Raw genomic sequence first — 288,358 nt, forward strand, 5'->3', positions numbered from 1 at the left:
TGGTAATTTCTTTGGGACCTTTTTTATATGGTTAAGACAAGAGATTCTGCAATAAACTAAAATCTGTGCTTCCAACTTGAGCTACATCATTTGGACATTTTTCCCGAGGGTATGCAAGGAGCATACTTAAGAGATGAATGGCACCCTTCCCCAGACTCTCATCCCCTTCATGGAGTTCTGCTATATCTTACTCCTCTTTGCGGGTAGGTTTGTAGTTAGGTGCTTCTGTGCAAGTTCTTTCTACCTCTTCATTTCTTTGGGGATCTTGGCTTTACTTATTATTTGTTCCGTGAGGATTATTTGGCCCATAGAGTATATTTGGTATATATACACTATGGAATACTATTCAGCCATTAAAAGAAGATTAAATAATATCTTTTTTTTTTTAAAAAAAGATTTATTTATACAAGCACTGGGTACAGTCGGAAGTGCAGGAGGTGAGAGGATTCACCAGAGCCAGAGTGGGGAGCAGAGCAGGCAGAAGGACCGAAGTACACTGCTGAGGGGAGCAGCGGGTGGCAGGAGAGGTCTGCGCGCCATGTGGGACCCTCACCGGCAACCGGGGATGGAACCGGTGCTGCAGAGGCTGTGGGCAGCTAAGCAGCCCAGTGCTCAACTGCTGCGCCACCAGGGGAGGCTCAATTTCTTTTGGGCCAAAATAGATGGAAGTTAAGGTGATTATGCTAAGTAAGCCAAAGATAATTACAGCATGGCTCCACTCATTTGTGGAATATAATTAAGGAAAGAAAATGGCAAAATGTAACAAAAGTAGCTCTTAGACTCTGGAAAGCAGTGGTTACCAGAGGGACGGGGAAGTGGGAGGGGACGGGCCAGTGACATGATCGGGCATTAGCACTGGAGCTTTGGTGCAGGGTGAATGAGGCTCGTGCACACGTTGAGGTGTCAAGTTGTGCATCTAGTTCTATAAATGAATGGCAGGTCAGTAAAATTTGATTTCAAAAAAGAAAATGTTCGTTCCTGTTCCTTGTCTCCTATGCTTACAGATGCCCTCCTGCCCTTCCTCAGGGAAGCAGATCCCAGCTGGCAGGCTGCATTTCCCAGGCCCCCCCACAGCTAGCTTCCTCCTGGCTTGGGGCACTAGGAGACAGTGGCGGGAGAAGGGAGGGCGGGAGGAAGGGAGCCAGTGTTTCTCGGCTCTCTCTGTTCTGGTGGCTGCACAGCCACAGTGACTCCAGCTGCTGCTGGGCAGGCTGTGGTGCTTGCAGCTCCTGGGTGGCGCTGTTCTCTGGCTTCTGAGAGCAGGCCAGGTGTCACTTGATGGGGACACCTTGTGAAAATGCATCCTCGGTGGGTTCATTTTGTGTGAACATTAGCGGATAATACAGAAGCCCAGGGGGTCTAGTCACTGTACCCTGGGTTGTCCACAGGGGCCACCGATGTCGGTGCCCTTTGTCCTTCACCGGAGAAACCGCCTGAACTGCCTCCTCCTGTTCCTCCAGCACAGGAACTGGCTGTTTTTGTTAATTTCTGGGTTCCACTGTCTCCAGCTTGCTTTCTCAGCACTTCCATCACCTGTGCAACCAATCCCTTGCACCCGTTCCTTCTGTTTTCTAAACTCAGAGGGTTTAGTGTTGTGACACAAAGTTGAAATTATACTTCCTGGCCTCAGAGCTGCTTCACAAAGAAAGAATGTTCAGGTTCTCTGGAGATTCCTGGTTGCCTGCGATTGTCTCAGAGTCCAGACTGGACCTCCACTGAGGGAAGAGTCAGAGGTTCCTTTGGGGGTGTGGTCCTCCCGCTTTTTGAAAATGCCTGATCCTTACACTTTCCTGTGGTCTCTGAGCTTTGGTCTCAAGTTTGGAATTGTTGCAGCTCTTTAGGACACCCCCTTGCCCCTGGGTGTGAAGGGGCACCCCCAGTCTACCGTAGTATTTCGGGAGGGTCAGAGCAGGATCGTGGTTCCTACTCTGAAAAGCAGAGCAGAACAGATTCCCACAGGGGTGCCGTCTGGCCAGATCCAGAGCATGGGAAAGGTCTGGATGTATTTTAATTTTGTGTCTTAATTTTTTTACCCTCCTTTAAGTTGGAGACCTGCTGGGACACACACATGAAGTGGCCATATTCTCTCAGCGCCCTCAGACTCTAGCACTCTAAAATGCTTTGTGCATTTTTACAATGAGCTGAAGATCAGCTCAGACTTACCTACTTCCTTTTCTCCCTTCTCTCATCTTTATAACTCTTCTTCCATCGTGCTTCGCTGGAGAATGAAGAGGAGGAGTCTGGCTGACATCAAATTATGAATATTGGTTTAAGTTCTTAACAAGCTTGCATTTCACATACATAGCTAACCCACAAAAGCCACTGGATTTTCCAATGGGTTAGTTTCAAATCTACCAGAATGAGGGATTTCAGCAAGGGATCTCCGTCCTCATTTTCTCCTATGGATTTGGCCTGGCAGGCAGGCAGCGGTCACAGGGTCAGCTGCCTATGGCTGGGACGGGGGTCCTCTCATAGCTCCACACACGCACATTCCTGAGCTTGAAGCTTCGGTAGCAAGTCCGACCTTCCCCACACATTATCCTGTGTTGTCAGGACGGTAAAATGCGCGTGGGGGGAGAAACTATCTGGGTGAGTTTTACTGGGCTAAATTACAGAGACTTTTACCTAACTGGACTAAATACTTCTCTCCACAAGAATTCAAAAACTTTTGAGCTAGAAAGGATCTTAAAAATCATCTTTTCCAGTGTTTTTATTTTGTGCGTAGGGAAACTTAGGCTCCGACAGGTCAGGATCAGCTGGCTAGTAGCAAACGGAAGATGAAAATGGGACTGGTTTTCATCTTGTTACCTTTCAACAACGACTTCCTACCTGTCACTTTACACACCTTAGCTCTCAAGCCTCATCTTCTTTCTTGTATCTTGTCCTTAAACCTGGCAGATCTGACCCAGATTCATTGTGGAAGACAGGAGTGCAGGGGTCACATTGTGTTTGAAGACTGGGTAAAGGGCGTGGGTGTGCTTGACAGGGGGTCGGAGGGAGGAAGTGCAGCACCAAGAAGGAGCAGATTTGGGCCCCTGCTCTTTGCCGGACAGAGGAGACACCATATGCACCCTGGGGGCACAGGTTTAGTTGGTGTTAGTAGCAGAGCTGGTAAGTGTGGCCAGTGAAGATGGAATGTGCAGAGCTGGGAGACACTGGGCGGTGTGTAAATCAATGGATGGCATGTAACAACAGCATGTAGAGCTAGCCACAACCAGGTGTATCGTCCTTTATCTTTTCAAATAGTAATTTTCGTGCTAAAGAGTCTATTGACATTTAGGTGGTTAACAGGTGCTCTGTATTTCTTTTCAAGGATCCGATATTTAAACCATCCTTTATATTTATTTATATTTAAATATCTTACATCTAGTAACCTGAGAAATCTTCTCATAAGGGAAGTATAGCTTCTTAAAAGTGTAAAGAAACAGATATTTGAATGTGAGCTATTGTCATTTCAGATTAGTTTTTCTTTTACATTAAAAAAACACCTAGAATATTACCTCATTGTGCAGTGAAATATTTATGGTTGAAATTTTCCGTGTCTTTCTGTGTTATGGGCCTCAATTAGGTATTCTGTTCTCATTCAGTAGAAGCTCTTCACAAAATAAATGTCATTGTGTTATAATGAGTTTCAATATCTACTGACCTTACCTGGATTTTGGAGGGTGAGTTGGCTGTGAAAGATTCAACACCTCTTTATCCTTCTCCTGAGACACTAATTACTCATTAAATTTTCTTTTTATCCTTTTTGCTACATATCAAAACTTTCAAAGATAACGATTTTTGAAAAATGAGAAATTGGTAGAGATATCTGTAAATGTTCCTTTGAACTTAAAACTACAGATCACCAAATGAGTAAGATGTAATGCAGAATTTTTTGTCTTTATTTCAACTGGTTATAACTAGATCAGATTGAAATTGGGTATTCCGAGTTTCAGCCCGAAGCAAATTTCTGTAGTTGAATTATAAGCCCCTGAAAAACGGGGTTTATGATGAAAATGTTGAAAGACTCTCAACTTTGGGACAAGACACAACTATAATTTTACAGGCATTAGGCACCTAAAATAACTTTGTATGAAGATTACTCTGGGATTTGTCCCCCGTTTTGTATAAAATGCTTAATGTTGAACTACATTTTATGCACACAAAAAGACTTATTTCATAAGACAGGGAGCTCAAGGATTTTCATTCCAATATTCAACAACACTATTACTAAAGGGTCCTTTCCTCCTCCCATAATTGAGTCATCTTAAGTGATATTTAAAAGGAAATATCATTCTGCTAAACTTATATGTAACGATGACACGTGGCAGAGCAAGTTCCAGTGTCACACAGAATGCATTCCAGCCACGTATTCTGTGTCACGAAACTGAATTGATGGATCGTAATAACGTCTCACTGTTCTGTTCTGTAGGCGCCAAGGAAATCAGCTCTTGTTTTTTGTTTGTGAAGAGGAATAACTGAAGGGCTTACCTTTGAGTGTAAAGTGAAATAATAATAATAATCAAAAACTTTGTCTAATGGAAAATCCCTGGTGCTGAGCAATCCTTAACTGTTTTCTTTGTTAATTCTCCTTCTTCAGTACAGCTAGACTCCCGACTCCTAGTCCTGATTATCTCCTCTTCCCCTCCACCTTTTCTTCCCACCTCCCTGGAAGTGACTCCATTTATATTTCTAGTTCCATCTTCATTTCCAATTCAGGACCATTTATCTTTCTTTCATTTTAAAATTTATCTGTCTAAAGCCTAACTCATCATCTACTTTTATCCCTTTCTACCGACTTTCCCCTCAAGTTTCACATCTGTATATGATACTATTTACTGATTACTTATGCACACACACAGACATCCGAATTTACTTACATACAGTCAAACCAGACTGACCAGACTTTCCAAAAGATAGAGGAACCTAGTAAAAAGTGACCAAAATTAACTGAGGAATAATTCTAATACCAAGTGAAACCTGACATGCAAATTCCAAGGCCAATAGGGAGCTCCAAGAAAGGCAAATTTTTAGTCAATTCTGTTGGAAGAAATTTGAAAAGTTTCCATAAAGAAAATAGCGTCTGGTATGAAATTTAAGTGGGTGGAGAGCGGCTTCACACACAAACATATACACATGTATACGTGTGATGTGAATATATATTATATTATGTGTATGCATATAGGAAGGAAGTAGTCCTCCTAAATTAATTGTCAAACAGCAGGCTCCCTGGAAGTTTTTAATGAGTGAACTTTCTGCCTCCTTAATCGAAGGTACTGGGGTTCCTTCTCCAGCCATTATGTTCTTGGGCTTGTGGCCTTTCCCCTGCTACATCTCTGCACAGACCAAGCCACGGCCTCACGAACGTATAAGGCGTATTCTGGATCTGTGATATGGCTGATTCTCATTATTCATGGAGTCTGTCATGTGAATTTGCCTACTTGCTAATAACTGTTTATAACCCCAAGTCAATACTTGTGGTATTTTATGGTCAGTCAGTGACAGGCATAGAGTGGCAGAAGATTTGATTTGCTCGACAGGCATGCTCCTGGCTGGGCTTGAACCAGACACTCTGCCTTTGAATTGTTTCTGCTCTTGTATTGTAACCAAAAGTCTTTTTGGCAGTCTTTTTTTTTTTTTTTTCTTCCAAAGATTTATTTATTTATTTATACAAGCACTGGGTACAGTTAGAAGCGCGGGAGGGTGAGAGAATTCACCAGAGCCAGAGCGGGGAGCAGAGCAGGCAGAAGGACCGAAGTACACTGCTGAGGGGGGCAGCGGGCGGCAGGAGAGGTCTGCGCGCCATATGGGACCCTCCTCCGGTGGCTGGGGAGCAGCCGGGGATCGAACTGGTGCTGCAGAGGCTGCGGGCAGCTTTGCAACCCAGCGCTCAACCGCTGCGCCACCGGGGAGGCCCCCCTTTTGGCAGTTTTCTAATGCCCTATTTTTGACATTTTTGTATTGATACTGGTGGTTTCGCTGTTTAACATGACCTCTGCCCATAGTCCTGAAGATCTGCATGGTGTTCCAGGGCTCGAGGCTGTGATATGCTTTTTTTTTTTTTTTTTTGGTAAAAGCTTTTTTAATTTATGCGTACAAGAGCTGGAGTATAGGCCAGTGGTGCGGGAGGGTGAGAGGATTCACCAGAGACAGAGTGAGGTGCAGAACAGGCAGATAGGCTGAAATACACTGCTGAGGGGAGCAGCCAGCCAGGAAGACAGGAGAGGTCTGCTGCGCCCTATGGGTCAGCTCCCTGGTGGGGGATGGAACTGTCCCTGGGCCAGGGATGGAACTGCTGCAGTGGCTGGCTCAGACTTAACCCCTTGTACCACTAGGGAGGCCCCTCTGATGTGCTTTATGGAGAAAATATCATGTGTTAGATGAGCTGCACTGGTGAGTGAGTTAGATCAGTCGTGGGGGCCGTGTTAGTAAATGAAAAAAAAAAAAAAGGCAGCTTTAAACAGAAACACTTAAAACAAGGTTTACACGTTGATCGGTTGCTGAAAATATTGTGGCCAGAAGCTTGCAGGGACCTAAACTTGTACTACCTTTAGGAGCAGTGATTCCATATTCACTAATTCATAACTGATGGGACATAGCTGCTGTGAGTAAGGAAAATGAACTGTGTCGATCACAAATCAACAGTGACATTTAAATTAGTGTAATGCAGCTTAGTTGGTCCATCAGATTCTAAGCAGACCGTTTTTCTGTATTACCCTTTAATCTCCGCCCTTTGCGTGTTCTGATCCTCTCCTAACATCTTTCAGGTCTCCTTCAAGCAGTCAGTCTTAGCACCTTGATAAGAAAGAAAGCAAAGCTCTTTCTCTCTGGACCCCAGGCTTTGTTGATGAGCAGAGAGATTCTTCCTGTGACATCTCAGATTCTTAGTGAGTAAAATTCTCTTGTTTTGTGCACTTGAAGAATCTTGCAGCCTCTGTGCCTCCTTCTCTTGTACACAGAGACCCGTGGCATCTCTGGACTCCTCCTGCTTTAAAGCTTTTAAACCTGTTGCTTACCTTGACCACCTCCTCTCTCCCAACTCCACCATCCTGTTTTCCTTTTCCATTTTCTTGTTTTCTTAAAATGTATTTCTGCATTATTCTCCTTCCTTTTACTCTCTCAGTCCCTCCGTCAAAACTTCCACACATCTGGGAATTAACTCACACGGGCCACGAGACAATCCCATTCATGTGTCCCTGTCTCTCTTTTATGGTGTATGTGGGCAGATCATGTACATGGGCATTTATGCTTCATCATAGTGCTTTGGGATTTACAGAATGAAGGCTGTTCGTGTTGGAGGAATTCCTCTTTCTTAGGCGACCTGTGGATTTTATGTGTTGTGGTTGGCTGGTCTCCAAGGATGTCTGACTGTTTTGCCTTCCTCAAAGGGGCAGGGTTAGCATCCTGTGTTAATAGGGTATTATTGAAAAGGTGTCTGGTCAGAGCCTTCCTTAGACTTTCAGGCTAGCTCTTGAACGTAACAGCCAATGTAGTGCTTACTTTGCTTTGAGCACAGTACACTTCTTTTTTCTTTTTTTAAAAAGATTTATTTTTTATTTATACAAGAACCGGGGTGCAGGCCAGAGGCACGGGAGGGTGAGAGGATTCACCAGAGACAGAGTGGGGAGCAGAACAGGCAGACCGACCAAAAGCACTGCTGAGGGGAGCAGCAGGCGAGACAGGAGAGGTCTGCCATGCCATGTGGGAATCTCCCTGGCCGGGCGGGAATTGAACCCATGCTGCAGAGACTGGACAGTTTCACAGTGCTGCGCTCAACCCGCTGTGCCACCAGGGAGGCCCCTGTGCAGTTCTTTTCTTCCATGCTCTGTCAGCAAATAATTGGCTGATCATGATGCTTGCTTGCTTTTTCTTTGCATAGAAGAACTGGGGTGTAGGCCAGAGATGCCGCCGTGGTGGTGGTGGTGGTGGTGGTGGTGGTGAGAGGATTCACCAGAGACAGAGTGGGGAGCAGAATTGGAAGATTTACTAAAACAGCAGGTGAGACAGGAGAGGTCTTCTGTGCCATATGTGGGTTGTTCCCTGGCTGGGGATTGAACTCAGGTCATAGCGGTAATAACGCTGAGATTCAACCCCTAGGCCACCAGGGAGGCCCCATAACCCTTTGATTCTTAAGAACAAAAAAGTGCTTTCAAGAAATAAAGTTTCATTTCCCTCCCTTTTTACCTGCAAAACTGTAGTTTATTGTTTCACATTCTTTGGATCTCTAGAGCAGTGTCATTACAATAGAGCGTAATGGACATGAGAAAGTTTTTAAGGGGACAAGAACTGTGGGTTGGGTCTCCTACTCCCTTTCCCTACAAACTTCCACTCCCTTAGCCCAAGCTAAAGAAATAAGTGAGCAAGCTGCCACTACCGCTAACTTCTAGTCCTACTACAGATGAAAATGGTAACTGCGACTCTTTCTTAATTGTTTACAGTATAGGTTAGAGTTACAACTGTTGTTTTACAATTCTCAGGTGATTATCATAAAACACTATCGGTTAAATATTTTTATTGTTAAACTCTCCTGTCTGCTGGTTACTGTGCACGTGCTTCTGTTTTTTCCCCTTTTCCTAATAAAACTGTCCTTTGAAAATATAAAAAAGAAAAAAGTTATTGTCTTACAGACAATTTGTAAGACAAATCTAGTACCTTGAGGAAGGACCACAGCTTGTCAGTAGCAGAGATGGGGTTTAAGCTCAGGTCTAACTCCACACACTGTTCTTCACTGTTTTGTGTGCTGCCTCCCCGGGCATGTGGAACAAGGCGTTAGGTTGTTCATTTCTTGCTGCTTGTTCAGCCTGTTGTTTTAACCCTTTGTCAGTTTCAGACAAAGGCCATCAATGGTGTTAGACCTGGAGACACTGTCAGCTGTAGTAGAAAACTTTTCCTTACCAGGCTCTCATCTCTACTTTGAGGTCTGTTTATCACCTGCATCTTCCTCCATGGCTTCGCTTTTCCCATCCTTTCTAGGTATCAGTCTCATTTTAACTCTGACTTAAGCCAATAGCTGAGCAGGTGTGAGCAGATGGATCTGCAGGATTTTACATGTAGTCTCTTAAAATAAGGAATTTGGAGGCTTTGTGTAAAGAGCCCAGAGCAAGGCTCACTTTACTTGGCTTCCTCCTTATTCTGGATGCCAGGGGGTGTAGGTGGGTGAGCCTGAGAGTAATGACTCCAAATGTGGGCCAGAAACCTTCTCACCAGCTTTTGAGAGAAGGAAGAACCATTTTAATATGAGGCCTCAGGCAGGAGAGGTCTGCTGCCTCTTTGGAAAAAATGTGTTTAATTTCCCTGACAGATGAAGGTGTCTTTAGGCTACTTGTTTCTTGAATGAGCTTTGGTAGTGTTTATCTTTTAGTTTTTTAATTTTATTCAAGTTATCAAATTTATTAGCATAAAGTTTTTGCAGCCATCTTGATATTTGTAGGATATAAAGTGATAATCTCTATCATTCCTCATACTAGTAACTAGTATCTTCTTTTCATTTTTCTTTACCAGTTTGGCTAGAGATTATCCATTTTATTACCTCTTAAAGGATCAACTTCAGACTTAACTGTTTTTATTGATTTTTTTTTCTCTTTCCTGTTTATTGATTCCAACTCATTTTTATTATCTCTTCTCTTTAATTTAGATGTTATCTGTTTCCTTTTTCTACTAAAGAGAAACAGTAGATGGTAGATGTATCTTCTGTTTTCTACTACAATCATTTAATGCTATAAATATTCCTCAAAGCACTGCTTTAGCTTGTGATAAAATTTTTGCTCAGTTAGGGCTTTATTTTTACTCTATTAAAAATATTAGTCTGTGTATTTTTTTAAACTTACATATTACTTAGAAATGTGTGCCTTCACTTTTAGTGCTGTTATGTCTTGATAAATTTTAATTGTTTATCATTATTGTATGTGCTTCTTTATCCAGGGTAATATTCCTTATACTGAAATTTACTTTGCCTTTAATAATTCCAGTATAATCATTTCAGCTTTCCTTTGACTAGTACTTGCTTAGTTTTCCCCTTTTACTTTTAATAAGTGGTTCTTTTCGATGGCATATTTTTTGATCTACTTAAAAATCCAAGGTTAATACGGCCGTCACTGTCTTATATTTGTAACTTGTAGACTGTTTTATATTAATTTTAATATAATTTTTTAATGTAATGTAATTAATGGCAAAATTGGACTTAAATCTTCCATCTTGCTCTTTGTGATTTATTGCTCCTGTTTGTTCTTTGTTTCGTTTCTCTTTTTGTTTGCATGGAATATTTTTATGATTCTACTTTAACACAACTAGTTGTATATTGTACCTCTTTTTTGTTTCAGAAGTTCTACTAAGATTTATTATTTATATACAAAGTGAAACTTCAAGTAATACTATGCTACTTCATATGTACAATAACAGCCTTACATTAGTATACTTTTATTTCTTTCCTCCTATATTTTATGCTGTTGTCTTAAATTTAATCTTTGCTTATGTTATAAATTCTAAAATGCATTGCTGCTGTTTTTAGTCAATTATCTTTTAAAATGATTAAAAATCAGAAAAATAGTTTCACAGTTACCCTAATTCTTCCTGTTTGATTATCTTCGTTTGTTTATGAAGATCTAAATTTCCATCTGAGGTGATCAGTAGCCTTTGCCTGGGAGTAGAGAGAGGACTTCCTGTGCTGTCCCCATAGTAGAAGGTTTTTACTGCCACTGTCTCCCAGAAGTAGTGGAGTTTTCACCCCTTCTGCTCCCATACTTAGACTTTTGCTTCACGTGAGAGAAGGAAGAAGATGGAGGCACGGTTTCGTGTGCACGCTCTCTCAGATGTCATTCCATGCCCAGTCTTTCTTTTGAGCAGTCATTTGAGGAACACAGAAGAACTGGAGAATGATTGTGCACTCTTCTTGGATCTGGAAACTAAGCAGTCAGAATTTGCATCCCCTTAGCATGAGCTTAGCCTTTAAGAACTTGTAAAAATTTCAGTTTTATCCTTACCCTCTTTTACAGTGGCAGACCTTTCTTCCTCCTGCACTCTGCCACAGATGAAACAGTTCATTTTTCTTCAGAGGGGCTTAACACTCTCAAGTTTAGTTCACCCAATCGTCTTGTACCTTCAGCTTCCTGGTGGGTTCAAGAAGAGTTATGATTTTGTCAGTTATTGGTTCTTTTTCCTGTTGCTAGAGTAGGAGTGATTTTTCTCTTGTTGCTTTTTCAGTCCTAAGAGGAGCAGAATTCCTTGTCATGTAATTTTGAGTATGTCAGTAGGCACAGGAATAAAGTTTCTTAGCAAGCAGAAAGTACTACCACGGAGATTTTGTATTGGGAGGCTGGAATTGATGCCCAGTTCTGTCAGCACCTGAATGTAAACTATGTCCTTGCTAATAAAACAGTTAATTCTTGCTGTAATATTTTTCTTTTGAATTAAAAGATCCTATCTGGAATCTATGACAACTTTTTTCTAAGCCAGTGAGAGTTAAATCTGTTACTGTCAGGGAAGATTTAATATCTTATCATTTTCATATATTTAACACTTTGAATTCATTTTAATGGAATAAGACATGCTTAAAATAAGTGATATTTGGTTACTTCATCTTTGTTGTCCTTGGGTTTCAGGGTTCTTGAAGGGAGTCTAATACTTATACCTCCTCAGAGAGTTGCTTTGAAGATTAAATAAATAACAGGTAGAACTTGACCCAGGAAACACACATGTATTTGTGATGATGATTACTTTTATTTTGTAGTCGGTTACACATAATATAAAATTGACTATCCAGCCAATTTTTTTGGGAAAACTAACAAACTTAATAACATGTATACTTGGGAGAAACCAGAAAGCTGAGTTAAAAATTCACCATTCCAACCATTTTTAAGTTGAATGGCATCAAGTGCAATCATATTCCCATGTAAGTGTTATTATTGTTGCTAATCCTCTGCGCCTGTATTTTATTTTTTTTAGGAGAAAAAATGAACTTGTATTTTATTTCTTCCAGTTTCTTTTTGTGTATGACTTCTTTTCTGCTTGTATTCAAAGACGGGTCTCACTAGGGTTGCGTAGAATGGGCTTCATGGTTCTTGGGAGGTGTGTCTCACACGTGGTACTGCTCAGGGTATCTGTCAGCTCAGTGGGGATGCATGTCCATTGTGTTCATTAAGCATTCAGCCCCGGGTTCAGCTGTTACAGAAATATTTCAGAACCCCAGCAGACATTTTATCCTGACTATGTGCCTCAGAAGTGCATCCACTCTTTAGCGTGTGTGAAATTCCCCCCACGTTCCACCTCATAGTAACAAGTCACAGAAGATGAATATCTGGTTTTATAATCCTAAAATAGAGGCTTAATAGCAAGTCATGAAAGTAAAGATTTGATTAGAGAGATTAGAAGAATAGAAATTGGGTTTTATAGCAATTGAGTAACTATTAAGAATACTTCAAACACTGTGAAAGAATCCTTAAAATACCAAGGTTTAAAACAAGATCTAGATACGGGCTGAGGATTTTTTCCCAAGGAAAAAAAAAACTTACTTAATTAAGCAACTTTTAAAAATTGTCAGTACAACTGTTTAAATATAGTCTCTCAGGGTTCTGAAAGAACAAATTACAAGGGAAAATTAGTGCTGAGGGCTAAGAAGAAATAAAGGTGTTTCTCAACAATCATGTTTGGATTATATTCAAAATGCAACTCTAATCACTGCACAATTTAAAAAAGATTGACTCTCGATTTCAGTGACCTTTCATGAAAGCTTTTCAAGAGGTTAGATTTGTTAGGAAACATTAAGTGAAATTTTGCAATGTAAATTTTACAACCTTTATTCTGAAAACTGCACATTGAAAGGTAAGACATGCAGTTACCTGAATGAGAGCATTAATATGAATGCACTCAGTCTGGCAAGACATTTTTACACATGCAGATTCATTGCAACCTCAGAACATGGGTGTAGCGCATACAAAAACCTCACAAGACCAGAAACATGCAGTTTCCCAAAAAAAAATGTATAGTGTGGTGGGAGAGTTGGGAAATCCAACTGATACTTTGTCTAAGGATCCACAAGGATCCACAGTGCCCTGGCAACCAACCATGCCTGGAGCCTGGCCGTCTGAGCCCAGACCAGCGGTATTTCCTCTCCCCCAACACCTTCACCACGTACCCGGACCTTGGGTTCTTCTGGAAGGTGCTGTCTGTTCTTCCCTTCCAACCTGCAGCTGGTCTACTTCAGCCTGCTCCAGGGCCACTCCTGGTGGTGAAAACCCACTTTGTTGTGCAGTGTGTGTGTGGGATGCAGGTCACGGGAGGCACAGGTACCTTGGTCCACCCACCGGAGTCTTCTGCTGGACCTTTCTGCAGTTCTGCTGCCTTGATCTATGGCAAGATTTCAAGAACTAATAAGCTGTCAGTGTTTCATTTACCATGTTGCTATTTGATCGTTTCATAATCTAAGCATTCCAAATTGCCCTCAGCTGAAACTTGGCCCATGGGTTGTTGGCAACCCTCAATGCAGTTCTTTAATTGTAAATGGTTGGGATCTTTGATTTATGTGTAAAGACAATAATGCACATTTTCCACCATCAGATCTTGACATGATTCTCAGATAGTTCGCTCTCCATTAAGATGTGATACCCCTGCTTTCCACAAGGTTGGGAAATGTCATGGGTTGAAGGTGGATTAGGGTCTAGGAGAAATCTTCTGAATGTGGTTTGGTTTGTATTTCTGTTCAGCGTTTCACAGGGAGAGCTGAGACTCAAGTGGTATAAGTTCCGTGATGGGAAAACCAGGACTGGTCTGTTGTCAAAATAGGGAAGAATTAAGTGATTTAAGAATGTGAAATGGAGATAGCAAAATAGGAACTCACGCTTCTTGGCGTTATTGGCTGAGCATTGGTTTAAGTACAGGCCTGGACGTATACAGAGATAGGAGGTAGACACGTTTGTTCCCAGCTCCACTCTTCTTCCCCATCCAACGTTTTTTGAGTGTCCCTTCCTGCTCTTTCCCATCCTCCCTCCTTTTCTGTCCCTGGTGATGTCATGTCTAAGGCACTTGCTTCAAGGAGAGCCTTATTTTAACTCTCTATGGAGCAAGACCATGTTTGCTCCCTCAGGACACGTGTCCAGCAGCCTTAGCACTTAAGGACAAGACAGCTCGGCTTAAAGTTACTACCTTTGGAAAATGAAACTTCATTTTTTCTGTTTTCCAGCTCCAATAATAAGAAAAAGATAGTCATGCAATATCTAAAACAGAAGACAAAATAGAAGGCAAAATACTGAGAGCATATTTGTAAAATTAGGGAACCTAACAGGGACAAAATAGTTTTTTTCTTTACCTTTAATCTGGGATAGTTATCAGAAAGTTTAGGATAATGGTATAGATCATTATTTATTAAGTCTCTGATAAATGCCACATGAGTCATATCTGCTCATTCTTACTAGCCTTTGGTGTATGAAATAATAAATGCTTAAAGGCAGAGAAAAACTAAGTTAGCAAGCATTAATTCTCCTACAAAACTGCCCCACAAAACCGAAGTTCTTTTCCACAGGAAACAAATGTCCCGTACCATCTTTCTCAGTAAAACTGAAAGCTTTTCAACGGGATTTTTTCCACCTTAAATACTACAAGTGTTTCTGGAAGATCAGTTGAAAATTAATTATCACTCATGTAAAAGTTCACATTTAAGACAAGTCATTTATTGGATTAGTAGATTTCTTTTACTGATTCAATTAATTGGTAGCTAGATGCCCACTTACTGTACTGTTCTGAAACAAATACTTTTAAAATTTCAATTAGTAGATACTGTTCTTTATTTTATACTCAATCTGTCCCCTCCTTAGTAAATAAAGCATAATTAGGATGCCATCAAAGTGGTAAATGGAGATTATCTATAGTCAATCTGTGTACCTCTGTCTGCCAGTTTTTTCCTGGTTCCTGTTGCTTCATGCCTTTGAGACCACTTCTTGAGATTTCACTTCTTGTCTGCCTTGGTGAATGTTCTCTGGGACACTGTGTTCTTGAGTTGCCTGGGGGCCCAATTAAATGCTACTTTGCCATGATTCTTTCTTTGGTGACCGGATAGTTCTTGAAGGCTGTGAAATCCTGCAAACTGATGCAGCTTACTAAAACCACAGCACATTGAGTCTAGGTGCTGTAGCTGTCTTCAAAATTTATGAGTATGCTTGTCTTTGCGTTACTTAGTTTTCAAGGGTGGTGGGTTAACACTCCCATGAGTGCCTGGTCATTTGTAATGAGTTAGAGTTACCCCAGACTTGTTCCCTCAAAGGAGAGTCTAACTTCTCTGCACATAGAGAAAAGTGAATGCAGTACTTACTGCTGGATAGCATCTTTCAGTTAACCCAAGGTGCTTCTGGCCTATGTTTCTGCATCATTCATTGGGTGTTCAGTCACTAATTAGAAACCTTTTATGATGTAAATAAAAGACAATCATGCTTCTTTCACAAGATGTGTGTAATGCCTTGGCTATCTGAAGTATGTGGCACTACACTCCCCCACTCTGACTAATAGTGGATAGTTGATCCTATGAGGAGTTTATTTATTTTTAAAGATTTGTTCATGCACGCAAGAAATGGGGTACAGGCCAGAGGTGCAGGGGGTGAGAGGGTTCACCAGAGACAGAGTGGGGAACAGAGCAGGCAGATCTACTGAAATACACTGCTGAGGGGAACAGCAGGGAGAAAGGAGAGGTCTGCTGTGCGATGTGGGTAGCTCCCTGGCTGGGGATCGAACTCATGCTGCAGTGGCTGTGAATAGCTTCATAGTGCTGTCTTAACCCCTTGCGCCACCAGGGAGGCCCACCTATGAGGAGTTTAAATTGACTTTCACATATTGGATGTAAAGGGGTTTTCTGGGAATTCAATTTTGGGGGATTTATCACCACAAACTAAGAGAAATCACATGGGTTTGTGGGTGAGTTGTACAGTTAGTGTATGTGATGGTGCTAACTCTTGGGTGTGAGGCTCTAACTCAAGTGGGCCTGCAGGCCCCAGGCCAGTAGACCTGTAGGCAGGTAAGCTTCATCTTCACTGGGCAGTGGATTAATGTTCCTTGGAGCAGTGCTTTCAAGATGACCCCTTGACAAGCCTGCACAGGTAGAGGTATAGCGGCTGTGGCAACCTGGAGACGCGTGATGTTGGAGATCACAGCTGGGTACTGAAGGAAGGGCACCGGGAACAGTTGGAACTCCTCTTGATGGTAGCCAGAAATAAGGGCTGCACCGTGGCAGATGCTTTGACTAGAGGGCCCAGTTGGGTTGCCTGTCATGTTGCCGGTAGCCACTCATCAGAGGTCCCCCTAGGAGAGAGAACGCCCTGATTTTTTTCAGCACCTGTCTGTTTCATCATTGCAAGAATGAAGAGGGCTGACCCGGAGGCAGTGCATGCTTCAGGGCGCACTGTGTGAGGAGCACTGCGGGGTCAAGGAGGGAGACCGACTGACCCTTCTCCCGGGCTTGGGCAGATTCCAGCATGGATCTGGTTAATAGCTATGGGGCCTTGATAAGAATGGTTTCAGGTGAATTCTTTCCACGATGCCAAGGCGTGGTTTCTTTCCACGATGCCAAGAAAGATATTGATCCAGATTTTCTTGGAGACTGTGAATAAACTCCCTGCCCTTTAAACACCGTTGGAAGGTCAGCTTGCTGGATGTCTTTGGGTTTGTAGTGGAGGCTCTCCCCAGCTCGCCCACGGGCTCTCAGGCAGCATGGGATCTTGGCGCTTTATTTTTGAATGTGTCTGCGTATGCTGTAGGGCATAAAGGCATGAGGAGGGAGTTCATTGGGTAGGCAAAGAGCTGAGTCTTGCCGTCAGTGACGTCCTTTTTGATGTTATCTTCTTTCATCTATTAACCAGGCTTGGCAGCAGGCAGGGTTGGGGTGAAGTGCAGGTTTCTGTTTCCAAGTCTCTTCCATTTGGACTAGAGAAACTACTTCAAATCTCTAGATCTTGTCAGATTCCCATCAGAGATGTAGAACCAGTTTAACATTTTTTTTTTTTGAGTTTCTTTTTTTTTTTTTTAAGATTTATTTATTTATTTATACGAGCACTGGGTACAGTCAGAAGCGCGGGAGGGTGAGAGAATTCACCAGAGCCAGAGTGGGGAACAGAACAGACAGACTGATGAAATACACTGCTGAGAGGAGCAGCGGGCAGCAGGAGAGGTCTGCGCACCATGTGGGACCCTCACTGGCGGTGGGGGATCGAACCAGCGCTGCAGAGGCTGTGGGCAGCTTTGCAGCCCAGCACTCAACCGCTGCGCCACCTGGGAGGCCCCAGTTTAACTTTTTTTTTTTTTTCAAAAAAAAACAAACCAATATTTTAGGATAGCATAGCATAAATTACAGAAAAAATTGCAAAGGCAGTACATAAATTTCAGAGTCTGCTCACCATTTTACCTATTATTAACGGGTAGGATACATTTATTCTAATTAAAAAAACAGGATTCAAACAAGTATTAACTAAACTCCACACTCTGCCCAGCTTTTCTTTGTTTTTACCTAGTTGTCTTTTTCCCAGGATCCCATTCAAGGCACCACATTTCATGCAGTCACCAGGTCTGCCTAGACTCCCTGGACCATGGTCAGTTTTCCAGACATGCCTTGTTTTTGATGGCCTGGACAATTTCGAGGAGTCCTGGAATTCTGGACAGATATGTCGTAGAATGTTCCTCTACTGGCATGAGTCTGATGTTTTTCTTATAACTAGGCTGAGACTGTGGGTTTTCGAGATGATGACTCCAGAGGAAAAGTACCATTTTCACCACATCCTCTGCTGGAGCCTTGCTGTCAGCATCACTGTTGATACTAACCTTGGTTGCTTGTTTGCTTGACGGAGTGCCAGTCAGGTTTCTCCTTTGTGAGGTCACTGGTTTCCCCCCTCCACACGGGTCAAGAGGAGGTTATCACCACGAACTAAGAACAACTACAAGGGCTTAGGGGCGAGTCCTATGACTTACGTCATGGTGTGATGCAGGAATGGGCGTTATGCTCCACCTCTATGAGGTGTTTATTCCGCGTGGGAGATTGTTTATTCTCCCCCCTTATTTACTTATTTAATCACATATTCAGGTTAGTACTGATTCCAGGATATTTATTCTGAACTTGGGCTTATAATCTGATTCTACTTGATTGTGTTGTTTAAGTAGTTCTGGTGTTGGCCTTTGGAGCGTGTTCCCTTGGCTCCTGGATCCCTTTGACAAATCGCTTTCTGTGCATGTTCTTGTTCTTTTTTTTTTCATTTTTTTTAAACTTTTTTTTTTTTTAAATAGAGGCATGTTTTATTTATTTGTTTGTTTGTTTGTTTGTTTATAAATGCACTGGGTACAGTCAGAAGCGCGGGAGGGTGAGAGAATTCACCAGAGCCAGAGCGGGGAGCAGAGCAGGCAGAAGGACCGAAGTACACTGCTGAGGGGAGCAGCGGGCGGCAGGAGAGGTCTGCGCGCCATGTGGGACCCTCCTCCGGGGGCCGGGGAGCAGCCGGGGATCGAACCGGCGCGGCAGAGGCCACGGGCAGCTTCGCAACCCAGCGCTCAACCGCTGCGCCACCAGGGAGGCCCTCATTTGTTTTTTAAATGACATATCCTTGCTTTCTGGCACTGCAGCCTGCCCCAGGCTGATGTGTATTTTCTGTTCCAGTCCTAGAACCAGCCATGTCTCCTCAGAGCCTGGGTAGACGTGTTTTTCAACAACTGCATTTTTGTTTTCCCTCTACGTCTTCCCCTGTGCTTTATGGATGCAACTAGGTTCAGAAGCCTTTCTCTGGTTGCCGGTGAAACCAAGGTCACTGTTGTTTTTATTACAGAGAAGTGGGACATACCTAAGTGGGGTGATGGTCCTTCACCTGGACATGACACTGCTCAGCAACATCAGCTGGTGACCTGTTGGGTCTATGCCCTGAGCTGCCTCTCCTTACATCCCCAGTAGTGTGCCATTCGTCTAGAAAGATTTCAATGTCTGCAAACAGTAATAACTTTAAAGAATATGACAGGTGAAGGAAACAATAATTTGGTGTGTGATAGAGTGAAAGTAGTAACATTGGATCCTCTTCCACCAAGGGGTGGGCCTACTGCTCCTCCCCTTGACTTTGGGCAGGCACTGTGGCTACCGTCTGGGGATGTGATGCCCCACCAGTGAGTTTTTTTTTATTTTATTTATTTTTTCCATCATTTTTCATTTTTGCACAATGTATGCGTTTTCATCTTGGTTATAATCCCCATACAATTCCCACCACCCTTGTTTTGATCCTACTCCCTCTCCCCCCGCCCCCAGTAGTGTGTCTCTGGTATACAGTTGCTTGTTGATTTTGATTTGTGCGTTTTGGGGCCCAGGACAGGAGACTGTTTCCTGACTCTTGAAACGCTTTTTCTGGGGGCCTTTAGCGTCCTATAAGAAATTCAGCTACCTTGAGGCAGTTGTGATGTGGAAGTGCCCAGTGAGCAGTCCCTCCTGAGCTCAGCCCACCGGCCCCCTCTGCCGAGATGTCAGACACGTGAGGGGAGGAGCCGTTTTGGGCCATTTAGAGCAGTCCCCGGCCCCCTTCAGTTGATGGCCTTCGGAGCAGACAAATTGTCCAGCCTCATCCTGCCAGATTTCCTTATCAAGAAATTATTACCACTACCTTGCTAGTGCCCTAAAGTCTCTTGCCTCTCTTTGCTTTGTTCATATTTCACTGGCAAAAGCTCAACCTTGATTAAAACCAACTATCCCCTTTCCTTGCACAGTGTTTTGGGGGAAAAAATTCCACATAGTGAAACTGATGTAGACAATTTGAAGTCCTTGATCTCGAACTTCACATGGGCTCAGACATAACTTTGCAGTCTTGATGTTGGGTCCAAATTTTTACACACTGTGAGACTGACCCTTGAGAGCAGACAGTGCTTCAATAGTGGCAGTCATGGAAATTTCTGAACATTTAGCAGTTGGCTTTCCCACACTGGTGTGAGCTGGCCATGGTTGTGGACAGTCCATGCTAGATCAGTTGGTGCTGATTTCACCTCAATCCTCAGCACTGGTACAATAGTTGAGTTAACTGACTGCAGAGTCAGAGTTGAGTGAAAATGTTGTTCTTATGCCCAAGTGCACATTGTTCTTATGCCCGAGTGCATGTCTCGTCCTCTTGCATCCTGTGCAGCATGGGGCCGTCACGCCAACCTGACAGGATTCGCCCAGGGGTAACCTGAATGGAACTCTGCCCCTTGTCAGCTCTAATTTTATTACTCAGTTTTCTTGGGAAGTACGTGGGCTCATTTCAACAGTAGTGTCATTCAAGTGCACACTAATAAGAAAGTCAGCCTTTCTTGGGAGGTGTGGTTAGGGAGATTGTTTTAGCCTGTAGAGAGGTGTGGTGGGTGTGGAGCAAGGCGACTGGGAGGCCGTGCACACCCAGAAAAGGATGCTAGATGAAAGCTCACAAACTTGCATGGCGTGAGGGTGGTTCCTGGTGGTGGTGGTTGGTTTTTTTCCCAATACAATTTTATTGACTTGCCATTGGTTTACAATACTGTATAGCAGGAGGGCTCTTGACATGCCCATCCCCCGGCGAGGTGCTTGGGAGAGAATTCTCTGGTCCCCCCTTTGCAGACTGGCAAACTGAAGATAAAAGAAGTTACAACTTGCCCCAGGATCGTGGTAGCAGGTCCGGAAAAAGAATGGCAGAAATATTCAGCAGGTCTTTTTGTTAAGGATTTCCTGCAATGCTCAGGCCATTCGGGTTCTTTAGTTTCCCCCACACCTTACCCTGAAATGAGACCTGTTTCAGGCAGAGACACTAATCCAGCCCTGAGGTGGAATAATTCCTCCTCAGCACCCTTCTTTGATGTGTAGCTGATATGGAACTGAATGCCAACATATGTTTGTACAAATATATTGGCAAATGTAAGCAGCCTACTGCTAATTACTACACTGTGAACCGCATGTGAAATTTGGATGATGCCTTGAGGAATTTGAATCTAAGAAAATAATACAGACACACACACACACGCACACACGCACGCACGCACTTCCAAAGTTAGCTAAAATGGGTTGACTTCTTTGTGGTTGAAACTGAAAGACACTCACGAATTATCTTGTCTTCTCAAATCTTTGACAGTAATGTTTTTCTGTAAGGACTTCAGGTCGAACAGTTGCTAGAGAAGATTGAAGCCTAGTAGACACTGTTAAAAATGAAAAAGAGCAGCTTACATTGAGAATTGCTCGATGCTTTAAAATGAAAATAAGAACAATAGAACTTAAATGGATTTTGTGCAAAAAATAGAGTGATATAGACCAGAGGCCACCAGTTAAATATTTATGAGCAGGGACAAAGTTCCTAGGTCGGAAACAAAGAACAGGGAAGACTTTGGGGATTCAGAGTGGCCTGCTCTGCTTAAAGGTATTCATGTTCAGATCCATTTAATTTTTTTTTTTTAAGTTTTGGTCTATTTTATTATGTAATTAGAGATAAATAACACATGAGGTTTTTTTTTCATCTTTGAGATTTATTTTTTGCAGTATGTATGATATTTTTGTAAAAATCCTTTTGATTAAAAATTCTTTTCAGGTTGTCTTTTTCTGGTTCTTAGTTTGATTTCTCTATATCTCACATATTAGTGACACCATCCAGTATTTATCTTTGCCTTTCAGATCCTTTTTGAGTTCTCTGCTGATTTAGCAGTGTTGAGATAGGCAAATCAGGCTTTTGTTCCCAAAGTGGTAACCCTTAATTTTGATAGTTAGGTAAAATGATGGTGTTTTCATCCTTTTAGTACACATTTCAAATGTAAATGTTTTGTCACTTGAGTTCTATAATTACTTTTCTTACATTAATTTTGCTCATTGAAGTACTGATTTAACTACTTATCAAATGGTATTTGCACTTTTAACAGTTGTATAGAATTATTGTTAATCATGAACAGCTGCTGAATGTTTCATGTTTCATATCTCAAATATGGAAATATTGTAAGGATACCTTATTTTATTTTTTTAAAACATTATTTATTTATACAAGAACTGGGGTACAAGTCAGAGGCACAGGAGGGTGAGAGAATTCACCAGAGACAGAGTGGGGAGCAGAACAGGCAGACGGATGGAAGACACTGCTAAGGGGAGCAGCGGGCGAGGCAGGAGAGGTCTGCCGCGCCATGTGGGTATCTCCCTGGCTGGCTGGGAATCAAATCCACACTGTGGAGGCTGTGGATAGCTTCACAGCACTATGCTCAACCCGCTGTGCCACCAGGGAGGCCCAGGATACTTCATTTTAAAAGGATACTTGGTGTTTCAATTCTCTGGAGAGAGATATATATATATAAAAAATAAAAGGAAACTGGACTTGATACTAGAAGGCAGAGTGATATACCACAGGGGCTACTTAATCTCTGTTTCTGAGATGGCCTGACTTGTGTAGGTTGGGAAGTTTGGGAAAATTAGAATATGTGACCACTGTGTTTATGTGGGAGGAACTTGTAATGATGCAGTTGTATTAACCTTAATTCTACATGTTTGTATCGGATTTTGAAATTTTGTTTAGTTGCGAGGAAGATACGTATATTGGAAATGTAGAAAAACCAAAGCAGTTTTATTTTTAAAAATGCAAGTAAATTCATTCCTCTAGTTAATCAGCTATTTAGCCAGCAAAATAATTTGATAAAAAATCATGGTTTAGATTCTTAGGAGACCTGGTTCAGTGAACATCAGTGAGGGATTTGTAATTAGTATTTAAGTGTTTGTATTTACATGGTTGTTTCTAAATTTCCCTAGTGTGCTTGAAATGTGGATTTTCCTCTTAGATGTTTTAAATAATTTCCTGAGTTTTTAGCCATTTTATTAAATCTTCCTTTTTCTAGGGAAGGGTTGTTAAGTAAGTGCTGTTGTGGATGTGAATGTCCCTGCTGAGTCGTACACACATGAAACACTGTGGGTGATGCTCCACCGTGTTTGGCATCTTCACCTGTCTCAGCCTTGGGCTCCCATCACTTGCTTCCCTGGCTCAGTTGCTCTGGTGCACCCACGGCGTCAGTTCCTCAGCGTCATTGAGCCTTCCCGTGTCCCTGCTGCGCGCCCTGTCCATCAGCTCCCCGTCTTCCTTCCCCTTCTTGCTCGGCACAGTGTCATGGGCCATCGTTGTGGTCACTCCCTTGCTAGTGCCCTGAAGTCTCCTGCCCCTCTTTGCCTGATTCACATTTCACTGGCAAAAGCTCAACCCTGATTGAACCCAGCCAGGGCCTTTCCTGGAATAGTGGTTTTGGGGGAAAATTTCACATAGTCAAACTGACTTAGACAATTCTAAGTCCTTGATCTCAAACTTCACGTGGGCTCAGACATAACTTTTCCGTCCCACGGTTGGGTCAGAATGTTACACACTCTGAGACTGATCCTTGGCAGCAGACAGTAGTAGACCGGAGACACTGGGAGGGAAGCGGGGAGGGGAGCCAGCGCAGGGGCGTGGGGACCCTGTGGTGACCGCACCTGAAGGGAGAACTTTATATTGTGGAAAAATAAACAAGATGTTAAAAATATAAATAAAAAATAAATAAAATTTTAGGCACTACCTAGCTCTGACTTGGAAGACAAGACGGCTCATTTTTTGTCTGTGGCTGCGGTGTCCCCCCCACCCCCCGACCGCCCTCGGGTCTCACCCATGGGTCAGCAGGGCCAGAGGGGGAGGTGGAGCACAGGGCAGGGAGACATACAGCGTTTACTGAGTGCAATCTCAGTTTTAGGTCCCATTTCTTCGGGTAATGGTTAGATGCTTTGTTTTCAAGACCTCTTTAGTCTCTCATTCATCTTCATAATGATACCTGAATGGATGTAGCATTTAGCTCTGTTTTATGCTGGTGTGCAAGGAATCTTCAGGCTCACTTAGTCAACTCTGGACTTCTGCTCTGTTAGCTGAGAAGGGGGGTGTCTTATCTATATTGACCTTTGTCCTTTTGCTCCAGAACCCACTGAGCTAAGACTAGCCCCAGTGGTGGTTTGGCAGTTGTGTGTGCGATGTGTCTGAAATGTGTCATCGTCACTAATGACCTGGTTGGCAAGGATCTCATGCTCCATATCCTGTTTTTCTGATGCCAGGTCTCTTCTGGTCAGCTGGCCCTCTCGGCACCTTTGCAGCCACACACACTCCACATCAGCTTTAAGAAAGCATTAGCTGTTGGTTCCGTGCACTTTGAACAGGGTGCTGAGCCACATGAGGGACTTCTGTTAGTGGGTGAGTCTCTTCCAGGCTCTGCTGGAGAAGTAGGCTTCTGGCTCTGATGTTCTCGAGGCTTCTGTATCCACAGAATGTTGCATGTTCAGAGCCAGTACTGGGAGGGGAGGAGCACCAAGACCTTGCTCTGTTTGTCTCCTTCCTGCTTTCTTTGAGAGCTGGATTCAGTGGGCTTTCCCCCCTCTCATGTGGCAGGAGTTTTTCCTGTGTCCTTAGCATGAGTTCTCTCTGTTGATAACAAACTAATGGTTGGCTGGCTTTTGATGCATTATTGGGAGTTTAAAGAATTTGGAAAATCCTTTTTCTCTTCACTAGCCTGATTTTCAAATTTACGGTCTTGCTAAGGATCTACTGTACCTTGGTTGCTTTCTTTCCATTAATTCTAATTGTTCTTATCTCCACCCTCTATGCCCCTGACACCTGCCTTCTAAGTCCTCTGTAGAAGGATATCTTTGAATAGAGAGACTATCCACGTCCATGGTAATGCAAAAGAGAAAACACATTGCTATAGCGCAGAAGTTGTTGTCCTGGTTACTCTACTAAGTTTGCTCTTCTGCTTTACAGGATGACTTTTTAAAATCTGTCTGCTGGCTTCTCAGAGCCTTTGTTACCCTTCCCTCCCCCTTCCCAGTTCTCAGCAGAAGCCCCCATGTCATATATCATTGAGAAAAATGAGCGTCATCGGAGAACCTCACTGCTGAACCTATAAATAACCCTCATCTCTTTCTTTCCTAGAGCAGAGGTGGAAGTAGAGTCTGTTTGTCCACCTCAGACCAGTCCCTCCCATTGTGCTTGGGGTCTGATGCCTTCTCGTCTTTTCAATCACTTCAGTCCTTCCTTTGCCTCATACATTGTCATCTCTTATCAGTATAAGAATATGTTTTAATATGCCTTTTTAAAGGAAAAAAACCCTGCCCACTAACCCCTCCTCCAGTCTTCACACTCTTGCTTCATTTTGCTGCTGCATCCTTCCTGGCGGCGGTCCTTACGGTGGTCCACATAGCCCCATCTGTCCTCATCTTCTTTTCACATCACTCGAATCGGCCGGCAAATTCAGCTTGTGCCAAACTCAGAGCACATCTTTCCATTCTCTGCTTGGTTAACTCCTCAGGAGCATTCAGTGTTTCTTTCTCTTGGAAACATTTTTCTGCAGTACAGTCCATGGTATACACCTTCTGGCTTTCTTCTCGCCTCCTCATCATTCAGCCTTGGACTCCTCTGCTTGTTTTTTCTCTCAGCTCAGCCTCAACGTTGGAGAGATGTAGGACTCGATCCGGCCTTCATTCCTTTGTATGTTTTCCCTCAAGGTCATCTCTCCCAATTTGATGACTATAAATGCCATGTATGCTAGAATTTTGTACATTTCTGCCTCCTCTCCAGTTTCTACTCTAAGCTGTAGACTGAAATATTCAAGCAATCTTCTTGATATCTCAGGCATTTTAAATGTAACATGGCTAACACGATCATTGATTTCCAGTTCCCCGCCCCCGGGAGTGCTCTTCAGTCTTCCACATTTCAGGGATAGAACTGTCATCCTTTGGAACCTTAATCTAGAAATCTGATTGTCTTACTGGACCTCCCGGCTGCTGCTTCTCAGTGTCCGTAGGGTGCCTTGTCTTGGTGCGCTCTTTACGTCAGTCGTCTTACTCTCCCATCACTTCCCTTTTCATTTGCCAGTTTCTCCCTAATCACTTAAATCTGCTCTTATGGCTTCATTGTCATATTCTGCTCCTCACTCTCCATCTCCATCCTCAGGGTTGCTTCGACATCTTTTCCATGATATTCCATAGGAAATTTCAAGTTAATGTATCCAGAATGGAATTTGATAAAATTCTCAGGAATCTGCTTCCTTCATGGTCCTTTTCTTGGTGAATGGTGCTAGAACTTAATAGAGTCACAAACTAGAATCATGGATCCCATTCTTGGTAGGTTGTTCCTTTGTTGCCCACATTCAGTCCATCAGAAGGGTCTGTCTCCTCAACACCTAAACTATCTCTCAAGTGCATCTGCTTAAGCTTCCTCTCTCACAGGACCACTTTGGAACAGGTCTTTCTAGTTTCTTCCTGGAGCTACTGAGCCAGTTTCCTCATCTTCCTATTTGCTCCCTTCCACTGCATTCTTAAACAATGATTTCTAAGACGCAAATAAGATCATGTCATTTTGTTCGAAGGCATTACTTTTTTTTTTTAATATTATACTTAACATACCTGCAGTAATTTTGTTTATTCACTTGCTAATCTGCCTTTGATTATAATCTCCCACTGGAATATATATGCTCCTTGTGAGCAAAACACAGCTGCTTATGTTTCTCATGCACCCTGTACAGCTCTTGGTGATAGAGCTGGATGATGAAAAGCAATGAGTGGGACCCAGTTATCAACACGGGGGGGCTAGTCACCATGAACCTAATGTAATGGGGTTCAATTTTTTTTTAAAATGGCATTTTAGTGAATTTAGACAAAAAGTTTCAGTGAACAGGTGGAACTCCACCTCTTAGTTATATTTCTAATGGATTGTGAATCTGGGTACATGAACGAGTGGCTATTCCCGTTGCTCTGCCTGTAGCCCGAGTCTTGCTCAAGCAAGTTTGGGACCACAGGCAGGTCACTTGGAGAAGTGCATGTGCAAAGAATTCTAACCAGGTCAGACATAAGTTGTTGATGTTGACCAAGAAGCTTTTGACTTTCTGACTTCTTAGGCTCTGACATGACACATCAGTTTCTGTAACACAAAGGACAAAGCATTTATTTCACAAAATAGGATATGGCCAAATCAAGTGGTTAAAAATTTTTATTGACTGATTTATTGAATCCCAGTTATTAGTAAAATTAGCCAACTTGTCCTTCTCTACCCTCAAGCTCCCCCCACCCCCTAAGCAAACCCATACGCTGCAGTACTTATTTAAATGCTGATAGAAAAACTAGCAACGTTTTTGGGATTCATATTTCTTGATTTCTCTCATTTGTCAGCTGACTCTCAGTCTTATCTTCTCTGAACAAACAGCAGGCTGTGTCTTGTTTTTTTACACATCATCAATTTGAATGTCTCTAGTCAATTACCAGAATGAAGGGTTGTGATAGGGGGGTTTAAGAATAAGTCCATGGTTGTGTAAAAAGAGATTTGAAATAAATATACAGATAGTTAAAAAATAGATGTTACTGGTGGCAGAGGTGGGAGAAGGGTGGAGAGTGGGGATGAGAAATTTCAGGGATCAGGGTCAAGCGCTGTCTTCATGCAGATGTCTCATGTGGTCCCCTGCCAGAGTGCTTCCATGGGGCCCCCACATTAACTTGGAGCACATGTGCCCGCGGACTGCGGAGAGGACTCTTCCGGGTATGGCATGTGAATTCCTGTAGAGGCGCCATTATAGACACTGGGAAAACAGCAGACACCACTTAAACCCAGAGTCTCGTGTTGTGGCATGAAGGGACTCAGCAGTGACTGAGCAATCTAAGCATTTCATTGTTTTTTTTTTTTTTTTTAATCATTGTCTTTGTGTCCTGACTTTGGTGGTTAGTTGTGTGGTTACCTCGTGGCTCACTGCAGAAGGATTCTCTCCTCTAGGTGCAATTCCATATCAGTTCAGTTCTACCAGCCTACGAAAGGAAGAGTATATAACATCCATTTTATAAATGGAATCATTTTGTCCTTGATCCCTCCCCCCCCCCAAAAAAAAGAGAGAAAGAAAACATCTGAGAACCCTTTTAATAAATGAATAGTGTCTGCTCCATCAACTTACGCTCTAAAGTTGTATTAGCTGATAATGTTGTATCAGCAGACTGTGGTGCAGAAAAGATGAAACTTAGCCTGAGATGTGGCATGCAGTTCTTGTCCTGCTGGTCCCTGTTGTAGGACTTCAAGTAAACCACCTCACCTAGTCAGCTAAATATTCCCATTGCCGAGGGGCTTGTGCTGGGTGATCCTCAAGAAATTCTCCAGCTCCTGAAAGTTGTTCCACTTTCCAGATACGGACATTCATCAATTGTATGATGTTACCACAGTTTCACACTTGTATTTTATAGCCCAGCCACTGAGTGAAAAATGCACACTAATCCCCAGGGCTAACTTAAAGCTACTTAAAAATTGGGGTACATTGATTACTGAATTATTAACCTGAAATAAGAAAACTTTCAGAATCTCCTGATTAGCCATAGAGGTTAATTTTCCTTTTTGGCAGATGTCTCCGTGGGTATGGTGTCAGGATGCATAGCTGTTGCTTGTAACTCATTGGTGAAAGAAGGAATGGTTTCAAAGCCCCCGGACTCCTGTGATACAGCTGAGGGAATGCTGAATGGGTAAAGGTGCATTTGTAATTTTGGCTGTATCTTTTAAGAGCTGTGTGACATGTGCTTAAGTCACTCGATGTCTCTGATGGCTCACTTTTGCCTCTTTGACATGGGAATAATGCCTGTTTTGCAAGTATTAAAGTGTGACAGTGGATGACAAGGTTACTTATGTAAGAATTCCTTTTGTGATTTGCAGAAATACAAAGTATCTTAAAGATTGTGGTTTAGTTTTTCTTCAGTGGCAGAGATGAGCTGTTTCTAACCTCTAGTTTTGAGAAGTGAGCAGTAATAGTCTGTGATTGTGTTCCACCTGGAGACTGCTGAGCTTGTAGGAGCTCATTTCTTTATCCAGACTGTGCCACTTGTTGGTTGTGTGACCTTGTGCCCTTTGCCTAAGCTTTCTGAGCTTCAAGCTTCATTTTGTATCCTTTTTCTGTTTCTCAAAAAGGTAGCTACTCTGTTTTCTGCTCTTGCATTATTCTTCTCTCAATGCAGAGATTTTCCATATTTTCTATGGAAGTCTTAAAAGTTTTGTGATTGATATGTCCTTTTTTGGTCCAAATCTCCATTATCTTAGGACATTGTTATTTAGGATTTGATTTTACTGAGAGTAACAGAGACCCAAAATAGAGTGTCTTAAATGAATTGAAATTTATTTCTTAGATCAAGAAAGTTTTATAGGCAAGTAATTGAAAACTGATGCGGTTAATCTTTCCACTAAGTCCTCAAGGACCCAGCAGCTCCTTTTAGTCTTGTTGCTTCCTTGTCTATAATTACATTACCAAGGCCAACTGCTGACTCAAGATGGCTACTGTAGCTTCAGCCTTCACATCCACATTCTAGCTGGCAGGGAGGAGCAGGGGGCAACAAAAGGGTTAGGGTCTGTATTACCTGTCATTTGAGGAAGACCTCCAGATGTTGTTTGACACTTGTCCATTGAACAAATGTATAGCTACTTATTAATACCTGGCAACAAGGGAGGCTCTGAGGTATAGTCTCTCCATGTCCATGAAGAGGAGAATAGATGGTGGGGCAATTCTGGCTCCTTTGGCATAGGATTAATTACACAGGCATTTAAAAACTTGTCCTAGAGTAGAGATAAACAGCAAACAAGAAATAGGACACAGGTAGATATGTGAGGCTGAGTTCAGTGAACATTATGAGAACTTGCCGTGTATACATGGAATTATCAAAGAGAAGTTACACTTGATACCGAAACCTAACCTGTACTCCTGACGTTTTATTTTTTAAGCTACTGGTTGTGAGGAAACAATTCCCTGGCAGAAGCAGGCATGTCTTCAGTAGTAAGCTGATTTTGCTTTCTGTGAAGCATATGTGTTATCTTACAAAAACATATTATTTGTATTCTGTAAAGTGTCCCCTCCCCTTGTTGGAAAGTCATGTATTTAAAAAGGATCTAATAACTTGATCCAGGGTGTCAATCAATAAAGCACATGACTAGCCAGTGCAGAGCAGTCACCACACTGCCCAAGGGGAAGGCATCCAAGAATGAAATCAGTACAGCAGCCGAATTGCATCCTTCATCAAACACATGTAAAAGAGATCAGAAAGACATCAATTCCCAGTGCTGGCATGGGTGGTCTCCCCTCTGCATGTGTAATTTCCAATTTAACAAAGGTTAATACACGTTTGTAATTTGAAATGTCAAAAGAGTAAATCCTATGTGGGCAAACTAGGTGACAGTTTGAAAATTTATCATGAATATTCTGTTAAAAACACTACAGTTATTCAGATTACATTTGCAGACTTTTGCCTTTTTGAAACTAGTGACACAGATTCTGGCTAATAGATCTTGTGGGTCAGGATAAAATATCTAGTATTTGACACAGTTGTCTTTGGGGTGACCATGGTCTGGTGTGGTACAGAGTGGGCAAGGAACTGTTGCTAATTAAGTGATTCTAATTCTAATTGTTTGCCTTATTCTTCCTTTACCCACCTGCTACTTCCACGCAGTGGTTTAGTCCTTGGGATAACTTATTTTGGAGACTAGTCTGAATATTAATTTGTTGTTGCTTTTTAAATTTTCTCTTGACTTTCAGTTTACAATATTATTAATATCAAGTTTACTTATTTATGAGATAAAATGTGTTTGTTTTCATCTTTTTCTTTAATTAAAAAATTCCAACTTAGTTTGTCGTATATGGCCTTTATGATGTTGAGGTATGTTCCTTGTATCCCAAGAATTTCAAGGGCTTTTATCATGAATGGGTGTTGCACTTTGTCGAAAGCTTTCTCGGCATCTATTGATATTATCATACGGTTTTTATATTTCTTTTTGTTGATGTGTTGGATGACGTTGATTGATTTTCGGATATTGAACCATCCTTGTGTCCCTGGAATGAATCCTACTTGGTCATGGTGAATTATCTTATGGATACATTGTTGGATTCTGATAGTTAAAATTTTATTGAGGATTTTTGCATCACTGTTCATTAATGAGATTGGCCTGTGCTCAGCAAAATAAGCCAGAAAGAAAAAGAAAAATACCGGATGGTCTCACTCATAGCAGGAATCTAGAAAACTTAAATAAGGGACCAGGAAAAAGAATAGCTATAAGAAAGAAAATATCAAAATCAACAAACAACTATGAATCAGAGACACTCTAAGGGGGGAGGGGGCGGGGAAAGGCGGGCATGGGGTCAAAATAAGGGGGTTGTAATTGTATGGGGAATATAAAAATAAAATTTAAATTAAAAAAATAAAAAATTCCATCTTAGGAGCAAGGATGAAAGGCTGAAGATGTTAAATTTGCTTCTCTCTTTTTTAAAGATTTATTTATTTATTTATACAAGAACTGGGGTACAGGCCAGAAGTGCTGGGGGTGAGAGGATTCACCAGAGACAGAGTGGGGAGCAGAACAGGCAGACTGACTGAAATCCACTGCTGAGGGGAGCAGCGTGTGAGACGGGAGAGGTCTGCTGCGCCATGTGTTTCTCCCTGACTGGCCAGGGAGCAAACTCCTGCTGCAGAGTGGGCGGATTGCTTCATAGTGTGGTACTTAACCCCTTGCTCCACCAGGGAGGCCCCTGCTTCTCTTCTTTAAACTCACTTTGATAGTTATGCTTGTCAGTGCTGAAAATTTTCACCTCTCCCTCCTTTTAAAAAACAAAAAAACAAAAAAACACCCACATCTGTAAATTGATGATGACTTTTCAGGTTTTGGCATTTTACTCTTCTTTTTTTGCATTGTGTTAGTTTAAGTCTTTTCAGCAATCACAAATTGCAAGGCTGCTAGGTTCCTAGTGATTTGTCAAGAGTGGGAAACAGAAAGATGAGTGAAACATGATTCTTGACCTTGAGAACTCCTGAGTCCTGATTTCAACTGCTTAGAGAACTAAAAAGTGGAGCAGCAATCATTCTGAGAGGCCTAAATAAGGGATTTCAGATAAGAAATGGATGGTTTAGCCATAATGGAAGCAATATAAAGATGTGCTTTTGTTTTAAATATCTATCCTTGTACTGCACTGCACTTAGGTGTGAGTTTTCCACCTGTCTCTGTTACTGATGTTCCAGAAAATGTGTGGTTTGATACCCAAAAGATCTCTTTATTCCAAATGCATTACAAAGACCACCTTGGAAGCTATGAAATCTAGTTCTCTTTTCCTTGCCCGAAGATCCTTTCTATTTTACAGTTTTTGCCTCTAAGAAGTGTTAAAATTAGAAAAAAGTGTTCAAATCTCTTAATTTGGACAGTGGTGCATTTCCTTCCAGAGTAGAATTACAAAGAAAACGGCCAGTGATCAGAGATTGGTCTTGATCCCATAGATCGCAAACTCTGTGAATGTATTATCTTTCAAAAAATGGTTTAGTATTTAATCCTAAAGCAATTTTTCTTTGATTCAGCAGCATATAAAACACAATCTTAATCATCTTCCATTTTAAATGAAAATACAAGTAATGAAGTAGTGTTGGTATTCACTTTTAGTAAGTGTACTCTGTAATTAGGGAATTGTTATGCTCCTTCAACATAAAATGAAAAGGAAACAAGGAAATTTTATATAAAAATAAAGAATGTGAGAGTCAAAGGCACTTGAGTGTAAAAAATCCTGCTCCACAGCAGCTGTGATGGATTTCTTTGTTTTTTTGAGGTAATGTTGGCTTACGACACTCTATATGGTGCAGAGGTCAGGCTCACACCTCTTCTGATGTAAGTGCCGCATACACCCCGCCATCACCAGGGCACCACAGTCATCTGTCTGAGTCCATTGGGCCCTTTCCAGTCCAAACCGTGGATTTCTTTATGTTTCGCTTCCTTGGCATTCATCATTCAGCAGGTCCATCATTCATTCATTCATTCATTTCACATTTTTTCTTTTGCTTCCTTCTCAGTTCCTTGCTTCCTTGTTCTTAACTTATTGAAATTATCCTGTTGTACCAACTTTTGCTGGTGGGACTCCTCTGACCTTTCACCCTTCTTCTGGTAGGAGAAATACCAGCAGTTATTTCCTTAGTGGCTTAAAAGCAAACTGAGACCTTCCGTCTTGGAGGGAAATCTGTAGCGACAAAGTGGGCTGGCTTCCTTGCATGGAGAGTCCCCGTTTGCTCTCCATGTACTTTGAGGTCCTTTGTTTCCTGAAGTTTCTCACGTATCTTCTTCAAGAGAGGCGCCTAAAAAACCAATTCTCAGTTTTCTGTGGTTTGGTAATTTGGGAAGCTCATGTTCCTGTCTGTGATGGACAGTCAGTGAACCTGGAAGGGGGAACTTCAAGTCTGGCTTTGAGTTCTGATATATGGGTTTGGTTAGGACATCACTACTGTACTCCAGGTCACTTTCTGCTCTGATTCCCTGGGCAGTCTGGGCACGTCCTGGCTGATGTTTGTGGGCGCTGAAGCCCCTGACTACCCAGCCACTGTCAGTTCTGTCCTAAGGACCTGGGTTTATGTCCTTGACAGCCACACCCTGGTTCTGCCATGCCCCACATTTGGTCATGTTTGTGTTACTTGGTATTGCTATCTTCATTTTATTTGGACTCGGCCCTTCAGGTCTCCAAATGGGCCACTTAACACATTCTGCTGCCTATCATTCGGTGAGGTGCATGGGGCAGGGGAGGCTACGGGCTTGAAATCAGAGCAGAATTTTCGTCCCCACCTCTGTCCCTTCCTCTCTGTGTGACCCTGGGCATGTGTGTCTTTCACCTTAGCTTCCTTAGCTTAAAATGGGCGTTATAGTTTCAGTCCCATGGGAGCTGTTACGATAATTACATGGAATACTCCTGTAAATCACTTGTTCCTTTGTCTGACAGTGTCAAGAGCTCAAGAAAGTCAACTGTGTCTCTTCTAGGTAAGTACGCATGTAACTTGCATTCACGCACCTACATGTGATGCCATAACTGTGCACACGTGCGTGTGTGTCTACCCGTTGTCCTGCTGCTGCTTTGCTGCTCTTTTTCTTTTTCTCTCCTGAAAGACATGTGCTTTAGTTGCCAGTTTTCTGCATCTTCTGGTTGTTTCTTAGAGGTAAGAAAACAACTCATTTCTTAGTAAGCTGCAAGAAAGGACTGGGTTAGTTCATACCAGTATTTGGTTTTCCAGAATGGAAATTTTCAGCTCTGGAGAGAAAGAAGCATGAAGAATAACTACCGTTCTCTTTCCCAGAGGTAGCTGTTTTCAAATCCTTCATTTTTTCCCCTGGAATTCCCGCAGCATTTGTAAATGATAACTATTTCTTGATATGCCTACCCAGGCATCATTTATTACTTACACCTCTGGTAGTTGAGGTCTTGACTGTTCAACTGCCCTCATGCTTGCCTTCCCAGTATCTGTTCAGTTTTGGTTAACTCACCCCCAGTGGTCATTCTCATGACTTTGGAGCTGTGATTCACTGAAGTGAACTTAGTTATTCACTAAGATTCGTGTCCTTTCATGAGCAATATTTTCTTCCATGGAATTCATATTTCCTGGAATGAAAAATGCCTTCTGTTTAGTAAGTTTGGTTTAGTTTTCTGTGTATCAACTGTGCATTTCCCCCCAGTGCAGAGACTTGCCAATGAGATTTATAAAATAGCCTCCCACTGAAACACATGAATTAGCAATATACAATATACCGATGACCATTTCTCTGTCTTCTGTTTTCCAAAAATGTTTCAGTATCTCTCAGTCACTTAGGAATTCCTGAGCCTTAATATGGTGTGCTCTTTCATTCCTGAACCTTAAGAAATAGCCTCTCAGTCTTTAATGCTGCATGCCTCTGCACAGGACTGCCTGCCTGGGCCATGTCCTCCAGCCCCAGCGTTGGTGGCTGAGTCCACCTGTGAGGCCCTGCGCGGGCCAACCTGCCCCATTTCGGTGCTGTTGGACTGGGGTTTTGCAGTTCAACTGAAATTTTATTCTAATAATTTCCCCCCTTTTTTGGGGCCTTTGGCTTAAATTTAACAAAATTTAGACTTTTTCTACTTGTGCTAGTGAAAAATGATCATAAGTTTAGTGGTTTAAAACAATAAAGCTTATTATTTTACAGTTTTGAAGGTCAGAAACTTAAAATGGGTCCCCAGAACTGTGTCGCTGCTGGAGGCCCAAGGACAGAATCCTTTTCCTTGCCTCTCTATTCTACAGAGCTGCCCACATTCCTTAGCTTATGGCCACGTCACTGCCTTGATCATCACATCTTCTCTGACTTTGATCTTCTGTCTCCTCATCTTGTGATCACTTTGGATCCACTTGGGTAAGTTCAGTCCTTAACCACACCTGCAGAGTCCCTTGTGCCATGCACGGTGACACATTTGTAGGTTTCAGGGACTGGGGTGCAGACTTCTGTGGGGACCATTATTTTGCCCTCTTCTGAACAATATGTGTACAAGCATTTGGTCAAAGGTTATGTCTCATGGAAGGTTTTTTTTTTTCCCCTAGGTTAACATATTTCTTCATTTGTTTCTTATTTGATGTAGCTCCCAAGTTCATCATCGTCCTCTTTGCCACTTCCTCCCTTTTGCCAGTGTATTTTTTAAGTGTTCAGAACTAAACATAAATATGTTCAGATTTAGGAGGATTCAACAAAGATAACATTTCCCTGCTTTGGGTACTAACGCAGCTCAAGATTTCATTGTTTTCTTGCAGGACATTGTTGACTAATATTGATCTTTCCACCTACTAAAATCCCTTTATCTTTTTCATGTAAACTACTTGTAAGTGAGGTTTTTCCCATTCTCTATTTCTGCAGGATTGTAAAATTAAAAAAAACAAACACACACAAAACCAAAAAACCCAAACAAGATGTTTTTTTGACGTCCTCTTAGGTACCAGAAACCCAGTTGTTACACTTGGGGGTAAGTCACGTGTCGGCTGCCTGTACATCCCCAGAACCTTCCAGGAGACATCAGATTTAAATAAAATGGGCAGCACCAATCCTAGCTCAAAAGTGGGGAGATGCATCATCTGGCACCATAGGTTTAAGGCTTTTTGGTAAAGTTTATGCTGGGCTCTGTCATGTCTGCCTAATCATCTGTTTCTACCAAGCCCTTGTGTCAGATTGGCCTCCTGCTGTATCTGTGTTTCCCTGCGAGTTGACACCCCAACCCCTGTGTTCCCCTCCAACACGAGTGAGTCTAGGTAGACATACTAAAAGTCTATTGTTATGGACAGAGGTAACAGGCAGCCTAGAAAATAATACAGAATAAATCACAGAACTCAAAAGTCCCCTGGAAGCTCTCGCCTCTGGGTGTTCCTCACAGGACCTGTTCTTGTCCAGAGCCTAGGTTTACGCCAGGTGGCTGGGCTCATGCTTCCCCTTCTTCAGGCTGCCAGGTCCACCCACTTCTCTGTTTCAAGAGTCTTTGACTTTTGATTGGGGTTTTGCCTTTTTTTTTTTCTTTTTGAGTAAAGAAACTATCAGGTATTTGACTGATAAAACCAACCAAGCAACCAGCAATAATAGCTTCTTGACCTAAAAAGGAATTCCTTACCAGGATTTTAACATGAAAAAAAGTTCATTGTTGGGCCTCCCTGTTGGTGCAAGGGGTTAAGCATTGCACTGTGAAGAAATCCACAGCCTCTGCAGCATGAGTTCGATCCCCAGCCGGCCAGGGGGCAACCCACATGGCGCAGCAGACCTCTCCTGTCCCACCCGCTGCTCCCCTCAGCAGTGTGTTTCAGTCAGTATGCTGTTCTGTTCCCCACTCTGTCTCTGGTGAATCCTCTCACTCCCCTGCATCTCTGGCCTGTACCCCAGCTCTTGTATGCATAAATAAATAAATCTTAAAAAAAACAAGTTCATTGTTGTTACATCTATTTCACTGAAGAATTCAACCTGAAATTCCATAGACCTTTTTATATTATGAAAATAAAACATCTGTATCTTAAATAACCATCTTTTAAGAAAGCCATTATTATAAATCATGTTCAGAATGAAGATCATGATTAGTCATTCCCAATTTCAAGTCACACAGATAATCCAGGGCACCTGTGAGGTTTTGCTTTCTATGGGGGGAAATCCTGCAGTTCCTGAACATATACAAGTTGCCTGCATACCAATTGTGGGATCAAATCTAAGTTGGGGGAGATCAAGAAGATGTTTACTACTGAGTCTTATATTTCTGCCTGGGAGGCTGGGAGGATTGCTTGGGATGCAGCTGAATGCTTGAGAGTGTGCACCAGATACAGAAGCTGGAAAAGAACTGGAAAATGCACCGGGAAGACTGGGGAGCACTGTTACCCCCATCTCCTCAGTCAGTTTGTCCTGAAACACAGAAGCAAACCACAGAAACCTTTCCTGGCTCTGCATTTTCCCTCAGATCCATTGCAGAAGGAAACTTGGAAAAAGAACTAATGGCAGCTGTTCCCTTCTGCTTCCCAGCACCTGACCCGTGATGCCTTGGTTTCTGCAGGGAGTTGAGGGGTGAAGAAAAGTAGGGGTTGACCCCCACGGAGCCGAGCATTGGTGCTGTTCTGGTCTCTGGGGCTTGCTCCAGCCGAAGAAATGATGGTGCATTGACCCCAAGTAAAGCACGGTGCATGTGTCCAATCTGCCCTTGGCCCTGACCAGTGATGATTTGTACTGGGCATTTTCAAAGTATGGCAAAGTTCTAAAGGTTACTGTAATGCAAGATAAAGATACCAGGAAGAGTAAAGGGGTTGTGTTCATTTTACCTTTGAATAAAGACTGTACACAACTGGACAAGGACCGTAAATGGCAGTTCGTTGGTAGAGTGACAGACGCACGCGGTGCTGCCGGCGATGGAGGAGCAGCTAGGTTCATCCAGGGGCGAAACTGACTCAATGAACCTAAATTTTTTATGGATGCAGGGAAAATGGATACCTGGGTTATGCCTGTCCTAAAGTATGCCCGGTGTACATGAACCTACAGAGATGAAAGAAGAAACAAAATAAAAAGAAAATTTCTGAACCAAGAGAAGTAATTGAAGGAGTCGAACTATGGGAAGTGGGAGCAGAAGAGGCTGTTCTGAGAGGCTCAGTCTGGCCCCAGTTTTCCAGCAAGCCAGACTGAAGAACAGAATGGCTGGCAGCCCAGCTCAGAGTGTCCCTCCACAGCAGGGGAGTCAGGACCCCCGAGCATAAAGAAAAGTGTGTATTTCAGGGATGATGGAGAACTTGGTAATTAAAATTGTACTTATATAAATATTATTAAAGTATATATTGTTAGATCTTGAATTACCAATTACAAAGATGACTCCTAGAATTTGAACATTAGACCACTTCACTTAGGACCAAATGGCTTTTACTGTAAAATAATTCATAGGGAATTGGAAAATAATGTTGAAGTATCACGTCACCCTCTTTTTTTTTTTTAAAAGATTTATTTATTTATGCATACAAGAGTTGGGGTACAGGCCATAGATGCGGGGGGTGAGAGGAGTCACCAGAGACAGAGTGGGGATCAGAACAGGCAGATTGACCCAAATACACTGCCGAGTTGAGCAGCGGGCAGACAGGCAAGGTCTGCTCTGCCATGTGGATTGCTCCCTGGCCGGCCGGGGATCAAACTCGTGCTGCAGAGGCTGTGGACAGCTTCATAGTGTGGTGCTTAACTCCTTGAGCCACCAGGGAGGCCCCATGTCACACCCTCTTGCCTTAGCAGAGTAATAAAAAAAAAATCAGGATTTGCTCAGAACCTTTAATCTTAAAGACAGTTTTATTTGAATAAAAAGAATATACTATCACAGTTATGCTGTTGTCATCCCCCCCAAAGACATTAAAAAGATGTGTTTGAGAAGTTCATTATAAAAGGTTACTTGTGTCTGATTGGTTTACATGAGGACTTGTGAAATCAGTTGCACCTTTAGAACAGAAATTTCATAAAGACTGTGAAAAAGTTGATCTGTTTTTATTAAATGTTAATATTTCTAGGAGAGTATTTTTTATTTAAATAAATATCTATACATTCTGTGTCCCTGTCTTCATCTTCCATTTGCTCCTGACCTTCTCCAACCTGGTTTTCCTTCTCCCTGTTCTGCTGAACAGGGAGACCATGTGCCTACTTTCCAAACCTTAGTTATTCACATGCCAGTTTCAAGGTTTTTGACATTTTGCTCTATCATTGGTCGTAATTCATATGTGTTTTCAGCTGATTTAACAATAACATCTGGGGAATCAAGGATTTTATGTTTCAGACTGCACCTCCATTTATTTATTTATTTATAATAGTGGAGGCAAGATTTTTTAAAAAAAGATTTATTTATTTATTTATACAAGCTCTGTGTACAGTCAGAAGTGCAGGAGGGTGAGAGAATTCACAGAGTCAGAGTGGGGAGCAGAACAGTCAGACAGACGAAGTGCACTGCTGAGGGGAGCAGCGGGCGGCAGGAGAGGTCTGCGCACCATGTGGGACCCTCACCCGGTGCCCGGGGATCGAACCAGCGTTGCAGAGGCTGCGGGCAGCTTTGCAACCCAGTACTGAACTGTTGCGCCACTGGGGAGGCCCTGCATCTCCATTTAGAACAAAACAATCACATAATTAATAAAGTGGAAAGTGTCTTACTGTATACTCTTTGAAATTCATTATGACTCGTCAGTATGTAAGTACCACTTACAAGAAAAGCTCTTGTATGCCATCCTTAAAGTCACCTTTACTTAGCCAACATAGTTTGACATCATATTTACCTTATTTAATGATGTTTTATTTTGGCTAAGATTAAAAGGAATTTGTATTTCCTGAGCATGCACCAGTTGAAGACATCAAAGATGTTATGGGAAGCTTGCAGCTAGGCTGTAATTAAAATTTTGTTTTGTGTAATAGAAAAGATGTAAAATCCATCTGTGAATAAGAAAGGAATGTAGTTTGCCAAGGTGTACCTGGTTCTTTATGTTTGCCTTTTGTTAACATTTATGTTTTCAGCTTTGCCCTTATTGATGTCTATGTGTGAATGGGATTGATCAGTTCTATTTAGCATTAACCCTTTGAATGTGGAGACTGCTGGTGGAGACCCTGAGTCCATCCTCAGTCTGTACAAATGATGAACCATTGAATAGAGCATACACCTGGAGACAGCTCACCTGCGCATATGATGGCACATACTTGTCTTATTCCATACACAAATCTCCCATACACAAAATGTGAAAGTTGCTTTTCAATACAATGATAGATGACTGATTATCTGGTTTCTTATTCCTTGCTCTTTCTTTTTGTGATCTACACCGATTCACTATGCAGGCAATATAGTTAGGTTGGGACCTTGGTAATAGAACAGATCAAAGTTAATTGGACTGCATGGGAATTGAAGACCAGTGCTGACCTCATTAGCACAATGATATAGTTAGCTGAGGTTGCAGATTCCACACTCACAGAAACACTCAAAGGAAAAATTTGTTTCAAAGGAAAGTTGGAGGTATGGTTAATACACAAGTCAGCTTTGTAGGTAGATGATTAAAGAGAGAAGTATAAAAATATCAGAGATCATATCAGAAAGCTGAATCGTTAGCTTTGAATATTTGTTTTACTTGTTTCCCAGCTTTGGTGTTCAGAGGTAGAAAAATGCTTCAGAAAAGAGGGTTAATTCATCATGGCATTATTAGTAGACATTTCATCCAGAATTACACAGTAAAGTATTAGAACATAGTCACTCTACAAGCTTCACTAATTGATGCTAATTGTACTAGTGCTGGTCACAGTATACTGAGAATGGACATTCAGGTGTATAGCCCAACTGTTGGGAACTTAACAGACTCACTTCTTTGGTGAGTAACGTGATAATCCAACTATTGTTGTTTGCCATGGATATTTAACCAAAAAGACTAACTTCAGTGGGTTAAGATTTCCAAAGTAGGCTGTTGTGCAGTGAAGGCGATCTTATTCAGGAACAGGATGCAAGTGCAAACAACTCTGGAATTTGACCACAATTGTAGTCACAAGAAATAGCATTAGTGCAGATTCATAAAAGACAGTTCTCTATAGAATTCCATTTTTCCTCTTTAAAGGTGGAGAATGTAAGTCCCCCACCCTTTTCAAATTAGTTAAAGCTCCTCCGTTATATTAGTTATGGATTTACAAGCATCTATTAACCAGGTGAACAGTCATGATGTTAGCACATGTAATGCTGTGGTAACTATACCAGCAAACCATCAAAATCGTAGTGGCTTTGCTCTGTTGGCAGCTCAGCTTTCCAGTCTGTTTGTAACACCCCCATCTCCACAAATACTTTCACAGTTGCCACTGCACGAGGAGAAACATGGCAATCATAGGCCATCTCTTCATCGTTTCTCTCTGAAATTAAGACACATCACTTTCTATTTCATTGGCCAAACAAGTTACTTTTAAGTGATAAGGAGATATAAGTCCTTTGGTGAAAATAACCTTTATTTTTTCCCATAAATACCTTTTTAAAAAATTTTTATGTAGAACTGGGGTATAGGAAAGAGGTACAGAGGATGAGAGGATTCACCAGAGACAGAGTGGGGAGCCGAGCAGACAGAATGACTGAAATACACTGCTGAGGGGAGCAGTGGGAGAGACAGGAAGATCTGTTGTGCCATATGTAGTTTTGCTCCTTGGCTAGGGATCAAACTCAGACTGTAGTGGTGACAGTGCTGAGACTTACCCTTAGGCCACCAGGGAGGCCCCAGGAAATATAAACCCTTTGCATGTGCAGAATAGAAAGAGGTGAGTACCAGAAATACTGGTTGGCACTATTGATTTCTCTGTTAAGCTTTATATCTTTTCTTGTCCTATTGCATTATCTGGGGCTTCCAGTACAATGTTGAATAGGAATGATAAGTGGACATCCTCTTATTCCTGATCTTAGGGGGAAAACATCTAGCTTGTCTCCATTGAGTTAGGTGTTAGCTGTAGGTTTTTTTGTAGATGTTCTTTGTCAAATTGAAGTGGCTTCCCGCTATTCCCATTTGTTGAACTTTATTTATCATGAGTGGGTGTTGGGTTTTATCAAGTGCTTTTATGATATTTATTAATAAGAGCATATGATTTTTCTTAGCCTGCTCATGTGATGCATTATGGCAATAATTGATTTTTGAATGTGGAACCAGCCTTGCATAACTGGAATAAATCCCCCTAAGTCGTGGTGTGTAATTCTTTTTTTTTTTTTTTTTAAAGATAATATTTTTTTATTTATACAAGAACCGGGGCACAGTCAGAAGCACAGGAGGGTGAGAGAATTCACGAGAGCCAAAGCGGGGAACAGAACAGGCAGACTGATGAAATAACACTGCTGAGGGGAGCAGCGGGTGTGGCAGGAGAATTCTACGCACCATGTGGGACCCTCGCTAGTGGCCGGGGATCGAACTGGCCCTGCAGAGGCTGTGGCAACTTTGCAGCCCAGCGCTCAACTGCTGCGCCACCAGGGGAGGCCCCATGGTGTGTAATTCTTCCTATACATTGTTAAATCCATTAATTATTAAGCTGTTGTTGAGGGTTTTGGATCTGCATTCATGAGAGATGTTGAACTATAGTTTTCCTTTCGTGTGAGGCTTTTGTCTGGCTTTGATACTAGGGTAGTGCTGACCTCACAATGAGTTGAGGAGAATCCTCCCTGCTTCTGTTTCCTGGAAGAGATATGAGAGAATTTCTTCCTTGAATATTTCACCAGTGTAACCACCTGGTGAATATTTCACCAGCCTGATGCTTTCTGTTTTAGAATGTTAATAATTATTGATTCAATGACTTTAATAAAGATAAGCCTCAGTTCATATTATTGATTTCTCCATGGGTGAATGTTGGTAGAATGTGTCTTTCAAGAAATTAGTCCATTTCATCTAAGTTATCAAATTTGGGGGATTTTATATTATAAAATACTATTTAATAACATTCCTTTACTATGCTTTTAATGTTGGTGGGATCAGCAGTGGTGGTGTCTCTCATTTCTCGAATTTGTCATTTGTGTGTCCTTTGGCTTTTTCTGCATCCGACTAGCAGTTTATCCATTTTTGGTGGATCTTTTCCAAAGCTTTTGTTTTTGATTGATTTTGCATTATTGATTTTGATTGTTAATGATCTTTTGATTTTCTGTACTGTTTACCATTTTGTTCATTTCTGTTCTGGTTTCTATTTTTTTTCCCTTCTGGTTGCTTTGGATTTATTTGCTGTTGGTTTTCTAGCACCCTAAAATGAAAGTTTAGGTTGTTCATTTTAGATCTTTCTTCTTTCCAAATTACTAGTAATTTCTATTTTGATGTGTGTGAGAATTATCATAAGTGCACCTTTCCTCATATTTTCTCAGGTCACAGGTAAACAAGAATACATGAGTGTTCTCTAAACCTTGGTCACTCCCTTGTCATCTTCACATTGCGCCCTAGTCTTGGGGCATTTATGAAAATAGTTAATATTCTCAGCTAGCATCATTTTTAAATTTAAATTAAGATCCTTAGGATGAAGTCTTTAAACTACAACTGTAAGTAAAAACTAGAATGTCTTCACATAAACAGTAGTAGTCTTGAAAAATAGGTATTTTTAAAAAGTATTAAAATGAAGACATTGGTTGGATATTATCTAAAGTCATCTCAAGTACTAGGAGCGATTTTTGTAGAACACTTTTGGAAACACTGAAATAATTATCAGTGAAGAAAAAAGAAAATGTATTCCAAAGTTATTTTCCAGTGGTTAAAGAACTTTAACTTAATTTTCTTGGGACTAACATATAGCAATGGAGGGTAAATGCTGACAGTGATTGCCTTGATGTGAAGACAAGGGGTATTAGTTCTGTAGAGAGACCTGGATTTAAGTGACCTGCTTTTCTACTTTCTTACTGCATTACACTGAAGTCAGAATGCTCATTGGTGTACACATGATTGTATTGTTAGAGATAAATGAAATAAATCAGTGTGCTTTTAAAATTGTCTTGTCCTGTGAGAATATGATGATGAACAGCTCTGCTTCTGTTATAATGGAGGTTTCAAGGTGTACTGTAGGTCAGTTATTTGCTTTCTTAGCAAGATTATTCAATTTTTTGACAGTTTTTTGACAGTTGCCCAGGCACAAGTTGAGTAGTTAATTGCCAAAGAAAATTAATATCATATAATTTTTTTTAATCAAAAGTGGAATAGAAAGAATTTGGGAAAACGCTGCTAACCTGGAAAATTGTCTCTCTCTCTCTCTCTCTCTCTGAGATTTCCTTCAAGGTGAAAAGCCTTTTCTTCATGGGTGTCCACAGTTAGAAAATGGTAGTAAATTATATCGCTCTTTTGGTAAGCCAATATGGCCTTATCCATTTCTTTTTCTAGTTCTCAAATTTCTTTCATTTTTTAAATTTTATTGCCATGACTTTCTAAACAGTTATTTCAGAATTGCATATGAACAAGAAGATAGACTGTCTTCTGCTACCATATGAGCAAACATTCCATAATGGTCAAATGTTTCATTCTCTAAGTAGTTGGAATAAAGAGCTAAGGGTAATTAAAGAATTGTTAGCCAAATGAAAGTACATTTGAAGATAAAAATTCCTTCTGAGATAAAGTTCCTTGAAATATTTAGTAAGGGTCCAGTTTCTGAAAGAGGTGCATTTGGGTAGTCATTTAATACAGAGGTCTTGGGAAGAGTTTGTCGTCATTGATGTAATGGGATTGGTCTTTGGACGGGAGGACAGTCATCGTAATTTTTGAGCTTGCACTAGTGTCTATATTCTCAAGTATAAAAAAAAGAATAAATAAATTTATTATTATTTAACCACATAGACTCTCGAAGTGAATAATAGACATAAGCTTGTCTACTCGGATAACTGAAGTTCTGAAATTATGCCTTAGTGAATACCTACTGTTTGAGCAAAACTAATAATGAAGAATGGGAGCCAGCCCCTGTGATATTTATGCAACTGCTAAACTCTCGCTGGAGTCAATGGGAGCTTGCTTACGTAAGGCTGCAAGCTTTAGCCCCTAGAGATTAAAGGGGGAAAAAAAATCCTTAAACTCTTTCAACATTAATATCGCCGGTAAGGAATCCAGGCATCATCTAAGCCCGGGAGCTTTTTGAACCTAGCAAGTAGAAGGGTAAACAATAAACACCAGTTATTTTAAGCACAATCTAATCAGAGTTCAATGAGAAGCAATATTATATTTGATCTCTAAGGTATTAATATGTATATATCACTATTAGACATTTTTATGTGGCCCATTAGCCAAACAATGATTTAAGACTGTGGCATAAATCAAGGTTCCGTGGCCATGGAGCTGAGTGGGAGTGGGGACCTAGTGTCATCTCTCCATTCCCTCCCCCCCCAGGTGCAATTCTGTGTTAATATAAGAGAAGTGTGGCCTTCCTTCTCGTAGCACTAAAAGTGAGATAATCCCTGTGTAAGAAATCAGTAAGTACGGTCTGCTTAATCTAGTCCCAGTGTGAAACTGTTGACATTTGTTCTTTTTTCTATCATTATGTGACTGGGCCTGTTTTGTGCTGGATTAGGCACAAATCTCCTATGCAGCACATTTGGCATGTTACTAGTAGTTTAACTTCATTAATAATGTATGAAGAAAATGTAATCCACGACAAGGAAGGAAAGAAAAGTATTTTTTTTTTTTTCTGCTCTCAAATCCTTTGGAATGAGTAATTATTCAACATTTTATGTTTGATGTTATATTTTACAATTGAACTTCTATGGTGATATTTTAAAAGAGAAACTTTGGCAAATGCGTAAGAAACACACCTTTTAAAATTTTAAATGCAATTTGCTGATGGCGGAATGGTTAAACATAGTAGGAGATTAAATATTTATTCAGCTTATTTCATTTTCAGGGTCATAAACGCTCTTTCAGAGTCATTCCCAGTAACTAGAATTTCTACCAGCAAAGCCATTAACAGGCATCAGAGAGGGGTGTGCTAAATTAAGATGAAGTTGTATAAACAAATAGGAACACACGCAGACTTGCACAGGAGTGCAAACGATCGTTTCTGATTGAAATGTTTAAAGCTAAATGATTAGTTTGGCTGTATCCAACAGAAGCGCGCCAGAAGATAAGCCCCTAGCGACTGCTGCTTTTTGGTGTTTTCTGAACTGCTTTACTGATGAAAATGGAACTTATATTTGGAACAACATTTTCTGTTTTTCCATACTGTTGATATTTGTGGAAAGTCACAAAATGGCCTAAGGAAACTAAGGTCTCCCGCGCAGTGGTCACTTACAAGTACTTTTGTGCTCTGTTCTTTGGTCACATTTGGGCGATCAGAGCAACAGCTGGGGAGACTTTTTCAACAAAGATGAGTGTCAGATAATCCTGATGAGATTCCACATCCAACATCTTTTGTAATTATGTCACATTCAGCTGTAATGGAATAATTCAAGCTGAAAGGACAAGCTTTGATCCTTTCTTAAACCTTTCCCTGTGGACTGGCTATCTAAAAGATTTAAAGATATTTCTGTTACAAGATCTAGTGTTTCCTCAGAGAAGTCATGCTTCTGAAGCATCGTGACCCACAAGAACAATATCAAGTTTGCCAAACACATTTCTGAAAGCATCTTTTTTTTTGCAGGAATAGTGGTATTTTTAATGAAGATGTCAGTAAGATGCTGTTCTTCAGTCTTCGTCGGCACTATCCAGACTCATTGTCTTATTCTGTTATCCAAGTGGGCATAGAGAAAAGTGGTTTTGATATATTATGGAGATGTGTCATTGCACATTTAAAGCATCTATGTGCAAGTTCATGCAAGCGGTTATTAAATTATCTTCTAAGAGAAACTGGCTTTGTGGAGATACAAGATATGTTACAGAATTAAAAGATAAAAAGCCATTAAAATACAAGCAAGCTAAAGTCCCAAATTTTTCATTCATGGGGAATTTTTTGTGCAAAATATTTTTTTTGGGGGGAGGGGGCTGCATTTTACTAATGAAACTGACAGAAGTGGTTTTCAAATTCTAGCATCAGGATTTTTGTTAATCACATTAAAACCACTTATTTTTACTTACCCTATTTTCAAGTAATCATCTTTATTTTTTGAATTTTTTATTCTCAAAATTCAGTTTTTTTTTTAAATCCATCTTTCTATGCTTCCTTTTCCTTTCTAGTCTCATTTTTTTTTGGGGGGGGCCTGAGAGTAAGGTAATGAAACAGGAAAAGAATGTGATAGAGAAGGAAAGATGCACCTTACTTTCACTTTGTCTCAAAGAAAATTATTACTGAAATGAAAATCAGTGCCAGAAAATAAGCTTTCTTTGAGTGTAATCTTAAAAAGCGAAACCATGATTCTTAAAGCATAAAAATCTGAGTGCTCTTTGGCTTATTGTGCAAAGAAAAAGATAATGGATGAACACTTGCAAATAAAAATCAAAGTTTGATTTGGTAGGAAAGCAAAAAGGCAAGTCTGCAGGATGACGTGGTACCACAATTTTTGCTTGAGCCCAAAAGTAACCTTTTACTCATGTGATAAAGATCCTGTGAGAGTTCATCTTTTCCCACAGAGCATTTTTTTGTTCATGTTCTCATTAGGAAGAGAAGGTGACCTCTTTGCTAAATAAAACATGCAGTATCCTCTACACACATCTTGAGTGTTTTCCATGAAAACTGTGCCCATGAAGAAGAATTACAGGTTTTGTTTCATTCCATTCGGATCTTTATTGTGAATGTCTGCTTTAATCTTAATTTTCCCAACTCTGAATTAACACATGTCACCATTTTGTTGATGAGGAAACTGAGGCTCAGAGTGATTTTCCTTAGGTTTTACTTTTAATTGTAACTTCATGATGAATTCTCATCTGAGATCTGAATTTCTTTTGGAGACCATGTTTCCTCTTTTTGAAAAGGTTTTGGTGAATTTGCCTATGCTTGCCTTTAGGCCTAAAGTTCAGGTTGTGACTCTGTGGATATGTCATGTCCTTCAAGAGTTTCTCATGTTTACTTAATTCAGTGCAACTCAGTTTTCTCAATCTTGGTTGAGTAAATTACATTTTCTGGTAAAACAACAAATTGGTTCTTCAACAAGTGAGAGGTTGAGTGTTGAAGACTTCACTCTAATGATGTGTTTTTGAAGAGATGTTCCTTGCTGGTGAATATAACAAAGCCAGTAAATACTTTCCTAAAGGATTAAAAAGTTTAGGTAGGCTGACAGATTTTTAATTTCTACCACATGTTCTCTTGACCGTATATAACTTTATAATTTTTTCTTTTCTTCCAAATAAGTGTTTTTCTTTTATCACGACAGAACCAAATTACTGCCTGTATTTTAATATTAGAATTGAAGACTGAGGTCATATCCTTAGTGAATTACCAAGTAAGTCTCCCTGCATATTTTAGCTTGCTTTTATTAATAATTCCTTGGAGGAAAAGTCCAACAATATACAACCCATGAGCCTGAAGATTTTTATAAGATACTAGGAAGTGTATGAATGTTATATCCTCTCTTACTGTACTTACTCATCTAGCATTTTTTTGGTATCTTTTTGACTTTTTTTTTTTAATACCCTCAAGTGGTGTTTCAGGGAAAATTTCTATTTTTATTTTATGTCTTTAAAACAAATTATTGGCTAGAGCACATGAATCTTCTGCATTTTGCTCTGTGTATAAAGCAGAAGATACCTACTTTCTTCATTTAGTTACCAGATACATGTAGGGATGATTCTGGCAGACACAGTCATGGTTTTGAGGGTAATTTTAGCATTACTCAGGATACTACATGCATTTTACTTTTTAAAATGTGGCTCCAGATGAATCATTGTATTATACTGCAGCAACTTTATTTAAGAAATCATATTATCTATCAATCTGTCTCATTCACAAGAAACAGAATAGTTTATTGTCAATTTATGGAGACACTGGAAGAATAAGTCTCTCTCTGTATACATGTATTCTCACACACAAACTATTTTAAGGGGTGTGTTGTTAGGATTTCCAAATATAAGAAAAGTAGAATGAGTAATATGAACCCTACTATACTCATCACTTAGCTTCAATAATTGTCATGCTGATCTTGTTTCATGTATGTCCCCTCCTCCACTGTATTAATTTGAAGCAATTTCAGCCAGAATATTATTTTACCTGTACATATTTTTGTGTATATCTCTAAAAGTAATAAGTCTGCTTTAAATATGGAAATTTAAAGGATTTTTCACATTTACTGAAAGTGGCTAAGTTCTTGGTTATTTCTCCCTCTATTTTTTTTTTTTTAATTGAAATGCTCAGGAGCTAATAGAGTTAACTTCCTTTCCAAAACTCAAAAAGTTAGTGCAAAATAGAGGTTAAAAGTAGGGTTTCACAAGTGAGGTCCTTGCTTTGCCTTTTATTAGCCTTGTGGCTTGGGGTACCTGAATTTCGTCATCTGTAAAAACAGGAACAGTAATATGTACGTCATATTATTCTGAGTATTAGGCGATTCGTATGGAGAGTGCTTGACTTAGTGACTTGCATGTAATAAGTTCTTAGGGAGTATGAGCTATTTTAAAAACCTTGGGTTGGAATTTGAACCCAGGGCTGCCCAACTCCAAAGCCTGTGAACTTTCCACTGTGCCACGTTGAGCTAGTGTGGTGACAACGCTGGCAGCACGCCAGCCTGGACACTCTTGAAAGAGCATTTAATGTGTACTTATTAAGAGTCCCCTCCTTGATAGCCCCAAACTTTCCATCCTCGTTGGCAAGCTGGTGACTGGAATTCTCTAGCTGTGGCGATCCTAGTCTCAGAGAAACAGCTGAGCCCGAACAGGTGGCTCTGAAGGTGAGGGGAGCCAGCACAGCGTGCGGAAGGGCGGAGAGGGGCCAAGTGGTGGGCGGTAGGCAGGAGGGTCTGATGGCGGACAGCACGATCTGGGGGATGCTTCTCCACTCCTCGCAGGGGTTGGTTTATGCAGCTGGCCCTCCACCACCTCCAGAATCTTCTCAAGGAGAATCGCCCTCCCTGGGTCTCTGCCACAGCTTCGATGCCACAGCAATGAGTTGTTCTGTGCTCACAGTTACAGGTCTCCTGCTTTCCAATGCTGTGCTGTTTGTGTGAAGAAATGTTCTTGCCTCAAATGGGTCACACCAGACAATACACATCAAGTTTTGAGGATGATTGGATCCAAAAAAATGTTGGGGGATTAATAAAGAGCTGAAAACTAGAAGATTTAGCACAAAACCAGAAGATTTAGCAGGTTGGGCCAAATACCACTTCCATTTATTAAGCACCCAAAGTAGGTCAGGAAACTGAAGGACAGAAAAGAGACTGCTTTCCCCCTTGTTCTCACTTTAGTAAGGAGCCATAGCAAAAGCAGAAGATGTCTGTCGAATCTGTGATATTATTTATGTTTCATGCTCCCATACTTCAAATGCCTCCCTGCGTACAAGAGCCCGTTGTCCTCTGTTTGTTTCGGAAGGAGGTGATGAAGCTTAATTTCTTCTTTTGTTAATTCAGCAAGCATTTTTTGAGGTCCTCTTTCTGCCATGTGATTATGTTCTAGTGGAGATACAGAAAATAAATAAGAAAATAGACTATACTAGTAGAAATTACGAAGGAGAAACATGAAGCAGCGAGGGAATTGGATGTATTGAGGGGAGTCGTACAGTTTTAGATAAGAGAGACAGATTGGTGTTCCTGAGCAGGTAACAGATTCCAGGAATGGAAGGAGTCAGGGGACAGCTCAGGCAGGTGCTGGGTAAGCTTGTTGCAGAACTGGGGAGGAGCCCCCTGTGCCCCAACGCAGAGTAGCAGGAAGTGAGGCAAGACAGATTGCTTGTGTAGGGCCTTGGAGGCCAGAGTAAGGATGCTGGCTGTTAGGCTGAGCCAGTTGGGATGTGGTTGTGGGGGTCTGAACAGGGCAGAGGCAGGATCCCATGGGGGCTGTCCTGGCCACCCCTGCCACTGTGCGCAGAATAGGGTGCTAATTAGCACCATGCCTGACACATGGTGAGGTACATGAAGTATAAACTGTTAGGGCTGATTGTACAGCTTCTGTGTCTTGAACTATTGTTTGACTATGCCTGTTGAATGAATTGGCAAGGAGACTCAATAAATGTGAAACACTCGTTTTCTGAAATGATTATGTAAAATGATTAAACCTGCTATATAATACATATAATGTATATTTCTATATACATACACATATCTTCTTTTATTTATAAAGTGATGGTCCGTAGAGTCCACTCCAGAGGAGAATTCTCTGTGGCTGTGACCTATCTCTTGAGGAACTTTGGGATTATAATCTTTGTTTTGAATGCTTAAGTGTCTCAGGTTTAACGTGGCTATAAGTAATATTAAGAACAACATAAACTGTGACTAGGGACACCAGAGTCCAGGATATCTTTAGGGTATTGAACAAATGTATTCTCCACTGAAACATGGTCCTTGAAGAATGAAATAATAGGTAGATGTACGTATGCCAGCTGCCTGTGATGAATGATGTGATGTGATATTAAGCATTAAAGTGCTGTTTTAGTTATTTTCTGCTCTATAGAAATAACTTTCTCAGTCTGTTCTTTTTTTTTTTTTTAAAGATTTATTTATACAAGAGCTGGGGTACAGGCCAGATGCACGGGAGGGTGAGAGGATTCACCAGAGACAGAGCGGGGAACAGAACAGGCAGACTGACTGAAATACACTGCTGAGGGGAGCAGCGGGCAAGACAGGAGAGGTCTGCTGCACCATGTGGGTAGCTTCCTGGCCGGGGCAGGAATCAAACCCATGCTGCAGAGGCTGCAGACAGCTTCACAGCGCTGTGCTCAACCCGCTGCGCCACCGGGGAGACCCATCTCAGTATGTTCTAATGGTAAAGGTTAAAGAACATTTTTTTAGTGGGTGTTGTTTTTTAAATTGCCGGACTGGTTAGTGATGATATCCCTTGAATATATAGTATATTCTGGTGGTATTATTATGGGGGTGAAAATTTAGAGTGCAACAATAAGGAAAAAGGAAACTTTTTTGGGAAATAACTTAAGGAACAAATAATTTACATAAATTTTAGATAATAATTGCATCAGTCTCTTAAATTCCTCTTTCAACATGAACAGATTTATAAATGTTTTGGAACTCATGTTTCACTTGGAATGTATTAGGCACATGAACATCTGTACCTAGATATTGTGCTATTTACTTTTTTAATACCAATATTATTTTAGAAATATTTAGGATACTAACCATTGGAAATGATCATTTTCTAAGAGAATATTCCCTATAGATCCATACTACACTGTCCATTCTGTTTGGCATGTAAAGCTGTCTGTGAAATTTAAGGATTTTATTTAGGGATTCCTTGTCAACCTTCCCTTCCTTAATTCTTCCCACACTTACTTAACTTCAACTGTCAGTTACGTTTAGGATAATTTTCAGGAAATTTAATAAGCTTCATTTTTCTAGACTTCACTTAAAGGTGGAGGTTGAGAGAATATGGATATAGAGATAGAATTAGAACTTGAGAACTACAGTATTTAGCTAATACTTAGACAATATAATCTTTGGTAGTGTCTGCCAGTTTCATTCTTGGAATAGTTTTCAGTCCATCTAAAGTAGTTATTTTTTTCCTTGAAAACCAATGAGGTACCTTGCACATGTAAAACTGTCTAAAAGAATTGTCCCATCTAACTTGACTACAGTTCAGAGGGAGCAAACAGTAGATACAGTCTGGTGGGGGTGGGGGGAAGGATGGAGAGAAAGTGTAACTTTAAAGATGCAATTAAACACATCAATTATATTATTTTTTAAAAGCATTTAAAATTATGAAATTTGCTGCAGCGCCTTGACAGAAGTTTCCAACACAGTAGGGGTTAGCACAATTGCACAGGGCTTCTGGATTTCCTGAATAACTTGATAAAAATGTAGCTCCTTGGCCCACCGCCTTGGACTTGGATTTAGGTGAACTCCCATAGGACCTGTCAGGGAATCTTTTTTAAGAAGCATTCCAGGGCCTCCCTGGTGGTGCAGTAGTTGAGTGCTGGGTTGCGAAGCTGTCTGCAGCCTCTGCAGCGCTGGTTTGATCCCCGGCCGTTGGGTGAGGGTCCCACATGGCACGCAGACCTCTCCTGTCTCGCCCGCTACTCCCCTCAGCAGTGTCTTTGGTCCGTCTGCCTGTTCTGCTATCCGCTCTGTCTCTGGTGAATTCTCTCACCCTCCTGCATCTCTGACTGTACCCAGTGCTTGTATAAATAAATAAATCTTTTTTTTTTTTTTTTAAAAAGAAGCATCTCAGACCATTTTAAAGAGGTACCCCTGGGACCGCACAGTTATGCTTTCCCGCTGGCCCTTTGATGCTGGCCCTGACCCACATTCTGGCCTTGGAGTTGTGACTTCAGATTCTTCCTTTTTTTATGGCATTGATTTTAAGGTGGTTCCATTCATTCTTAGCAGGTATTTTCTTTAGTATCTGAGATGATTCAAAAGCTGTGATCCCGAGATCCTTAAATCCTTGCCCCTCCTCCTTACCCCAGAATTCCATTACGTCTTTCTCTTCCCTCTTTCTTCTTCCCATCCTAGAGGAGGACATGTCCTACTTCTTTCTAAGACTGTACCTCTGCTTAGGTTCTTACAGTCACTTCTCTAGTGTCTGGCTCTTGTTATCTTCCAAGCTCATGAGAACACAGAAGTGACCGTCTTCTGGGCCTCACTTCTTCAGGGTTGATTATGGGGCCTGGCACACGGCCAGCACTCAGAGGTGTCTGTGCGCTGAACCACGAGATTTCTTCTTCTCCTCGGAATTTGCTTCATCTTCTTTTCCCCTCCACTAAACTGTTCTCTTCTCCAACCTGCCACCATGCAGTCTTCAGGCCCTTTTTTTACCTTATAACTTCATCTAACACCACAAATGTGCTCCCATTGTTAAAAAAATGAAAGCCTAAATCTCTCAGTTTCCTATGCTGTATGCTGGCTTGTGTGTGTGAAGCAGGTTCATATTCTCCTGTTGTTCATATTATGGAAAGCTTGAGTTCTTTCTCCTCTTTATCAAGGCATTTAGGGATCCACAAAAGGTATATATTTATTCAAATGCAGCTTGTTGATCTGTGGCTATGAGTTTTTCATCCCTCAAGATGAGGGTGTCCAGGGGGACAGGTGGAGCAGGTGGGGCAGACCAGGTGCCAAGACTCAACCAGAGAAGGTGGGGCAGACCAGGTGCCCAGACTCAACCTGAGCTGGTGGAGGGGTGTTGGGGAGGGGACCACTGCAGTGAGAGCCCAGCAGATTTCACCTGCAAAATGCAAATTCAAAGACTCCTATTTGATGGGTGACCGGGGCCACATTTGTCAACTTCTCTAAGCCTTATTTTCCTTACTGTGTCATTTCAAGACAACGGCTGCCCTGGAAGTGGAGGTTTTTCTGAGCGTCGAGCCCTGTGTGACTGTGTTGGCCATATACCCATGAAGCTAGCCCTGAGACGCTCCATTTAATGGGTGTCTTTCTCTTGTCTCATGGGCACTTCTGACTCCCCTTCCTCTGGGCTGCTGCATTCCATCCTGGGGCCCCAAGATTTGTGTGGGACTTGAAGATGATTGAGCTCTGATTTTCATAACCCCTTTTGTTGTGAATAATTAATGGTCTTTTTTTTTTTTTTTTGCATGCAACGAGGGTGCAATTTCTATAGACAGGCAGACCTGAGTTTGAGTCCTGTGTCTGCTCTCTCTTGGAAGGTGAAGGTGGAGTTGTTTAACTTTCCTGAGCCTCCTTTTCCTTAGATTATTCATTTGGCAGATTGTGGGCTGAAGAATGTGGAATTTGGAGCCAACTGCTGAGGCTTAAACTAGATCTATGGCTGTAGGCGAGTCTTTAACTTCTTGCCATAAAAATGGTAATAATAATATTATTTACCCCATGGGATTGTGCAGGAGGATTCAATACATTTCTTCACAAAAGTGCTCAAAACAGAATCTTGTGCATACAAAAGGTTTAATAAATGCTAGCTATTTATATTAATTCATTCACCTAAATAATGTTTGTACAGCAATGCCACTGTTCTGGGCATATTTTCTTACCTCATGGGGAGTTTTATAGATAAGTACCCATCAGTGAGATAGCACTTGTTAAGTTTTAGCGACTGTCACATTGTGTGACCTTTGTGTAACTATCAGCTGTCGCAATGATCCTAAATACCAGTAATTACTAGCAGCTTAGAAGAAAGGTGTCTTGGTCAGAGCTGTTTGATGCTAACATGGTGATAGTTTCTGGGGGGTTGAGAACTGTGCAGTGGAAGAGATACTCAGCACATCCTGGTCCTTCCCCTATAAGCATCTTTCTCCCACTTGCAAGCAGCTACCCTGAGGCAGGATGGCATCTTGGTCTTGTTGCAACACCTTACATCTAGATGGGGTCGAATTGTGCCCCCAGTCTCACTAAGGACCTCTGCAAGCCTTTGGTCTCTTCCAGATTTCTGAAAAATTCCCACCCAAGAATTTATACTTTTACCATCCTGCTGTCTTGTGACTGTCTCTTTCCCAGCAGTATGTCTAGCTAGGTAAGAAATTAGACTTACCAAGTTCCCCAAAACTCTTCTTAAATATTCTCACATTAGTAAAAAATGTAAAATTTACTATTTTGTAGAAAGGCAAAAGAAGTGTTCATTACAGCGAGTCTTCTAGAACAAACAATGATAAAGTTTCTTGTTAGTGATTCTTTGTCTTCCAAGTCCCTGCAAAGGCTCTGCTGCCAGACAGGGCAATTTTTTTTTCTCTCCCTTTTTATTGAACACCTCCCACTAGGTTACCTCCACATAAGGTATCTCCAGTGATCCTCCCAACATAGTATAAATAACTATGTTTTCTGGCTCGTACTCACAATCTCATATTTAGATCTAAGTGCTCCGTTGAGTAATAACCTTCTAATAATATGTTTTATCTTCTCTACAGAGGATACAATGTTGTAGATAGTGAAATATTTTCTTATTGTATTTGATCTGTATGTTTAGTCACATCCGTTCTCCCATTTATTCCGTTATATAGTGTGTATTTATTGAATGCAACCTGTGGCTTATGTCCTAGGCTTTGAGGAGTACAGGGGGAATCTCTGATATTATGCTTATTAAAAGATGAGAGGATTGAAATCTACACACATGTGGTGCTGCATATCTATTGCTGACATTTGTGTTGTGTTTTAAGGTTTTCGAGTATAGTAGTCAAAAAATGGCCCTTTCCCCTCTTTTTTTCCCCTAACCCAAATAGCTTTAACATGTTTGAGATAAAAGTGGTTGTATTCTGAGTTACTTAATAAACTTATAGTGGGGTGGTCAGAATGGTAGGATAATTATGACTAGCGATATTTTGAAAGACCATTTAGAAATATAGCATAAATATGCCTCCTTAACTTCAAAATACAGCTCTTACATACTGTTACAAAAAGTCTTGTCCGAGTCTTAGGTCTTCAGCAACACTGTCCTCACTTACTCTCCAGTTCCCCCACTGAACCGAAAGAAGCAGAATTCACAGGATTTGGTTATGGAAAGAAGTGGCTGGAAGATGGGTCTCTGAATGGCACCCAAGACCTCGTGCCTTTTGGGGGGGGGGTCATTATTCTGGTGTTGCCATGCAAATAGCCATAATCGAAAAAGTTAAAGTGATGAATGGAGAGGGTGAGTCATGGTTACCAAGAATAAAAGCGCTGAGTTGTTGATGAGGTACAGAAATAATTAGTCACACATTTAAAATTGCTGACACTTCCTAACCACTTTCAGCGGGTTCTTTGGTGTGCACTGTAGGGAGTTTGATAATTGGAAGTCGTTTTCTCTTAAGTAGGGTTCAGAGTGTTCTTTTGCCTGGTCTGATCCCTTTTTTTCAAGCCCCTTTGTTAGATGAAGAAAGGAAGAGGAAAGAAGGAAGTGTGCAAAGCTAGACCCTTTCCCTACACAGAAAAGAAGGAAAGAAGAAAGCATAGTTTCCATTGCCATGTATCAGGTAACGTGCACCAAACATCTTGCTTAAAAATGATAAAATTGGTTATGCTTCTTAGGCTCATGGCTTTCTTTCCTCTTCTGACTAAAAAGCATGACAGACAAATCCAAAGATGGAGCTACTCTGGAGGATCCACTTCCTTAATCTTAAAGTGAAAAACTATATGGCAATCCTAAGGAACAATGTCACAGAATCTCCTCGAACAAAAGTAGTTCATGCCTAATCAAGAAGCTGCTTCACATGTACATTCTCTCAACGAGGCTCCACATTCTAGGTCCCAAACATGACTCAGTAAATATATGAGTCATTTAAGAGTTGAGATGGAAGACCGGCAATCAGTAATTTGCCATGGCCCATTTATATGATCTAGAAGAGTGTGGGCCCAGAAATATCATTTCCATTAATCTGTGACACGAGGCTAATGAACTGAGAGGAGATAGACAGATTTAATAATTTAAGCCTTCAAATAAAAATTTAAAAAATTTCCCTTTTCTTAGTCTATTGGAAAATAAAATATTGATTTCTCCTCAGTGGATATACTAGTTGAATACTCTCTACTGCTCAGAGACCAGAAGAGGTCACTTGGGAGGAAATATCCTTCTTAGTTTCACTTCGGCTTACTCTCTCTTGGCTGTTGCTCTGCATTCTTGAGCCACATTGGTTATTCAAACTCAATAAATCAAAGCCATTATTTTCAGTTATTTGACATCTTTTGCAGAGTTTGGTGGACATGGGTTTTTGCATGCAAAATCAGAGGTTTAACTGATAGTCATTTTACAGATAAATTTGGCATTATATGAGAATTCTGATGGTTTTAAAAACCCGTTGCTAATTTGTGTTGAATTGATGGCCATCTGTATAAGTAAAAAAAGACTGTCCCCAAGTTGACCCACTGACTTCTGGGTTTGATATTTGGGTCTCAGTAGTGGATATTTATTGATTTTGGCACACCGTATCCATTTATTCCCCTCCCTGGTAAAAACTTCTGATGTTTATTCAGTGATCAGTTTCTCCTCCCACCCCACATTTGTCGTCCACACAGGCAGAACAAACGCCACTGATTAGAGATGTGAGGTTTGTGAGTTCAGATTTAGGACTCAGAAAAATTCTCTTTTCTTTGGACACATAACCCGAACTGGGACATGACATGGAGGGAGTCTCACAGATGACTGTGGGAATGTCCTCCCACTGGATCCAGTCTGGGAGGATGACGCCACCAAGATAAAGGCAGAGTAACAGGAACATTTCATCCAATGACATTGTTTGTGCCCCAACTCTAGACTTACCCAAGGAAGCCCTACCCCTAGACTTTCCATTACAGGAGCCAGTGCATTGCCACATGTTGTCTAAGCCAAACTGGGCTAGATTTTCTCTCACTTGCAACCAAAGAGTTGTAATAGATACAGGTGTTATTTTACAAATCTCTACGACCAGCTGAGTGTGTGGTTACCATGTCTTTCATCTTACCCAAGCTGGTCACACCCACAGAGACGTGGTCTGATTTTTCTTCTTTATTCAGATGTTATTTTTTTATATAAGGAATTTTTCTAAATTAAAACCCCTTCATAATAGTGTTATGCTTTGCTTTGTGTGCCCCTCTCCCCCAAATCCAGATATTGAAGTCCCAACCCCCATACCTCAGTGTGACTGTTTGAATAGAGTTTCTGCAGAGTTCACACAGTTAAAATGACTGTAATTCTGTTTCCTCTAATTTGACATAACTTTCTATCACAACTTACTATGATTTGTAGAGCTAAATAAGGATTTAAGAAGTACTTGGGAAAATCAAGGATGGCAGCGTTATCAACTAAATATAGGGAGAGATGAAAAATACGTAATATTCAAAGCTAATTCCAGGGAGGATTGCTTTGGCAAGAAGGAATGGGCCATATTTTTAGCATGTGTGACAATTTTCTGTTTATTTATTTTGAGTCAGAAAATTAATGGGATGTGATATATTTCATGCTTTCTTAAAATATTTCAGAACATGTATCTTTTGCAAATCCTTCAATTAAAAAAAATCCCAAGTAATTTCAAGAACATCTCAATGTTTGTACATTTTCATTGTTACCTTCCTTAAAAATCTTCGTGAAATAATCAGTGAGAATTAATAAAATTGTTGTGAATTGTGATGGTGCTAATCCACTGAATTTCTTTGGGAACTACTTGGAAAAATATTATAATTCAGATTAAATTCCTATTTATAGCCAAGTCTCTAAATTTAAATTCTGGATTCCCAACTAAAGTTGGGCAGTCTGAGATTGACAAACGATATGAAAGAAAACACATTTTCATTGAAGGGATGTCTCTGTCTTTCACATACATATGTGCTCACACATCCGTACACATGCACACTGTGTTATAAAAAGTCTGTTTTAAGGACCTCTCTGGTGGCACAGGGGTTAAGTCTCAGTGCTATCAAGCTATTGCCAGCCACTGAGTCACGAGATCGATCCCTGGCCAGGGAGCTGACCCACATGGCATAGCAGACCTCTCCTGTCTTGCCTGCTGCTCCCCTCAGTAGTATATCTCAGTAAATCTACCTGTTCTGCTCCCCATTCTATCTCTGGTGAATTCTCTTATCCCCCTACACCCCATTTTTTTTTTTTAGATTTATTTTTTTTATTTATTTATACAAGCACTGGGCACAGTCAGAAGCGCGGGAGGGTGAGAGAATTCACCGGAGCCAGAGTGGGGAGCAGAGCAGGCAGAAGGACCGAAGTACACTGCTGAGGGGAGCAGCGGGCAGCAGGAGAGGTCTGCGCGCCATGTGGGACCCTCCTCCTGTGGCCGGGGAGCAGCCGGGGATCGAAATGGCGCTGCAGAGGCTGCAGGCAGCTTCACAACCCAGAGCTCAACCGCTGCGCCACCGGGGAGGCCCTACACCCCATTTTTTTATGCAAAAAAAAAATAATAAAATGTCTATTTTAAAATTAATATATTTGAAAAGTCAAAGCCCAAGTAGGTAAATTTTGATGCAGGGTAATCCGTGAAAGCTGTACACAGAAACTTTTTCTTCCACGTTATTCGATAAAATGACTTAATTCTATGTGGTTTTCTTAAAATTCTGGCACTCCTTACATTGTCTTGTGTTGGCTGAGGGAGCAAAGAGAATGCTTTTGTCTAGAAAAGTTATATTTCGTCTAGTTCATGACAGGTAGAGAGAGAGATAAAAACATTATTGTCCTTTTGCCCTCCCTCTTCAAATAGCAAAATCCCACCCATAAACAAAAATTGATTTTTTTAAAACAAAAGAAGCTGCTCTTTGCCCTTTCTGCCTGAACTGCAGGGAATTTGCTATGGTCTCATTTTATACTACATTTTATTTATAGGAATATTTCACCTAAAATCCTTGTGGACATTCTTAGGGAAGACAAGTTAGGCTAGTAGACAATGAAATCATCTTAATTTTAACATTTGCAACTTTAGACAGACAAGGTTTCACTTATTTTTTTATCATCTACTGTATTTTATGGTGAGGCTTGTAATTTTCAAACATTTTGCCTTAGGTTTTCACATAAGGCTGAAGAGAGAAGGCAGAATTTTATTTTTAAACATTGTTGCATATCCTATTTCTTGTTTAATCTTGGCCAAATCACTTAATGTTTTAAGTCTGTCTTTTTACACAAATTTTTATTGACATAACATTGGTTTATAACATTACGTAGGTTTCAGGTGTGTGCCATTATAATTCTCTGCTTACTACATCATTATCACTGCCAAAATCTAGTTTTCATCCAGCACTATAAAATTCAACCTGTATTTTGAAAAACTAAAATTAACGACATCCTCCCATCTTTTGTCCTTTTGTTTAACACAGAAGGTGGTGCAAATTTATAAAACATATAGTCTGATAAATTGATAAATGCACACACAATGACTTAACTGTGTATTTTCTTAAGAACGACACTTTAAGAAAAACATTCTTTTTTTAATAAATTATTTTATTTTATATAATTCTTACATCATTTTCACCCCGGTCCCTCTTCTCCTCCCCCTGTCCCCCAATGTAGTGTGTCTCTGGTCTATAGTTGCTTGTTGATTTTGATTTTTACTTTATTTCAATTCGTTCCTGGTCCCTTATTTAGGTTTTCTAAATTCCTGCTATGAGACCATCTGGTATTTTTCTTTTTCTTTCTGGCTTATTTCGCTGAGCATGATCCCTTCCAGCTCCATCCATGTTGTTGCAAATTGCATGTGTTTATCTTTTTTGAATGCTGAGTAATATTCCATGGTATATATGTACCACATCTTCTTAATCCAGTCATCTATTTTTGGGCATTTGGGCTGTTTCCAAAGCTTAGCTATTGTAAACAGTGCTGCTATAAACATGGGGGTGCAGGTGCCCTTTGGAATTAATGTTTCTGTGTCCTTTGGGTAAATACCTAGGAGTGGAATTGCTGGATCATATGGAAGCTCTATCTTTAGCAGGTTGAGGAATCTCCACACAGCTCTCCATAGTGGTTGGACCAGTTTGCACTCCCACCAACAGTGCAGGAGAGTTCCTTTTTCTCCACAACCTTGCCAACATTTGTTGTTGCTAGTTTTTTTTAATATGTGCCATTCTCACTGGTATAAGATAGTATTTCATTGTAGTTTTGATCTGCATTTCCCTAATGACCAGTGATGTTGAACATTTTTTCATATGCCTGTTGGAGATTTGCATTTCCTCTTCAGAGAAGTTTCTTTTTAGTTCTTCTGCCCATTTTTTGACTGGATTATTTTCTTTGTTTTTGTTGAGTCTCATCAGCTCTTTGTAGATTTTTGGGATCAGTCCTTTATCTTCAGTGTTGTGTGCAAAATGTTCTCCCAGTAGGTGGGGTTTCTCTTTGTTTTGGTTATTGTCTCTTTTGCTGTGCAGAAGCTCTTTGGTTTGATGTAGTCCCAGCTGTTTATCTTTGCCTTCACTATCACTGCTTTGAGTGATGTGTCTGTGAAGATGTCTTTGAGTTACATGTCATGTAGTGTTTCGCCTTTATTTCCTTGTCGCGTTCTTTAATCCATTTTTAGGTGGTTTTTGTGCATGATGTGAGGTAGTAGTCAAGCTTCATTCTTTTGCATGTAGCGACCCAGTTAGGAAAAGCATTCTTTTACTAGAAGTTTCTGAGTCTTGCAAAAAGAAAAGAAAGTTTCTATATGAGATGATAGATATCTATCACAGTTTTTTCCATCTAAATTTTCTTTCTTAGTATACGTGTGTGTGTGTGTGAGTATATGTATGGAGAGATGTATATGTGCACCCATGGTGAACTGGGGTCTCTAAAGCACATCAAAAGGTGAAGCAGTTGTCACACTTTTTCATTCTGCATTCTTAGGGTTACATTTTCTCAAAGCTACCATATTACTACTTCCATTGATCTTGATGTTTTTCTACTACTTTCCCCGTAAATAATCAAAGATGTGTGGATTCTGGTTCTGTTGTGCTTCTCTTCATTTTTGAGATTTTTACTGCCAGAAAAGACATTAATCTTATCCAGCTGCAAATTTAAATAAGCTCTCCATTTCTCTGGGTCAGTGATGGCAAATGTTAAACAAATTTACACTTGAGATTTTCTGTTCATTTCCCACATGGGTGACACTGAGCCAGTGATAACCACTCATTCATTGTGCTGTTCTTGTCATTTGTGTGACCCAGACTGTGTTTCCGGTGTGCTGATGATTCTTTCATGTGGGGCTGAATCAAAGCCTGTTGAAGTCACGGGAGATGCTTCTGCTGCTCTCCCTTGGCATTCTAAGTGTTCCTTCCTTTGAAAAACGTGAACAGTTGTTTACCCTCTCGTCCATTCAGGTGTGAAAAAACATTTTTATTAGGTGAAGGATTCTGTAAAATGGAACTTGAAGACCTGTGGAAATGAAACTTTTTGTTCTGATCACCAAGTTGCTGTAGCAGCTTCTCTTTACTCCTGATGTTGAGAGCTGGTCTCTAGATTTTCTCAGGAGCATACAGATTCAGTTTACAGTGAATTAAAATTATTGACATTTATTGAACCATGACTGAACAATCACAGAGTTGATTACATTGAAGAATTAATCTCTGCTCCTGCAGAGTTACAGCTGACATCAGAGAATGTGAGGGCACTGACTGGTCACCAGGATTCCTGGGTCTTATCACTTACTACCCTGACTTAGTTATAGACTAGAGGGCAAGATCTTTTACCTTTATTTAGTTGCATCATCTGAAAAGTGAGTATAACAACACCTATTTTACCTAATGTGAACAGTTTGTCCAGCATCAAGTGATCAAAGTATCTTTATCCATCTAATATATGTCTGTCTATTTACCTATCACTCAGTCATCTATATATGTATCATGTATCTATAAACTCTCTATATTTAGAAATATGCTGTTTTACATTCTAATTTAACTACATAAATGAAAGCTATCTTGCAACAGTAATAAATTAAGCAAAATTATCCCACAAAAACAAATATTTCCAGAATCAGAAAACCATAGTTTCTACTTGTAGCTGAGGTAATGGTTTGAAAAATAAATGTTAATATTTTATGTTATATTGCTAGTAAATAAAGATTTTTCATTGATATGAATTGGTTCATGAAGAAATGAAAGCCATTATTTTGATAATTCAAGATAAAACTACTTTAACCCAAATTATTTTGGGATTCTATGTGCACTTGAAGTTAACTTAGAGCATCAAGGAACTGATATTTGGATGTTGGATCTATAGCAATAGAGCAATAAAAAATAATTTATACTTCTGTTAACACAACTAGCAACATCCTGTAACAAATTAGGTGAAGGGCCTGTACACTGATAACTTTGTTAAAAGAAATAGAGGACACTAAGAATTGTGAAGATTTTCCCTGCTCATGGATTGAAGAATTAACATTGTTAAAATGGTTATTTTACCCAAAGCGCAATATACAGGTTCAATGTAATCCTTACCAAAGTTTCTGTAGCATTCTTCAAGGAAATCGAGCAAACATTACTGAAGTGTATGTGAAACCAAAGATACCAAATCACCAAAGCAATCCTGACAAAAAAGAACTGAGATATAACATTCCCAAACTTCAAACTATTCTACCAAGTACTACATAGTACTCAAATTAGTATGTACATGTACCCATGTAATGGACAGTCAATCTATGACAAAGAAACTGAGAATATATAATGGAGAAAGGAATGATCTTCAACAAATGGCACTGGGAAAACTGGACAGTCATATGCAAAAGAATGAAGCTAGACTGTCATGTCACACTATATACAAAAATTAACTTAAAATGGATTGAAGACTTGGTTGTAGGACCTGAAACCATAAAATGCATAGAAGAAAACATTGGCAGAACACCCTACAAAGTTGATTTCAGGATTGTTTTTGGGGGATTGACTCCAACAGCAAGTAAAACAAAAGCAAATATAAACAAATGGGATCACATAAAACTAAAAAGGTTTTGCACAGCAAGAGAAACTATCATTAAAATGAAAAGATGCCCTACTAAATGGTAGAAAATACTTGTACATAATATATCTGACAAGGGACTAATACCAACATTTACAAAGAACTCAGGGAATGCAACAAAAAAGAAAACAAAGACCCAATAAAAACAAGGAAAGAAGAACTAAATAGTCACTTCTCCAAAGAAGATATTCAGGTCACCAACAGACATGTGAACAAATGCTCTTCAGCATTCATCATGAGGGAAATGAAAACACAGTAAGATAGCATCTCACACTTGTGAGAATAGCCCATATCAAAAACCAGAAACAGGTATTGGTAAGGATTTGGAGAAAGTAGTGGGAATGTGGACTGGTCCATTCTCTATGGAAAATACTATATGGCCTTTTCTCTCATATTAGAAATAGATTTACCATATGATCTAGTAGTTCCTCTCGTAGGTGTCTACCAAAGAATGCAAAAACACTAATTCAAAGGGCTGTATGCATGCCTGTGTTCACTTTAGCATTTTTTTTGTAATAGCCAAGTTGCTGAAACAACCTAAGTGTCCAATAAGAGATGAATGGATTAGGAAGATAATGGTATATAAACACAGTGGAATACCACTCAGCTATGAAAAATGAATGTTTACTTTTTATGATCTTCTATTTTTTTTATAACTTCATATTACTAAGCAAGCTGAATGGTAATAGTATTCACAGGGGGAGGGGAGAAGGTAGTGTGAGATTCAGCAGCTGGTAGGACTGTAGCCCTTGTCACTTATTAAATGTACTACCCACTTTAAAAATGCAAGACTTTCATAAAACTCTCAATGATTTACATGTTGACAGAACACCCTAGATTCACTCTGGGGTTTTTTTTTTTTTTTTCTTTATGAGTCTTGCATTTTGCTTGAACTTTGGCTTTATTTTTCATCGAAAATTTATTGCTGTTTTTGTTCCCCTGATATTTTTTTCTGAAACTGCCAATGTTGCCATTCATGCATCTGGAGTGAAAATGTTATAAGACCAGCAAAGGGCATTATTAAATTTACGTTGTAGGGAGGTTGAAACAACAGATTGGGATCCACAGTTACTTCCGAAATAACTTCATCCTGTGAATGCTGTTAGCCTTTTCCAAAATGTTCATTTATAAACACCTCACTGTTGTCAGACCCCTGGTAGTCACTCAGCTTGTAAGTGACATAACCAACTTCTCAGATTCTCCACTAAAACTATTTACCTTCTGTTTTGGAGAAATAATTCATCACTACGTATTCCAAGTCAAAGGACCTAGTGAACAGAAGAATATCTAATAACGTTAAACTGTAAGACCCTGCGCCCAAAGGGTCTGGTGGAGGGTGCAGTGTGCAGTGTGTTCCTCTGAGGTTTTGGCAGTTTTTATGCTTAGAATAATAATAAATGTCAAATAATCTGAAGCAATTTTAAAGGTTTCCTGAACATCCCCAAACATGCTCTGGTAGTTCGTAGTCCCCTAGGTGACATGGAGCTGTATGTTAGTAGATGCCATGTCTTTGCATGCAGGACTTGGGTAACTTAAAGTGGTAGATAGCGAAGGAGATAGGCAGGTAACAAAGACATGGCATTGCCAATGAAGGTGTTTTACTCACAGATGTACCAGGGTACAGTTTCTTTTTGAGAGTGGGGAATGGGGTGGGCAGACAAGAAGCTGGGTCAGTGCTAGAAGAAACTGCTGTTCTGCCACTAAGTTCCCGGCATCACGAAGCCATAAGAAGCAACACTGGGATTAAGGATAAGAACTTGATTAGTCATCTTTAGGAGTCTTTTTTCCTGATTACTAACTTAATAATTAGATGGAAAACAAGTTTCCCTGGGTTTCCTCCCAGATGCTGAGGCTGGCCACTAAATAGGACACTGGACCCAATTTTACACTGGCCCCCCAACTGCACGCCCAGATTCTCACATCCCCAGAACTGAAAACCAGGATTGCCAACTGGAGAGCCTCCATGTGACTTGGCTTCCTCACAGCATGGCAGCTGCAGGGCGCTTGCCTCATTGTTCACGGCTCCAAGTTCAAGTTTTCCAAACAACAAGGAGGATGTTGCATCTCCTTTTCAGACCTAGTCTTAGAGGTCATGGAATGTCACTTCTATTATGTTTGTTTGGGTATGACTCACAAGTCCACCCAGACTTAGGCGAGGGGGCATGGACTCCACTTTTTAAAGAGCCATGTTATATATAAATGAATGGGCTGTTACTGTTAAAAGAAATAGAAGAAGACACAAAGAAATGGAAAGACATCCCTTGATCATGGATTGGAAGAATAAACATTACTAAAATGGCCATCCTACCAAAAGCAATATACAGATTCAATGCTATTCCAATAAAAATTTTAGTGTCTTTCTTCAAAGAAATAGAACAATTATTGATGAATTCATATGGAACCACAAAAAACCCCGAATAGCCAAAGCTCTCCTAAAAAAAAGAGAAGGGAATGGAGGAAGCATCACACTCCCAGACTTCAAACTTTACTACAAAGCCATAATCATCAAAACTGCATGGTATTGGAACAAGAACAGACACACAGACCAATGGAATTGAATAGAAAATCCAGAAATAAACCCACAGATTTATGGTCAACTAGTCTTTGACAAAGGAGCAAAGACTATGCACTGGAGCAAAGAAAGTTTGTTCAATAAATGGTGCTGGGAAAACTGGGTCGCTACATGCAAAAGAATGAAGCTTGACTACTACCTAACACCATGTACAAAAAACAACTAAAAATGGATTAAAGAACTAGGCATAAGACATGAAACCATAAAACAAATAGAAGGAAATATCGGCGAAACACTCCATGACATGCCCATCAAAGACATCTTTACAGACACATCACCCAAAGCAGTAATAGTGAAGGCAAAGATAAACAGCTGGGACTACATCAAATTAAAGAGCTTCTGCACAGCAAAAGAGGCAATAACAAAAACAAAGAGAAACCCCACCAACTGGGAGAACATTTTTGCACCCAACACTAATGATAAAGAACTGATCACAAAAATCTACAAAGAGCTGATGAGACTCAACACAAAGAAAATAATCCAGTCAAAAAATGGGCAGAAGAGCTAAAAAGAAATTTCTCTGAAGAGGAAATGCAGATGGCCAACAGGCATATGAAAAAATGTTCACCATCACTTGTAATCAGGGAAATGCAAATCAAAACTGCCATGAGATACCATCTTAAACCAGTGAGAATGGCACATATTAAAAAAACTAGCAACAACAAATGTTGGCGAGGGTGTGGAGAAAAAGGAACTCTCCTGCACTGCTGGTGGGAGTGAAAACTGGTCCAACCATTATGGAGATTTCTTGAACTACTAAACAAAGAGCTTCCATATGATCCAGCAATTCCACTCCTAGGTATTTACCCAAAGGACACAGAAACATCAATTCCAAAGAGCACCTGCACCCCTATGTTGATAGCAGCACTGTTTACAATAGCTAAGCTATGGAAACAACCCAAATGCCCAAAAATAGATGACTGGATCAAGAAGATGTGGTCCATATATACCATGGAATATTACTCAGCATTCAAAAAAGATAAACACATGCCATTTGCAGCAACATGGATGACGCTGGAAGGGATCATGCTCAGCGAAATAAGCCAGAAAGAAAAAGAAAAATACTGGATGGTCTCACTCATAGCAGGAATCTAGAAAACTTAAATAAGGGACCAGGAAAATGAATAACTATAAGAAGGAAAATATCAAAATCAACAAATAACTATGAACAAGAGACACTCTATAGGGGGTTGGGGGCAGGGAAAGGACGGCTTGGGGTAATTGGACTTGGGGTAAGGGGGTTGTAATTGTATGGGGAATATAGAAATAAAATTTAAATTAAAAAAAAAGAAATTAGCCAAAAAAAAACAAACAAACAAAAAAAAAGAAATGAAAAAAAATGAAAAAAAAAAAAGAATGGACTGTTAGGACCATTTTTTGGAAAATACAATCTATTGCAGAACTTAACTAATGTTTTCTCTTTTATGCACTCACTTCTGTATGTTCTCTTTCAGTCCCATAAAATTTAAATATAAACTGATCATTCTCAAATTTTTCTCTCATCCAGCTTCTACTCTGAGCTCTAGATATGTATATTCAGCTATCTGCCTGGCATCTCCCCAGTCTCTACCTACAGATCCCAGCAGCATTACCCCCACGCCCCTCCATCCATTCTGATAATCAAAAATGTACACAGATATTGCCAAATGTCCCTTGGGGGGAAAATTAACCCCAGTTTAGGACCATTATTTTAAAATGATTTTGTTTGATTAGTAATAATGCCTACTCACTAATATTAAACAGTTTTTTTAATTAAACAGTTTTAATTGTAGTTCACTTGTTCTTCTTGAAGTTTGTGTCTTTGGTAGTTTGAAATCCATAAACATTTTAATGGAGAGCTTCTACCCTTTCAGAAAGTTCTGTTTGTAGCTGCTCTTTTTAAAACTGTAGGTTGCTAGCATGAATTTCCTTGCTGGTATGAATGAAGCCACAGGATAAGAGAAAGAAATACATATGCACTGTTATAATTAGTATGTCTGTTTCAGGCTGCATATCAGTTTACAGTCCTTGATCTTTGTGTGTTGAAGACAAAAGAAAGATTACTTTAGGAACAAGAATTCAGCAATGAATTGTAGGATATTTTTGTCAAGTTAAATTAATCTTTCTTTTGTGTTAAGCCTTTTATTTCAATCCATCTCGTTGAGCTTTCATAGAAAATACTCTACATGTTTGTCTTATCCATGCTTTTATTGTAAAACCCATAAAGTAAAGGGAGTCAGTTTCATGCCTGTCTTTCAAACAGCAGGTATTATGCTTCAGAATTATTTTTATTACTTCTGTTAAAGATAATGTTGCCACCACACACCAGATATAGTGAAGTTGACATTAATATTTTGCATAGAATAGAATGGGCCACTGACTGCTTTTGGTCCACAGGAGTCCTCTGTGGCCTCAAGAGGAGATGTGTGCAGAGAGCAGGCCCTAAGGATTTCTGAGAAGAATTCATGTACCTTTCCGAAGGATAGAAGAGGAAGATTGTTCTCTCATTATTCATCTTCTTCCAGATCAAAGGAGAAATAGAATTCAGTGTTTAAATTTGAGTGATTCTTTTGCTCTGTTTTTTGTGGGTAGACTTCCTTTTTCTTTCTAAAGCTGAAATTAAAACAGCCAATCTCTACTATGCACTTCACATACAAAAAGTGAATTATTTTGACACATATCTGACATACATGATATAAATATATTTTGTTTATATATATTTATATGTAATATATGTACATACATATTCATCAATCATTTTTTTATATTAGTTCCCTTATCCACAAAACAGGGATAGTAATGGAGTTTGTCTCCTATAGTTGTTTTGGGTGTGGTGTGATTATACTGGATAGAGACTTGGAATTTTGCAGAGGGTCTGCACTCAATAAACCTAGCCTGTTAATATAGTCACACACACATACATGCCGTGTTTTCTCACCCAGCAAGCCTTTATTGAGTGTAATTTAGGTGACAAGTTTATACTCAGTGGGCATTCAGTTTACACTGGCACACAAATCAGCTCTGCTCTTGCATTCATAGGACACACTTTCCAGTGAAGGAGAAAGACCAAAAAACAAGTTGACAGACAAAAGAAAATAAGTGCAATTTAGAACAAGAGCAGAGACAGAAATAAGCAGGCACAGGGTTTTGGATGGGAGGTACCCTTAGACAGGTGGTGAGGAATGGCCTCTGTGGATATGGAATCAGCCTGGTGATTGGGCGGGGGGCAGGCCAGGTGAGATAGAGTGGCTGCTGAAATGCAGGTGGCATGTCTTCATTCTCCACCTCTTTTGCCACACACTAGAAAAAGGGGTTTAGAATCATATGCAGATCCATTTTTACAGATTGATTAAATTGGGAAGTAGCCATAAGTAGGTAACATCTCCAGACCCTTGACTTTCACGCAGGTTTTGAGTTAGTTTTGAGTCGGGGCTCCAGAAGTCATTTGGGATATGAAAATGAAATCAGGTGTTTGTAATAACAAAATCAGTCATTTAGAAATGTGCTAAATCTGACAAAATTCTCTCTTTGCTGGTAGCTGCTTGGGTCTCTAGAGGCACATCTTCCTAAAGTGGGGCTTTTGATTTTAAACCAAGAAAATAAAAATATTACCAACATCTTTGATTTTTCTGAAGAAAAGCTTATATTTTTATGAAAATAAAAGTAAGATGTATTTATATAAAGAACACAGAAAGTCATGAGAACAAAAACTTACCTTGCCTTTGGCAAACCACCACTGCTGTCCCCAGTAATCTCATCAAAGGTAACCATTAACATCTTAGATATGTTTTATAGAAAAAATATAATCGCACCTATCACTGCAGATATTCTGTATGTGCTTGTTTGCGTGTATATTTTCGGCCTTCACAAATATAATTGTGATATATACGTTGCTTTTTAAAAAAGATTTATTTATTTATGCATACAAGAGCTGGGGTATAGGCCAGAGATGTGGGGGGGTGAAAGGACTCACCAGAAACAGAGCAGGGAACAGAACAGGTGGACTGACTGAAGTCCACTGCTGAGGGGGAGCAGCAGGCGAGACAGGAGAGGTCTGCTGCGCCATGTGGGTTGCTCCCTGGCGGGCTGGAGGTCAAACTTATGCTGCAGAGGCTGTGGATTGCTTCATAGTGTGGTGCTTAATCCCTTGCACCACCAGGGAGGCCCTATACCTACTTTTTAACTTTCATGTCCTGGAGGCCTTCTGTTGAGTTCATAGAAATGTGTCTTTATTAAAATGGCTGTAGAATGCCCTGTTTCATGAGAATATCACAATATATTTTTACCATACTCTTATTAATAAACCTTTTGATTATTTTCCTGCTTATTTTGATTATTTCCTGCTTATTCTAGAACCATTCTTTATTCTTCTGTAAATAATGTTCTAATCAGTGGGAACATTTTTCAGTACACTCAGTTCTTAATAACGCAATTGATGAACAGTATCATGTTAATTTGCTGTTGATGCTGATCATTAACACTTAATTACACAAAAAATTCACAGCAATTAAAACTCCCATCAAAATTTCACAATTCTTTGTAACTAGTCTCTCCCTAGTTTCATCAGCTCTGAATATTATAAATTTTTAAAATTCCATCAATCTGAGAGATGGAAATTTAAGGGGATTTTTATATTTCTGAAATTATGAGTCACTTTAAGAATCTTTTTTGCAGGACTCCCTAGTGGCACAGGTGGTCGAGCACAGTGCTGTGACGCTGTCTGCAGCCTCTGCAGCAGGGGTTCGATCCCGGCCAGCTGGTCAGGGAGATACCCACATGGTGCCGCAGACCTCTCCTGTCTCATCTGCTGTTCCCTTCAGCAGTGTATTTTAGTCAGTCTGCCTGTTCTGTTCCCTGCTGTGTCTCTGGTGAATCCTCTCACTCTCCCGCACATCTGGCCTGTACCCTGGTTCTTGTATGAATGAATAAATAAATCTTAAAAAAAAATCTTTTTTGCAGTTTGTTGGCTGTTTTTAATAATTTCTGTGAATTACCTTTTTATTTATTTATTTATTTTTTTTTTATAGAGGCATGCTTTTATTTATTTGTTTGCTGGTTTGTTTGTTTGTTTTGTTTATACATGCACTGGGTACAGTCAGAAGCGCGAGAGGGTGAGAGAATTCACCAGAGCCAGAGCGGGGAGCAGAGCAGGCAGAAGGACCGAAGTACACTGCTGAGGGGAGCAGCGGGCGGCAGGAGAGGTCTGCGCGCCATGTGGGACCCTCCTCCGGTGGCCGGGGAGCAGCCGGGGATCGAACCGGCGCCGCAGAGGCCGCAGGCAGCTTCGCAACCCAGCGCTCAACCGCTGCGCCACCGGGGAGGCCCTGAATTACCTTTTTGCATAAGTTTTGTTCATTTTATTATTGGCTTTTTTTTATTTCTGGGTCTTTGTTAGCTAATTTGTACTAACACATGATTTAGAAAATTAGATCTTTGACTATCAAAATATGATGCCAAATTATTTCTTTCATTTGCCATTAATCTTTTAACTTTACTTACATTTTTTGGCCTTTTTACTTTCTTGGTTTTGTGTCACATTTAGGAAGGCCTTTCACATTACAAAATTAAAGAAATATTTCACCATGTTTTCTCCTAATACTTTTATGGTTTCATTTTGTAATTCAAAATCTTTGATCCATCTGGAATTTATTTTGAAATAAGGAGTCATTTTCTTTTCAAAATGCTGAGGCAGTTGTCACCACACAATTTATTGAATAATATGAAAATGACTCAATATTATTCTAGTAAAGTGTATTGGCACCAATTTTGGAATCAGAAATAACTAAATCCAAACCTTGGTATAAATGTTGTTTCCTCATCTTTAATATAGAAATAATATTGCAAGGCCACAATGTCTTATCTGAAATCCTTACTGCCAGGTTTTTTTTTTTTCCATCAGCCTTCAGCACTTTCAGGATCTCTACCTGCTCCCCCAAGTTTGAATCTGTTTATAAGGAGGGGCTTAGATGGTGCCAAGACACGGCGGCTGTCACCTTTTCCTGCTGGTATCCATTGACACACCATATTACATCCAGTTCTGGGTGTTGATTTACTTCGATCCCTTTTTAGATTCCTAGTGGTTCTCTTTCTCTCAGGTACTGGCACCCCTTAGGTAATTTTGAACTTGTTTTCTGAAGCAGGACAGATGTCTTTGCTCTCCTGAGCCTTTCTGCGTGGGACTGGGGGGAACTTCCTGCAGTAATACCAGACCCTTTTGTCTGGCACTTCTGTGCCACCATCTGTATTGGTTGCCCTCTGTGTCCAGCTGGGACCTGGGAAGGCTCTGTGAGGCTTTCCTGTTCCCTGATCTTCACCCACAGAGCTGCTCCCTTCTCACATGCACTAAACCCATAGAGGCTCTAGTATTATCAGTCCTTCCGGTGTCCAGACACTGGAGCAGCTCAAACACCATTGTTTCCTTCTGCATGCTCCTCCCCCTTCTCTTCCAGAGGCAAACTACAAGTCTGGGGATGGGCAGGAAAGCCTGGCTGAGATAGTTCTTATCACTCCAGATCTTTTTGTCCCTTGCCTGGATCTCAGTCTTTGAAATTCCACAGCATAGGATTTGATCCTTTAGTTCTCTCTTCTCCAACTCATCAGCCCTGTCGTAAAGCAATGGTTAACTCAAAGTCTGAATAGGGAGGGGAAACATTAAGAAAGAGTTATGAGGAGCAAAAACATTAGGTAAAATATTAGACTATGATTCCACTGAGTTACCATTGTATTTAATAAATACTATAGAGGAAACCAGCCATGAAGACGTAGAAATAACAGATTAAAGGAAGCAAAATCTATGGCTTTTCCAGGTTCGATGAAACAATTTTAGGGGTTTCATAATCACTGACCTAGGAAACACCAATTTAGGAAGTTTGCTGAATACTGATGGACATTAGTCAATGGGCGGAGGATACAGAATCTGCTAAATATGCTTCATTATTGGCTATGTCCACCTGTCTTGGTTTCCAAGAATTATAAATGCATAACTAACACTTGGTGTACAGGAACACTCCTATCAGTCCTAATAGAAGAACCCCTAGAAATCCCATTTGCATGCTGTACCCCTCCTTGGCTAAGAAAATGTAGCAATGTTAACATCTAGGTCTAAATTCCTGATTTAGTTAGAGCTAGTCTTCTCTGAATTAAGAAAATGAGCAAAACAACCCCATTATTTTGTAAAACTCTACAACTTTCCCAACATGTCTAGTCTACATTTTCATTGGGAGAAAGCAACCGAAGGGCAGCCTTAATAATTCAGATTTATTTTTCTGTTCTTTTTAAAGATTTATTTATTTTTATACAACAGCTGGGGTACAGGCCAGAGGAACGGGAGGGTGAGAGGATTCAGAGACAGAGTGGGGAGCTGAACAGGCAGATGGACTGAAATGCACTGCTGAGGGGAGCAGCGGGCACAACAGGAGAGGTCTGCTGTGTCATGTGGGAATCTCTCTGGCCGGCCGGGAATCGAACCTGCGCTGCAGAGGCTGCGGATAGCTTCAAAGCACTGCACTCAACCCACTGTGCCATTGGGGAGGCCCCAGATTTATTTTTTATTTGGTATTTTGAAGATTTCATATTTGGGCAGTCATGAATAAAAATTGATCATTTTTATCTCTGAAAATATTTCAGTCACTAAAAGTACGATAGTTTTAAGTTCCTCAGAGGCAGGAAAATGTTATTAGCAAAATGGCCCACCCATAATTTTGGGAGAAGGTCTGTGTAATTCTTGAATATCATTGTAGAACACTTTATAGTCACTTAATTATTCCAGAGTTGGTTTATTTAGATTCAAGGGGTACTCCAGAGGAGGAATCTTTTATCTATAGAGCTGTCATAGATAAGCAACGTAGTCAAAACCCTCTTCGTGATGAAAATTTATTTTTAACTTTAAAGAACATAGCACACAGCCCAGTCAGTCACCAATTCCAAGTTTTGCTGGCACATGGATCCTTGTGACAAAATTAACTGGCTTAATACACTTGCTAGGAATTCCTGGTAATTCTCATTTAAAGAAATTTATTTAATGTAAATACTGGAGAAGAAGCTCGCATGATCGTTATTCACCTACATGTGGTGTCTCGGCAGATGGAGTGCCTAAGGACAGTGTCACAGCAAATTTCCAGTGACATAATTTAATTTGTCAAATTAAATAATTGAATTTATTCCTCTCCTCCCCTGGGGTGGTAAGAAGGAGGTGGGGCCATGGAGGAAAAAATATAGTACATTTTGATGCTTATTTTAAAGTCCGATTGATGATGCTTTAACTACAGGTCTTAAATTTCATCCATGGAGCTTCTGCAACTCAGAGAAACTGGGAGAAGGAGAAGACGCATTCTAATTGCAGACTCATTTGTGCTTTCAAAGGAGAGGACATTGTATGAAGTTTTGGTCTGGAGGAATAGGTGTCAAAACTATGCTCCCAGTTACCTGTAATCAGATTGTATTCTTATAAAATGACAACACTACCCAGTCAAGTTGACAATGCTTAAGAATTTTCTTAAGTTTTCCCAGATGGAGGCAGTTCTGAGTTTCCTTGAAAACTTTAATTCCTTGTGTCTCATTTACCCTTAACAAGTGGAGTAAATAGGCACAAGTAATATCACTCAAGGAGGTAGAGAAACATAAAAGGGACGGAAAATTGATTCTGAGATATTTATGCCTAGGAAAACAAACACTGAAACTTAAAAAAAAAAAAAAACCAACTCTGTCAAACAAGAATTGCTTAATTCCTATAATTCAGTTAAGGAACTCGGGAAATGAGAAGGCAGAGTGTGTAGAGTAGTGTTGCTTTGGTGGAATTTCTGAGTAATAACTGTGTACATTCTGTTTGTAAAAATAGAAAAGGCAGTGATGAAAAATAGGCAGATGACTAGACTACAGTTTTTAATCTTCTGTAATATTTTCAGTTTATTTAAAAAAAACCCTCACATTGTTCATTGCAATATACACGTATAGAGTCAGGGAAAAACTCTTCATAGCAAATGTACAGTGAACAGTGACAGTAGCCCAGAAATTTAAAATCCCCAGAAATTATGCTGCTGTTTGCTGTGATTCTGACAAATGACTAAAGAAAGTGTGACTTTCCACCAAAGCCAGTCCGTCCTTTTCTGCTGTTAAAAATGCTTCTTGATTGATTCCACTAAATTTTGACAAAGATTATATCAATTAGCAGGTTTTGCCAGCTCTCCGCAGGAATCGGATACTGTGATCACTCTGCCCCAATTTGTCCTCTTTTAAACCACAAAGTAATAATGATGACTTGTGTATGTTTTGAGGGAAAAAGTGTAGAAAGTAACCTAGTTGTCTTTGGTTATTATGAAGGGCACAGAAGAGAAGTCATTAAAAAAGTTTATGGGAGGCCAAGCTAAGGCAACTCGGGAAGACATCTGGACCCGATTCACATCCTGTGTAATTCTCTGTGAGAATTCCCATCGAGTTACATAGGGCAGCAATTAGATGCAGAGAACGAGATCACTGCTTTCCTAACTTGACATTTTTATAGTCCTTTCTCCCACCACATACACTCTTTTAAGTCATTATTTGCAGGTTCACCAGTGAGAACTTTAAGTATTTGAATATGTCACATTAAATATTCAGTTATGATAGTTAAGTGAAGAAAGCTGTTGAGGTCTGTCTCACATGACTCCGAGCTGTTCAGAAGTCTTCTTGGTCAAAGAACTTTCACTGTCTACAGATTGTTTGCCATGTAAAATACAGAAAAACCTTAAAATAGAAGATATAGGAAAACAGATAGGGAGAATGTTGGCAAAGTAGACTTCTCTTTGCCTCCCTGGATGTATGAATGAATGAATGATAATGAGTGGATGAAGTTACTGCATCATGTTGATTGGCAGGTCTGTGTCAGGTGCTGCCCAAGGTACCACTGGGTATTACCAGCCCTCCAGGAGCTCACAGCCCAGGGGGATAAGGCAATAGAAATAGCAGAGGTTCATGCTGCCTGAAAAAACAGATGTGTCCATAAAGTGAATGGGAGCATGGACTAGGGGTTAATAATCCTGCCTTGGTGATGTTTGGGCTTGGATCTGAAAGTCAGAGCAGTTAATGCTTTAACTATTGTGCAGAATGAGTGGAATTTTCCAGAAAGTGTGTTTGGGGACACATGAGCAAATGGACAGTGGAGGAAAGGTCATGGTGTACATGGGGGCTTCTCACTAGTATGGGCATTTAGAGGGTCACGCGTCAGGGGGTGGAGGTAGTGAGAGATGCAGCACTAAGGAGTGGGGTGAGTGGGGTCTGAAAGTCAGCAAGGTCTCTGTCAGGCAATTTTTGTTCTGTCCTCTGTTTGCAACCTTTATTGCATGTTAGAATTACCTAGGGAGACTAAATAGTATTGGAACAGTCGGAACAGTCAAGTCCCTACCACCCCATCCCAGAACCTTTGGGAATGAGAGGCTTGTCTAGTTTTATAAATCTTGTCTATTTTTATAAATCTCCAGGTGCTTTCACCAAGTCTAAAGCAGTGTTTTTCAGAGTCTGGTGCCAGGGGCCGCACCATTGGCATCAGCTGAGAACTGGCTAGAAATGCAGATCCTAGCCCCAAATCCAATGCTGCTAATTCAGAATTATGGTGGGGCCCAGCTATTTTTTTAATAAGCCTTCTAGGACGTTTTGATGAATGCTGAAGTTTGAGACTCATCCTAACAGGAAATCTAATGAATGCTGTTAGTATGCTGTCTGGAGGGTGTGTAGAAATCCTTTTCTTGTCTCATTCCGTTTCCTCCCCCCAAGCCTGGAATCAGGATCACTGTCCCTCCTGCTGACAGTGGCCGTTTTTTAAGTAAAAGAGGGGCGGGGTGAATTTAGTTTTACAATGATGGCTGCTGTGTGAAGAGCAAAATCATGGAGTGCAGTGGGGAGAGGCTGGGTCACTCAGATGACCACGAGCTTCCTGGGCTATAATAAAGTAGGGCAGGTGACTCCTAGGTTGTGCAAGGTGATGGGGAGGGAAACAGAAATGTTCCAAGGTTTGTAACTTGAGCTGGGAGGAGACGGGCCTATACATGGGAGCGAGGCCATAGAGAGAGAAGATTTGCGCAGAATAATGGTGATGATCACTAAACACATTTGGGGTCAGGCACTAAACATGGGTCTGCAATGTATTCACGGCTTTGGCTGCGGGTGATTCAGTAAGTCGGGCAGGTGTAGGTCCAGTTTCTCCCCTCTCACGGTGGACATTTTGGGCTGGCCTAGTCTGCCCCTTGGAGGACTGGCCTGCGAGGGGCAGGGTGTGTGGAGGCATTCCTGCCTCAGCTTCAGGCAGGCCCAGAATCTTCTTCACTAAAGGTCAACAGGTGAATAATATTCTTTATTTTATAAAAACCTTATAAATTGTTACAAGTCGAAGTTAGGAAGCGGGGAGACGGATTTCATCTGTGGTTCAATAAGTGCCAAAAAGCTGCTGCTATCGTTCCTCCGGACTGGGTCACCTTATTAGTAGCGATGATTCTGGTTTTGATTTTCATGATTTGTTCCATCCAACCTGTTCTTTGTTGTCTCCACCAGTGTGGGGGCAAGAGGCTCCCGCGCTGCTGGGAACAAGCCTTGCTTTGTTTGCCTTGGGGTTGGAACTACTTTTGCAGGAACACATCTCTACAGGGGAAATCAGGAGAGAAAAAGGCTTTAATGTGTCATTTGGCCAGTCATTTTCTTGGTGCACAGCTATTATCTAGGAAGGACTCATTCTAAACGTTTTAACGGAGGCATGTGCGTGTCTGCCTTCCTGTGTTGCTTCTGTTTCTGAGTCCCGTCTGACCATACAAACTGACCATATGGCCTTGGGCACCTTATTTATCCTTTCCAGATTTGCAGTCCATAATTTGCACACCGAGCAGGTGGGGCTCAGTAAGCTCTGAGGTTGTTTCTGGCGTTGAAATTCTATAATTATGTGATTTTCTTTCAGCATTATCTTTGTTTGGTAAGAGCTTGCCTTAATCTGATCTATTCCTGAGCAAAATCTCTCCGATTGACATGAAGCTCCATTTTTAACGCCGGTTCTCACACCTTTTTGTTTATTAGGTCACAAGTAATGAGATCTGAATGCTTAAGAACTTGCTCAAGTTCATGTAGGTAACTCCTCAGGGGTGTAGACAGAGTGAAAAAGAGAATCAAGGCTTCCCAATGCTCCACTGCAGTATGTGAATCCAGGAGACCACGTCAGAATATGTAGAATCTTTGTGCCTCTGTCCTTTCTTTGAAGTATCTCAAAGCATTTTGAAAAAAAAAAAAAATGTATTGGCTGAATCCTTTCCTTCTGAATTCCATTTGTAAACAACTGAATTGGTGCAACAGAGTGATGTGTGAGTTTATTTCTACCACTAGATCCTATAATTGTGATAAAGAGAATCATTTACATGAGTATGTTGATTCTCTAGAGATTGCGTTTAAACTTATTGGAATTGTTTGTGTTAAGAATCCTACATTTTAAACACTCACTGTTTGTGTTTGTTTAACTCACTCTTGAATTTTAGAAACTATCATAATAAACTCATCTTAAATTCCCTCACCTTCTGACTGATACACAGTAGGTGGGACGGAGTGATTGGGTGAGCAATGGGTTGTCCTACAACAGCTTTTCTTGGGATTGAAAATGGACGAAGTTTCACTTCTGTGTTGGAACTTGAAATGGGACGTTGCTTTTCTTCCTCAGTTATATACCACATTCATCCGTCACGTCCAGCACATGGTAGTGAAGACAACTCACTTATTTTTTAAGGTAATGGTTTTCATTCTTTGCATGTCAGTCTAGCCATAGAAATTGAGCAGAATGCTTTTCGTGATACAACATTTGGTCCTCGTAGCACACTGGCTCTGAGGTGTTAGAGTTGTGCAAACTAAGGCTCAGGTATTCCTAGGCTTATGGTCACACAGTGAATTACAAGTAAGATGGATGGTTTCAGGATAGAAAGTTAGTTCTGAATGTGTCTCCTCTTCACCCTGGAATATGAGGCAGGAGAAAGTGGAAGAAAAATAGGAGTGAAGGAATGAAGTTTCCTAGGTGGTTAGGTGAACTCAGGAGCTGTTTGCTGCCACTGAGAAATAATGACTGTAGGTGACGAAGAAGAACTGGAGGGGATGCCCGTCACCTAGACGTCACACGGCACTGGGGCTGAACGGTAATTCTCCAGGGCCAGCTTTTGCTGCCATTGTCAGTTCTTTCATGACCAACACTGGCTGGAGTCATAATTTTTGGGATTCCTTAACCGTTTGGTGTCAGCGTTTCTATAATATCTGTAAAATCTGGGATATTGTCTAGAGAGAGTGCCAATGTAACTGCCTTTCTTCTGTGTTGTTGGAAAGCTAGGAGAATGTTTTATTCTAGTCAGTACACTTTATTTTCCTCCTTAGAGCCTTCTTATTTGTCAGGGTTTTTTTCTTTAATTTTTTTTTAAATTTATTTGAAATAGTTTTTTCTAATCCAAAGCACACATCTTCAAGGCAGAATTCCAGATTTATCTTCCACCTAAAGGCTTTGGTGACTGCACTGAATGTACAAGTAGCTTTGCCTTATTTTTTTTTAACCTCCTGGGCCCTGCTGTGTTCAGTTCTTACCATCATCTTCCAGAGTGCTTGTGTTCCGAAAACGTTTTGGTCCCTCAGGTATGGACTGATTTTCCTGCTTCTTGTTTATCTCCCTAACATCTACTACAGCGCTGGGCCCCAGATACTTCCGGGATGAATCATTATGTGCCGAAGACTGTGAAAAGATAAAAAGAAAATCATCTTGAAGCTCCTCTGGCAAAAGGTCAGTTGGAATTTCTGACCAATGTCAGTAGCTGTGGATGAGATACGGGTGTTGTTTCCAGATACAAAAGGGAGATGACACCAACACAGAGAAATGTGACATGATTTGTCTTCCTCACAGTCTACAATCCTAAGTGATGCACATGGGTTGGCCTGGTGTGCTCACCCGATTCCAGGGATATCTGGGGCTTACTGAACAATGCTACCTTTAGAGCAACATTAGCATAGTTATCTGTATCGTTGGCCCAGGACCACATTCTTAGGTATCTTTTAACTGGACAGATTGAGCCGATCACCTTAGATAAACAGGATAATTAGCGTAATGGTCTGGGATTTGACAAGGTCAGTATCAGAGGGAAAACTCTTGGGGTTGAACCATTTCTCCTCTCAGGTTGTTGCAAATAACACACAGAGTAGAAAAGCCCCTGAAGTTTAAATCCCTCTTTCTTTTCCTTGTCAGGACGGTGTTCTCACTCACATGCACTTCACTGAGCTTGAAAATTGCCAAAGAAAGACATGGCTTCCCCACCCCCTTGGTCCCCCGGCTCCTAAACTACTCTGTTTATAGTCCGTTTGCCTCCCTGGATCTTATGTTTTAACACATGCTGTAGTGTTCAGATTGCAAACACAGCAGAGGGATGTTTAAATCCTAAAAACAAACTGTTTTCATTGCAATGTGCAAAACAGCATTCCACGAAGACATTTCAATTAATATTAGCTGAGTGAGGGGAGTCCTCTCTCTGTGGCCTGTTCAGTGTTTGGTCTCTCTCTGCTGAGACTGCCAGCCAGGGTGCTGCCAATTAATGCCAGCTGTGATCTATTGTTTGCTTCTGACACCTGGGAAGTCCCAGATCATCGGGATCCTGCAAACAGCAGCTGGCTTCATGCAGGCTGCCAGACTTTGGGGATTCTGAGATCTCTCAGCGAAGGTAGGGGGCCGTCTTGTTTTAGTTAAGGGAATAGTCCGGAATAGCCAGCTTAAAATCCAAGATGACTAACATTCAACAACCCCCAAATTTGAGAAGGATCACTCCATGCCTCTCAGTCTCTTACGTACCTCACTCTAGTCCCCACAGCGTGATCTTTAAAAACAATAAACAAATGTTCTTAATCCTTTCTTATAAAGTCCCAACAAGTCCTGTTAGGCTGTAAAGGTTTTTTCAGGCCTCCCTGTAGATCTCCAGGAGGTTCTCCATTTGGTCCAGTGGCTATAACTTAATTTTGCACGTGTCACAAAAATGTGCATGCCTCCCTTTGTCTACAATGCTTTTTATTATGCTCCGTTTGATTTTCTTGCTGATAAGAAGTAAAAGCCAGCATTTGTTGTGTGCTTATTTTATGCCAGGCACTAAGCCCTTTCTTTACAAGTTTTATCATTTCATTTATCTTTCACAAGCAGGCATTGTTATAATAGTTACATCAAGTAGATAAAATGTCAGTCAGGTGCAAGTGTTCTTTTCTCACCATCACATGCTGTATTTTATGTTGGTGACGACGTGGAGAAAAAGGAACCCTCTTACACTGCTGGTGGGAATGCAAACTGGCCCAACCACTATGGAAAACTGGTGAGGACCCTCAGATTACTAAAAATGGAGCTACCATATGACTCAGCAATTGCACTCCTAGGAATCTACCCACAGGACACAAAAACATTAATTCGGAAGGAAACCTGCACTCCTATGTTTATTGCAGCACCATTTACAATAGCTAAGCTATAGAAACAACCTTAAATACCCCAAAACAGATGACTGGATCAAGATGTGGTATATGTGCACAACGGAATACTATTCAGCCATCAAAAAGATAAACTCATGCCATTATAGCAACATGGATGGAGCTGAAAATGGTTATGCTCAGGGAAATGTCAGGAGGCAAAAGGAAAATACCAAATGGTTTCATTTATAGGGAACCAAACAAAGGGTCAGGAAAAAAAGACAAAACTAGCAGGAAAATTACACATCTGATGCATACAGCAAGGGCCGGGGGGGGAGGTGCTCAGAACAGGGGAGGGAAGAGCACAAGTGACTATGGTGACAGTTCACAGGTGATGTGGTAGTAGGAGATTTAAAGGGACTACACCTGAGCAGAGAAATCAAATACTGTACAAAAATGAACAATGATGTAAGAAAATAAAGCAACCTCCCAACCCCCATCATCTTGTTTTCCTCTGAGCTTGGGTTGGTTTTGAGGGAGAACTTGAGTGGGAAATGCTTAGGTGGGTGTGTTTCGCTCTATTGTGTCGTTTGGTGAGTTGTCTCCTTCCTACTCCTTTGTTTAGCAGTTTAGGGAGAGTTCTGATGTTTTCTGTTAGGGCTCTTGAATTGTAAGTGTCAGGAGGACAGAAACGGCCTATGTTGCATTGATGCCTCCCTTGCAGCCTGTGGACCTTATAAAGCCTCGTGGGACACATTCAGTCTAGAGCCGCCTGTGTTCTGTGAGACACAACATTGAGAGGATTGGATTGGTAACTACTCAGGTAACTCTGGTCCTGAAATATGACTAGATCTTTTGTCTCCTGACAAAAGGGATGAAAAGGTCCTGAATCCTCTCCATATGGATGCCCTTCAGGACTGGCCAGTTGTCAGGCCTCCTTCTATTCTGAGCTCGAAGACACCATGTGGGAGCTTGCTGGTTATGTCAGATACACAGTCAGTGTCTAGTGTTGATCATTGGAGGCCAAGATGAAGCCATTTGCACCTTATTTATTCAGTGCATGGCTCCATGTCTCCAGAAGTGAAAATCCAGTGAAATACACCACTGAACCAGCTCTCATCAGCAACTCAATCCAAATCCACTCAAAATACTCACTCTTAAAGTTGTCAGGGTGATAACGATGACATGATTTGTTTGCTGAGGTTCAATGGGGTAATTACAAATAGAACTTATTAACCTTTTCCAAATGATTCACTGTTTCTTAAAGATCAATCTAAAATTTCAAAAGGCCTTGAACATTACTTTGTATTAAGAAAAAAAAAACACAAATCGTATAAAGATAGGTGCATTTCTAGGCGCAGTGTACGAATTTGTGGAGTCATTGCACACGTATTTGTGAAATAAGGTGTGAAAAATCGGAAAGCAAGTTAGAAGTAGATGTTCCGGATGGTTCTTTCCAACAGGTCAGGTTCAGAATTTATACAAGACATTTGGTCCATTTCTTCTTGACTGGCTTGTTTAGAAATCTGGAACCAAAGCCCTCTCTGATTAAGACTCAGCAATCTGAGCAGAAGAATATGTCTGGCAGTCAGCTCTGCTACTTTATTTAGGGCTTGATCTTGGGCAGAATTAAAACCATGCTTTGTTCTACCCCCATACAGTCCCTCGGTACTGGGAGTTTGTTGCTATAAACAAAAGGCCATCATCACTTCTCCCTCTGTTCTTTAGATCTTTGGAAATTAAGTCAATTCTCAGAGGCCCTATATATAATTTTTATAGCCTGAAGAACAAATCAGAAATAGCTGTACTTTCCCTCCCCGCCCCTTGTCACTGGTAGATGGGGGAGAAGCCTCAGCATCATAGAATAGTCTCTCCTCATGTTAACCAGGCTTATTCTAAATGTCCATCTTTTCCTCCTGCCGTCCCTTATGACCTAAGTGGGAACACAGTGATTTTAAGCAAACCAAAGACCCACAGTGCTCAGGGAAATGGAGTTTCTCGGGGTTCCAATAATATCTCGGGACGCCAGCCAAGCCAAATCTAGACCTTTCTGGTCTCAACTACTGTTAGGGAGCTGCTGGCTCCTTGAAATCAAACAAAGGCGTTTTATACCTGATAGGAATTTCTGAGCATGTCAGACACGCATCCGAAAGATATTCTCACTTCAACTTCAAAAAGTTGAGCCGGGGACCTAGGTAAACTTAGGAGATGGCTATTTTTAACTGAAAATGTACTGACTTTCTTTTTGAAGATGCTGATACAACTTCTGACACTGTTGGTGATGAGTGGTGTGGAACAGCCGTCTCAGCTGAGGCTATCAAATAGTGAAAGGGAATCTCCCAAATACAAATCCCAGGACACCAGAACAGCTCTTCACAGCCCTCGCTTTCCCAAGTCGGTTGGGGATGACAAACTAAAAAGCCAGTGGAGAAATTACTGCCTGAACGCAAAGGAAGTAGAAAACCCCAAGAAGACAATTTAAAGATTAATTCACATGGCTTGAATTTGATACAATGTGGGGAATTCCAGTTTTATTCTAATTTCTACCAGTTTCTTGTAACAGTCTTTCTCCTTTACAGAGAGGTCGTTTTGGAGAAAGTAGATACAGCTACCAGGAGCAGTTTCCCAGGGAGTCTCCAGGGCGACTTGTCTAATCAAAAAAAAAAAAAAAAAAAAAAAAAAGAGGATGTCAGCAGGGGGGCTAATCATATGTTTTCTTAAACCAAACTCCTTTTTCCTTGTCATTAGGCTTTCCTGAGGAGTTCAGATTAAAGATAATAAATAGTTATTGAACACCACTAATATTCTAAATCCTCCAGTGTCATGCATTTAGAAGGAAAAAGGACCACTAGATAGATAACTTAGGGTGTGTGTGTGTGTGCGTGCACATGCACACATGCATACAGCAAGATGCCTTAAAATAGGGAACTGTGGCTGTGACCTAGGAAGACCCACACAGAGAATGAGATGGTGTAAGTCACAGACGACTGGAACCTTCACTCTGTGATCCTGTCCAGCTCTCCCCCTACCTGTAGGTGTGAGGATAATCATTTCGTATCTGTATTTAGATGTTGGTCCTGTCTCTCAAATCAAGACCTTTGAATCCTGTGAAATTGGGCGAATCTTCCTTTTACGGATGGTTGTAAAGAGCAAGGCCATCCTTCGGCTTTACTTAAGGCAATACAGAGACCTTTGCAATGCAGAGATGTGGGGAGGATGAGCCAGGGGTAGGGTGCTCCAGACAGCTCCTGGTTTTGTTCTTGTGGGTGAGCGAATAGAAGGGTGGTGTCTCATCAGAGCTGAGCCACTGGGGTCAGTCCGCCCTGAATTTGTATTCTGGTTCTATACTAACCAATGTTGTGACTTTGGGTGTGTTACTTAACCTCTCTGGGCCCCAGGTTTCTGGGAGAGAATACCCAGATGACAGAATTGTTTTGGTAACTAGGGGAGATCATGTAACATACACAGTATACAACATTTAATAATTGGTAGCTGTTATTATTGGTGTCATTGTTCAATTGCAGAGCTGCGCGACAGACAACTCAGGAGGGGCATTCTCTTCTGAAAACACTTTCTGCTAGTAGCCTGTGAGAGGAGAGGGCGACCATCTTAAGGACACAGGGACTCATTTCCCACAGCCCCTGTGGCATTTGTGGGCTCTCACTGGTGTATGTCAGTTGTTCCTGGATGTTCTTCTTTTTCCCATGAAAGATTCTTATCTCTGGTATAAATCTCACCTGCACTCGTCAAAACAGCATGTTTCAAATTAGATTTGCATCTTGTGCCCTGAAATGCAGATCTGCTTCCTCTTAATTGGACGTTCGAGGCTCTAATGTGGTGGTGATGACACCGTTTTGTATAGTTGCTCTTTTGTTAAGAGGGTTGAACATAAATGTTGTTAAAAAAAGTGTGTGTGGGGGACCATGTGAGGCGATGGATGTGTCAGTTAACTCAACGGGGGATCCTTTCTGGATGCCCACTAGGGCAAGTGCTTCACCTTGTACGCGTCGAATGTCGTGCATGTCAACTCGGCAATTATTCCCCCATGAACATGGGGAAGAGAAAATACATTCACGATGGAAAACTTAATCCAAGGAGGCACTTGATATGTCTGCTAGACAACATTGCACATGGTAGATTCGCATTTGTGTAGCTGTAACATTTAGCAGCATTCCCCCAAGCAGCCCCGGAAAGCATGTTAAGAAGACCCCTTGGAATTCGTAGTCTGCCATTAGGGTGTCCTCAGCGGACTGGCTGCCTTCTTTCCTGCCGTCCGCTGCAGTTCCTAGAAGACAGTGCTCCATCCTTAACTAACTCCACCCCGTCCGTCCACAAGCCTTGGCATCACGCCAGGACGGCTTCTCTTGGATTCCTTACAAGACCTTGTCCTGCATTTTGCTTTTATTCATTCTTACCGCTCTGATTTCTCTCACGGTGGTGTTTTTCATTGGCTCAAGCTCTCAGTAGTCTTGCTTGCTTGCCAACTTAAAAAAAAATAATAATAAAATAAACCCAGCTTGTGCTGGGGTGGGTTTCTCCCAACTCCCAGCACTCATTATATAATCACCACTCCAAACTCAGCACGGCAAGTCCAATTTGTTTCTAAACACAGGCAACTTCCGAGCCCTGGCGTTTGGAAATGCCTCCCTGTCCATTTGTTGGGGTTTGAACACTCTATTTATGCAAATGAGGAGGGGAGACCATGCAGAGCTGGCCCTCAGCTGCCCACACCCTCCACCGCCTCTGAGATCCCACCCCAGGTTCTCGTGAAGAAGCCTGTTGTGAAAGTTAATGGTTATAAAAAGCACTTATTTACATCTGTTTTAGTGTAGCCAAGAAGAGTGCAATTAATTAAGAACTTTCTGGTGTGGTAAGAATAATCATACAGCAGGAATGCAAACACATGATTTCCAAAGAGAATTTTATTCCATATGGAATTTTTCCCCTAACTAAGAATTAATTGCAACTTTAAAGAAGGTTTGATTGTGTCTATGAAAAACATTTTAACTACTGAGGAATTCTAAATGACTTCAATTTAAAATTTTCTTTCTTGACATTGTTAGGGTTAAGAGAGAAGCGCTTTGATCAAGCTCTGAGTTATAGAATTTATTAGAGTAAAGGGAAGAGGATAACCTTCAGATGTCTTCTGTGGTGAAATGTTGAAGTTAAAAATTTTAAATGTTTGCAGACTAAAGACATATTCGGCTGGGAGGCCTAAAAGGATAAACAAAATGTGACATGTTTTATTTTGTTACTTAACCCTTGTTTAAAAAAGCACAACAAAAAATGCAGATAAATCATATTTTTATGCCTTTCTGAAAACATGGACGTGGAGTTTTGGTGATTATCTGTCGGTAGTGGCCGGGTGCCATATGGTGTGTGGCGGTTAGTGCAGAGGCAAATAGCTTTCATTCTGGCATGGCAGTTGCTTAAAGCCAAAAGCATATAAATATATACAACATAAATTCTGTGGAGGGATCCTTCCTTTTTGTTGCCATGTGCTACACATTCCAATATTTTGCTGTAGCCCAGCAATGAATAATGCAAAGAGACGAAAAGGGGAAAATAAAAACATGCCGCTGAAAGCAGAATTGGCTAAGCAGTGATGCCCAGGGCTGCTGAGATGCAGACTAAGAAGGTGATGTGCTTGAGACAGGCAGAGAAAGCAAAGCAACCCAGGTACAGGTGGAGAACCTATTTCGATCAAATGCAGTTCATTCGCTGAGAAAAAAATTTCAGTCAATAACAAAGAGCTCTTATCACATGCAACTTTAATTTGATTGGCACGGAATTTCCATTATATGCTAATGAATTACGGATGATGAGAACTGCTGTCGCCTTCTGAGTGCAATTGAACATTCATCAATCAGTCCCTTAAATGCCAGACTGTCTGAAATATTAAAGGAAGTTGTTGCTATTTTGGAGATGAAAGTAAATAAACTGGAAATCTTGAATTAATTGAGAAAAGGATGCATGTTGATAAGTAGGATTTGGCAAGTTATTACTTCTCTGGGTGGATGTCAGTGCAGGTACCCTATTCTCGGTGGAGTAAGTGCATTCCTGCAAAGCTAACTGGAAAACAAATTCTCGTAAGTGAATCCTATTTTGCTGTTGACTAGCATTATATAATTATTGACTATTACTCTTGGGGAAAAAAAGAGCTGGTTCTAGAATGTAATAATGCCACTGTCAAGTATGCAACAATTTGATAATACATGTTTAAGGGAAAATAACCATGTACTAAAATATTAAAAATAATCCTCAAAATAGCAGCAATATTCAAATTATTGTAATTGAGTGACAGGGTTCAAGTCATTGCACATTAAAAATACACAAGGGGTAAATAAATCTTTAAAAAATAAGGGGGGCCCTCCTTGGTGGCGCAGGCAGTTGAGCGCAGTGCTGTGAAGCTGTGCGCAGCTTCTATAGTGCGGATTCTATCATGGCCGGCCGGGGAGATACCCATATGGCTCGTCAGACCTCTCCTGTCTTGCCCGCTGCTCCTCTCAGCAGTGTGTTTCAGTCAGTCTGCCTGTTCTGCTCCCCACTCTGTCTCTGGTGAGTCCTCTCACCCTCCCGTACCTCTGGCCTGCGCCCTGGTTCTTGTATTCATGAATAAATAAATCCTTAAAAAAATACACAAGGGGGAAAAAACTCTCGGCACCTGACTGTTACTACATTTTTGATCTTTCACCCAGCTGACAGAGAAATTGGAGTTTTAGAGTTTTGAGTAAGTTTTCCACCAGTCTCAAACCACCATTTTTTCATTATCCTTTCCATTTTTCTTATACTTAACCATAGAATTTCCCTCAAGATTTTTTTTTCCCCTAACAATTTTAGAACTTTAGGCGAAGGACTGAAATGGCAAATGTTTGTGAAACAGAAATTCTGGTGTGATGCTTGTTGAATCATGGTCCACGTGGCTACTTAGAGGCTTGGAAACATGATCAATTTGCGAATACTTTTTATACTATGAACTTTGATTTGTTCCTGCCACTTCTCACCATGAGGCTGGCCCCCAAGTATCCAGACCCTAACAGGTGTCAGTGGGTAGAGGGGAGCCTTGTGCACTGCTGGAGCAATGTAAAGTGGTGCAACCGCCTTAGAAAGCAGTACAGGGGTTCCTCAAAAAGTTTAAAGTTTAGGGTCTCCCTGGTGGCGCAAGGGGTTAAGCACCCCACTTTGAAGCAATCCGAAGCCTCTGCAGCACGAGTTCGATCCCCCCAGGCCAGGGAGCAACCCGCATGACGCAGCAGACCTCTCCTGTCTCGCCCGCTGCTCCCCTCAGCAGTGTATTTCAGTCAGTCTGCTCTGTCTCTGGTGAGTCCTCTCACCCCCCGCATCTCTGGCCTGTACCCCACTCTTGTATGCATAAATAAATTAAAAAAAAAGTTTAAAGTTTAATTACCATAGGATCCAGAAAGTCACCTCTGGGTCCCTCCCGCAAAGAATGGAAATCAGGGTTTTGAAGAGGTTCTTGCACATACTTGTTCACAGTGGCATTATTACTGGCCACCAGAGATGTAAGCACCTCAGGTCCATCTGGGTGTGAACCGGTGAGCAGGATGTGGGTGTCTGGGGCGTGCGCATGTGTTGGGGAATGGGTATGACTTGGATTTTAAAAGGACGGACGATCCGACACATGGTAGGATGTGGATGAAGCTTGAAGACCATATGCTAATCCAGTAACGAACGACATGTACGGCGTATTCCCCTGTTGGTGAGGGTCCCCCGGCAGTCAGATCTGTGGAGACAGTGGAATGGTGGTGGCCAGGGGCTGGGAGGACACAGATGACAGGGACGGGAACTGAGCGGCAGCACCAAACAGCACACTTAAAATGGTTAAAATGGTAACTTTTATGTGATGCATAGGTTAGCACAATGAAAAATAAAAATTTCAAAAAGACGTAAAGAACAGCTTTGCTACTGACCTTACCTGTGGGTAGTTGACTGCAGTGCTGGGCCAGTGGTTTGCCGGGAATTCCTCGTCTTCTGCAGAGAAAGTGTCAGACAGATTTTACTTCCTCTGTTGGAACTAGGAGGCACTAGATCCCCAGGTTCTGTTCATAGGCAGCTCCCTTTTCTGGAAGTTCAGACATTTTTGGGTACGTCAATAAATTTTGCAGAGTAATTGGGAATTTGAGCAAATATTTGCCTGGGTCTGAGGAATAGCCAGGGGCTGGTGACTGAGCGAGGGAAGGTGGGGGAAATAAAGGGGGAATTAAGATGAAGTCAGAGTAAACTGGGGAATTTGGCTATTTATTTTGTTGGTTTGTGGAGGTATCACCTCAGGGTTTTGAACATAGTTCAGTAAGTCCCCACCGTACACCTCCAACAGAATTTTAGGAAATGAGACTTTAAGTAGAGGACTCCCAATGAAATAAGGTCTTCAAATAACATTCTTTTATTCCAAATTGTCCAGGAGTCCTTTCTTCTTATCACCATTAGACTGAAATGACATTGAACAAAGTTGAAAAATTGCTATTTGAAGATCAACTGCAGTGTGCTGACCTGACGTGTTTACGTGTACACAGACTGTAAGCTGAGGGAGAGGAGATGCAGGAATTGAGAGATTCAGAGGAGTGTGCAAGGTCACTTTTTAAAAAATATATAAACCTGCTATATTATTTATTATTACTTAAAATTTTTTTTCTTATATCATTGTAGTCCCCATAGTTCTCCCACCACCATATCACTCGTGATCCATCACCACAGTCTTTTATGTTCTTCCCTCCCCTGTTTTCACCCCCTACTTCCCCTCCTTTGTGGTAGGCCTCAGATCTATGGTCAGCGTGCTAGTTTTGACTTTTTCTTGACCTTTTGTTCAAAGTTTTCTCCATATTCCATATATAAGAATGGCTCACATTAAAGAAAAACAAAAAATGTAAACAACAAATGTTGGTGAGGACGTGGAGATAAAGGAACCCTCTTACACTGCCGATGGGAATGCAGACTGGTCCAGCCTCTGTGGAAAGCTGTGTGGAGGTTGCTCAGAACACTAAAAATGGCTCTACCACATATAATCCAGTGATTCCACTCCTAGGAGTCTACCCAAAGGACACAAAAACGTTAATTTGAAAGGAAACCTGCACTCCTATGTTTATTGCAGCGCTATTTACAATTCCCAAGATACAGACACACCCCAAATGCTCCTAAACATAGATCAACAAGGTTACTTTTTGTTTGGAAAATCATGGAAGAAAAATCTAAGGCACAGGTACAAAGGTGAAAAAAATCTCTTCCTTTTTACATCCGTGCTTGCTTGCTAAAACTCGACACAGCGGAAAGTAAAACAGGATTCGCTGGCATGTTGCTGTTACTCTGTCTACTCATTTGTGTGTTGATGTGGGCCAGTCTGCCCTCACTTAGTGAGTCCTAGGTGAGCCCAGATTATGTCAGCACCTGGGAGGGCTGCCTCAGAGGCCGACCTTAGCTTGTCTGGGGACTCCTTTGCCAGAGTTTATTTTCCCTATAATTTAGAACTCCCTGGAATTTTTTATGACTAAGAAGAGATTTTTCTCTGAAGAGTTGAACTTACTGGCGATAGCATTTTATATTTCAGCTGTTAATTATTAGAATAATTCTTTTAATAACAAAGATTATGTTCTTTGTTGCTAAAGGCACATGGTTAGGTCCTTTTGAGGAGATGAACTTGAGATGATCCCTGGGTTCTCTTGTGAGAGATGCTGGTTCTGGATATGAACTCAGGAGTCAGTTTAGGTGACCACAGATGACATCCCAAGTCCTCTGATGGATGGGGCTCAATATAATGAAATGGTGTAAACAGCTTGACCAAAGATTCTGGAGTCTTGGAAGAACCAAGTCAATCTTTCTAGCAATCTTCTTGCTCCTTAAGCAATCTTCTTGCTCCTTTTTGCTCATTTATTTACAGTAATGCTTTCCTCACACTCAACTGGAGTAGAAAGAGAAATGCAAGAGTATAATATACCAAATAAAGCAGGTGCACATGCGTACACAGTTAGAATCATGAACAACTAATTCTTTACACACCCCTCCGATATGCTGTAAGTCAGAATAGCATAAAAAATCAACTGCTTCCAAATTTGAAATGCCTTGTCAGGGCTGTTTCTTGTTTAAGAAAGTTTACCTGAGATGTTCTACTGCAAAGTTCAAAGTCTTACAGAGTGTATAGAAACAGCTTTATTACGTCTTTCATTGCTGTATTCAGATAGCTTTCTTAGATACTTATACTAGTCTATTAATTGGTAACATAACTGAAACTGCTCGTTTGATGATTACATTGAGTTTTCTCAAGTATTAGAAAACCTAGTCACAACTTTCTAAACTGTTATCAACTGTTCTCTCCCTTCTTCCTCTTCTTCTTGCATCTGAAATCATTATTTAGTACAAATTCATTGTGGAGGGCCTCCCTGGTCGCGCAGCAGGTTGAGCGCTGTGCTGTGAAGCTGTCTGCAGGCTCTGCGTCACGTGTTCGATTCCTGGCCGGCCAGGGAGATTCCCACATGGCACGGCAGACCTCTGCTGTCTCACCTGCTGCTCCCCTCAACAGTGTATTTCGACCAGTCTGCCTGTTCTGCTCCCCACCTGTTTCTGGTGAATCCTCTCACCCTCCTGCACCTCTGGTCTGTGCCCCCCAGTTCTTGTATAAATAAATAAATCTTTAAAAAAGAAAGCATATAATGATTTAAAAAGAAAACATTCATTGTTGAAATATATGTGCTAATTTCATGCTTTAGTTATATATTCTCTTTGGGGGAAAAAAAATACCCAGTGCATGGTATGAGGCTTGTCCCAAATTAGAAATAACCAAAGCTTTTGACATTTAAGGAGGATCAGTTTCGTTTCTTCACCAGATGTATTTTTCTGAGATTATCTTTGTAAATCTCTATAGACTAATGCTATTTTTTTTTTTTTTATACAAGAGCTGGGGTACAGGTCAGAGGCACAGGAGGGTGAGAGGGATTCACCGGAGACAGAGCGGGGAGCAGAACAGGCAGACTGACTGAAATACACTGCTGAGGGGAGCAGCCAGGAGACAGGAGAGGTCTGCTGCGCCTTATGGGTATCTCCCTGGCTGGCGGGAATCGAACTTACGCTGCAGATGCTGCAGATAGCTTCAGTGCTGTGCTCAACTTCCTGCGCCACTGGGGAGGCCTGACTAATGCTATCTTATTTACAAATTTTTTGAAGAATATTAAAAAGTTCAAAAAGTAAAAGCTGCACAGGATTATGTAATTTAAGAAAAAACACACATCTGCAAGTGAGACTCTCCCCTGCTGCCTGGCCCCGTGTCACTAGTCCTCCAACTCAGGATGGGCCCACTGTTAGCTTATCCTCAGCCTCTTTTATGCATTTGGAGGCATTCCTGTACAGCTTATTTCCCAAACAGGTGATCATGCTATTCATTCGTTCATTCATTAATTCATCCGTCCAGCAACTTGCTTCCCTATCCTCTACCCCCAACCCTGTAAACTACACTATTGGCTATCTTCTAGGTCAGTAACTCTATCTCAGTTGTCAAAGTCTGGGGCTTGTTGGGAAAATTATCTTTGATGAATTTGTTTGATTTGGGCTGTATGAACTGTTTGGGGAAAAAAAGGAATTTTAGCCCTTTTTGGTGACAGACTTCCTGCTTCCTGTTAATTGTGATCATCTCTTCTTATCACATCTGCTTAGTGATCTGAAGCATTTACAGTTGTGACTCCCAGGCATTATTCCATATATTGAATCGTCCTCATAATGGAACTTGAAGTTGCCCCTGATCTTGGTTTTGTTAGGACAAATAATGCTTCTCAGACCCTTGTGAGTATGTATTCTCTGTTATATCTTTCATATGGATTTTTAGAAGTGAGATTTCTGGAAATAATAATGAAACAGTACCAGTTTATACTTTCAGGAAAAGTGTAGTTTTTTTTTTCCTGCACTCCCCACGAGTGGGTTATATTAGCTTCTTAAACTTTCCATTCTCAAAAGTGAAACCTTGTCATTTTTTTTTTTTTGGTATATATAAGTGGGTGTGTGTTAAAAACTTATTTTCATACAGCTAATTTCTATTTTAGTATTTAGTATTTATTAACTAGTAAGATCCCATGAATATATTGTTACTTTTATTTTGCTGTTTAAAAAATTATTGAGGTAACTTTATATAGGTTTCAGTTGTGTATTATTGTGAATATCTGTTTGTAGTACATTAGGTTCATCGCTAAAAGTCCAGTTCCATTCTTTGTCATACAATTCATTCCTTTTTCCTGACTTGCCCTCTTCTGTTAACTACTAATTTGATCTTTCTAGTCTAAAACTTTACCTTTGTTTTATGTAGTTCACTTATTTGTTCTTTCTTTCTGTACCATGTAAGAGAAACTGAACTGTGTTTGTTTTTATCTGACTTATTTCACCAAGAATTACACTCTTTAGTTCTACCCATGTCGTTGCAAATGGCAGGATCTCGTCTTTATTATGTAGAGCTGAATAGTATCCCATGGTATCATCACCACACCTTACTCCTCCAGTCCTGTGTCGAGGGGTGTTTAAAGTGGTTGAGTTGCCTATTCTCATGCTACCCTTGTATTTTACTGGGATTGTTTGTCTGAAATGTGAAACATTCACTCTGTTATAACTACCGATGATAGCTTCTGCTTCTTTTAGTCTGTCGGTTGTCTTTTAACTTTACTCTTGCACCTGTTGCCTTATAGGAGCTTAACATTTTCATGTAACTGAATTTCTCCTGTGTTGCTTAAAAATATCTCTTTGCTTTAGCAACTTGGGGAATTCATACTGGCACACATTGTTGGTATAGCATAAGTAATCGTACGAGTAAGTAATTTAACAACAAAAATATGTATGTGTATATGTGTATGTATGTGTATATATACGTATATACACACATATATAAATATAGTAATATTTATTATCTCATTAGGTGTAAGAACAAACCCATACCACAAGATGTTCGTTTTTTCAATATTCAGCAACAGTTTCTCAAAAGCTTCCTGTAAGGAAAACACATTTGAATTTGAACCTGAATATACAAATTTTCCCTAAAATACCTCTAATAAACATTATAGATTATGGAAACTACAATTCTTTTAGAATTTTTATTTTCAGTTTACATGTATTTTCTGTAAAACCTACCAGGACATTACTTTTCCCTGCTGTGCTGTATTTCACAAGAGTGGACTTGGAGTAGCTTGCTTGGGGTTACAGAGAATGAAAATTAAATCTCCAACCCCCCCCCCTTTGTCCATCTCCTACTTTTATACATATGACCTGTGACTAGAAATAAGTGATTTTGTTTAATTCAGCTTTTCAGTTCATGCTAAAAATTTCAGTAGCAGTTTACCTAAGCTTAGGTAGTTTCTTTGTAACATAGTTAACAGTATGATGTGGATTTATTTTGAGGATGATAGAATGGCCTAAATTAATATAGCAATGAATTATACAAGTATTTTTTTCCCTGTGCTTTCATCAGGGAAACCATATAAATCTTACTCCTTAATGATTATTGAAAGTATTGTAGGTTTGGGGTGATTCTCCCTTATCTCCACTTAGAGGTTTATGACTTTTGTGGACCATACATAAAGAATGAAATGAGAAAAAGCATCACTTTAAAAAGTAGGTTGAAGTGTTCTCTACCACTCAGTCCAGGGTTCTGTGGCAACAGAGGGTTTGGGGTGTAGTAACTTGACCTTGGAATCCACACATTCAAGTTTGCCAGCAGAGCTCTTACTGTGTAAGATGAAGTCTGAAACCATGCATGATCCCAGTTCCCAGAAGAGGCTTGAAGGCTGAATCACATCATTGGTCTAAGTAGAGTCAAAATTGTGTCCACGAAAGTAGGTTGTCTTACCCTACGAAGATATGAAGGTCAGGGTAGCCCCATGGCTGAGCCCCAGAAGTGAGCGACAGGGAAGATTTGCTCGGAGGGAGCAGGAAATTAAAATAGAAGCCCACTTCCTGTTTTTAAGGCAGAGTGGCCCTGCCCATTAGTAAATGGACCAGTGACCAGAAGGTCCTTGTCAGGTGGATTAGCAGCTCATCCTTTTGAACAAAGGGGTGAGAAGACAGAAAAACCCTTTTCACCCATGTGAAGGAAGAGGGTGGAAGCCTCGTTTCAGTGAGCTGAAGCTGACACATGGGGAATAGGGAGATGCTTGTTTTAACAGCGTCTGCAAATCTGTTCAACTCTTTGCACTCGTATTTTACAATTTTAAGTTGAGCATTGACATAATTAACAAACAAAATGTTAATCTACAAATATCTCTGGAAGCTAAAGTTTTATCTTGCAAATTATTTTCTGTTGTCCCAACAGTAAGAATGAATTATGAAAACTCTGACTGCATTAATTTACTGGCAGCTGTATATTTGTTGCTTGCTGTGCACAGGTGACTGTATGACTCTGGAGACACAAATAGGAGTATGACTGGTTGCCTAAAGGTCATAGTATAATATAGTGATAAAACGGGAAGCTTTCAAATTATACTTCCTGAGTTTGAGTGCCAGTTTTCTCACTTAATATTTCTGGCTTCAGTTTCTTCAGCTGTGAAATGGGAATAATAATACAGTTATGTAATGATTAAATTAGTTAATGTCTATAAAGCAATTGGCATGCTGCCCGGAACTAGCTAAGTGTCCAATAAATGTTTGCTCTTATTGTCACTGCAATGATTGTGACTACTGTACCACTGCACTACTTCTGGTTAGTGTTTGAATTACTAATTGCCTGTTAACCTCCAAATCACCCTTCTGAGAAAGGTTGTCAACTACAGTAAAGGTTGCCCTGAGAGGGCCTCCCTGGTGGCTCAGGCGGTTGAGCGCGGTGCTGTGCGGCTGTCCGCAGCCTCTGCAGTGCTGGTTTGATCCCCGCCGGCCGCGGAGATGCCCACATGACCGGGCAGACCTCTCCTGTCTTGCCCGCTGCTCCCCTCAGCAGTGTATTTCAGTCTGCCTGTTCTGTTCCCCACTCTGTCTCTGGTGGATCCTCTCACCCCCCCACGCCTCTGGCCTGTGTGTTGGTTCTTGTATGCATAAATAAATCTTTAAAAAAAAGTTACCCTGAGACCCTGCTCTCCTTCCAGCGACTGATTGAACCGCATTGTCCCCATCATCAATGGTTCTGAACTGTTATCTCCATGACGTGCTTTTGAAGAGTAGCACTTTTGTTTGCTTGGCAGAGATTGTGGTCTACTCACGATTGTGGCATTGGTGACTCAGTCACCTTCAGGACCGTGTTCCTGGGTAATTATTTGCTATGCTGATCCCACCAGATGCTCATGAGTCATGAGTGTTCTACCTCCTGGAAGACAGACTGTGCCTTCCTCACAGTAACTTATGCCTAACCTACCCCAAGTCCTCCCCCACAGCTCAGCCCTCTAACTTACAGGCACTGCATTTGTGATATATTCCTCAGTTGTGTCTACAGAGCTGCAAGAGGTTGAGGCTCATGGGGTATGTGCGCGCGCGCGCGCGTGTCTGGGCGGGGCATGATGAGCTACTAGCACACTATTTGAGAATGATCTCCTTTGCCAAGGAGAATTCCTTAGGGTGGTGGATCCCAAAGGTTGTGTGGGTGCATGGAGGTGGGGCCAGGAAATAAAGGTGTCAGAATTACCTCCACTCCCAAGACGTCTGGAAAACCCACTTAGATAGAAAATCACTGAATTACTGAGTTAAGCCTCTTTGTAGACTTCCTTAGGAAGGCCCAGTACGGTTTTCAGCATGGAAAGTATAATTGTCCTGGCATCTACAGGTGTAGAGGTCTCTTTGCTCACACTAACGTGAAGCTACTGAACACAGAGAATGTATAATAGAAGTACAGTGACTTAAACAGGAGGGATTTTATTTCTCTCCCCACATAGGAGGGCAGGGAAGCTTTGCTCCTTGTGTTCACTCAAGGGTCCAGGTTCTCTCAAAGTCATTTTTCTGGCAGCCCCTAGGTACTGTTGTCACCTGCATGGTCTACACTGGTCACCACCGCATCCCTGTTTAGGTGGATGACAAGGGGAGCAAGAACATGGAAGAGGCAAGCTCAGCACCTTAGGGGCAGCTCTAGAAGTGGCACAGGTCACTGAGCTCGGTGGTGGGAACTTAGTGCATGACTGTTGTTAACTGCGGGAGAGGCTGGGAAATGCAATCTCACTGGGCAGCCATGAGTCCAAGAGGAGGGGTAGAATGAATTTCTGGTGAAGTAGTCATCTCACCATCAAGTCCTTGTTGAGAAACATGAAATATACAGTTGCAGTGTCAAATATTGTGTCTATCCAAAATACAAAATTCGGCTACCACTGAGGAAGTTTATGATTTATTAAGATTAGAACCTGGGCCTCCCCGGTGGCGCAGCAGTTGAGCACCGGGTTGCGAAGCTGCCCGCAGCCTCTGTGGCGCCAGTTCGATCCCCGGCTGCTCCCCGGTCACGGGAGGAGGGTCCCACATGGCACACAGACCTCTCCTGCCGCCCGCTGCTCCCCTCAGCAGTGTACTTCGGTCCTTCTGCCTGTTCTGCTCCCTGCTCTGGCTCTGGTGAATCCTCTCACCCTCCCGCGCTTCTGACTGTACCCAGTGCTTGTATAAATAAATAAACAAATCTTTAAAAAAAAAAGATTAGAACCTTACCTTCAAGATACTCATATGCACACACACTCTCATAAGCAAATCCTGATTAAATTCTGAGAATAATATTGCAGGAAACTTGTGATGGTAGGTGTGGGGCATAATGCAAGAAACTAACTTTTGGTGTAATACAAAGCATTGGGCTATCTGATTAGTATTTTGGGATTTTATGCCAGCACTCAATTATCTGCATGACCTAGACAAAATAAATGTATACTTTCAAGCTTATAGCAAAGATATTTGAAAGACTATGTCAGGGATCCCTATTTTAAGACAAAAATTGTTTCTTTATAGGAATTCCTTTCTTTTATTTCGTCTGACTGTTATTTCATTTTTACTAACTTATCTATCTTTAGAGAGTCCATGATTTGAATACTTTCTCAACCCACCGAAGTGGGAGATTTGTGGAGGGAATTCATTATTCTTAGGCCTTCATTTTGTTTTGTGTAGTTTTAATCATGACAGCCTTTATCAAATCCATGTTTATTTTAAATATTTATTTCCTTTTGCATATGTTGGGATTGAATATGTTGTTTTAATTAGTGGCATTGCTTTCTTGTTGCTAGATGTATTGCTTTGGCATTTGACCAAAAACAAAACAGAATCACAGCAGTGTAATCTTTGGGAAGGGGACTGAGTCGTACAACAAGGGCGTCTCAGCGGTGATATGCTGGTGCCTATTCAGCACAGGCTGCGTTTAGTGACCACAGCCACATACTACAGATGGAGTGGCCATTTCTGGTCCTCAGAAGCTTTTGTTGGTCTTGGATCAGCATACAACTGGGTCATAAGTGAAATGAAATAAAACCAGAGGGAAAAAACTTGACTGTTTAAGAAACATATTACTTGAGCAAGTTTCTCTTCTGGATATTTTATACGTGTACTGTCAGACTTCTTAGCCCCTGCAAATGAGATTTCATCACATAAATGCACAGAGAGATTAAAATGAATCATGCAGTTATGTAGGGGAACCAGCAAACACGTTTTCATGAGAGCTGACTTTTAAGGGACATAGTTCACATATGGCACTGGCTAATTTTATCATAGCAAATTATCATTGCATTTTATTTATTAACATACTATTTTACAGTTGCATGTGGACTTCTCTTTAACAGACTCCATATTTATTGAGTTCTCTCTATGCCCAAGGCACAATGGGATTTTTTTTCAAGTGCATAATAATCTGTCACATTCATTGTGAAAGATGTGAACATTATGTTGTAATCTTTTAAAAAAGGAAATCCTGAATATGCAATGTAGATAGTGTCTTAAAAGCCCACTCAGTAGACTATTTACCTCTTTTTAAAGCTGGACAGTTGAAATCTGAAAGGGGAGAGGTGTGTCACCAGAGTTCACACCACTCAAGCTATCTATCCAGCAATGAGTTGCTGTGGCTTTGTAGTATAATATAGCCACATAAATGGACAAATGGTGCCTCATCCTAATATTACTCTCTTTAGGGTGTTATACTGTTCTCTATAGGGTACAAGGTATGATTTGAAAAAGTTCCCACTAAAACGGTTTCATAATACCCCTGAAGCCAAGGAAGCGTCAACATACCCATCTATAGATAAACTCTAACTAGATTTTTAGGATAATATTTCATATACACATGCCTGTAACTAAACAATCAGGCCATGTGAAATACTCTTAGGAAATTTATGAAAAGCACATTAATTCTTGGAAGACAGTGGCCATGTACTTCTGTGTGTGATTATCTACAGACCTTTTCTGTTAAAGCCCCAGTTTTTTTAAATATTTTATTTTATATAATTCTTACATCATTTTTCATTTTTGCACAATGTATGCATTTTCATTTTGGTTATATTCCCCATACAATTGTACCCCTCACCCCCTTATTTTGACCCTAATCCTTCCTCTCCCCACCCCTCCCACCTCGTAGTGTGTCTCTGGTTTATAGTTGCTTGTTGATTTTGATTTTTACTTTGTATTAATTAGTCTTTTCCCTGGTCCCTTATTTAGGTTTTCTAAATTCCTGCTATGAGTGAGACCATCCGGTATTTTTCTTTTTATTTCTGACTTATTTCTCTGAGCATGATCCCTTCTAGCTCCATCCATGTTGCTGAAACTGCATGTATTTATCTCTTTGATTGCTGAGTAATATTCCATGGTGTATATGTACCACATCTTCTTGATCCAGTCATCTATTTTTGGGCATTTGGGCATTTGTTTCCATAGCTTAGCTGTTGTAAATAGTGCTGCTATAAACATAGGGATGCAGGTGCCCTTTGGAATTAATATTTCTGTGTCATTTGAAGCCCCAGTTTTGTTTAGTTCTGGGTTATGTGATAGAATGGTCTGTTGTAAAATGATTTGTAAATGTGGATGTCATGGACTTTACCAGAAATTTAGGAAAGGTGCCTACATTAAGATTTGGGGGCATAGGGGGCTCCCTGGTGACACAAAGCAACATATGAAGCTATCCGCAGCCACTGTAGCACGAGTTTGATCCCTGGCCAGGGAGCTACCCATATGGTGCAGCAGACCTCTCCTAACTCGCCTGCTGCTCCCCTCAGCAGTGTACTCAGTCAATGTGCCTGTTCTGTTGCCCGCTCTGTCTCTGGTGAATCCTCTCACCCCCCATACCTCTGGCCTGTACCCCAGTTCTTGTATGCATAAATAAATATTTTAAAAAAGATTTTGGGGCATACAGTAATCTTTTGCTTTTCCCTTTCTTTGGAAATGTATTTAGGAAAGGAAATAAAGAGACAAATGCCTCAAGAAATCAAGTCATGTAGGATGTTAGACTCTAGCTACCAAGCTACAAAATTGAAAATATCTTACTGGAAAACTTAATCGATTTAGCACTTCACCCAACATCTCCATAGTTTATGAAATTGCTAATTGTAACATTCTTTTCACATGCAGAAAAAAATGAAGCACATTGGAGAGTCAGTCTAATTGAAAAGCATTTCAGGATGATATGTTTACCACTTATTCACCAGCATTGGCAATCACAGCATGCATTCATAAACACATAGCTTGCGAGTGTCATTTGGATATGATATGATACATTTAATTATATTTTTGAAATTTAGATCTTTTTACTTTGAGGTTCCATTGGTTTACAGCACTTTATATGATTCAGAGGTACAGGACCACACCTCCTTAGATGCATGTCACTTCACCATACCCACCCCCAATGCATATTTAATCCTCCACCATGGTGTAATGTGGGAAACCTTAAAACCAATAAAGCCTTTGCTTTGTAACACATTTATAATACTACAAATCTAAGCTGTTGACTCACCTATGTGTAAAAAATGATGAGATCTGGTGAATCTCTATGCAGTGGATTAAGTAATTTCATTTTTTTTTAAATTGAAGGTGGCATTTCTAAATATAAAACATTCATATCAAAGCATTCATTACTATAACAGTGATTGTTTTTCTGACTTTTGAGAGTTTGGATGGAGAGAGAGTTTGAAGACATAGTTGTTTCTTCCTCTCTGGAGATGGTGCTGAATTGTGTATTTCAAGGGTTTATTTTTACTGCATAATGTTTTCTATCTACTGTATATGTATTTGTGTGATTCTGGAATTTTAAATTTTCATGTTTTATATATTATATGTACTTGTAGAAAATATATAAATATTTGTATCATAATGGGATTTTTATATATTTTATTTTTCTTTCTCATATTTATGTACATGAGGGGATTTGACAATCGCTCTTTTCTGAATCACTTCCTGTTATTGAGTAGATGGACCCTGAGGAGGTCCTAACAAATGGAAAAGGAGGAATATTACCCATGCAGTCAGTGCAGTTTGAAGAAACCCTCTAGTTTTTTTTATTTTCTTACATCATTAATTTTGGACATTAATTGGCTTCTTCCCTTATGTGTAGTCCCCCTGGTTCTCCCACCACCACAGTGCCCATGAACCATCACCACAATCCCTTGTTCTTTTCCCTTCCCTGCTTTGACCCCTCTCCTGCCTCTTCCCCTGCTGTTTGCCTCAGATCTGTGGGTTGCCTGCGAGTTTTATCTTTTTTTGACCCTTTGTTTGATTTCCCTATATTCTTCCTATAAGTGAAACCACTGTATATTTTTCTTTCTCCGTTTAATTTGTTTCATTTAGCATAATCCCTTCTGGCTCTATCCATGTAGCCGCAAATGGCATGAGTTTGTCTTTTTTGATGACTGAGTAGTATTCCATTGTGTATATGATGGATCCACTCATGTGCTTCTTGACCCACTCATGTGCTTTTGGGGATTTTTGTTGTTTCCATGTCTTGGCCGTTGTTAATAGTGCTACAGTAAACGTGAGTGCAGGTTTCCATTTGAATTAGTGTTTTTGTGTCATTTGGGTAGATTCCTGGATGTGGAATTGCTGGATCATATGGTAGATCCATTTCTAGTATTTTGAGTGTCCTCCACACAGCTTTCCATAGTGGCTGGACCAGTTGCATTCCTACCAGCAGTGTAAGAGGGGGAAACTCTCTAGTTTCAAGACCCATCAGTGTTGTCACACAAATGTTGATTGTACAGCTGTGTACATGACACATTGTGAGTCATGCTCAGTTTCTAGGACTCTAAGGTTGCTCTAAGGTTTCTAGGACTCTTAAGGTTGCTCACCACCCACATCCCCAGAGACTGACATAAAGCGTATACACCCTGCAATATAGAGACATACAGAGAAAATTTTTAAAAAGTCAAATAAAGCCCTACACAATAGCACTGAGTATTGTTTTTGAAGGTAACTGAGAAACCGTGAAAAATACTTCATATTAGTGAGGGTGAGGCCAGGAGGAGCTTGTCAGAATGTCAAGAAAAGCTTCACAAAGAGAGAGACTTTGAAGAAGGGAATGGAGTCCTGAGTTTGCAGAGAGAGAAAATGTATCAGGTATAAAGTATGTAGACGTGAAGGTGGCTTATTGATGTTAGAATAAGGAGATTAAACTAAGAAGGCAAAGATTACATTTTCTTCCTAGGAGGGGGGTGCTAACAGAATGATTAGACTTCTCTCTGAGCTGCTTCCAGCAAAGGAACCTGTTGAGTAGAAAAAGTAGCCCCAGCGAGGTTGTCAGGAATCAGTGTAGCTGGATGAGAAAGATTCCACTGATACTATCCAGCCTCGTAGGATAGAGAGGAGGAGATCTTTGAGATGTGGAGAAAGATGGAAAGGCTTTAGAAAAGACCATAAGGTGGGGCCTCCCAGGTGGCGCAAGGGATTAAGACGCAACCTGTGAAGATGTCCACAGCCTCTGCAGCACGAGTTTGATCCCCTGCCAGGGAGCTACCCATGTGGTGCAGCAGACCTCTCCTGACTCACCCGCTGCTCCCCTCAGCAGTGTATTTCGTCATTCTGCCTGTTCTGTTCCCCAGTCTGTCTCTGGTGAATTCTCTCACCCTCCACACCTTTGGCCTATACCCCAGTTCTTGTATGCATAAATAAATAAATCTTTTTAAAAAAAGACTGTAGGTACATTCAAGTAGCCTGAACCCCAAACAAGTAAGGGAGCAGCAAAAGCTCCAGAGAAAGAGCTGATGTGCATTCAGATGCTCCTATTTTTCAGCAGAAGATACCCGAACTCACATAAGTTGTGTTTTGAGGAGTTAATTCAGAAGAACTGCTAAAATGTTTCCCTTGCAATCAATTCTAGGCCACAGGGGCTGATAGTGCCCCTCGAAGCTGTAATTCACTTAGCCAAGTGAGGAGCTCCTACCCCAGGGCCTTGGCTCTTATCACAGCCAGGAACATGGCCGGGTCCCATCGGCTACTGCCCATTTCTAGGTGCCATGCAGCCAGTTTTTAGGACACAGTTTTCTAAATCATATCAGCATCTCTCTGAGGCATAGCAATCATTTAATCTGCCTGCAGAATTATGTTACTATGAAAAGTGATGTCTTAAAACCCATAAATTTGCAGTGTTAGAATGAGTCATTTTTGATCTCCTTTACAAGCTAAAAAGTACTCAGGCCTGTTGACAAAGCAAAGAAATGGTGTCAAAAATAATTTTAAAACCTTTTGACCTATAAGGTTTAAAAGAATTAGGCACAGATTCTTTGCTTTAAGCCTCTTGGTGACAAGAAATATGGTACTCTGCCAGACGGTTTGATTGACAGTAGCGTTTGTAGTTTCAGCTGCTAATACAGTATGCTTCTTGTATATTCTGAGTGGGTAAATATAGAAGATTATTTGTCACCTGGGTTGATGAATTACAAATAAGTGAGACAATGTGGTTAGGGTTCTAAAGCATAAATGAAAAGTCAAAAACCTTATATTATTTGTAATACCATACTTATGATTTAAGGGTTGTTATTCCTACTAAATCAATAGAAACAATTTGGTCTTACAATAAGCATGTTACTCCTTTTTAATCATCTCTTTCCATTACATAGCTATTTGTACAAGAATGCATCAATTAAGTGTACCCAAAGAACTGATTGGAACCAAGGACTTATTATAGATAGCTGGGTTTATTTTTAAATATCATGATTCAAGTATCTTAAAATTTTTCCACTCATAGGACCTATGACTAATGACATGTTTCTCCACCCAAAGAAAGCTTGTTGTTTTCAGTACCTAATTAGTGTTCAAACTCGTTGTATGCGCTGACGCTCAGAACAGTGATGTTTCTGGAAAATCTTTCTTGGTCAATAGCCCTCTGATAATATTGACTTCTCTTTTTACAACATTTTGGATTTGCTAAAGTGTTACAAGTGGTATAACATAATTTCCAAATGATATCATGAATGCTTCTGTAATTAATATTTTCACAGAATCGTGCTTTTCAAGATGAAAAGATTATTAAGGTGATAATACTGAGTCTTTGGATTTAGAAAAGAAAATTTGCTTTGGAAAGCACATTATCACCTTTCAAGACAAGAAGCAAAATTGGCATTTTTAGCATGCTACCCTTATCTTTATTTGCTGATAAAGAAAGAATCCAGAGTTTTTCAAAACTTTAAATGAAAGGCTATGGCAAGGTTCACATCATCCAACCTCAAAAGAAAAGAAACTAAATGGATGGGAACAAAATAGAAGCAAGAGCCTAGACTTTTTATTTGAGAACTTTTCAAACATATTGCTCTTCTAAACAAAACACAACAGATGACGCCTGCGTTTTCATCTACATGATGAATATAGAGTTACACTGAATTTCGTGACACACAAAAGTTAAAATTCTCTAGCTAGAGCTTCGTGCCACAATGCTATCATTGCTCAGTGGATATTCCTCTTTTTGAGTTGTTTTACCCTTTTGATGTCTATAGTTAAAAATCATTTATATTAAATGGGAAGAGACATCCTGAATTCTTCCTCAATTCTTGCAACTTGTGGTTTAGTTTTAAAGAAGTCTGTAGAGGCAAAGATTCCCTTCTTCTTGAATCTCTATCAGAAGGTATTTGCAACTCAATAACTACTGCCTGTTTGTGTTTGAGATAGTTGGCTGACATTTTGTAAGTAAATTATAACTTAAAACCTGTATATTGATACAGGACTTAAAAAGTCAATGGTATTTAAATTTGGGCTTGTATCAGTAGTATGTATTGGGTAAAATAAAACAATTCAGACTCCTTTGTGTGATTTTATCTTTTATTTATAAACTATTTTTATGTGCTACACAAGTTTGTTTGTATTCTTGTCACACAGCATAGCACCAGAATCCAGACAGAAGTAGTTAATTGCTCCACTTCTTGAATATCAGTTTGTTGTCTCACCTGTTCAGAGAATTGGTAGATTAGTTTCCAAATTTAAGTGGGATGGCTGACCCTAATGTGCTATCCTTCTTGTTAAAGCTTGAAACCAGAGGCTGTGTGTTGTTTTCTAGGATTTCAAGCAAATGAGACAAACCAGTAGAGCTAGTAAAACTCAGGTGATTTTTTTAATTTTGTTTTCCAGAAACAATCAGCCATTGGATGATAGAGTTTTAAATATCATCCAGTGCTGTCTCCTCAATTTGTGGAAGAAGAAATGCAAGTGTGAGGTAAGGAAGTATTGCAACAAAGGTCACTAGTGAGTCGCTAATGGCACCCAGGAGCAGTTCTGCTTCTAATACAGAGTTTGGTTTTTCAAGGACCTGGGTGATTTCACCTAGAATTTCCTGGAATCATATAGTCAAGATTTCCTGATATTTTTCACAGAAATACTGTACCCTGTGTTGTTTACAGATGTTACTTTTTGGATTTTTTTTTAAAGTAGAAAATAAACTTTTAATTAAAATAATCAAATTGTAGCCCTTTAACAGACAGAGCAGTTGACACCGAAGAAGCCACCCAGTCTTTGCTCTTGGCACCTTTACGGTATAGAAAGTGGAGGGAGTCAGGGGTGTTTCTGCTTTAAACTTTGAAGATTTTATAGTAAATAAAATATTTCTTCTCTTATTTTTGCCCGTGGGGCATGCCATTAAGAAGATAAGAACTGATGAAGTCTCACATCTAAATAGAGCTCATTGTCTTAATAATTTGAAGGTGTTTAAGCACTGTTTAATGATTTCCAGCCATTTCACATCTCTCTTCGAAACAGCCTCAATAGCTTACACCACTCTGGGGGCAAAAGCCTACAGAATGGACTTTTCCAACTTAGATAAAGATTTCACCATCCAGAAATCCAGGCTCTGGAGCACAAAGCCAATTAGCTGTGTGAGGCACAGACCAGATTGAGCACCAAGTGAGGCAAGAGTGTCTGCTAGTACATGCTGCTATTAGTGCTTCTTGAAAATGTGGGTAGAAAGTCTCATTATTTTATGCTTGGGTTTTTTTTTTTTTTTGCTTAGATGCATTATTTATTAAAATATTATGAAATACAAAATACTGTTATACAACTACAGTTGTTATGTATTATCTTAAAATATGCTCTGGTAGGGTTAAAGTCTTCACTTGGGGTCAGAGGTCAGTCTGTGAGCCGCCTGTGTGTCTTGATTCCTAAGCTAATAGGTCTCTTTCCTAAGTTCCAGGTTTCGGTACATTTTATTTATTTAAAGATTTATTTTTGCATAGAAGAACTGGGGTGTAGGCCAGAGGTGTGGGGTGATGAGAGGATTTACCAGAGACAGAGTGGGGAGCAGAACAGGTGGATTGACTGAAATATACTGCTGAGGGGAGCAGCAGGCAACACAGGAGAAGTCTGCTGGGCCATGTGGTCCAGCTCCCTGTTTGCGGTGATACCTGAGACTTAACCCCTATGCCACCAGGGAGGCCCTTAAGTACATTTTATGACACATACAGAAATAAGGCATTTCCAGAGAGCTTGAGAATGAGAAGACACTATGTGGAATGTTAATATGGGCATGAATAGGAATCTGGTATCTTTCCAGGGGGTTGATGCTAAATTCACGGGTATACATTAGCATTGACAGTAACCCTGGCATTATGAATGTTGTTCTAATGGGTGAGACCTAGACTTTCGGTAGTTTTGGGATGCAGCATCCACAGATTCTGAATTATAATGCCATGCACTTAAAACATACATAGCGCTACACACCCATATTCTCTCTCTAAAAATGTGTTAAAATTGCTTCTATGTGTGAGGATAACTGTCGTACATTTCCAGCCAGCTTTTGAAAGTACAGTTGTATGAAGTGGCCCGTGTGTGACATTTTGATTTTTGGCTTGAGAATTATTTTAGGGGAACAGAGAGCAATTCAACCACTGAATTACTAGACATATTCAGTACTCTTCTTGCAAAATCTAAATAGTCAGAAATAGATTCATTGTCTTACATAGTAGGGGACTAGTAAACAGTGCTAAAATTAGTGAATGAATCAAAAGCAGAGCACAGTTAGAAGCCTATTTAAATTCATTTTAAACAAGTGTATACTCACTGCTTTTCATTAGTAGCATTTAATGGAATAATTCATGTCAACTAATTGAAGTCTATGTTGTGCGATAAATATTTACACCAGTACAAGAAAACCTAGTTGATTATTGACTAGAAAGTCAAGTTGGCACTGGTTGATTTCAGTGTATCTTTGTCCCGGGTGATGTGCTGTGCACATGACGTTGTTCTAGGTAAAGAAAGTTAAGGGGCTTGTGTTTTTCAAACCTCTGCAATATAAGGCACTGTGAAGGTGCCTTTCAGAAGGCACTACATTTAAACCTCAGAGAATAGTCCTATGATACAGACAATTTTATGATGAAGTACATTTTAGGGTTGAGGAAGTGAAAGCAAAAATAAGTAACTTTTACAAGACTGTATTCAGAGCCAGACTTCTTATTCCAACATCCCTTCTCTTTCTACTCGATGCCATGGCTAGTTGTTGCTACTCGCTCCCCAGTAAACACCATGAAGGAATCATCACAGACTTTAGAGTGGGCTCATCCTTTTATAAACTGCTGGATAGTAAGGTCCTTTCAGCGACACTTTGATTAATGAACACTCTGGGAACAAAATGCTTTCATAACAATAACATGTTTTTAAAAACCCTCCTTGAATATTTTGAAGTGTGACAGCAGAAATTGCAGCTGTGTAGGACAAAAATACCTCACTGCTCAATGTCTATGTGCCTTTGCCCAGCTGAAGAGAAACAGAGCCAACTATGAATAGAGCTGAGTGCCTTTGGGAGTTATTTTCCTCTTTGAATCTACCCCGTGTTGAGTGGCTACTTTGTACTAGTGATTGTGTCAGGTACTTTGCATTCATTAAAAAAAGTGGTCTAGCTTTATTATCTCCTGTTTTCACCTTGTCCATCCTTACTTTTTGTCCCTCCCAGCTCTGCACCAGGCTGCTTTTCTTTCCACGACTGTGTCAGGGGAGCATCTGCTACCAGGTAATTGTATGTATAGACTGCGTGACAATCGGTCTTCATTTTGAAGATACTTTTTGGTGTGACTGCAGCCAGCACATGCATTTTTCAGCCCCCCAGAATTACTGGTGAACATGTAAAAAGGCATATTTCTGGGCACCCCCTTTATATTTTGAGCTTTTACATTTGTGCTGAGCATCCTTGTCTCCTTGTCTCTTCTTGGGAAACACTATCTGGAGAACATAATGGGGATATTCTGTGGAACAGAAGCAAGTCATGGTTCATGCTTTGCGTAGGCTTTCCATGGACACGTGCGTTCTTCTGCTTCCCTCGTCTATTCTTTTGTTAGTTTGTTTTCTGGAAACAGTGGATTAAGAAGCCTTTTCTTTTAAAAGAGCTCACAGTCTACTGGGGAGACCTGTGCATTATTCAAGTTAACAGCATCACCCTTAGCCCAGGCAAGAGGGGCTCCTGGCCTCTTTCGAAAGTCTCACTCTGGTCTCTCAATTGAGCAACTGAAGAAGTCACAGGAAATTTTCTGGAGTAGGGTTTCAACTTCAAGGGGGTTGAGGAGTGAGTAGGAGATCAGGTCTGGAGACTGTACCTCTAAGACTTCAGTTAGTCTAAAAAGCTAAACTGAAAATATGAGGAGAAAGATTGTACTGTGCTCTGAAGGAGTCTAAGAATCAAATGAGTTCTAGCTACCTGTCTTTCTGTCCAGCCAGTCAGCCAGCCAGCCAGCCACTCACCACCTGTCCGTCTGTCTATATCCAGTCTATCTTTAAATGGAGAGAGACTTGGACTTGCTTGCATTGGCCCATGACAGTAAGATCTCAGGGAGATGAGGGGCAGGTACAATTCTAGAGCCTGCAGAGGGCTCCTTTCCCGGTGGTCTCAGAGGCAGTGAGGTGAAGATGGGCCAAGTAAATGCGTTGGTAGCTGGTGTGTCAGGCACTGCTCAGGGGAGACATTATGAACGTAGTCATTGGCAGGTATCACTCTGGGGTGATTTGCTCAGAGGCCCTCTCTCCTCTGCACATCACTGACTTGAGTTTGCTGCTCTGCTGGGAGGCACCATGGAAGTCAGCAGGCGCAGGAAACGGAATGCTCTGGAGGCAAGAACGTAGATGAAACTGAGTTGAGTATCTCGGGGAAGTCTTTGAAGTCAGTGTAGGGCTGAAATTGGAATTAAAAATTATTCAATTTAAAAAAGTCTAGAAATTTCAAATGGGGAATAAAATGTACAGGTTTCCTAGGCTAAAATTCTGAGAAAGACTGAAAAAAAAGAGAAAGGTCTCATTAATCTCCTTTGTACTTTATGTCATTGAATTTTTATTATTAATCTATTTAGTAAGACTTTTAATAATCCGGCTAAGATAATTAACAATCTGTAATTGCTTATTAATAAATCAGTTTAATAAGTTATTAACCTCTTTAATGAAATTAAATACTTAAATCGACAAATTAATTATTAATTTATTGCTACTGAATGTCGCTGATAATATTAGTGTTTCCCTGAGATCTTCTTAAAGCATCCTTTTATGTTTTAGTATTTCTACTGGAAATAGTGAGCGATATAGCATAGAAGACCTGATTTAATTTCTTCTAGTTGTATAATGTTGAACAAGCCACTTTCGGGACTCAGTGTCCTGTTTTACAAGAGGGGAATAATGCCTGTCTCTAGTGTGAGTGATGATCAGATGAAGGTACATGTACATTTTTGGTAAGTCACCAAGGGCCAGGCAAAACGTAATTGTTGTGGTTGTTTCATTAGTACTTGAGGATGTTGGAAATAGCGAAGTTTTGGTGTCTGTCTAGAATATCTCACAGCATTTGCTTGTCTTGTCCATTAGTCTGTAGCCTAATGTGTTTACATATTAAACAAAACTTAAAGTTTAAAAATACAGTTCAGTGAACTGTTCATTTATTGTATTTATAAACATAAAATTGTGGCTATTTGTGCAATGAAAATACTTTGTCTCTGGTTAAAAATCATTTTGAAGTTCATAGTTGAAATATTTAGTTGGCTATTTTTTAGTACATTCTTAAGAAAGATTTTATTTATTTATGCATACAAGAACTGGGGTACAGGCCAGAGGTGTGTGTGTGGGAAAGGATTCACCAGAGACAGAGTGGGGAACAGAACAGGCAGATTGACTGAAATACACTGCTGAGGGGAGCAGCGGGTGAGTCAGGATCGAACTCCGTGCTGCGGTGGCTGTGGATAGCTTCATAGGTTGCGTCGCAACCCCTTGAGCCACCAGGGAGGCCCTTAGTATATTTTTAGAGACAAGTTGAAATAGTTAAAAATAATGCAGTGTTACATATAGGCTATTTATATGCTAGGTATACTTTCTCTTCTTTCATCAGTGATTCATAATAATGATTGCTAGTTAGTGAATTCATAAATTATCCAGAATTTTTCAGTTTTGTAAAAGGAGACTGTGAAGTTTCTTCCTACATTTCTGAGATGTCATTTTGAAGCAAGATAAGGGTCCTCTTTTCCCATTTCTCCTGAAGGGGATGTTTTGGAAGCAGGCACCAAAAAACAAGGAAAATTAGCAAGGCCTGCTGAGTTCTCCCTTGTTTGGTAGGGGAGCAGATGGAGCTAGAAGGCGGCAGAGAGAGACGCTCGCTGTGACTGTGTGTTAGACTTGTCACTTAACACATGCCAGCTAATGCGTGAGCCCCTGAAGTGTCATCCACGTCCCCATTTCATAGATGAGGACACTGAAGAATGAAGAGATGAGGGAGCTTAGCTCACTACTTATGGAAGGAAAAGCGGTGAACTTTGACACCAGGTGGAGCTGCAGAAGCTGGGAAGGGACCATAAACAAGTTTATGTAGTTACTGTATGTGGAGATGATAACTAGTAAGTGAACCATATCTTTTATGTATTTATTTTTAAAATTCAAATTCAGTATTTTAATGTCTATTAAATGATAGAGATTAGCTTCACATCTCAATTTATCTTTAATATCTTTGTGATCTTGGGTAGGTTGCTTAACCATTCTTTGTACTTGAATGCCATCGCCTTTACAAAAGGGAGGTATCACACCCTTTCAAAGAGCTCTTTTGAGCAGGGGAAGAAGCCCTGTGGGTTGAAGCATGTTCAGAGGTGCCCAAAAGACAGTAGAAAGTTAAAGGCATTTTCAAGGTTTTGCTCTGTGTTGGTTCTTTTGTTTGTTTGTTTTTTTTCTTTTTTGGTAAACTTGTATTTAGGGTTTTAAAATCTGGTTCTGTAGTCAGTTTTAAACTTTCATGCACTGTTACTAAGCTTAATTTTATCAGCAGCCTTTCGTTTTGATTTTTAGAAGGAGGACCTATATTTCTAGGTTTTTCCAGGGTTTTCTAGCCTTGTCCCTTGGGCCCATGAACCACATGCACTCGCCAGGCAGGTGACAGTTTCCTCCTAATTGCCAGCAAACCGATTATGAGGAAATAAATGTTCCTAGTGGTGTTCTACTTTTTGGCTCGCAAACCTAATTTGGTAAAGGACAGACACAGCATATAATCAATGTTAACAGGAATCCAATACATAAACAAATGGAAGCAGTAACTGGATTTTAACGAGATGAGGAAAACAGCCTGCAGCACCAGCCTCCTCTGCTGTTACATTACAGCATCCCCGCACTATGTACAATTTTATGGTTTTTATATCATGCAGTCTTCTGGAATCATGGTTGCGCTTTTCCATGGAATGCCTCAATTCCCCAGAGAAAGACAGCAGTTGTTTTAAGAAAAAGCAAATAACATACCGTTCTACCAGCTGGAAATAAAAAAAATGCAAGAGTCTTGCTCGCTGGCATGAATGAAGTACCACGTGGCTGACATCAAATTCATTGTTTAATATTAATGGTGAGCTTAGGTATGTAAAGCAAGACCTTCATTATTCCTGCACGAATGCATTAGAATCAGACCTAAGTGAATCTCAAAAGCAGAGGAATTTGGTTTATTTTCCATAAGCACCCAGAAATTCAGATGCTTATTTAAAGCTTATCTGAATTACCTAAACACAGTTAAGTCTGTAGATCTTAACAGAGCAGGATTGCGTGTGAGATTGTCAACATTTATGCTGCTGGCTCAGACACAAACACTGAGAAAGGAGCTGTTTGCAGGCGCACTACTGTATTTCCAGGTCTCTTATTGTCAGACTAAAAATGAGAAGAAGAAAATTCTGTATCCAACCCAGAGTCGTAGTGACAGTAAATTGCTACTCATAGACTGTTTGAGATAGTCGATGTTTTGTTTTTAAAAAGTTCACCGTGTGTATAAGCGCAGGAAAGCAGAGTCCTAACAGGTTCACAAGTATGTGATGCATCATTTGAGTAGTTAGCAAGTTGGTGTAGATGACTCTGGTTATACTCATCCTGGCTTGGCTTTGTCACCTGAGTTCCTTTGCATGCAGCTGACACATTGGGAAGATGGCCACAGCAGGAAGTCCAAAGGGTTGGATGATTTTGTGAGGTTCGGAAAAGAGCAATGGACCCCTGATAAAGCTATGAAAAATTTTTAACTACTTCTGGACATAAGTGATATGCTCTGAATCCTCTCTCAGCCGTGTTCTTCTTAGATGATAAAGTCCTATCACCTCAAGAGCATTATTTTGTTTACTCAAAGGTACAGAATTTTGTGTTTTTTCCCCTTTTTTAAATTATTTTTTCCTACATTGTTGCAATCCGCATAGTTCTCCTGCCACCATATCACCGGTGAACCATCACTGCATTCCCTTGTGTTCTTCCCTCCCCTGTTTTGTTCCTCCTCACTTCCCCTCCCTTGCTCTGTGCCTCAGATCTATAGTCAGCTTCTAGTTTTGATTTTTTTCTTGACCTTTTGTTTGGTTTTTCCATATTCCGCATATCAGTAAAACCATCTGATACTTAACTTTTTCCTTCTGACTTATTTCGGCTAGCATAAACCCTTCTAGCTCCATGCATGTTGCTGCAAATGGCATGAATTTGGTTTTTGGGTTTCTTTTTGGTGATTGTTGAGTAATATGCCGTTGTAAATATACCACAACTTTTTGATCCATTCATCTATTTTGGGGCATTGGGGTGGCTTCCATATCTTGGCTACTATAAATAGTGCTGCACTAAACATAGGAGCCCAGGTTTCCCCAAAGGTTGTATGACAATGACTTGTAATTTGTGAATGCTGTCTTCCCTTTGCCTGGTGGTTAGACTCACTTTACTCATAGTAGTATTTTGGAAATGGGCCTGGAGAACTGGAAAAAGAAACATTAAGATGAATTGATTTATTTGAAAATGTAAAATTCCAGGCCTCATTGTCACTAGAGGGAAAGTGTTCATGGGCTCTGGTCTCTTTAGAAGCTTAGTAATTGTTTGATATTTATAAAAACCTTCATTCAACCCTCAATAGGAGATGAATTTGCAAGATTCAGGTTTACTAAAATACCTACTATTCACTAATTTTTAACTTTGTTGCTTATAAAAATTCTTACTTGAAAGCAATTTGTAGGTGTTTTCTCCCCCTCCCCCCAAAAGACTCCTCACACATGCTTATAGTTGCTTACAAGTCATGGCCAGTTGTGACTGAAATCAGCTCCTTGTGGCTGAATGATATTAAAAGGCAAACTATAGCAATATTTTTGCTGTATCTATAGAAAAATTGTATTTGATATGCTCGAAGCATCATCTTAACATGTTTGATAAAATATGAGGGGAGGTTTCCAAAAATAACAAGTCTGAAGGCCTGGAAATGTTGATTTGGAAAAAAAAAAAAGTCGAGGAACCCTGATTTGAGAATGAGGCATTCTAGATGCACAGAAACACACTGGCAGAGTTTGTTTGAATGTTTATGTGCTCGGCCACTACGAGGGTCTGCATTGCTCTACAAACAGCCAGCAAGAGTGTCAGTCAGAGAAGGAGCTAGAGCGACTCTGGGTATATCTAATTAGCTTGGGTTTAAAGTTTGTGTCTAATGTGTATTTGTTATTTCTTTTCACTTTTTGGGTATAATGTTTCCATTCCTTTCTTCAGATTTGTATATACCACTGTAAATAGCTCTTCCTTGTTTATGTTACTCAATAACGATTTTTCTTAAAAGGGAGCATATAGGAAGGTATACATCATTTATTTTGGAATGTCTTTAGTATACTGAGTATTTGCTGTCAGGAAGAGGCATGGTTTGGATTAGATCATCGGTGAATTATGAAGTCTGCAAGTTCCTTCAATTTGTACTAGATGACAATGGCTTGTAATATGTGAAAGCTGTCTTTTATTTGCCTGGTCATTAGAATCACTTCACATCTTTATTTTATGATTTTTGCTATAAAAAAAGTGCTCAGTTCCCACCCTTGATTTACTTCCTCTGACTCTTCAGAGAAGAGTTTTAGCAGTCAAATGCAAGTGGGCGATACTTCTGATCAGGCAGGTTTGATAAGCATGGCATTAATCCAGCATTCACAGAGAACTTTGCTATTTTACCCGAAACTAGAAATGCTCATTGTGATGAGCCAGACTTGACTTTGGTCATCGTTGTTGGTTTCAGCATGTTAGTGATATGGCTGAGGACCTGTTACTGCTTGTCCTGTGGTTATCGATCATATCCTACACCTCCTTGTCATCTTCCACCAATGGGGAAAAGATAAGGCAGAAGAAATGAGAGACCTAATAAACATACGTAAATCAACAAAAATATGTGGGGAAATCTCACTAGAGTTTAGAACCTTCTTCTACAATACATTGAGAATTTCTGCTTAAAACTTGTGTCGTTATTTTTATTGTCACATGTAACAATCATACATTTAAAACTACAACTTGAATTTCCAGGAATAGAATGATAGAATTAGATGGGCAGTATTTTTGAGTTCAGAATAAAAAGTGAGTTTGAAAATTAGTTGTTTAAAGGGAAAAGAAGAAAATTAAAAACATAAAAATAAAAGAAATAGATGTTGAGGAGCAGGAAGAGCAGGCAAGGTCTCAAAAGATTAAAACCAAAAAAGGAGAGGAAAATAGTAGCAATAATTGGTATAATTTTCCTGTTTATCAATCTCATATACAAGGTAACATCATGTTAAGTAAATATAAATACGTTATTACATCTTTTATCTGTTCTTGTATCTGTTAATTTTGGTTTGATTCTTAACCTATAGTCCTTATCAAGTTTGTTGAACTCCTTAAGATAAGGCTTATTTCTTTTAATTATTTTATTCCCAGAAATCAGTATTACTATCTATAAAGTAATAATAGCGCAGTCCAACAGATATTGACAGATTGGATGAAAGGCTGCTCCGTAGAGACCCAGCCAGAAAGGTAATTATTCTGCATAACTGTCTAGCTTTATTATTTGAGTTGTGGTCAGCTTCAAGAACAGTAATTTTTTAAAGACCAGTCATATTCAATAAGGTATATTGGCTATTAAGAAAATACTCAAAGGCATCAGCCATTGGGTTTTTAAACTTGTCTAGGCAATTATGGAATGCTGGAGTTGAAAAGCCTTAAAAACAGTATAGTTTCATGCTGTATTAATTCTACAAAAGTTCCTCTGCTTTGCTTGGGTGCTTTCAGCCCCAATTCTGTTGTCCTTTCAGAACATATTACAGAGAATTTTCTGATTTTGAGCTGAAATAACTCCTTTTTCTAACAGTTACTGTTCTACTCTGTGGTAATCTACAAAGCATACTTAACTCTCCTTCTACAATGCATTGGTGACCTGGTCAACATTTAAGAAAAGTGTTTATGCACCTGCAAGTTTCCTCATTCTCACATTTTTCTGTATTAGAGAACAATTTATTTTTTTTAAAAATCTTCAAATATTTATTTTTTATAGCACTCTTTTTAAAATTTTATTTTTAAACAAGATTTGCTTCCCCCCACCCCCTCAGGTTGAGTCCCCATAGAATTTCCTTCCCCAAGGCACCCGTGCACCATCACCACAGTCCCCCAAAACAACCTGTTTTTATATTGTCTTGTCTGATGTGTTCTTTGTACATCCTCAATATTTTCTGTATTAGAAAAATAGTAAGCATCTTCCTTTATTAATATTTTTTAGAAGATTTTATTTATTTATGCATGCAAGAGCTGGCGTACAGGCCAGCGGTGTGGTGGGTGAGAGGATTCACCAGAGTCAGAGTGGGGAACAGGGCAGGCAGACTGACTGAAATACACTGCTGAGGGGAGCAGGGGGTGAGTCAGGAGAGGTCTGCTGTGCCATGTGGGTAGCTCCCTGGCTGGGAATTGAACTCGTGCTGCAGTGGCTGTGGGCAGCTTCATAGGTGGCATCTTAACCCCTTGCGCCACCAGGGAGCCCAGTAAGCGTCTTTTAAGAGGAAATACTAGTTGATTCAAGAATGGTTTAGAATATCTTTCCATGTGCCTGTTGTCCATCTGTAAGTCTATATGTGTGAGATCCTCTGCCCATTTTTCAATCAGGTTGTTAGTGAGTGCCCACTGACCAACAGATGGATAAAGAAGGTGTTTAATATATGGCCCATGGAGTACATTTAACTAAAAAAAAAAGATGAAATCCTGCTAGTTGCAACAACATGCTTGGAAGTCAAGGGTATTATGCGTAGTGAAATAAGTTAGACAGAGAAATAGAAACCTTGTATGATTGATTTCACTTATGTGGTTTATAGAGAAAACAAACAAACAGATGAAGTAAATAAAACAAAAATAAATGTTTGGACTACAAGACCAACTAGTGATTACCAAAGGGAAAAGCAAAAAGCCGGTGGTGGTGGTGGTGGTAAAATGGGATAAGGGGACAATGGTGTAGTGGAGATAAGCTGAAACTTTAGCAGTGCACTTAAATAATATATACACATGTTGATTTCAGTAATGCACACCTGAAACTTATTCATAGAATGTTATAATGAAATGTTACTTCAGTAATAAAAACAAAGGAAAAATGATTTGCATGTACTTCATGGCGGTAGATAGGTTAGGGTCAAATGTGGTTTCTGAATTTGGAGAGAATTGGACGAAATTTCTTATCACATGTTAGCTATGTAATAGTGTGTAAGTGACTGAAACATCAATAGACACATGAAGAAATGCTCATCATCACTTATTATCAAGGAAATGAAAATTAAAATCACAGTGAGGTACATCTGAAACCTGTGAGCATGGTCCATATCGAAAAGTCCAGAAATAGCATTAATGAACATGTGGAGAAAAAGGAATCCTCTTATACTGGTGATGAAAATGTAGCGTAGTCCAGTCTCTATGGAGATCACGATGGAGGTTTCTTAAAATATTGAAAGGATATCTATCATACAGTACATACACTACTCCTAGCTATCTACCTAGAGAATGCAGAAATAGTAAGTCCAAGGGATATATGCACTCCTATGTTCTTTACAACACTATTTATAGTAGCCAACTTATGGAGGCAATGTAAGTGCCCCAGAACAAACAAGTGGTGTAAGATGTGGTATGTACACACAGTGGATTACTACTCTGCTGTGAAAAAGATGAACTTTTGTGTTTGGTTTCAACATGGATGGTGCTGGAGAGAATTATGCTAGGTGAAATAAATCATAAGGAGAAAGGCATATATTGATAGTTTCATTCATATGTGGGAGAACAACAGAGAGCCTGAGAAAACCTAACCAAAGCAAATGCTAGAAATCTGACTATAAAACTGAGCCTTCCAGTGGGGCAGGGGAAGGATGGAGAGCAAAGATGGGAGGGAGACTGATGGACTATAATGGAGGGCCAAGGGTGCCTTAGTGGTGGGTATGAGCTAGTAACACATATCTCAAGAACTGGGATCCTGTATTTATGACTCATACTGGGTGTTGTAAACCAGTGTTACCTTAATTAAAAAAAATTCTAATTTTGATTTCTTGACATCGTTATAGGAAAGATTGCAGTACTTGTGCCATCCACTTATTATGAGAATAAAACAAACATAAAATATACATGTTTGTATGTGCTTAACGATAGATGAAGCTTATTAAAGTGACTGGATAATCTAGGGTGCGTAAGAAGGAAGTATAAGAATCTGTTTCTCTGAAGTTTTACTTCATCAAAAAAGTCAGGTGTTGTGAGGTTTAAATAAAAAATGAAGGTGTGCGCCTTCCTGGTGGTGCAAGGGGTTAAGACGCAACCTATTAAGCTATCCGTGACCACTGCAGCACGAGTTTGATCCCCAACCTGCCAGGGAGCAACCCACATGGTGCAGCAGACCTCTCCTGTCTCCCCGCTGCTCCCCTCAGCAGTGTATTTCAGTAGATCTGACTGTTCTGTTCCCCACTCTGTCTCTGGTGAATCCTCTCACCCCCCACCACCTCTGGCCTGTACCCCTGCTCTTGTATGCATAAATAAATAAATCTTTAAAAAAAAAATGAAGGCGTGCAGTTAGATTTTCACCAAGAAACAGCAACTGACTATTTTCCTAAGGTCAACAAAAGTGGTATGGTTGCAGTCTGGCCCCTTCCTGATTGCTTCAGAAACCACCCAGAGCAGCTTAAGTTTAGCAAGTCTAATTTTTTTTTGTATTTTTTTTTAGTTTTTACTTACTTTTAAAAATTTTTCTTAAATTTTTGTTCAGTAATGTGTTTTCCCCACAGTACGCGTAGTTGCATAGCTCTCCCGCCACCCTATCACCCGTGAACCCTCACCACATCCTTTGTCTTTTTCCCTCCCCTGTTTTGTCTGATTTTTGTTAAGAGCGCTCACAAAACACTCACATGTAAGGCAGAATAGCGGTGGAGTATTTTGTGAACAAAGATCCAGTGAACTGATTTCATTCCCTGCCTACTTGTGATCGATCCCTCTGGCCATGTCACCTGAGCCTGGAAAGCCAGGGGAAGAGAGTTTAGTAATGCTGCAGGGAACGAAGACCAACCTGTGCACCTCTCTCTAACCAGGCCGCAGTGACGAGTGAGTCCTATTTAACTAATGCCACTTTTTCCATTTAATGGGAAATCCATCCGCAACGGTACAGGCAAGTCCTTTCGGCTACCTCTTCTCCGATCAATTTTATCTTCATTTTTTATCCTCGTTCCCAGAAAGTAAACTTGTTTCCAGGTTCTTGCAGTGGGGTTAGTCAGTCAGTGGTGGAGCTAGTGCTAGTGATGTATTGTTAACTCTTCTCTCTTATCTGTGGACAACTGTGACACGTGTCAGTGATGTGATTTAGCGTCTAATTAGATGCAAAGCTCTTAGGAGATGAAATGGACAAATCACATAAGCAGCGAGGAAAAAAAGGAATAGAATAATGACATCTAATGGAAGTTTTTCTCGGCAAATGCTGCTGGCAAACAAATCATCCCATTTGATCATTTCCAGGGGAATGAAGTACTTTTCTCTCTATAGCTTGAATTTTTCCGTCGATACGATTTACATTTGCTTTGTGTCAAAACTTTTGTGAAGTAAGAGTACACTCGAAGAAAAACAGGAGCTACACAGACACAGCGACATGAACACCCTCTGTTATGAGCTGCCTCACACGCCTTTCCATGGCCATGAAACCAAGCCGTGGCGCCTGGTACTGCTCAACTAGTACATTTGGGTGGAGTGAGGATGCAGGTATCATGACCGAATTGTTAACAGATTTGGTCATTGAATGCTAGTCAGATTTCCTTTTCATGTTTAAGCTAGGCCTGAAAAATAAAGGAGAGGGCAATAATTTGTTGAGTTACTAAGTGTGCGCCATGGCAAATATGCATGGCATTTGAAGTTGTAAACTTGGATGATTGCATCCGTGCCATCTTTCAACATATAAATTTCAGTTTTAGTGACTTGAATTCAAATAATAATTATGTTGTGAATGTAATGAGTGCCCTGTACTTAATCACTTCTCATAATAAAAACACTTTAAGTGGGATTACAGACTCTAGATTGAGAGTTCCATTACCAGCAAGTCTTTACACTGCTCAATCACACCTAGATTGTATTCCACTTCTCCCAGGAAACCTCACTGTAAAATAGGAGAAGTTATCTTGACAGCATAGGCTGCTGCATTTTGAATATTAATGCAGTGTTTCATCTTTCAGATGTACCACATAAAGCACAGTGTGTGTGTGTGTGTGTGTGTGTATATTTTTTTTTTTTGCAAGTCCCAAACTTTTCAACTTTTCTGGGCAGGTGCTGTTAAGGTTGAAATCCAGCTTCTGACTTTTATTTCATCCCTTTCTCTCTTTTAAACCATTTAAACTTTTGTGCTGAAATAAAATGTAAAATATTTGCCAACTATGGGTACTGTTTCTCTTCTCTTTTTAATGAACCTCATAAGAAAACACAGTAACTAGAGTTGTAAGACAACTGAAAATTTTCAGGTTTTATACTCTCAAAGGTCTTGTTGCTCGTGTAACATCGAGTTTCATCTTTCAAATAATCGAGATGCTTGAGTGCTTAATTCGACTCTACTAAAAAAAGACAAAACTGAAATAACTTTCTTAATCATCAAAGCTTTGCTTAGCTGCTGTTTGTATTCATTTGCAGAGAATCCTTTCACTTACTCTCTCTTTTGTAATTTGTGAAATGGATCAGTGATGAGAGAAAAGTTAATTTGTTTGTGAAATTAGTAGATGTAACTCAGAGAAAAACCTTTGTATGTATTTGTGATGTATATGTGTAGGATGTGAGTTTGTGGTGTGTGCATGTGTGTGTTTGTGGTGTGTGCACATGTGCTTATGTGTGCGTGTGCGTGGGTGTGTGTGTGCACGCTGTAGCTCTTCCAGTTCTATAGTGTCGGATTCATGTTCCAAGAGTAGAAGATAGATACCAAATTCTAGGGTCATAATGAAAGTTAACATTTGTTGAGTATTTTTGCATTTCCAGAAAATGATGTCACATATAATCTCTCTTTTATCTTCATTGATCTTATCAAATTGATTTTATCCCAGTTTGACAGATAAGAAAAGAATTGTTCAGAAAAGTTGAATGACTTATTTCCCTTTTTGTCGTCTTAAAGTTTTACACTAGTCAGTGTTCTTTTTTACTGCGGTAACTTTGGTTAACATCACTGTGTGTTAGAAATATAGCATCTCCCTCTTCAGGTGTTATTGCTCCACACCCGCCACCAAGGCATCCATGGTTCTCTACCACCGTCCCCCACAGTGCTTTCTCCCCACTATGCCCTTGCTCCTCTCCCTCTCCTTTCCCCCTTGGTTGCCTCAGCTCTATAGTCAGCTTTCTAGGGTTCATTCTTAGTTTGGCTTTATCTTACTCCTTGTCTGGTATCTCTATGTTCCACATGTAAGTGACATTATCCAACATTTGTCTTTCTCCTCCTGTCTCCTTTCCCCCAGCACAATCCTCTCCAGTTCCATCCATGTTGCCACAAATGGAATGATTTTTATCTTTTTGATAAGTAGTATTCCTTTGTGTATGTATACCACGTCTTCCTACTTCCTGATCCCGTTATATGTATTTTGGCACTTAGGTTGTTTCCATATCTTGGTTATTGTAAATAATGTAGAAATGAACACGTGAGTGCATGTTTCATTTGAATTAATGTTTTTGTACTGTTTGGGTAGATACCTAGGAGTGGAATTGCTGAGTCATATGGAAAAGCCATTTTAAATATTTTGAGTAACCCCCATAATGTTTTCCACAGGGGCCGGATCAAAATCTATTCCCACCAACAGTGTGGGAGGGTTCCTTTTTCTCCACATCCTTGCCAGCACTTGTCATTTCTGGGTCTTTCTGATGTGGGCCAATGTCACAGGGATGAAGTGACATCACACCGTGGCTCTGAACTGTACCTCCCTGACTAGTCAATATTTTAAGTATTATTCTTTTTGTCTCCTTTAGGTAACAATTTTACACTCCCTCCTACCTTGACATTTTAAGCTTAGTTTAACCCAAATATTTATTTTCTTATTCACACTTAATACCCCATCTAATTAGTTTGTATATTTGGCAGTTTCAACTTCTGCCCTCATTTAAATGTAAAAATTCACAAATATTAGAACTTTGTCAGCTTTGTTCATAATTGTATTTTAAGTCATGGACTAATGCCTGATAAAACTTTTCTCTGGTACGGCCTCCTTGGAGGGCTAGGATACTGGTAAATAGTGGTTTCTGACCTGCTTTGACTAAACATAACAGAAGTCAAACTTAAGTTGTCACCAGAGATTTCCTGTATATTTTCTCTTGGCATATAGCATTAGGTGAGGACAGTCTTTGTTATACTGAATTTATATATTGGAAAATGAATATTACCTGCTTAAACAAAATTCTACCTATATCTCTCTTCATCGACATCCAGTAGTCACTAATGTAGTAAGTAGTTTTAGCTTCTAACAATGGTCACAAACACTGAGCACTTATTTTCTGTCAGCTTTACTGTCCTGGAATTACTTCAGAAAGCAAAGCCGGAAGCAAAAGTACATGAGGAGCAATGAGGGGCAAAGGCAGTAAGTTCGTGAAAGGGGGAAAGTCACTAAAAGAGAGCACCAAGTGTCAAGGATAGCTGAGTCTCCCTGCAGCCTCCTCCCTAAAGCTCATAAGGATCGAAGGAAGGTCATTCCAGGAGGAGACGAAGATCTTACCCTACCCTGCAATTGACAGATGTCAAAGTACAGAGCTGAGTACTTTGCCCACGTTTCTGGGCTGTGCAGGTGGGTCCCTCCTCAGCGTCAGGAGGAAAGACATGGGCTGAGAGGAGGAGCATTTGGTGTAGTCGCGGGCCGAGGCGCTATCAGGGTTACCTGGGAGAGGGTGATTTCCTCCCACCTGCTGCACCTGCACAGGACTGATTGCAGCTGGAACGGGAAGAAGGTGAGCCGGGGGTGGGGATCTGAAGTGGCATGTGGAGGTGGCTGATCACATGCATCACTTTATTTAATCCTCCCAGAAGTAATACGGAGTAGGGGCACTTACAGCCCCACTTCACCCACGAGGAAACAGAGGTTCAGGCTGTCTAAGAAGCTCACCTGAAAGCCTAAATGCACTTAGCAGTGAGCAACCCATAATTTAGAAAGTTTAAGCCCATTCTATTAACTTCAATTGGTCAATTCAGCCAGGACGATATACTGTATTTTCCCTAAACATAGGTGTAAAAATTATAAACATGTGATCTCATTTAGTGAAAGGAGAAACTCTCAACCTGACCTTCCCAGTGATCCTCACCTAAGAGTAGCTTTGACACGGAGCAGACTTCTGCTCCTAGCCTTCTGCTCTCCCACCCCCATTCCACTTCTAGTCTTTTAGGACAGACAGAAATTCTCAAGAGAGGCATCTGGGAGTGAAGAAACACAAAGGGCTCCACCATGGATGATACTTTTCTGTTCTGGGCAGCCTACGCCCCATGGAAGTGATGAAATGAAGGCAGGTGGCACAGTCTCAGGACAGAACACCCGGGGCTACGTGCCCAATGCTAAAATAATGATTGGAGTTAGTGTAGAGCTCTGTTTCTATTTCTTGAAATCTGAAAACATGGCTCTGCCGACAGCCGTGAAAGGCGCTAATAAACGAGGGCCAGTAGCTGAGTGGACCAGAGACACTGTTGGCTGGATGGGAGCAGTGCAACTGGAAAAAACCTACAGCAATTCTTTTAACAAGGACCTTCATGGCCAGAGTGACTTTGTGGCACAGAGATGGGAGAGAGGGAGAATTGCAAGTTAAGGAATCATGGACTAGACATAAAACATCTTACCTACCCGGTGAAGAGCAGGATGGCACACTGCACAGTTAGCTGTGAGTTCTTGGTGAGCAGGGGCCACATCTCCTTCATCCTCATAGCCCCATTTCCAAACTGAGAGCAGGACAGCGCTTGTTGAGGATTCCTTAGTTCTTTCAGTAGTTAAGTAGTTACTGAGAATCTGCATTTCAAGTGGAATGTTCCCGCCCAAATTCACTTTCTATATTAGGCTGATACTGCATTTGTGCATGAATTGCCAGAGTGTGCAACCAGGAGGAATCCTGAACATTAATTAGTGAGTCTACTAATTAATACATCTGCAATGGTATTACTAAATGAGAAGGGACTCATCACTCCATGGGAGAATTCCAGGTTGAAGTCCATAAACTAAAACAGTACCTTGTAGTGTGCTAGTCTGTCCTATTCCTAGAGTCCTAGAGTCCTTTTTTTTTTTTTTTAAGATAATTTAAATGTCAGATCTTTTAAATTTTACTTTGTGTGAACAACTACATATTTGTCTTGAATATTAATACTATAGATAACTTGTTCTGAGAAATCCATCTGATAACAAATATAAGACCCAGATTTGTACTTGTGTCTACTAAGACAAGGAGTTTCTTTTGTGGTGACCGGATGTTTACCGTATCTTCCCTCTGTTGAATGTTCTTTCACTTTAAAACATAGCTCCTCTTTCTCTAAACTGAAGTGAATTTCTGTTTTTTACAGTTGATAGCGTGTTGCTTGTTCTCATTAGCTGTGTTTAGAGTTTTCTAACAGTGCTCTTCAATGAAAGGAATCACACCTTTCCGTGTGTGTTGTACAACCTGCCTAAGGTAGCACCAACCGGAAGTTCACCAGAGTAAACAGTTTTTATAAAAGTCTAATGAAGATCTTTTCATTTTTCTAAGTGAATAAGCTGACTCACTTCTTGGTATTTCCCTTATTAACAGGAGACATAATTAACTGCGTTCCAAAGCTAAACAAATATAAGCTATTGGGGGAAGGATCGCTATCGTTCTTCAAAGTCATGTTCCAAAGCGCAAAGATGACTTTGTGAGGCAGAGTGGCAGGAGCTGTGTGTTGTCAGTAATTGTAAAGGAACAAAGCCCTGCCAATGCAGGCATCAGAAAAGCTGCCAAAGCTGAAAGTACCTGGCTGGGCTTTAAAGGACAGGAATACAATACTCTTACTAAGACGCACTTTATAGAGTCCAATTCGCAGCCAAGGAAAACAGCTTTTGGAGCTTTTGGGTGTCCATAAACAGCTAGATGAATGCAAGGAAGCCAAACCCGGGGATGAGTGGGGTATTTAAACGCTCAACTTGCTCAGCTGCCACAGTGTGCTCTTACACACCCGCCCTGGCACGGGGAGCACCAGGAGACGCCCTGCGTGTTTGTGATTTATGGAAAGTCTGCACAAGGGGGCCGAGGGGGAGCGTTCATGAAATAGTCAGTTGTGATGTTGTAAATTATGAGGGACTATCTGGTCTGTTTTCTCAAGGTGATCATAAAACATGATGCTGCAGAAGGAGGACAGTCCAGCAGTGACCCTCAGATAATGCCTGGTGGTCACTCAAGTTCTAAGCGACAATTGCCGTTTTGATAAACCAGTTGAAGCATTTTCTTTGCCAAGACACTTCATAAACCTTGCCAAGAGAAAAGGGCATGTGGCAGTAAGTTGTAAAGTGATAAAAAGCAGACATGGGTGGAAAATATTTTATCAAGAAAGATAAAATAAAGAAATTATATGAATATGATAACAGCACAACAAAGAGTATTTTACAGAAAAAATGTTGTAGTGTTGCCAACTACTAAGGCAGAATGAATGAAGAGCAAATGGGTTGTATTTCAAACACATACCATTACACTGAGCAACAGCTACATTTTACTACCCGAGTCACATTTTTCAACTGACGCAATAAAACCTGCAAAATACAAAGAAAAACATAGGATTTATATATTTTTCACTTCAAATTTAAAATGGATTTTATGATTAACTGTGCCATAAAAAGACTTTTTCAAAAATGTTTTGAATCAAATTATAGTTTTGAAGAAACACCACAGTGTTTACAACCGGGACAGAAATATGGAGTCTCTGATGGTTCTAAGATTGTTGGGTAATCCTAGCATGGTTTTCATGGAGTGATTTTATGCTTTAATACTTCAGTAATTATCATACTGAAATGGCTCATAATGATTAGAACAGTCCAGTAGGACTTTGTGGATCATAAATTGCAAAATGCCTTTTATGATTTATGGATTTCTTCTATATATGAAGAGCTAGTTCTAGCTTTAATTATTTAACTTGATTCAACTTCTGTTGGTGGAACCCCAATTTGGAGATAAGATTTATGAAATAAGAGACAAAAATTATTTTCTCTTTATCTTCCCTGTCTCAATTTTTATTTTTGCTTGAGGCTCTTTTGGTTTGAGAACTCAGGAGAAGGGACTTGGATTCGAGTTAGTAAATAGGACTTTTTAAGCAGTCACTAATTAACAGTGGGTGCAGCAATCCTACCACCTTATGTAAGTCATCTAACCTCACAGGCTGTATTTTCCCAGTTATTTGAACAATTATTTGTTTTACTGAAGGTAATCATGTGATTTCTCCCTTCCTCTTCACACTGTTGCATATAAAGAGAAATGAAATATAGACAAATAAAATTCTCGTTTTTTTTTAAAAAAATGGAATTCTGAAGGATCTTTAGAAATGTCTTCTGACTCCAGAATTTTGTCTTTGTTTTGGAACAATAATGTTATTTCCAGAATTATCTAACCAGCAATCATTCTGTTAAGCAGAATTTTCTAACAGAGCAGGCTCTGAAAATTGCTTGAACACTCATAATTCCAGACAGTTCTCTGAGAGCTCTTCAGACAGAACCCACTACATCAACTCAGCATGTTTCTCTGTGTATTTATTTTGGAGGATAGTTGTTCTGGAACATAAGCCGAAGTACATGGATAACTGGTTTATAATAATATACATTCTAAATAAGTTTTGCTTTCACGTGAATGCTTTAAAAATTTTATTGTGCAAATCAGCTCAGTGTAATAATATGAATTTGCAATTCATATAACATAAAGAGATAAATGCATGAAGGGAGCAAAATATTTATTACACTGATTTGTAAAATTGGCTGAGGTCATACTAGGGCTATTTTGTTTTTATTAGACTTGGGGACAATTTAGAATTCTCGTCAAACATGGAGCAAAATGCTCTAACCTCTGAAAGCAAGGAACATTTATACAGTGAGTAAGATGGAAGTTTAAGAATTCCTGGCCTTTTAGTAGTGAACTTAATGTAACATATACACATGCTGGCTCTCAGGGATGCGTACCTGAAACTGATAGGCTGTTATAATGCAGTGTCACTTCAATGAGAAAGTGGAATCAGTTTCTTTTCTTTTTTTTTTTTTTAATTTGTTTTTTTCCTATTTATTTTTAATTATTTTTTAAAGATTTTATTTATTTATACAAACACTGGGTACTGTCAGAAGCGCAGGGGGGTGAGAGAATTCACCAGAGCCACAGCGGGAAACAGAACAGACAGAGTGACGAAATACACTGCTGAGGGGAGCAGCAGGCGAGACAGGAGAGGTCTGTCGTGCCATGTGGGACCCTTGCTGGAGGCCCGGGATCAAACCCGCGCTGCAGAGGCTGCGGGCAGCTTCGCAGCCCATCGCTCAACCGCTGCGCCACCAGAGGAGGCCCTGAAATCAGTTTCTTAACGTGGAAATTCTTGTAGGAAGAAAAAGAAAACCCACTTCCTGGAAATTCTTTTTAATTTTATTTATTTTTGCTTGGAGGAACTGGGGCGCAGGCCACAAGGGCAGTGGGTGAGAGGATTCACCAGAGGCAGTGGGGAGCAGAACAGGCAGATCTAGTGAAAGACTCTGCTGAGGGGAGCAGCAGGCAAGACAGGAAAGGACTGCTGTGCCATGTGGGTCAGATCCCTGGCCAGGGATCGAACTTAGGCCATTACAGTGGGCCTTCACGGTGGTAGCACTGAGATTTAATCTCTAGGCCAACCGTGGAGGCCTTCTTAGAAATTCTTGAAGTTTAACACAGGGTGTACTTGGTGCTGAATGCACTGTGTATTTTAGTGTGTTTTAGAATTTTCTTTCTCTTACCAACATGGGCTGTCCTGGTTGCTGGAAGAGCTGGGTTTGTGGATATTGCTGCCCTGGCCACCACCATCTCTAGGAACCTGGAGATAGAAGAGACTACCCTGGCAGTATGACCTGGGCACCCTCTTTGCCTGGCTGGACTGTGCTTTCCTCATCTGAGTGGCAAGTGAGTTAATAAGAAATATCTCCAAGAAGGAGAGTTTCTAAAAGCCACCACTGGCTCTTCCATAGGGAGGTAAATGCAGGGGAAGGTTGGGCTCCCCTGCCAGTGCCACCTGTGCCAGCGATTAGACCCTTGAAGAATGAAATCTGGTAAAGTTACAGCTGTGTTTAGAGCAAGGAAATAAATGTTGAAAGGGTCCTTTTGAAGTTTTTGCTCTCTTTTTACCTCAGCTTTAGAATCAAGAACTATGTGAAGGATACTCGCTGAGGAATCCTATTTGAAGTTGGGATGAAAGGCTTGCACTGCTTTTTATTCCTCGTGGTGTTTTGGGGGTTGTTTCCCTGTGTACCTGTTATCAGGGTGTTCCTGTTTTTTTTTTTGTTTGTTTGTTTTGTTTTGTTTTTTGGAATGGCCTTAGACAGTACTCTTGTTGCCATCTCTCAGTTCTCATCAGCCTATAACACCTGGCTGGGCTTCCTCTTCCCCCAGAAAGTGGCTTCTGGCTGCAGAAGTGACAGGGGCTCTGTTCTCTGAGCCTGTCTCACTGTTGTCCTTTGCCATCATTACACAGTCCACTGTCTTCTGCCTCATGCTTGCCATCACAGCTGAATTTTACCTTTCTTGGTTCTTTTGTCCCCTGACCAACGGACAATGTCTTTGTAGGAGCCTTAAGTAGTGGTGAAGGTCTTACCTTCTGGAGGCAACATTCCCCAGTACGAATCCTGTCGTCCTTGTGGTAGGACCTCAGGCAAGTAATCCTATACTTTCTGATCTCTGAAATGAGGGGTGAGAGTCAAACCCATTCCTCTTGTTTTGAGGACTTTGAGGATAAATCAGGTAAAGTATCTAGTAACATGCTTAGTGCATAGATGACCCTCAGTTGTCTTTAGCATTCTTTTAAGGCGAACTGGGTCTTATCTATTTATTTTACTGATGTCATTTTAGATGTATAATCCTTATATGTAACTTCACTGCTCAGGCGATTCTAGGTTGTCTGGACTCAGGGATTGAAAGGATGGTGCAAAGATAAAGATTTGAATTACATTAGAAGTACTAATAGTCTGAGCCTCCACCAGGAAAATCTGGAACATCATCCCTCAAATTCCTTTCAGCTGGAAAAAATAATACGAGGTATGTGGTTTCCTCCAAATGGGTGTTCAGTCTGTCTGGTCCAGGATCCCTACCTTCTTTATTCCCCCACATAAGCGGGGTGGGCGGGGAGGTCCTAATGATCACCTAATTGTTCTCTAATGGTTTACGTTTGTGACTAACTTTCAGAATTCGTCTTGTTATGCTATTGACCTGGGGACTCCCTAGGTTCATACTGTTGACCAGGTCACCCCTACGGCAGATAATCCTCAGGTTTATATGTTGGCTCTTATCACCCATTTGGTGCGGGGGACCCAGTCTTTGCTTTGTATAAACCACATCGGGCTAAGTTGTGTTCATGTGGGAGATACCTCACAATGTCAGGAACTCACAACACAAAGGTTATGTCCGTCAGGAGTCACCCACGCCTAAAAGTGAGTGATGGTACATGACCCCTGCTCATATTCATTGGCCTGGAGGCCAAATTTGACTTCAGCATGCTGGGGGAGGGATCTTCCTGCTGCCAGAGGAAGGGCTAAAAGATGTTGTCATCTTTCTTTCTTTTATTTTTTTCCATTTTTGCTAAAGAATCCCAGTCCAGGAAACTCACCATTGGCATCATCAGCTCCAGTCCATGTTCTTTTGTTATTAAGAATTTTGCACATTTTAACTTGACCTATGCTAGCCCCCTGGGTCAGTGTGCAGAGTGGACTTTCAGCTTGACCTATGCTAGCCCCCTGGGTCAGTGTGCGGAGTGGATGGCTTCGGGGACTTTTGCCACAAACACACTTTTGATTATAGGGGTTATAGCCCAGCTCTGGCCTGTTTCCCTCTAAATTAGCAACACCAGTGTTAATAGCACATGCTTGTTACGTGCCATGTGCTTTTCTGTGTGCTTTGTATAAACAATCATATTTAGTCATCACAATAATCCCATTAGGTAGGCGCTTGATAGATGGGACATCGAAGCCATAGAGAGGTTGAGTTGCACGGGGTTATTTAGTGAGTAGTAATGGCAATGGTAGTTGAGCTCTGTGGAGGTTGGATCTGGAGTTGCGTGCTTAACCACCTTTCTTCATTGGCTCTTAAATGGAACGGGCTAAGTAAAATGCTAAGTTTAGTGTCTGGGATATATTAAGTTCCCAATACATGATCACGGCTGGTACTGACGCTCAAATTGGCTAGCTTAACCTTTCTTTCTTTGAAGGATTGGGATGCATTTTTTTTTTTTTTTTTTTTTTTTATAAATTTTATTGTTATATTCCCCATACAATTGCAGCCCCCCATTCTGACCCCAATCCCTCCCCTCCCGCCCCCGCCCCCCTAAAAGTGTCTCTGGTTCATAGTTTTTTGTTGATTTTGATTTTCACTTTCTTATAGTTATTCATTTTCCTGGTCCCTTATTTAAGTTTTCTAGATTCCTGCTATGAGTGAGACCATCCGGTATTTTTCTTTTTCTTTTTGGCTTATTTCGCTGAGCATGATGGGATGCATTTTTTCATATAATAGTTCTTCAGTCTTCACAGGATTACTGTAAGGTAGGTTTGAACCAGGCAATGCGATTCATTTCATAGGAGACGGCTATAAAACAGTGATTATGCATTTAGGCTGGTGAATTCTCTTTTCTGCTATTGATCTGCTGACATCATGCCACATCCAAAACGCAGTGGGGACTTTACCCAGGCAGGATATAGTTCAATACAAGTGGGCTTATCTCACTGTGCTACTTCTCTGGCTATAGAGGAATACAAAGCTAATTTGTAGGTGATATTATATTTTCATCTCATGCTTTATATGCAACCTCTATCCATGTTAATGGGAATTTTTTTTTTTGTGCTTACTCTAGGGAAAATTGATTCCAATCATTGAGTATAATTTATTCCAACCCCTTGATGGAATAATTTATACTCTTGAGATACTCTTGAACTGTGTAACCAGTAGGGAACTCTATTTATACATAAGTTTTTACACTTCTTTCAATTAAATAAGGAATCCAAGTGAAAAACCCATCACTCAAGGAAAGCATATGAGTTGGTAACACTCCCGAGAGGCTTTTTGGTCCATAAACCAATAAATGGATTACACTTACAGGGCAAAATTCTCCTCTTGGGTCCCATGTGGGGCTCCTATTGACTTACCTGTAAGGTGGCTCATGCGGGAGGTGAGGTATTTTAGCCTGAAAGGAGAGGAATGGTCATTTTTTCATGTAATCAATTTTAGGGCTCCAATATTGATTGTTGCAAACAATTCATTTATCAGGGTAGAACCTATTTCACGTATAAATACACGTTTATTTGGTTAGGAAGCCTACGGACAGTAGGCACTTAACAGGGAAATACGAAGGCACCTTTCTCATATAAAGGACAGAGGACTAATGTATCTTCATTAATATAAATGGAATAAATAGAATAAAATCACTATGTGAATTTTTTGCATTTGTTTTTCCTTTTTTATATTTAATTTTCTTTTTTATGTATTTTTTACATCACTTTTCATTTTTGCACAATGTATGTATGCATTTTCATCTTGGTTATAAAGTAAAAATCAAAATCAACAAGGAACTGTAAACCAGAGATGCTATGTGGATTTTATTGTAGTAGTCCTGTCAGCACACCGAAAAGTGATAAAAAACACATTATAATTTTTTTAATTTATTTTATTTATACAAGAGCCAGGGTATAGGGCAGATGCGCAGGAGGGTGAGAGGATTCACCAGAGACAGAGTGGGGAACAGAACAGGCAGACTGATGAAATACACTGCTGAGGGGAGCAGCGGGCAAGACAGGAGAGGTCTGCTCACCATGTGGGTTGCACCAAGGCCGGCAGGGATCGAACCGGCACTGCAGAGGCTGCGGACAGCTCCACAGCGCTGCGCTCAACTGCCTGCGCCACCAGGGAGGCCCCACATTATAATTTTTTTTCACTTCATCATTTCTGGAATTTCATAAAAAACAGAAATGAAATGTTCTTGTACTAATAAGCATTTCTTTCTATATATATTTATCCTAAATGTATTATTTATATCAAAAATCGATGGGTAGAATGGTATTAATATAGATTCTAGTCTAACACATTTTTTCTTTGAGGCAACTACCCTGCAGTGAAGTGGTTTACAAATTCACTTTTATATATTTTGTTACTAAAATTCTTTCCTAATACTTGTTTTGGGAGAACAGAAAAACATCCATTTTACAGAGCCACTTTTTTATGAGGAGATTTAGGACTTATGTAAACTCTCTGATCTTCAGAATAACCAAGTATGTTTTTGAGTTTTAAAGCCTACAAAGCAATTTACATTTGTGTGGAATTCTTGAGTGCCAATTTGCATTTGACTGTGATCCAAAAATTTCTTATATGTTGGAGACCCAACACCCTAAGATACCAATCTTCTCATAGTTGGTGAGTTATAAACCATGGTTCCTAATTCAAGATTTTGCCCAGACAAATAAGAACATTTATGGTATTAAAAGAATACTTTCAAATTTTTTTTTAAAGATTTATTTATTTATACAAGAGCTGGGGTAGAGGCCAGAGGTGCGGGAGGGTGAGAGAATCCACCAGAGACAGAGCCGGGACCAGTACAGGCAGAAGGACTGAAATACACTGCTGAGGGGAGCCGCGGGCGAGAGAGGAGAGGTCTGCTGCACCCTGTGGGAATCTCCCTGGCCGGCCGGGAGTCTAACTGGTGCTGTGGAGGCTGCAGACAGCCTCCATAGCGCTGTGCTCAACCTGCTGCGCCACTGGGGAGGCCCAACACTTTCAAATTTTTAAGTGTTTTTATTTCCTAGTACAGTGATATTTCTAGGGTATTTGGAGACATAGTCTCATCTCCTGAGTGGCAAAAATTTGGATAAGCATATAGGGCACATTTTTTTTTTTTTTTTTATGTAGAGGAGGTTATTTAATATATTAGTAACTGTGGTTCTGTGTCCTATGTAACAGTTAAAAATTCTTGAAATGTGAAAGATACCACATTAAAGCCAAATATGATCTTGCAGCTCATTTTTCCCACCCCGATGAAGTCAGCAGGGACCTCGGTGAGGGCTGCTAATAGATATGTTCAAATAATTTGTTTGGACTTCACAGTTTCATCAGCTGACTTTATCCCTCCTGAGCCAGTCCGTATTCTTGCAAAACTCACCATGAATTCTCTTTGTCATCTGCTCTAAAGTGAAAAAATGATCTCAGCATTTGCTAAAGATGTTTTGAAACGCAGGCCATAATCCGCAGTGGCCATCTACCGAAAGGTGAGCCCCCCCAAACACTGCCAGGCAGGACAGGGTCCCTCCATCTTCTTTCTTTCCTTGACTGGAAATGTGCCATGGGGATAAAGAAGAGGAGTTCTGGAATATCTTTTCTGTCCACAGCCTGCTCTGTCGCCTTCACTCCCGTTTGGACTTCTAAAGAAATGCCCAGCTGATGGCTCTGTGACTATTGGCAGGAGCAGAACTCAGGAGTCACAGCATCTCCTGTCCTGGCTGCTCCTTTTCCTGCAGCATTTGGTTTCTTTTTCTCAGTGTCAGATACACACTGGGCCAGTGGACCTGGAAAGCTGCATGGAATGGAGAAAGAACAACAGCAACACACACGCACATGTTGAATGTTGCCAAACTTCTTGTAATGCTCACTTAGAAATGTCAAACTTTCCTTTTCCTTGATAAACAAATTAGGGAGCAGCATTCTTTTAATAATGTACTTTGGGTGTAAATCAGTGGCCTCAAGTGTCTATCTCATCTAGTGGTGGGGAAGATGACATGAGATAATGTTTAGAATTGTGCCTGATCATAGAAAACACAATCCATGTTGATGGTGCTTTAAATTTTTACAATTGCTGGGCCTCCCCGGTGGCGCAGCGGTTGAGCAATGGGTTGCGAAGCTGCCCTCAGCCTCTGCAGCACCAGTTCGATCCCCGGCCACTGGCGAGGGTCCCACATCGTGCGCAGACCTCCCATGCCGCCCGCTGCTCCCCTCAGCAGTGTACTTCGTCAGTCTGCCTGCTCTGCTCCCTGCTCTGGCTCTGGTGAATTCTCTCACCCTTCCGCGCTTCTGACTGTACCCAGTGCTTGTATAAATAAAAATTAAAAAAAAAATAAAATTTTACAATTGCTGCTACACTACTATCTGTTTACATTACGTTACAGAAAATAAGTGTCCCACACAGATATGTTTGAAAGTAACTTTATTAGATATCAGAATCCCCGTGCTAAATTACCGATGGTAATAGTAGAAAATGCTCATTTAAAAAAAAAATGTTTTATACAGCAATTGCTATGTGCCAGGCACTGTACAAATATTAGCTTACTTTACAACCCTTTGAAATTGATGCCATTGTCAGCTTTCTTTCAAAGTGGGTAAACTGCGGAAGAGGGAGCCTAGGAGGTGAGTTCGCTTAGCTGGAGAGGAAGGAGCTAGAATGCAAAGCCAAGGACTTTGGTTGCAGAGTTCCATGCTTAACCACTGCCTCCATGGAGGCTCCACTCCCAGTGTGGCAGTGCTGTGCTTATTTGTGGGCACACGGCATTCCAAAACAAGAAGAACTTGGATTTAAAAGCCAATGTAAAAATCAAAATCAACAAGCAACTATAAACCGAAGACACACTACAGGGGCGGGGAGGAGGGAGTAGGATCAAAACAAGGGTGGTGGGAATTGTATGGGGACTATAACCAAGATGAAAATGCATACATTGTGCAAAAATGAAAAATGATGTAAAAATATATAAAATAAAAAAATTATAAAAGAAAGAAAAATAAAAGCAAATGTAGAAATAGAACCCTAATTACATAAATATCTTTGAAGCACTACTGTAAACAGTCTACTATTTCAAAAGAAAAAAGCACAGTTGAAAAATTGTGTCTATTGAGACAGTATAAAATAAATCATTAGAAGAAGGAGATTAGAGGTAGTATGTATACCAACATGTACATTCTCTGTGTATAAATATTTACAAATATTTCCTATTTCTTGGTTCTAGTCTTGTGTATATGTGTATTTGTAACATCGCATGCAAATGTAAGAGGATTTCACGTCTGGCTAAAATAGCTTTTCAGTGCTTCACTTTTTGTTTCTTGAATTTTTTTAACAAATGAGTCATTTCCTTGTGCAATTATTATATCACAGTGACAACATAGAATATTTTTCCTAAGCTAAAAAAATGGGTGAATATGATGATGACATTAATAGATATTAACAGGACCTCTTACATTTAATCATACTATATCTCAGTTGCATCCTATTAAATGTTGCTAGTCAGTGCTTGGACATATAATCCATTATTAAGAATGATGATAAAGTTTACATGCGTGAAATAATTCATAGAAATCTTTCTGTGTTGTTAAAATAATCTCTTTAGGCATCATCCTCTGTATCAATTGGTAGTTTGTTATTTAGTGTTACAGTTTGGACTGAACTGAAATAGCTTAGTTTATAAAATGAAATCCTTCTATCTTCTGAATTATTGAAAATATTACTGATCTTTTCCTCATCAAACATAGCTAGCAACCCACTCAGGCCTGTGTAGCGTTATTGCTCACATGATTTGTTCCCTTCCTTGTTCATTTGCTGTTGGTAATGAGTAACGGACAGTTCTAGCTGAGTTCAACTTTATTGCAGGTAATCCGATAACTGTTGTCAATAGTGAGGTTGTAAGACATGGAAAAACGTGTGTGTGTGTGTCCACTGAATGAAGACTGATAGTAAACGTTCACATTTCCAAGTATTTATCACTGCTTACTATCATTTTTCTCTCGGAGCAAATGAATCATTTTAAATAGAAGCAAACTGATCCCCCTATTAGCAAGTCTAAATCAGTAGAGCAACATCTATTTTCAGAATCTTTGTAGCTATAAAGGGATCTTTACAGTTTGCAATGCTTCACCCCATCCCAAAATGACAGCATTCTGTTACAAATAGCTTGCTCGGGACTTGGTGCCCGCGTCTCTATTGTGGAACCTTTGGTTGGGAAAGCCGACAGCTGGGAGGAGCTCAGTGTTTTGAAGGTTATGCTCACAGCAGTTTCATAAGTGCTTTATTTCAGTTCTCTTCTGGCTGTGGAAGGGACAGGTGCGGTCTGGTTCTGATTTCACTGGTCTTAATTTTTCATCTGACCTGGTAGTCAATCAAGGGCATGGGAAATTGAATGAGGGAGAGGTAGACAGACAGAGGGTGAGGGAGTTGGAGCTGTGAGCTGCTGGGGAGGGGGAGCTTGTGGGGGGGATGCGTGTGTCCATGACGGGCAGTGTAAGCCTGCATGTGCTCATGTGTGCAAGTGTGTGCATGTGGTGCTGTGTGCGTGCATGTTTGCGCGTGCACATGGCCAGCGTGGTGTGTGTATGCGTGGGTGGGTAGTGCCAATCGTGAATGTGCAGGTGTAAATGTGTCACGCAGTACCTGTGTACAGGAGTACATGTGTGCACGCCTGTGCCTCTCCCGCCTCTCCCATGGCAGAGCCGGCGGCTCTGCCTGTCACTTGCACTTCTGTGTGTACGGATGCTGCCCTGTGCAAAATGGATTTCTGAGTGTTAACCATCATGTTCTTCTTTTCCAAAGGGTCTTCTGTAGGATTTCATTTGCAGAGCACAGAGGGCAATATCTAGGGTAATTCCAGGGCTTAGTGGCTGTGATCTTTTGTCAACTCTTCTTGTGAGAGAAATTAAACTTGGTATGAGCACCCACAGTCGCAGCGAGTGCAGCGTCTTTCCGGCCAATGGGTGGGGAATCATAAACCCGACAAGTATTTATGAGAGGGAAAAATGAGATGTCATAATATAACAAGAATATATTCATTAAATCTTTCAATTTCTCAGAAACAGAGAATTCCCACTTCAGTAAAAGGCTTTGAGCAGATTTATCAAGCCTGATATTCTTACTTTTATGAGATTTGACTCTCTATGCTAAAATGAGATATATTTAAAAGGAGGACACCCTTGTCAAAGAGGAAAACTACTAAAAAGGTGGAGTTAATATAATACTAGCCACAGTTCTTTTGATGGAATACTGGATAATACACACAATATGCATTGAAAAGGCCTGAGCAGAAATGTGAGTACGGAGATAAACGATGCCTCTGATTGTGCGGAAGGAGCAGGCTGACCTATTTCCCGCTGCCTAAAACAGCAGCCCAGGCAGTTTTATAGCCTCTTACACTTGTGAAGCAATTTTGTTTTATTTCAATACAATCAAACAGTGACAGCTCGCACTGAAAGCATTTCCCAGAAATGCGGCTTTCGGAGCTGGTGCGCCCAGGCCTGGATTGTCTGGGGCACGGCCGGAACCTGTGGCTTCCTTGACCCCTGCCATCCCCATCCCCCTGCTTTTGGGCTCTGGCACCCAGAAACGTGCCCTGAGACACAGTTTCCTGACTCTGCTTGTCTCGGACTAAAGAGTAGCAAAGAGAATGTTTTTCCGTGGGTGAGAAAACCGCAACTTCCCTCCGTTTGAGTAGCTGAGAATTGGAGTGGTATGTGGATGGCCTCCAGTGCGGAGAGCGCAGCGGGGCCGCTGTCCACGCCGGCATGTTACACTCTTGACCTTGAAGATAAGCAGCCCTGAAGCCAGTCTGGAGTTGTAGGTGGGCCTGACTGGAGGTCACGTTGAGACGGCCAAGGTCTCAGGGAGCACGTGCCTGCCTTTGGCAGAGTGGAGCAGTCGACTTGCTGGAGGTGTGGAGACGCTTGTGACCTTCAGGCGAGATTTGCGTCAAAGGGCGAAATTCAGGGAGCAAAATTTGGTATTAATTCCATATTCTGGATCGTGGACAGTGTCTCATAGTGGCAGGTGATGAGGGTTATTATTGTACGCTGTGAACATCTACGAGTACACCGTAGAATGAAAGTACCTATAATTTTTATAATTTGTATGAGATTTTTAAAAACGTTGGTTAGCCTACATCGAGATCTTCTTTGAGGTAACTTAAATACAGTTTTTAAAGAAAAATTCTTTGTTTTTAGTAACGCATGGGTTTCATGAACCCTGTGTAGGCGGTGGTGTTAATACAATGGGTTGGGCATACGAGGTGGCTTTCTGGAGCACAGCTGCTGCATCTCAGTGTGTATTCCATGCTTCTCCCAGAGAAAGGTCGTCACCCCCACCACTCTCCCTCCACCCCCTTGACAGTCCCTCTGCCCTTTCCCTCTGGGAACCCCCATTCTGTTGTCAGAGTCCAAGGACCTGCTTTTGTTTTTATCGTTTTCGTTCATTGGCTTTGTTCCTTTAGCTTCCACACAAGTGAAATCACAGGGTTTATTTTTTCCCTTCTGGCGGACTTGCTTAATCTGATCGCCTCGACATATTGTCACACATGGTGAGGTTTCGTCTTCTTTCATATCTGAGTGATATTCTTGTTGTAGATATACGATATCTTCTTTGTTCAGGCAAGGATGGAATCTGTATGGGCAAATGATGACAAGATGATACTAGCTCGCAGCAGCCTATCTTCCAGGGGGAGGTCTTACACAATCCTCGTGGCAACCAAACCAGAAAAATCTGGGGTGGAGACACTGGCAGAATGAAAAAAGAAACAGAATCACTTTGGAAAACCACCCAAAAGAAAGGCAGATAGGAACAGCAGGAAAAAGAAACAACCAGAAAACCACAGCTGAAGTGGCAGTAGCAAGACCTTATATAGCATTGATCACCCTGTTAGTAGACTGAACTCACCCCCTGCCAAAAGACAGTGTCAACATGGATCAAAATACAGGACTCGGTTATATTGTGTTTACAAGAAACACGTACCAGTTCTAAAGGAAATGTAGACTCGTAGTGAAAGTAAGTCCCCCCCCCCCAACCTATCTCCCTCCTCCTCCCTCCTTTTCAACCTCCCTTTCTCCCTGTCTTGAAGAAACTGTTTTACCCCACTATGTATATGACTCAGAGGTAGAAAAACACAACCCCTGAGGGGGTAACCATCTCTTTATAGCCTTGGGGGGGGGGAGGAGAACGGAAACAATTGTGTAACATCAGGAGCTAGTTGCAGTCAGAATACACTAAAGTAAACCAAAAAGTGGTTGCTTTTAATGAGAGTTATAAGTCTATTGCAGAAGGAGTTAAAGAATAAAATAGACTTGGATACCCCCTCACCCCAATAATTGATAAAAGTGCGTTCCACATCTGCGCTTCCTTGTGAACACTGTTCTGTCTGTTCAGTCCACTTCTGTGTCTCCTCATCTTTATGTTCCCCTCCCGTGGCATCAGCTCAGTGAGGAGGAGTTAACAGCGGTATTTCCTGCAGGGATGTTGTTTCATGTGAAGGAAAGCATTTATTTTACTAGTTGAATATCCACTATCAAATACTACCATGTCTTCAGTCACATTTTAATTGTACTGGCTTCGTTAGTATTTTATTATTGATGATTATTTATATGTCTGTTTCCTCTTTTAGGTGAACACATTGTCTTTTGTTTATAGCCAAGGTCCCAAGCTGCACATTCAGTTTTGGCTTCTATGTTAATTATCCTTTTGCACCACCACCCTGCCTTTGACTAACCTTTGACTAATCATTTAACACCTCTGTGCTGCAGGTTCTTTATCTGGAACAGAAGTGATAACAATAGTTACATAACAGTGTCTTGATGAAAATCAAATTAGCTAATATAGTGTCATTCTATATACTATATAGTACAGTACTATGCTACTCAAATTTCTGCCTGTTGAAAACATCAAATCTCATTTTTCTCTCTCTGCTTTGATTTTTTAGAATTTGTGCTATTATTATTTTAAAAAGTATTATAAATAAGTACTAACTACTATCCATTCATCTCTTTCTGTTCTAAATTGCTATAAACTGGCAATAAATCATAGATGACATTATTTAATTTATCCCAGCAAAGGTGTGTAAGATTTGAGTGTGATGAAACCCATTTGCATTCAGGTTTAGTTCATATATATGATGGATTTATTTCCCCCACCTTCCCATGGCAAGCTGGCATGCAAAATAAATGCATTCTGGCAGTTGTTGCTAAAAATAAAACATGTACTCTCTCCCCCACTTGCAGACAAGGTCTGTTTAGAAAGAAGGAAGAAGGAAGTAGTTTGTTTACCTGGAGCACTTTGTGGTAGTTTTGCCAGCTGTCCTTGCCATGTGTCCCATCTCTGACCAGATGCAGCTTCTGTCTCATTTAATTAGCAGGACAGTCTGTTACATATGAGGTTTGGAGGAATGAAAGATTTCCCAAGCGCGCTCTGCCTATGATATTTTGGAATGCTGTTATTTGTGGATGGATCTGATAATTTGTAATTTTCCTTGTGTTCTTTGGCATGGTTATAGTGTAGACAACGAACTTTAATTCCAAAGAAGGTTTGAATACCATGGGATAACCCAACTGATAACATGATGGGAGGTGAAGAAGACCAATAGACAGAGATTAATTCGATGGTTTCCCAAATTAGCTGTACATGCCAAAGGAATGGGTTATACGATCCTTTACATTTCACAAGTTTCCTGTCTTATATTTGAGCCCTCTCAGTTTTTAGTGGCTTTCTTCCCTCAGTATTTTCTGTCTAATTGGTATTTATCTTCTTCTTGTATGTTTTCTTCGGAATATATTAGATGCTGCATTATTGCTGTTATGTACCATCCTTTTGTCTTATGAAGTTTGGGAAGCAGTTAATTCTGAAAAATTTGGTGCCATAAAATTAAAAGAGGAGAAAAAAAATAAAACTGACTTAAGGAAAAACTTGTTCATATACTTGTTGGCTTATCTTTCAGTGTTTATCATAAAAATTTCAAATAGTGTATTCATATATACATACACACACACACACAGAGAATAGTACACTGAACTGTCATATGAGCGCCAAAGAATTTTCAACTCTTGGCTTTTCTGTGTTATTTATTACCCTTCTTTTACCCACAGGCTGTTTTGGAGTGAATGGCAGACATCATTTTATTTCTTTTGTAAATATTTCTCCAAAGATAAATATCTTTGTTGAATGCAATCACAATGTCACAACTAAAACGTTAGCAATAACTCCTTAGTATCATTAAATATACTTAGATATTGTATAAATGTCCAATTTTCTATAAAATCATCTTTTTAAAAAAGATTTTATATTATTTATACAATAGCTGGAGTACAGGCCACAGGCATGGGAGGGTGAGAGGATTCGCCAAAGCGGGGAGCAGAACAGGCAGACTGATGGAATACACTGCTGAGGGGAGCAGCGGGCACGGCAGGAGAGGTCTGCGGCGCCATGTGGGAATCTCCCTGGCTGGCTAGAAATCGAACCGGTGCTGTGGAGGCTGCAGACAGCCTCACAGCGCTTCGCTCAACCTGCTGCACCACCGGGGAGGCCCCCTAAAATCATATTTATTAATAGTTTGTTAATTTGAATGGGGATAAAAAAAATGACCATGCGTTGCTATTGGTTAATATGTCCATTAAGACTCTTCATCAATAGGCTTCTCTTCCATTTCTTTCTCCCTGCCTCCCCCCCCCCCCAGTTTGTTTTTTGAGGAAACTATGTATTTTTCTTATAAAGTTGACCTTTGCTAAACACATCCCTGTAGTGTCTTTTATCTAACATATTCTTCTTTTCTATATACTTTAAAAAAAGCAGTTGAATCAGATTAAGATTTTCTTCTCAGATTATTTCACTTATTTGCATTATATTCTAATTTATCAACAATGCACCATGTTGTTTCTTAAGTAGACCATTTTAAAATGGTTAACCCATTTTAAGACCGTGGTTCTCAAAGGGTGGTCTCTGGACCCAAATCATCGTCATCACGTGGGAACTTGTTAGATACGCAGATTCTCAGACCAACCCAGACCTACTAACCCAAAAACTCTGGGATTGGGACCCAACAGTCTATGTTTTAATAAGGTATCGGGTGATGTGGAAGCAAGCCACAGCTTAAAAATAGCAATTATAAATCACCACTAATCGTTGCTTAGCCATTTGTACTTTTCAACAAATTTTTCAAAAATTATTGGCACTTCTAAAGAAGCAGTTGTGTAAATCATTCATTGTGTATGCTTCAAATAAGTTACTTTAATAACAGTGACACTGTTGTCTTGCCAAATAAGATTAGTCTCTTCTAACCTAATGTGTGACCCTAATCAACTACCCATTGAAAGGGGCACAGGAAACCCAGTAAGGAATTGCAGTCATTCATTTGCCAGCACCCTATTTAATCTGACTGCTGCTGTTAACTCTTCTCTGCTGCTCCTTTTCACTCTGTCACAAACCCATTTAACACATAACTTCCCACTATTCCTGAAGGAAATCCAAAATCTGCACTCTGTGTCTCAGCGATCTCCATCCGTGTGCCTCAGTTGCATCCATGCTCACAAGGAACAGTTGAACCTTTCTGTTTTGCTTACCTTTTAATGGCTTCCCTTTAGAAGCTTTGCCTCCTCTCAAAGTTTTGTTTGCTCAAGTATCTGAGCATTTATATCCCACAATATCCCATGTCGGGACTTTGAAAAAAGTCTTCCTAGATTGACTGCATAATCTAAGAGTGGAAGTGAGTCTGGCCCAGCTAGAATTTTCCAGCACCTCATGTCATACACAAATGCTAGTGGCATTGCATGGATTCATGCACAAGAGGAAGTAGTGTAAAACTTTAAACCTCCACCTCCTGGTTTGAATCTCCTCCTGGCTTCTGTTCGTTGTAATTTCTTCATCATCTAAAATTGGGGATATAAAGCATCAACCTTTTTGTGTTGGTGTGAGGATGAATTACTTGACTACATGCAAGATACTCCAATGAGGCTCTGGAGCACAGCTGCCTAGCAGTCTCTCAATGCTTTATTTAATCACATTCATTTTGGCTCATGTCTGTTGTGAACCGTGGACAATTCTTAAGGTTAGGAATTGTTACTTAGGTTGCTTTTAATTCAGTGCTCCCTGAAACCAGGTGTTTTTGAGTGTAGTGATATTCAAAATGTAAATCCTTGAAATATAAACAGAAAAATATGATTCAGAGTATTGTGCAGGACATACCAAAAAACTTCTTCATCATGTATCAAAGGAAAAGGAAGTGTTGTAGTTAACATAAGTGACATACCATGACGTAACATCACATATATTACTAGCCTCCCAAATACTGTGAAAGCAGGTTTACAAAAATGTACCTTCCTTCTGTAGTAAGGCTGCTTTGGGTAACAGGAAATCAGTGACCTGTTCTATCATCACTTGCAAATCGTAACAATTACTTGTGTTGAAAGGTCTCAAAGTCTAAGTAGTCGTTAACAAAGGAAGCTTGAAAACTGAGACAAAGTGTTAATGGTCATGTGAAGGTAAATCTAAAAGGCATATTGACAGTTACAATTATTACTTCTGGCAACACGGTATTAGTGACCCAAATATGTAATCCTTTTCCGTTCTTGGTGTTTACTGCACTGTGAGACAAATCAAACAAATTACAAAATACGTGTAATTTATAACACTAAGTACATATCCATTCTAGGTTTTTTTATTTTTTTTATTTTTTTAACATTCTCTATACATTCACTCTATGGTCAGTGTTAAATCACACCCTGAAACCTGAAAGCCAATAGACTTATGTTGGGGTTGGCATTACTTGGAAAGAATATTTAATTTCTTCTGGTATCCAGATCAAATATTTTTTTCCAGGGATTTTGTTATATGTATATTCCTAGTGCTTGTCACTCTTAAGTTCTTCATTGTGACTGTGTTCATAAAGGTGGGTTATTTGCACATCCACTGGGGGATCCTCCAGTTTCTCAGCTGACCCTATGTCATACCCAGCTTTCCATCTGGGAGGTGAGATCATGAGATCACCATCCCTGTCCACAGTCCTGTAGCTCATACTCACATTCTGTGACTTTCTCTCCTCAAGACCTCTTGATGAAAGGGCTTAAAAGGACATAGGTTAGGGGCATCCTTGGTGGTGCAGGGGGTTAAGTCTTAGCACAATGAAGCTATAGGAAGCCTCATCAGCTCCTGCAGCATGGGTTTGATCCCCGGCCGGGGAGCTAACCCACATGGCGCAGCAGACCTCTCCTGTCTCACCCGCTGCTCCCCTCAGCAGTGTATTTCAGTGGATCTGCCTGTTGTGCTCCCCACTCTGTCTCTGGTGAATCCCTTCACCCGCTCCCCCCATAGCCCCCCTGCAGCTCTGGCCTATACCCCGGTTCTTATATGCATAAATTAATAAAATAAACCTTTGAAAAAAGAAAGGACACATGTTAGCTATCTTTTTAGTGGCCCAAAAGTGTGAGGAAGAGAGGAATATTTCTGAAAAATTCACTTTGGAAGTAATTAAAAGAATAGGAAACTTGGGCCTCCCCGGTGGCGCAGTGGTTGAGCGCTGGGTTGCGAAGCTGCCCACAGCCTCTGCGGCGCCGGTTCGATCCCCCAGCTGCTACCCGGCCACCGGAGGAGGGTCCCGCATGGAGCGCAGGCCTCTCCTGCCGCCCGCTGCTCCCCTCAGCAGTGTACTTCGGTCCTTCTGCCTGCTCTGCTCCCTGCTCTGGCTCTGGTGAATTCTCTCACCCTCCCGCACTTCTGACTGTACCCAGTGCTTGTATAAATAAATAAATAAATCTTTAAAAAAAAAAAAATAGGAAACTTAAAAAAAAAGTTCGGCTGAGAATCTATTAGAAAGAAAGGTAAAGGTAGATAAAATGGGTGAATTATATTTTACCATGTTTGTTATGAGGATCAAATGTCTTTTTATTTTTATTTTTTTAAGATTTATTTATTTATTTTACAAGAACTGGGTACAGGCCAGAGGTGCGGGAGGTGAGAGGATTCACCAGAGACAGAGTGGGGTACAGAACAGGCAGATAGACTGAAGTACACTGCTGAGGGGAGCAGCAGGTGAGTCAGGAGAGGTCTGCTGCACCATGTGGGTAGCACCCTGGCCGGGGATTGAACTCATGCTGAAGAGGCTGCAGACAGTTTCACAGTGCTGTGCTCAACCCCTTGCGCCACCAGGGAGGCTCATCTTTTTATTTGTAAAGCGAGAAAGATAGTGCTATTAAGAGTTAGTTATATGGCCTCCCTTGGTGGCGCAGTGGTTGAGCCCTGGGCTGCAGAGCTGCCCACAGCCTCTGCAGTGCCAGTTCAATCCTCAGCCGCCAGCAAGGGTCCCACATGGCATGACAGGCCTCTCCTGCTGCGCCCACTGCTCCCCTCAGCAGTGTATTTCATCAGTCTGTCTGTTCTGTTCCCCGCTCTGGCTCTGGTGAATTCTCTCACCCTCCCGCGCTTCTGACTTTACCCAGTGCTTGTATGAATAAATAAATAAATCTTAAAAAAAAAACAGTTAGGCTCTCTTTGGGCTACTTTTGTTATCCGTTGGTTATGAGACTGATTTGCAAAGGTATTTGCAGAACTGGTGAATACACACCCTTTTTGCCATCAACACTCATTTCTCTCTGCTCTTCTCTCAGCTGCTTTCATATATGTGCCTTGATACCCATTAACCCTGCATGGTGTGGTCTGTGTGCACTTGCGAACTACAAAGCTTAGTCCATTTATGTTATTTTTTTCTGAATTTTAGGAACACAAAAAAATGTTAGGATTTTGGATAGATACTCGATCAATCCGGGAGTTATAGCATAGAATGAAAATGTAAATTCCATCTATTTGAGATAGGTATATGTACACGTGTCTTTACACACATGCATACACAAGCATGTGTACTTGCTTGCCTCAGACTTGTGTGCAAACATAACATTTGGGAAGAGATGTCAGACGACAACAAGCCATTGTCCAGGCAGTGACCACGGGACAAAGCCTTGAATTGACAAGATGGGGGAAGGAGAATGAGGAAATTAAAACTATGCTGTTACCCTGTGTTTAATTTTAGTTGTTGTAAATACAGAAGAAGCCTTTGTAACATGGAGGGAAGAGCAGTTTACATTTTAAAATTTCATGCCAATATATAAATATTTTTCATGCATTCAAATCTGTAAAAGTACTATACTCATGGGAAAGGTCACTTTCTAAGGGGAAATTCTATTTCCTGCTGTTGTATTTTTATATCACCCAAAATACTTGTGAGAAGCAATTAGTGTCCACAACTTGCCCTGTTCCTGTTAAGTGAACCTGGCACAGGAACACCCAGCTAATCCTCTGGCAGCCTTGGGGAAGTACTTAGGAAGCCTTGGGTGTCCTTGTGGTGACCTTTTAGTATGTGAGCCAACTCTGGCCACTGGCTATTGGCCCTTTATTGTATGGTGGAGAATTTCTGGCACAAAATGAATTGTGGAGATAACTGGGCAAGGAATACAAAGTCATTTTGTGGACTCTCAAAATTTTGGTCTTTTGTACTTCAGAATATTTATCCTTCTTCTTAGATACACAGGGACAAGGAGCCATTTGAAATATAAAGTCCTCAGTTGTATCTAGTGTGAAGATGAGTCAGTACTATCATTGGCAACGAAAGATTCTCAAACAAGAGCCTAATTTTAAGAGCAGAGTGCTGTAAGGAATCGCCTGAGTTTGAATCCTGACTCTTCTGCTTTCTGTATGACTTTGGGCTAGTTTCTTAACCTCTCTGTGCCTTAGTTTCCTTATCTGGAAAAGGTACTTATCAGATATGGCTGTCGTGAGACCAGGCTGAATTAATGTATTGATAGATGAAGCATATAAACAGAACCTGCCACTTAGTATTATGTATTAGCAGCAGAATATATCAAGTAAACAAAAGTAATAACACTCTCTATAGTACAACCTCATCTTTTAAATTAAATAAATTATATTTATCATTTCCTAATGGTTGAATAAATAAAATTCAGATCATTGACTGTAACTATTTTTAGAGAATGTAGATGGTATTCTGGCAAAACTTGGGGAAAAACTGCATTAATGCTAACTTTTCAAAGCTTTGACAGTTTGTCATCCAAGATAGATTTGATCATTATAGGAAACAATACATACTTAACATTTTCTTGGTCGTTTTTATAGACTGAGAAATTGAATTACCTTCTTAGGGGAGCTCAGGAATGCCCGGACTGCCTTCACCTGGCCTCAGGTAGCAGAGTCTCAGGGGCACCTAGCTGGGGTCTCACAGGATCTGGCAGTGGGAGCAGTGCAGATGAGTCTATGGGGTCCTCTAAAGAGGGACAAGCGCACACACCCTCCTGTTTCCTAATTGGGGCAGCCTGTGCCCTGAGATGGGTAGTCAGGTCTCTGTTTCAGATGCCGCTTCCCAGCTTACTTGCTGTAATCAAGGTACAAGACCTTGCTTATTTCAGTTTCCTTGTCTGTGAAGCGGTAATAGTCACAGCAGCCTTCTCAGAGCTCTGTCAGGAGGGTGAAAGGAGATAACCACAGTGTACAGCATTTAACATGCCCCAATCCCATTCACCGTAATCCCTAATACATTTAGCTGGGAACTGCTCCCTTGCTCCTTGCTGCTGTGTTGGAAGTGTGGAAGCTGGTGACAGGCCTCTTCTGTGATGTTCATCCCCAATCAAAGGGAAAAACCACATTGCGTAAATTAGTAGAGGTAATATTCCCTGAGGTTCACAGAAATTAATAGCTATTGAATGTGTGTGATTTGACTTTGTTGCATAGAAACCTTTAAACAAATAACAGATGAGACTGTAATAAGTGATACATTAATACTTATAAATTTACTTTTATTAGGTATACTAGGTCAAACTACAAACACAGTTAAATCTAAATTTTATATAAGCAATGAATAAATTTTTAGCATAAGTATGTCCCAAATATTGCTTTGGATATATGCTGGAAATGATTATTATCCAAAATTCGAATTTAAGTGGGTGTCCTGCATTTTTATTTGATAACTCTGAAAAACTTAACCTTTACTACCGTTCTTCTCTAATTTGATGTTTAGTTGTGTCATTTTCCTTACAGATTTTTTTCCCACACAATTGGTAATGTATTAGAGTTTTCTGACTCAATAAACTGAACTTATGTATAATATTAACATAATTTAGAATTTAATGAGGTCAGAAAAACTTGAGATGTGAATTAAAAGAAAAATTAAAGCAAGGTTCAATTGCATACATAAAAATAATCTTTCAATTTAAGATACACTGGTATAATCTGATTGTAATAGAATAGTGATCAGTAATGACTATAATGAGGAATAAATAGGACTAGAGGAAATTTGAAGAGTTGCTACACATGATTGTTCTGATAGGTTACAAATAAATCTAAGAAAATATGGATCTTCTAGGTTTCTCATTTGTACTATTCCCTGTTGTAATAGTATTCATATGTATAAAACAATATAATACTAATGTGATGTATGTCATTGAAAATGCAGATGAATTAGAATTGCTATTTCTAGATGTTTAAATCTTAAGCTTATCCGAATCTAAAGTTTTAAGTCCACAGACAGTTGTTGAAAATAGATGAGTAATGAGCTGTTTAAAATAAGTTTATTATTTGTTGTAGAAATGCAAGTGGCAATTGTAAAACGATTCATAACTATTTTAGATCATTGTGTAGCAGACAGAATACAGATGAAATAATTCTTGTAAACCGAAGGAAACCAATATGAGCCTTCATCATAAATGGGTGTTGAACTTTGTCGAATGCTTTCTCAGCATCTGTTGATAATGATCATATGGTTTTTATTTTCTTTTTGTTGATTAAACTTAAACCTATTGAAGTTTTGGGCCTAAATTAACATTAAAAGTATGATGATGTGTTTTTAAAATTTTATTGCTTTTTTGGTAATCCATTTCTTTTGGATTTTTGCCTTTTTCCTTTAAAAAAAAATCTAAATAGATCCTGGGAAATATTGAACTGACTTGTTTGTTTAAAGCTCTTTTTTGAGAGGAATGCCTCCCAATTTTTCTGTTGCCCTTTTAATTTCCTTTTACTATTTTAGAACTTCTCTCCTGCCCTTAGGTAACTAGCAATTAGATTAGAATAAAGCCAAATAACACTAACATATGGAAAAAAGTGCCTCTTTCACAGACATGATAAATGGCTCTGTCAGCTTTTCTGAATGTGTAAAATTACGTGAAGTAAGGAAGCTGCCAGTTTTTTGTGATAGCATTTTATGGATGTTCCTGTTGCAAAACAGAACTGTGATTTGCATCTATTCCTGCATTAAACTCCATAGGCAAAGATGAGTAGCACTCACTTTTCAGAACTGTGTTTTTATATCCCAATAATACGGTGTATTTTATTTTCGTAACAGGAAATAGTTAAGAATTTTTATGTGCTTCCTATAATCACAGTTCAATTCCCATCAATTTACCTTTAATCTCCATTGTAAATGGTTTCCATAAAGTTCACATTTTCATGTTGTAGATGAATTTTATAAGAAACTAAGGAAGATGTAAGAGCTCAAAATTAATTGTAGCTTTTTAAATGAAACCAACTTCAACATTAGAGTAACATTTAAAAATAAGGAAGTTTTCAGCAGTCAGGATTTAAAAAACCCAGTCTCAAACTATTGCTTATAGCATCTTCACTGTGAAAAATAGGAAATATTCACAAGCAAAATAAGTTCATGAAGAGAATCATATTTTAAGTATGTGACTGAGGGTCCCTCTGGGGCCCCCAAATTGCATGCTGTAAGGGCCCCGGCCATGTGTGCACAAAGGCAGAACAGGCGCAGTGTAAAGGAACTTGAACAGATCAGTGCGCATAGAGAAGAAACGTAAGAGTTTCTCAAGGAAACACTCAGTCACCTATCCTTCATGGGCAAGTGCCCAGCCAGACAGGAAGCAGGACGCAGGTGACTGAAGCCTGAACGGTCACAAGTCTAAGGCACCTTCTGTTGGGGAATCATAAGACATGGGGAGGGGTCAGGCAAGCCTGCGGCAAAAGGAGCAAAATCAAAAGGTACAAATCTGAGTAATGGCTGCCATTGTCAGCCTGTCCACAGGTCTTACCCTCTTGCCTTTTTCAAGTGTCTCTTTGTGTCTCTCTGCCCTGCGTCTCCTCCGAGTCCCCCCAAGCCCCTGGTGCAAGCCCAAAGCCGAGAAGCAAGCCCACTTCTCCGTGTGTCTCCCCAGGGCTCACCTGCTTTCCATGTTATTTAGCCTCTCCCAGCTGCTCGGCTTTGCTGCCTGTTACGGGGGCAGGATCATGGCAGCTCCCCTTTCACGGAGATGCCCCTGTTACAGTAAGACTCATGACTAGCTAACATTTTAACATTTGAATATAATAACCCTTTTTAAATATAAGCATATAGTGTTCGTTGGAATGAAGTTCTTGTTTCAAGGTGGAATATAAATAAATCCTGGAGAGAGATGAGGAAGAGCATGGTTTAAAACTTCATTAACATATAGAAGGATCCAGGTGTCTTTGAAGTCAGGATTTCCGCCAAGCCTTTTAGCACACTTTATTTCCCATCTTGCAGGGAGGTGACTTCTTAAGAGCTGTCTCTTTATGATGTTACTGTGCTATGACTAAATAGTTGCGGAATGATCATTTATTTCAGTGGGACACCCACTTTTGGTGAGACAAAAGAAGCTGACAGGGAAGCTGTGCCTCACATCTTAATGTTTCCTCTTTATGTAAAATGACCCAAGTTTCCTAAGAGCAGACATTAGACTGTTGTGTTTGCTGCAGTATCTGTAGTGCCTGAAAACAGGGACTGGGGACAGAGGAGACCCCAGTTAATATTTGTAGAAATGGAGAGTTGACTGCACCAAACTGGAGGCTAATTGGGAATTCCCAGAACTCCCTCCCTCCCTCCCCAGGGCTCTGCCTCTTGCTGCTCCCCCAGTGCCCTGCTGCTAGTCCTTTACTTGCCTGAGATCTTTATCTATTGCTGTGAAATGATGAGCCCTTAAATACTGGTTTGCATCACTGTTTGCAGTCTATAAAGCACAAATTACTCTTGTACTAGGGTCTATTTATTCATCACAGAGCCTGTTTTCCTTTGCCCGCCTTTAGTTTTGTAAATTGTAGCAATGCCTTAAAATTAGGGAAAAGCTCCAAAATTCCTGACTGAGAAAAATGATGTTCCTTGAGCCCAGGACTATTTCCACCAAGATGATTTCGAAGTCTTGAAGATTATTCTGGTTGTAAGACTTCCTGAGCAGTTTTCAATAAGATGGCATCCAGAATCATTCCAGAAGAACTTGAGGATTTATTCAAAAAAATTAAATATGTATGTATGTATCCACCTATCCATCCATCCATCTATTTATACAAAAACACCAATGTTAGGACCTCTCTACTCCAGACTCTCATTCTAGTGGGATTGATGGAAATGTATAAGAAAGATGAAACTGTGGATGAAGCAGGTGCTAGTTTCATCTGCTAAGTGGGGATGAACAATACTTTGGTGTTATAGGACTGTGCAGACTGGGGCCAGTGAACTGACCATTGGCAGGGAGGTAGAAATTTGCAGGGTTTTGGGGAAATAGAGTAGATAGGACTTTTCCGGGAAGGAATAAACAGCATATGCCAGAGCATGGGAGTTTGAAATTACTGAGTTCTTTGGGGAAACTGTGTTTGCTGACATGACTGGAATACAGATTTTGTGAAAAATCTAAAGAGAGTCTGAGGCAAGGAAATTGAAACCAGCCTTTGAAAGGACCTTTCATGACATCAAAGATGGAAGAGGTGGGCAACCTTGATGAATTCTGAGCTGCCAAAGGACATAGTATTTGCAATTGAGACTTGAACTGGTGGTACTGTCACAATAATAAAGCAGTGGGGGGAGGGGTGTTTGGGGCAAGAAACTTGGAAGTTTTGTTTTATTTTGTATTTTAAGAAATTGGCAAGTCCTGACAAAGTTGGCAAAAGCAAAACATAATGCTAACATAATGACAACTATAATTTAAATGCCAGATAGTGCGCTAACCTTCAGAAAGGAAATTGAGATATAATTGACATACAACATGGTGTAAGTTTACTCTAGCTTTTTAGTATGAATCGTTCACAAATCCCTGCTTGGACCTGACACCCACAATTGTTGTCTCCTTTTGATGGAGGAGCAAACTGTATGGAGAAGGTATGACTTGCCTTCAGTCACAAGGCTGGTGAAAGCCTGGGATTCCCAGCCCACTTCCCCAACCCACATCTGATTATGAGTCCACAAGGGTCCTTTAATGCTCATATCCCCAAATTTATTCTTGGTTTCCCTGCCTTTCATACAAGAAACTGTAGCCTCTTCCTTCAATTACAGCTGCTTACTGGCTATCCCCAGAGAGTGTCCCATGTGGAAGCCCAACCGTCTCTCATTCTCCTGGTCAGTTCTAGAAGCCACAGGTTACTGAGAGGCCCAGACTTGTCTATGTCCAGGTTTAAGGACTTGCTGGAATCGCCACCCTTATATGCCAACTCCTTGGGAACTCACCAGCTTGAGTTACTTTCTGGCCTGCCTCCTAAAACAATCATGTTTTATATGTCTAGCTATATCAGGAGGTAGCTATTCATTGATTTACAAAATAGAATTGACAGTAACTGTCTCCTCACATTCCTTGATTTCTTATCATTCTACCGTATTGGGAGGGAGAGAAAAAAAGATTCCCAGTTAGAATTATAGAAGAAGGTGTCAGGTAGAATTAGAGAATATATTTCACAAGCCTGGAAATTCAAGTCTTAAAGAAGGGAATCAAAGCAACTTACCTTTTGTTTTCTCTCTGACGCCACAGCAGAAATAATTCTGAATTGCAGTCATACTTCCGATCTCCAGCAAAGCCTCATCAGAGAACAGATGCCCCAGACAGGGAGCTTTGAGTTTCAGCTCACATTTGTCCTTTATCTAGGACTCACCTGTCTCAAATTAAATAATTGCCTGGCACAGGGTCCAATGCTTATATCTTCTGATGAAATGATTGCTTTGGAAGGGCAGGGATGTTTTTTGGTTTGTTTCAGTCACAGCAGTAACATCAGCCTTGTGGACAGTGCCTTACTCTGGCAGATTGTTAATAAATACCTGCTGCACACAAGGAAGCGTGAGCGCTCAAACACACAGAGCGGGCGGAGTCTGACCCTCAGGCCTGGGCGTGCAGGCTGGTCATGCTGTCTGGCAGTGCCATGTCGGAAGAAGGGTGCTGCACACTCAGAGAGGTGTGGGTGCACCAAGGCGTGATTATGAGTCACAAGAGAACGCTCCATGACCCACGAGACATTTCTTACCATGATACCTAAACTGAAAGGAGCCTCCAGTCGATGTTTCAATATTTTCTAAGATCCTTGGATCAATAGCACCGGCAGGCAAGAGGATGTTTTTCAGTTGGAAGGAAACCTCCATTAATGTGCTTCTTTGCTTAATTGTTTCTAAAAGACAATTTCAGCAAGTTCTGTCGCAATTGCTTGCTTGTGAGTGATTTGTAGAAAGAAGGCTTGCACCTTATCCTTAGTGATAACTCCAAATAGCTTTCTAATACCCGAACTCTCACAGTTCTTAAAGAACAGAGTCCAGACTTTACAGCTGCACAATTTGAAGATCCTTTAAATAACTGAAAATGGTTTAAATATTATTTCCAGCATGTTTGATGATTTTGCTCTCTTCTCAGAATCACCAGTAGCCTCACATGGCAGAGTTGTAAATTTTATAAGCAGAACCCTTAAGACCCCCTAGGAATGATGAATTCCTTCTAAAGGAATCTGAAATTCCCCTGCATTTTTTGTGGGGTGAACAAACATTCTTGAAGATGGTGTTGAGGACCTACTCCGTGTTTAGGCTTGGCGCTGTCCGATGAGGAGGAGATAGATGGTTTCTAGCCTCAGGGTTATTGCAATATAGACTTGTCAGCTGGAAATGTGATACCTGCTGTTGTATTTACTCTTAAGGTCTTGGTAACTCCATGTTGTCCTGGTACAACTTTTGATATTTAATAACCCACGGGACACTTAGCACACTTGGCAGGAGCCCTAAAATAATATTATGGACATTTAGAGTAGAACTTCAAGGACTCATTTGTCTTAGGTTTCCTAAAAGGTCAAAAAGGAGATCTAGAGGGAGACCAAATGATATCTTTGCCAGGATATCATTACTACATTTTGTTGTGCATGAAAAATGTTTCTTCCCATTTATCATCTCTCATACACACACACACACACACACACATATACCCCCCACGCACCCCACACCCTTTTCACACATCTGGGAGGATGATGCAGTGTCTTTTGTTTTACAGCATATAGTCCTTCCACAGGGAGTGAATAAGGTCATAGAAAGGAGATGCGGCTAAAACCCATCCGCCTGGGACTTGCCATCCTCAGTCTAATGAACGTGTTCATCCTTCCCCTCATTTTGTCATCATTCTTTACTTGTGAGGAAGGAGCTGTGGAGATTGTCATTTAATTTTAACTCATCCTGGGCCAACATGTTTTCTTTCATGCCTCCCTTTTCCTCTGACAGACACGGCAGAAAATGAAGGATTGTTGTTCAAAGAACATAACCATTAGCCTAGTGGTTATGGTACAACAAGGGGCTTTCCGAGTCACTGAGAAGGAAATGTCACTGACAAGCACACCAATATTGGAAACAGTAGCCCCGGGGTTACAGCCACCTCTTGTTGTGTTGTGTTGGATCAAGAGAGAGCATGATGTTGATTTTGTTTGTGAAAGAAGTTGCCTTGGCCTCTGCTGGGACCGTTCCAAGAGCAGAGATAGAATGAAAGCACTAGAAGGAAGTGACAGTGATGACTACAGCCTCAGCTGGCACGACCTCAAAACATTTCAGAGGATAGTGTTCCAAAGAGATATTGCGGGGTAGCTCTGGTAAGTGCAGTACAAATAGACTTAGTGCTGCGCTCCAGGAGGCAAAAATAAGTTAGGAGAATAGAAAATGAACAAAAACAACACCACCACCAGCAAAACCCACTTGTAAATAAGCTGTTGCATGACACAGCTAAACTACGGAACTGTAAGCCAGCAAAATCCTCCAGATATGAAAAGCCATCTCTGGAAGGGATCACCAAGGCTGACAGATGGCTAGTTAGCCTCCGCCGGACACGTATCTGATGAGTGAGGACTATTCCCTTCCCTGGGAGGCGGCCAGTCTGATTCTTGGGCTATTTTTAATTCGTAAATAAGTTTTCTTTCCATTGAAGAAAATTTCCCTTTCTTTATCTCCTCATGGGTCATCTGTATCTTCACAGGTATCCTGTGCTTGCCGCTCTCACCTGGACACCACCATCGCTCTCTCCTTAGCTTCTCTTTGCTCAGACAAATATCTCCCATTGTTTCATCCCACCTTACTTTCCGTGGTGTTCTGATGTAGTAGCTGTTGGTGCCTCTCTGAGAATGTGGCTTTCCTAGGGTGAAAGATGTGATTTTACAATATGTTGTAACCTCTCCTGCATGGTGCTATTATACTTCATTATATTAGTTCAAGGTTCTCTTATTTAAAAAAGGGTATTATCCAATTTTTGGATAAACTTGAACTTACGGTTAAATCTTCCTAGTCTTTGTTCACAGAAATGATCTCTAAAATAAAGGTAGAGCAAAATAAGCTTGGAAGGAAGTTTTTGAATGACATTGAGAGCCTTGGCGTTTTTCTAGGTTAAATTTCATTTTTCTTGTTTCTTTTGGAGAGATTTTCAATTTTTTTTGGTTAAAGAAATGGAGGAAAAACCATTCCCCTTTATTGACTCATTTTTACAAGGCAGATGTTGAGTTTTAAGGATCAGAAAATGTAATGGGGAGCTGAAAATAACAAAGAGGTAGCGAAATCCACATGACACACAGACTCTGTGTTCCGGGAGCCCAGAGAAGGGTTCGGAAATGTCTAAAATGAGTTGATAGTGACCCTTGAATTGAATACTAAAGCATGGCTGTGTGTTTTCAGGAGGATGAGGGGTTGAGGCAGTAAACAGATGTTCCAGTATTGTTTACTGTACATAAAAACTGAAAATTGTCCTTTGAAGTTAGCAAATTCAATGGTAACTTTAAAAGCAGTTCTGTTAGGCTGATGACTGAAAAAGTCAGAATTCAGTATTAAAAATTTGAACAGTTTGTGAGGGAAAATAAAGACAGCTTTTGGAAACAGTTCATGAAGGAAGCATTGTATGGGAGTAGAGGAGGTGTAGTTTAAGATGAAAACCCATTGTATATATATATGCTGAGGCAGTCAGGAGGATTCACATGATGGAGTAAGTATCAGTTAGCTTTTGCTGCATAACAAATCACCCCAAAACTTTTTGGTTTAAATCAGTTTGTGTGCATTATTTCTCATAAGTCAGACCATTGTTTGGGTAGTTCTTTGGTCCGGACTGGCAGAGATCTCTGAGGTTAGAGCTGGCGACTTGTCTGTGTTGGGTAGTTTGGGATGGCACCCTGGCTTTGTGTCAGCACAGGCAAGATCAAAGCCGTGTGTCGTTTATCATCCTGAAGGTGAGCCTAGCATTATCCTTGTAGTGAAGGCCATAGAGTTTCCAAGAGCTGTAAGAAAAGGCAAACTTTAATGAACAAGCTCTTTGCAAAGCTCAAAGCTCAACTTCATCATTGCTCCTGTCACCCTGGCCACAGCATATCACACGGCCAACCTCAGAATCACAGGGTGTGACAGGGAGTGGATACTGGGACATAGGCACCTTTGCAGGCCATCACTGCAGCTATTTGCCACACCAGAGTTGAGCTGTGGGGCTGGTGGAAAGGTAGGTAGGTTTGGACAAGAGAAAGAGCACAGTGTTGGATGGTTCTTGAGATCTTTCACCCTGTAGGTAGGAGGGCAGCAGATTGAGGGAGCTTATTGCTCATGGTTTCTTTTTCCTCTTTGTGTGTGTGTGTGTGTGTGTGTGTGTGTGGCTTGTATCATCTCCTGGACACAATGGAGTAAATGTCTGAAAGGGGATCATTTAAGGAAAGTTGTAGAGTCTTGAAAAAAGTTGGGAGCTGACCAGAGGCATGTGGAGAATGACTCGCATCACATATTGAAAACCCTTTATAAGATTTAAGACCATAAAATCGTAGTGGTCTCCATCTACAGTTGTGGTGATTCTTTTCCATTGTGCTCCATAACTTGATTAGAGAAATGCAGAAAATTCAAGGTTGAGTGGATCTGAGGTTAGGGTTTCTTGAGACAGACGAGAGTGGTTGAGGCGAGGAGCTGTACATTCTTGGTAGAGTCTGGAGTCAAACCAAGAGGGGGAGGCCATACATTAATTATAAGGAGGTTTCTGCTCCTGATGTGTTCAAAGTACAAGTGTCATGGAACAATGGGAGCAGGAAAAGGGAAGTCTGTGGTCAAAATCAGCTTTCAGAGATGGAGCAGCTCTGTTCTGCCATGGTCTCATGGGCTTTCTGAAGTGGGGTACACATGAAGGTCATTAGTGAGGAATGCCATAGACCAGGAAGGGTTCTGGGGTATAGCACATTGGGGCGTATTGGAGTTTCTCAGGCACCTACCAGCTTTTTATCTGAACGACTGGTTATAAAATGTAGCTCCCTTTTCGAGGGCATATTTTCCAGACTTTTCTCCCCTTAGGGGAGAAGATGAAGGCAGAGTAGGCATCAGGTAAGACTTTTTGTCTCTCTGTTTTCTGTAAATATTAAGTACCTTTTACAAACAGTTGCCAATTCACTTCCTTTTTTGGGGGGGTTCCCTTTTATCAGTTTTAAAAATCTTATTGATGCCTGGAATTCCTTCTAAGCTTCAGTGCATTCAGGTTTAAGACCTTATTACTCTCTCCTAACAGATGTAAGCTCCTCCTTGTTCCCCCATTTATCTTTGCTTTAGTGCTCTACTTCTTGCTTTTACATATGTCCTTTTGAAATCTGAGCTCATCTGAGAACTCTCTTGTAACTTGATTGATTTCTCTAAATGTCTTTTCATTTCTTACACACTTGACCATTCTTGGGGCTGCATTCCTTCTAGAATCTTTGTTCCTGCACTTCTACCTACTTTTTTATGTGAACTTTAAAAATGGGAAGGGAAAAGAATGAAATTTGCTTGCAAAGTATAGGATAGACATTTTACTATACCAACATTAAAAACATTATGAGTTAAAAAAAGTACCACATAACCAGTCTTCCTTAAAGTTTGTCAAAGAATCAAATAAATCTCATTTCAATCCTGTTGTTACTAATTGTCTGAGAATCCATGAGTGAGACTTCTTTTGAATTTGAATTCTCATTTATCAAATGAGGGCTATATTCTCATTTATCAAATGAATTGAGGGCTAAAAGTTACTTCTGTTCTTACGATAATAACTTGAAATGATGCATGTTTTCTATGCATAAACCTGGCGCAAAATAGACTCTCGGTCAATGTTAATTTCTATTCCTGTTACATCCCACTGTTAATTTTTTTATAAGTCAGATTTTAGTCTAGAGACTGAATTTCCTTTATGTGCAACAAGTCTGAGCTGAACGTGTCAACAAGACAAAAAAATTGAGAAGCTAGTCAATATGGATCTATTTATTCAGATTGGAAAGTTAATAAATAGTAAATAGATATGAATGTGGAAAAGAATGAAACATGCCTTTAATCTGTTATTTTTTTATTTTATTTTTTTTTAAATTTATTTATTTTATTTATACAAGCACTGGGTACAGTCAGAAGCGCGGGAGGGTGAGAGAATTCACCAGAGCCAGAGCGGGGAGCAGAGTAGGCAGAAGGACCGAAGTACACTGCTGAGGGGAGCAGCGGGCGGCAGGAGAGGTCTGCGCGCCATGTGGGACCCTCCTCCGGTGGCCAGGGAGCACCTGGGGATCGAACCAGCACTGCAGAGGCTGCGGGCAGCTTCGCAACCCAGCGCTCAACTGCTGCGCCACCGGGGAGGCCCCTAATCTATTATTTTTTAAAGGATACTTGGACATATTATTGCCAGCAGTACTGGTATATTTAAAAGGATATATACTGGTTCTGTGGAATGATAGGAAATGCCTGGGAAGACCAGTCAGTTAAAATATCTCTACGAGATCACCACGCCTGAAAATTTCTGTACTTATTGAAGTTTAGACACTTTCCTCTGAAAATTATTAAAGTACTTTATTAGTTAAGAGTAATGATGTTCATTACTCAGAATTAGATTATAATGATGTAACATAGCGCAAGGTGTCAAAAGAAGGCGAGTCAGTACATGTAGATATATTTACATATAGATACAGTTAGTATGGGGAGAGGTAAAGGAAAAGTCTGAAGTATTTGGCCATGTGTAAGTAGAATACTGTTGCATTGTCTATTTCTTACTGAAATGTTAAGAAGTTTTAGCGTTTATCACACATAGGAAATTTTAAGGGAAAAGAAGCAGCATATATTTTGGCAAAGTCTTAGTGGTCTGACCTTGAGCCTGATAGAGAGGTAAAAGGCCCCTGGTACTGTCCTTGAGATCCACAGGACATCCATTTCCAGCTCACGTGTCAGCTTAGTGGTCTCTTGCCACATGAAGACACAAAAAGCCTTTGTCTTATGCTAAGTATGAGCCTGACCTACGTCATTGGACTTGCAGCTTTGAAAAGGCACTTTCAACTTTTCATGCCTCTGGTAAACTTTTCTTTCTTGATGACTATGAGATGATTTCAGATAGCTGTCATTTTTATTCCATCAATTCACTTATGATAATGATTCCTCTTTTAGATTAAGGAATTTCCTAATGATTAAAAATGGTTAAAATAAAATGTGGTTAAAAATGTTGGCTGGTTTCACTTATAGGAGGAATATAGGGCAACCAAATAAAGGATCAGAAAAAACAATGACAGCGACAACAACAACAACAACAACAACAATAATAATAATAAAACAAAAAACAAAACTAGCAAGCAACCATAAAATCAGAGGCATTCTGTGAGGGTGGAGGAGGAAATTGGATTAAGCCAGGGGAGAGAAGAGCACAGGGACTATGGTGTGGTTCACGGGTGACTTGGTGGTGAGTATTTTATGGGAACTACACAGTGATGTAAAAGATATAAATAAAAAAATTAAAAAATGGTTCAATGGTCTGTTCTCAGGCAGGCTAAATTTTCAAATTAGTAAATATCTGCTCTCTATGTCTAAATGTCGATGCTGTTACTTTCCATTAATGGAAGTTAGATGAAAATTCACCTTAGTAGCCAAGTATTTAATTCTGCTAGGTTTTACTTGAAAAGACACAAGAAAATTGTGTCTTTACACGAGGGATTTTAGGCAATCCTGAATTGGGCAGAAACAAAAAGTAGAACTCTATCGTGAATTTGGTGCCAAAGTGTTTAGGTGAAAACCTGGTGGTTTGCCTTGGTTAAGTTACATCCTGACCTGTGCCTTCCTCTTCTGTGAAGGAACATAAAAACGGCTAGCTTTTAGAATAGCATAAGGCCTGTCATATGGACTTTAAGTTTGAGACCACAAGACAACTGAATCTTAAATTCACTTTATCAAAAAAGTCTCATTTAATCTTAGGGATAGCATCAAAATAATTATGTTCCTTCAGAACAGTATATTGACAGGATTCAGAGACCATATTTAGTTTGGATACGGTTAGTCTATAGTAAGAGAAGATCCACCACAAAGCGTGGTTAAAAAGAGAGACTGGCTTGTTTTCTTTCTGATCTAATGGTCCGAGGGCTGCTATGGCTGATGTTGCCTCAGTTATACAAAAAACAAACCAAAAAACCCACCTAAAATGTAGAACAAAATACTTACAAATATTTTTTAAAATTCAGTAAATGTAAACTATTGTTTAAGTCTCTCACAGAAAGCAGAATTAGCTCACCAGCGGCCACGCCCGACTGTGCCTCTGTGTAGTGGAGAAGCAGAACACGTGGGCATGTGCAACACAGGCCTGCAGGTACTCTGGTTGAATGTTGATCCCAGTGATGGTCACTTAAGTGACCTGTCTAAATCCAATGTCACGATGACATTAAACCCACTGAGCAGAGCCTTCCATGTAGACCATGACTCTTCCAAATTCCAATACCTGATTGTGTGTTGACACCTTTTTAGCCCATCCTCCAGATGTGGATTGCAGCTAAGGTGGTACTGAAATTAACAAATAAAAACAACCAGAAGGCATGAAGATAAGTTGCATATTTTAAATTAATTTTGAATTCATTAATTTTGAAGGGACTTGGGGAATGAGTAGGCTTTGAAATGAACCTTGATAACATGGCTTGAGTTTGGATGGATTGGTTTTGCACACGGGGGGGCAGAGCGTGGGAATTTGGGGGTAGAGAGGTAGGTAAATAAGAGAATGTGGTTTCACAGCAGGCCTAAGAGGGGAGTAAGGAAGTGGGGACAGATGATTGCATGTGCTGGGCACAGCGTGACTTTTCCTTCTGTAGAAAGATGATAATGATATTGAAATTTTAAATTTTAAAATTTCGACAGATACATGAAAACAGAAAGACCAATCTGTTTTCTTGAGAAGCTTAGTTACATGAAGCATATAGTCTTTAGACCTTTTTAAAGCTTCATGCAGCTTAAGAGCTGCACATGGAGAGGAGAAAGTCAAGAATTAAGCTACATTTGAAGGAAAATATGTCACATCTCTCCTGTAGTTATTGGTTTTCTGACTTAGAAATTGATTTGTTCTAAATAACACGTGTTTAAAAATATCTGCACATACACATTCCTAACTGTGTCAGACTAGATGAAGTATTTACACAGACATGCATTCTTAAGCCTTTTTAGTAGTCCTTTTTCAGCGTGAGGTCGTCACGTAACTGCTTCAATAAATTAACGTTCCTTTTTTACAGTGACTCACTCGGTGGGAACAACAAATTTGTTTTCAAGTCTGGGCTGACCTTCATTCATGGAGGGGTGTCCTCGTGCTTCCTATGCTAACAAGGCAGGGAAGTTTTCCCCTTCTTGTTTTTCACCGTGACGCCCACAGAGCCACACCTGGCGTTCGGCGAGCAGCATGTGTTGTAGATTACAACTGCTGAAAGGTCCTGCGCTGTCAGCCCAAGTCCACGCTCTGCTGTGTCAACCTGTTGGCGAATTATAGCTGTTACTCCTGCCAGTTAAGGCAGTGGAGGTGGAGACATCAGTATAAGCTGATGTGTGCTTTCTGTTGTGAGATCACAATTTAGGGAGTTGGCATGATTGGCACATAAGTGCATTTCAGTTTTAAATCCTTTAGCCACTGTAGCAGAAGCACAGGAGGAGAAGGACAGAAGAGTTTTCATTTTATCGAAATATAAGAGTTGCTTATTCTCTTAAAGCAAAACAAACCAGTGTAAACACTGGAGTCTTGTCAAAGGGGCAAGTCTCTCTCTCTCTCTCTCTTTCTCTCTCTCTCTCTGTCTGTGTGTGTGTGCATGTGTGTATGTGTGTGCGCATCTTTTTTTTTTTTTAAAAGATTTATTCATTTACACAAGAACCGGGGTACAGGCCAGATGTGCAGGAGGGTGAGAGGATTCACCAGAGACAGAGCAGGGAACAGAACAGGCAGACTGATGAATACACTGCTGAGGGGAGCAGCGGGTGAGACAGGAGAGGTCTGCTGCGCCATGTGGGACCCTTGCCGGCTGGCTGGGATCGAACTGGCGCTGCAGAGGCTGCGGAACAGCTTCACAGCGCGGCATTCTACCGCCTGCGCCACCAGGGGAGGCCCTGTGTGTGTCTTCTGATTCTGCCTCTATCACCCCCAAACCAAACCAAACCAAATAATGATCTACATGCAGGAGCTAAGAGAAAATCAAATGAAATGAAAAAAGAAAGAGTTCATTGTGTAAGGGGTGGCTAAAGCCAAAGACTATTACAGGTGGTGCCCCCTGAGGGGGGGTTGCTGGTGAGGTCCAGGGAAAATGCTAAAAAGTATCACATTTTGGGGTGGAGTGACTGATTAAAAATACAAGGGACTACAAAAGCAGCCCCTAATGATTTAGTCATTGGAATTGAGCTTTTGAGGATTCAGCACTTGAGATTTAGCGTCTTCGGGGTCAGTGATTTCGACTCCCATTGCACTGGTCTTCCAGAAGGCTGTTGTGGACCTCCAAATGTGGAGAGGCCTCCAGTAGCCAGCCTCAGAGGGGAAAAGTTTGGAGGTTTGCAAGTAGCTGAGCAAGTGAAACTGTTCCTGGTTTTGCTGTTATTGCAGCCTGGCTGGGAAGGTGAAGACCCGGAGCCAGGCGCCTTGCTGATCAGGGTGAGTGTAGCCGTTTGTCGGGTCTTTTCAGCTGCTGCAGCTGCTGTTTTGAGTGTCACTTGTCTGGTGCTGTGCTGGGGCATCTCGGCAGCTCTTGGAGCATCTCCTGTGGTGTATTCTGTTGTCTTCATGAGTTGGAACCTGGCCTATATATAGTCTGGCTGCCACAGGAAGACACCATCTTGGGCATGTGGCCTATTGTTGGGGAGAGGAGTACTGTGTCCTCAAGTGGTGGGAAGATGCCATCTTAGCTGTTATTTGTTTAGATCTTGAAAACACTGGACACTGCTTTGGGTGAGGTAAACAGCCATTTTTTACCTCAGTAACTATTTTTTTCCCCTGGTTTGTTGAATAAATCCCACTGTTGTTGTTCTCGAGCCTGAGTAGTCTTATAATTGTATGCACAGGTGAAGAACTCAGATAGTGATTGATAAACTATTTGGGCAGTGACCTTGTCCAGTTTTAGTGCCTCTTGCTGCCCTGTGTCAATTGCAAATAAGCCAATGGCAGGGGGGAAGACAGGAAAGGTGTATAGATGATTTGAAAAGGTATGTGTTTATTCCTTTATTCCATAAATGATGGAATGAGTACCAGGGTATATGCTGGTGAATGAAAATAAAAAATAAGTCTTGACCTTGAGAATTTCTTAAGACGTTAGAGCGAATGAAGCTAGTCTATGGTAGCAATAAAAGATGATAAAACTATCAGTAATATGAAGAAATTTACTTGTTCTTATTGCATAGGTAAATATATCCCATGTCACAATTTTGTTTTCTTTTTCTTTTTTGACTTTATATTGAAAAGTTTAGGGTAACAAATCAACTTTAATAGGTTAATGAGCAAGTAATGACAGAAATAATTATGTGAGGGACATATATGACTTAAAATCTTAAAATATTATTCATTTGTAGGAGATGTTAAATCAATTCCTATGATCACTTGGTGCCAGAGACATTTCTATTAGAATAGAAAAAATGAATTATTCTGATACTGGAAACTTAACATGAGGATGATTTTTGTAAAAGATCTATTTATTAATCGGAAACTACTATGAACAGTTATAGGCAAACAAGTTCAACAATCTAGAAGAGATGGACAAATTCCTACAACTTTACAATCACCCAAAGCTAGATAAAGAAGAAGTAGAACACCTAAACAGACCAATTACAAGCAGTGAAATTGAAATGGTAATCAAAACCCTCCCCCAAACCAAAATCCCAGGACCAGATGGATTTACAAATGAATTCTACCAAACATTCGGAAACAAACTAGTGCCTACCCTTCATAAATTCTTTCAAAAAAGTGAGAAGGAAGGGATAATACCAAACACATTTTATGAAGCCAACATTACACTAATACCAAAACCAAACAAGGACAACAACAACAAAAAGAAAACTACAGGCCAATCTCTCAAATGAACACTGATGCAAAATCCTCAATAAAAATTTAGCTAACAGAATCCAACAATGTATCCATAAAATAATTCACCACAACCAAGTAGAATTTATTCCAGGGACAGAAGGATGGTTCAGCATCCAAAAATCAGTTTAATCCAGCACATCAACAAAAAGAAATACAAAACCATATGATAATGTCAACAGATGCTGAGAAAGCTTTTGACAAAATACAACACCCATTTATGATAAAGGCCCTTGAAATTCTTGGGATACAAGGAACATACCTCAATATCATAAAGGCTATACCTGACAAGCCCATAGCCATTATCATTCTCAATGGTGAAAAGTTAAAAGCATTTCCATTAAGATCTGGAACAAGACAATGATGTCCACTCTCACCACTGCTTTTCAATATAATACTGGAAGTCCTAGCCAGAGCAGTAAGACAAGAGGAAGACATACAAGAAATCCAAATAGGGAAGGAAGAAGTTAAACTATCACTATTCACAGATGATATGAACCCCAAGAACTCCACAGAAAAACTAATCAAACTAATCAGTTTAGTAAAGTAACAGGATACAAAGTCAACACACAAATCACTAGCCTTCCTATACACAATGAATCTGAAGAAGAAGAAATCAAGAAAACCGTCCCTTTTATTATTGAAACCAAAAAAACCCCACAAATACTTGGGAATAAACCTAACAAAAGAGGTAAAGGACCTATGCAAAGAAAACTATAAAACACTGTTAAAAGAAATAGAAGAAGACACAAAGAAATGGAAAGACATCCCCTGCTCATGAATTGGAAGAATTAACATTATCAAAATGGCCATCCTACCAAAAGCAATTTACAGATTTAATGCTATTCCAATAAAAATATCAATGACATTCTTCAAAGAAATAGAACAAATATTGATTAAATTCATATGGAGCCACCAAAACCCCTGAATAGCCAAAGCTCTCCAAAAAAAAAAAAAAAAAGAAAAAGAAGGGAATGGAGGTTTCACACTCCCAGTCTTCAGACTATACTACAAAGCCATAATAATCAAAACTGTGTGGTATTGGAACAAGAACAGACACATGGACCAATGGAACCGAATAGAAAATCCAGAAATAAACCCACAAATTTATGGTCAACTAACCTTTTTTTTTTAAAAAAGATTTATTTTTATTTATACAAGAACTGGGGCACAGGCCAGAGGCAGGGGAGGGTGAGTGGATTCACCAGCGACAGTTTGGGGAGCAGAACAGGCAGATTGACCAAAATACACTGCTGAGGGGAGCAGCGGGCGAGGCAGGAGAGGTCTGCCACACCATGTGGGTTTCTCCCTGGCAGGCCGGGAATCGAATCCACTCTGCAGAGGCTGTGGACAGCTTCACAGCACTGTGCTCAACCCACTGTGCCACTGGAGAGGCCCAGGTCAACTAATCTTTGACATCGGAGCAAAGAATATGCAATGGAGCAAAGAAAATTTTTTCAATAAATGATGCTGGGAAAACTGGGCCGCTGCATGCAAAGGAATGAAGCTTGATTACTACCTCACACCATGTACAAAAACCAACTCAAAATGGATTAAACAACTAGACATAAGACCTGAAACCATAAAATACATAGAAGGAAATATGGGCCAAACACTACATGACATACACCACAGTAACATCTTTAAAGACACATCACCCAAAGCAGTGACATTGATGGCAAAGATAAATGGCTGGGACTACATCAAATTAAAGAGCTTCTGCACAGCAAAAGAGACAGTAACCAAAACAAAGAGACACCTCACTGATTGGGAGAAAAATTTTGCACACAACACCAATGATAAAGGACTGATCACAAAAATGTACAAAGAGCTGATGAGACTCAACAAAAACAAAGTAAATAATCCAGTCAAAAAAATGGTCAGAAGAGCTGAAAAGAAACTTCTCTGAAGAGGAAATGCAAATGGCCAACAGGCATATGAAAAAATGTTCCACATCACTTGTCATCAGGGAAATGCAGATCAAAACTACCATGAGATACCATCTCATACCAGTGAGAATGGCACATATTAAAAAAACTAGCAACAACAAATGTTGGCGAGGGTGTGGAGAAAAAGGAACTCTCCTGCACTGCTGGTGGGAGCGCAAACTGGTCCAACCACTATGGAGAGCTGTGTGGAGATTTCTGGACCTACTAAACATAGAGCTTCCATAGGATCCAGCAATTCTACTCCTAGGTATTTACCCAAAGGACACAGAAACATTAATTCCAAAGGGTACCTGCACCCCTATGTTTATAGCAGCACTGTTTACAATAGCTAAGCTATGGAAATAGCCCAGATGCCCAAAATAGAAGACTAGATCAAGAAGATGTGGCACATATACACAATGGAATATTATTCAGCAATCAAAAAAGATAAACTCAAGTAATTTGCAGCAACATGGATGGAGCTGGAAGGGATCATGCTCAGTGAAATAAGCCAGAAAGAAAAATAAAAGTACCGGATGGTCTCACTCATAGCAGGAATTTAGAAAACCTAAATAAGGACCAGGAAAAAGACTAATTATAATAAAGTAAAAATCAAAATCAACAAACAACTATTAACCAGAGATACACTATGGGGGGGGGGGAGGTGGGAGTAGGATCAATACAAAGGGGGTGGGAATTGTATGGGCACTATAACCAAGATGAAAATGCATACATTGTGCAAAAATGAAAAATGACGTAAAAAATGTACTAAAAAAAAAAGATTTATTTTATTTATGCATACAAGAGCTGGGGTACAGGCCAGAAGTGTGTGTGTGGGGGGTGGTGGTGAGAGGATTCACCAGAGACCGAGTGGGGAGCAGAACGGGCAGATCTACTGAAATACACTGCTGAGGGGAGCTGCGGGCGAGACAGGAGAGGTCTGCTGTGCCATGTGGGTAGCTCCCTGGCGGGGGATTGAACTTGTGCTGCAGTGGCCGTGGACAGCTTCATAGTGCTGAGTCTTACCCCTTGTACCACCAAGGAGGCCCAAGGATGATATTTTGTTTGTTGCTGAACTCTGCTGCACAGAATCTGCACATAGTTTACATCCATAATCAATTTTGTGTCAAGCATGATTGTTTTGCCACCTTCTTCCCAGTTAAGGTGTCCTGATTTTGCCCAGGCATCAATCCACACTATACTCAGACAAGCACCCAGCCCTGGGAAGGTCTATACCATCACGACAGTCCATTCCCTTTCCACGGTGGCTGGCCCTTTCTGGATGAGGAGAAGTGAGGAACAGGGGAGAGCGTCCAGAGAACAATCTTCACTATGACTAGAAAAGACTTGGGAGGAGACCCCCTCAGCTTTCTTCTTGAACCTATTATGTGAGTTCGTGTTGTGGCTGCCGTGTCTCAAAGCGCTCACACGCTGTTGAGCTGCTGCTTATTTTTTTGTCTTTGAAGTAATACTGGTTTTTAACATGAGATCGGTTTCAGGTGTACAGTGCTCCAGACCAACATCTGTATACACTACATCATGCTCACCACCAAAAGTCTAGTTTCCATCCATCACATAACATTGACCTCTTTCTCTGACTTACCCACCTCCCATCCCTCCCCTCTGGTAGCCACTATTTTGTCCTTATAAGAGAGTTTCCTTTTGCTTTGTGTGGTGGAGCTTCTTGCTACTAGGGACATGAGCCCTATTTTGCACATTTTTAGAACTTATAAATGAAAATATTTTAATTTGCATTTGATATACTTGGGGGGCTACTTACGATTTTAATAAATTGTCAGGGAAATCTTTTCCTTGTTTGACTGTTAAAACATGGCTTCAGGATTCCAGAAGTAGATTCTAAGCCTTTGCTTTCTGGAGATAGCTTACTATCACACTGGTAAGCGTACTATTCATGTTGTTTTGAAAGTTGCTATTTCCTATTTTGCCTTTCCTCACTTAATTCTAAACTTCCTTTTAAATTGCATCTACCTTTAGTATCTGCTAGGTATATAAACACATAATAGAAATGCCAAAAACATTTGTTCACGGAGATATTCTTCTACTGAGAGATGCCCGATGAGCAAGCAGACAGATACTAGGGCATAGCCGAGCTGGGCGGGTGATGGCTCACACAGGGATGCAGGGAAGACGGAACTGTGGCAGCTTGGCTGGTCTGGAACCCTTGCTCTTTCTCACCTTCTCTGATTGTCCGTCAGTGCCCACCCCAATGGCCCTTTTGTCCATCACAGAAGGAGAGTATGTTGAACTGGAACTTGGAGGAAGAGGTGTATTTTTTTCTCATAAATTTACTTATTGATTTTTTTCTTTCTTTTTTTAAGATTTTATTTTTATTTTTACAAGCACTGGAGTACAGGCCAGAGGCGCGGGAGAGTGGAAGGATTCACCAGAGACAAAGCAGGGAGCAGAACAGGCAGAAGGACCGAAGTACACTGCTGAGGGGAGCAGTAGTCGAGGCAGGAGAGGTCTGCCCCACCACGTGGGACTCTGCGTGGCCGGCCGGGAACTGAACCAGCACTGCAGAGGCTGCGTGCAGCTTCACAGCGCTGTGCTCAACTCGCGGTGCCATTGGGGAGGCCCTACTTACTGATTTTTTAAATTGAGGTAACATTAGCATCCCCCTCACCCACTCCCTGCCATCAGGTGTCGGCACCCACCACCCAATCACCCAGAGTCCCTTGAGCTTCCTTCCCTCTTTGTTGTTACCCTCTGGCCATGTTTCAGAGCTGTAGTCAGCTTTCAAGGGTTGGATTGTAAGCTTGTCTTTATCTGGAAGGGTTGTATTTTTATAGCAGAGAATCGACAGAGGTAAATCAGCTTGTAGAGTGGAGTCAGGAACACTTCCGAGAGAGGAACCTTATGTCTTACTGGTTTTGGCTGACGTAGTATTGATGTCTCTGATACCAAATTGAGGAATTTGGACATCATCCTGGACATCAGTAGTTGCCGACAAGTTTTGCTCCACAGAGCACGTAGATCATGAAACTATTTAAGTGGCACAGTGAGGACAAAGAAGGCTTGAAATGACTGGTGGGGTGGCAGGTGTGGAGTGGCGACCGTGCAGTGTGGGTGGACCTCAGGCTGGCCAGCCCCTGGCTTGAGACCCAGCTGTCCCTATGCAGCTGGACCCCCTGATGGCTCAGGAACCGGATGTGCTAGCTCACCCGTCACCCACACCAGTTGAAAAGCTCTGCCACTGACGATGGGGAACCATTAGCGCATGCAAGGTGGTGTTTGAGGGAGATGAATCTGGCAGTAGTGTGTTTGCAGGTAGAGCATTGGGGCAGGAAGTTAAAATAAGTGATTCCCAAAGCCCAGATGTGAAGTGAGGCGAGGTGGCAGTGGTCTGACATAGGAGCAGTTGCCAAGCAGAGTCTGGAGACACAAAACTTCATAGGAGAGGGAAGAAGAAGACAGCACCCTCACATTGAACTTGAATGATGGGCCAGGCGGGAGGGGGAAGGAAGTTAGAGCTGTGGGAATGAAGTTTTGGGGAGGGTTTAGGAATGGAAATGGCCATTGCAGAGTTATCTGCAAGCGAACATAATTTAAATCATTAGAGTGGATGAAGCTTCTGAATGTGAGCAAATAAGATAGACTTAAGTCCTTAGGCATATGCGGAGTGTGGCCTGCTGGCCTCCAGACACATCCCCTGGGAACTTGGTAGGGACTTGAATAATCAGGACCTCCCTGGACCTGCTGAATCAGAGCCCCTGGGGTTGGGGTCCAGTAATGTGTCCTTAGGAGCCTTTCCAGGTGTTTGTGAGCATGGTGGTTTGAAAACCAGTGGAGGCAGTTCAGGTGTATCGACAATGGGGACTGAAATATCAGCCAGAGGGTGCAGTTAAATTATAAGTAGAACGGCACAGTGTAGGAAGTGACATTCAAGAAGAGAAAGGATGATGAAAAATGAAAAATGATCATCTGACCCAAGAGTCAAATGAATGATTGGTGCTTGGAATTACAGGAGGAAGCAGAGCCATTAGCTTGTGTGTGGGCATCGATTTTAGGGAGATTAGAGGCACTGGTGAGAGAAAGAACAGGTGCATTGTTGTAAACCATTGTTTGTAATAACCAGGCTATCAAGCAGGATATGGGCACAGAGGGAAACATTTGAAGGGGAATGTTTCTGCTGCGATATAGGAGAGACTTGAACATGTGTTTGCAGGAGGAGCTGGTGGAGGGGAGGAGAGGGGATGGGGCCAGGGTAAGAGAATTCCCGCTGGTCTGTATTTATAAATATCTTCATGTACATGTATTCCCATTTGCAGTATATTTCCTATTGAGCCCCCCATAGCGAGTGCATGAAGATTCTGAGCTCTGCAGGGCAAGAGCCAGATAGCATTCAGGAGTCAGAATAGGCCATGGTGTCCTACTGTGGTTACTTGGCTAATTTAATATCTGCAGTAACATTTTCTGGGAAAGCCCCTGTTCCGGACACTCCCTGCTGAGAAAACACACAAGTGCCCTTGCCTAGTGATGCCTGAATTGTGTTAACCCCAGAAAATGCTTTCCTCAAGGGCAAGGTATCTCAGGAGGGATTCAAATTCAGTGTAATTAGTCAGTTCTGGAAAACTTTTACTTCTTTTACTTACTGGTCTGTTTCCACAGAGGCATCCTAGTTAATATTTTGTGAGGCTTTTTTTTTTTTTTCAATGAAACATCAGTGTAGATGAGATAATTTTCTGTTTATGCTCCTATCTTTATAATCTGTTAATGCTATTAGGTTTACATAATCTTTTATTCTTTGAAAGTTATTTGCAGTCATTTCAGTTTATTCTCAGATGTGACCCTTTATGAGTTATCCAGTATCTTTGTAAATCAACTCTCTCACCAGAAAAATGGGTTTATAATATAAATCTACTTGAAAGCATTTCAGGAATAATAGTAAAAATATTTTTAAAATATGATGACAATATCATGCAACCAGGTAGTTTCCTAAATGATCAGTACACAAAAGTAATACCTTTCATCAGGATTTATAATTGGGCATGTGGCAATTAATTGAAGCAGTGTGCCCTACTTTAATTTAATTAGAATTTAACCATGTTAAAACATCAGCTGTTATCTTGCTATCCTTTTTGACTTAGCTTACTTATAGTTACTCTGTGAATCAATGCAGTTCCCCCCAAACTTTATATATATAAACATTGAATATATATACAAACATGCTTTTATTTATGTTTTATTTATATGCTTTTATTTTATATTCTTTTATTATATAAATAAAAGCATTTTCATCAATTATGTTTTCTGATAAACAGAAGACATTCTATTCCAGTAACAGCATTATAACACACGGTGTGTGTGTCTATGGGATATGGGGAGGAAAGAGCAAAACAAGGCTTTATGGCTATATTGGTCTGCTCAGATAATTCCAGTTATTACTGGGTAAAAAGTGTGATTTCTGTTTGTGTTTGATTAAGTTTATGATGACACCTGAGGCATGATTCATACTTGGGAGTATCTGAATTTGAATTTTTTTCTTTTTAGTGTCAGATTTTCCATGCATTCTTGCAAAATGCAGAGATACTGCTTTCTCTCAGGCACACTGACAAGGATGTTACTCTTCTGTTGCACTAAGATTTTTTTTTCTTTAAATGCATCTTTATGATACCTTTAATTTTTTTATTTTGCAGATGATGACGTGGCAGTACAAAAAATCTGTAACCCTGCTCTTACATGATTGGTCTTTTATCTTTTCTCACTGTTCTCAGCCTGATTATATTTACTTTTCCAATCTCTAGATTTGCACCTGACCCCACAATCATGATATTTGATTAGCAGCTCACATTTTTACATTTTCATAAACTTTATGGGCTATAGTTTTTTCTTACCTGATTTGGAGCTTGTCACTTAATCCAGCAATGTCTCATTTATCTACCTTTAAAATGGACATTCATTATTCATTCTAATTTACTGTCTCCTAATAATCTAAGGAGATTGCCACTTCTAAAGTGTTTGAGGTATTTGAAAAAATAGGCCTGCAAATATTTGGCATTGGTTCTATTAATTATAATATGGATATTACAGTGAATTGGTTATTCCTATTGTTCTCAGTTTCATAGTTTCATACTTTTTTGATAAATAGAATAAATAACTGAAAACATTGGAATTGTTTTTTAAAAAAGATTTATTTATTTATTTATACAAGCACTGGGGTACAGTCAGAAGCATGGGAGGGTGAGAGAATTCACCAGAGCCAGAGCGGAGAGCAGAACAGGCAGACTGATGAAATATACTGCTGAGGGGAGTAGCGAGTGCGGCAGGAGAGGTCTGTGCTCCATGTGGGACTCTCGCCGGTGGCCGGGGATCGAACCGGCGCTGCAGAGGCTGCGGGCAGCTCTGCAGCCCAGCGCTCAACTGCTGCGCCACTGGGGAGGCCCGAAAACATTGGATTTTTTGCAGGTAAAACCATGTTGGAGTAATACTATGTGATTTCATGATTTAGTTTGGCATTAATTCAGGTGTTCATGGTTCAAGCCTTATCTTGTCTTTTAACAAGTCTTCCTTATTATTTTAACTCCCTCTAAAAATGCTACTTATACCATGTGAGATCACTGTTAAATGTTCCAGTGAGTGCTGTTTTATTTTCAAAATAAATTTAGACATTATTGCTGTATAACTCATAACTATAGCATTGGATATGAAAACAGAGGTGGCCCGGTCATTTCCAACTACATATTCCTCCTCCCAGCTGAACTCTGCCTACAGACCACACGCCTACCTTATATTTAGGTTAACTAGCATTTGCAAAATCAGCGGGTAGAAATTTTGTATCATGAAATTTCATCTCATATGAAAGTAAGAGACATGGTTGACATTCTCTCCTCTGTGCTTTCAAAAAATACATAGGACCTCCTTGGTGGTGCAAGGGTTCAAGTCCCACTGTGAAGCTCTCACCAGCCATAGCGGCCTGAGTTCGAGCCCCGGCCAGAGAGGTGACCCACATGGTGCGGCAGACCTCTCCTGTCTTGCCCGCTGCTCCCCTCAGCAGGGTATTTCATCAATCTGCCTGTTCTGCTCCCCGCTGTGTCTCTGGTGAATCCTCACCCCTGCATCTGTGGTCTGTGCCCCAGCTCTTATATGCATAAATAAATAAATCTTTTTTTAAAAAAGATAAATATCAGATGATATCACTTATAGGAGGAATATAGGGAAACCAAACAAAGGTCAAAAAAAAAAAAAAAAAACCAGACAAAACTTGAAGGCAACTTTAGATCTGAGGCTTAAAGCAGGGGAGTGGCAGGAAAAGGGACCAAACAGGGGTGGGAAGAGCACTGGGTGCACTGGGGACAGTTCACAGGTGATGTGGTGGTGGGAGATTTAAGGGGATTACACCTGAGGGAAGAAATCAAATACTGTAAAATTATGAACAACAAAATAGAATTAAAAAAATAATCAGGGGAAATTATAATTTAAAATGTTCAAGAATCATCATAGAACCCTCGAATAGGCCTTGTTAATATTTTGCTTCTTCTCTGTCCTAGTGCAGTGCCCTTGGTTCATTCCGTCTAGTCAGCGCAGCTCTGTTGGTTAGCAGCTCTACAGATTTCGCTATTCCTGTTTTTGGAGCTTCGTATCGGTCCAGTTAGGCCTGAGCGTGCACACTCCAGTTGTGCAGAGACTTGGGAGGATTGCATTCATGTCATGTGCGTCTTGCTGTCTCCTGACTTCTGCCAGCTCCTCCCCTGGATCCTTGGTCTCCTGACCAGCCAGCTCTCATCCACCGGGGCCCTCTGCTCCTCTAGCCCCTTTTGGCCGCCTTGTCGCATCCCTTACTTGGTGTATTCTCTTCAAGCCTCCCTTACATTCCTTCTCACACTGTTTTCCATGTATGCATTTGTGTGATACTGTTTCCCACGCAGGGACCTTGCACTATCAAAAGGTAGCACGGGGCCTGGCGCCTTGTAGATGTTCATTCTTTTTATGCTCCATTTCCCGATTAATCACAGTATCTCCCCAAACATCGTTTTTCTTTATCCTGTTATAAATAGCAGTTAATTTGTACTAATTAGACAGTGCCTTTTGAATGAATTCTAAATGCGTTGTCCTTTATCAGTGCTGAGTAAAGAATCTTTGTAATGATTTCTGATCAGCATATTGTACCAAAGGAGCAAAAAGCTACAGTCTGTTAGTTTTAGGCTGTTTTTCCAATCTGCATTCCCTGTGAGGCTTGTTCCTCTCGTCTTGCTTTCAGGGTGGGGGTGCCTGCTGGGGGGGAGGCATGAGGCCCGTCAACTACCCAGGTGGTAGCTGGAAGCTCAGGCTGCTATGTAACTGTGTGAAGGGCATGTCTGATAAGCAACCCAGAGCTGGTCATAATAACATTCCTCATATGGAAGTTGCATAGAGAAGCCTTGTAATGAATCACGAAGTTGATTATGCTAGGAGTTTCTAGGTAGAAAAAAGTCCTAACAACTGATTACCGGGAAGCCCTCGCACAATAATTATTCCCCATTGTCGAGTGGGCCAAATTATTCAGTGTTTAATTTTTAAGCAAGTAATTTTCCATGCCATGTACTTACAATATTCTTATACGTATAATTTATTGCCCAATGTATATTCCATAAGGTGTTTTCTTTTTATGACCAAGAACAAAAAACAAAGGGATGTTTAATCTTCAGCCCCACGGTGTGAGGCCCTTTTCTTAGCTGCTTGCCAGTGTCTTACCTGGCTGGGGTAACAAGGCCACCTGCAGTATATATATATATTTATCCCAAACTTGTTATTTTGTTCACTTCATCTTTCCAATTGGCCCTGATTTCACTGGGACTAGAAAAAGGTGGTAACAAATCAGGTTGGTGTTTAATTAGTCTTATATGGCTATCTAATGAGAGACTTATATCCCCTCCATCTACTTTATTAATAATTACATCTACACAAGGAAGCCTTTTTAAATGAGTTTTTTGCCTTGTCATTGATGGAGAGCTCCTATTTATTTCTGTTAAACACAGGCTGAGGCTTATATTAACTCATTTCAAATCAGTTCAATCTGAGAGTCACTTAATAATTATCCAGGACTCGAGCTAATGGGTTTCCTGTTCACACACCACGAGTTCAAGTTCTCCCAAGGAGCACTCGAAGGCAACCCTGGATGTAGGGCCCCGTTTTAAAATATCAGTCCTGAAAAAAAAAAGAGAGATGCTGAAGTTTAAAATAACAGCACACAGATTTCTTTATAGAATTTAAAGAATGGAAAACACTTGCAAAAATACCAGCAGCCAGCGGCAGGAAGAACAAACGGTAACCAAATTGGTTCCTGTGACAAACCATAACATTTACTTTAAACCATCAGCGTGCTACTCGGTAAAAGGCAGGCTACCACTCTTTTAATAGATCCCAGGCCTTGTTAAACTCACTGGTCTGCAGGAATCACCCAGGTCAAGAGCAGGTCAAAAAGTGAAAACCCATGTGAAAGTAAACTTTGAAATATCTGCTTTTGAAGAGCCCCAGCCGACTGTCTCCTCTGCAGTAAATACACTTCCTTTTTGTGTACGATATTGTTCAATATACTGTACTTAAGATACACACAGGTAGTGCAAATGGCACGACACTATTTTATGTCCTTCCTGCTAAGTGCAGCCCTAACCTCTTCTACAGTCTGTGATTCTTTCTTTAACTGGTTTACTTTCTAAAACCTAAAAAAAAAAAATAAGAAAAGAAAAGAAACCGAAAACTACACTTAATAAAGAAAGGAAAAAAGTCGTGGCTCTGCTTTGAGCTGTCGCTTCTATTTTGTTTTGAAATATCTATGCTTTATTTAAAACTAGAGCCACGATTTCCTCAGAGGCAGCATAAAGAAGTGGGAGGCTGACTCACTGTGGAATTTATTTGCCTGGTAAACTGGGTATTAATCTGGCCTACAATACACTTGCTCCAGATTTTGTTCAAGTGTAAGGTCATACTGTGAAGCTGTTTTTCATTTTGTTTTATATGTGTTAATATAATGCCTTATGAATTACCCCAGAGTTTTGTTCTGACAGCTAAAAAGCATAATCGTTTTTCCTTTCAAGGGGATTGAAAGCAAAGCAATTGACTCTATATTTGAAATGATTTATCTAAGATCCTTTCTCTCACATCTTGCCTTAATGTTTATAGAGAATATTCTTTGAGTTTTTACTGGTAGCATTGTATTTATCATGCTCTTTGCCTCTTTGCCTGTTTCTCAAAATTGAGTCCATCTTAGGCTATGATCTTTTAGAGTTTATTGGCACAACTGCCTGCTGAGTTAATGGGTCCCATACTATGACTTTGATAGGAAAGAAATAGTCTCTTGAGACTTAAACCAGAGTTCTTGTGGTAGGAAAAAAATGGGATCCTTTTGCCGTCTTCTAGAGAAATGAGTGGCATGGCTTTTCATGCATTTGACTATAGAGATGAAATGCTTATATACAAAGACAATTAAGTGCATTAATTGTAAAAGACACCATTTTAGTCTCAGTGTGTAGAACTTTTCCCGAGGCACATAAGAATACTAATGTTCAAGAATATTTAAGAAGGATGCCAAGGACCTCCCTGGTGGCGCAGGCGGTTGAGTGCAGCGCTGTGAAGCTGTCTGCAACCTCTGCAGTGCCAGTTTGATCCCTGCTGGCCGGTGAGGGTCACACATGGCGCAGCAGACCTCTCCTGTCTCGCCTGCTGTTCCCCTCAGCAGTGCATTTCAGTAGATCAGCGTGTTCTGCTCCCCACTCTGTCTCTGGTGAATCCTCTCACCCTCCCGCGCGTCTGGCCTGTACCTGGTTCTTGTATAAATAAATAAAAAAAAATCTTTAAAAAAAAATAAGGATGCCAAATGGTAGTGGTGGAGCTGGTGGTAGTCTGGAGATGATAATAGGTGGCAATAATTCTATCATAACATCTACCAGTTATTGAGTACTTGCTGTGTACCTGGAATACTCTGAGTGCATTACAGATTAATTGATTTAAGCCCCACAAAACCATATGAAGTCACAGACCTTGTAAGTACAAGTGGGTTTAAGCCCCGTAATCTGGTCCCCAAAACTTTGCCTTTAACACAGTGTGAAAGTCTATATGATTTAATACATCTTAAAAGATTTCAGAGGGAGAAAACATCATTTCCAGCTAGGGTTATCATGGAACACTTTGTGCAGAAGGTGGGGTCTCACTTGATTTGGAGGCTGGAAAACTAGCTTGCAGCTGGACCTGAGTGGTGTCTGAGGCTGGCGGTCTCCACTGCCGACCAGGCACCGGGCACACCATGGCTGATCATGCTCTGGATGACCCAGCTTGGTGTCACCTCATCCTCATCGAGATGGCAGTACATTTTAATATTGCACCTGCCTCTGTACTGAACAGGACATGGAATTTTAAAAAGCACACGCAGCGTATAAATGCACATAGCTATGCTCTGCTCAAAGTTTCCTCTTCAGTGAAAACATTTAAAAAAATCCACATGACTCTAGTTATCCATTCACTTTTCTGGCTTCTCAGGACAGTTAAAACTACTGAGATCTGGTTCATATTTGTCAGTGAGTCCTCGTTCTGTAACAGTCACTTGCTCTCTCCTTCCTATTTCATACGCTTCTAAGACAGTCATAGTAGATACATTTTATTTCACATTTTGACTCCTTTATATTTTTTATAATACTCATCCAGTTAATTGCTAGCCATAGAGATAAAACTAGATAATACAAAAGAAGATGAAGCTACAAAGGAGTTTCAGATGTGTCCTGTAATATATTTGAATAAAACAAAATAGTCTTTTAGCAATCAATAGGGATTTGTCAATAGCTGCAAAATCTTTGCCCTCAAGATAGCCTACACTGCATTTAGAAGAAACACAGTCTTTGTTAAGAAAAATGGTTTTGGAGTCAGACACTGATGTTTTCAAATCCCAGCTCCTTTGCCTCTGGTCTAATGACAAGAGGAAAGACAATTCAGTTCCTTAAGGCTCAGTTAATTCATTCTTAAAAGGATTTTCATGGGAATTACTTAAAGTAATACATTATATTTCAGTATGTAAATGATTAGTTGGCACCTCATACAAAGAAATCAGTTGGAAAGTAGTTGTTGTCCTAATGGTAATTGTTATAATTGTCTTTAAATATGGAAAAAAAAAAGATTTCTATATAGCTGGGCTGGTTGGGGTCTTCATGATTTTGAGGAGATGATGAACCTTAAAGACTGAGGAAGCCAGGGGGGAAATCACGTGAGCAGAGAAAGGCCATGACCACAGGGATGGATCTGTCCCCCACCAAGTGGGAGAAGTTGGCCAGAGGGGCCAGAATGGGGGCTCCCTCCCTGCTGTCACACAGGCCAGGCACACCCACATTCCTTCTGAGTGTGGGTAGTTCTCAATGGTGTCTAGAGAGAAGACAGGAAAAGATGCCAGGAACATTTTAGGAAGATTTGATTTGCCTGGGATGTGGGTAGACTAGAAAAGGAAGAGGCTCTCGCTGGGAAGGTCAACTGCAGGCTTTTGTTAATAATCTAAAGATTTGTAGAGTATGTTACCACTAAGTGTGGAAACAGTAGAAGACCAGCACTCTCAGAGGTTCTTCACGTGGAATAAAGGAGAGGTGTCGAAAAAGTCACAGTAGCCAGGTTTGTTTTTTGTTTTATTTTTTAAATCTTTAGCTATTCTAACATTTAAAAATCACTGTCCCAAAATATTTTAGTGATTCCTGCAAAATGATGTTGTTCTACAGCTCTCGTAAGGTATTCTGATGAGGTGAAAGGTTAACTGAACAGAGAATTTAGGGTTTAATATAAATAACTAGGTCTTCTAAATCTTATCAAATCTTGAACCACATTGTTTAAATTGAGTTTTATCACAACTATCTCTCCTTTAAGTAAATTACTTTCTGATGTGCCAGGGGAAAAGAAATCCTTTTGCCTTCACCAGATGAAGTTAACGTCAGTTTGCTTTTGAAATGGTTCATTTTATTATCTCATCATTCCTTTTTTTTTTTTCCCTGAAAGTGAAACCAAAAAGAAAAGAAAAAACTTAAAACAATATAATTATATCTTTATCTCAAAGGTAGAATGAAGATAATTCAAAGTAGAACATTGGGACCCTTTTACAAACGAGGAAGGGGGACTTGTGGTACTTAAAGCCATGCACCTCAAACTTGGCCAGGAAAGGCACATTCTCATTACTCATTTTGGGGGGCCTTGGAGTCCAGCACCACTTTTTCAAATGCTGTAGTGCTATTGGTCATGCCAGCGACCTTAGGATAGTCCATTTTAGCACATCGTGTCCAGTTATTTCTAGAGCAAATGTGATCCCTGAAATAATACTTCTGCCCTTATTTGCTAATTAGAAATAATGGAAGGAAAGAGTCCTATGAAAATAGAACAGAATAAGTATAGCCAGCTGTCGAAGGGTATGGTTCTTTCTTTGCCCTCGCCATTGTCTCCTCTTCATTATTTCACTCAGGGCCACAGCATCTAAAATGCAGACTTCAGAGCGAAACTGCCATTACCTAATTTCTGAAATAGGTAGTGATTTGTATTGTAGTTTTAGATGCATGCCAAAAAGCAGGTGGAATATTTTTTTTTCATATTATTTTCTAAATAAATATATTTCATGGTTACTTACTGTAACTTACCTGATATCTTAGGCTCTGGATATATGGTGAATATAATATTAATTTCTGCTTTTAAAACCATATATCTTATTATTATTTTCTAAATCAGTTATAATATTGAGAACTTCAGTACCTAACTTCAAAAAAGGGGGATAAACTTTTCAAAATGATGCAAAATGATGCGATGAGGTAATAAACTACCTGTTTTTTATTAATTTGATTTAATTAGAGCTTATTTTTGAAAAAAAAATCATAAAAGTAACACTGAATTGAAAACCAATTAAAAAAAAAAAACTATTGTTTCTGGCCTCACATCTAACTGCAGAGTGTAGATGACGAATGTGAACATTTGTACTGAGTTTGCACCATTTTCTAAGTGAAACCCCAGCGACTATCTCTTTTAATCTTCGCGTTTAATTATTAATTCTTCTGTTTGTTTGGTTCTGCTATCTGGCGGTATTGTTCTGGAGACCACCGGCATGGTTCCATTTCATGGGGAGCTTGCATTTTTATTTCTTACCTAAAGACTCTGTTCAACCCAGTTGGAGAACAGCCTGAGATGTGTGGCAATGACATGCCACATAATTGCTTTCTTTTAATCTTTAGACATGGATTTATAATTTAGAAAAACCCAGTAGTGGTTCCCTACAGCCTGGCTAACGTCCTTTGTATTGAAAAAATCACACTGAAGACTGTTTATTTACAAGGGTCTGAACATGCGTATCTTTATGGCTTTCTCCTGTCACAATGAATCACCAGCTATAAGTTGTCCTTTGTTGGTTTTGGTAAAAATCAAATGAAACCCAGCAGGAGATCTGAGCGTGCATTGTCCAAGAGTGTAAAAATGCTGTGCTGATGACAGATCATACTGTTTTTATTAAAGCTAAGAACATTGACTTTACTTTGCTTTTTGACCCTGGGACTCTACTGTCAAGGTGATTTTATTTCTACAAATTTTCCTTCTGCTGGCCTCATCAATGATTCACCATAAAACATTAGACAAATTCCCATCATCTGTATATAATTATAGTAGGTTCTGTTGTGCTGCTCACTGCAATGAAAAAGATGTTTTTCAGCTTTGTCTAAAGAGGAATCAATTTACTAGTGTTCTTGCCTAGCATAGCGTCTGCTTGTTTTAATACCAAATTATAAAGTGATATGGACTTAGTGGAAAGGACCTTGACATGCCACTTAATGCCTTTTGTTGAAAATTTTACCTGACCCATATATTTTTAAAAAGCCAGAAAAAGACTGTATCCGACAAACAATGACTTCTACATGGGCAGGATTTGTGGGATTATGTGATCTCTCTAAGACATAAATGTAGTGGAGCTCCCAGCTCTCAGATCAGTGACCTACATTCTGTTTAGAAAATGGTTTGCGAATAATCTCAGAATTAACTAGGCAAAATAGTAATGTATAGAATATTCTGAAGTTGTTAACACTAGTATGTAACTAGCAATCTGTTGAAAGCCCAGATACTTCATCTTTCTCTTTATAATCTCAAATTGCCTTTCATTATGTCACTTCTCTGATGTGGTGCTATCCTTTTCCCTAAATTATATACCGGATAAAACTACTGACTACCTTTTTTTCAGGGGATATATATTCTACTAGATCACGCAATAATAAGAAAAAATGAGTATATATACCCAATGGAATACTACTCAGCTATGAAAAGGTGAAATCCTATCATTTTTGATAACATGGATGGACCTAGAGGGTATTTTGCTAAATGAAGTAAGTTAGACAGAAAAAGACATATACTGTATGATCGCACTATATGTGCAAGATAAAGACAAAGTAAACAGATTAAACACAAGAAAAACAAATTTTAGATTCAGCGAGCACATTGGTTATTCCCAGAGGGGAAGGGAAGATGGTGGAGAAAGCAATTATAAGGACTCAGTGGTATGGGGGTGGATGAAATCTAGAGTTTGGTGGTGATGCAAGGCTGTCTCCTGTAACTTACATAATCTTATCATTCTTGCTTCAATAAAATAACAGCATTTGCTGTTAGAGACCTTACAGCCATTATCTCATTTATTCGCAGCCTAGTGATGGAGGTATAATGATGATAAGCCAAGTCTCACACGGTCTCAGAACTAAGGGACGGGTTAGAGAATGGAGCTCAGATTTGCCTGACTCAAAGGTAGTTCTCCTGCCCTATACTTTTCCTTGGCAGTTGCACACTTCCAAGAAGTGGCCAGAAACCCAAATGCTGGCAGTCTAGGTCCCTGTTCTTCCTGTTGCATTAAGGGGTCACTCTGAGAAGCCTGGTTTAGTAATTCTCTTCCTAGATATGTCTAAATGACTGTATCTTGCTCAACAAATTGTGTAGAACAATCTCAGTGCACTTCAACTTCATCCCCCGTTGTGTCCTGCAACCTAAAAACTCAAATATCACCATAGTTCCCAATACACCTCCTGATTGTTTTTGTATTAGAGAAAAATGCCTCCCTCTCCTCCTGGTTTCCATGAGGAGAGATCCCCTCTCTGTCTCTGGGGAGATGAGTAACTTTTCTGACAGGCAGATTTGGGGCGAATAATTGGATTATCTCAGTATATCTCTGCCATTAACTTGGTACTTAGTTGCTGAATTTGGTGCCCTGCTGTGCCAGGGTACAGGCTTGGGGTGGCTGCTATGGCTGGGTTGTCTGCCTGACTCCAGGACTGTATTAGCAGACACATTTGGCCCTGGAACTAAGTCTTATCCTGCAGTGTGGCATCTATCTGAGTAAATCCATATGCTGGCTAATTCTTGGTCTTATTTCTTACCTTCTTCAGAACTTGAATGGGGAGGTGGGGTTCTCGTTACTGAGAACTCTGTGAGATTCCGAGGGTCTTGTTCTTTCACTAAATTCCTCTTCAGGAGCCACAAAGCAAAGTCCCACTTAATGCTCAAGACCTTAAATGCCTTTTCTCTTGGGAATTTTCCTAGATGACTGCTCCTCTCCATAGAATCCTTCTTTCCTTCAAACCTCCTTCGGAGTTTGCTGCTACCTTCCAAAATAATATTCATCTTATTTACTTTATATGTAGGAAGTCATGTTATGTGCATTGTCCTTATACCGGGGAGAGTCCATACATCAGATGTGGTCCCCATGTCCCTTGGATTGTTTGCAGAATAAGTGCACATTGAGAAGTAATAAGAGGAATGCAGGGGAGTAGAAGTGTGAGTGCTGGGGGTGTGGATAGCAGGGGTGCCTCACCTCGATTGGGCATGGTCAAGGTCACAGTCAAGGTCTCATCCAGGCTGTGTTCACCTTCTGGGGCTTGAGCATCTCTTCCAACCAACTAAGTCACTTGAAATGACTTCCACCCTGATACTTGACAATGTAGGGTTTTCCTGGGTGAACAATCTGGATGGGGCAGAATAAAGATGGAGAGGTGAGCAGCTTCCAGGAAAATGAAATAGGAGGTCCAAGGAATCCAGGGATGAAGAGAAAGCAGAACATACCACAGCTATTGGAATTCGACCACTTTCTTGGAGTGCTGAGAGTCACACAATATAGTAAATACTTGTTGAATTGAGTTATTTTTCATTAAAGTGAGTTCCCTTAAACTTTACTTGGCAAGACTCTGTAGTAATGACTATTATTTACAGAACATTTGTAGTATGCCAAGTACTATTTTAAGCATTATGCATGTATTAACTTATTTCAGCTTTCAGATAACTTTATTATGGTGTCAACTTTCAGATAATGAAAGCGGGTTCAGATACAGTAGGTAACCTGTCAAAGGTCGTAAGGCTAATTAGTAGCAGAGCCTGGGAGCCAAGAGGCAGCTCGTTCCAAAGTCCTCTCTGCCTGTGACAGCCACCTTCCAGCCGCTAACGCTGGGTATGGCCCTGGCGATCAGTGTTTACAAGGTGTGTTATGTTCTCAGTGTTTTGTGTACATCATCTTGTTTTATCCCCACAGCAACCCTCTGAGGTTGGCAGTATCATTTATGATCCTTGTTTGACAGGAAAGACAGTCCCAGGGTGGCTTGGAGCTGATTAAGCTCAGAGATGGTTGGTAGTGGGAGCTGGGATCTGCACCCAAGTGGTCTCTCTCAGAGCTTGTTTCTTAATCACAATTTTCAGAAAAAGTTCTGCAAAGTTTTTCAGACAAAAGCAACTGCAATCAAGGTGTCTGTCTAGGTGCTAAGGATCTCAGAGGAAGAGATGGTACAGCAACGTGTGGGCTTTCAGAATAATGGGAGTTATACGTAGGTGCCATCAAAATTATTTTGGAAAGTCCTTATTTTAAAAATGTAGGGTCTCATCCCTTTTGTTATTGAAACAAAAAAAATCAAATATTTGGGAATAAATCTAACAAAAGATGTAAAGGACCTATACAAAGAAAACTATAAAACACTGTTAAAAGAAATAGAAGAAGACACAAAGAAATGGAGAGACATCCCCTGCTCATGGATTGGAAGAATAAACATTATTAAAATGGCCATCCTTCCAAAAGCAATATACAGATTCAATGCTATTCCAATCAAAATTTCAATGTCATTCTTCAAAGAAATAGAACAATTATTGATGAAATTCATATGGAATCACAAAAAACCCCGAATAGCCAAAGCTCTCCTGAAAAAAAAAGAAGGGAATGGAGGCATCAGACTCCCAGACTTCAAACTATACTACAAAGCCATAATCATCAAAACTGCATGGTATTGGAACAAGAACAGACATACAGACCAATGGAATCGAATAGAAAATCCAGAAATAAACCCACAGATTTATGGTCAACTAATCTTTGACAAAGGAGCAAAGACTATGCATTGGAGCAAAGAAAGTTTGTTCAATAAATGGTGCTGGGAAAACTGGGTCGCTACATGCAAAAGAATGAAGCTTGACCACCACCTCACACCATACACAAAAATCAACTCAAAATGGATTAAAGAACTAGACATAAGACCTGAAACCATAAAATATATAGAAGGAAATATAGGCGAAACACTACGTGATTTGCACATCAAAGACATCTTTACAGACACATCACCCAAAGCAGTGATAGTGAAGGCAAAGATAAACAGCTGGGACTATATCAAATTAAAGAGCTTTTGCACAGCAAAAGAGACAATAACAAAAACAAAGAGAAACCCCACCAACTGGGAGAACATTTTTGCACCCAACACTAATGATAAAGGACTGATCACAAAAATCTGCAAAGAGCTGATGAGACTCAACAACAACAAAGAAAATAATCCAGTCAAAAAATGGGCAGAAGAGCTTAAAAGAAACTTCTCTGAAGAGGAAATGCAAATGGCCAACAGGCATATGAAAAAATGTTCAACATCACTTGTCATCAGGGAAATGCAAATCAAAACTACCATGAGATACCATCTTACACCAGTGAGAATGGCACATATTAAAAAAACTAGCAACAACAAATGTTGGCGAGGGTGTGGAGAAAAAGGAACTCTTCTGCACTGTTGGTGGGAGTGCAAACTGGTCCAACCACTGTGGAAAGCTGTGTGGAGATTTCTGGACCTACTAAACATAGAGCTTCCATATGACCCAGCAATTCCACTCCTAGGTATTTACCCAAAGGACACAGAAACATCAATTCCAAAGAACACCTGCACCCCTATGTTTATAGCAGCACTGTTTACAATAGCTAAGCTTTGGAAACAACCCAAATGCCCAAAAATAGATGACTGGATCAAGAAGATGTGGTACATATATACCATGGAATATTACTCAGCATTCAAAAAAGATAAACACATGCAATTTGCTGCAACATGGATGGCGCTGGAAGGGATCATGCTCAGCGAAATAAGCCAAAAAGAAAAAGAAAAATACCGGATGGTCTCACTCATAGCAGGAATCTAGAAAACTTAAATAAGGGACCAGGAAAATGAATAACTATAAGAAAGTGAAAATCAAAATCAACAAAAAACTATGAACCAGAGACACTTTTAGGGGGGCGGGGGCGGGAGGGGAGGGATTGGGGTCAGAATGGGGGGCTGCAATTGTATGGGGAATATAACAATAAAATTTATAAAAAAAAAAAAAATAAAAATGTAGGGTCTCCCTGGTGGTGCAGGAGTGAAGTTTCAGCACTATCAAGCTATCACCAGCCACTGTGGCCTGAGTTCGATCCCCAGCCAGGAAACTGACCCACATGGCGCAGCAGCCCTCTCCTGTCTCTCCAACTGCTCCCCTTAGCAGTTTATTTCAGTCGATCTGCCTGATCTGTTCCCCACTCTGTCTCTGGTGAATCTTCTCACCCTCAGCACCTCTGGCCTGTACCCCAGTTCTTCTATGCATAAATAAATCTTAAAAAAATAAAAATTAATGTGTACACACTTAAGGACAATACTTAGACAAAGCTGATGAAGATAAGCCCAGTTGGAAGAAAACAGGTAGTGGTGAGTAAGGAGTTTAGTTGATATAACAGAGAGTACGGACTGGTGTGGAAATAAGGTGAGCTTGGAAAAAGAAGGCCTGGGATGGCAGCAATCGAGTCTTTTTTACCTTTCCTGAGCAGGACAGAGCATTAGATGTGATTCTGATTCCTAAAAGCAGGAGTTTAGTGAGCAAGAAGATGTTTTAGGATGATTATAATACTTGTAGAATCAGCTTTTTTTTTTTTTTTTTCCAGTAGCACACACTTCCACTACAGACTACCCAATATATGAAATTTTGCTTTGGGGAAATTGATAAAATGGAAAATGAACTAGATATACCCTACACCGAGATTCGCTTTCATGAAATTTTGGGGTTTTCCAGGTCTCAGAGGATTCTGAAGATCACTTAAGAGTTCAGTGCTGGAGACAGATTTGACAATTACTCCTATGATATATGTCAAGGGTGTGGAGCTACCTCAAGTGACAGTATTTGGGGGTTAACCCTTGGAAGGTGAAATGATCCCAGTTTGTCCTGAGCCATGACCTACTTCTTACAGCCAGTTTTCATCTCATATTTTCTTACTCAGACCAGGCATCCTCCAAGTGCCACAAGCTTCTCAGGAGACCTTCCAGAGACTTACAATCTGGTCCTCCTTTACTTGATATGATCAGTGTTCCCTTTAACTTTCCCAGAAAAAACCTGCATGTACTGAACCCCAGTTCTTGAAGTCTCCCATCTTGGCTGATCATGGAATCTCCTGAATCTTGCTAATATCTTAATGTTATTGTCCTTACAAGGAGAGTCTAGCACCTGGTCTTCTGTCACGGGTACCAGTAGTGCAATTTAACAGGATTTATCCCCCTTAAAAATACGAGACCACCTCTTGGGAGGCTAGATCAAGAAGAGAGTATTATCTGGAGTGGATCTGCAAATTTATGTCTGTTTCATTTAAGGTGAACCATTGTATATTATTGAGATTCAGATTCACAGGGTTTCAAATGAAGATAAAAATACTCATTACTAGAATAATAAAGTATATTATTTAGTAATGTAAATAAACCCGCCTATGGAATTACTATTTTATAAATTCTACTTGATTTTGAGCTTATGCAAATAATGAATGAAGTCTTTTCTACTCAGTTGGTGTTCCGTAAATATGTTTATATATGAAAGTGTAAGTGAATTATATCTGAGACACCGTAGAGACATAAAGGGAATTTCAACTTATTTTGCAGGAGGAAGGTGGTGGGAACAATTATGTTTTTAGTTTACAAATCAGATGGAGTTAAGAAAGAAAATGAGATGGAGTTTTATAAGCTTCAAATCCTACGGGCTGGATAACCCATGAAAATAATAGGAGAGAGGGAGAAAGAAAAGTAAAGGAGGGAAAGAGGAGGAGAGGGGAGAGAAGGGGAGGCAGGAGAAAGGCAGGAAGAGGAGGCTTAGATTTCTCAAGACGAGTTCAACTTCGATTTAACATCCTTGTGAGCCTCACATGTCAATGTCTAGTGGGTGGTTTGGAATTGGAATTCAAGAGATAAAGCTCTGGGAGTCAGCTCATCTCGTGGAAGGATGTACTGTGTGAAGAAAGAGTCTCAGGTCTGAGGGTGTGAGGGAGATTAATCCTCATAAATGAGCACAGATGATAAATCTCCAAAATAGGGTGATTCCGAGCATCCAGGAGGCTGTGGTGGCAGGAACCCCAGGGTCAGGACATTTCAAGAATGAGGAATCTGTTCAGCAGTTTCCCGTAAGTTACAGAGGAATCAAAGATAAGGACTGGACGATAAGGACTAACTCATGACCTTTACTCTAAGAGGTCACTGGTGACCTTGGAAAGGCCAAGGCTGGGGAGAAGGACAGAAGGTTGAGCATTGAGTGAGAGATGAGGAAGGAGACAGTGACTGTGGCAGGCACGGGACAGGTTTGCATGAAAGGAAAAGGGAAAGATGAAGCAGTAAGTTGTAGGAATGGTAGGTGAGGGACCAGAAGCACCCAAGCTGTGTGGGTCCTGGTGGGAAGTCTCTAGTGCAGAGGGAGGAGCTCAAGAGGTGGGGGGTGTAACTGAGGAGCGGGCTGACGGTTTCAGAGAAGACAGGAGAATGGGCTCTGGAACAGAACTTGCTAACTTAGAAAAAGGAACAGAGAGAAAGAAAAAAGGAAATAGAAAAAAGAATGGGAAAGAAAAAGAAAAGAGACTTTTTGATTAAATGATACTAAATTATTGATCTCATTTTTATAGTTTTTCTCAGTGTTAGAGGTCTGTAAGATTGCTGTGTATTTTTTAATTTTTTTTAAAGATTTATTTATACAAGAAACGGGGTGCAGGCCAGATGTGTAGGAGGGTGAGAGGACTCACCAGAGACAGAGCAGGGAGCAGAACAGGCAGACGGACCAAAGACACTGCTGAGGGGAGCAGCAGGAGAGACAGGAGAGGTCTGCCGCACCATGTGGGTATCTCTGTGGCCAGCCAGGATCAAACAGCGCTGCAGAGGCTATGTGGACAGCCTCAGCGCTCCCTCAACCACCTGAGCCACCAGGGAGGCCCGATCGCTGTGTATTTCTTTTGACATGTCTGGCTTAAATTAATGTCAGTATTAGTGATATCAAATGAAAATTGCAAATTTAATTTTTTAAAAGATTTATTTATGTATACAAGAACTGGGGTACAGGCCAGAGGTGTGGGGGCTGAGAGGATTCACCAGATACAGAGTGGCGAACAGAACAGGCAGATATTTTACTTTGTCCTTCTGATTTATTTCGCTACCACAATCCCTTCCAGCTCCATCCATGTTGCTGTGAATGGCATGAGTTCATTTTTTTGATGGCTGAGTAATATTCCATTGTGTGTACATACCACATCTTCTTGAGGATCTGGATTTGGGGGTGGGGAGAGGAGGTGGGGGAGAATAAGCCAGGTATCTTATTTCATGATGATAAATATCTCATAATCATTGTGGCAATATCGTAACTTAAAATACTTTTGGGGAAACCAGTCTGATTTTCACTTGATTATGTGACTCCCATGTGAAAATTAAGAAACTCAGGAAATAATACATGGTTATAATTATGCAAAATACAAGCAGAGACATACCTCCACCTCCAAGTCTTCCCTAAAAATAGCACTAGCCAGGAGGTCTGAGCTGTTGTGCTTGGAAGCCAGCTGCCTTGACACTGTAACTTGTCAAAACCCTCATGCAGAAAAGTGTTTCTTTCATAGCAACGATGTGCGGCAACTGGTCTGGGGGATACTGTCCAGCTGTCTCTTTTGCAGGCCATTCATGCATTTGAGAGTGTCTGGGCAGCCTGCCCCTCCCTCTTGTTTTCGCTCACTCTCTTTCCTTCCTCTTTCCCCGTCTTCATCCCTCTCCCCCTTTTTCTTTCTGCCATGTTTTTGGAGCATGATAAATGTGCTATCGGTGTTTGATTTTCTTTAATAGTGAAATAGTCTCTGTAATGTTTCTTGCTCTATCATGAGTTTTGGACTAAATCTTTCATCTGTTTATATAACATTGTGAAAATGTGTGTGTGTGTGTGTGTGTATATCTCAGCTTGAGTTGCCATTTACAAAAATACATTTTCACATCATCTTGGCATGTTTTAATAAAATAATAATGTTATAACTCTGTTTTAGCATTGTTGAAATACATATCTATTTCAAATATAGTCTTTACTGATAGGATAATGCCTAACCTTCCAGTCACCAGGCAATACAAAAAAACCCTACCTGTGTGAATTATTTAATTTATTAGATAGGGACTGTTAGAATACCTGAAAGTAAAGAGTTGATTTATTCAGTAATTCTATTATGTGTGTAGTTTATCTAACAATAAAATAAATGTTTTGCTTTTCTGCCTTTCCTCAAGAAACCTTTTTATTGAGTGCTTACTATGTGCCAGACCTATTTTTGTAACAAGTCACTTAGAAACACAGTGACTCTTCCAGCCTCTTGTATTAATTATCTGGAGTTTTGCAACAGATTACCACAAATTCGGCATCTTAACTCAGTACCGCTTCTGGAACAAACAGTCATGGGTCTGGGAATGTGTCATCCAGTTTTTCATGCTCTTCCTGAGATAAGGTCCACGCAGGAGCCTTGTTCTCAACTGGAGTTCAGGATCATTTTCCACGCTCGCTGACTGTTGGCAGAATTCAATTCCTTGATGTTGTTGGACTGAAGTCCCTGTTTTTGTTAACTCTTGGCCAGGGATTACTCTAAGAAGCTAGAGTGGCCTCACATTCTTACTGAGTGACCTCCTCTGTTTATGGGATGGGGACAGTGTGATGCCCCCTGAAGGCTAGTAGGAGATTCAATTAGTTCTGGTCTCTAGCTTATTTGTATTTTTTCTCCCCAAGATAGTCCCTGCCAAATACCCAAATCCGATGTACCATAATTTGTCAGTTGTTGGTTAAATAGAATTGGTGTTCCTAGAATAACATGGTTAGCACTCCTCCCACTTTGCCTTATCATCCTGTATTTGGCCTCAGGATCCTTAGGGAAGGTCAACAGCCTTTACATAACACTAAGATGCTATTTGTTCTTTTTTTTTTTTTTTTAATTGTGTTGACACTTGCTAAAGCAGTGGGGAGTGAGATGACAGACACCTTCACACAAATCCAGACAGGGCCACTGGGGGTCAGCAAGCCCAGGTCACCATCACCCGTAGCAGTGAGGAAGAAAATTCCCCTTGCAGTTAAAAATGTCCTGATCAAACAATGAGTTACACACTTTATTAAATATTGGCCCTTAAACATGTTTCTTTTCTTATTTTAAGTGAGGAAATGAGAAGCATTTGTGTTTTAAATCTTTATGACTGACCTTCTTTCTCCTACTACTCTTTCGTTTTTGCTTTAATGTTGAGAAAATGTTGATTTAGTAACAAACCTGTCAGTGTTATATAATACATATTTTATTACGTATTTTAAAAATGCTTAAATTTTCAGTCACTTAAGAGTTTTTGTTTCATTATATTTAGGCTGCTCTAAAATTTTCCCTCAGCTTATTAACTTCTCCAAATGTCACTGTCTTAGGATGCTTTCTTTGTCCTGTTTTCCATTTTAACTTATAATTTGGAGATTCAGAGCTTTGAAATTAAATTTAGGCATAGTAAATAAGTTCTTTGAACCACTGTAACATTTTAAGGAGACCTGAAAATCTAGGCAGAGAACATTAAAAAAAAACAACTCAATAAACCTTCTTAAAACTCTTAAATTCAAGACAGAATTTTAGTTATAACATTGTTTTGGTTATTTCAATTATATTAGCTATTTGAATCCTCAAGTGACATTTTTATTGTAATTTTAATTAAAACTATTTTATATCTAGGTTGTAGAATAGAATTCAAAACTTTGACAGTATAGCCTCTATTTGAAAAAAATATTAATAAAAAGATAGCTAATTTTGAAATAAAAAGACTTGGTTAATATTTTAACTGTGCCACTTAAGATTTAAAAATTCTAAGACAGTAAATTTTTGTCTGTTTTTTTGGTTTTTAACTTCTCTAAACTTCAGGGACTGACTTCCTGACATGTACAGCTAGGTCTTCTTATTACCTACACCAGAGATACACCTTGAGTTTTAGATAAAATAAAGAATGTCTCATTTTTAGGAGGAGCTGAATAATTTCTAGTAAAGCTAGCTACCACTTGTAATCACGTACCTCTGGAATAATCCATTCTCAATTACGGTTGACATCCAGAGAGAGACCCTTTCTCAGTCTGTGAGTTTTTATGAGCCTATATGACTAATATAATACAAATTTAATGCATAATATTTATATATTATTTGATGAAAGTAGTAAAATTTGAGCAGCTTGCCAGTTGTATTTTGTATTAAATATATTTCCTCTCTTATAGTCCACACTGTGACTTTCCCTTTCTGTAAAAAAAAAAAAATTAAAATTTCATCAAATTTAAAATAAGTTTAATATAAAATTACCAAAATAGTTTTTGGAAACAATCCTGGGAGAAATGACAAAATATACACTTCTAATTAGCTAGGCAAGTGTTCTTTAATCCATTTCTGAGACACTTGAAGAAAAACCTTTTTTCGTGCATTTAATGAAAACATATTTCTATGGGGCAGGAATAAGCTTTTAGCAATTATTTTTAGTAAATATATGATATAAATGACACTAACTCATACATTGACAGGTGTAGACAGTAGTCTCTTCAGTAGTCACATTTCAAATACAAGCATAAATCTCATGTGGATTTTTAACTGGTTAGTAGATATTTTACTAATCTAAAAGATCATGTCTTTTGTGGTAGACTTGATGATGCAATGTAGAGTAATAGTGCTTTTTTTTTTTTAAAAAGGATTACTTTATATTGGTAGAAAATTTAATTTAGTGTTGTTCCGTGACCACAGACCTACAACTTCAGTAGATTTTTGAGCTTGACAAAAGGTAGACATGCATCTGGAAGCCTGACTTGTGCATTTATTTCCTCCAAGCAAAGGGCACATAAGCTAAACATTTCCAATGCATGTTTTACTCTGAAAGCATTAGACCTATTAGGACAGGCAGAAAGGAACTTTGCTCACCGATGCCCCCACAATAAGTCGTGAGTTTTAGGGCTAAGCCAAGCTGGCATGCAAAAGGGGTTGCTGTTGATCTTTTATACTAATTTTGGATTAATTGTGATCTACAGCACTGCGTAAACATGCTATCCTAGTGCTTTAGCTTCTCCGAAGCTAAACATTAATCCTTCTTAATGCTCTAAGTCAACTTTTAGTCCTTAGCAGAATTTACCTTAATCTCTGGCTAGTAAGTTAACTGATTTACAAAACATAATCCATGAGCCCAGAATCTTAAGGATGTGTGAACAGCAGCAACTTACCTTACAGAATTGACTGGACTGAATTCTTTAACTGCCACACAGGCTGGCAAGGGTATTGTCCCCAAATTGTGAGTTTTTGCACTCTGGTTATTCTGTTGTGTTTCTGTCTAACAGGATGCCAGCAGGACATCAGTTTATTTGAGATTCTTTGTTCACTGCATACGTGTGCGCGTGTCCACATGTGTGTGATTGCCATTTGTAATTGTGTAAGTATTGCTAATGGGAGTCAATTACTTTTCTGCTTCGTATTTCTTCTCCCTAGATCTTTGCAGCTAATGTAGTCAGTCATCTGAATCAGTGACAGATCTTTCTCCATGCTTAGGTACCATTTGATTTTACTTCCTAATTATTTAAACATGTGCATTATGATCATGGAAAACTGCCCTATATAATACGTCTGGTTTTCGTCTTTCAAATTGGAGTACAACCATCAGCATTAGTGCTGACAACCTCAGATGGCTCTATAATGTAGTTTGGTTTTGAGATCATTCAATTTTTTTTTATATAAGTTTTTTTTTCCCCATTAAAGTACCATTGGTTTACATCCTTGTTAGTGTTTTGGAAAGTATAGGGTCTCCCCCCTCAGGTGTAGTCACTGTGGGGGACCCACCACCCAAGCACCCATTCCTCCACCAGTGCCCACTGTGCTCTCTCCCTACCTGTCCTCACCCCTTCCACTCCTGGATGCCCCAGTTTTATGGTCAGCTTTAAGGGTTGGTTTTTAAGTTTGTCTTTATCTGACCCATTGTTTCTCTGTGTTCCAGTTATAAGTGACACCATCTGGCACGTATCTTTCTGTTTCTGGCTTATTTCACATAGCATCATCCTTTCCATGTCACCACAAAAGGCATGAGTTTATCTTTTTTGATGGCTGAGTGGTATTCCACTGTGTATATACCACATCTGCTTGACCTGCTCATGTGATCATTCATGTTGCTTGATATTTCAATTTGAAACTCATTTGCCGTGGGGGTCTCCAGAGGTCCCAGGCCCCCTTGCTTCTGGCCAGCCAGGCACCTTACATCTGGCAGTCTGCTCCCCCCAATCTACCTGGCTTCCCTGATATCTTGCATACCTCTCTCCTCCACTGAGATATCTCCCAAATTACTGAAGTCAGATTTGTCATCCCCCCAGGTTGATGGGCAACATCTTGTATTAGTTTGTAAGTATGAGTCTTTTGCAAATTCTGGCTCTGACGACCTTGATTTTTCATCAGAGGATTATAAATGCCCATCTGAGTGAACTCCCTTGTGCTTAGAGATGTTTTTGGAGTTTTGGTTGGGTTTTGTAGGGCCCTCAATACCTATTGGGCCCCCGTTTGCTTATTCACATATATGGCAAACACAGCCTGGGAATGAGGATGAGCACAGGGAAGGAGCTTGGTGGGGAGAATGTATGCAGAGTATTTTGCATTTAGGGCCTTGTCCTTCTTCCTTACTTTCTGATCCAGCTTCCTAGTTCCCACTGTTCTGACAGGGAAGGCTTATTTTAGGTGATGTGCCTGGGTGAGGGTGTTTGTGCATGCTGTGCACTCACCTGCACGGGCTTGATTAGGACTCACCTGCTGGGTGAGCAGAGAGAACCCTTCCTGTATGCCTCATCTGAGGAGGGGGTGTTGGAGCAAGCACTGTGTGTGCTCAGGCCTCTGCTGGGTGTTCATAGATCCTGCTCCAGTGCAGACTCGGCAGAGTTCAATTTGGGCTTTAGGAAATGTGTGAACAGGGTTATTTTGTCACAGATTGTTTAGTAGAGGGGGAAGAGCTCTGTTAGGGAAGAGTCCTGCCAGGAGGGAGTGGGAGTTGCCTGACAGGAAGCTAGGGAAGGGAGGGTTGGGCTGTAGAGATCTGAACTGGTACGCTCACCTGAGGGCAGGTAGTCCTGAGGCAGGTGTGCACAGGTAGAGACAAGGGGCGTGTCTACTGAGAGAGCCCCCTTTGGGATGATTTCAGGTTTTGGCACTTTTCCTTTGGCCTCTAGAGATAGGCCCATGAAATGCACTGTTTTAATGACTCACCTTTATTCTGCTGTTTCTTCTCAATTTCCACACTAGGTGAATTGTGCTGCTTGATATAGGCTGGTGAGAAGGTGCTGAATAAAGACCCGGGGAAGAACAGGGGGTTTGGCCTCCTGCTCTGAGCCTGTTTGAGCAGTTGCCATTCTTTCAGAGATTCAGAGTATAGTAGCAGGGGGCTGTAAGTGAGGGTGGGTGCTGATTGCAAAACCAAGGCAGTGCAGGGCTGTTGGGGATCGCAGCCAGCCGGCAGCCTCAGGAACAGATGCTCATACATTAAACAGTGACTTATTGACCACATATTATGGGCTTGGTCCTGTTTCAGGCACTTGGGGTAACCTCACGGGGAACCAAAACTTCCTGACATTGTGGGGCTTGCATCCTAGACAAGGAGAATGGTGGGGACACAAAATAAACGAGAGACATGGAAGATAAAGAAATGCTATGTTAGAGCATTCGTGTGATGGGACAAAGAAAGAGCAAGTTGGGGTACTGGAGCTGGGGAGTGCCAGGTAGGTGGTAGAATGAAATTTCAAATAGGTTGTCAGAGCAAGTCTGTTGGAGAAGAGGTAACTTGATTTGGGGAAGGACCTGAGTGTGGTAAGAAAGCAAGTTATGTGGATATCTGGAGGAAGAATGTTCCGGACACAGGGAACAGTGAATGCAAAACTCCTGAGGAGGCTTGTGCCAGGGTTCTGAGCAGCAGACAGGAGTGGCTGCCTCGGATGAGGAATGGGAGAGCAGAATGAGGAGAGAGAGCTGACCTGGGAGGTGTCCTACAGATGAGAGCCTTTGCTGTGACCTTGACTCTCCTTCTGGTTAAGTGGGCAGCCTTTGGGGAAGTGACATGATCTGGCTTATGTGTTTTAGGGGAAAAGTCTGATTTCTTTGTTGAGAACTGACTGGCCAGTGGTAAAGGTGGGAGCAGGGAGAACTTGAAGCTTATGCATGTTCCAGCCCAGCGTGCATGCTACAGGGATGATGTGAAATGGTTTTCACTGACTAGAAAAGTTCTTTAAATTGAGATTTTAGAGGTTGTAAAGCATGTTTTCCCCAGTGGCCTAAATTTAGTTTTTAGGTATTGTTTAAACTCAGTTTTTAGTTTTTGTATAGTAGAGGATTTACAGTTTGCATAATTATCTTCTTTTTCTCTTTCTGCTTTGCATATCATGCTATATAAAGTGCATATTTTATTTTAGTTCTACCACACTGGATTCCACACATGAGTGTTTCCCATAATATTTTATAGTATGTGACTGAGAATTTTAAAGGAGAAAATCATTTATTAAAATTTCTGGCAGTCGGAATACGTACTAGGAAGCATTAAGGTGAGGTTGGAGATGTGGATTGAAGAGAACAGAAATAGAAATGTTATTGCTATGAAGATGAAAATAAAGTGTAGAAAATCTGAAAAAGACTGAGCACAAGTGCTCCTTGCTTGAAGAAAACGCGACATGCAGCAATTTAAATGTTCAGGACAGAATTTCTAATTGGATCAGAGAGAACAGGTTATCATACCCTTTTGCTCCTATGGTGAGGGAATCATGTCCGACAAAGCCAGTGGCAGTGCTGTGTGACCACACGGGTGTCTAACTTCCAGGGCCCCTGCTCCCCTGCACTGCCAGTTAATTAAAGGGGGTGATTATGGGTGCTATTAAGCTGTCCCCCTTTGAAGAGTCAGTTCCCCTAGTGATTTTAAAAGTTTTGCAGGCCATGAACCACACGTTAAAGGGACTGGTGCTGTAGGGGTGTCCATCAGGCCCTGGCCAGAATGGAAACATTAGAAACAAGTAAGAATTTTTGAAATCAGAAATTTAGCCAAAAGGAGCCTATGGTTTAACTTTAAAACATGAATTAATATGTAACTGGTGTCATAAGGGCAGAGATCCCTCTGGTTTTACAAAGGGTGGAGCTCACATATGCTGCAAGTAATACCGTGAGCAAATGGAAGACAAGGGAGCAAATGGAAGACAAGGGACTTGTCTCTGTGTCTTTGTGTTCTCTGCAGGGCACAGTGTCCTTGATAGAGACTCTTGAGTGGACAGTTAAATTCAGTTCAGCTTAGTGTACAGAGTACCCTTCCCACACAGAAACCCAGTGTATTTATGTATACCGCATTTATGTACCTCATACAATTTGGTCAAAAGGTTTCCTAATTATTTGAAAATTGAGACAATTTCTTCAGAGTTATTTGTTCAAACCTTACAGTCACACACAACATTATTTGCAGTCAGATAATTCAGAGGGAAATGCTGAGTTTTTTAAAAAGATTCTTTTCTGCATACAAGAATGGGGGTGCAGACGAGAAGTGAGGGGGGTGGGAGGACTCACCAGAGACAGAGTGGGGAGCAGAACAGGCAGATCTACTGAAATACTTTGCTGAGGGGAGCAGCAGGCGAGACAGGAGAGGTCTGCTCGGCCATGTGAGTCACCTCCCGAGCTGAGGGGTGCTGCAGCGGCTGCTGATGGCTTCATAGTGCTGAGGCTTAACCCCTTTGTGCCACCAGGGGAGGCCCAGAAATGTCGAGTTTTAATGCGGAGGGTATAGCCACATCTGCACAAACCATCAGCTACACACCTGTATGTATTTATTTATGCTCACTAATTGTCTTCCTTTTGAACCAAAATGACCGGAATAGTAAAAAAAAAAAAAAAAAAAAAAACAACCAACTCCTGGTGGCTGCCCGCTTTCCTTCACTGGAGGCTTGCCCTCTGCCCTTCTTTCAAAGCACTCATTAGGGCCTCCCCAGTGGCGCAGTGGCTGAGTGCTGGGTTGTGAAGCTGCCCGCAGCCTCTGCAGCACCGGTTCCATCCCTGGCTGCCGGCGAGGGTTCCACATGGCGTGCAGACCTCTCCTGCCGCCCGCTGCTCCCCTCAGCAGTGTACTTCATCAGTCTGCCTGTTCTGCTCCCCGCTCTGGCTCTGGTGAATTCTCTCACCCTCCCACGCTTCTGACTGTACCCAGTGCTTGTATGAATAAATAAATAAATCTTTAAAAGCAGTCATCATTAGAATTAACTGCCCCCTCCCCTGCCCTTTATCCTGAGATGCTAAACTGTAAAGACATTGTTTGCAAACACGGTGAATGTCGCTAATATCTGGGCACCTATCTTTTTTTGGGTACCACCGTTCCATTCGCTACAGGTTTTCTGTCACCAAAGTTATTGCAGCCAGTGTTGCCAGTTCCTGTACAGCAGATCTTCAGATAATATCATTTCCTGTTCAGCATTGTTTCCTTATAATATGGTGAGAGGAAAATATCCCTCAGCGGGAACCTATTTGGAGTTTGCACATTCTGCCTGTGTCTTCATAGGTTTTCTCCAGCTGCTCTGGTTTCCACCATCCCAAAGAGGTGCATGGTCCTGGTGGGAGTGATATGGGCACGGGCGTTCTCTGTGTGGGTGTGCGCCATGTGAGATGGAGAGCCGCCTGCCCTCCGGTGCTGGTCCTTGTCTGCACCCTCAGCTGCCCGGATGGGCTCCTCCGCTTTTGATTTTGAACCGGAATAAATGAGTTGGGAAATGAATGAATGAATACAAATGATTGTTTAGTTTTAGAAACATTCGGGGGTCTGTATTTAGAAGGCTGCTGATGTTTCCATCACCAGAAATATGCCCTAGGAACTTACCTCTCATTTATAACAACATGCTTATGGTCATATTGGTTTTGTGACACACTGTCTCAAAGTCACAGTTTCCAGGAACCCAACCATGATGTTAAGTGAGCTTAGCTGTATTACACAGGGGGCCTCTTTTTCCAGTCTTGTGTTGGCAGTTTCTTTACTACCTTCCTGGCCTCCATGGGTAATTTGCTTTTGCTTTTCCAGCTTCTGCCTTCTACCTACTCCCAAAGTCAATGGTGTAGCTTTACACTTGTTCTGTGGTGGCATCCCACTTTCCGTGCACATGTGCAACTCCATTATTTTGCTGGCTAACTTATCCCAAAATTTAGTGACTTATTATGACAATAGCCGTCTTGTTTGCTTACAAAATTTAAGTCTGTGACCACCAAATTGTTCTAAGCTCAGCCGGACAGTTCTTCTGTTGGTCTTGCTGGAGTCCCTCATGTAGCTCGTGGTGGGTGGGCTGGGACTCCATGGCCTCAACCACAGGCCTGGAGCTTTGCGCCAGCTATCTGCTGGGTTTCTCTCTCTCTGTCTGTTCTCTCATCCTTAAAGAGGCTCACGTTTGAGCAGAATGATCCAGCACTAATACCAGATTTGGAGTCCCACAGTGGAAGGTGGCAAAGATTATCACAATGCCAGTCATCATAAGGTGGGGTCCCCAGATCTTCAGCATCTTTGATAGGTTCTGCGTTGCCAAGATGTTTCAATATGCAAAGTACTACTTGGAACAGACTTGGCTTCACATCTGTTGTGTATTGTTTCCCACTACCTGTATGCAGGTGAGATCTCAGCAGATAGTTGTATCTTCCTAAGGGATGAAGGTTGGAATTGTACATGTCTGTGGCTTTGGCTAGATAACATATTGTGAATATGTTTAAGCAATACAAGGAATTTTGTTACATACTCAGAATATGGAAAAGGTTCCTTTTAACCAGAAAGAACAGTCTGGAACCAAGTCACCCCTGGATGCCAAACTGCTGAAGAATGTTTGGGCCAGTGTATGAACTGGGCAATCCCAGCTGGGGGCAGCAGGTGGCGCAATGGCAGCTTCTCCGTCAACATGGGGTTCTGTACAAGGTGGTGACATTCAAGGAAGGTGCGATAGAAATGCCAGACAAGTTGAGATCCAGTTTCAGAACTCACTTAACCTTTCTTCTGTGTTATTCTATTGACCCACGCCAGTCTCAAGGTTGCAGAGACTTGCTGGGAGGAGAGGTGGAGTCTTCTCTCTCTCTTTGGAATCTTCCTGCCTGCAGAAAGCCTACATTTGGTGCTCTTTCTCAGCGCCATACTATATTGGAGCAGTGTCTGCTTAGAGAGTTGTGTATTTGCCCCGCTGTCTGCGAGTGGATGTGTAGACTCTCTCAGTCAGAAGTTTTGAAGTAAGAATTTATCTGCAGATCACATTCTCTAATACCAATCTTATAAGTAATGCAAGTAATGCAAGTGCTGCTTGGTTCAAAACTCAAGTAGAGTATAAGACATCATCTGTTGGGCTTCATATAAACTCAGTGAATTTTTTTTTAAGATTACTTATGCGTTGAAGAACAGGGGGGTAGGCCAGAGATGTTGGGGGTGAGAGGATTCATCAGAGACAGAGTAGGAAGCAGAACACGCGGATTGACTGAAATACACTGCTGAGAGGAGCAGCGGGCCAGTCAGGAGAGGTCTGCTGCGCCATGTGGGTCAGCTCCCTGGCCAGGATCAAACTCAGGCAATAGTGGTGATAATGCTGAGGCTTAACCCCTAGGCCACCAGGGAGTGGCCAAACTCAGTGATTATGAAGCAGTAAATGGCCATCAATTTCTAGGGCTCAGATCTTTTGCCTTTCTGAATTCCACTCTAGTTTTTTTTTTTTTTTTTAGATTTATTTATTTATACAAGAACCAGGGTACAGGCCAGATGTGCGGGAGGGTAAGAGGATTCACCAGAGACAGAACAGGCAGACTGATGAAGTACACTGCTGAGGGGGAGCAGTGAGCGAGACAGGAGAGATCTGCCATGCCATGTGGGATTCTTGCTGGCCGCTGGGATGGAACCTGCATTGCAGAGGCTTCAGACAGGTTCACAGTGCGGCGCTCAACCACCTGTGTCACCAGGGAGGCCCTCCACTCTAGTTTTCCTATTGCTAATGTAATATCCTGGACATAAGCAAAAATCTAACACTCTCTGATATGATCTAATATTCAGTGAAATTCAGAATTTGGAAAATGCCAGGGAAAAATTTAAAGTAATTCACATAAGGAATAAAAGCTGTTTTTTTATGAGTAGAATGTTTAGACAAAATGATCATCATTTAGTTAATTATATGTAATACATACTGCTCTTATAGTATAAATACTATTCTTAAGGATATGCCTGTAGATAGGAAAAAAATGTAGGACTGTAGCCACTCTGAGTTGATAAATGAAGCATGATAGAGTAGGGTAACAGGGTTGGTAAGCCCCTAAATGATGTCAGTGTTTCATGCTGCACCATCTAGGATATTAGCCACAGACATTTGTTATTTATTGCTGTCATTAAGCATTTTTTTTTTTTTCATCCATGGCAACCTCTCCAAAACCATATTGTTAGTTCACATGACTAAAGATACTATTTCAGATTTTGGTCTAAAGCATCTTAATGGTATTTTTATTATATATCGTTCCTCATATTGTTTCAAACCATGTCGTGCAATTTCGATGCTTATTAAGGTTGCCATTAGCACATGTATTCTTTTAACTTTAGATATATTCATGGTCCTGCGTTGTACTAAAAGATAAATTCTGCTCTTTTAGACTTTGCTTTTTTCCTAACGAGTTTTGCTTTTAAGAATAAAAAAAGGCAGGAAATCCTTTTTTTGTCTCGTGCATCACAGGTTTGAAGGCAGTGATGGACTACGAGGCTGTGATTGCATGCCTTTGTTTTTCTATGTATCTCATTTAGACATTAGGCCTCCCAAGTCTAGCAGATTTAAAGCAAATCCACAGGACATGAGAAAGCATGAATGAAAGAGTAATTATATCAGAACAGCAATTGTCCTCTTTTGTTGTGGTGTTGTAAGGTGTTTTCTGTGCTGAAAATCTTTGTAGTGAAAGAATGAGGCTCAACACTGATTTTCCATACCAGATTTTAAGGATTGTGTATATTTGTGCGCTCGCTCTCTCTCTCTCTCTCTCTCTCTCTCTCTCTCTCTTGCTTGATATTAGCTGAATATTTATATTCTTTGACCTGAAAGCTCACTTAGTTAGAAAATACTAAGGTTATGAGTTCAAATTGTAGGTAGTCAAGAGAATTTTGCATGGAAAAGACCTGGTTTCACAGCCTGTGCTGGCCCCTTAACTCCCGCCCAACACCAGTGTTTTCACATGTGAAGTTGAGTCGGGTGGTAGCGCCACACAGGCCTGTCACTGGGAATGAACCGAACACTCAGTCAAAACCAGAACTGGTGAGTCACCAGCATTCTCTCTGCATTTCAGATGATTTTCACGCTAACTTTGCTGAAGCAAGATAGAAGAAGAACTGAAAAATAATTTCTACTTTTGTGGATAGTCACAAAAGTGTTAATTTGGAAAATTTATTTTGAGAAAAAAGACTTCAAATCAAAATATCTAATTAAAAGGGGTCAAAGGGAGCCTTTTAAACTCAACCCTTGCTGTTAGATCCTCTTTTCATTCTAAAGAATCCTTTTTCACTTCCTTATATTTACTTTTCGTGTCTTCTATCTGCTAGGAAAAATATAGTTAGCATGTATATATATATAAAACATAAGTTTTTACAAAAAATCTCAATGGAGAGGGGAAGGGGACATGGGGGAGGGGAAGAGCACAATGGACTATGGGTGCTTTGGTGGTGGGAGAACGTCATTGAGCACACCTGGAGGGAGAAATCCCATACTGTAAAATCAGGATCAAGGATGTAAAATAATGACTTGTCATTAATAAAAGTAAGTAAATAAGAAATAAAAATTCATGCAGACTCAAAGCTTCAAGACCAGTGAAAACTTTCCTTTAGGTATTAATGAAGTAGCTTAGTTCATTTCTTAGGACCTTGGATGCATTTTAAGTCAAATGTAAAAAGACTTACAAATACAAATTTATTCTGGCTTCTGAATATAGATGTTTTTAATGTTTCCGTAGTGATGTTAAGACCAGATATGCTTAGTGAACTCTCAAAGTCATTCATCAGATACATTCAGAGGAATTTTTTAGGAGGGTATAGTATAATATTAAATCTGTACTTTTGCATATCCGCACGTATTTCTGAATTCATTTTCCATAAAATACTTTTTTCTTAGTGTAAGGCAGACTAGACATTATTAGCCAGGCAAGAAGATAGTAAATTTTTGCTATCTTGGATGTTCACTAGATAAATTTTATGTTTTTCAGATTGCTTTCAAGTTGCTATCTGTACTAACAAATTGGGACTGAACATCAAGTTAAGGTTCCGGGGTTTAGTATTAACTCATTGCTTAGGCCCAAATCAGTAATGTCTGAAAAGAGCCCACACAAAACCTCAACAAACTAAATTCAAATGGCTTAGACCCCTGAACTAATTCAATTTTCAAAACTTAGAGGTAAAATTTATCTCATAAGAAAAAAAAAATTCTGAAAGGTGGCAACCTTTCTCTCAACCATTCCAGAGACATTAAGCTTACAGAGGTATTTCCCAGAGAAGGGAATTGCTTTCTTCTTGCTGTTCACTGTTCACTGCTGTTCACTGGCTAAGAAAGGCTTAGCCACTTGGCATAAAATTCATGGAAAAGGGAAATTGGAAATATATGTAATATCATTGTTGGTTGAGCCAATGACCACGGTATTACCTACTTCTTAGGATTCGGAAACCTGAAGCGCCCTGAGTGGCATAATGGCTCTCAGGTCAGCATAAGGGAAGATGATAAATCAGCCAAAGAACTTCTAAGATTTGGGCTTTAGTCGTAAGCTTGGGGCATTGATCTACACTATTCTCATGTAATGCATTCCTTTCTTTTATATATTTCTAGTCATCGTAACTTTTGTTTTATTATGTTTGACCCCAGAATTTCTGTTTGTGATAAATGGAAAATCTACATGGGCACATCTGTGATTTAGAAAGAGAGTTGCTTTCACAAGGGGGACTGGGTGCAGAGGGGCAACTGGATATACAGGGAGGTCGAGATGCTCTAGCAGTGATGGCCTTAAGCTTTTCTGGAGACAGATATTTTTAATGTGTGTAGAGAGTCTACTTTCCGTTTAAAGCAAAATGAAATTGGATGGTCATGTATATATACACACACAAACAGAAATACACATATACACCCACAGATACATAGACACCAAATATATTTTTTAGCTTACTGAAATCTGTGTCTATGACAAACATATTGGTCTCTCCTCAGCAAAGTGAGAATTTAAACTTGGAGTGAGACACATGTTCATATTTTTTAAATAAACAGTAGATAGCAGAGGGTCAGCAGAGGTGATAAGAGATGTGTGGTTGATTAGCTCCAGACACTGGTGTTGGAGCCAGTGCATCGCGGGCAGAGCAGCCTTCATGACATGATCCCTGTGTCTCTAACAGTCCTGTTTACATCAGAGAGGTGGGGGAAAAAACTCTTTATTTTGATGTATATGGAAATCAGGGTCAAAAAAATTATATGACTTTGTAGAGGTATGTGGTGGTTTAGAATTAGATGCAGTATCTTCTACAAATAACAGTTCCTTAAATCTGTGTGTGTTCTTTTAATATTTGAATACTACTTATGTTGACAGATAAGTTATGCACATAGAAAATATAGATGTCCATGTGTGCAATTTATTTGTTAAAGGACCTATTTCCAGGAGTACTTGAATAAATAATTTAATTGCTAAAAGATAGATGTCATATCATTTACATTTTTTAAGCACTTATCAGTGGTTAACTCTAGGTTCTGCAGAAAATTCTCCAAATCATCTCCAAAAATGAAAGCCAATATAAGTGTTATCTTATTGATATTTTTAGAGAATTATTAGTACCAGCAAAAAGTATACTTTAAAACCTGAGGGTCATTATCTCTTGACCCACGTTAACCATCATTTATCCTGAGTGTTGTGTCCTATTAATAGAGTAAAAGCAAACAAGATGAACTGTTATTCTGTACAAGAATGGAGGGTGATATTATTGGAGCTCACTGGAAAGAACTAGAAACCTCTGAGTCCAGATCTGGTTCTTGTACTGACTTGACATCCTCTCTTGGACGTTTCAAAGACACCTCAAAATCAGCACGGGTGAGACTGCACTCATGATCTCTCAGACATGGTCATCTTTCAGGGTTTCCTACCTTGGTCATCAGAGCAAGCATCCACCCAGCTCTGCAGCTTAGAAAGTTGTTCATTACACCTCCATCTTCTGAAAACCCCTTTTCAATCCATCATGCAATCCTGTGGATTTTACTCTGTAATATCCCAAACCCACCCATGATCTCTGTCTCTGCCTGACTCCGCTCTGGCCCAGGGCATATGGTTTCTTGCCCTGAGTCATGTCTTCTCATAGGTCCATGAGCAATCATACGTGCATGATAGGGCACATCTCATCGAACCAACTGTCTACAGATTTATCTGAAGATAAAGAGGCAGGGCTATAAGGTACCCCATGGCTTGATGCTACTCACTCTACCAGCCTCCCATTTCCACATCTCCGTTACCTGTTACAGCCAAATGAAACCACCTTTCTGTCAGTCTCTCATATTTCTCTGCCACAGGACCTTTTTGCATGGGCTTTCCCTATTCTTCTATCTCCTGTTTTGGGTAAGTCCAGGTCTCTCACTTCCTCAAGAAGTCGCCCCTGACATCACTAAGTCAAACCTCTTGCTTAGAGACTTCACTGCCCTCTTATTTTCTTTTTTGAAGATTTATTTATTTATGCATACAAGAACTGGGGTACAGGGGCTCCCTGGTGGCACACACATGGTTGAGTGCAGCACTGTGAAGCTGTCCACAGCCTCTGCAGTGCTGGTTCGATCCCTGCCGGCAGTGGAGCAACCCACATGGCGCAGCAGACCTCTCCTGTCTCGCCCGCTGCTCCCCTCAGCAGTGTGTTTCAACCCTCTCACCCTCCCGCACATCCTATACCCTGGTTCTTGTATAAATAAATAAATCTTTAAAAAAAAAGAACTGGGGTAGAGGCCAGACCTGTGGGGGTGTGTGAGAGGATTCACCAGAGACAGAGTGGGGAGCAGAACAGGCAGACTGACTGAAATACACTGCTGAGGGGAGCAGTGGGAGTGACAGGAGAGGTCTGTTGCACCATGTGGGTAGCTTACTGGCCTGCCGGGGATCGAACTCATGCTACGGATAGCCCTGGTCTAGCTGGTACTCTTACCTATGGTGGGGTGGTTAATTAGTATGAGGACTGCAATCACTTCCCATCTCCCTCCCCCATGGCGCACTCTGTTTTATAAGCTAGGGTACAGAGTCCATTTCTTTTTCAGTATGTATCTAGAACTAGGTAACACACTGGGTGGCCTAATAGTTGATCAATAAAAATTTTTTGTAAGAAAGTATGATTGGAGGCCTCCCTGGTGGCTCAAGGGATTAAGACACAACATATGAAGCTATCCGCAGCCTCTGAAGCATGAATTCAATCCCCGACCAGCTAGGGAGCTACCCACATGGCACAGCAGACCTCTCCTGACTCACCTGCTGTTCCCCTCATCAGTGTACTTCGGTCAGCCTCCCTGATCTGCTCTCCGCTCTGTCTCTGGTGAAGCCTCTCACCCCCTACACCTCTGGCCTGTACCCCACCTCTTGTATGCATAAATAAATAAATCTTAAAAAAGAAAAGAAAGCATGATCTATATCTCTAGATGAAATTACTAGTCACCATTCTGTGGTATCTGGAAAATGGAGGTGGATTTAATATTTTTAAAAGGTCTTTCAGTGTCCCTTGTCCTGATTGCATCCAAAATATGGCTAATTTGTTGTTAAGTACATGAATTGGTTTGGAAAACCTTTGTCGCACTCTTTGATTGTACCACAGCATGAGCTCAGAGATGAGAGGACAGTGAGAGGAAAGGAGAAACAAGGTAAATAAATGTAAAAATCTGGAAGGAAAGCAAAGATATGAGAGGTGGGTGAAGTGAAAAGCGGATAAAACCAGGGGAGAAGTTATCTGTTACGTTACTCCCTCTCTACGAGTAAATGGCAGAGAAAGTCATGTAGAGCACAGAGAGTAGAGAGCTCCAGGCTTGCATGCTTCTCTCCGCAGAATGCGTGCATGCACGCACCGGAGCTGGCCAGCGTCCTGTGGCTCGCCGCTCCACCGCGCTGCCGAGCTAATGGAGGATTTGCCATCTGAACTCAGAATGCCTGACGCCTGGTCTCTTGTACCCTGGCTGTCCATTCCTTTCATCAAATTAGAATTTCTGCACATCTTTTGTGTTTGGGGGTAATAAGTTTAAAGTAAACTTGAGCTGTCATTTAAAATTTTGTAGCCTGTAAGGAAATTAAGGGAGAGGAAAAAAAGAGAGAGAAATCTGGATTGCATTTCCTTGACCCATAAGGGATTTTACTAAGAAAACAGACTATAATGTAAACAACCTCAATGTTTTTCACGTCGTCTTTTAAAATAATGATTCTGTAAATAACTTACTTTTCCTAAAATGCACACGCTTTTACATTCCTAAGATCCTTGTTATGGGGCTCTTGGTTCATGTTCAGCCAAATATAAAATCTTGCAAACTTTTGATATTCTTTTGCTCACAACAGCTTTTCAAAGGTAGATGACTAGGAAATGCACTTCCAATCTCCCCTCAGTGCTTGAACATTACTTTGACTTTAATAGGCTGGGATGATTTCAGCTTATAAATCTTCAACTGGAGGATAAAGTTCAAGTAGATAAAATCAAACAGATGTTGGTGGGAGGATTTCTTCATGACCCATAAAAGTGCTATCATCAAAGCCGAGAATCATTTGTTTTGAATTATTGCACTGTTATCAAAAGGACTGTAGCAGTCTGTTTGTTGAGGAATTGGATCTGTTTATCTGAAAACAGAACAAAGATGCCATGCTAAGGCCTTCCTGGGAAAGTGGTTCAGACGGTGGCTCAGCAGTGGGGTAGCCCTGAGACCCTGTGATTGACGTTTGTCAGCAAATATGGTAGCCATTCTTGAAGTGGTTTGGAATAACTCTGTGCTAACCGGAACTTGGAGGAGGGCAGTGGAAGGGAAACCTTCCAAGTAAGACAAGAAACCCCATTCCTAAGTGAATGATTAGCTCTCAGTTCCTGGAGGGGGGGAGGGTAATTTATTTACTAAATAATACATGCATGGTTAGTATAGTTTGAACAGAGTCCAGCTCCACTTCTCTGCAGTTCTCCCAGCTCTGTCTGCCCCCCCTGCATTGGCCTTACCTGCAGGCACAGAGTCAGCTGTGGGCCTTGCACGGGCACACCACACCCTTCACAGCAAGAGAGAAAATCCGTGTCCCAGAATTTCTGGAAATGTCAGGATGTTCTTTGGACCGGCTCATGGAATATGATTTTCTGAGGACTAATCGCTGGAGAGAAGAGTTTGTTTAGCATAGGTTATGCACTGCTTCCTTGGGACACAGCAGCTGTTCTGGAATCTCAGGAGTCCCCAGTGGGGTGACCGTTCCACCGGCATCCCCGTGCCGTCCCCATCCCTGAGACGCACGGCAAACTGAGCTTGTGCAGAATGTGCAGGGGGCTGCAGGAGCCCTCACTGATCCCCTATATTTTCCCCTGTTCGCAGGTCTAGCAGAGAGGTTCAGGATGGAAACCAGGCAGGTCCGATGAGGAGGTTATATTCCAGAGGGCTGGTCTGGCAGGCTCTTTAATTCAAGTTTGTAGCAGCGTCTCCAAAACTCTTTTGCACACCATACCAAAGAGCTCTGCCTCAGACTCCCATTGCAGTTAAAAAAGAAAAAAAAAAAAAAAAAAGACTCATGACTAGTTAATGGTCCTGAAATACATTTGTCCTGGAACTGGTTATAGCACATTACCCTTCTCCAGACTAGTTGACACCTGTGTACATAGACAGGCCCAAGCTTTGTAAGGTGACCCTACAACATATCTTTATTTGGTTTATAGGAACAGGTATGTTTCAGTGTTTGATGCACTTGAAGGGTAATGCAGAAATTCAAAATATCATCATGTAAATTGAAGAAAGGACTCTCTTACGCCTATGAGTAATTATGTTGCTGCAGGTTAAAAACTATATCAGAGCTCTTTATATACCTCATAAATCAGGAATACCTCCATTTCATTATTAAAATTGTCAGATATACTGAATTATACTAGTAGTAGAACTGAACTGGTAAGGGAATTTTTTAAAAAGATTTATTTCTGCATACAAGAGCTGGGGTACAGGCCAGAGGTGTGGGGGTGAGAAGATTCACCAGAGTGGGGAACAGGACAGGCAGATTGACCAAAGTACACTGCTGAGGGGAGCAGCAGGCGAGACAGGAGAGGTCTGCTGTGCCATGTGGGTAGCTCCCTGGCTGGGGATTGAACTCGTGCTGCAGAGGCTGTGGACAGCTTCATAGGTTTCATCTTAACTTGTGCCACCAGGGAGGCCCCAGGTAAGGGAATTTCTACTTCACTAAAACGAACCTTACCTTTTGGACTTTGAAGACCCTTTATAATCTGGCCTCCCTCTAATGGATCTAACTGTTTCTTTACCCCAGCATTTATAATGTCTTCTACTCTTTTGTTGTTTTTATTTTCATCGTTATACGGTTTAAGTGACTTGTGTTTCCCCATTTACATCTGGCTGTCTATGATTCCCTACCTTATAAATCTTAATTTTTTTCTTTTTCGCCTTACGAGTGCTTTGAGACTTTGATAAAAGCTACAATAATTTCCCAGAAAACAGAAATATATTTAAATTTTTGCTTGAAATCATAGGGGTTCAAATATCTGCTAAAGTCATTTTTGATCCACATCCCCACCACTCAGAACAAGAGCCTCTGAGAAATCCTTTAAGACCCAGCAAAAACTCCATTTCTCCATGAAACTAAATGATTGCAATGCATAGTCTGGACTATTTCATGTAACACTTAACAAAGAGGACCTCAGGATTTAAGAGGCTGGGTTCTACCTTGTTCTCCACTAGCTCTATTATGCAATCCACTTGCTGGGAGTGTTTTCCTTTACTCTAAAAAGTTTGTGGTTCTTGTCATGTTCTTTTGCCTGCCCTACCTAGATTTTAAGCTGTTTGTGGGAAAGAAACTGTTACTAGTTCTCTTTATATGGTTGAGTATCTAAATAATGCTTGCTTTCCAGAAATGAGCTGGCAGATGCTTACTGAGGACAGGCAGCATACTATCTCACTTTTTCTCTGATGTGAAATTTCTTTATGCCTAATAAAGATGCAGAGAAAGTTTAACTTAAGTGAAAAATCTTGTGGCACCTCATTTGCTTATTTTCTTATGCTTCACCCCTTCTTTGTAACTGTGAAGGCTACCTCTCTTACTGAAGAATCATGGTTTTCATTCCTAGAAAGCGTTTTTCTTTTTCAGAGTGTGTATTGAAGTTGTTTGAGTGGATGTACAATCATACTACATGCAATATCATTTCGCATTTTCCTCTACATAAATCTTTTCAATCCCATTTAATTGCAAACATGCATTGCTTTCCCTATATAATTTTTTTCAAAGGACTAAGAAAAGCAAACACTATAAATGGAAAGTGTGACATGTGGGGAACACTGCCTGGATGGAAATGCATCACAGGCCTGCAGCGGTCTGGAGAATGCCTGGTGCATCTGACACCCCAGAAAAGACACATTGAAACAGCTAATAGAGGTTCTCTGCTTGGGTGGTAGTGGCTCTCTCGCATGCTATTCTTGCATGGCTCTGCATTTGGAAGCATACAGATCTCTTCCCCTCTTCTCCCAGAGGCACCCCTTGAGAACGAGAAGCTCTGATAGGAATCACAGACACACCACGGGGTGGCTGGCCTAAATGACCGGGGACTTCTGTGGGAAAATTAAGGAGATTTAAATAGCCTTGGTTAAATTGGGACACAGGTTTGTTTCTCTTGTCCTTTTATTCTTTCTTTTTGATGGCCTGTGTTTGAGATTTCACTTCTCCATGGGGCTGGTGTATTGTCCAGGCCCTGGAGGGGTCCCTTTGCATTACACCCCTCCTCCCACCCCCCTCCCCTCTCCCAGGGAGCCAGGGCATCCTCCTGGGTCTGTCTTCCTTATGTCCTACTCCCCTTATTCACAGGCCCCGGATAAGGCTGTGCTCCTAGCAAGCAGGCAGACCTGGATGCTTCGTGCTCAAGGATAATGATTCTCTAAGCACACTTTTGACAAAACTAAGTTTATCAGCCACGCGATTAGCAGGACATTAGAGCAAAACCAAAGAAGAAAGAAAGAAAGAGAGAGAGAAGAGGGTGAAGGGAGACATGAGAAAGAGAAGGGAAGGAAGGACAGAAGGAAAGCAGGGGAAGGCGGGGGAGGGAAGGGAAATGTTCGTTCATTTATGGCATTTCCCCGCACAGAGAGCTTTGGGCATTTTACATGATGGCTGCTCACAGGCTTGCGAATGATTATTCTAATCTCTTACTCCCTTTGAAGATTAGTAACATTCAACTGAAAACAAAACCAAACAAAAACTTTTAGAGCTTTGGTCATCCGCAAGTCAAGACTTGCTTTCCTTGGCCCACACAAAGGGATTTTGTTTTGATTTTTAAAAATTGCCAACATTTAAAACTAGGAAGACTTGAAATCTCAGGAATCTCTTAAAAAATGTAATGTTCTAGAAAATGTGGGTCCACGTTCCCATTGGGCACAGTTGGCTGGAGTTCATCCCCTGCTGCCGGGTAGGAGGGGATGGTTTCTGCAGTTTGCGGCAGGCTTCACCCGCCTTAGTGCTGACCCCCCAGCACTGCCCTCCGGCAGGGAACTGGCCCTGTCATTGCAGGCTCTGAACATGCAAACAAGAGGTTCAGACGTTTCCAGGTCAAGTCTTATAATACAGTTCGCTCAGTCTGAGAGTGAAAATCACTATTGTGTTACAGACATCTTGGAGACATTCTGTCACCAACTAGCCATGTCTGTTTTGGGCAAGACCCTCTTAAATAATTATTTTCTAGTGTTTTAATTATGTTCACTGTTTTTTCAGACTGCCTTTCAAATCGACTGGAGGCAAATCCATAAGGTTTTAAAACTACACACGTAAGAACGCTTCTGTGTGTGTTAAGGATTGGGAGGAACCATTCTGTTAGGGGCTCCATGGTAGTATTCAGAATCTAGCATATCTTTCAGTGCTTAGTTTTTTTTTTGCGTAAGATGCATTGACATTTTTTATTTTATTTGATTTTGTCTTTACTTCCTATTTTTTGTCTTTACTTTTTAATATTAATTTTTATTATTTTTTTACATCATTGTTCATTTTTAAACAATATTTGCTTCCCCCCACCCCCTCAGGTGTAGTCCCCACAGAGTTTCCTTCACCAGTGCACCCGTGCACCATCACCTCAGTCCCCTGTGCTCCTCCCTGCCCCCCTGTGATCCCTCTCCCGCCTCCTCCCCTGCAGGATGTCTCTGATTTATAATTGTCTATTTTTGCTGTTGTGTTTTGTACTGTTGTTATTTTTTCACACTGATGTCTTACTTGGTTCCCCTATATTCCTGCTATAAGTGAAACCATCCGATATTTTTCTTTTTCCTCCTGGCTTATTTCACTGAGCATAATCCCCTCCACTGCCATCCACATTGCTGCAAATGGCATGGGCTTATCTTTTTTGATTGCTGAGTAATATTCCATTGTGTATATACGCCACATCTTCTTGATCCAGTCATCTATTTTTGGGCATTTGGAGTGTTTTCAGGTTTTGCCTGTTGTCAATAGTGCTGCAATAAACATAGGGGTACAGGTATTCTTTTGAGTCAATGTTTTTGTGTCCTTTGGGTAGATCCCTAGGAGTGGAATTGGCGTTGGCATTTTTTAAATTTGAATAAAGTTTGTAGTTGTTTTTAGTTCTCTTTGAAGTATTTCTGTATCTGTCTCTCTCTCCAACTTGCATTCCCTTCCTCCATCTCTCCCTCCCTCCCTGCATCCCTGCCTGCCCATCCATCCGTCCATCCATCCATGCATCCTTCCGTTCTTCCATCTATCTTTTCTACCCATCTCCCTTATGTGATAATAGTTAACATTTAAGAGCATTTATTTTAATAGATAGGGAAACCAGGTGGATTCTTTATTCTCTTTTTAAAATATTAGGTTCGTTCTTTCACTTGTCCTTTCAATAAATATTTATGGAGCCTCTGTTTTTATATCAAACACTGTTGTAGGTGCTACAGGTATAACTATTTATGCTTCCGAAATTCAGATTTCAAGATTCATTATTTTACATAAGAGGAAAGCAAAGCTGTAGCTAAATCATTTGTCCGAGGATGTATAATTAATAAAGGTAAAGCAAGGATTTGAACGTTCTCTATTGGATTTGGAGGTCCTTGTTTTTCTGTTACACTGCATCCCTTTCTAAGCATCAGGTAATCATGGGTGTTAAGGCATAAACAAGCATGACTTAGAAGATGTAATTGAAACATTATTTTTTTATTTCTCTCACTGTCCCAGTTCTTGGATGTGAACTCTGACCTATATTTTTTTTTTCAGTTCTTGTAAGAAAAAAAAAATCAATACAATGGTCACTTACGTGATAACGAGCAAAATATTCATTCAGAAATTAGAATGGCACCTGGAATACCCATCCACATGGCCCTCTTCCTCCTGCCCCTCCCCCGCTCCGTGTCTTTTTGCTGCTGTGGCTCTTCACCCTCCAGCACAGAGCTGTCTGCAAGCTGCAGTCTCGTCTGTGTGTGCTTCCCTATGTTTCCTCAAGGTCCTCTTCTGGGCCCTGTGCACTGTGAGGGCCTGGACTCACCCAGCAAGAACCTCTGTTGGTCCAGAAGCATGATATTAAATAGTAAACAAAAACATCATGGCCAGAGACCATAGAAGAAAGGGAAAAAAAAATTGTATTTTCTTATTTTCAATAAGACTTCCTTCCTGCTATTTGGAAAGGAGATCTGCTTTTTTGTTTTCTCTGGGCCCTGCAGATTAACTGGCTTGTGTTGAGAGGAGAGAATGGCCGGGATTGCTGGTCAGCCCTGAGTCCGGTCAGGCACCTGAGGTGACACCTTGGGCCAGGGGAGAGGCAGTAGATTTGGTGAGAATAGGTTTTATCCCTTCAAAAAATTATATATATTTGGGTATGTTGGCAGGCTTTTCTGGCCCCCTCATTTCTACATAGGTGGCAATTCTGGTAATTCTTAATTTAAAGAGGAAACTGAAAAAGGAGCGTTGGGTAATTTAGGTAGAACAGGCACAGCCAATTTAACTGTGAAGATATCCCCAAAACATTTGCCTGCTAAATCACAGCAGAAGTTGTACTTAGTCAATGCTGCTTATTCAGCAAAACCTCTTAAGTTGTGTGGTTGTTAACGGCATATTTCTGTGATACATGGAGAATACACATACACTATATAATTAGATTGAGCACACAGGCGGGTTAGCTCTCCCAACTGCAATGCAGACGCTCCTGAGCCAGCTATTATGTGTCCATTGCAAAAACAATTAGCTCCCTCACACGGAAGACAGGACTCGTTCATGAAATTTACAAAAGCTGGTTATTTGAAAGTGATCCAAACTGCCAGCATCCTGTGTGTCCACCGTTGTGAGTCTAAACATCTTTTAAGTCTTTTTTTTTTTTTTTTTAAGCCAGAAGGAAATAGGTTGGGTTTCTTTTTCTGATTCCTGGTAAGTCACGATCCATCCCAAGCCCTTTGGGGGCACTGACTCAGGCACTCCTCACCTGGGTGCTTCCTTGGGATTCTTCTTCTTGGGTAGCAAGTCAGTTATTACCAGCAGGAGATAACTGCTGTTGAAGCAGAGGGAACGTGCTGAAGAGGTAGTGAAACGAAGCTGGGGTTAAGCAGAGACTGCCCCCAAGGAAAGTAATTGTGTACCTGCATTTTGGCTGGATCAAGAATTACAGCCACAGTAATTAGCTGTGCATTTTTGTATTATGACACACTGGGCCTGCGCCTTCCCCTCTCCTTTTTTTTTTTGTTTCTTTTCCCTTTTTTCTTTCCCTTTTCTTCCCTGTGACTTGTCCTAAGGAGAAAGCCGGGGGCGGGGGTGGGGGGAATGAAGTGAGAATTAGATTAAAGCTGCCTTGCACTGCGGAAGGCTGAGCCTACATGAGCTGCCGGATCAAGGGCCAGCCCTGGAAAAGCTTTACTACAGTTGCTAAAAGTAAGCACAGCATCAGAATTTTGTCCTTCTCCAATGCTCTCCGCTTTTAGTAAGGGTCACTGGTGGTGGTGGGGCCTCCCTGAAAAATCAAGGATAAAGAATAAATAACTGTAAGCCTTAGTGGCTCAAACAAATTATTTTCCGGTTGGCAGACAGAGTGCTAAGTGAGAAGCAGTGAGCTTGAACCTGAGAATCTTGATTGGTGATCAGAGCTTGCCCTTGCCTGTGTCTGAAAAGCTTCAGCTGAGAAACACATGATCAAGTTGGAGTAATACTCCTCGAGCACACAGAAAGACACACAGAACAGACCCCTGGGCTCCAGGGGAAGGAAAAGCCACGGACGGCGCTCTTGGGGTGGGACTTAAAAGGAGGAGCTTGGAGGACCCCGCTACTTAGCTATGGAAGACTCGGCTATTGACTCATGAATTTCTTCTCATTAGTGGGAGAGAACTTGATACGCCTTTTGTCCACCACGCCGTTTTAAGTGTTGGCAAAATCCAGCGAGTCAACCTCTGAGGGTGTTTTTTTTTTTTTTTTCTATTTTACTGACATTTCTTTTTCTACGCTTGTCATGCCAATATTTGAACTATTTTATTGAAATGTTGCGTCCTTTAGTTGGCGCCTTCATATATGCCAAGTAACGCTCTTCAAGACATCTGAGATTTGGGCCTCCCTGGTGGCGCAGGGGGTTAAGCACCGCACTATGAAGCAATCCGCAGCCTCTGCAGCACGAGTTTGATCCCCGGCCGGCCAGGGAGCAACCCACATGGCGCAGCAGACCTCTCCTGTCTCGCCCGCTGTTCCCCTCAGCAGTGTATTTCAGTCAGTCTGCCTGTTCTGCTCCCCACTCTGTCTCTGGTGGATCCTCTCATCCCCCGTGCCCCTGGCCTGTACCCCAAATCTTGTGTGCACAAATAAATAATTTTTTAAAAAAAATCTGAGATGTAAGGGCAGAAAAGCACAGCCTTGCAACTGAATTTCTGTTTGCTCGATGGCTGCTGATATAAACAAAATGTCTGCTCCTTGCACTGTTGGCAGCCGTTGGCCAACCTGTCAGGGCAGCACTCATGGCCATTCCTCCGTTCCTGGAGGGTGTGCTGAAAACTTACCTGCTCTGTGGGAATTGCACTCTTCCTACTGAGGTTTTAGGGAAAGGGATTTTTTGAATTTTTAATTACAAGCTATTTTAAACATTGAAAATTCTTTCCCAGCCTTTATGGAGACTTTGGAAAATATCTCTAGTCGCTTTAAACAGTGCTAAGCAGTTTTACTGGAATTTTATTTAGCTAAGACAAGCACATACTACAATGTTGTAATGACGACATCAGTGACACTGAGCATATCACTGACCGATTGTTTATGTGGGGTGTGCTACCTTACGTGTATGAAAGGCACAGAAAATTAGAAGTATCGCAGTGTCATAGTCATAGTGTCATAGTCATAGTGCTGTGAGCTCAGCGATTGATATGGTCTCACGAGTCACTGTGGAAGCTCAGTGTAGTTTTCTGACCATAATTTTGGTGTAAAATACTGGTGTGAAGGAGCTCAGGTAGTGTTTTATTTGTGGCATGATGGGTGGGGAGAAGACCTTGGCAGTATATATGAGTGGAATCATAAGCTCCCCAGTGGGAAATCAGAAGATGATGTGTATAACTGGAAAGGTAAAGAAGGAAAAGATTATTGCTTAGAGATGGGGAGATATTTGCCAAAAGCATAAACAGAGAATGAGAGGTTGAGAGGTCTCCTTCTAGAATGCTGAAATGGAAGGAGCAGCTACTAGTTGTTGTTTTTTTTTAAGCACTATTTGACTAACTGTATTGTAAAACTTTGTTAAAATAGAGACTAATTAATACTTTAGTGTTGCTATCTGCATGCTAAAGCAAAGGTTTTGCTTTTAATTTCGCTTGACTTCTGTGTTTCACTGATGACTAAAACTGATCTGTGTTGGTCTTCAGAGGCATGTATACCATACAGAAAGTGTTTGAGAAGGTAAACACATAAATATAATTATAGTTGGATCTGGGCTAGTAGGAATTTCTCGAATTTGATTCTCTTTCCTTATAAACATGGAATTTTAGAGCAGAAAGGGATCTTAAAATATGTCATCTAACTCCCTTTTAACAAACAAGGGACATGAAGCTTGGCTTAAGCCAATAGAGCATGCTCTAACTTACTTCAGTTATGTAAGAACAAATATGTCTTGTTGACAAATATTTAAATGGCATAATCATTTTGAGGTCAAATGTAATTAAAGTATAGTTTGTCTATTGTATCAAAAACAGACAAAGCATATTTTCATTATGTAATGTTTCCTAGTGTTCCCTTTGCAGTGGATCTATTTCTGAAAGTTTTTATGCTTGAAGCCAAATGATGAAATAGGGAGAAAGATACAGGATCTTGCCAAGAACTTTTCAGGGAAAAAATATGGGCCTGTGTAGTCTTCATTCCCAATAAATGAGAGTCAAGCTGATAACAACGGTCAGTCATTTCTGCCTTGGGAACACCAGAGCCATCTTGGGGAGATGAGGTCTGGTGGAAGTCATCTTCATGCACATTTGAAATATTTTCTCCCTTTCTCCCTTTGATCTGTTTTTTTTTCTTGTTAACTTACATTTTTAACATCTGCATTTCTTATGTTGCCTAGATGCAACTAATGTTCCATTGTAGAGAGACATAAAATAGAGATGACAGAGAATAAGCATAATTTAAAACCTTGTTTCTTTCAACTGACACGGTCCCGGCGGTGTTCAGTGGGTGATAAACTGAGTGAGTACTTCATTGACACACATATCTGATCTTACAGTGTCTGTGCACACACATGTCTTGGGTCTTCCCATTCTGAAGACATAAAGGATTGTTTGATTTACTTAGTTAAAAAACAGAAATGAAAGCGATGCTGTGACTCCCTGTTGGGCGTGAACCCCGTGGAAACACTTTGGCCGCTGCTGTGGGCTGCTGATCACCATCCATGTTCGGATGCTCTGGTCTCTGTGTGTGTTTTAAACACAGGTGAGATCACACTCTGCTTTTTCTCAGTTGTATCATAAGCATTTTCCAATCATAAATATTCTTTGACAGTGTGATTTTTTTTCCTATAAAATATTTCAGTGCTTGAATGTTTCTGGCTTATATCCTTAGGGCTTGTTTGATGATGAAAAGCAGAAAGAGACTCAAGCTAGGTTGGAAAAGGGGGATGTTTGGTTGGGATACGTGGAAATCTCACAGAATACTATTCAGGATGTACTGCTGAGTGGAAGGCTGACTCCGTCCCTTTTTTTCTTGCCCTGCCTCTTTCTCTTTTTGAGTATAGACTTTGGGTTTAGATTCTTACTGAATATTTCCCTCTCTCTCCCTCTTGGGCACAGACTGAGAACTTCTGCAACGCCCTTACTATTCTCCCACCTCCCCATAGCTTTCCCTTTCCTGCGATTTGGGCTGCCATAAATCCCACTCTTGTCTCAGCTCTGTGCTAACTTTACCACCACTGACCTCCTATAGTTGCATTCTGGGAGTGTGCACGCATGCCCATATTCTGGAAAGTGAATCTGCTGGGAGGCTGGGAGACATGAATTGAGCGTTTGACTATCAATCCCAGTGGAGTTCATTGTGGAGGTGAGTGGGCCTGTGCCTCTGGGTCATGGAGTGCACCTTCCACTCAGCTTGGTCTCTTAACCGATTCCCTGCAGAGGCTGCGGACTGCTTCATAGTGCGGTGCTTAACCCCTTGCGCCACCGGGGAGGCCCAGTAGTTAATTTCTTTACACTGATTTGTAATTTAAGAAAAGCCATATATCAAAGGCAATAAATAAAATTTAAAGTCTAAAATACATGCATCATGCTTATTATTGAAGGGCATTTTCCACCACCACTAGTAAGAAAAGTTCAATGGAAAAAATAGAACTGTTTGGAAGTAAAAATATTCTCTCACTGCAGTTACTATTGGTTTTGTTAGATAAATTCAAATATAGTTTGATAATTTTGTATTGATTATAGAGAGAGACTGTGTGGACAGTTAAAGTAATAATTTGACATTCTATAGGTAATTATGTCTTTATAGTTTATTATGTTTATCTTATTACAGGAGGATTTTGTATTTTGAAATTATCAATGGTAATATTATTACTATCATTGAATGCAACACAGATAGTTTACATAGTATATGGCAGGTTTACATAGTGTAGCCCATTCTTTAAGCAAAAACATATATTTTTATGTTACATTCTGCCAATGTAACCTTTTCTAGATTGAGTTATGTACATTCCCATTACAAGTTCTTTTAAAACAAGAAATGATTAAATAGAAAAAAGCCCAAGAAATGCTCAGCAAGTCTATTGATATGAGTATCTGTTAACTTGGGCATTTTTAGCACCAGAAAGAAATAGAATCTTCCATTGTTTTTATTTGATGAAGACTACTTTAATGACAAAAAATAACTATAGTTCCAAAGAGAGGAAAGACTATGTCATTGAGACTTGTTTTCACTGAAAACATTGAAAATAATTATGAAAACTGCTTCATGGCCAACAAAAATGAAATGGTCATTGGCAGAATGCAAAAACATTCCTTGAAATTTGACAGTTTTCTGGAAAAATTTTAAAACTGCTTGAGAAATACTGCCTCATCAATTTCTTTAAATGTTAAACTTAATAGGAGACACTTGACATCACTATACATTCCATGATTATTGTTAAAATAAATCTTCATTGCGATGAGATGGAAATTTATAATTTAAAATTTAATTTTCATAGTTATAAATATGTGATAAATACCTTCCCTTGGGAAGTTATTGCTAAATCAAATACCCTAGATTACAATTAATTAAATAACAACATGCACAGAATATTATTTATAAAATATATGTGAATAATATGTGTATTATTTATAGCATATATGGTGAAAAATAGCTAAATATTTTCCTATTATGAGACTATTACTTGTGTGAGAGAAAATAACTTTTTTAGTATTTTACTTTTTATCTTCGCACTTTAGTAGATAGCATTTTAAAGTAATAGGAAATCATTACTGGGATGATTCTATCCCGGTGGGTATTTGGAGGGTTATGCAGGGTGATCTGGGTAGGCTCTGGATGTATTATCAAGCCCTGTATACTCAGCATTACTTTATTATTGGTTAAGACAGTTTCGTCTTATCACTATGTCATTGTGTCATCTGGGCCGTTGTTTATCATTGTAGACACTCAGTTTTATTTTGTCTGGAATATATGGGAGAGATTTGAGGTAAACTATCCCTATGTTTCTTTCATTATAATAATGAAATAATTCTTACTTTGTGATGCATTGAAGGGTCTTGGGACTTGGTTTAGTATGATATTCGTTATGTAAGCATATTAGCTATTCTTCATGTAGAGAGCATTTAAGTATATTTTTGTCTTCCTCGGAGATGTCATTGGCTGCTACTAGGTCACTTTTATAAAGAGCTCTGGAGGTGAGCGTGGCACAGGGTGCTGACTCATCAAGCATGCAGAGTGCAGGTTCAACACTGCTATAATACACAGACTGTACAGATAGGATGGAAGTAAAATGATTTTGAATGAAACCAAAGAAAGGCATGAGTTCCTTTTGTGCAGGAAAATATTGCATAAAATTGCACATAAGTAATAAATTCTTGACTATTGTATTAAATGCTCTTATAGTGACACATAGTATAACAGATGACACATAGTATAACAGATGACATTTTCAATTCACAATTTTCTGAATTTTTTACTATAGGCTTGTTAATGTTAAACACAACTGTTGTCAGTTGTTATTTATGATGTGCATGTTGATGATTGTGACTAAAATCTTTTGACTAACTGAGGATGTCAAGATCTCTATATGGTTCCGTTTCAAGGAATGATTTGAATCATGATATTTCAAAATCTATGGGAAAATGAGCCATGTAAGCAAAGTAGCGCTGTCACACTATGGGACATAAAAGAGTGAAGATATTTAAATATACACTATATTTTGATTCTGCAGTTTGCTGTATAACCATATATTATAAATGTGGTCTTAGCACTTTAATCTCTAGATTGTCTATTTTTGGAAGCTTATTGCTAAAATGCACTTTTGACTTAAAGTATAGTCTGTACCGTGAAACACTGTTTATATAATTTGTAAGTCTTACGATGCTTCCTTGGAAGGGTAGAGAAGCAACCCAAAGCTAGGTATGTCTAATGTAGTCTTATGTAGAGAGGGATAGAAACCATGAAATAAATATTTTGACCTCTACCCTAAGAAAATGCCTGATAATAATTACAGCTTGCCATGATTTAAAGATATGTGTAATATATACACATATATGTATAACACCTAGGATACATTTTAATTACAACTTTTTTATCTAAGTTATATTATTCACTATCATAAAAAATTGGGGTATGCTCATGTCTCTAGCCATCCACTTTCGTACATCAAGGAAAGGTAATTTAGTGTCACATTATTGGTGATAAAAGTTTTCTGATAGAAATTTTGTACTAATTCTTATCATTTTTCATGATTATATGTAGGAAAATATTCAGCAGCTAATCCAAGTGTTTCTTAAATGTTCAGAAAAGATATTGGCCAGAGAATTATCATCATCTTACAGTAAAAACACATGCAAAATGAGGAGATGATTTGTGTAAATATTTCAACATTTTGCATGGCCAACTATAATTTCTTGCAGCACATATTTTTCCTTCCCAGTAATCCAATGTTTGTGTATTTAACAAAGTAAAGCTGAGAGATTTTGAGCCTCATAAACTTCTTAGCAGAATCTCTTGGCATCATAAATTGCCTGTTGACTTTTAGTTCTAATTGGTTCATTTATTTAAAGATAAAAAACAAAAATGTTACAATTTGCTGACACTTTGCCTTTCATTTTATTGTTCTCTTAAACATTAGAATATAGTGTCCAAGAGTATTAGTTGTAAGATAATTCTTCGAGATAATTCCTTAAAGGTAATTCCCCAAAACAGTACTTAATTTCAAGTTGTGGTGATAATTTCCATGAGAAGAAAAGGATACTTTAAGATAAATTTTTGTAATCAGTCATGGATTGTTTTGTGACATTTGCTTTCTTAAGACCTTAGTTGGTTTGGTAGAAAAGTCAATGAAAAGGACAGATAAACTTAGATGGAAAGTATTGGTGGTATAAAGGCAAAAATATTTTGAGACTTCTTCCATGTAATTTAAAGATTGAAGTTAAATATTTTATGAACTTCATTTATTCTTCAGAGTTCAGTTGAGTAAAGAAACAAGTGAATTTTGTGGGAGAATTTTGTGAAAATTCTGTGAGTCAGCTGTGTGTGATAGATGTAGCCTGAGTGATGGCACAGATCATCATTATCTTTTTTTTAAAAGATTTATTTATTTATTTATGCATACAAGAACTGGGTTACAGGCCAGAAGTGTGTGTTGGGGGGCGGGGTCGGTAAGAGGATTCACCAGAGACGGAGTGCGGAACACAACAGGAAGATTGACTGAAATACACTGTTGAGGGGAGCAGTGGGCAAGTCAGGAGTGGTCTGCTGTGCCATGTGGGTATCTCCTTGGCCAGAGATCAATTTGTGCTACAGTGGCTGTGGATAGCTTCAAAGGTTGCATCTTAACCCCTTGTGCCACCAGGGAGGCCCGGCTCAGGTCTTCTTGAGGGTTCTACAGGAAAACAATTATCTGTTCTTTTGGTTCTGGTAGCAGCAGTTCAGTTTCAGATACCTGTTTCTGCGTGAGCCAGTTTATTCTCTTCACCTCATTGGCAAAATACTTGAGGGCATGAAGAAAGAGGGGATGGTTACAAGGTAAAGGAAAGAAATAAGGGCGATTTAAGAGAAGCGCACAATAGCTTGGCATAGCAGAGAACTCTAGACAAAATTTCCTACCTGTCATCTCTCTGTCTATATATCTACCTACCAGCCTATCTTATCTGCCTTTCTACCTACCTGTCATTTGTCTATATCTGTCCCTATTTATCTCTACCTACTACCTACCTACCTATATCACCTTATCTATTTATCCTTCCCCCCCACTCCTATCATCATCTTTCCATCACATAATTAATCAGTTACCTCAAAAACACTTCTTTTAGGTCTGCTTTGATTGAAATGGGTCCACTTTCTGTTGATAGTGTCCAGGACTTGCTGTTGTTACACTCTGCGCATCCCTGTACACAGCAACAATAACAATAAGGACACAAGCTCAGTGACACTGATGATTGTGGTCTCTTGTGTTCGATGCTTGCCTTCGCTTACCAACCCTCTTATTCCCACTGCCTCTTTTTGGGAAGTGATTTCTGAAAGACTATATTTTAAGTTTCCACATGTAATTGGAGTAATTTTGAAGCTCCTAAGTTATCTACACTTTCTTTTTTTAACCATTATATTAAATCTACAATTTTTTTGCTAACAGCTGTATAAATGTTGAACCAGTTAGTATTAGTGTGTCCTTAATGTTAAATAAAGGCACATTTTCTCACATACTGAATATTCTTTAAATTGAGTAGTGGATGTTTTCCTAAGAGATCCAAAGTTCAATATTCAGACTATCCACAAAAGTATTTTCATTAAAATACTGGATATATTGAATAAAACAGGTAATATTATTAAGAACAAATAAATCATGATGTTATAAAAATTTGTTAGCTTATCAAATACCTCTTGTACTTCTTAAAGTTAAGTTATATTGTCTATAGGTTAAAAAGTAGTGAATTGTTACCTAAATTTAGAGATATTTATTGTTATTTTTTGATAGAATTTTATCTTAATATCTGTAATAGTATCTCCCTTAACATTTATCCTAAAGATGAATTTCTGAAATCCAAGTAGTCATCTCTTTTTGTTTCTTTCAAAATAGATTTCATTATTCATCTCATGCTCCATGCTTGATTGAGATGAATAATGCCACCATATTTTCTTACATAAAACTATATTTCCCTCATTTCACTTGTACCAAGTAGACAAGTAAAGGGCATATTTTTTTCCAGAATAAAAATGTGAACTATCCTTTAGAGAAGCCTAAATTTTTTTCACTCAAAGGCAAGTTTTTTAAAGTTTATTTTAAAATATTCTCTCTCTTTCTTTTTTTTTTTATTGGGGTGACATTAGATTCCAAGATTTTATTTTCTCACCATGCCTACTATCAAAACATCCAAACCATCCACCACCAGCCAGTGGGTCCTTTTGGCCCACTGTCTCCCACTCCCTTCCCTGTGAAGAGTCTCTTGTCAGAGTCTAAAGGTTTATTCTTGTTTTCTTTATGTTCCACAAATGAGCGAAAGCACAGAGGCATTGTCTTTCTCCTTAATCCGCTCTGATTGCCACGGAGTTGCTCAGTTTCTCACTGTTTGTGTCAACAATTCAGAGACACACTAATTTTGTCTTACTTTTCACATTGCCTGTACTGTCCTTAAAGAATGCTCTGGAACAAAAGGAACACTTCTAATGTGACGGTGACACTTGCTGTCCTCTGTGAATAAAGGGATGTAGTGTCACTTTCTGAAGTTGGTCCTCAGCTGGGCACATAGGAAGTATGCTTAATAACCTGGTTTATTTTGTACAATTTAATGAAGAAGCTGGTTCAAACAAGGCTGTTTGAATTACTTCTTTCTGAAAAATACTCTTCCTTTATAAATATCATGTTTATTTTTTAAAAAGTTTGAAATTAATTTGAAAATGCTTTATTTTTATACCTTTCCGTGAGTTCTATTTCATCACATCACATAACTAAAACTAGTTCAAAGGGCTTGGTTTTGTGAATAATAAATGTGCCTTCAAAATATCAATTTCAAATACTTAAACAGAAGATTATATACTAAGAGTCAGTTTTTTTTAAATCAAATCAACAAACTTAATGCAATTATATATCTAAAGATGCTCTTAAAAATTCTTCGCTTTTTTGCAAAGAATTTCTTTGTCAAACTTTTGTTTGAGCTGCCTCCAGAATGTACATCCTCTGTGTGTTGTGACTGAAGCCCCTGGAGGTAGGAGCTTGCAGGTACTGGGAATTTTTCTCTTCCCGTAAGTGAATGTGCCTGCTTCGTAAAAGTCATAGCATTTCCAGCTCTTGGGAGAATCCAGGTCCTTCAGCACTAATTGTGAGCAGTCCAGAATGCTATACTCAGTAAAGTAGTTATTGCAAATTTATACCAAAACAACAAACCAAAAATTGTCTGGGTCCCTGCTATGTTAGGTTTTTTTTCCTTTAAATGAATGTAAGCTGTTTGTTTTTAACTCAGTGCTGAGTTACCTGTATCTTAAAATGTCAAAGCCTTGTGTGGCCATCAGCAAGCACATCATTCAGATTTCTAAAATTACTGTTATTTGCCTAGGTGAAGGATCTCCCAAATGTTCAGGACCTCTCTTTACATTTCTTAAGTGTGCCTGGGTGTTGGGATGAGAAACAAGTGTATTTTGACTTTAAACCATTGATGTGCCTAAGACATAATTGGTGTATTATTGTGCTAATGTAGAAAGTGAAATTTCATCAAAACATCCACAACTTTGCTACTTCTATGAGTTAGAGACTTTGTGATTTCTTAGTAGTTGAGTACTTAAAACTTATTTTGAATTGTATGACACATACTGTTACTTGTATGGAATGCTTGGATTTGATGGAATGTTGAAATGGAATGGTGTTGAAATAAAGGACACTTCTCCAAAAGAGGAGGAAGAGAGATTCAGAATGTTACGAGCTGTCTTCTGGCTTTGAAGTGTGCCACCTTTAATACGTGTGTTTGTCTTATATTGTCTTTTAAGGGTATTATACTTTGACTTAGTGGTTACTGCCAAATCCATCTTTTTTTTCCTTGAAATGATTTAGCTGTAATAAGAAACTTGTTTTTCTTTTCTCTTTTTTACACTTTTTCTGCTCCACTTTGCTCTTTATTCTTTAACCCTTTCTCCCCACATCCAAAATGAAGTTTCACAACTTATACTTAAATGAAATTTTTCAAAAGTCCAGTTACTTGGAAAAAAAGAGTAACTTTGTTCATGTATATATATTTTTTCTTCCAAAAAGGTTCTTCAGCAATTTGAGTTTCATTCCATAATGTGGATAGAAAATTAATTTAAAATCCTTTAAAGTTAATGGTACATTAAAAGTCTTTATTCCAGTTTATCTGGATTGGTTTAAAAACCCTAACCAAAACAGGCCTCCCAAGGTGGCACAGCAGTTGAGCGCTGGGCTGCGAGGCTGCCTGTAGCCTCTGCAGTGCCAGGTTCTTTCCTGGCCACCCCGGCGAGGGTACCACCAAAAAACAAAACAAAACAAACAAAACAAAACAAAAAAAACCCTAACCAAAACTTGGGTGCTAGAGTCAAAAGTTTGTTATAAAAATATAATTTATAGTTTTGGAATTTGCTTTGGAAACTTAATAATGTCTCCACGTTGGTCATCAGGATACTACTTAAAGAGTGACTAGTTATTGTATAGGGCAAAATATGAGCTAATATTTTATACTGTGGGTAAACACTAGGAAAGTACAGTCTATGTATTCTTACCTGTCTGGTATTAAGTGTGCAGGGAAGCACCAGTAGATAAATGTGGAATTACATCGCCTTCGCCTGGAGATTGAGGATAGCTGAGCCAGTTCTCTGACAGTGTAAAACACCCACAAGTGGTAGCGTTTGCTTTTTTTTTTTTTTTTTTAACACTAAAGGTACCCAAGAGAGCATAAACTTTGAAACTTATTGCCATTAATTTTTTAGTAAATTTTTCATTTTATTCAGTAATCCTCAAGAGATAGTTATTACTTGTTAATAAATAAAACATCATGCTTGCTTTGGCAATAAACTAAGGGGGTCTTTCGTGAGAATTTGGATAATTTGATCTTTATTTTTCTCCCTTCAATATATAGGTTTTATTATTTTTTTCAAAATTTGTTATGAACTGGGACATTAGAGACCACATTTACCATAAGTCTTCCTACATTTATTGTTCATATTGATAAAGACTTTGTTTTACTGGTCAGAGCCCACATAGGAGTTTCAAAATGAAAACAGAGATTATTGTTGTAAATAATCCTTTAATAATTCACTGTTTTCTAATGGCTAATCTGTAAACACCTTAATAATCACATTACATGAAAAACTTAAAATTGTATTTTTCTTTCTAAGGATTAATGCTTTGTTTTTCTTTGCCATTTAGCAAAATGCCTTGCACATGCTAGGAATTTATTAACTTTGTTGTGGCAAGAACACAATTCCTTTGTACAAGATAATTAGGTGTGTGACAATTACTCCACCAGGCATCTTGAGAATAGAGACTTTGTATATTCTATCACTGGAGGTTCTTCAATCCAGTATACATTAGCAATCTGTGAATCATTTGTGACTCTCTAAAATGAATTTAGGAAATCCAGCTGGTTTTTACACTGTGTGAAGGTTGCCTCTGTAGGTTTATGTGTGTGTGTGCATGTGAGTGTTTGCACACATTTCATATGTACACGCAGACATGTATACTCTCTCTGCATGTGTGAAGCACATACATGGGAAGCACATCCATCCAGGAATATGCATGCATATACATGCATATAACGTAAATCCTATTTTCTGCTTCATGCTGGCTCCACAGACTCCTTTCTTCCCCACCCTTTTTGGATTGATCTCCAATTGGCAATGTCTGCCAGCACTTGAGTTCTAAGTTTTTCTGCCCTCATAGCCTCTTTGTCAAGTAGCTAATGATCTGTAAACAAACACTTAAATGGGGAGCTCCCTATTTACAGGAAGCCATCTGTGAATTCTTCTGTGATGGGAATAATTGCATCCTCATTTAACTGTTTTCGGAGTTATCTCGCTTTCTTTAAGAAAGGCTGTCGGGTGGTATTACTGTAGAGTACGAAAACAAAGAAAATTGATCTCTCAGGTACTCTTGGTCTTGGAAAATCTTGAAGAAAATTCCATTAGATTTTAAAACACATTTGATGAAGTAAGAAACATGTAGTTAATAACAACACAGAATCCTCAGGTAGGACTATAGAGATCAAGGTCAGTGAGGAAATTCAGAGATAGGAACTGCTTAATACACAATCATGCAATTAATGATAATTTGCTCTGACGATATCGACAAATGGGTCATATTCCATTTTTCCAACTAAAATAAATGAGAATTATTTGAGGAATTTATTTCACACGCTTTCCTCCCATGTCACTCTGTGTTTCTATAAATATATTTATTCATAAAAGTATCCCATAATTGGGCCCTAAATATATATATATATATATATTCAGTGTCATTTATTTCCCCATCAAGTTTTGGGGTGAGGGGCAGAAATCACCAGTGAGACTTACAAAAGCCTTTGTAAAGACTAATGGTTAGAATCACTGTGGTTTAGAAATACCTCAAGTGGTTTCTATGGAAACCTTGAAAGTTAAGCAATGACATCATTTTAGATAGTATTTAAAATTTGTATCTGTTTCCTCAACGATACAAATAGCAGCCTGAGCTTTTCAGGTAATTATGAATTCCACCACCCCCATGCCGTATGTTTAAATCATTTAAAATATATAACTAAATTTAGGAATTAAAATTGCAAAGTGCATTGTCTGTGAAGGAAAGGGACTACATCTTATTTTTCCACAACCTAGCATTTTATTCAGGGGCTGCATAAATCTGAAAGCCAAAATACACTGGCTGCACATGATAGTAAAATTTATAGGACAAATACAGAATTTGGTTACAGTGATAAATTATTGGTCATTGAATAAAAATATTACATAAATTCTATATGGTAGCCAGTTAATACTTTTATTTGTATTTAATATTTTAAGTTTTGTGGTAGGTGTGTGTATGTGCGTGTTTGACTGCTCGTAGAGTGTAGTTTCCAAGAGTAAAATTGTTTTATTAACTAATACCCAATGTCTTGTTTCAAGAGAATAAACATCCCAGTTTAATTAGGTATTTTGATGCACAACAGATCCATTTTGCTTGAAGGCTGTATTCAGCTAGAAGGATGAGGTTTTTGTAGGTGCTTTCATTAATGGCTTGAACATTCATTTTAAATGAGATGATTTCTTACTTTCCAAGGAGAATTATTCTCATAGATAAAATTCTTGGTGCTTTTCTAGACAAAGTAAAAGATCTCCAGTTTTTATTTTAGAAAGATATTTTACTATGTGAAATTAGAGCATATTAAATTAGCATCACAGAGTTTATTTTATAATGGACAGCAAATACTTATATGAAACAGCCAACTGTCTTTCTTCACATGGCTTAAAAGTACTTTCAGTAGGAAACTTAAGACATGTTTAATATGGTAGCATCATTGCAGTGATACTTTTTTTCCCCATCTTTTTGTGTAGTCACAAAATTTTCTATGTAAAGGCTTGCATTTCATATAATATCTCAGAAATTTGCCATCCTATTCATGTGATGTCAAGGATGTCAATAGGATATGAAAAAGAGAATTTGATTGAAGATAATCCACTGTAATCCCAAAACAAAAATTCTTGTTACCTTGTTACTTTGATTCCACCAAATTATTTTTTTTAATCCCCTGATTTAGGTCACTGGTCCCTGCCCTAATCAAAAAATGTCTTTTAACTAAAATTATAGGAAGTAGCAAGTGAAAAAATTAGGTCAGTAATTCTGACTTGGTTCTAGAATTGTCAGTCATTTAAAAAATTATCACATAGTAGGATTATAAATGTAGGATTATATGGCATATACTGACAGCTGTCAGTTTTCTATTATAGGTAAAAGAAACCTAGAGAGTTAGAAGATGTCTCAGTATTCCAACTGCACAATTCTTAGAATAAATAAAGAAGGTAACATTTTACTTTCCTCACTTGAGCATATAATAATGTTTCCAGAGGTGACTATTTAGGGACAAAATAAAGGCTTTATTTTGTAGTTAATGTTTGCATGTCCCTCTATAAAGAATAGAGTGGTTACCTTATATGAGTGTAGGTAGTTTTAATTCAAAATTCTATCAAGGTTTTTTTTTTTAATATTTGTATATCACACACAGTACTTTCCTTAGCACTTAGAAAGTTTCAGAAGCAATGAGCACCCATGAGACAACTCAGCGCTTCACTGGAATACGGTGACTTTCAAAGGAATAATGCAGTCTACACATTTTAAGGATTAAAACGGAATCTGTATGTGGTGTATTGGCACTATAAAGCTTCCCCATTTTAAAGTTGCTGCGGATTAGACAGTAAATTAAAGTTTCTTTCTGATCTCCTGTAAACACCTATCTTCCATTTTTTGTGACCATAGAAACACTTCTGAGGGTATGGACTTACTGTCTCGTGATTTTATTTCTAGAAAGTTTTATTATAATGAACATGTATTTTGGGTGCTGTCTATCCATGCAGGTCTCTGTGTAGTTAGTGTATTTTTACTTTAAATAGAGACTCTTTAGAAATTGTGAAGTAGCTGGCTTTAATTACATTTCTTATTTTCTCATCACATATTTATTTTTTCTCATAAAAATATAGCATCTTCTCAAATTTTATAGAATTTCTCAAATTGAGAAAACTCCAGCAGCAGCATCACTTCCTGGAATGTATTATTGCTTAGACGCAAACATTCATAGATTGAAGAATAGTTTGATGTTAGCCATGCTTTGACTTGTTTTAAATTACACTTATTTAACAATGTGAATTTTTATTGCTAATGATAAAAATTGACTACGCGATATGATACTTGTTTCTGATCCAGTATACAAAACGAACGCTTTGCTTATTTATTTGATTAAAATGCAAAAGTGCAAGTGCATTCAGGTTTGTGTTGTATAGAATAGAACTTATTTTATCAGTCACTTTCATAACCTTTAAAGAGCCTTAAATAGTACATATGAAAAACACATTCATAACAGGTTCCCCTTGGGGATTTTTTCTTTGGTTTAAGAAAATTTTATTAAAAATCGGCATTGCAAATAACATTTTTCATAACTATATGTAGACCTGTTAAAATTTTTATTAAAACTGGAGTTCGGCCTGTTCTTTTTCATCATTCTATCAGATATTAAACTCCTGCTGCAGCTGTAGGAAATAGAGAAAGGGATTTTCAGAGGGATTTGAGTCTCCCTGTCTCTGTGCCTTTAGTGATCATATTATCATAACTATCACACATAACAAAGCTCTAAATCTGTAATTCAGATAAAGTAGTCAGGACTCTGAAATACAAAAATCCAAACATATGCCGTAACATTTTTTTGCAATGCTAGCTCCTTTAACGTGGATTTTGTAAACTTGGAGAGGCGTTCAAGAGATTTTTACATAGGAACACAAACTAAACAACATTGTTTGTGGCACGTTTGACAAAGATTTAATTAGAGGAATTTTCCTGCATCCAAGTAGTTCCAGTAAGGACCCGGCCTGCTCTAGCAAATTAGGACCAAACCTCTAAAGGTTAATAAGAATATAACAGAAGCTTGTTTTCGAGCGAGGTCTATGTGAATCTCTGTGTACCTCTTCGTCAGTGCCAGAGTTGTCACTCCAGAGAGCAAGAGTTCTTAAATGCAGTGTTAAAAGTGGTAAGTGGGGCCACAGAATTTGTTTGTTAATTAAGTCAAAAACAAGGGTAATAAAATTGTATTATATTAGATGAGTAAAAATGACACAAAAAAGGACGATAGGAGCTTTTACTTCACTTTCATTGGACAGACACATATTTAATGTCTACATGGAAAAGAATTTGCACTGTGAAAAGTTAGTAAACCTCTCCTTAGAATGTCCAACCAGTTTGTAAATGAGCGGCTGTATGTATATATTTATTGTAACAGTGCCTTCTACTGGTCACACCTTATTTATGATGAGAGTGAATATAGTAGCGATGAAAACTTGCATTTATTCTAAATTATTCTTGGGTGTGTTTATTACCTTGCTAAAACTGTTTCTGTAAGTTAAAGGTTATATGTATTAAAAAATACAGCATGTTAGAAAGTAACATTTTATTTCTGTTATACTTTAGCAGTGATTGGACCTTTGCAAAAATTTCCTCTAGCTAGGATAATATTTCCTAAATGATACAATTCAAAGGTAGACTATTTCCATCTGTTTATTTTTATTGTCTTTCTGATTTGGAAATTGATCTTGTACTTACTGGCATTTTTCTTTTTAGCTTTTTAGTCACACTGTGTCTAATTAAAACCAGCAGAAGCCTTCTATAATTTCAGTATCTATAAAATTTATGAATGTTGAGATTGCATTTTTAAATTGAGACAGAGAAGAACTTAAAGCTGAGTTTGACAGAGTATTTAGCAATATTTAATGTAAACTATGTAAGTCGTTTCTAAATATGAAAGCAGAACAACAATGATTAGCTTTAAATTTGTCTTGAAAAAGAACTAAATAATCAAAAAGAAAAGCATGTATAATCATGAGGAAAAGTTGCAATTTCCAGAAAAATATAGTTTGTTTGACATTATGTATTTAATTCATGTTTATAATAAAGATGCCCTTAAAATCTCTTTATGAACCCTTACTATTTCAGTTTTAGTTTTAAACAATATTTCACAAAGAGTGTAGCAAAGATCACTATAGAATAATTGTTTTTCTTCCAAAAATATGTTCCAATTACTTTTGTATAGATATAAGTCATACTGAATGGGCTATCTGCCTAAAAGGCCTTTTAAAGAAAATCTGAATATGGACATTTGACTGTCTGCAGTGAAATTGAAATCTGCACTGTGGGAAAAATATTTTTCTGTGGTTTAAGCCATTAAATCCTGTTTTTATTGCCCGAAGCAACATTTTTAAAGATGCTTCTTTCTTTATACACAAATTAAAATCCTCAGTATCTGATAAAATTTTTTCTATTAAAAAGAAAGGGACGATTCTCCTTCTGTTAGATACAATGTCAGAAGAATCCTCACCACTCCCCACATCACAGATAATGCATTTGCATGCTCAGTACATCAGTGAACTGAGCAACTGAAATGGGTGAAACTTCCTGAGGAGTGTGTCCCAACAGCGGGAGAAACAGGGTGTTTCATTCGGAATTTGGAATAATCTCAGTGTCTGTAACATTCAATGGAGAAAACACCACATTTTCATTCTCCCCACACTATTTCATGTAAGTGTCCCCTGTGAGAGAGCTGCTGTCATTATACCTTTACATGTGAGGAGGGAGGTAAAAATTCGAAATACAAGATACACTATTTTAAAAAGAGTGTTCCAGTGAGATTTCAGTCATGCTGAGAAAACATTTTAAGGGGGGAAAAAAAGCAAGAAAAGGAGTTGCCAACAATACAGGGGCTCTGTTCCACCTTTGTGGACCACCTTCATCCCTCCTCTTGTGAAGAGACTCTCGTTGTTTGCTTTATAATGATGGCATTAATTTTGTCTGCCACGTGACATCCATTACCAGGGTGGAGGTGTTCCTGGTAAAATTTTGGCTTTGGGAATGAAGTGTATACAGAGCTGTCTTCACAGATAGGTGTCCAGTTGCTGTTTGCCACGGGTGACTGTCTCCATATTATATGTGCACGTTCACACTCGCATAGACGCATCCATGAATAATGAACCGGGGAATGTGTGTACAAGGACACGGAAGAGACAATACATGACAGTGGGCAGTTAATGCACTGTCATTTCCATGAGTTCGGTATAATTGCATAATTCATGAATGGCAGAGAAAAGTCACAAGTGTGAATTGCATATGGGCAACTTAATATATGTTTAATGGTGTCCCTATCATGCTAGTTAAAGGATGTATTTGAACTTACACCAATTGTAGTTTGGAACGAAACCACTTTACGTGGCATAACGAGAGGAATAAAAAAATCTGCTCAACATAATGTAATTCTTTCCTGATAAAGATGGGGTATTTTCATCAGCATGTTCTGCTCTTGCTTAATTTGCTTGCTTTGGGTTTTTATGGCTTTATGTTAACTATGATTTGTTTATATTTTACTTGATACAAGTCATTAATAAACAAAATCTTGTTCTTTTTTTTAAAAAACACTATCTTGTGCCATCACTTAAGCTGTTAAATTCACTGAAGACATATTTATGCTTAACTTAGACATGATGATAACTCATGTTCCATAGAGGAGAGTGGTCTTTGACAAGAACTTCAGGCATCTCAGTAGTTTCTTGAGATGTATAATACATATAATTGCTTATGCTTTTGTTTTTCTTGGTTGGTAAATTTAAACCGTAGCACTTGGTAATTAAATATTCATTGAGAGATACTTTCAAGTATTATTTTGTACAGACAAATTTTGTATTATTTTGTACAGACAAATGAAATAGGACGCCCCATAAGGGGAGCAATGGATTACCAATTTTCAGAGATTTTTGAATATAAAGAGATTCAGAGATTTTTGAATATAAAGTGCTGTTTTGCCAAATAATAGCACAGAGTCATTGTGGGGAATGGGTATTTAGTATTGACATACTTGTACACATTGTATAATAGTGCAACATCCATGTATCAGTTGACATACCCAAAATTGACCCTGAGAGTTATAAATTTCCATCACTCTGAGGAGTGATGCTTGATAATTAAACTCTAATATGCACGGAGATCTCAATGCCTCTTCCTTTGCCTGCTTTACTGGGCAACTTCATAAACACATTCATTTAGCTGCTCCCATCAGCACCCGTGCCCCTGCTGAGCCCCGTGTGTTACTGTGTAGCTGGGAGGGAGCAGGAGCATAGAATCTCATCTCTCAAAGACAAAAGCATCCAGTATTTAGACAGAAATCTCTTTCTAAATGATTTTCTAAGATCCATGAGACCTAATGAAATAATCTTTCCGCAGGTAGGAAAAAACCTACTCGAGATTGAAACCTATATGAACTTACATTCCCTAATCATGAAATGCCCTGACATCAAGTATCACCAGTAGAATCACAGTTGAAGTACCACGAACACAGCACTGGGCTAGCCAGGAGGGGCAGCCCAGAACTCATCTCTGTCATTAAAATGCCTACAATTTGTCAACACAGTGAAGGACACTTTCCCTCTTCTATTAACTGTAACACACTAATTGCACATTTTTCGGGGGGTGGGCTGTCGGAGGTTTCATGGGCAATGTTGTTATAATCATTCTTGGGCATCAGACAGGTATTTAGCAGTTTGGTTCAGGTTGTCTGGAACAACAGGAGTGCTGCCGTGTGCATCTCCAAGCCGCTGGGATGAAATCAGTTGTGACAAAGCAGTGAAGATTAAATTTGTAACAGATACAACACTTTGAAGTACTAGCTTATGATTTCACAGTGGCATTATAAGTCTTACTGCAGTATTTAAGCCGTTAGAAAGAATGCTGGTTATTAGTAGTTGAATTTTGTGAAATAGGATTTTATTGTCTTTAAATAGCCACGGCAGCAGCTTATATTATCCCAGTGCTGCATTTTTATTGCCATGTATTACAGTCGGCGAGTCATTTTTCACGCTCCTCTTTGCACAGGTAAATCCTTTTTTTCTACATGACCCTGTGTTATATAAATTTAATAACATATCAACATTTTTAAATATGACAAGCATCTACACTATCCAGTAAGTAATGCAAAATTTTATAGTACTTTATAGAAGACAAAGGGAAAAAACACTGTACCTCAGTTTTCCCAAAAAGTGTCTCAATGGCCAGATATCATAGCATTTCAGACCTCACAGGCTTGCATGTATAAGGTAACCTGAAATATAAAATACCGTAAAGCTTAAATTATTCCTTTCATAATCTTGAAAGTACAGCACAAGGAATACAAAGCAATTAAGCTTTGTTACTAAATCTGATCACCTCTAAATTTCCTGTCTTATCATGTGTCAGAAAGGCGCTGCGTCCTAAAAATAATGTCTAGAAATCTCGAGGTATGCTATAAACTGCTTCTTGATGGGGGAATGTGATCTCCACAGATGTTTTATTAGGGAAGCATCTAAGGTTCCGGCACACAGATTTGAATACCAAGATCGATGTAAGTTGCTTAATATTAAACTTGTGTGATGCCACAATTTTAATGGCTCCCTAGACTTCAATGGGTTAACTCCATATGAGGGTCAGGTTTTATATGTTTATATTTTCTTAGCCTTGGTCAGGAGAAGTGGCTTTGCTTGCCCTTGTGTGGTGCCGCAGTGGTTGGGTTTCACTCCGTTTGAAAACCTAGCACATCCCAGGAGGCTACCTTGGTGTAGATTTCTTTCTTTCTGTATTAAATCGCTCGTTGTCGCAAAGTGACTGGTGCTGCTGGGCTTTGAAAAGAACTTCTAAGAGGTTAAAAAAAGCTTCTGTATGAAAGGATTTTTTACTTCTGCAGACAGAATACGGCTTGCAGCTGTTTGACTTGCGACAGTGATATGGATCTGATCGCGTACAGTATAGCAGAAGCCGTGGATGCAGCTGGAATAGAGGTTATAAATTTTAAAAGCGATGCAGATTTTTGCCATTAATTGGCTGCTAATAAAAGCAAACCCAATGGCTTCTAACTGTGGGAGCCTGTGGCTCTGTATCTGATATCAGGAATTCATACACATTACACAGTTTTAGTGATTCAGACCACGACTAATTGAAATATGAGGCATACTGATCAAATTTAGCATTACCAGCATGCACTATGGTTTGGGACTGTATGGCGACAAGGTAGCATTTATTACTTATTCTCCATAACACTGCTTGATTGAAATATCTAGCTATGTTGTCAGCAGAGGCCCAGCTGGGGTTTAGTACAGCTAATTAAGTCATTAAAAGAGAGGTCAAGCAATCTAATTCTTGCATACTAAAGTACAAAAAAGTCTTTTATTATATTTTTTAATAAGTTAAGATTTGAATTTTTAAAGAAATTTCTTTTTAATAATAAATGCATTTACTGCTTTATGTATTGAAGTCTTAATTTAAATATATAGAGGCAAGAAATCACGAGCTTGTCAATACACAATTTCCAAAGAGGTTTAGGCATAAGTACCTTGTGTCTGTGATTTTTGAAAATTGTTCAGTAAATTAAATACTGACTTAGGGGTAAGGCTTCTGATACTTTTCAACTGGTTATGTCAGTATGTGGGTCTCTTTTTTTGGGAAAAATTTCAAAGATGTACATTATTCATCCTGCAAATCAAAGCAAATATACACTATCATATTCCTTGATTTGAGGGCTTTTAGAGGAAAAATATGAGTTCTAATTGTTTCTTTATAATTTATTCAGTGCCTTTTCAAACTCCTTCCCATTTCTCTATTTGAGAGCGCATGCAGGCTTGTTTGTGCCAAATGCGTCAGGGGAATGTAAACATTAATTTATTTGAGTGGACATGTGTTAACGATACTCAGAATTTTTAAAAAAAGTTATAAAAGTGTGAGCCTGTATATCTAACACATACACAGTGTTGTATACCAATACGGCCTTAATGCACTAATTAATATGTTTTAAAATAAATAAATGTTACAGAAATTACTGACCTATTACCAAAAGCAATGTTTATTTCAAAGTGTAAGAAAGACATGATGATAATCTAGTAGAAAGTTTTAGTGGCTTACTGGTTTGCCTCCCTTTATTATTTTAATGTACATGAATAATTCAATTTATATTTTCTGATGATGGGTTCATAAGGTAAACACTGAACATAGTAGGTGTTCCTGAATTGGAGGCCCAGTATCAATTTCTGTAATGGTTTGGAGAAAAACTGATGAGTTTTCTTTCTTTTTTTCCCCTTGCACGTTAACTCTCAATCAGTCATATTGTCCTAAGCTAAGACAAAGACAGGGCCTAAAGCTCTATATTGCTCATTTTGTTTTGTATATGAATGGATCTGGGAATATGTTTGGGATATGACAATGTTTAAATTGTATGCTGAATTTAATAAACAATGGAATATATTTCTGCCTGTTACTTGTGACCCTCATTTGGTGTTCCTTATTAGTAATTAGTAAATTCCATAGAGGCTAGTGATTTTGGTCTTCTTACGGTGTTTATTATATTATTTAGAAAATTAAAAAATGTGGTTAAGTAATAAGAGAAGTGTTATTGGAGAAGCTTTAAAAAGTATGGGCAAAGTGATACAAAGTAGTTCAAATTACAAGTGCTGTCTTAGTTAGAAATGGCTTGAAATATCAAATGAGGTCTGCTGCAGAAAAATCCTAGGAAAGAACTATCAGAGTTGTGGGTCTTGGTCTAGTTTTCATATCTGTTGAGGATCTGCTTTCAGCATACGATTGACATGGGACAACTGTTACTAATTTTTACACTTTTATTAGAGGAGAGCATGCAGACCTAAAAAAAAAAAAAAAAGAAAGAAACTGCTGCTCTTTTGGCAGTAACTATACATTTTCAAGTAAAAATCTGCACTGACATCAGATAGTTTTATGATGCTGGCTTTCCAGAGATTGAGGACTATTTAAACAGAGCTGGTTGCTTTCGAGCTGTTACTGCTTACAAGCCTTTAGAAGTAAAATTGTGTATGTGATGAATTGTAAATTTCTTTCATAAGGTTCAAAGGCAGCTCGACTTGCTAATGTGTTTAGTTCTATTAGACAGTCTTTGTTACTTCCATCTATTCCAGAGCTTGATGCAGTGTCCTCGAGACTGGACATTAGGAGTTCTGCTGTGGGATGCAGAATACAGGAAGCTGCGTATTCATAAATCAACTCAGGCAAACCGTCCTCTGTGATCACTGTGTAAGATCAGTAGAAACGAGATTCTCTTGACCACACCAAAAACTATTGTGCGTCTCTTTCATTATTGCTTATTTGGTGCCTATGCTGGGTCTTCTGTTTTGTTTTGTTTTTTATTTCCGAGAAGAATAATACCATGTCTTACTCAGAACCACACTAACAAACACTGAATTAGTTTAATGCATCTCAAAACTATCTTCAGAATTTTTTTATTTCCTGCAAAGAGTAATTTTTGAGCTCTTATAAAAGTAACTTGTTCATAGTCGGTATTATTAATAATAAATCTTACATGAGCCATTTTAGAGACACATTTCTTAAGACACATGATAATTAGTCTAGAGAACAGTCATATTCTTGGAAAGGTAACTGTCTCTGTACTCGTCAAAAGGTGTCACTGCAAATTGAGTGCCAGAAAAATTCCTTGTCAACTCTTTCAGCCTGGCTCTGTCTCCAGTATCCAGACCTCCTGTCTGTCCCCCTCACCCCCGGTCCTGGAGGCTGTGGGTGTGGATTCTTGCTAGTTAAGGCCCTGCCGTTATCAGTCTTCATGGATGAGTCGGACACATAGGACGAGTTCACCTGTCCCCCAAATGTGTTCCAAGCCTTATCGTTAACATTGTTTTAAATTGAAATCAAATAACATAGAAATGCACATTTCTGTTTCTACCTGGGGCGGGGAGGCATTGTTTCCAGTTTTTCTTCAAAACTTTAAAACATGCCATTTTTGTTAGTTATCTATTTAAAATAATTCATTTTTCAGGGTTCTGAAAGTTTACAGTTTCATAGCAAACACTGATTGTAAGGACTATGAGTATGAAATACGACTGAAGACCAAGAGTCTGGTCTCCGAGGAATTGTAGCTTAAAATCAGAAGTTATGGAAGTTTTGGGGTAAGCCCGAGAATCTCTGGGCACCTGTCCAAAATGAACCTCTAACTCTTTTGAAGTCTACCCATCACTAATATACACAGTACAGTCTAATCCAGCTGTCTGCCCCTTTTCCTGTTTCCCTTTTTCTTTCTTCAGTCTGTCCTGAGGTACCAGTAGCTGTGTACTGTGGGAGACGCTTGGTGGGGTGAATATTGCCTCTTGGAAGTGTTCCCACACAGTGTATCCAGGGCTTTGTCTGGGGGAGGGAGGAGGGGTGGGGAGAACAGGTAATACTGTAGTCATTTGTCTTTCTGGTTGACATACGTTTACACCATAATAATTCCTACCGACTCTCAAATTATAAACTATTTTAACTATCAGTAATAACAACAACTTTGTAGGACTTGTTTTCTGTTTCAACAAAAGATCATACAATTTTAAAGAGCAGTACAGATTCACAGATGAAAGTAAACAAATATAATTTTAGAAAATCAAACTAATTAACACCTTTTAATACTACAAGCCTTTATATTATATACTATTGAAATTTTTTGTGTGGGTTAAGTAGCGAGGTTTAAATTTTTCAAATATTTTACCACATGGATAGCTTGGTTTGTGAACTTACTACTTTAATCTATATTTATTTCAAATTCTTTTTCTTCAAAATAATTTTTGGCTGGGGATGAATTTTGGATAAAAATTAAAATCACAAAAAAATAAAATCTGAGCATAGTTTCTAAGAAATCTTTGTAATATCTACATTGAAAAATTCAGGTTGTGATTAGAAGGTACTTCAGCTAGCCAAAATACTTGAAATCGTGTGTCCTTTGAGAATCTCTACTTTCTTGGTGATTTTGTGCTGCTACTAATTGGATATTCATTTTTTGGGGCTCAGCTCTATTAAAGTATTTCTGAAACAGAAATTCTTTAAATATTTATGTGCATATCTTCCAAAAACAGTAACAGAGTCAATTTAAAGAATCCCGTTGTTATCACAGAAATCCACACAAGTTAACTGAAAACACAGGGCGAGAGCAAAGAAACCAGTCCTGCCTTTCCTCTGCTGTGTGTAATAAAAGTCTAATTTTATGTAAATAAAAGACTGATGAGTTCAAGAGAAGAAAGGGCATAAGTGGAGGAAAGACTAAGTTCAGGTAAAAAATGTTGGAGTCTTGTTTTCTCTTGACTCACGATGTCCTTCTTGTTCTTATGATCAGAATCACTGAAGCAATGAACAAGGCTTGTGTACAGATTCCCCATTCGGGGTCTGTGGAGTGCGATTGATGGAAAAAAGGATATGCACAATCTTCAAAATAAATAAATGAGGAAACCAAGTAACCAAAAGCAGCCATTTAGAAACTTTGGTTCTTTTCTGAGCCTATGATACTGTGCAAGTTACTAAAATTTTCCAATATATGTAAACAAACATTTGTCTCTAAGATGGGATAGTAGCCCTATTACGTTTTGGGTTGACAGAGTAAGATGAAAAATGTCTGTTAAGGAAATTGGAAGATTCAGTTTCATTCAAAATTCCAACAGGGGTTTGTGGGAAGCTTATAGGCTAATCCTAAAATTCATATGGAAAAGACAAGGACAAAGCATAACCAAGATACTTCCTGAAGATTATGAATAAGGAAGTATTGGTGCCATTAGACTCTGGTGATCAAGGTGAAGTGTTGCTGAAATCGGGTGGACAAACAGAGCAGGGCGGAGAGCCTAGACAGAGACCCCTTCACGAAAGGAGACCTGGGGTAGAACAGAGACTGCTTCACGGATCTGTGAGGAAATGATCTATTACTCAAAAAATGACACCAGGACGAGCGGTTTAGCCACATGGAAAAAAGCCCATGAAATTCTAGATGAAATAAATATGTTAATGTGAAAAGCAAAAGTTTAAATCTTTTGGAAGAAAGTATTGGGAAAAAATACAACATCAGGGTGGAAGAGCATTGATTAAGACCATTTTGGTCTTATTGTAAATAAGACAAGTATGGCACATATTGTAAATAAGACAAGTTGACATATTTGATTACATTAAGAGAGAAATTTTGGCATTTCAGAGGGTTCTATGGAAATAGGAAAAGTTAAGCTGGGAGAAGATAATTGTGGTGTATAGAAATAATAAAGAATTAGCACACAACATATACAAAGAATTTCTACAAATCAAGAGAAATAAGACATGCAACCAATAGGGAAATGGACAGACTTCTCAAAAGAGGCAAAATAAACAGAAATGCCCCCAAATAGATGAAAAGATACTTAGAACCAAGAAAAGTAGAGTATAGAAATGATATGATATTATTAACATCTGTCAGGTTAGCCAAAATTAAAAATCCAGGAAGGAGTGAGTGTTGATGAGGATGTGATGAAGCGGGCACTTCACTACTTGTGTGGATGTAATTCGGTGCAGCGACTTTACAGATTATTTAGCATGGGTGTTACTGTGATTCTTTATCATTGTTTTATCACGGAGGTATACCTTTCATTCTTGTAGTTTCCATGACCACAAACACATTTGATACCTATATCTCTCTTTTTTTTTAAAGATTTATTTATTTATTGATTGATTTATACATACATACATACATACATACATACATACAAGCACTGGGTACAGTCAGAAGCGCGGGAGAGTGAGAGAATTCACCAGAGCCAGAGCAGGGAGCAGAGCAGGTTGAGGGACCGAAGTACACTGCTGAGGGGAGCAGCGGGCAGCAGGAGAGGTCTGCGCGCCCTGTGGGACCCTCCTCCGGTGGCCGGGGAGCAGCCGGGGATCGAACCAGCGCTGCAGAGGCTGCGGGCAGCTTCGCAACCCGGCGCTCAACCGCTGCGCCACCGGGGAGGCCCGACCTATATATCTCTTGACTCCTGACTTATTGCTGCTGATCTCTTACATTCTCCTTACTATGTCTCATTAGTTTATCAAATTGGGAATATGGGTGGTGGATTAAGCGCCAGCCTCTATCTTTTCCTCATTCACCACATTTAAGGGAAAACAAGTCTTCGTGTTTAATGACTCAAAATCTTTCATATACAACCCTTCTAAATCCTCTCCCTCCCTCTAATCTGTTTCCCTGATGTCCTATTGTCCTCCATTGCCTGCAGAATGCTTCCGTAACGTGTCCAAGTCCCTTTGGAATCTGGCCCCCAATTTATCTGTCTTTCTTCCTCATGTGGGGTCCATCCCAAGCACACTCTGCATTTTCACATCTGTGTTTGCATGTGCTGTTCCTTTCTTCTGGAATAACTTTTTCCTCCTCTCTCTCTCTGCACCTCCTTAGTCTACTTTGGAACTGTCAACTTCCCTTCTTAGCCATTAAGTCTCAGATTAAGCTTTTTTCACCTCTGAAGCCCATGGAGGCATCTTGTTTAACCATGAGAACAAGCATCAGTGTCACCCATATGTGAATTTTAAACCTGCAGCTCCCATGACATAATGGCTGAATGATCTTGCTGAATCCTTAAAGTTCACTGATAAACCTCACAAACTTACCAGGTATGATCACATGTGACAAATGATAGAAGAAGTGAATGAGATAAAATACCAGTCCTGGGCACCTGTTAGATATTTAGTCAATGACTAAATATCAATGTAAATGATAAGAGTGAAATTATTAATATTGGCATTCTAGGTCTTCTCATGCAGAGTTTAATACTTCATCTAATAGGTCCTATATAGATCTATGTACCCCATCTAGGTTGATATATGACACTATTCCTTTCAAGATTGTGAGCTCCTTTAAAACAGTGGCATCTTTGTTATGAATTAATTTAAGTATGCTGAACCTTGTTACTGAGAGGATTTGAAGGATTTTGCAAAAGAGATATAAAACAATGGAATACAATATACAGTTATATTAATTATGACTTAGTTATATGAATTAGGTTTTATAACTATAAGTAGGAAAATAAAACCAGAGTAATTAGTTAATAAAAATGTGTGCCATTCCCAACATAGGTAGCAAGATAGAAAATACCTGTGCGCATCCTAGTAGCCAAGGCAAAGAGGGAAATAAAATTTACAGCCCGTACAAATGAAAAGCCAATCACTGAGATAAGCACAGCATTTTCTGGAGTTGAGCCTTGTGAGATGTTTCTTGTCAAAATGTGGCACTGCCATGTACCGAGAAGTCACACTACTCTTGCTGTGTGTCCGGGACCAAAATCACCTGCGAGCTTGCTAGACATGTGAGTTCTCAGGCCATGCCCAAACCTACTCACGTCAAATCCATATTTTAGCAACACCCTCAGATAACCTACATGCACGTGGCAGCTGGAGAAGTGCTGCTGTCCAGGAAGGTGATCTCCATAAGGTCCCTCCATATACCTGAGAGTCTTGAGTGATGGTTTCTTCACTTTTACATTTTGCATTCCTAGTATATAGAAAAGTACTGTAGAAAATATACTCCTGCTCCTGCATACTTTTCATATTGTCCTAAATATATTTTGTACCACTCTTTGGATGAAGAAATAGTTTATTACAGATAAAAAGTCATACCTCTTCTTCCTGTCCCTTTCTCCTTGGAGGTGATGGCCCTTGTGAGTTTGGCAAGCATCATTCCCACACAGGCTTATGGAGTTTGCCACATAACGTTGTGTCCCCAGAATATCATTTTTAAGGAACTACTTCCTTGGAAGGTCCTCAGAGGAAATCAGGACAGAAGATGAGAACTTAATTCAGTAAGAACAGTTCATACGAAAATACAGAATCTGTGAGGGACATTCTTTCTGATTAATTCAAGAAAAGAATTTAGGTTTTAGAACTCTAAGAATGGGTAGAAAAAGGAAAAAGAATGGTTGGGAAGCACATTGTTTTGGTAATATCCCAGGAGAAGAATTGGACAATTGGGTATTTAGTGGCTGCAGAATTGGATTAAAATGAGCGAAAATACTGGTGAGTCAGTATTAAACTCCAGTCACTTTTTTCTTTCTTTTTAAGGGAAGAAATGTTTACCGATGTCCATGTCACTGTGCTTTTAGATGCCTCACCACCTGAGAGAGGGAGACAGAGAGGCAAGCACCAGGTCTGAGAGGCCATGGAACTGGGAGGTAAGTTTCTGACTAAAAATATTATCTTGTGATCGGAGAAAAAAAAAGATGTGGTAGATGCACACAGTGGAACACTACTCAGCCATAAAGTGAATCTGTGACAATATGGATGGGTCAAGAGAGTATTATGGGAAGGGAAATAAGTCAGAAGGAGAAGTGCCTATACCAGATGGTTACGCTCATATGTAGACTGTAAAGAAACAAAGCAAAGGAACAGCTAAAGCCAAACTAAAACAGATCCTTGGATTCTGACTGCAGAACTGAGGCTACCAGAGGCAGAAGGAGGGTGGAATAAAGGGTAGAGAGGACCCGTGTGTACTCTCGTCCGGTGTTATTGGTACTTTGGTGTTGGGTGTGGTGTCGTTACATAAAGAGGTGGTTACCTGTACTCCTAAAATAAACACACATACACGTAACCTGCATTAAAACACTGTAATGCTGTATATCTTCTCTGTCTCTATCATTCTCACACGCGCATTTCCGCATGTGCACACATGTACACATACACACACACACATCCTCCTTAAGAGTAAATGGCCAGGGCCTAAGGGAATGGAGCTGGTCTTGGAAGAAGAAAGGACTGATGGACAGGAAGGAGTCAGGGTCGGGGAGTAGTGGAAGATCCATCCTGTTAACACCCTGCCTATTCTCTTCATCCTCTGGTTTTCCTACCCTGTTTTTCTCCCATTCTCTGGAAAATTCTTCCTCCCTGGCTCTAATTCTGTGATGAATTTATAAGGATCTTCTGGAAGTTGGTAGGTACCCAAATCATTCTGGAGAAAATACAGTAACTAATAAACATGGAAAACAGGGGCCTCCCCGTTGGCCTAGGGCTTGGGGCTCAGCACAACCACCACTATGGCCTGAGTTCGATCCCGGCCAGGGAGCTGACCCACATATGACGCACCACACCTCACCTGATGCTCCCCTTAGCAGTGTGTTTCAGTAGATCCGCCTGTCCTGTTCTCCACTCTGACTCTGGTGGGACATCTTACCCCCCATACCTCAGGCCTGTACCCCAGTTCTTCTGTGCTAAATAAACATAGGAAATGTTCAGACTTAATAAGCCAAGAAAAATACCTTGGAAGAGTTTGAAACCTAAAGGGAAGTGTTCAGAATATGTTCAGAATTAGTGCATCTGCATTCTCTAGGTAAATAAGCATAAATTATTCTATTTTTGAGGCCAAGTGTTAAACACCAAATGTTCACTACACTGTATAAAAAAACCGGGTACATTAGCACTTAGTAACAGAAGCTTCTCAACCCGTGTTGTAGTCACTAGTTATAGTCTCTCTTTAGAACCTGGAATGTAGATATCCACTGTAACTGCAGAGGTAGAATTGGTACTACATTGGATCCAGTGGCATTGCAAAGAGCATCTTGAGAATTGTGATTTACTTATAAAGGTGTGGAGGATCACAAACACGTAAGCATCGACAATTTTATGACTGAGATGATCTGCATTTATGCGTTATGTGTTACCTCTTGCTAATCAAATCTGATTGTTGCAGGCAATCCAGGAATTTAGGGGTGGTGGTGGAGGAACTGGTGGGGTTGCAGGTGGAGGCGGGGGTGCTGGAGGTGTGGGGTGGAAGTGACAGTTGCAGCAGTGATGGAGGTAGAGTTGGTGAAGGCCATGATGGTGGTGCTGGTGGAGGAGGTGTGAAGCAAAAGGTCTCAGGTGGAAGAGAGATTAAGTGATCACTAGGAGCCAGCCTCACTGCAACATTTCCAGTTTTTTGGTAACTCTGGCCTGTGTCTCTTCTCTCAACTCTCAGCTACTCACACTCCTAGTAAGAGGTTATCCACACTGTGTCAAGGTGGATGATGGATTGCACAGAGCTGGGAGGTTTATTATTATTAATTATTATTTTGATTTTATTTTTGACACACCTGAATTCCCAAGGTTAAAGATTAGTCTTTCAAGATTTCATTTTATTCTCTAATTTTCCCTGTTTTCAACCATGATTCCACCAAACCTTACCAGAAAAGGGAAACTAAAAACAATAAGGGAAACACAATGCAGAAAATATTTAGGGTTTTCATGCTTTTGCAAATGAAGCCAAATTTCCCACTTAAAATGTATTTATATATTTCTTGGTGAGAGAGTATTATTTCATTGGGCCCCAGCGAAGCTCCTGTCCACTGTTTGGTGGTGTAGTCCTATGTGAGGCTGAAAAGTCCCAACTTGCCCTAAGCTACATTTAGGCTTTAAATCTCTCTTTTAAAGCTCTGTTATTTTCATTAAGCCTCTCCTTTTTAACTCAGGCGGTGTATTTGTGTTTAGAAATGTATAACATTGGCCATTTTTCCCTCATGCAGATTTTATGCTGGTAAATGTACACTAAAGGGCATTTGTGTAATTACTTGTTTAATCTGGAAGCTCAGTGCACTTGGTATGCTCCACAGCACGGTTCCTGGCTCAGGTATTAATAGTGTTTTTGATGAGTTAAGGAGGTTGATATTGATGGCCATGAAAAGAAAGTGAGAATAAAATTAGTACAGTGAGATTTAGGGACAGAGGAGTACATCTTCAACCTTATATAAAGTGCTTTGCAGACAAAGATGGATTTCATGCTTTTACTGGAATAGAATATTTGTGGCCTCCTGCTGTAAATATACTCCTGGCTACTGGCTTCCTGCCTTCAAATAGGCAAAGCTTGATTCTAAATGCCAGTTTTGTAGTTATTCTTATAAGACATGAGACAGTCTTCTTTCTTTGTCATTTGCTAATTTTAAAATGAAGGAGTATTTTCTTGCAGCTAATAGTTTTTAAGAAATCATTGCAGATTATATAGCTCTGGGTTTAGAGGGACTAGGTTATATTATTTAAATATAAGAGCATGTATTTTGGTTTTAGAAATCTATAATCAAAATTACTTTCTGCCATTCTGGGATACAAGGGTCACCCAGCAAATTCCCGTCGGGGGTATACATACAGAATTTACAAATATTTTGTGGTTCTTCATCTCCATATGTTCTTTAAAGTATCATAATATTAGTTCCTTTCCCTGAAAGTATGCAATGACGACTTTTGTTGCTGCTCTGTACTCATCACATACTTTGCTTTCAGGTTTCTGGTTGTTTATTTTAAATTCTTACAGAACCATGATGTAGGTTTTCTCCCCCTGTCTTTTTTTATAGAGGAGGAAATGAAGTCATTAAGAGCCTTAGCAACTTTCTCTGGATTAGGGGTTTTCAGTGATGGAACAGCAGAGAGTCATTTAATTAGGACACTTCACCTTGGCTGCACACAGGCTTCACAAGATTTTAGTTAAGTTAGTTGAATCAGCAGTCCACTAGTCATTGATTTGAAAGAAAGTTCAACAATTTTTTGTTAATTATCTAAATACAGTGAAAATGGAGGTGATTAAAGTTTTCTAGAATTTGCTAAATTATCTCTGTAGCTCCAAAAGGATTTCTCAGCCCCTATTGCTACGGCTCCATTAAAGCTAATCTCATTCTAGTACTAATGGTGGTTACAGTCAGTGAACTTCCCTCTGAGCTGGCACAACGACGGGCATATTCACAGCTTCATTTTATCTCATCCTCAATATTAACTATGTGCTCTCTGAGGGCAGGAACCATATCTATTTTATTCACAACTATGAACCTTGAATTGATATTGGAACACATTATTACTATTTTTAATCATTATTTCATAGATAGGAAAACTGAGACGTGGGCAGGTTAAGTAGCTTACCCCATGTCACACCAGGTAAGGGCCAGAGTAGAGACTGAGTGTGCGGTTACCTGACTTAAGACTGCTAGCCCATGCTGGAGTCCACATTCCCTGGGACAAGCCACAAGCCTTTCTTGACCCTGCCTGCTTCTCAGTTCTTGCTTCCATGTTCTGTTCATGACTTTGTAAATGCTTTGCTCTATGTGGAGTTTTCTTTTTCCTTCTGTGCCTTTGAAACATTGCTAATGCATTACCGTGTACATAAAGACTTGTCTAACTCCTGCCTGTATCTCCATCCCAGACAGAGCTAATCAAATCCTTCCTTGTGCTACTTCTGAATTGAATCTGCGATAGCATATTATGATTTTTATTCCTGTTCTGACTTCCTGCGATGCAATGAGTGACTCCAGGTCAGGGATCTTGCTTTATTCCTTTAGTTCTGCAGGGCCTCAGTGAGGATCTGGATATTATGTGTTTTATAAATTTGGAACGAGTGAATAAAGGTGCATAGCCTACTTTGAAATATCCTGGGTCTCAAGTGAGCATTTGGCAAGTGATAGATTGCAATCAGTTCCTGGTTGACTGCTCTGATGGACCTTTGCCGGGATAGCCATTCCATTTTGGTAATTAAAGATGGATCTCTCTGTTTATTGTACTTTTTTCAGTCAGTTCACTCTGCTGTGAAATTCTGAGAGCCTGGCCTGAGAACTCACCCAGTCAGAGACCAGTTCCCATTCCTCTTATCAGGGTGGCTGAAATATTCCAAGCAGCAAAAGCAGCTCTGGAGGGTCACCTGAGACTGAGCAAGGAAGTTCCTATATGACTTCATCCACATCTTCTTGATCAGAGTGAGCCATGTCCAACATGGAAGTGGGCTGTGCACAGAACGCATGCGTTGGTGGGGGACTGCCTCCCTCACTTTGAGAGAAACATGGAGTTTGGGTGCTTAGAAAAAGCTTGCTTGGGTATTTAGGGGTGAGTGTATTCAAATGCATTTACAGGCTAAGGAAAGTGGAAAATGGTAAAGAAATTACAAAAGAGAAAAATTGGTGGGGCGCATTTCAAGAGGACCTGAGAAGGCACATAAGGGGGTGCATCCGCCAGCCCTACTGTCCCAGCCTCATACCAATAGCGACCACCATTATCCACAGGCTCAGACCCTCCCAATTCTGCAGCCAATGAGAAGTCAGCTTGGTGAACTAACATTGGCTTCCAGATTCCCCAATTAAGAGCAAATTAGATACAAAACGGTTTTGTAGAAGAAGGCAGCACATAGTGAGGAGAAAGGCTGTGTGTAAAGAACGTGGCCTTGTGGTTAGTTTCAATTTTTTTTTAAGATTTATTTATTTATGCAAGAACTGGGGTATAGGCAGAGGTGCAGGTGGGTGAGAGAGAATTCACCAGAGACAGAGTGGGGAGCAGAACAGGCAGATGGACTGACGACACTGCTGAGGGGAGCAGCAGGTGAGGCAGGAGAGGTCTGCCGCGCCATGTGGGTATCTCCCTGGCTCGCCAGGATCAAACCTGTGCTGCAGAGGCTGCAGACAGCTTCACAGTGCTGCACTCAACCCTTTGCGTCACCGGGGGGAGGCCCAGTTTCTGTTTTTTCTTATCCTGCCTTGATGACTGGTCAGTTGGCCCTGCTATTTCATCTGCCCGGTGTCTATTTCCCCTGCTTGTAACCTCTTCATTTTGTGAATCCTACCCTAGGGCTTAGAAAAGTAAGCGAAGTATTTGTGTGAATTATATCTGGTTTCTTTCCACTTTGTCTTACTACCAGATGTGGTGCAGCCAGGAGATACACATCTGAGCAAATTCCCTGAGGTGGTGCTCGCGCCTGCTTATATGAAGGCCGTCTGGGCTGGGTCCTTCCTGGGGTTACTGCTTACACTGCTCCTCATACCTTTGTGTTTTAATCACTAAAGTAGTTGTCACTGGGACAGCCCCGTCCTGCAGCCAGTCCCTGGGTGGGAGGAGTTGATGGCGATGTTGTGGTCCATCTGCCTGGAGTTTGCTGAGCTGTCTGCAGCTTCATATTAGGTGATATCCACGCTCTCTCTGGGGCACTGGGGAGTTGGAGCTAGTGGGGCAGCCTTTCTATTATTTACTTTGTCTTAGTCTCCAACTAGATCTATTTTGGCTCGTTCATTACTTGCTCAGTCTAGCTCAGATGGGCAGTCATCAGAATGTCCTGAGTCTACTCAGTCACTTTCAGCTTTAGAATGGAATGTGGTACTTCCTCTGAGGAATGAGAGTGAGACATTAGAGCCATGATAATAAAGAGAATATATTAGTTCTTCAACTTGTTCCAGCTGAGCTCTACATATTTGTGTGTCTATGGTCATTCTTTGCTCTTTCTGTTCCTGAAAGTGGTAGAAGTGACACTGTCTGCTCCTTCCCAAGCTAAACTCCCTTCTAAGCCCCCTCCCTCTGGGCCCTTCACCCCATTTCTTCTACTTTCTAAGTGACTTTGGTTTATTGATTATCTGCATTTCCTGGCTCACCAACTTCTTGGCTTTGTCCCTCAGATGCGTGCCAGGCTCATCTTTTCAGTACCCAGCACTGGCCCCTAACTCCTGCCTCACTCTCTCTTCCCTTTAATGCTCCAAACTAACAAAAGCCCTGTCTACTCTGTCATCTTCCTTACTCATTGCCCGCTCTTCCCCACAATTTAGTGTAATTTAATTTGGGGCCATCACACCACTAAAACTGCTTTACTGTCACTAATACCTCTTTATGCTGGATTCAGTGGACACTTTTCAGTCTTCATCCTGTTTGCTCTCCTGGCAGTGTCGGGCACCGTTGACCACTTCATCTGTCCCGGAGCACGTCCTTCTTGTTGAAGCATCAGCCATAGTGCCTCCACATCTGCCCCCTGCCCTTTGTTCTGGCCGCCATAATCATAGCTCCATTCTTCGAGGGACACAGACTCTCTCTCTCATCTGAGTCTTCTCATTTTCACATCCATCAGTCTGGGGCTGGTTCTGCCCTCCATCCCCCCTTCCAATTTACTTTCTTGCTTGCTTCAATTCTGTATACTACTCTTCCCATTCACACCCACAGAACTCGTTATGTAGTATTTTTTTTTCACTGTACTTTAATTTGCCTGTTAGTTTATATTCTGCACTAGGGTATAAACTACCTAAGGCTAAGGATTGTTTTAATGACTTGTCTCCAGTGCATAGTAGCCTGCATAGTGCCTGGCAGAGGGCCGGAGAGGCGCATAAGCCTTTCATGTTGGATAGAGGACTTGAAATGCACATGCACAGTACACACAGAATTCCTGTGGGAATTCTGATTGATATGTGCTAGCATTTCTTCTTTAGAGCATAGTTTTTAATTTGAAAGATAAGCTTGCATAGAAAAAGAACAACCAAAAAAACCCCTAAAGCCAGTAGAAGAAAGGAAATAATAAAAATCAAAGCAGAAATAAATGAAATGGAAATTTAAAAAGCAATCCAAAAGATCAATGAAACCAAAAGTTGGTTCTTTGAAAAAACAAACAAAAATAGACAAACCTCTAGCCAGGCTTACAAAGAAAAAACCGGAGAAAACAAATATAAATAAGATTATGAATGAAAGAGGAGAAATCACAACAGAGTCAGTAGAAATCAAGAGAATAATCAGAGATTACTATGAACACTTATATGCAAACCAATTCAACAACCTAGAAGAGATGGGCAAACTCCTAGAATGATATAATCATCCAAAGCTGGACAAAAAGGAAAATAGAACACCTAAACAGACCAATTACAAGCAGTGAAATTAAGGCAGTAATCAAAACATTCCCCCCGCTCCAAAAAAAAGCCCAGGCTCAGATGGCTTCACAAATGAATTCTACCAAGCTTTCATCAGTGAATTAATGCCTATCCTACACAAACTCTTTTAAAAAATTGAAAAAGAAGGTATACTACCAAATATGTTCTGCAAAACCAATATTACACTAATAACAAAACCAAACAAAGACAGCACAAAAGAAGAAAATTACAGACCAGTCTCCCTAATGAACACTGATGCAAAAATCCTCAACAAAATCCTTGCCAACAGAATCCAACAGTGCATCAAGGGGATAGTACACTACGATCAAGTGGGATTCATTCCAGGGGCACAAGGATGGTTCAGCATATGAAAATTGATCAGTGTAATCCAGCACATCAACAGAAAGAAAAATAAAAAACCATATGATCATGTCAATAGATGCTGAGAAAGCGTCCGACAAAGTCCAACATCCATTTATGATGAAGGCCCTTGAAATTCTTGGGATACAAGGAACATACCTTAACATGATAAAAGCCATATACGACAAACCCACTGCCAATATTATTCTCAATGGTGAAAAGTTGAAGGCCTTTCCTTTAAGATCAGAAACAAGACAAGGATGTCCGCTCTCACCACTGCCCTTCAATATAATATTGGAGGTCCTAGCCAGGGCAATAAGACAAGAGAAAGACATACAAGGGATCCAAATAGGGAAAGAAGAAGTAAAACTATCACTATTTGTAGATGATATGATAATATACGTAGAGAACCCTAAAAACTCCACAGAATAACTATTCGAAATAATCAACCAGTAAAGTAGCAGGATACAAAATCACCACACAAAATCAGTAGCCTTCTTATACACAATCAATCTGAGGAGAAGAAATCAAGGAAACCATCCTTTTATAATTGAAACAAAAAAAATCAAATACTTGGGAATAAACTTAACAAAAGAGGTGAAAGACCTATACAAAGAAAATTATAAAACACTGTTAAAAGAAATAGAAGAAAACATAAAGAAATGGAAAGACATCCCCTGCTCATGGATTGGAGAATTAACATTATTAAAATGTCCATCCTGGGCCTCCCTGGTGGCTCAGGCGGTTGGGCTCAGTGCTGTGAAGCTGTCCGCAGCCTCTGCAGTGCTGGTTTGATACCCGGTGGCCACAGGGATGCCCGCATAGCGTAGCAGACCTCTCCTGTCTCGCCCACTGCTCCCCTCAGCAGTGTATTTCGGTTAGTCTGCCTGTTTTGTTCCCCACTTTGTCTCTGGTGAATCCTCACCCTCCATACCTCTGGCCTGTACCCTGGTTCTTGTATAAAAATAAATAAATCTTAAAAAAAAAAAAGTCCATCCTACCAAAATCAATATACAGATTCAGGGCTATTCCAATAAAAATCTCAATGCATTCTTCAAAGAAATAGAGCAAATACTGATGAGATTTGTATGGAACCACACACACACAAAAAAAACATGAATAGCTAAACCCCTACTGATGGAAACAAAGGAGAAAGGAGGTATCACACTTCCAAACTTCAAGCTATACTACAAAGCCATGATAATTAAAACAGTTTGGTATTGGAACAAAAATAGACCAATGAACCAAATAGAGAGCCCAGAAATAAAGCCACACTTACATGGACAACTGATTTTTGACAGAGGAGTAAAGAATATGTAAATGCTTAGAGCAGAAATGAGTGATACAACTTACATGTTAAGAAAGACTAATAGCATGCTCACTTGGGCATATATGGAAAAGCTTCAACTTAACATTAAAAGAAGATACCAGTTTTGATAGGGAGACATGGGAAGAAGGTGTTTCCCGAGAGAGGCAATAGTGCACAAGCAGAATAGAGACGACAAATTCAGGTGGCTCTCACGGGTTCTGGGTAAGAAGAAAAAGAAAAAATGGGGAGGTTGGCCAATTCTGCAAGTTCATAAAAGGGGAAAATAGTTTAAACTTTATTCTTCAGTGAAGGGGAAACCACTAAAATATTGGCCTTCACATTTTCCCCCCACATGATAGCATAAACTATAAAATTATCAAACCTCTCTGCTTTTTCCTTTAGGCATGCAGTCATTAATGCAGTCAGCTCTAGTGAATATTGAGCCCCTGATCTAGCAGAGAGCATGCTTCTCAGCATTCTCTGTCAGTGGAACTGGATGCATCCTGTGTCTGTATGTGAAGTCATCATCCAGAATGATTTTTTTTTGTTATTTTAAAATTACAGTTCAATTAAAAATATATTTACCATGCTGCCTAACCACTACAGGTATCCCTGCAGATGTTTCACTGTTATAACTGACAGTTACTTAGTGTTATCAGAATTGAGTCAACATGATAAACATCATTACAGATAGCTAGGAAATTGTTGAATGGCTGTTGATCTAATTTCACCTCTTCCAACACACTGCAAACATCCATCCTTGGTACTTAGTACTACGTCTTTAATTTTTGCCAACTGATCTTCATAATCAAACCTATTTGAATTCTCCTGGTCAAGTTATCTATACATCATCTGGGCGATTCACTAAATTTTGATATACTCGCAAGCATTTCTTTTCTTCCTATGATTGATTACATGTGATTCACAAACACGAGTTAGGTTCTTTGCACGTGTTTGTTATATACTTTGGCAGTGCTCATATCCTGTCAGAGACACAGAGCCTCAGATACACCTTGAGTACTTTTCTTCCTTCTCTGTTAGTTTACTGTCTGTGTCCAAGAGTAGTTGATTCAGTCTCCTAAGTCTTTGGGCTTTCAATCCCACAATCACTACTCTGCTCTCCTGGAAGATATGCTTCTCCTTTACCAAGAAATTCAGTACAAATGGTCTCTGGAGACCATCCAAGGAAATCCACAAATGTGCCTCTTGAGAGACCAACGTTTGGATGCTGCCCGGACAGTGCCAGCCACTTAAGCCTTTCTTAAGAATCCCTTCCCTTGCCCTCGTCCCGGAAATATTCCAGAAGGAGAGGAATTAAGGAAGTGCAAAGGAACCGTGCCTGTTTTCTTTGCCCAGAGCTGCTGCTCAGGCTAAAATTGAGGAAAGGGGAGTTTAAAGGGGTTGGATATTACGTTTTTAATTAAATTTATTTTTATGTTAAATTAGTTGTAAAGTAAGTTAATTTAAATTTTTTAAAAAAAATCTAAGGTGGATCTTAATTCCCGAAATGACCATTGTTTTTGCTGGAAATGCCTACATAGCCACTCACGTGTATTGCAAATGTGGTTTCGATAAGAGAGATTTGAAATGGCATCTTGAAGACAATGTGTGAGAAAAATCACATGATTTCCTATTTGTGCCCCTCCCAGTCTGTCCAGTTAATTTATCTTGATGACATGTACATTAGAGCTCTCTTTGGAATTGCACAAGTGGAAAAAATATCAGGCTCCAAATCATCTTAATTTTTCCTTCTATCTTCTGTTTCTTCCTGTTAACCCTTTTTTCCCCTCCTCTCATCCCTCCTTCCAAAATTATGGAGATGATACTCTACACCAGGCACTGTGCAAGGTCTGGGATACACAAGGGAAGAGGCAGATATGACCTTTGCCCTCAAGGAACTTACTTTCCAGGATCAGACAATAGACAGTTGATACTGGCTTTGAGCTGAGAATGAATGTACCGAGGCAACTTGTCATAAGAATAACTGATGAAGAGTATTCTGTGTAGAGTGTGATGGAAACTCGCTGGATGGTTCTGGTAGGTGATAGAGCTTATTTTAATTTGGGTTGTCCATCGTAATCAAGAGTGGGAGTCAGCTTACCACTTAGGAAGCTGTACTAACAATCCAGGTAAAAGGTGAAAAAGCCAACGGAGGTAGAGTGAGGTAAGATGAGACCTGATTTGGTTCTGGATATAATTTGAAGATGGAGCTGATAGAACTTGCTGATGGAAGAGGTGTGCAATATGCAAAGTAGAATTCAGTCATGAGTGCCAGGTTTGTTTGTGTCTGTGTTTATCTGTTTTCCAGAGTGACTGGCAGAACCTTCGTGTCATTTACTGTGCCACCCAAGACCAAAGAAAGAACAGGTTTGAGGGTAAATCAAGATTTCTGTTTTTTGCTTTTTAAGTGTGAGGTGACTGTTAAGCAGTCTACTTGAGGTTCGGAGGTGAGGCAGGGCAGGTTTATAGTTGCTAGTTAAAGCCCCTTGATTGCAGTGGGTCACCAAGGGAGCGGGGAGAGTAAAGTTTGAGGACTGTCTGGCTTTTTTCCAGTGGTTTGAGAATGGAAAAAGAGCCATGTCCACCAAAAAGGCTGAGAAGGTGTGTCAAAAAATTTCCTAAGAGCCAAAGAAAGAATATATCTCAAGAAAGGTGAACACGATCTATTGTTAGATGCCACTAATAGATGCAGTTAGACGAAGACGGAGGACCACAGGCAACTTGATTTGGTGAAAGTGGCCATCGCTGGTGACTGACGTCAGCTGTGGGTGGGGGTGATGGGAGCATGGGAGGTAGAGCGATCCTGTCGACAGTCCTTCAGAGTGGGTTTGCTGTAAAGAGGAGCAGAGAGGTGGGGTGGTGGCCACAGTTGCATGAGGGGTCCAAAGAGGGCTTGTCCTCAGAGGAGGCGCATTACACAAGATGTGTGTGCTGGTGGGGATGAACCAAAAGAGGGGGAGCAAATCATGATGGGGGAGCAGGAGGGACAATTGCATGAACCAAGTCAGTGAAACAGTAACAAGGGGTGAAATGCCGTTCATGTTCTGGTCTTTGACGTGAGCCTGGACATGAGTTGTGTCCTGCAGAAAGCAAGTGCTAACTCACTACACCCGCCTTGAGTGTTTGGTCACGAGGGCCGTGGAAAATCCCTTTGTAAATGGGACCTAATGTAAGAATGTAAAGGTTTGTATCTAGTTGAGTCATTTTTTACTGAATCAGATATTTCATGGGCCTTGCCTGGGACAGACCTGCAGCCTGAGTTTAGATGCTGCTGGGGAGGGTGTACAGGAACGTGTTGCTTCCTATATTTGAACACACAGCTTTTGACAGCGAGACCAGCAATGCATCTCTTGAGGCATCTTTGATGTGCCAGGTCTGATGCGGGAGCCAGGAAAGCAGTGATGAAAAAGCCAAAGTCGATGCCCGTAACGTTCTTACATTCTAGTAAAGGGACACCATGGATAGAAAAATGAATAAAGAAAAGTAAGACATTTTCTGGGGACGCTTTTATAGAAAATACAGGGAAAAGTGATAGGGAGACACCGACCTCATCTTGAGCCTGAATTTATTAAAACCCAGGACCCCGTGCCCTGGAAACACAATGTGGCTTCACCCGGACAGTCATTTTCTCCCCTCTCACGGACTTGTGAGACAGGAAGAGTGACACAGAAATGACTTCCATTTTTCAAACGAAAAACTGCAGCTACAAGGAACTGACACCAGGTGTGAAAGGAAGATTCAAGTATAGATAGTCTGCAGGCTGATTGTTCTCTTTCTGATCCAGGAGATGCATGAGTATTACACTGAATATGCTTATCATCCACTTGCAAAACTATCCTTTATATTATTGGGTTGTGTGTGTGTGTGTGTGTGTGTGTGTGTGTAAATGCAATGGTAAATGTACCTGGGTTAACATCTCTTAGATTTCTCTAAGTACTAGTAAGATGAGCTTTTTGAAAAAAATGTAAAGTTGTTATTGACTCGTTTTCTGTAATTATCCCTTTACCTGGTGAAAAATTTGGTTTAGTGTCATGTTTTAAATGATTTCATTTGACTGCTCTATGCTATATCTTAAATTGTAATATTTGCCGAGGGAAATGTCATTTATAATTTTTTTCAGACTGTAAAGTGAGATCTTTCCTAAAGAGTGAGAGAAACATTTTAAACTAATACCCTCTAAAATTTTACTTTGGTAACATAAAGTCATTTGGGGAATATAAATGTGCCGTAGTAGACTGTGGGCTAAGCAACTATAAAGCCACAGATTCCCTATTAACTAAATGCTAAAGCAATGGATAAAAAAAAGTATGATGGCTTTAATACCCTATTTTCCCTCATACTTAAACTAAGGCAACAATTTGGATCTGAAAGACAATTTTATCTTTTAAGCTCCAGAAAATTTCGAATCATTGGTCCTTGTGCCGCTAATTAGATGCAATAGAATTTTGAACTTTATTTTCCATACTTTCTGATTATGGTAAAATTAAATAAAGCCTTGACTATTAAAAGTGTAATGTTTCTAAAAATGGACTCTGTGTCTCATTCTAGGCTGCCTTTCTTCATCCCAGTTTGTACCTTTAAGCTCTGGGTTTTTAAATGCTTTGACAGATGTTAAAAATGCAGTGTTTAGGATGCTGATGGAGACACTGATCCAGCAGTTTGAGGGACATGTAGCAATTGAAAATTAAGAATGAAACAGTTTAATCCTGATTTTTAATCTGGGGTTCCAGATTTTTGGTAGTCTTATGCATAAATGCAGGGAAGTCTAATATCACAGGGAGTGTCTAAAATCTTTGCCTGAAAGTCTTTTTGTTCTTCACTGTCAGAATATAAAAAATCAGCTGTGGTATTTTCAGAACTATCCAATTTCAAATGCCCTTTTTTTCAGTGTTTTTATGAGCAGTTGCTTGACAACATATAGATATGGTTACTGATGTGACGGCTCCTGCTTTGGGGTTGGCCTGTTTTTCTGTGTGTTTCCCGATACGCAGGAGCTCCCAGCCTACCGATTTTAAACTGGTTTTGCTATTTTGCATTTTTACAGATTTTAGAGATTTTTGTAACTTTAAAAAAAAATTTGCCCAATGCATTTTCTTTTTCAATTTTTTTTCAGACAAGTTTTAGTTACTAGATGTGTGATGGATGTGCTTTCTTGCAGCGTTGGCAGTCATTAGGTTTAAGCATATGGCAGGCAACCTGAGCTTTAAAAATCTGTTCCTTTATTCACCTGAATATTTACGGGTGAATTTTTGTTGTTATAAACAAGTTCAGAGTTTCATTTCATTCCCTTATATAGGAATTCTAAGAGATTATTTTAATTAAAATATGTAATTTCAAAATATACATCTATTTTAGTAGTAACCTTGACCTTAAATCTCAGCCCTATCTATTTTGTTAGCTCAGGCAACTATAGCTGTGTGCACACACTCACACATACACACAAATGCATCTACACACATTTGAGTTGTTCCTTTCTATTTCGAAGTTTCCATAGGCTATTTTACACACACAGAAAAGAAGATCCTCTCATAGGATGGTCATGCTAGTATCCCCAGCACACTGGAGAATGAGACCTTTATAAGTATATGAAACACACTGGTAGTTCATATATTTTGCCTATTATGTGGCCTTGCTAATAATTATAGAAGAGAATAAATTAATAATAAAATAGATCAAGCACAGTAGGAAAATTGTAGGATGAGCTCGACACAAGGATCTATGTAAATAATTGAATTCAAAATAACTACTTGCTACCTCTTCCAGGTTTAGCAAATACCTTCAAGCCAAATGTTTGGACTGTTCACTTGGCAGAGAGAGTGACTCAGAAGACAGTTCCAGGTTAAAGCATTTGTATGTTTGAACTAAAAACAATGTGCATAAGGGTCCTGAGCGATTCTTGGGGATTATTTTTTCCTTTTAAAAACAACACTGCATTGTGGATTCCCAAGTCCAGATTTGTACAAAGGAAAACTAGTTCAGAGCTGAGACTGAGAGCTGATACATTTCAAGGAGGACTGGCCGGCTGCACACTTGTGAGCGGTGACAGATCTCTGTGAAATATAATCCTGATTAAAAATGCATGTGTGAAACCTCTTCGAAGAAAGCGCTGTGTCCCACAGCATTTTTCGAGCTCCTGCATATGAGCAGGGAAGGCTGACATAGCTGCTTCCTACTCTTCCCCCATCACTCTCACTTGCTGTCTGTTTCTGTTTCTTTACCTATGACTTTGGACGACGTTGAATTGAGCTTTTTTGTTTGAAAATTCATGGAGAATAGTCATTTTAGAAATCCAGAGAGTCAACACGCACACACACAGATACACACAGCTTTTCCATAAATTAGTTTAAGTCAAACTAATGCTCCAAGTGATGGAAAGTTGCGACTTACAGGAACATCAACAACCATGGTATTTAGACAACTAGACTGCTCATGCCATGGACATAAAAAGAGGCACATGCGTGTAACTGCTTCACACGGACCAACAACTCTGTTGTTACAGCACCATTACCCTTGCAAGACCAAAGCTCTAGTCAACTACTACACAATTTTGAGTGTGCAGAGAAAGCCATTTTCTTCATTTGGCATTCAGATGTAAGGACATTCAGGTAGAAAGAGGTTTGAGAAGTAGAGTTGAGGTAAATATGTCAAGTGAAAAATGAAAATGAAGACTGGCACTCTGGAGGTGCCTGGAGAAATCTCAGCAAGCCAAGTTGCCTTTGTGCCCAAGTGTCCTTGTTACTGCAACTCTGTGATTTGGATCCCACGATTATGGCCTAGAATGCCTAATTATGGTCATGTCTTTTGTTGGCATCTGGAAGGTGGGCATAAAACATGCAGATTCACTTCTTTATAATCTTAGGAAATAAAGAATTGGGTAGCAAGTCAAAAGAATGACCCAGTGGAGTAACATGGAATGTGATATTATCTGGATTGTGTGTCTCTAATTAGGTGTGCACTTGTGATACACACAAACAGACAGACATGTCCTAAGGTGCTTGCTTTCTCTCACACAGACCTATATCTTTTATTTTAAATAATAAATAAATATTTATTGAGCTTCTTATCTGGGTTTCATGGCTGCTTAACAGTAGAGCTTTCTTGCGTCCCTGAATATTTAGTTTGTATGATTATTTTTCAAAGATGTTTTATTTGCTGTAATTTGAGGGAAATGATCTGAAATCGTCTGCATAATAATAACTTCAGGACCTCCCCGGTGGTGCAGCGGTTGAGCGCTGGGTTGCGAAGCTGCCCGCAGCCTCTGCAGCGCCGGTTCAATCCCCAGCCACCGAGGGAGGGTCCCACATGGCGCGCAGGACTCTCTTGCCGCCCGCGTTCCCCTCAGCATTGTACTTTGTCAGTCTGCCTGTTCTGCTCTCGGCTGTGTCTCTGGTGAATTCTCTCACCCTCCCACGCTTCTGACTGTACCCAGTGCTTGTATAAATAAATAAATAAATCTTAAAAAAATAATAATAACTTCCAACAGAGAACATTTTAATGCCATTTTTCCAAATGAAGTATTTTCTGAGTTTGCATTCTATGAAATCTGGGTAGATGTCATGACCTGGGTGGACTTCTTTATCTGACCTCTTCTTGCCTTCCTCAGCATAGTGCACTGTTCCTGTCTGGAACAGCTCTTCACGGAAGTTATGAAAATTAACTCAGAAATGCAGTGATTTAGCATAGGGGTGGTGAGATCCTTTTTAATCATATAAGCATTAGTGTATTCAAAATTTTAAGAGTTTTGATTTGTACAACCAAAGTGAGCAGGCGAGGGACGAATATGTTTATGTTCTTATAGGCCTCAGATCCTAAAATATTTTTTTAAGTGTACAGTGGCTTTTCTTTCTACCTATTCAGTGAACTTTGTTGCATACTTGTTGGTTACTCAGCTGAGTTTGTAGGTACTTGATTTTAATTGGAAGATTAAGGTCAATATAGTTTGAGAGATACCATTTATTAGCCTCAAATTTGAAATTTTCTCTTAGATTTTGTATGCCTTTCCCTAATTTTTGTTTATATTTTCAACACTACCTGTTCTTCCTTAGAGGATGAAATCTTACAAAAAGACTCTTTAGGAATGCATGGACTTGATTCTATATATCATTATTTATTGTGAATTTTCCCCCCTAAAATAAATATTATTTTTTGAGGCGTACATACAGTTGCCTGTCCCTATATAGAACATGAAATAGTGGATGAAATTCTACAGCAAAATATGGCAAGTGCAAACCAATGAATAAAAATTACTGCCACCGAGAACAACAACAACAACAGAAGCTTTCTAAAACCTTTAAGACCTTGAATATTTTTTCTAATCCCTTGGTGCCTTTTAACAAGTGAAACTATTTTTTTTTTATAAAATTGTCAATTGGCTTTTCTTTAGATTTATTGGGGGCCCTACTTAAATGGAGTATCTGTGCTTTGTGTTCCAACAACGTACAAAGCTTTCTCATGTATTATTTTCCAAGTACACATGCGCACACACGAAAACACTCGCAGAGAAGTTCCTCAGAGTGAAAGCCGGGTCACCTCCTTGTACAGCGTGAGCCTCTGCCTGGTGCAGAGATAAAATGAGTGAAGCGTCTATGTGATTTTTTTCTTTGTTGATATCCTGTTAGTAATGAATGATTTGATATTAGAAGGGAAATGTAATTTATCCTTATCACTCTGTATGTTTTACTTTATTTGCAATTAATTCTCTTGCTATATTACATCTATGTTAATATATGTTTTCTTAGTAATTCTAAGGAGAATACTGCCTCTAATTTATTTCCCATCTTGCAGTTGATTTAAGCAGGGGTTTAATACCAGTGATCTCCTTTCTTAGTAACAAATATACACAGTGAGTGTTCTGAGATTTATATGTGAACCTAGAATTCAGAAATGGGTTTTTATTACTGCTTTTGATTTAAAATTAATTACCAATTATTAACTTAAAAATTCACAATGAGAATTAGTAGTCTCAGGTTGCTATTTAGTTCATTCCTGTTATTTTAAAACTTTAAGTTGCTATTCATATTAATATCAATGTTTTTGACAACCTTTGTGGTATAAAAAGGTTACCTAGTATTCATAGTTGGTCTGAAATCATCTTGTATTGTGTTTGTGTGTAAATACATTTTATTTCTTTTTTTGGTGTAGAGAAATTAAAGTAAGATTGTAGTCTAAATGTCAACAAAAATACTTTCTTTTCATGTTGCCAATAATTCTAGAATTCTGGAAAGGCAATTGTAATAATTTATATACATTTATTAAAATGCAGTGACCTCTTTAGTTATAGTTTCAAAAATGAAAATAAGTAAGCTAAAAATTACTCAGTGGATTCACTGATAACTAATCTTTATTAAATGTCTGATATTTCAAATGTCAGTCTTCATGCCCTTGAAAAAGACAACCTGTGAAACAAGTGTGTTTAGGAAACAAAAAGGCAGAACTTTTAAGCCAATAGAAACAAACAAAAAAAATCTGTCATAATTATAAAACAGTACAGGGATGACCGAGATAGAAGAGATGAAGAGATGAGAACGTTTCAAACATCAGAAAATGTTTTCCTTCAAGTGTTTCTATTGCTATATGTCGTGACTTCATTTTGAAGTGCAATTTAAAATGATGTGACAATTTGCCGTGCTAGTCCCTGGCTGCTGTAGACCTGAACAGCGAAGGCTAACCTGTCCTGACTACAGTTTTTATACAACCCGCGAAACCACACGTCTCCCAGCGATATTTTACTTATCATACAATGTCATTCATATAGATCCTCCAGCAGGTGGAATATAAAACATCCAAGTAGCCCTTATATTTAAGAATAGGAATGTTGGTCCTTGTTTTTGAGTGACCTTGTTGCTTTACCTTCCAGATAAGCAGTCGTGAGCCTAGAAAGGCTCTTTGTGACTGTTACTTGAATACCAAATTTAGAATTCCAAGAAATATGTTTCTTCTTAACATGAACACACAGGTACGGCCATGGCATTGCCTCGACCGGCCCAGAGTCCTTAGTTAAATCATCAGTTTGTTAACTGCTGTTTGCAAGGTAAACCCTCCCCCTGGAATGAACTTCTTTAAAGCAAAATGAAATAAAATAAAGGTAAGTAAAAGTAAATAGATTTTCCTATTGAAAGTTATTACTTCAGGAATGAAGAAGATGGGTATTGATCGGCACCATCCTTTGCCATTACTGTCAGGGCCACGTAGATGGCTAAGACACTTTATTCTAAGCAAACAGCCATTTTCTCTTCTGACATGGGATTCCAGTGAGAATTGAAAAAAGTAAAAGGTTTGTAAAAACATTTTTCTGTCCTTCTTACAGGGACAATTTATGTTGAAGTAACAGTTTCTGAGATACTTGCACCTGTTATTGATTTATTTCTTCTTTGCCATGAGCAATCTCCTATTTTTTAATGCACTCACCCTTGTATACTGCTTTTGGACGGTAATTTAGAAATAATTTTTGTTGCAGCAATGGCCTGGGGGGCTCAAAATATGGGAAGTATATATATATATATATATATATATATATAAAAAAGCTAAAGATGGGTATACGTTTTCTGGGTGTTCTCTGGCACAATGCTGATAGTTGTGATGATTTGTTTCTAGCACCAATAAGGGAGGGCTACCTTTATGAGCTGTTGTCATACCACTGCACATAGAATTCTCAATCTATGAACGCCCCATGGTTTCTGGTCAAATAGCCCTCCACATGACCTTGTGAATCCGTGGCGTGGAAACCAGAAAAGTGTGAATAACAAAGTTAAGGTGATGGGAGCATAATTAATTATCGCCAAAGATGGGTGATGTCTCTACTGATGCAGAAACAAATCCAGTGGCTCTAAAGAAAAACTTTTGTTTACAGCAATGAACACTGTTGATTTGAACTTCAGATTTGTACCCCACTACCAGTGTATCAGCCTCCACTTTATCTGTGTGTCCCCAATGCAGTCCACAATTGTTTCCCCCTTAAAAATCAATATGACTGTGATTTCTCTATGGTTCATTCACTGTTTATGGACAGGGATTAATGTTTGACCTTCCCTTGCCTTCTTGACTTGAGCCAATTTAGAATAATTTTTTCTGGTTTAACTTTTTATCACATCTTTTGACATTTTAGTGAATAACATTTGACAGCTTTGAACATCTGCAAAAGTTATTGTTATCATAACTGTCACTGATGCACTAAAGATCATATTGCATTACGAAGTAGGAACACACATTTTAAAAAATTGTTTGATTTTTTAGTGGGAACCTTTGCTTAGTTTGCTTTAACAAATGCAGACTGTTTCACAATAATAATAAAAAAAAGACAACTGGAGGTGGAAAGCATTATATTCCACACAGGCGCAAACCTCAAAGTATTTTTTATTTTGGAATTTTTATACATTAATGTCATGCATGAAATAGCTTATAATTTTCTTTCTCTTTCTCTCCATATATTTATTTAAGTGACTAAAACAAAAATCTTTGGAAATGTTAGCACTATAGGCCAGCTTCATGCATCACAGGTTTGCCAGTAATTTCTGATAAAAAAGTATTTCGTTGTTGTGTCCTGATTTCTTATTCAGTATGCACCCAGGGAGACGGGTATATTGCATTCTCCTTGAAGAAAGCAATAGAGAGAGAAAATGCAGTTAGTCATTTATGTGCATATAACAATATAAATCGCAAAGATTAAGGGGAATCATTTTGGGGAGCACCACAATTTTGCAACCAAAGGCACTTAAATAATTACCTTTTTAAGCAACTTTTATTGACTATGCAGAAGGATAAAAAGTAATCTTACTTGTTTTAAATGGCATAAAGCAACCAAATGCCATTAACGGCGTGCTACATTTCTTATTTCACTAAGATTGTTGAAGCTTACCAGAAAGAGATAAAAAATGTATAAATTCAGGAACACTGGCTAGTAATATCCCAAACCATTGTCAGTGGACTCCTACTTTCTCCTGCCAAAATATGTGGAAGCATGCATGGATTGTACTAGATTAGTAAGAGGGGCTCGTTTCCGTGGCACTAGCCAGGTATCTTAGCAACAAGACCATACCAGATTCTAGCAGTGCTCTGTGGTGGTGCATGTAATATCCTGGACATAATCTGTCTTTTAATTTTCTTTGGATTGTAGTGATATTACAGATACATGTGTTCAGTTATAGATCTTTATTTAATAAGAAGAATGCCTTAGCTGAAGATTTGTACTATGCCAGGAGTGGGCAACTCACAATAATGTTGCTGGCGGGTTAGCCCAGGTACTGCCTTGTCTCACATTTCAGATTGACAGGAAAACTTACTCCCTTCATTAAGATGTGCCTCATAGTTCATATCTTTATGCTGTGGAGATGAGGATGCTGCTGGAATTCATAATACTGAGAACGTTATTTAATGTCAGATAGAATGCAAATTGCTCGTACAATTGAAATGTCATCTAAAACATGCCACCGTATGCAACACCACTTTATTATAAGTCACTGAGAGCAATATCTTAAATTTGGAATTGCACTAATCCTTCATCTGCTTTGTTTACCTTTCATCTATAATAGAGATGTCGAATTTCCTCCAAACTGGATTTGCATGTTTTAACTGCTTGCTCACACAGCTCAAGATGTGTGGGAGAACTATATAGGGGTACTTCCTTTGATTTTCTTGTCTTTTTGTTGTTTGTTTAATGCAAATTAACAGCAAAAGATAGCTTCCAAATACAGGACAAAATGCCATGTCAACCCTTTTGGGGAAATAAGCTAAAGCTTATGGAAGAACATTTGATTATTTAAAGGACGAATTATAATACAAATATGCTGTCGGTTTATTGGTAATTGATTTTCTTGGTAATTTAGTTTCATGCAGTATTTTCTTGCATTTAATTGAAACAATAATAATTTTATAAGGTTAATTTTCTTCACAGTAAAATTACATATAAGCTGTTTAAGACTTTTGTCATGCTTGCTTGGAGAAAGTGTCCAGAACAATTGCCTTCCAAAACAGAGCTGTCTTGAATGTGTGTGTTTGTGTGTGGGGGGCAATGTCCTTAAAATTGGTTTCTAAGTGTTCTTTCCAGACAGATGGCTTCTCTTTTATAGATCAGTTTTCACTACCAAAGACGGCCCAGGTCCCCTTTTTAATTAGTACCTTATAATGTTTTCCATAGAGAATAACATTTTTACAGGAAGGAGAGTTATATGAGGGAAAATAAGAAAAATGAATAAAATCTTAAAATTACTCTTGCTCCTCTCCCCTCCAACTCAATATTCCCTTTGCCAACCCCCCCCACCCCCCACTTTTCTCAAAGAATCTCAGCTGTCAAGTACTACTTAGTATCTTTGGACGGGCAGCACTGGAGATTCTGTTTTATTTAGTTTGATATTATAGAGTATTTTCATTGTTCACAACAGAGTCCTCTAATGCTCGACATGTACTAGTAGAGCTTAAGAACTCTAGCACAAAAGATGAATATGGTTGAGAGAAACCTTATGTCAGAATGCCAGGGGTCTCCAAATTAAAACTTTCATTCACATATATATATCTATAAATCGCTTGACACCAAAAACTTTATAAGACTTTAAAAAAAAGTTTCTGTTTACAAAGACATGTTTTTGTGCCTTTTAAAAGATGACCTAAGTAGCAACTTTAATATGCATAATAACCTGGTGTAATATCACTCACTCTGGTTTTTGAAGATCTCTTGAACTATCTAGAACAGTTTCTCAAAGAATTGTCTAGAATTGGCCTATTTATGGGGAAAAAATCAAGATCCCTAGGTTTTTGCCCAGACTCCTAAATTCTCTGTGGATTTAGAAATGTCCAGTTTTTCTTTGGTACATTAATTCAGAATAATAAATGACAATCAGGAGATAGCTTACTTAGGACAGGGTTTGGAAAATTAGACAGTGCTATATCATTATGCATATATATATTTACATGTATACTTGGGATTTTTTCAAAATAACTAGAAACAAAGGATTTGGAATTTTCCCAAAATTTGTTACAATTATACTTTTTTAAAAGATCTATTATTTATGCACACAAGAACTGGGGTACAGGCCAGAGGTGCAGGGGGTGAGAGGACTCACCAGAGACATAGTGGGGAGCAGAACAGGCGAATCTACTGCAATATACTGCTGAGGGGAGCAGCAGGTATGTCAGGAGAGGTCTACTGGTGCCATGTGGCTATCTGTGGGCCGCTTTGCCTATGTCTTTTAACTGGAAGTTCCATGATATCTTTTAAAAAATAATCTGGGAATGAGGATTTCTTTTTGTCTGCAGAAATGAGCATTTCATATAAAAATTTGTCTTAAGGGAGAGGGTGCCCATTCATCTAGGGTCAAGGACTCATGGGTGCTTTGGTGGTGGGTGTGGTGTGGTGACATTTATCTGAAGAGCAGTAAACTGATACCTCTTAGTCACATACAGTGTTGTAAACTTCTGTCACCTCAATAAAAATTTTTTTGCAGTCTTCTCTTAAAGTATGAAAAGTCAAAAATGTGGTTTTGCAAATACATAGTATCAAAATATGATTAGTTGCTTTTGTTGATATTAAAAGGGGACTCAAGAAGTCAAGATCAAAAACTAATGACTTTTCATTTGTTTTAATGGTATTTTTTGTTGTTGTTCAAGTAACATTATTTCAGAGCACTCTGATTCAGAGGTGTAGGCTGAGACCTTTCCAGATGTATGTCACCACGCCGCACCCAGGACCGGCTGTGAATTTAATGGCAGCTTCCTACCACTCCTGCCTGCCTGTCCCCCCATTGCTCTTAATTTTTCATCCTGTGCTGGCTCTTGATAGCAACTTTGAAGTTGGGCTACACTTTGTTTTCTCCTTTTTTTTTTTTTAAGATTTTAAAAAAATTTATTTATGCATGCAAGAGCTGGGGTACAGGCCAGAGGTGTGGGGGGTGAGAGGATCCTCCAGAGACAGAGTGGGAAGCAGAACAGGCAGACTGACTGAAATACACTGCTGAGGGGAGCTGCGGGCAGTCAGGAGAGGTCTGCTGCACCATGTGGGTTGCTCCCTGGCCGGCCAGGGGGATTGAGCTTGTGCCACAGAGGCTGTGGACAGCTTCATAGGTTGTGTCTTAATAACCCCTTGTGCCACCAGGGAGTCCCGCTTTCTCCTTTCTTAATTTTTGGTCGCCAACAGCGATCGTACTTTTACCAGTACTCAGGTCCAGAAGCATCCTGAGTATTATGCAAACTTATACAGAAATCACTTTCACCAGATGGGAAGTGTGATCATCTCTTGGGTGTAAAACCAACCCTCCCAGTGGTGCACTGCACTATGTAGCAGCGCTAGAGAGAAAGTGACACACAGAAGGGAAAGTAAGGAGCATTCAGGGTCCATGGGACTAGAACGGAATTTATTTATTTATTTTAAGGATTTATTTATTTATGCATACAAGAACTGTAGTGCAGACCAGAGGTGTGGGGATAAGAGGATTCACCAGAGACAAAGTGGGGAGCAGAACAGGCAGATCTACTGAAATACACTGCAGAGGGGAGCAGCAGGCAAGGCAGGAGAGGTCTGCTGCGCCGTGTGGGTGAGCTCCCTGGCCTGGGATCAAATTTGTGCTGCTGTGGCTGCCGATAGCTTGATAGTGCTGTCTTTAACCCCTGCGCCACCAGGGAGGCCCCCAGGATGGACTTTAAAGGCTTATGATGCGGGATTGATTCCTACGCATATCATCCACAGGAGTTTTGTAATAGATGCGCACGGTTCCAGAGACTGACAAGTCAGGAGCTGGCGCAGGTCCAGAGATGTAGTAGTAATTAGTCTGCAGTACCTCTTCACACCTCTCTGTGTATGTAAAGTATCAAAATACAAGTAAAAAAAAGAAATGTTTTTAGCACTACAGAATTCTGGACATTGCTCAAAATCATGTAATTGCCATAGAACTTGATAATCTGTCATAGAATAATCTCTTTGGAATTAGAGCTGTTACTATTTGGTGATTCCGAGGTGGTCATTTACTACCTTGACTTTTGTCTTATGTAATAGTTGCATCTCCAACTTACTATCTTTGGTTTTTGCGATTATGTGAAATTAAGCTTTTTTTAATATCAAAAGTAATGCTTTCCTGTGAATATAAGATCACGTTTCTGATTTCTCAGTTTCTGGCTATGGCCTCACCATTGCTCTTATTCCTTATATTTACATCCTTTAAGTAATCTGTGTTAGGTTCAGTGGCATACACTGAGATTTCTACTCAGTTTTGGTGTCATTGTGAAGTAGATTTATTTTGAAAATACGCCACAGATAGGTTGAAATAACACCTTTAGTTCAAAATGTCAAACTTGATTTATCAACACCAAGTAAAATGATACACCCTACTGCTAATCAAGTAAAACAAGAGAATGTGAAACTTTAGGAAAGATGTTGGATATAGAAATAAAAGTAGCTGAAAGGAACAGAACAGATAGTAGAATTTTTTCTTGCAAAAACAAGAAGCCCATTTTTGTCTTGATAAAGAAAAAGTTGCTGATTTTATCCAAATCATTGGTTTACACACAAGGTTACTCTTTCGGCTATGAAGTCTTTGTGCATCAAGGTAAATTGAGCATCTTTTTTTGTTTAAAAAAAGGTGGCATGATGATCTTTCCCCCCTGTATTCCTGTTCCCCCCCACCCCCCAGGAACAATCAACAGCAAAATAGGATAAGAGAAGCAGATACTGGTGCTGTTACCTTAGAGGAGACAGCAAAATGGCACTTGGACAGGAAGTACAAGGCTGAGGAAGTTGATAGGATCGCGAGCCAGAGACCAAGGAGATGAGTGCCAGCTCCCTCATTTTAAGGACTTTATCCAGGTGAAGTGGGGTAAGAAAATTTGAAGACTAGGAAGCCCCTTCTGCTTCACCTCAGACTCTATCTGGGTTTAAAAACACAAATTCAAATCATGCAGGCTGTTTTATACACACAGCTGGATTCTCACAATAGTCTTTAAATCTTTTGCAATGGGCCACACTGTCATGCTATACTATGAAAACACACGTGATGCTGGAGATACAGTCTTCTTCCAGGTGGACTCATGGGGTGTTGGTTTTGTATAGCGGTGTCTCTATTTAAATCATGCCACCATAGAAATGTTGACAAGAAATCTCATCCAGAGACTTCTGAAAGACATGAAGTAAGGAGAGCCAAGCTCTTATGGGCGGCTGTGTAACCTGCCCGTCTCCACGATGGCGACCGTGGCTGCTGTGCTGTTTTCCAGAGATGACTGTGAACCCTGCGTTGGACTCAGGAACAGGGCTGGCATGTTGGGAATCAGCAAAGCAGCTTGAAACAGACATAGCCACCTTTTCAGAGGCTGCCCCAGCTGGAGAGGTTCTTCTGTGTACACCTAATATTTTGCAGGTAATGGGTAATTAGGAAATCAGTGAGCCACCTGCCCTGGAGGATTCATGATAGTACTTCTGCTCGAGCACCGACGAATCCCCAAAACCAACTGCTGAAATTGCTGGGCTCTGACGCTCCCCGTGCGGGCTGTGAACTTTACCAAGTGTTCGATGTGGAGGATGTTATTACCCCACTTGTGGGTGAAGAAAGAGATTTTTTTACCTACCAAATTTCTTATTTTGCTGTAAAATCCAGATTGATATCATCATCTCCATACATTTGCCTCGAGTCATCAAACCAGACAAACTCTTAGGCACACTATATGAATTTATTTTTAATTTTTTATTTAAATTATTATTAAATACCATTGTTTTGTATCTTTGTTAATATAAGAAATAGATATGGTTAAGTAACTTTGGTAAAAACCAGCCAGCTATTAGTTATTGTGGTAATAACAATACAGTGATAAAGCAAACACTTGCATAGTTCTTACCTGGTACTCTAAGTGCTTAATGTATGTTCACACATTTAAACCCATATCAACCCTATGATGTGATTCCTATTTTTTGTAGATAATTAAATTGAGGCCCAGAAATACTAATTTCCCAAGTCACACATCTAGTGAGTGGCTGAACCAGGTTTCAAAACCAGAATCCGTGAACTCTACCCTCTCTTATTTCAGCTATGCTAATACAGTATAGTGTCAATGTTTGATTCCTTGCCTCCAACATCCAAGCTTTTATCATCAGTATGTATGTGTTGCCCTTGAAACATACCATTTATAGGAATATAGTGTAGTTTTGCCTTTTCATAATTTTTGTGTATGAATTTACCATTTATAAGAATATAGTGAAACATACCATTTATAGGAATATAGTGTAGTTTTGCCTTTTCATAATTTTGTGTATGAATTTAGGCATTGCCCATATCCCACTGATATGATAAAACTTTACAACAGCCGAGGATTGGAATGAAAGCAATGGAAAATAGCAACAGAATGATTTGAGCAAACAAGCAATTTGACATATTCATCTCCCCATAATTTTAAACTTTCAGGTGAACTTTCTTTGACTATGTTTATAGAATAGTAAATTAAGTGAACAATGGAAAATTACACTGCTCACATTTTTCTGTGGTTATGCTGCATCCCAAGTAAGTTATCTTGGAGAAAAGCAGCTCTGTGTCCAAGCAGAGTTTTGTGCGAACCTGTCTGCTCTTACTATTGGTGAGCATTAATGAGCGTCCTGCTAATCTTTTGACATTGCTCGTAGCTTATTCCAGTCAGTACTCAGCACCCTGCCACAGACGTCCTTCACTATTTGATCTTTGACTTTTAATTAGAAATTGATTTTTCATTTATAATTATTGGTTGGCTATGTGGTCGTTTGCCTTTGGTACCTTTGCAAACAATAGCTTCAGAGGGGCTGACACTTTAATCTTAGTAATTTTATCACTATGGAATGGTAAAAATATGTCACTACTTTCATGAGGTCATTTTAAACTTGAATAAGCTTAGACCACTTATTGAAAAATCCTGAGTCATTTTAAATTGATGCTGACATTAAAGAGGATTGCCTGTAATGATAGTGTCTTGTAGCTTTAAGTAGCAGTCTGCAGTAAACCTAGTCATAATTATGGTTACATCTTGATCACTTGCCTTTTCCTGTTTATTAACCTTGTAAAGAAACATATTGTTAGAGTCATCTTTAATTCATATGAAAAATTAATCCTCTTTCCCTTCCACTTCAGACCTTAAAACAAGAATAGAGAATGGGAGTTCAACGCTAGAACTTTTTTCCTGGAGGGATTCCCACTTGGAAAATTGAATTAACGGTACTAAAAGCTAAGTACCTTGCTCACCCATCAGCTTTAGTGTCTGCTGTCACTGTCCCTTTAGAAAAGAGCCCTGACATGCACATGCCATGAGTGTTCAGCCAGGGCCTTTTGGAACCAGCTAGAGGCTGAGCTGTCCAGACCAGCCCATTTAAAAAGAAAATAACGAAGACAAAAACTCACAGACGGACCTGAATTGCTGGTCCCTGGAGGGTACTCTAAGGAAAGTTGGAAAAGATTATGTAAAATAGCTCTCATATGTTAGGAAGGAAAATGACTTTATTGCTTCTAAACAGCAATATTGTAAACAAGGTCTCCAGTTTTTCTGCAAGGAAAAAAAAAAAAGGAAAGATCAGTTCCATAAGACGCTGGAAATATAACTTTCATGAAGTGCCATTGGGTGTAGAATCATCCACTTATGTCTAAGAAAGGAGGGGGGCAAATTTCTCTCCCTTTATTTCTGAGCTCCTTGGCTGGTGTCTGAAGCCTAAATAGGTAGGATCCTTTCTCTAAAAACCCTCTCCTCTGTCTGCTTATCCTAACAAAAGTTTGGTAGTGCCATAATCAAAGAAATTGTATAGATCTGATGCTGAAGTTGTGATGAAAACTGCTTTCTTCCTGTCTCTCATAATTAAGCATAAGCTTAACTTTAAAAAATAATGAGCATAATTTGCATAACTCAGTTTATGAACTGAGAAGCTACTCAGGTTTACAATTACCTTTAACTATGTTATAACTTGATGCTTTGGATATATGTGTTACAGATAAAATGAATGAAATTTGAAGTATATGTGATTTCTGTATAGTCATATTTTTATTACATTTTTTAAAAATTGTTAAAGATGCATGATAAGCTGTGTTTCTGTTTTGTTCTTTTACATCCTGCTTAGCCCAAGTCTCACCATTGCTGTGAACGTCTCCTGACCTCCCATAACAGAGGTTCCTTTTTATAAGAAACTCTTCTTTAAGTAGTTCCTAAACTGTTACTATGAAGAAAGTTGATTCCCATCCCTCTGGACCCAGTGTTTCCAGGTTTAATTTACCCCAAAAATGCATTTACTTATTGCTTTGTGTCTTTACTTTCTATTTAAAGGTGCCCGTACCCAGCAGTAGACAACAGTGGCATTGATCTGCTGGATAGGCGAGAGGAGCCAGGTCTGGGATTTGGCCTGAGCTACGTGGGCAGATGTGGTACAGGTGCTTGGAGGCTGCAGAGGCTGTATCCTGGGACTCCTTAAGCGGAGCAGAGTGGTGTGGATTAAAGGACTTGGACAGAATTGGTGAGGGCTGAGGATGGGAAACGTGTGGATGCCAGAATACTGCACGAAGCCAGAAGTGGGTCAGGCGCCGGATAACCTAAAGTCAACATAGGATCTGATTGCAAGCGAGAGGCAAATAGCCCAAGAATAAGTAAATAGAGAAAAATGAAGGGCGATCACATCGGACTGTATATTCCCCATACCTCAAGCAGGGCTCCCAGTTACGCTGTCTCCCTGCATCGTGCCCCGGGTGGCCTTTCTCCTCGGGTCTTTAAGGGATCCTGGCTGACTTCTGAAGTAATTCCAGCTAACTGTTTTGTCTCTGGTAAATGCTCATTCGCTTTCTGAAAATATCTGGGATATTAAATGTATCTGAAGAATCACTGTGCTTCCTGCCTGTGGAAGGACCGTACTTCCGGCCTCAGTTTCCCTGGGTCACAGAAAGTATACGTGGAAAGGAAAGGTGCTTTTTTCTGAATGAAGGTTTAAAGGGCTCTAGGGTGGTTCTACATTTTCCCTTTTGTTTTGCTTCATTTTAATTTTTGTATAGAAGAACTGGGGTACAGGCCAGAACTGTGGGGTGTGAGAGGATCCACCAGAGACAGAGTGGGGAGCAGAACAGGCAGATCTGCTGAAGTACACTGCTGAGGGGAGCAGCAGACGCACAGGAGAGGTCTGCTGCACCACGTGGGTAGCTCCCTGGCTGGGATCAAACTCAGGCCATGGTGGTGATAACACTGAGACTTAACCCCCAGGGAGGCCCCATTTCACCTTTCTATTTGCCATAACACAAATCCCTTCAGGTATGGAAGGAAACTTGTGGGGCCCATGTCATGGCTGACCCCATGTGGAGAAGTAACGTGCATTTTTGAGGTTGGTGGTTATCACCCATTTCTTAGCTGAGGTGTCCGATACCCAGTGTCTTTCACATCATTATCTATACTGGCGCTCATTAAACATCTGTGCTTTCTGACATGCTCTGTATGAGTCCATTCGTCTTACTTTGACTATATGTCCCTTGAGAATAACCGCAGTCTCTTTTGTTTGTATCTTTCATCTGCCATATAAACAGCAGTCCGCTAAAATAACATATTTAAAAACATGTTGAGGTGAATCAGAAAATATATGCCTCACCTATGTTCCATTACAGTCACTGAGTGATACAAACATACCAAAGACAGTGAAATTAAGATAAATATTTCTACATTGAGAAGTTTCTCATAGTTATCAATTGATGTGACTATTTCTGATAGCACTGCACTTCTTTGTCGAGGTATCTGAGAGCGTAGTGAGTAACGAGAAACTGACTGTATTGTCAAAATTATGTCATCAGAATGAGGTGCCAGACACTTAAGCTGCACGACAGAGATGCATTATGTGGCAATGCCTGCACATATTTTCATTAAAGAGAAAAAAAGTTACTTTAAATAAGCAGGGGGTATCTAAAATGAGGAGCCTGGATGAGAACCTCAGGGTGTTTACTGTGATTCAGAGTTCGACCCTCATCTTTGATGTCAGAAAATTAGGTTTCATCATCAACTGTCTGGCTGGTAGATTGAAAGGAGCTATAATCACAGCCAGATGAACTATAACTGAGCATCCTAATTTACTTATACACAGAGGAGGATAGCGAACCTCAGTGTCTTCAGTGCCTGCACCTCTTTTCAAACCAAGGACTTGAAAGTACTTGGGGTTTGAGTTAGTTTCACGAAGTTGCTTAGAGGGGAGACCATAGATCTTTTTATCTAGATCTTAGAAGTGATGAAATGTCTTTGCCCAATATCAGAGAATGGGTTCGATCCAGATCTCTGTGCAGATGGCTCCCACCTCCCTCGCAATGGCTCCCACCTCCCTTTTAATCCTTCCTAGCATATTTTGGGCTCAACACTTTTTCATGTAATCTCAACCATCCATTTGTTTTCGTAACTCTTTGACTTTCAGCGGTGAATTAAAATCTCTTGTCCACTGGCGACTCCAGTTCCCCACTTTCAATCTCTTTCTGGTTAAGACTTGTATTTCTCATAGCTCTACAACATACAGTGCATGGCTCGGGTGTGACAGGAAAGAACCAGCTCTCCCTATTCACATGGTGCAGTTTGTCACTGTTACACCTACTGAGGCCATCATAGTTTTCCTTGTGGCTTTCCGTTCTGGTGAACATGATTTGATCCCCATGGGACTTCCCCCCCAATTCTGGTATATAAGAAGGGATATTCCTGTATACCAATTATAAGAATCTGTCTAATGGAAATTCATTTTCATGAAGAAATAGTATTTACTATAGTCAATATTAAAACCACACAGAGAGGAATTGGATGGGCAGGACTTTTGTCTAAGAGTATCCTGAAAATGTTCTTCCTCTGCGGAGCATGGCGGAATGTGCTAAGTAAATAAAAGCTGCTGTCTCCTTCAGGGGCCCCACGATGATTACTTACCATGGCACATTTTCATTACTTACACATGTTTGTTGCTTTTTGATTGCTAAGGGTATATGATTCAGCATCATTTTCTCTAATATGAAGTGATGAGAAAACCCTCAAACCACAGTGGTTTCTGCTGGGATATCCTCTCGACATATTTGTCTTTGTCAACCAAGTTTGGTGTATTAAAGAAAAAAATAAGGAGATTTTTCCCATAATAAAATAGAAATAACACATATATATTCTTAAAAAACTACCTAAATTCAGTTTTCCATTGAAAGATTTTAAGGAAGCGAAAGAAAGTTTTCTTCATTTTTGTGTTTTTTTCCATTTTGTAGCTCCAAAGCTACTAGCACATCTCAGTAAATTCCTTGGGGAAATTGTATCTAATCACTTCACTACCAATTTGAGTTTATTTATTTTTAACATTTTATTTTTTTTAAAGATTTATTTATTTATGCATACAAGAGCTGAAATACAGGCCAGAGATGCGGAGGGTGAGAGGATTCAGCAGAGACAGAGTGGGGAACAGAACAGGCAGACTGACTGAAATACACTGCTGAGGGGAGCAGTGGGGAGACAGGAGAGGCCTGCCACGCCATGTGGGTTGGTCCCTGGCCAGCCGGGGATTGAACTTGTGCTGCAGAGGCTGCGAGTCGCTTCATAGTGTGGCTCTTAACCCCTTGTGCCACCAGGGAGGCCCTATTTTTATCATTTTGAAAGGACAGGTTTACTAGGAAAAGGAGAATGAAAAAGAGAGGCACTTGCATAGTTACAGGCAAGCCGGAGAGCTGCCCCAATTTGAATTTATAGCATATGTTTACTCTAATTATGAATTACGTTTCTCCTCTAAACATCAATGGTCATCATATTCTCAACAGCTAGAAAGGTAGATTAAATGAGCTTGAATGTTTTGGCTATAGTTTTACTTTGTATATATAGTAAACTTTATTCGTGTTACAGGCCTTCGTAATTAGTTGACTAATACATTTATCTTTACTCATTTTCCTTAATGTTTCTTTTCTTTTTTAAGATTATTTATTTAGGGCCTCCCCGGTGGCGCAGCGGTTGAGCACTGGGTTGTGAAGCTGCCCGCGGCCTCTGCAGCGCCGGTTCGATCCCCGGCTGCTCCCCGGCCACCGGAGGAGGGTCCCACATGGCGCGCGCAGACCTCTCCTGCCGCCCGCTGCTCCCCTCAGCAGTGTCCTTCGGTCCTTCTGCCTGCTCTGCTTCCCGCTCTGTCTCTGGTGAATTCTCTCGCCCTCCCGCGCTTCTGACTGTACCCAGTGCTTGTATAAATAAATAAATAAAAATAAATCTTTTTTTAAAAAAAAGATTATTTATTTATTTATTTTGTACAGAAGAACTGGGGTATAGGATAGAGGTGGGGGGGGTGATACCAGACACAGAATGGGGAGCAGATCAGGTCGATCTGCTGAAATACACTGCTGAGGGGAGCAGCGGGCGTGATGGGAGTGGTTTGCTGTGCCATGTGGGTCAGCTTCCTGGTGGGGGATTGAATTAAGGACATAGTGGTAATAGTGCTGAGACTCAACTCCTAAGCCACCGGGATGTCCAACACAAAGGTCTTTTCTCAGATCTTCAGACTGTAATTCCTAGACCAGAGGGATTGCTATCTCCTGGCTTGTCTCCTTGGCTTGCAGATGAGTCCCAACTTACTCTGTGCACACCAGCCCCTGAAGTTTTCTCTTCTTCTTACAAGAACTTCAGTCCTACTAGGTAACACCGTGCCCTACAACCTGTTTAGTCTTCATTATCTCCCTGAAAGTCCAATTTACAAATGCAGTCACATCAATGATTAGGATTTCAATGTAAGAATTTGGGGGTGGTGGTGGGGGCACAATTCAGTCCATTGCCATCTGTTTGTATGAAATATCCAGAATAGGCAACTCCATAAAAACTAAATATAAATTAGGACTATAAATAGGAATTGAATGTGAATTAGTGGTTGCTAGGGGCTAGGGAGAGCGAGCATAAAAAGTGATTACTAACGGGAACTTGGTTTCTTTTTTAGGTAACGAGAATATTCTGGTATTAGATAGTGGTGATGACTCCACAGCTTGGTGAAGATACTGAATGCCATTGATTCACACACTGCAAATATGACTTTTATGGTATGTAAATTATATCTTGATAAAGCTATTTAAAATCTACATCGAGGGCCTCCCCGGTGGCGCAGCGGTTGAGCGCTGGGTTGCGAAGCTGCCTGCGGCCTCTGCGGCGCCGGTTCGATCCCCGGCTGCTCCCCGGCCACCGGAGGAGGATCCCACATGGTGCGCAGACCTCTCCTGCCACCCGCTGCTCCCCTCAGCAGTGTACTTCAGTCCCTCTGCCTGCTCTGCTCCCCACTCTGGCTCTGGTGAATTCTCTCACCCTCCCGCGCTTCTGACTGTACCCAGTGCATGTATAAACAAAAACAAACAAACAAATATAATAAATAAATAAAAACATGCCTCTATTAAAAAAAAAATAAATAAAATCTACATCGAGATAGAGACCATGTGGGTTACTTTAACAAGGAAAATTTAATAAGCATCGAAGAACTGAGGGTAAAGACAAGACTACAAAAGTAGTAGTTGCAGGAAGAGCAAATCATCCCTGTGGCTGAGGAACAAAGGGAAGAGGGTGGAATTATTAAAACTTAAAGGCTTGAAATGTGGACCTTAGGAGGGGTGTGCCTGGGCGAGGGCAGTGTTCCTCAGGACATGTGAGATGGCTGTGTGTCACAAGAACTGCAAAACAGAATCAGGTATTGCCAGTGGAACATGCTACCCCTGTTGGGGTCAGGAAATTGGGGTCAGGAAGCAGACTGGAAGGGGTGCATCCTTCCTGCCCATCTTCCTTCTAGAATTCCCTGCTGATGCATCCTAGTAGGGGGGCAGCTGTTTTGTATAGTCCCAGCCTCAGCACTAGAAAACAAGTGTCTAAAAGTAGGTTTGAGTCTCAGAGGCATGGCTACGCTGGCCCACAGAGGTGGAATTTGGTACTACTTAATGAGTCCCTCAGCCCATCCAAACCCATGACTGTAAGGCCAAACATAAGGTACATGCCTAGGAAGAACATTTGGATTGGGAGGTATTTCTCAGACCCGTCTTGAACAGGCTCCTGAGCAGTCCTTGCTGGGAGGTCAGCTCTCTTGAGCAGTCCTTGCTGGGAGGTCAGCTCTCTGGGTCTTAGCGCATTATTAACCTGGCCACCCAGAGCCTGGCCTCCCGGCCTCCTTCCTATCTCCCGAGCCAGGGTATGGCCAGACCTGCCTGCGGGTAGGGGTTGGGATGTGTAATCCCTTTATCCTCCACAATGTCACAGAAAATTTGAAAAGGTTTGGCGACTTGTTTGTGTTTTCAATGTCAGTCGGCTATAACTTATTTTAGACATGGATACACCAAGTTTTAGGAGCATCATTGCAAGGAGACAAACTTTGGGATAATTTACAAACTTCTGTTACACTGTATATTGTTAGGTTCTCTTTGCTGGCTATTTGCATTTTCTCTTTGGGTCACCCTGATTTTTAAGATACTTTTATAGTTTGCTTATTGCTTTTGCTCTTCCCTGTATTGTCTTCCTATCCTTGCTCCTTCTCCTTCCTTTGAGGGGCTCTAAAAGCACTTCTCATGCTTTCACAGTATTTGACTTCTTTCCCAGCTTTTGTTTCTACTTGACTCACTATTTGACATTCAGGGGTCAAAATTTATTATTCTAAGAAGGCTAAAATATGAAATGAACTAAGTTCTCCATTTTTGTTTCAGATAATTCTGCCAATATGAAAAGTTACTTTTGCATTCATATTCAAAGTCATCAACGTATGACTTGTTCTGTAGGGTTGGGTCACCCTGATTTTTAAAATACTCCCCTAGCAGCTTCACGTGCTGTGGACAAATAGACCCCACGTTGGATCCATATGTAGGACTTCAATCTGCTACAATTCAAAATCTATTTGAGAACTCTGTGCCAATAGAGCCCTCTGGCTCTTTGATTTTAAGGCTCTGTGCTTGAATTAATGGCCTCTGCCATTAAAAGTGCAAATTCACTTGCACTTTTGTACCAATGGGTGCTTCTGGGTGACTGGCCCAAGGAGTCAAAGGCAAAGTTTCCTGCTATAACTGGAGCTCACAGGGCGAGGAAACTGAGCCTGAGGTCCGTGGCAACAAGGCGATGGATTCATGAGTGTGACCTACAAACAGAAATATCTCCAGCCAGTGCTGTCCCTTGACAATGCAACACCCTCTGGCATATTTCTAGTCTGCACTCTAGAGGGAAGGAGAAAGCCTGTTCTTTACTTTAGAACTTGTTTGATCCCTGGGCCTTTGCATTGCCTGTCTGCTGGCTTTGGTGGCACCTCTCCTTGGGAACTGAAGAAGGTTTGCATGAGGTGCAGGAAGCTAGTCTTCCACAAAATCAGCACAAAGAAAATTAACAATTTCTGCACTTTGTCTATCTTTTGGTTTTTATGTTTAACACAGATTCTATAGTGGATAAAAATATAGATTCTTTTGGGGGCTGGACAATAATTACTACTCACGCAAAGCAAGAAGTTCTTAAGAGATTTTCCAGCCTTTGAGAAAAATTTCCAAACTTTTGTTTTTTATAACAGTGGCAAATTTCTGAGTATTTTTCCACAGGGAAATAATACCAAATGGTACAGGCATGAGGGCTGCATAGGTGTGGCTGTCTTTTTGCTTGTTGTTTATGTATTTTAAGGCGGTAGTAAGTAATGGATGAAAAAGACATGGCTTTATCTTTTTAAAGCAACAAAGAGATGAGAAACTCAACGTGATGACTTAAATATTAGCAATAAGAATCACCACCTTATTCATTATAGGCATGTCAGTCTTTTAAGTGAGATACATCAGCAAATTAAAAAAAAATGGGATTTTGGCCACTGTGATACCAAATGCTTAATGTTTTCAGAGATTTAAGATAGAAATGCTGTTTGGTACTTGGACACATTTATTTTACAAAACAACTCCCTTTAACAAGTGAATTCCTGGACAAGATATTCTCTAATGTTTCCTGGCCTCAATTTTACATGTTTATATGGCATTATTAACGTGGATTTTAATATATCTCTGACATAAAATGATCTTGTTAAGAATATGAGTATTTTGTAAAGCATGTGATTACTCCAAGAGAGCATATCAACTCTTTAAATAAACCACCCAGCAACCGAAATTTACATTTTGTCAGTAAATTTGCCAGGAAAGCAATTCACTTGTGTATATTATGTCATCATCCTGCCTTCCCTTACTTAGAATGCATTGTAAGAGCCAAGGAAGGGTCATTTGCATGTGTTCTTAGAATGGGTGGCTATTACTGTGCAGGACTAACCATCCTAACTTCTGCGCCAGACCTTGGAAATCAATGCTCATTTTGCACCGCACCCCCACCCTAATACTGCTCGACAAATACCGGTGCTAGTTGGGATGGCCCCTTTTAATTCCTTAATAGAGGCCCCAGTTCTCTTTGATTTATAGAAGACTGGTAGTCTATTTATAAAATATGAATCTGCAAGATGCAGTTTATGAGAAACTTGGCTTTGGGGACACATTAATTCTAACTGCAGATGCAACTTTCATGTTTTATAATATAACCCTGACAGCTGTAATTTCAGATTAAAGATTTTTCATTCACATTCCCATCCTGATCGCTCTGCACGGTCCTTATATTACCTTATTGTCAATAGCAAGTGTTCACTCTATTGGGAGTCATTTAATAACCAGCTGCCATTTAAAGTGTGGACAGAACATTTGTCTCCGGCAGCCTATCTCAAGTAGAGCTCCTCACACACGGAGCAGGGACCTCTTCAAGAAAAACAACAGCTGGCCTCCACTATTGTCCTGACTTTTCCTTTTTTGTGGTGGCTAGTTAAAATAAACATGGACACTCTCGGTGAATTTTCTGAATGCATTTGCGAGTTTGTTATTTTAGTAACCAAATCATCCCCTCCAACAGTCCCTCATCCCCAATTCCTTATCCCACCCTGACCCCCAACCAATTTATGGGTCAGCCTTTCATTCTTTCCTGAGTTCTGTCAACGTGTCTTCTCTTAAAGTCGCTGGTGTTGGTTATCAAGTTTGAGCAACACGAGAGTTGTTGGTTTAGTAAATATCATAACATGTCTGCTTTGGGGGAGATGAATGTATCTGTTATTACAGATCATGTTTATAATGGATGAGATTGTAATGAAAACAATATTCATTATAATCAGAGGCCATCCTTCAGAAACATAATTATAAATCCCTGTTTGCCTATAAAATCTTTGAGATCTGTGGTTGATCTATGGAAATGCATTTTTGATTGGTGATATTTTTATTTAGTGGCCTACCTTTAAATTTCCTTAACTTGACAGCCAGGGATTAGCTTCTCCAGCAGGCAGTGGTAAAAGGAAATAAAAACGAAAAGTAAAGGAGAACGTCAAAAAAAATGAACTCTTTCATGGCTAATTAAACCAGAGCACAAATCAATCATTGGAAATAAGTGATGAATTTTTTATGCTGGTAAGCTTACTGTGCCCTGTAGTGTTTGCTATACTCTGAAATTACAATTCCCATCAGTGTATAGGGTAATCGTTTACCTTAAGCTTTACCTTTATCTATCATATTGATCTGAGACTCTGGCCAGGAATGGAGGGTGTTGGTGGAAGGGAGAGTTAGTTCAGCCAAGAAACTTCGCAGCTTCTGTGTACTAGACTGAGACTGTTTTCCCTCACGTTTCATTTTGACAGCTAAGACAGTATCCCAGTCCTAAGTACTCAGGTAAATTTCGTCACGGCAAGTGAGTTGAGGGGGGGGGGGGCTCACCCAGGCCATCTGGTGGGTGGAGTGGCCAACTTCCCAGCTGATTATGTCCTATTTACAGACTCCCCTGCTCAATGCTGAGATGGGTTTTGGATTGTTTCGTTAACATAATGGGGAAATGGTTGTGATGTGAAAATCACATGGCAATATTAAAATGTTAAATTAAAGTTAAATGATTTTTGTCTGATTCTTTTCTGTTATTAGCGTCGTCAGCCACTTCTGTGTCTGTTTTGTTTTGCTGTTTTCTTTTGCTATTATGTAGACTATACATAATAGCACAGTTTTTGTCCTCGAATGTCAGACAGACTTCACACCGTGACAGGGTTTTGCGTTTTCACAGATATCACAAGCCTGTAACCATGAGGGATCATTTGGGTCTCTAAATTGCATCTTGAGTTTTGCACTGAGGATGATAGCAGACAGCATTTCTATATATATTAAAAAAATATATTGAATTCATCAATATTTCTTTGGAGCTATACACCTATAGCTATAGCTATACACCTATAGCTCTTTTGGAGCTATACATCCTATAAAATTGGCACTTGAAGGCAACATACCCTTGAAGACTCATGGCGAGGTGTGCAGAAGTGATAGACGAAGTCCTGATGTACAGCAGGAAGAACCAGCCATGATTAGATCCGCTTCCTACGAGAAACTTGCTGATTTAAAGGTGCCCTGTTACCAGTGTGGGGTTCACAGACTGGTCCCTACAAGTCAATAATACCTTTTCTCTAGAGAGAGTGCCATCATTAAGCTGTTGAACTGTCAGCCCGATGAGATACCTCCACACTCTGGTCCGGCTCAGTGACGTGCCCACTGCGAGGGTTCCTTTGTGTATTAGCTGCTCTCAGAGCAAAAGAGCACCCCTTGAAACTCGGCTCTGCTCTCCCGTGTCATCGTCTGAGGACAGCAGTAAAGAATTAGGCCAGCTGCTTCCCTGGAAGGGCCTGTGGCCTGAAACATCTGCATGTCAAACACAACTCCAGATGAATAGTAAATCGAGATGTCTCTGTCTTCAGCTGCAGAAGAGGTTGCATGACTAATTATGACTGGGGGGCTCCAGTGGTAGAGTTTAGGGGAAAAAATGGAAGGCACCTTTATTTTCTGCCTCACGTTTTCGTGCTTACCTGCAGAGGATTAAATGCAATTGAGAAAGCAATTAAAACAGGCCACCCATGTTCATTTCTTCACTTGTTTTATTAAAAAGAGTAAGCAAAGCAGGTTGCTATTTAAATTGTAAAACAGAGAGGGTGCAGCGCAGACAGATCCTATGAAAAGGCACACATGCAATGTCTAAATGAAATAAAAAATTCAGAAGGGCCAGGCCTCAGGGTGCTGGCTGTCTCTGTTTACTATAAACAAAGTACAGAGACCTCTGGAGGCTAATGGGGCTGTTGATTGGTGTTTACCCATCCCTAGGATCTGGTTTCTGATAATATGGGGTTCCTGTGTATTGATGAGTGTGGGCTGGTGGTGGAGAGTCCAACCCACTTCAGGGGAGGGGAAGGAGCTTGCAAGCGCTTTGTGGCTAGGCTGAGCTGAAAGACTGTTTATTTAGAATTCCTCCCAAGTCCTCTAGGACCCTAGCAAGGGCTGCAGAAGTCAAATTCCCCAAAGTCTTGTGTATCTTTGTGCAAGAGTCTGGTTGGTGAAAGACTAAATAAGAAATCTACAACATTATTTAAAGGAGCCCGGGGCCTTTTATCTGGTATTTGTTGTGTCCTTTAGTACAGCAATGGTTTTCTGAAACATTTAAACGCATTCTATTCAAGTTGAATATGTATGAGTGTAATTTTTAACATTTACTACAGCAGTAAGTTTTTCTGTGTGAGAGGTAATCCATGTTTTAATGGCATTTTAATCTATTTTGCCGCCATTGGCCTTTGAGGTTTTATCCCCCTCCCTCCCAGTTTTATTGACATATAATTAACATATTACATTATATTAGTTGAACATAGTGAACTTAGATATATTAGGTAGGAGGGTAGATACATAGAGAGAAAGAGAGAGAGAGACAGATAGATAATTGCTACAATAAGTTTAGTTAACATTCATTACCTCACATAGTTATAAATTGTGTGTGATGGCAAATTTTAAGATCTACATTCTCAATACCTTTCAAATATGCGATACACTATGGATAACTGTAGTCATCGTGTCATATTTTACAACCCCAAAATAGAACAGAGAGTTTGTACCTTGATTACCTCCACCCATTTCCTCCAGTCCCTCCTTCCAGCCTCTGTTAACCACCAATGTGTTTCTCTTTCTATGAGTTTGACTTCCCCCCCCTTATTTTTTATATTCCACATATAAAACTCTCAGATTTTAGGTTGACTCGGATACTAAGACTATTTTGACAAGTTCTTGCCATAGCAAATGGAACTTAGCCACACAGGAGCCCCCCAGGAGAACATTTATTCCCCCGAGATTCCTGACCAGTGCCTTGACCATGTGGTGGTTCTGGGTAAAATACACCCCTCTATGCACTTAACTCAGTGACTCCAGCCTTGTGTGGTCTGACAACCACTGATTATGGTTTTCACATTCTGCCTCAGAGCCGTGAGCACAGTGTCTGCAGTCCTGGCATGGTGTGGATCTGGTGACAGGACACTTAAACCAGAATGAGTGGTCACACCTAGTAGCTATTTGATGTCAGAACCATTTCTTTTCTGTCTCCAACTGATTTATCCCCATTCTGCTTCTCCACCAGAAGACATAAGACACTGGCTTTCCATTTATTAAATCAGGCTTTCCTGAGGATCACGTTTTGGTTAAAATGCAAAAATTGAAAGTACCCTGGTATAATTTCAGTAGCCTCAATATATATATTCTTTTAAAGGTTAGTTTATTTATGCATATAAGATTTGGGGTACAGATGTGTGGGAGGGTGAGAGAATTCACCAGTGACAGAGCGGGGAACAGACCAGGCAGACGGACCAAAAGCACTGCTGTGGGGACCAGTGGGCAAGACAGGTGAGGTCTGCCGTGCCATGTGGGTATCTCGCTGGCTGGCTGGGAATCCAACCCGCGCTGCAGAGGCTGAGGACAGCTTCACAGCGCTGCGCTCAACCCGTTGCGCTACCAGGGAGGCCCAATGTATGTATTTTAAGTCTGCTATGGTTTGGAAAAAGTTTCACATTCCTTATCATTTTTGTTACTTTATTTTACTCTGTTTTTATCATTCATCGGTAAGATCCTTAGTGAAGTTTACTATATTATTTCTATTCTAGAATATCTCCTTTTAAGACCATTATGGTTTTATAGTTTAAAAGATGGTAATAGAAGCAGTGTGAGACTATAACAGCTCTTCCAATCTGTTTCTAATTCTTCCTCCCAGAATGACGTTTTATGGTTATCAAACACATATATTAGCATCTTTTCTCAGACAGTGTTGGTTTTTTAGCATTGACAGAAGTGGGCAGAGCAAACAAGTCATCTGAAAACATAAGTTTTTTGCTGACAGTAAAATAAATGGTCAATCTTAGATCTGTCTATTAATCTATCAAGAAAGGTTGATGGAGGGCCTCCCCTGGTGGCGCAGCGGTTGAGCGCTGGGCTGCGAGGCTGCCCTCAGCCTCTGCAGTGCCGGTTCGATCCCCGGCCGCCAGCAAGGGTCCCACATGGCGCACAGACCTCTCCTGCCCCCCGTTGCTCCCCTCAGCAGTGTATTTTGTCAGTCTGCCTGTTCTGCTCCTTGCTCTGGCTATGGTGAATTCTCTCACCCTCCCGTGCTTCTGACTGTACCCAGTGCTTGCATAAATAATTAATTAAAAAGAAAAAGAAAGGTTGATAGAATACATACTGTATACCTAATACTGTAAAAGATATTGCACAAAGTATAGAAAAAGATAGACTATTCTTGGATTTTTTAAAGCAAATTCTGATCACATGAGGCAAACATGATATATAGGAAACAGTTGGGCACAGAGGCAAGCACCTAAGTAGATGTTGAGCAGTGTGCGGTGGGACTGATGAGCAAGTTGGGAAGTCAGTGATGAGCTGGGGGGAAGAAGGTGAAGTTGTTTAGAAGAGGTACATCTTAAAACGATTCTTAAAGGACAGCCTGACCTTCGAGATGAGATCGAGGCAAA

This window comes from Talpa europaea (assembly GCF_964194135.1).
Source record: "Talpa europaea genome assembly, chromosome: 13".
NCBI lineage: Eukaryota > Metazoa > Chordata > Mammalia > Eulipotyphla > Talpidae > Talpa > Talpa europaea.